The following is a 252,486-nucleotide window of genomic DNA, read 5'->3' as shown; positions in this document are numbered from 1 at the left end:
AGAATTCCCATGGAGATAGATCGATCCACAGTTAGCGTGATAGGGTCTGGAAATAGTCCCTAAGGTGTCAGGCTGATAAGAGTTAAACTTTGGAAATGTCAGAATAAGGTACAGTGAAAATTACACAAAAAAAAAATTGCTTAAACTCATTTAAAAAAAAATCTATCTATCTATCTATATATATATATATATAATTTTTTTTTGGGGGGGGGGGGAGGGGGGCTGTATGTCAATCCTAAGAATCATTCTTGTAACTTAACAAAATACAGAAAATGTTACAAAGTAAGAGTACAGGGCTCCTGGCAGATGGGAGTGATAAGTCACAACTTGAAAATGCCAGTATAGCACTCTATAAACCTGCATTGCTTCCAAAACAGAAAACAATCACACTGGTTTTCAAACACAAGCTGCACTTCTGTCTTATGAAACTTTTCAGTAAGTTTCAGTATCGTAAGTAACATGGTTTTCCCTTAATCGCTATCCTGGCAGCAGTGTCCAAAATAGGGTTTTCTTCAACTTTCATGCAATAAAACATAATACTTAACAGCATAATGACCATCAAATTTTTATGTACAGACACAGATGTGTCTGTACATATAGCCATCATCTGCGTCTGTCGTCGTCGCCGTCGTCGCCGTCGTGCACTTTCACCAATAACACGATAAGTGAAGAACCGTTTTTTCTTTTGGCTTGAAACCTGCAGAACTGATGAATATTCATAATACGCAGGTCGAGTTCGAAAATCAGCATGATGGGGTGACTTGTAGGGAAGTTATGCTGTTTTTTCACTTTTTTCAGCATATATGCAGCACCGATAACACGATAAGTAGAAAACCATTTTACTTTTTGGCTTGAAACTTACAAAACTGATGAATATTCATAATCCGCAGGTCAAGTTCGAAAATCAGCATGATCAGGCCATTTTTAGGGGAGTTATGCTGTTTTTTTCACTTTTTTCAACATATATGCAACACTGATAACACAATATAAGAAAAACAGATTGGCCAATTGTCATTATACTCACAGGAGTGGTCAATCTTACTAAAACGCAGGTTGAGTTCGAAAATCAGCATAATTGGGCCATTATTTTAGAAGTTGTGCTGTTTTTTCACATTTCCTCTTGATTCAATTCTTAGGCATGTTAACAGTCTCATTATTTAACTAATAAGATACGTAAAAGTGTTTGTTTGATATTTCCTGTATCTTTACAACATTGTTAGTTGATTATGTAAAAATGATGGTAAACTTGTTATCGTGTATTGTGTAATAAAGTGTCAAAAATGGAAATAAACTCATATCATTGCAGTTTGTTAGATTCAATCATCCACTATGTTCAGAATCTCAGAATGGAGGGAATTGGACATTTAACACTGTTCTATTGATATTTTTCCCATCTCATCAATTTTCTTAGTTGGTCATATAAAAATGGCAGTAAACTGTTTATTTTGCTTTATGTTAAAAAAGTGTTAAAAATGGAAATAAACCCATTTCAGAAATGTGCTGTCTTGTTTACATTTTGGCATTTTTAAGATGTGACTTTGAAGTTCCACGAGCCTACAGACCTTTGCTAGTCACATTTTCTGAATATCCATGATACTAATATTTTATGATTAAAAATTGATGGTCATTATGCTGTTTAACATTATGTAATATTACATCAAAATTTGAAGAAACCCCTATTTTGGGCACTGCTCCCATGATGACCATTTAAAGAAAATCATGTCACTTACTGTTCTCAAACTTACAGGAAAGAAACATGGGACTAAAATACAGCTCCAGTAGGCAATGCAGTCTGTTTGGTAATTTTTTCTGGCAGTTAAACAGTTTTTTGTGAAAATTTAATTTTTCACGTTGGCATTTTCAGGGTGTGACTTTGAAGTTCCATGATCCTGAAGACCTTTGCTTGTCACGTTTTCTAAATGTCCATGTTACTAATATTCTATTATTAAAAATTGATGGTCATTATGCTGTTAAATATTATGTAATGTTGCATCAAAATTTGAAGAAACCCCTATTTTGGGCACTGCTCCCATGATGACCATTTAAGGAAAATCATGTCACTTACTGTTCTCAAACTTACAGGAAAGAAACATAGGTCTAAGATACAGCTTCAGTAGACAATGCAGTCTGTTTGGTAATTTTTTCTGGCAATTAAACAGTTTTTTGTGAAAATTTAATTTTTCACATATTGGCATTTTCAGGGTGTGACTTTGAAGTTCCATGATCCTGAAGACCTTTGCTTGTCACGTTTTCTAAATGTCCATGTTACTAATATTCTATTATTAAAAATTGATGGTCATCATGCTGTTAAACATAATGTTGCATCAAAATTTGAAGAAACCCCTATTTTGGGCACTGCTCCCATGATGACCATTTAAGGAAAATCATGTCACTTACTGTTCTCAAACTTACAGGAAAGAAACATGGGTCTAAAATACAGCTTCAGTAGACAATGCAGTCTGTTTGGTAATTTTTTCTGGCAATTAAACAGTTTTTTGTGATAATTTAATTTTTCACTTATTGGCATTTTCAAGGTGTGACTTTGAAGTTCCATGATCCTGAAGACCTTTGCTTGTCACATTTTCTGAATGTCCATGTTACTAATATTCTATTATTAAAAATTGATGGTCATTATGCTGTTAAGCATTATGTAATGTTGCATCAAAATAGATGAAAACACAATTTTTGGTGCTGCTGCCATGATGACCATTATGGGAAAACCGTGTTACTTATGATTGTCAAACTTTCAAAAAAGAAACACAGGATTAAAATGCAGCCCGAGTTGGAAAAGCAGTCTTATTGGCTTCTTTTTCTGGAAGTTATACATTTTAGTGAAATATTCATTATCTTTTTGGCATATTCATTGTGGGACTCGGAGCTCCCATGGACATGAAGCCGGATGGTAATCACATTTTCTACATGTTCATGCTATTTATAGTCAATAATCAAAAATTGGTGATAATTATTCTATAATTTATTATGTAATGTTACATCAAAATTGACAATAATCTTTTTGCACTGCTACTGCAAACATTATGAAAAGAAAACTGTGTTATTTATTATTATATTTAACTTATGAGTATGATTTTTAGGATTGGCATGCAGTTCAAATTAGAAAGCCAGGTCAATTGGGTCATCATTTATTATTGAATTTTATGCAATTTTGTGTGAAATTTCATTTTTCTCATTCTGGCACTTTCTAAGTATAAACTTGAACTCTGATGGGCCTGAAGCCTTATGCTTTTACTTTCGTTGGTGTTACCTGTTGTGCATAATTAAAATTTGATGTTGACTGTGCAGTTAAACATAATGTATTATTGCATCAGAATTGGTAGTCTCCTATTTTGTGCATTATTGTTTTGTGCTTTTCTTAAGTTGTGACTTATGGGCCTGAAAGACCTTTGAGAGGGTCAGTCTGTAAATTTCCCTTGGGTATCACTTAGCTAATTTCAGTGTTGTAAAGTAATTTGCCTAATTAATCGGCCATTAAATGAGATTACATAAAGCACACTTGTTGATATTTCCCTGTAAACTCCCATAGGTTAAGCTCTCTGCTAGATTAATAAGAAGGAAGCAGTGATAATTATGCAGGTGAATTTTGTTTAATATTGCAAATAAGTTTTATATATATATATATATATATATATATATATATATATCAAACTCAAAGATTAAAAGTTTGAATAGCAGCTTCATTGGAATTATATTTACCTCTGCCAAGGAGGTTATATTTTCAACCGTTTGTCATCAACATAACTCAAAAAGTTATGGACCGATTTTGCTGAAATTTTCAGGAACTGTCGGAAGTGGGCCAAAGAGGACAATAATCAATGATAATCAACAATTGCTACCTTGGCAGAGGTCTGCACTCTCGGAGCACTTTTCTAGTTTTGTTATGTTTTCCTTTATAATTTTTTCTCAAACACTTGCATTTGTGACTTTTAACTCTCATCCGCCTGAGGCTCTGACATTTCTGTATTTCCACATAAGCAGTTGTATTGTTTTTTATGTCTTTAAACATTATGTTACTTATGTAATATTATTTTATGCACTGTCATCATTTTTCAAATATTGAGACTTTCATCATGTGAATTTAAACTCATGGTCTTGAAACTGTAATCTTATTGAAAGGGTAGATTGAGACCATCTTCTGGGTCTTCTGGAAGACAGTCAGGTTATTAAGTTTATATTGCCTGGTATCTATTTTTTCTTCTGTTGGAAGACCATCAAAATGGAGGATGGATCAAAATAGATACTTTGGAATACTGTCAGAAAATATCTCTGGGTCATGTTATTGACCATTTTACCTGTTGTGCATGATTAAAATTCAGTGTTGACTGACAGTGCTATTATAAGCATTATTAATTATTGCATCAAAATTGACAAAATGACCTATTTTGCATCTTTATTTTCTGTTTTTTGTCTGTACATTTGACAGCTTTGCTGCCTTGTTTGTAAACTTATTTTCCATATTAAATAACATTTACCTGCATAATAATCATCGATTCCTAATTATGTGACACAGTTAAGAGAGCTAAACCTATGGGACTTTACAATGAAATCTCAATGTGTGTTTATGTAATCTCATTTAATGGCCACTTGAAAATCAATTAAGCAAATTATTTTATAACCCTGAATTAACTGCCTACTATCCATATACATTTATTGCACCAAATAGCACTGTACTGCATTGCTTTCAAAACAGAAAACAATTACGATGGTTTTCCAACACAAGCTGTACTTCAGTCTTTTCAGTAAGGTTGATTATCATAAGTAACATGGTTTTCCCTTAATCGCTATCCTGGCAGCAGTGTCCAAAATAGGGTTTTCTTTAACTTTCATGCAATATAACATAATACTTAACAACATAATGACCATCAATTTTTTTATAAAAAAATAAAAGTATCATGGATATTCAGAAAATGTGATGTGGAAAGGTCTCCAAGGACATGGAAGTTAGGGTCACACTTTCAAAATGCCAAAATGTTAACAAGAGATAACTGTACTGAAATGATTTTCTTTCCATTTTCAACACCTTTTTTACATAAAACCATAATCAATTTACTGTCATTTTTAAATGATCAACTAGGAAAATTGTTGACATAGGAAAAATAGCAATAGAACAATTTATAATGTCCAATTAGCTCCATTTGGAGATTCTGAACATAGTGAATGATTGAATCTGACGAACTGCAATGATGAGTTCCTTTCCATTTTTGATACTTTATTACACAATGCACGATAATAGGTTTACTGTCATTTTTATACAATCAACTAACAATATTGTTAAGAAGCAGAAAATGTTAAAACAACACTTTTACATATCCAATTAGTTCCGTAATGAGATTGTTAACATGCTTAAGAATTAAATCTGAAGAAAAACCACTTATATACAAAAAAGCTAATAACTTCATCAAAACTTAACTGATCAAGCTTATTTTCAAACTTGATCTGTATACTGGTCAGATTGATCACTCCTGTGAGTTGCAAGACAAAAGGCTGATTGCTTTTCCTTAAAATGCGTTATCAGTGTTGCATGTATGCTGAATAAAGGGAAAAAAACAGCATTACTTTTGTAAAAATAGTCTAATCATGCCAATTTTCAAACTTGACCTGCATATTATAAATATTCACCAGTTCTGTAAATTTCAATCCAAAAGGAAAAACATTTTTACACTTATCATGTTATCGCTGTTATAAAGGTGCTGAAAAAATTGAAAAAAAAAAAAAAAACAAAAAAAAAAAACAGGATTACTTCCATAAAAATTGCCCGATCTTGCTGATTTTCAAACTTGACCTGCGTATTATGACTATTCATTAGTCCTGTAAGTTTCAAGCCAAATGAAAGAACAGTTTTCCACTTATTGTGTTATCAGTGCTGCATATATGCTGAAAAAAGTGAAAAAACAGCATAAATTCCTTAACAATAATCGAATCATGCTGATTTTTGAACTTGACTTGCGTATTATGAATATTTATCAGTTCTGCAAGTTTCAGGCCAAAAGGTTAATTGGTTTTCCACTAATGGTGTTATCGGTGCTGCATATATGCTGAAAAAAGTGAAAAAACAGCATAAATTCCCGAAAAATGACCCAATTATGCTGATTTTCGAACTTGACCTGCGTATTATGAATATTCATCAATTTTGTAAGTTTCAAGCCAAAAGGTAGAATGGTTTTCCACTTATCGTGTTATCGGGGTTGCACATATGCTGAAAAAAGTGAAAAAACAACATAAATTCCCTAAAAATGACCCGATCATGCTGATTTTCGAACTTGACCTGCGTATTATGAATATTCATCAGTTCTGTAACTTTCAAGCCAAAAGGTAAAATGGTTTTTCACTTATCGTGTTATCGGTGCTGCATATATGCTGAAAAACGTGAAAAAACAGCATAAATTCCCTAAAAGTAACCCGATCATGCTGATTTTCGAACTTGACCTGCATATTATGAATATTCATCAGTTTTGTAAGTTTCAAGTCAAAAGGTAAAATGGTTTTTCACTTATCGTGTTATCGGTGCTGCATATATGCTGAAAAAAGTGAAAAAACAGCATAAATTCCCTAAAAGTGACCAGATCATGCTGATTTTCGAACTTGACCTGCGTATTATGAATATTCATCAGTTCTGTAAGTTTGATACCAAAAGAAACAAGGCAGCAAAGCTGTCAAATGTACAGACAATAAACAGAAAATAAAGATCCAAAAAAGGTCATTTTGTCAATTTTGATGCAATAATAAATAATGCTTATAATAGCACTGCCAGTCAACACTGAATTTTAATCATGCACAACAGGTAACATGGTCAATAACAGGAGCGGACCCTGAGATATTTTCTGACAGTATTCTAAAGTATCTATGTTGATCCATCCTCCACTTTGATGGTCTTCCAACAGAAAAAAATAGATGCCAGTCAATATAAACTTAATAACTTGACTGTCTTCCGGAAGACCCAGAAGATGGTCTCAATCCACCCCTTCAATAAGATTACAGTTTCAGGTCCATGAGAGACCAAAGTTGCACGATGAAAGTCTCAATATTTGAAAAATGATGACAGTGCATAAAATAATATTACATAATGTTTAAAGACATAAAAAATATACAACTGCTTCTGTGGAAATACAGAAAATTTTGCAGAGCCTCGAGCGGATTTGAGTTAAAAGTCACAAATGCAAGTGTTTGAGAAAAAATTATAAAGGAAAACATAACAAAACTAGAAAAGCACTCCGAGAGTGCAGACCTCTGCCAAGGCAGCAATTGTTGATTATTATTGATTGATAATTGAGCCAGACCACCACCAAAAACTAATCATTGGCCCTTTTCTGACAGTTCCTGAAAATTTCAGCGAAATCGGTCTATAACTTTTTGAGTTATGTTGATGACAGACAAACAGGGGTGAAAATATAACCCCCTTGGCAGAGCCTGAGGTAAATATAATTCCAATGATGCTGCTATTCAAACTTTACATCTTCGTGTTGGATATATATATATATATATATATATATATATATATATATATAAAATTACCTGAATAATTTACCTCCATAATTATCACTGCTTCCTTATTATTAATCTAGCAGAGAGCTTAACCTTTGGGACTTTACAGGGAGATATCAACAAGTGTGCTTTATGTAATCTCATTTAATGGCCTATTAATAATCAATTAGGCAAATCACTTTATAACTCAGAGCTTAGCTAAGTGATACCCAAGGGAAATTTACAGACTGACCCTCTCAAAGGCCTTTTTAGGCCCATAAGTCACATCTTAAGAAAAGCACAAAACAAAATAGGAGACTACCAATTCTGATGCATTAATACATTATGTTTAACTGCACAGTCAACATCAAATTTTAATTATGCACAACAGATAACACCAACTAAAGTAGGAGCATAAGGCTTCAGGCCCATCAGATTTCAAGTTTATACTTAGAAAGTGCCAGAATGAGAAAAATGAAAATTTCACACAAAATTGCATAAATTATTCAATAATAAACGATAACCCAATTGACCTAGCTTTCTAATTTGAACTGCATGCCAATCCTTAAAATCATACTTGGAAGTTAAAATTTATAATAAGTAACATAGTTTTTTTTTCATAATGTTTGCAGTAGCAGTGCAAAAAGATTGTTGTCAATTTTGATGTAACATTACATAATAAATTGTATAATAATTATCACCAATTTTTTATTATTGACTATAAATAGCATGGACATGTAGAAAATTTGATTACCATTCGCCTTCATGTCCATAGGAGCTCCGAGTCCCACTATGAATATGCCAAAAAGATAATGAATATTTCACTCAAATGTATAACTTCCAGAAAAAGAAGCCAATTAGACTGCTTTTCCAACTCAGGCTGCATTTTAGTCCAGTGTTTCTTTTTTAAAGGTTTGACAGTCATAAGTAACACAGTTTTCACATAATGGTCATCATGGCAGCAGCACCAAAAATTGTGTTTTCTTCTATTTTGATGCAACATTACATAATGCTTTAGCGCAAAATGACCAATATTTTAATAATAGAATATTAGTAATATGGACATTCAGAAAATGTGACAACCAAAGGTCTTCAGGATCATGGAACTTCAAAGTCACACCTTGAAAATGCCAACATGTGAAAAATTAAATTTTCACAAAAAACTGTTTAACTGCCAAAAAATATATATATACCAAACAGACTGCATTGCCTACTGAAGCTGTATTTTAGTCCCATGTTTCTTTCCTGTAAGTTTGAGAACAGTAAGTGACATGATTTTCCTTAAATGGTCATCAAGGGAGCAGTGCCCAAAATAGGGGTTTCTTCAAATTTTGATGCAATATTACATAATTTTTAACAGCTTAATGACCATCAATTTTTAATTATAAAATATATGTATCACAGATATTCAGAAAATGTGATTAGCAAAGGTCTTCAGGCCCATGGAACTTCAAAGTCACATCTTGAAAATGCCAAAATGTAAACAAGACAGCACTGTTCTGAAATGGGTTTATTTCTATTTTTAACACTTTTTTTAACATAAAACAAAATAAACATTTTACTGCCATTTTTATATGACCAACTAAGGAAATTGAATAGATGGGAAAAGTATCAAAAGAACAGTGTTAAATGTCAGATTTCCTCCATTCTGAGATTCTGAACATAGTGGATGATTGAATCTGACAAACTGCAATGATATGAGTTTATTTCCATTTTTGACACTTTATTACACAGTACACAATATCAAGTTTACCATCACTTTTACATAATCAACTAACAATGTTGTAAAGATGCAGGAAATATCAAATAAACACTTTTACGTATCTTATTAGTTAAATAAAGAGACTGTTAACATGCTTACGAATTGAATCTGGGGAAATGTGAAAAAACAGCATAACTTCTAAAATAATGGTCCGATTATGCTTAATTTCTAACTCAACCTGCTTTTTGGTAAGATTGACTACTCCTGTAAGTATTATGACAATTGGCCTATCTGTTTTTCTTATATTGTGTTATCAGTGTTATCATATGTTGGAAAAAGTGAAAAAAATAGCTAAACTTCCATAAAAGTGGCCTGATCATGCTGATTTTCAAACTCGAGCTGTGCATTATGAATATTTATCAGTTCTGTAAGTTTCAAGCCAAAGGGTAAATCAGCTTTTCAATTATTGTGTTATCGGTGTTGCAAAAATGCTGAAAAAAGGGAAAAAATAGCCTAAATTCACTAAAAATGACCCAATCATGCTGATTTTCGAACTTGACCTGCGTATAATGAGTATTCATCAGTTCTGTAAGTTTCAAGCCAAAAGGTAAAATGGTTTTCCATTTATAATGTTATCAGTGCTGTATATATGCTGAAAAAAGAAAAAAATAGCCTAAATTCACTAAAAATGACCCAATCACGCTGATTTTCGAACTTGACCTGTGTATTATGAATATTCATCAGTTCTGTAAGTTTCAAGCCAAAGGGTTAAATGGTTTTCCACTTATCGTGTTATCAGTGCTGAATATATGCTGAAAAAAAGTGAAAAAACAGCATAACTTCCCTACAAGTCACCCGATCATGCCGATTTTCGAACTCGACCTGCATATTATGACTATTCATCAATTCTGTAAGTTTCAAGCTGAAATAAAAAACAGTTTTCCACTTATCATGTTATCGGTAAAAGTGCACGGCGACGGCGACGACGGCGACGACAGACGCAGATGACGGCTATATGTACAGACACATCTGTATCTGTACATAAAAACAGTTTTCCATTTATCGTGTTATCGGTAAAAGTGCACGGCAACGGCGACGACGGCGACGACAGACGCAGATGACGGCTATATGTACAGACACATCTGTGTCTGTACATAAAAAGTGAAAAACAGCATAACTTCCCTAAAAATGACCCGATCATGCTGATTTTCGAACTTGACCTGCGTATCATGAATATTCATCAGTTTTGTAAGTTTCAAGGGAAAAGGTAAAATGGTTTTCCACTTATCGTGTTATCGGTGCTGCATATATGCTTAAACAAGACAGCACTGTTCTGCAATGGGTTTACTTCCATTTTTAAAACACTTTTTTAACATAAAACAAAATAAACAGTTTTCTACCATTTGTATATGATCAACAAAGAAAATTGATGAGATGGGAAAAATATCAATAGAACAGTGTTAAATGTCCAATTTTCTCCATTCTGAGATAATGAATATAGTAGATGATTGAATCTGACAAACTGCAATGATATTTGTTTATTTCCATTTTTGACACTTTATAACATAATACACAATAACAAGTTTACCATCATTTTTACATAATCAACTAACAATGTTATAAAGATGCAGGAAATGTCAAACAAACACTTTTATGTATCTTATTAGTTCAATAATGAGACTGTTAACATGCCTAACAATTGAATCTGAGGAAATGTGAAAAAACAGCATAACTTCTAAAATAATGGCCCGATTATGCTGATTTTCAAACTCAACCTGCATTTTAGTTACTTTGACTACTCCTGTGAGTATAATGACAATTGGCCTATCTGTTTTTCTTATATTGCGTTATTAGCGTTGCATATATGTTGAAAGAAGTGAAAAAAACAGCATAACTTCCCTAAAAATGGCCCGATCATGCTGATTTTCGAACTTTACCTGCGTATTATGAATATTCATCAGTTCTGTAAGTTTCAAGCCAAAAGGTGAAACGGTTTTTCAAAATTTTTTAAAATGGTTTTCCATTTATGGTGTTATCGGTGCTGCATATATGCTGAAAAAAAAAGAGAAAAAATAGCCTAAATTCACTAAAAATGACCCAATCACGCCGATTTTCGAACTTGACCTGCGTATTATGAATATTCATCAGTTCTGTAAAATTCAAGCCAAAAGAAAAAACAGTTTTCCACTTATCGTGTTATCGGTAAAAGTGCACGGCGACGACGGCGACAGCGACGGGGGGGTTCACGCTAAATTGCAATCAGCCGAGTGCGCACCACAGTTAATTACCCCTTTACAGCATTAAGAAGGCGGGACAGACGCTTTAGCAGGCTAAGCTGACAGTAATCTAGTGAGACTCCCCACAGGGATAGATCGATCTAAAATTTATGGGAATGGGGTCTATTTTCTCCGTCAACTGAAGCGAGCAAAACTCAGCCCTGCTGACTTAATTCAAGTTTACCAAAGTATTGTGCGCTCAATTCTAGAATATGCCTGCCCTGTGTGGCATCCAGGACTAACTATAGAGCAATGCAAACTCTTAGGGCGCATTCCCATAGATTTTAGATCTATCCCCGTGGGGAGTCTCACTAGATTACTGTCAGATAATCCTTCTTAAATGTCCGTCCTGCCTACTTCGAGCTGTAAGGGGGAAATTAACTTTTGAGCCCGCTCGGCTGACAGCTATTTAGCGTGAACCCCCAGGGAGCTAGGTCAATCTAGTTGGATCGATCTAATATCTGGGAATGGGGTCTTAGAGACTGTCCAAAGTCGTGCTTTGAGAATTATTTTTCCTGACCTACTAAATAAAATGTAAATTTAAAGTCAACAAGTTTTATTGTATCTTTCATTTTGCATTTTGTTTAAGAATTCAAAGTGATTTATGATGGTTAAATATGCATTCAATTCGGATTTTTATAGATCATACTTTGTATTGTGATATTGAGTTTTATGTTCTTAAAATGAAAATGAAATCACTACCTTATAAATTTATATTATTTTCTGAAAAAAGACACTATGAACTTTATTTAGCATCAGAGTCATAAATGATTTGTAGATTTTGACAACTTCTAAAGATTTAAGTGAGGCTTCCATTCAAAAATAAAGAAAAATAGAATATTTAAAGAGCATTATTGCTGTTTTTCAAATTATTTCCAATTATGAAAACTAAGGATAAAAACTTGTAAGCTACCGGTGATTATCCCCCCCCCCCCCCCCCCTTTCCGGTAGCGTTATAGCTGAGTGACCTTGGTTAAAACTTTTTGATTAATTGGATAATTATGGATGAATAAATTTATTTATGAAAAATAATTTTGGCAGGCCTCTAATTAATTTTTTTTTAATGTTTTTGCAGATATTATAAAAACTGAAAAAGTATTTCATAGTCTCTTCAAACATAATCCAGACAACAGTAGAAAAAGAAATTTTAATGAAAAACACAGCAGTGACAAATTAAAATTCTTTTTGAAAGCACATTAATTGCATTACTTGAGACACCTGCTTTGAACACGACAGGTGAGCAATGCTACCCAACCCCCTTTCCTAGCTTATCAAATCTTTTAAATTGAGACCTCTAAAAGCAATATGAATATAATGGTTTTCTTTGTTTAGATAATGATTTTATTATACAATAATTCTGACTGTATACTAATGAACTGGTACGTATTGGTCATAGTACTCCAGTAGGAAAAATTGCTCTAAAAATAGTACACCACCATCGTTGATAAATTCGCCACTGACAGTAGAAAATCCCTTTGATGGCCATTTCCCTGAGCTAAATATCTGTTATGTTATATGTGAAAATCCTTGTGATGAAAAAGCAACTATTGAGGCTTGTGTGAATGAACTTAGATCTTGGCTCAAGTCCAACTACTTAGTTTTTAATGATGAAAAAACTGAATTAGTCCATTTCAACTCTAAGTTTTCCAAAGACAATACTGCACTTGATAGTATTAGAGTTGGGGATTCTTTTATAAAACCAACAACAGAAGTAAGGAACTTGGGTGTTATTTTTAATAACAAATGTGAAATGACATCACACATTAACAAAGTATGTAAAACAGCATATTTTAGTCTCCAACGGATATCCAAGATCTTTCGCCTTATTAACACCAAGCAAACTGAATTACTCATCCATGCATTTGTAACCTCTAGACTGGATTATTGCAATAGCCTATTGTTTGGAATACCTAACTATCAAGCTAAGCTACAATCAATTCAGAACTCTGCTGCTCGTCTCCTCTGTAAAGCTCAGAAGTCCGACCACATCACACCAATACTGCGAAACCTCCACTGGCTACCCGTGTCTCAACGAATAGTTTTTAAAATATTACTTTTGACTTTTAAGATTTTAAAGGGCGACTGTCCATTTTACTTAAATTCTACCATAGAACTTTTAACTCCTATCAGATCACTTCGATCTAGTGGACAACTTCAACTTAAGCGAAAAGACACCAAAAAGACTCTTAAAACATATGGACACAGAAGTTTCAAGATTTGTGCACCGATTTTATGGTCTAATTTTATCACAAGATCTAATGTGTCTCTGGATGACTCATATTACTGTTTTAAGAAGAATTTAAAAACTTTTTATTTAAAGAATACTTTAATTTATAGCATCTTTTTAGTTTTTAAAATTTTTAAGTTTTCTGTTTTTAGTCTATACTGGCTTTAATTTATCTGTGGAGTTTTTATTTTTTATGTAAACAGCGCTGAGACGCATGTGTAGCGCGGTTTTAAAGAAGTGTTTTATTATTATTATTATTAAATACATAAGTGAATACCAACAAACAGTTGTCACGTGTATTTGTTCACGGATATACTCAATACAGCCAATAAAATATGCCTATTACAGATTCGTTCAGATTCTTTATTGACAAACACCTTCACATAAAGGTACAATCAATAACAATACTAGAAACTATAACATAGAACAGACAAATAAACAGATAAATAAATATATATATAGATTAGCATATTGTTGATATCAATGACTGTACAAATGGATACATATGTCGCATTTCATAATCAATTTACCAGGTTTGATCTACACGTCCAGTCTCTGATGACAGTGCATAACGGGTCTCACACTGGTATCATGATCTGGTTTCTCTTCTCCATGCATTTCTGTTCAAATATGAGGAGGGGCGTAATCACATCCATTTCTTTTGTACTCATGATGCGTATAAACGTATCCGGGGGAGAGACGGCATTCGTATTACAGAGGAAACATATTTTCGAAGAAAGTTGCCCGTAATTCCTTATAGGCCTCACATTTCAGAATAAAATGCACTTCATCTTCAACCTCTCCGGAATTACAGATTTGACATAATCTTAGATGGGGCGGGGTTGGGGGTTTACTGTACCTCCCCTTCTCGATATGGAGTGAGTGAGCGCTGATTCTTACACCCCATTCTCATAGATTAGATCGACCTACATTGGATCGACCTAACTCCCTGGGGGTTCACGCTAAATAGCTGTCAGCCGGACGGACACGAAAGTTAATTACCCCTTACAGCTTGTAGTAGGCGGGGACGGACACTTAAGGCGGATTATCTGACAGTAATCTAGTGAGACTCCCCGCGGTGATAGATCGATCTAAAAGTTGTGAGAACAGAGCCTTAGTTTACAGAACATAGCCCTCCGCGCTTTGTCAAAGGTCAGCACATAATTTTCGGTCTTAAAATCCTTCTTGAATTTTGTATATGTTCTCAGTTTGCTACTTTCCTTAATTGCCTCCCCCCATTGAAGGTCATACACTTTCTCGAGAGAGACCCGGGTGTTTTTTGTTGAGACATTATTCAGTTTGGCTAATGGTCTATCCCAACACTCGACTTCACCACTAAGTTGGAGTATTTGTTTTATGCCAAGGGAGCAGGCACCACCTTTACTTTCAAATCTATCTGTGTCAAGGGCTAAGGTGGCCAGGGCTTCTTTATCCATAAAGTTAAGCTTATTGAGGTGAAACCAGTATTTTGTTGCCAGGGCATTACAACATGTATCTGATGTAAACTGAAATTGCAGCCCGTCGGATGAGTGTTGGTATTATCGCTGATAAAATCACCATCAGCTCTAGAAAATCCTCCTGGGGCCCATTGACTGATGCTAAAAACCCAAGTGAATATGACCAAGTGGTTGTCACAAGAAATTGTCCTCTGGTCTGTTTGATATGAACGATCAAAGTTTGCCAATTTAACATTGAGAGTAATGAGCGCAAGCCAATGTTTTACCCTAGTCCTAAAATCGAGCCTCGTTCTGGGTTAGGTAATCCGGAACCCACTGTAAGAACAAGTGAGCACAGGAACAGTGGTTTTGTGTTTTTAATCCCCAAATAATACAAAAATCAATACAGCTAATATTTAAATAGGCCGAGGTGAATAATATGGGCGGCCAAAAGGGCAAAAATTCATCTCGTCGATTCAGTTGTTTCGTCGATTCACTGCCTTCCCATCGATTAAACGAGCCTATAATAAATTCAGCATCTATTTTCGTCAAATCAATTGTCAAACATTTCTCGTCTACGGTGTATTGAAAACAGTGCTCTAACTATTTTCGTCGGTCATCTATCTATTCTCGTCGATCCTGTAACGTCACTTCACCAATTATTGATCGATCGACAGAGGGCGCTGCGGTAGCAACACATGCATCTGTCTGTCAATTGCGGTAATTTTTAATTCGGTCAGCCATGGTGAGAGTCGAAAACAACTAGAAAATAATGTCCCTCCAACCAAACAGATTTTAATCATTAATAATCAGAATAGAAATTGTTGAGAAAATATTCTTATTTCACTAATAAACTGCATTCAGTTTATTAATCGACAATCATCTCGTCTGCCATTTTGATAGTCATGTGATATATAGGCCAATGATTATAACAGTGATGTCATTTTTATGGCTATAATGTTTGCTCTTTCAAACTGTTCTTTTTGAGCTATTTCAAATTAAAAGAAATGTGATGTAAATGTTATTTTATTATGCACTTTTTATTACATGAAAGCAAATTACATTTTCAGAGACTAAAATTGACAGTACCTTGTATAAACTAAAACAGAAGCTAAAAAACTAAATGATTCCACTCCACTGAATATTTTTTTCACTGAAGTTTTTTTTTCATTGCATCTATGATCAGATGGTGTAAAAACAATAATAATTTTTTTTCCAATGTAAAAAGTCAAGGCTGACAATTAAACTGAGTAAAAGACCACAATAAAACAGAGATGAAAACCATAGCTATGGTCAATGGCTAATGACTACGTAGTCATAGGGACCATTCCCAACATCATTTTCAGATTACAATATTTTTTAAAGTTTACATCAAGACTGGCAGACAGAGGTATTGTAACGAATTATAAATTGTATGCTTAGTATACAATTTATAATTTGTTTTATGAGGTCTGACTTTATCAGCACCCCATCAACATTAGGAAACAAAATCAAAATTTTAAGCAGGCAACTCATAACAAAATGCACTGCTGTAAGATTACATAGCCTACAACAACCAATTTCTTCACAGAGTTTTTACAATTTCAACATTCCTAAAATAAGCTTTTTAAATACGTTAATGTATCTGATTCAGATGTTCATAAAATAAGCTTTTTAAATACGATAATGTATCTGATTCAGAAGTTCATAAAATAAGCTTTTTAAATACGATAATGTATCTGATTCAGATGTTCATCAAATAAGCTTTTTAAATACGATAATGTATCTGATTCAGAAGTTCATAAAATAAGCTTTTTAAATACCATAATGTATCTGATTCAGAAGTTCATAAAATAAGCTTTTTAAATACCATAATGTATCTGATTCAGAAGTTCATAAAATAAGCTTTTTAAATACAATAATGTATCTGATTCAGAAGTAGTACACTATAAATATGCTTAGCATACAACTAACTTTGTTTTATGAAGTCTGACTTTATCAACATTAGGAAACAAAATCAAGATTTTAAGCAGGCAATTCATAACAAAATGCACTGCTGTAAGATTACATAGCCTACAACAACCAATTTCTTCACAGAGTTTTTACAATTTCAACAATCCTAAAATAAGCTTTTTAAATACAATTATGTATCTGATTCAGAAGTAGTACACTATAAATATGCTTTGCTGAGTTTTTACAATTTCAACATTCCTAAAATAAACTTTTGTAATGTGATTATGTATCTGATTCAGAAGTACATAAAGACATGCTGTGACATGAAAAGTTAACAGGAAAAGAGATAGCAGCTGGACTACAGGGTCTACTTTACCAAGACATCTGGTGATAATGCACCGTTTTAAACAGGATACATCTCTGTAGCAAATAACATAATCACAAGTATACTGTCAAGATTACAAGCATTCTGTGAAAAATATATATATCTAAAAACAAGTAAAGATTCTAATCTATATATCATTATAACCAACTTTTTAGGTGACTTAACCAGTTACCACCCTCTACCAGGACCGCAGCTTAGTATTATATGTACGTTTTCTCTGATGAGTACAGTATAGAATAACCGTCAGTTTAACCAGAGAAATATCTGTGACTTTCTAGTTAAAAATCAATCTGTGGCCATGGTAGAGTGTAATCTGACTTTAAGGCATCCAAGGTACGCTGCTAAGACAGTGATATCTGATGAAATCCCATACAATGAGTTGCCCTCTACATTCCATTCATGGTACGTGTTTATCACCACGCCAACAAGTAAGCAGCTTTCCCATGTGGTTTCTCATCAAGTTTTTGTTCAAGAACTTGGTTCTTAAGCCTTGTCAGTAAACTGGTATGCAACCATTAATAGGCCATAATGAAACATGGTAATGACCCTGTCTTTTCTATTTGGGGGGGGGGGGGGGGGGGGGGGGGGGGGGGGATTGTGAATGTTGTCAATGCTGCAGTTTTCCAGTCATAATTTAATTCAATTAGAACATTTCTGTTGAACAATGTTGAAAAGCAGGCTACCCTACAGTTCACTTCTATATAGAAATATATATTTTTTCTTATGATTCTAAAATTATGTATTGGAAAGATTGATGATTTTGGCCCATTGAAAAGATGAGAGTCATTACCAAAGACTTGAAACATCTATGGCTAGTTACAGAACTAGGTAATGTAGAGCTGACAATAAAATCTTTCAAAATGTTACTTAAAGAGCCTAGCAAAACGGTTTTCTCTATAATGCATCTTAAAAATATTATCATTGAAGATTTTCTAAGATAAATCAATCTTTAGATGCCTGCACTTTCATTTACTTAGAACTCATTTCTACATTCTCATTACTGAATGTATAAAAAAGACCCGTTTGCTGGGGCTATTTAATATCTTAGAATTACATTTTGTAGGATTTATAGGCTCTAACATCTGCATTACCTAGTTTCATAACGAGGCACATATATTCAATGTCTGTGTGTATAGAAGAATTACTTTACAGTAATTTACAATGTTTCATCTTCAGTACTGTTGTTTTCACTGTTTTCCACCGAGTGCCGGCAGTTTTGTGATGAGGGGTCAATCTGAAAAACAAACAAAGTGTGTTTAAGAAATTGACAAAAACAAATAAATGACAGTAGCAAGAGATTTTTTCTCATAAATACTTTGTTGCTGACACTTCAGTACAATAATATCGTGGCCAAGTCTTTTTGCGAACTCCAATTATACAGTATGCAGAACAATGATGGTTTGGTAAATCTGAATAATTTATTTTTAAATAAATTTGATAATCATTGTATTCAAAATATTTTTCAAATATGGCATGCAAACAATAACCTGAATAACTAGAGGATCAGAGAGGCGATACCGCCTCCGGATATTGTACCACCAGCTGGAGTAAGCGCATTCTTATGGAACCCCCCCCCCCAAAAAAAAAATATAATAAGGGACACCGCCACCAGTCTTGTGCTTGACAAGCTCTATAAAATGCAATCAACAAGAATTCTCAAAATATGCAAAAAAAAATATAACTAAAAATGGTACAATCAAAGTTCAGTTCATCATAAAAAGTAGGTCAATTTTAAGGTAAATTGCCAGTATATGACTTTTTTTTAAAATTCAATAGTAACTATAGGCATATTTTTGCCAGTTTTGGAGATAAAAGGAACCAAAATTTGCAAAGTTCAGTTTGGTGTAAAGTAGGTCAAAGGTCAATTTCAAGGTCACAGTAAGATTACCAGTATAAGACTTCCTATTTAAGTTCAAAAATAACTAGGGACCTATCTCTGCCAGTTTTGGAGATAAAAGAGAACCTAAATTTGCAAAGTTTGATTCATGATGAAAAGTAGGTCAAAGGTCAATTTCAAGGTCACAGTTAAATTGCCAGTACATGACTTCCTATTCAACTTCAATAGTAACTATGGACCTATCTCTGCCAGTTTTGGAGATAAAAGGGAACCAAAATTTGCAAAGTTCAATTCATGATGAAAAGTAGGTCAAATGTCAATTTCAAGGTCACATTTAGTTTGCCAGTATATGACTTCCTATTCAACTTTAATAGTAACTATGGACCTATCTTTGCCAGTTTTGGAGATATAAGGGACTAAATGTTATAATTTTGGAGTTACAATAATGTGCCATAAATTTCCTACAGAAAAAATTAATTAAAATAAAGAAAAGGTCATTTTGGTTGAAATTCTTGAAATGGGAGGTGCTCAGAAGTTCCAGATGTCCAAATCACATGAAATAATGTCATTTTTGACCAGAAGTTGTCTGCCTCGCCAAGCCTTATGTTTTATTTTCCCGGGGTTCAAAATTTATTATCCATTACTATACTGCACATTTTGCTTTCACCACCACAATGTACTTTTTGATACAGCATAACTCGAAAACCATATGGAATACAAAAAAACGGAGACCACCTCCAGTGTTGGGCTTTACATGCTCTACAAAATGCAAAAAAAAAAAAACTAGAGGATCAGAGAGGCGGTAACCGCCTCCGGATATTGTACCACCAGCTGGAGTAAGCGCATTCGTATGGACCCCCCACCCCTCCAAAAAAGGACACCATCACCAGTCTTGTGCTTGACAAAATCTATCAGATGCAATCAATAAGAGTTCTCAAAATATGCAAAAAAATATAACTAAAAATGGTATAATCAAGCAGATTTTCGAATTGACTTGCATTTTCCTACCCTTGATCACTCCTGTATTCTCTAGACAAAAGGCCTATTGGTTTTCCTTGAAAAGTGTTGTCAATGGTGCATATATGCTGACAAAAGAGAAAACCTAGGGGCAACAAGGGGCACATCTCTGCTAGTTTTAAAGATATGAGAGGCAAGAAAATATGCAAAGCTCAGTTCATGGTGAAAAAGTAGGTCAAAGGTCAATTTCAATATCATAGTATATGAATTTCTATTCAAGTTCAATAGCAACCATGGGTATTACTTTGCCAATTTTGCAGATTTAAAGGCCTGAAAACATGCAAAAAGCAGTTCATCATAAAAAGTAGGTCAAAGGTCAATTTCAAGGTCACAGATTGCTAGTGTATTACTTCCTATTCAAGTTCAATAGTAACTATGGACCTATTTCTGTCAGTTTTGGAGATAAAGGAGAAAGAAAATTTGCAAAGTTCAGTTCATAGTAAAAAGATGGTCAAAGGTCAATTTTAAGGTCACAGTAAATTGCCAGTATATGACTTACTACTTAAGTTCAATAGTAACTATGGACCTATATCTGCCAGTTTTGATGATAAAACGGAAAGAAAATTTGCAAAGTTCAATTCATGATGAAAAGTAGGTCAAAGGTCAATTTCAAGGTCACACTTAGATTGCCAGTATATGACTTCCTATTCAAGTTCAATAGTAACTATGGACCTATCTCTGCCAGTTTTGGAGATAAAAGGGAATGAAAATTTGCAAAGTTCAGTTCATGGTGAAAAGTAGGTCAAAGGTCAATTTAAAGGTCACAGTAAATTGCCTCTAATGACTTTCTATTCAAATTCAATAGTAACTATGGGCGTATCTTTGCCAGTTTTGGAGATAAAAGGGAACAAAAATTTGCAAAGTTCAGTTCATGGTAAAAAGTAGGTCAAATGCCAATTTAAGGTCACAGTAAATTGCCAGTATATGACTTCCTATTCAAGTTCAATAGTAACTATGAAACTATCTCTGCCAGTTTTGGAGATAAAAGGGAACGAAAATTTGCAAAGTTCAATTCATGATGAAAAGTAGGTCAAATGTCAATTTTATGGTCACTGTTAAATTGCCAGTATGTGACATCCTATTCAACTTTAATAGTAACTATTGACCTATCTCTGCCAGTTTTGGAGATATAATGTTACAATTCTGAGTTACAATAATGTGCCACCACAATGTACTTTTTAATACAGCATAACACCAAAACCTATGCAATGTTGGGCTTTACATGCTCTACAAAATGCAAAAAAGAACGGGTCGCTAGCATTCACAGTTCCCGAATTAGAGACAGTTTTCAGTTTCGGTATCTTATGGCCGCTTCTCCCGTGAAAATGCACCGATTGACCCCAAATTCACGGAGATGAAAGAAGACCCAAAGGGTAACACTTTCCAATAATATTATTGATTAAGTCTGTGTAGTGTCTGAATAACAGCGCAAATAATATTTTTTTTGTAAAAAATTTCATTTTTTTGAAAATTTTGGCCCGTTTGACCTTGAAATAAAGGTCAAAGGTCAAATCCAAGGGCATATTTGAAATCTACACATATGATTTTTGGAAAGCCGTCTGTAGAAATTTTTCCCATAATTCCTTCCGTAGGGTAGATAATTGGCATTGAATTTTCAAAAATTTTGACAAGGGTGCATTTCAACGAGCATCACGCCCAGGTTAATGCACTGACTGAGACAAAAAAACCTGGGGGTTCAAGTTGAGGTTATATGTGACCTAAATCCAAGAGATGGGGACAGGGGTCCTTGCGGTCTAGGAGGAGAAGCATTAACGGTGACTTGTATCCGGCGCCAGTACGCGGAGCCGGCGGAGCTTACGGAGCCGGCGGAGCCGGACGAGACGGGTCGGGACTAAAACCATGAGTACCGCCAGTGTACACGCTGGTGGTACTAAAAAAATGGGTCTCTAGCATTAACAAATTAGAGACAGTTTTTCAGTTTTGGAATCTTATGGCCGCTACTCCCAGGAAAATGCACAGATTGACCCCCAAATTCAGAGAGATGAAAGATGACCCGAATGGTAACACCTTCCAATAATATTATTGGTTAAGTCTGTATAGTTTCTGAATATCAGCCCAAATAATTTTTTTTTTTCATAAAAAAATTCGTTTTTTTGAAAATTTTGGCCCGTTTGACCTTGAAATAAAGGAAACAAATCCAAGGGCATATTTGAAATCTCCACATATGACTCTCGGTCAGCCATCTGTAGAAATTTTTACCATAATTCCTTCCGTAGGGTAGATAATTAGCATTTAATTTTGCCATTTTTGGACAAGGGTGCATTGCAATGAGCGCCACACCTAGACCCCAGCACCAACGAAGCCCAAATTTTACGTTGAACGAGTTGAGATTATATGTGACCTATATCCAAGAGATGGGTACGTAGGCCCTTGTAGGCTAGGAGGAAAGGCAGTAACGGTGACATGGTTACTGAGCCGGCGGAACAGACCGGACGGGACTAAAACCATGAGTACCGCCAGCGCCTACGCTGGTGGTACAATAAAGGAAAAGGGTCAGTACAGAGCACAAAGAGTGAGAGAGAGAAATAGTCTGGATTTCATTTAATGGTTAATATGGCAGCAGTGCCTAAAAGAGGGTTTTCTTCAATTTTGATGTAATATAACATAATGCTTAACAGCATAATCACCATCAACTTTTAAGAATAAGTTAGAGTATCATGGATATTAAGAAAACATGACATGGAAAGGTCTTCAAGCCCATGAAAGTTCTAAGTCACATCTTGAAAATGCCAAAATGTAAACAAGAAATAACTATAATGAAATGAGTTTATTTCCATTTTCAACACTTTTTTTTACATAATACAAAATAATCAATTTGCTGTTAATTTTATATGATCAACTATTGTTGACATGGGAAACATATCAACAGATCAATTTTAAGGCCACTAATAGTAAAAAGACCAAATGCATAGAAACAATGCCCTGGGCTTATAAGTTTTAATAAAAAACTAAAACATACTTCCCCAAAGGCCAATTTAAGACAAATTAAGTGCAGTGTCTATCGGATGACGCTATAGCGCTAGTTTTTTGGGGAAAATGCCAATTTACCTGTTATCGGTTACACAATCCGATGGAACTATTGCTCATTCCCATCTAAAAATATTTTGTTTAAATTATTACATCCAACGTTAGATACTTTTTTTGATTAATATAAACACACAAAAAACTCAAAAACATGATGTTAAGTGTAGTTTACCCTACTAGTGGCCTTAAATGTCCACTCTGCTCAATTCTCAGATTCTGAACACTGTGAATGATTGAATCTGACAAACTGCAATGACATGAGTGTTTATCCATTTTTTTGACACTTTTATTACACGTCACAATAACAGGTTTACCGTCATTTTTATATTATCAATAAACAATGTTGTAATGATGCAGAAAATATCAAAAGAAAACTTTTATGTATCTGATTAGTTCAACCATGCCTAATTCAAACATGCCTAAGAACTGAATCTGAGGAAAAAACATTTATATACAAGGGGGGAAGGGGGGATTTTGAAGAATAAGAAAGGGTTAAACCAAATACTGACAGTGGGTCAGATATGTTGTATAACACCTTCATTATGTTAGCTAGCAATTAAAAGTTTGAAAAAACTAGAGGATCAGAGAGGCGATACCGCCTCCGAATATTGTACCACCAGCTGGAGCAAGCGCATTCGTATAGACCCCCACATACACAAAATAAGGGACACAGCCACCAGTCTTATGCTTGACAAGCTATAAAAATGCAATCAACAAGAATTTTCAAAATACGCAAAAAATATATATAACTTAAAATGGTACAATCAAAGTTAAGTTCATCGTAAGGTAGGTCAAAGGTCAATTTCAAGGTCGCAGTAAATTGCCAGTATATGACTTCCTATTCAAGTTCAATAGTAACTACGGACCTATCTCAGCCAGTTTTGGAGATAAAAGGAAAGCAAAATTTGCAAAGTTCAGTTCATGGTGAAAAGTAGGTCAAAGGTCAATTTTAAGGTCACATATAGATTGCCAGTATATGACTTCCTATTCAAGTCCAATAGTAACTACGGACCTATCTCAGCCAGTTTTGGAGATAAAAGGAAACCAAAATTTGCAAAGTTCAGTTCATGGTGAAAAGTAGGTCAAAGGTCAATTTCAAGGTCACAGTAAGATTGCCAGTATATGACTTCCTATTCAAGTCCAATAGAAACTACGGACCTATCTCTGCCAGTTTTGGAGATAAAAGGGAAGCAAAATTTGCAATGTTCAGTTCATGGTGAAAAGTAGGTCAAAGGTCAATTTAAAGGTCACATTTAGATTGCCAGTATATGACTTCCTATTCAAGTTCAATAGTAACTATGGACCTATCTCTGCCAGTTTTGGAGACAAAAGGGAAGCAAAATTTGCAAAGTTCAGTTCATGGTGAAAAGTAGGTCAAAGGTCAATTTTAAGGTCACATTTATATTGCCAGTATATGACTTCCTATTCAACTTCAATAGTAACTATAGACCTATCTCTGCCAGTTTTGGAGATATAAGGGACTAAATGTTATAATTTTGGAGTTACCATAATGTGCCTTAAATTTCGTACAGAAAAAATTAATCAAAATAAAGAAAATGTCATTTTGGTCAAAATTCTTGAAATAGGAGGTGCTCTGAAGTTTCAGAAGTTCAAGTTTGATGAAATAATGTCATTTTTGAACACAAGTTGTCTGCTTTGCCAAGCCTAATGTTTTATTTTTCCAGAGTTCAAAATTTATTATCCATTACCGTACTGCACATTTTGCTTTTACCACCAATATGTACTTTTTGATACAGCGTAACTCGAAAACCGTATGGAATACAAAAAAAACCGAGACCACCTCCAGTATTGGGCTTTACATGCAAAGTTCAGTTCATGGTGAAAAGTAGGTCAAAGGTCAATTTTAAGGTCACATTTATATTGCCAGTATATGACTTCCTATTCAAGTTCAATAGTAACTATGGACCTATCTCTGCCAGTTTTGGAGATAAAAGGGAAGCAAAATTTGCAAAGTTCAGTTCATGGTGAAAAGTAGGTCAAAGGTCAATTTTAAGGTCACATTTAGATTGCCAATATATGACTTCCTATTCAAGTTCAATAGTAACTATGGACCTATCTCTGCCAGTTTTGGAGATAAAACGGAAGCAAAATTTGCAAAGTTCAGTTCATGGTGAAAAGTAGGTCAAAGGTCAATTTTATGGTCACATTTAGATTGCCAGTATATGACTTCCTATTCAAGTTCAATAGTAACTACGGACCTATCTCAGCCAGTTTTGGAGATAAAAGGAAAGCAAAATTTGCAAAGTTCAGTTCATGGTGAAAAGTAGGTCAAAGGTCAATTTTAAGGTCACATTTAGATTGCCAGTATATGACTTCCTATTCAAGTTCAATAGTAACTATGGACCTATCTCTGACAGTTTTGGAGATAAAAGGAAAGAAAAATTTGCAAAGTTCAGTTCATGGTGAAAAGTAGGTCAAAGGTCAATTTTAAGGTCACATATAGATTGCCAGTATATGACTTCCTATTCAAGTTCAATAGTAACTATGGACCTATCTCTGCCAATTTTGGAGATAAAAGGGAAGAAAAATTTGCAAAGTTCAGTTCATGGTGAAAAGTAGGTCAAAGGTCAATTTTAAGGTCACATATAGATTGCCAGTATATGACTTCCTATTCAACTTCAATAGTAACTATAGACCTATCTCTGCCAGTTTTGGAGATATAAGGGACTAAATGTTATAATTTTGGAGTTACCATAATGTGCCTTAAATTTCGTACAGAAAAAATTAATCAAAATAAAGAAAATGTCATTTTGGTCAAAATTCTTGAAATAGGAGGTGCTCTGAAGTTTCAGAAGTTCAAGTTTGATGAAATAATGTCATTTTTGAACACAAGTTGTCTGCTTTGCCAAGCCTAATGTTTTATTTTTCCAGAGTTCAAAATTTATTATCCATTACCGTACTGCACATTTTGCTTTTACCACCAATATGTACTTTTTGATACAGCGTAACTCGAAAACCGTATGGAATACAAAAAAACCGAGACCACCTCCAGTATTGGGCTTTACATGCAAAGTTCAGTTCATGGTGAAAAGTAGGTCAAAGGTCAATTTTAAGGTCACATTTATATTGCCAGTATATGACTTCCTATTCAAGTTCAATAGTAACTATGGACCTATCTCTGCCAGTTTTGGAGATAAAAGGGAAGCAAAATTTGCAAAGTTCAGTTCATGGTGAAAAGTAGGTCAAAGGTCAATTTTAAGGTCACATTTAGATTGCCAGTATATGACTTCCTATTCAAGTTCAATAGTAACTATGGACCTATCTCTGCCAGTTTTGGAGATAAAACGGAAGCAAAATTTGCAAAGTTCAGTTCATGGTGAAAAGTAGGTCAAAGGTCAATTTTAAGGTCACATTTAGATTGCCAGTATATGACTTCCTATTCAAGTTCAATAGTAACTATGGACCTATCTCTGACAGTTTTGGAGATAAAAGGGAAGAAAAATTTGCAAAGTTCAGTTCATGGTGAAAAGTAGGTCAAAGGTCAATTTTAAGGTCACATATAGATTGCCAGTATATGACTTCCTATTCAAGTTCAATAGTAACTATGGACCTATCTCTGCCAGTTTTGGAGATAAAAGGGAAGCAAAATTTGCAAAGTTCAGTTCATGGTGAAAAGTAGGTCAAAGGTCAATTTTAAGGTCACATATAGATTGCCAGTATATGACTTCCTATTCAAGTTCAATAGTAACTATGGACCTATCTCTGCCAGTTTTGGAGATAAAAGGGAAGAAAAATTTGCAAAGTTCAGTTCATGGTGAAAAGTAGGTCAAAGGTCAATTTTAAGGTCACATATAGATTGCCAGTATATGACTTCCTATTCAACTTCAATAGTAACTATAGACCTATCTCTGCCAGATTTGGAGATATAAGGGACTAAATGTTATAATTTTGGAGTTACCATAATGTGCCTTAAATTTCGTACAGAAAAAATTAATCAAAATAAAGAAAATGTCATTTTGGTCAAAATTCTTGAAATAGGAGGTGCTCTGAAGTTTCAGAAGTTCAAGTTTGATGAAATAATGTCATTTTTGAACACAAGTTGTCTGCTTTGCCAAGCCTAATGTTTTATTTTTCCAGAGTTCAAAATTTATTATCCATTACCGTACTGCACATTTTGCTTTTACCACCAATATGACCGACCGGATGGCCTTGTGGTTAGAGTGTCCGCCTCCGGAGCGGGAGGATGTGGGTTCAAATCCCGTCCGGGGACATACCAGTCCTTCATAAATGGTACCTGCTGTCTCCCCGCTTAGCACTCAGCACTAAGGGGTTGAAGCAGGGGCCTGGTCAGGCAGTGCAGAAATGTTATATTAGCTATGAGCGCCTAATATGGCAGCCGAGCTGTATGCTCCCCAGGGAGGTGAGACCGTCTAAGGAGTGCACCAGTGCAAAAATGACCAGGCTTCCTTGACTTAAATATTCATATATATATATATGTAATTGTATAACTTCAACCTTCGGGTTGCCATTCTCCAATAAAGATTATTATTATTATTATTATTATGTACTTTTTGATACAGCGTAACTCGAACCGTATGGAATACAAAAAAACCGAGACCACCTCCATATTGGGCTTTACATGCAAAGTTCAGTTCATGGTGAAAAGTAGGTCAAAGGTCAATTTTAAGGTCACATATAGATTGCCAGTATATGACTTCCTATTCAACTTCAATAGTAACTATAGACCTATCTCTGCCAGTTTTGGAGATATAAGGGACTAAATGTTATAATTTTGGAGTTACCATAATGTGCCTTAAATTTCGTACAGAAAAAATTAATTAAAATAAAGAAAATGTCATTTTGGTCAAAATTCTTGAAATAGGAGGTGCTCTGAAGTTTCAGAAGTTCAAATTTGATGAAATAATGTCATTTTTGAACACAAGTTGTCTGCTTTGCCAAGCCTAATGTTTTATTTTTCCAGAGTTCAAAATTTATTATCCATTACCGTACTGCACATTTTGCTTTTACCACCAATATGTACTTTTTGATACAGCGTAACTCGAAAACCGTATGGAATACAAAAAAACCGAGACCACCTCCAGTGTTGGGCTTTATATGCTCTACAAAATGCAAAAAAGAATGGGTCTCTAGCATTAACGGTTCCCGAATTAGAGACAGTTTTCAGTTTCGGTATCTTATGGCCGCTACTCCCGTGAAAATGCACCGATTGACCCCAAATTCATGGAGATGAAAGATGACCTGAAGGGTAACACTTTCCAATAATATTATTGGTTAAGTCTGTGTGGTGTCTGAATAACAGGGCAAAAAAATTTTTTTTCGTAAAAAATTTCATTTTTTTGAAAATTTTGGCCCATTTGACCTTGAAGTAAAGGTCAAAGGTCAAATCCAAGGGTATATTTGAAATCTACACATATGACTTTTGGAAAGCCGTCTATAGAAATTTTTCCCATAACTCCTTCCGTAGGATAGATAATTAGCATTTAATTTTGCCATTTTTAGACAAGGGTGCATTGCAATGAGTGCCACACCCAGACCCCAATACCGACAAAGCCCAAATTTTACGTGGAACGAGTTGAGATTATAGGTGACCTAAATCCATGAGATGGGTATGGGGGGCCTTACCGTCTAGGAGGAGAAGCGGTAACGGTAGCCGTCTGGCGGAGCCGGCGGAACGATCCGGACGAGACCGAAACCATGTGTACCGCCAGCGCTAACGCTGGTGGTACAATAAGCAATTTATTTTCAAGTTCGACTGAAATATGTATGCAGATGGGGATACATTCTTGAAGTCAAATACCACAAGATCCTACATTTACCACAATCATTCGACAGAAAGATCAGTGTTTCGATCACCCAGACTTCTTGGGGCCAAATGCCATGCACAGTCTAATTCTGACGAACATGTGTGAGTTTTTCACCTACATGGAAAACTGATTTGTCAAAAATAAAAAAGGTCTTCCTCATCTCCTTTAAAGAAAACTTACATGACAGTAACTTACATGACATTAAAAGAGGCATGAAACGTTGATATTATTTAGCGTAATCCGTGAAGAACTCCAATCCTGTGACCCCCTCCCCCACAATGGGACCTTCTTCATTAGCATGTGGTCTGCGCTAGGTATGCTGGAGCAGACCAGATAAGACCAGTCTCTTATTTTTGTGTTTGCTAACGTCAAATTATAAATGCATCCCTTTTATGAAAATTATGTCAATTAAATGCTTATTTTACATTTGGGTTGTATCAGTGAACTTTTAAATATGCACCAGGACTTGTGCACAGCTAGTGTATAAAAATAAGAAAATCGGAACAGTTCTAACAAGATATGTCTATCAGAACAGGTGGGCTGCATATAGATTGCCTTTTATCAATATGTTTGATATGACATGATTTTCAAATCATATAACTGGTTTGAGTTCACTTAAAGGGATAATAACTCTTCCTGTCGGCCAAAAAATGAATTTTCCTGGAGTAAACAATTTACCCAAACTTATCCATGGGTAAATGAATCCATTTTTACATTCAAAGTTAGTCCCTGGTTTTTTTCTAAAAAGTTTGGTTTTTTGTTAAAATCTCTTTACCCCATAGAGCCCGTCACAGCATATGTGTGGTTCAATCATCGCTTACCCCAAAAGCCCAGAACTGCATATGTGCGTATCTTGGAAAGATCACCTTCTGTACTCTTTTGTATCATAAGTCATGAAATGATATATAGTTTAACATCTGGGTATGTTTATTGTCTCTCATTGCCACCATTTTTAAAGGCAATAGAACTATATATGAGCGAGAAAACGGCGATTTTCAAGACTTAGTTGGAGAAAGTAAAATCAAAATGGCGGCTCCTCGCTAAGGTAGGGACCTGCGAAAGGATACTGTTATTGAAATGATTGAAAACTACGATACTGATCAGGTGTTTTCGAGTGACAGTGATACAGACAGTGGCGATGATATTCCTTTATTAATGATATAAGTTTTATAGATGTTTTTGTCATAGATGGTGTTAAAATTTGACTTCTATTCAGCTCCGGCCAGGATGTTCAGTTGAGCTGAAAAGCTGGCTCAAGTATACCTGATAGCAAATCGAGCATAACTTGGAAATTAATTGAGGTAACTTGCTGAAATTTGCTGGATTGAAAGTTACTATAATTGACATCATCTCTGTGAATTTTCAGGCAAATGTAGGGAGAAACAAAAAAATTAATGTGCATAAGATAAATCAACTTTGTTTTATTTCACCCATTACCAAATAAAAATGTAGTTTTTAACTGGCCATAACTCTTGATACTGCATGTTGAATTTAAATGTAATTCTATTTTCATTTAGCTTGAAATATTGGATTTTTAAAAATGTATACTTTGTATGGGTAATAAAGTCAAACAAATAAATTATGGCCAATTTACTGAGGTGACCCTGCTTTTCAAGGCTAGCTCACAAAATTAATTGTGCACAGCAGAACTTTATGGGTCAGCATTAACCGGATCCTATGGGGTTAAGAGATTTTAACAGAGTATAGCTATCAATGGAGATCACTTGGTCTAAAGACAAGCTCAGATATCAGAATAATAGCTATCACTGCCATTTTTGTGGTAAAACAGAATATATTATATTTCTATGAGTTATTCACAGTGTTTTTATTGTGAAATATACATCTCATACGAAGAGTGATTATCCCTTTAAGCTATCCGTTTCAAATATAAGTGAACGGGCATTGTTTACCACACCTGTCTTAGGGAAAAAAAAAGTCCCTCTTCACAAGTGTAATGTAAAGTGAAGAGCGTCATGAAAATGATTGTAGGTGGGGTAAATAAATAGATGGAAATTATCATTTTTATTAAAGATGGAAACTGTCATCTATTTTAATCTCAAGTAATGTTAGCAAATATTGTTCACAGCAAAATAAGATTTAAAAAGGAGGCTAAAACGTGCTTGAAACATGTATTTAGCAAATTGCAGATTATATTGCAAGGCACTTCGAATTAACGTGAGACACGGCACCTAAAAATAGGGTCTCTGGGAGTCAAAAATCAATTTTCAGATTCTTTCATTTTCATCTTCCTAAGTGTGCATATTTTCGGAATAAACAAGTCTAACAACCAAATTGAAAGCGTAAGAGCCTTATTTTTGCTCATTTTTATGAACAAGGTTGAAAAAAATTCAAAAATATGATCAGGTTATCTCGTAATTAGCGCAAATTGACGCTCCTCAAACTCTGGTATCGATGCAGGAATCGTGTTGTATTTGGTATGGCATGAGACGTCAATCACTCGTTGTGCCAGCCCATATGCCCATATATGGCTGCTATAAATAGAATTCGCGCGAAAAGTGGTCAATTCCAGTGAACTTTTGGCTCAGTCGGGCTTGCCGATGCCTGACGGAAAAATATGCATGTCAATTTCGAATCTGATTGGATTAGCGTAGCCACGTGACCGCTTCGGGCAGTTCCGTTCCTAGCAACGCCTCGAGGTCGATTGCGTCATTTCTATTGTGCGAGGCACTTAGAGAACAATAAAGGTGAATAAAGGTGAATATTTCACGCTTTTTAACAATGCCTAAGGTTAAAAAAGTTACGCTGAGGCGGAATAAACAACTAGCTGCAGCTAGAGAGTTACGTAATGCACAAAACGAAAGTAAAACGGGGACAGTTGAGGGAACATCGCGACGGAAGATAACTCGCTGTCGTAGTAGCACTAGTAGTAGTAATTTTGACTCCTGTGTTAACAATACTGCCAATACTAATTCTCAATCAAATATTTGCAGGTCGATTATTGATATTGCTCAACTTAATGACCTTCTGCCTGATTTGTTGTGTCCTCAGTGCTCTACTGACACCCTGAGTGTAAACATAAGTGGGCAGAGCTATGGGTTCAGTAATCCTTTGCAAATAAAATGTCACACCTGTCAATTCAAGAAGGAGGTATTTTCTTCTAACAGAATAGGAGGGTCTACAAGTCATAATGTTGGGTTTGAGATCAATGACCTTATGGTACTCTTTGTACATGAGTTAGGTGCAGGTTATGCAGCCCTGGAAAATTTTTCTCAGTGTCTTGGGGTATCTAATATGCATCTCAAAACATACCAAAAAACAAACAAAATAGTTTCTCAGTCACACATAGCTGAGGGCAGCAGAGTGTTGGAAGAAGCAAGGGAGATGGTAAGATCTGCTTACATTGAGCTTAATCCTGATCATGATCCTCACAACCCACTGGATATAATGGTAAGTTTTGATGGCACTTGGCATAAGAGGGGGTTTACATCTAATTATGGGGTGGGAACATGCATTGATGTCCTCACAGGATATGTAATCGATTATGAAGTGCTCTCAAAGTACTGTCATGCATGTGCCATTAGTGAAAATAAATTGAAAACAAAGGTAATAACCCAACAGCAGTTTGATGAATGGATGGAAGAGCATGTAGAAGATGACCAGTGCTCGAAGAATTTTGGAGACTCTTCTAAGGCCATGGAGAAAGAGGCAGCTCTTCGAATATGGAACAGGTCTTTGCAGTTTGGTTTGAGATATACTGAAATGCTGTCAGATGGAGATTCTGTGGCCTATTCAGCAGTTTGCCATGCCAACCCCTATGGAGACGTGACCACATCAAAACTGGAGTGTGTGAATCATGCACCTAAGAGAATGGGCACTGCTCTGCGGGAAATGTCTAAAGAAGCGCGTCTAGGAGGCAGAGCACCAGGAGCTCTCACAATAGTTAAATGCCAGAAACTACAAAATTACTATAGGGGTGCTATTTTAAGTAATCTCAGTGATTTCCCTGCCATGAAGAATGCCATATGGGCCACTTTGTTCCACTCCATGTCTACTGATGATGGCCCACATCACAGCAGGTGCCCCATGGGTGAGGACTCATGGTGTTTTTATAACCGAGCAATAGCCAAAGGGGAGGAACCCCCACCACATGAAGGGAAAAACTCCACCTACTTGTCTTACAAATCAGCCCAAGCCCTTGTGCCTATCTATAAAAGAATGACTGATGAGAATTTGCTAAAAAAAATGGCCCATGGAAAAACAAGTAATGCTAATGAATCCCTAAATAATCTCATCTGGGTTCATTGCCCCAAAACCGTGTTTGTTGGCAAAAACAGAGTGGAGTCTGCAGTTGCCCAAGCTGTAGGTAAGTTAAGGTAGATCGGTCGTTACGTAATTTGACGATTTGCGCAATTTCAGCGCATCGTCAATCGTCTCTAACGACACTTCAGTCTGTTTTATCAATTTAAGGAAATAAAACAATCTATAAGATAAACACACATTATCAACTTGTCTGTAACTCTGTATGATCGATACGGATTTTCGACAACGTTTGTCGACTATGATTCCATACGACAACTGTAGCACGTTCATAGACTTGCCCTTCAAGAAATCGTCGGAATAGCTCCTTTTCCAATTTGAATTGGCACTAGAAAATGTATGACAGCTAAAGCTCACAAATTATGCACGTAGGTGTTATGTCATGTAAAGAATAAGTGTTGTAAATTCCAATCAAAGCGGCTGCGCACATTTTGAGGTAGAACGCCCTGAATGTGCTGCTGCAGTTTAGATATCGACGAAAACCGGAAGTGCGTCGTAACGCCACTCATTTGGACTTAGAGAAAATTGGACTGAGAAATATTTCGTAGCTTATACAAATGTTCAGAAAATGGCCATAGGGTCTACAGCTTGAAGAAAATTCACTAATCAAAATTGAAACTGCGTTATATTATACAGAAAAATTGTGCACTTCTGACCTTGACTTGTCAGTGTAAACAAAGTGAACTGAACGCACCGCAAGCAAGCACGTGAATGCCGCATTTGATACTTTGTATCAGACGCTTCATTTTACTTGACAACACAGTGTTTACGATGTCACGTTCATGTTATATTCATTAATAAATAACAACGGCAATAAACTATTTTCATATGCATGAGTATTTCCCTTATTATTCTCTTCAATAATTTTGTTGTAAAGTTAATGGCTTAGATCTACACCTTCTCATCAGTTTGACAAATCTGAAAATAGCTGAGTATACTCACTTTAACTGTTAAACATAATGAAAGTTTTAAATGTACTTAGATGTCTCTTCACACACACAAAAAAAAAAAAAAAAAAAAATCATAAAAAATAACGACTTATTGAAAAACACCCATTTTCCCATTGATTTGAATGGGGACTTCCGACTAGTGCGTCACGCAGGGTGTAACGCACTTCAACTTGGCGTAGTTCTCTTATTTGGTCGGTAACCCCCAACTTTTTTGGCAAAATTAAAATCTACTTGGATGCCTCTTTACACAAAAAGTTTTTTTTTTTAATTCAAATGTTAGAAAAATCATAAAAAATAACGTTTTGGTGAAAAACACCCATTTCCCCATTGATTTGAATGGGGACTAGTGCGTCACGCAGGGTGTAGCGCACTTCAACTTGGCGTAGTTCTCTTATTTGGTCGGTGACCCCCAATTTTTTTGGTAAAATTTAAATGAACTTGGAGGTCTCTTTACATAAAAAATTTTTTTTTTAAAATTCGAACGTCAGAAAGTCATAAAAAATAATGCTTTAGTGAGAAAACATCCATTTTCCCATTGATTTGAATGGGGACTAGTGCGATATGCAGGGTGTATCATATTTGGGGCTAGTTCTCTTATTTGGTCGGTGACCCTCAATTTTCTTTGCAAATTTTTAATGTACTTGGGTGTCTCTTCAAACAAAAAAAATTTTTTAAAAATTCGAACGTTGGAACATGTAACGACCGATCTACCTTAAACAGAGGTAACATGCACCTAGCTCAAGTCATGTTAAACATGGCTATAGAACCAACAGAAATCTGCATGGCCTCTCTGGCTAGGGCAGATGAGCTGCGGATGAAAAAAAGTGACCTGCAAGCGGACCACCGGGCTTGCCAGGAGAAGAAAGCCAAAAGCAAGTAGAAGAAAAGAAGTTTAGCTGAGCAGGAGGCCCAAGAAGGACCAACATATGCAGCAGGGACATTTTAAATGAATAATAAAGTTCTATGAACAAAATGTAAAAGTTTGAAAATAAATTGATAAAATAAAATATAATTACTATAAATAAACATCCTCAGGTGTGGAACCATGACAAATCCTGATCCAAATACAGTTTTTAGACTTTTTTTTTTTCATAAACATCACAAATATATGCCTTGGGCTTTGCAAATGATTTCCTCTTTATTCAGTGGTATCAAAAATATAAAAAAACATGGATGAAGACTTTAAAATATTGTAACTGTGCATTTATTATGTAAATAAAACTTTAAAATGTAAAAAATCTCGAAATTGCGTTTTTGGTCTGAATCGTAAAATTTATGAGCTTATATCTTGTTATATCTGAATAAAACTTGAAAAATATGTGTGTTGTGCTTCTTTCTTCATTTTGTCAGAAGGAATTTTTATTTGAAAGTAAAAGGTCAATTCTATAGGTAATTTTGTAGCAGTGACCGCTACAAAAAACTTTAAAAAATTAAAAAAATTCAATAAATTTTACAATTAATGTATAATTTGAGAATTCCTTCTGACAAAATTTATTTTAAGTTGTTTTCTGCAAAAATAAAAAAACAGAATTAAAAAAGGTGTTATGGTTTTTGAGATATAATGATTTTAATTTTTCCCAAAAAATACGCATAATTAGCCTAATTTGCATAATTAACCTAATTTGCATATTATAATGAGCTTTTAAAATAGTTAATTTTAATTTTTTTCATCATACCCAGACATTTGGTAAACATTTTGAGGTGTCTCAGCTAGGTCCAAAAATCCCAATTTTTAGGTGTAGAGCCTCACCTTAAAGGCAAAATTTCTGGTAATGTGGATGTTTTTGCAGATGTCTCAAACAATCCGACAATTTCAAAGGTTTTTATTGTTATATTTTACTGAATTTGATCAAAATGACGTTTCTTTAAATTAATTTATCTTGGTCAAACTGTTTGGCAAATTACCATATAGTGTTATAGGAGAAAGTGCATGGTCACTGGCAAAGGCAGATGCAGGTGACAGCTATATCTACAGACATATCTGTGTCTGTACATAAAAAGTACATCCTTTCAATTGCCAATTATTCTAAGTAGTTGTTTTGGAACTCCTTTTGAATGTTTATGCTGAAGAAAAACACTCAAATAAGTAATCAGTAAAGGTCTAGAACCTTAATTAAGCTCTAGAACAATAAATTTATGATTTTTTTAAAAATTTATATAAATACAATTTACAAATATCTTTACCTTTTCTGTAGAGCTTCCCCTCTTCCTCCTCCTGCAACAGACAACCACAACCGCAACTACATCTACAACCAACACGATGCCAATGCAAACTGGAACAATCCATATCAAATTTTCTTTTGGTCCCAAAGGTGAATCTGAAAAATCAGTCAAAGAAACACCTTAAATAGACAACTATAACAACCTGAAACCCAATGCAACATAAAACAAGTTCAACAATCCACCTAACTTTTCTTTCAAGGAAACGGCTATACTACTACTAGTATTTTGTCTAATGAAAACAATACTATGGTATGGTATCAAACAAACAAACACATACACCCCATTTCCATAGATTAGATCGACCTACTTTAGATCGACCTAACTCCGTGGGGGTTCACGCTAAATAGCTGTCAGCCGGGCGGACACGAAAGTTAATTATCCCCTTACAGCTTGTAGTAGGCGGGACGGACATTTAAGTCGGATTATCTGAAAGTAATCTAGTGAGACTCCCCGCGGGGATAGATCGATCTAAAATCTATGGGAATAGTGCCATAGTATTACATTAATTACAAACAAGAGCAGTTAAGAAATAATCTTGTAATACTGACTGACAGCAATTTGTAATACATTAAAAGTACTAATTAAACAAAGTAGCAAAGCTGTCAATGCACAGACATACAACAGAAAATGATGATATAACACAATAATTTTTCTCCTCAATTTAAATGCAGTATAACACTATGTTGAACAGCACAATTGCCAGTAATGTTACATTATGTACTAGAAGTAACAATGATATTCAGAAAATGTAAATAGCTTAGTAGAGCTTCTGGCCTATGGGATTTCAAAGTTTCACATTTAGATAATGCTGAGTGTGAACAATGAAAAAATTATAAACAACGTTGTAACTTCAAGAAAAATGCAGGATTCTCAACGATGTCATTAACTATTTTGTAAGTGTTTTGATTCAATAAAGTAGAGATATAACGTAAATGTAGTGCTAAGTCAGAACCTACCAGTAGTAGGTACTGTGGTGTTGTCCAGGCTGGAGTTATTGGACTTCACTGAAAGTAGAAGAAAATGTTGAACAGCATATTTGCCAGTAATTTTACATTATGTACAAGAAGTAACACCGATATTCAGAAAATGTAAATAGCTTAGTAGAGCTTCAGGCCTAAGGGATTTCAAAGTTCCACATAAAGATAATGCCGAGTGTGAAAAATGAAAAAAATTACAGAGAAAAAACTTCAAGAAAAATGCAGGATTCTCAACAATGCCATTAACTATTTTGTTAGTGTTTTGATTCGATAAAGTAGAGATATAATGTTAATGTAGTGCTGGGTCAGTACTTACCAGTGTCCACAGTGGCAGGAACCGTGGTGTTGTCCGGGCTGGAATTATTGGACTTCACTGAAAATATATAGCACACCTTTATAATAAGGTCCTTAAATTGCTGGGCACTAAATCATTAATATTTTATTCCGCGGTAAGTGATCACTATCACTAAAACCAGTGTTCAAAATTACGCTGAACTTTCTGCTTCGGGCTGACAACTTTCAGAATGGGCTGAGAAGTATTCCCACCCGGCAGACATTCAGGCCAGCTACTTTTCAAGATGGCTGGACCTTTTCCAGCAACTAATTTTCCTAAGAGCCTGAGGCAAACACTGCCTAAAACATCAGTAAATATAAATATGTAGCATAAGTAAAGAAGATTTTATACATGAACTAGAGGATCAGAGAGGCGATACCGCCTCCGAATATTGTACCACCAGCTGGAGCAAGCGCATTCGTATAGACCCCCACATACAAAAAATAAGGGACACAGCCACCAGTCTTTTGCTTGACAAGTTGTAAAAGTGCAATCAACAAGAATTTTCAAAATATGCAAAAAAATATATCAAAAGTTCATCAAAAGGTAGGTGAAAGGTCAATTTCTCAGTAAGATTGCCAGTATATGACTTCCCATTAAAGTTCAAGAGTAACTATGGACCTATCTCTGCCAGTTTGGGAGATAAAAGGGAAGCAAAATTTGCAAAGTTCAGTTCATGGTGAAAAGTAGGTCAAAGGTCAATTTTAAGGTCACATTAAGATTGCCAGTGTATGGCTTCCTATTCAACTTCAATAATAACTATGGACCTATCTCTGCCAGTTTTGGAGATAAAAGGGAAGCAAAATTTGCAAAGTTGAGTTAATGGTGAAAAGTAGGTCAAAGGTCAATTTCAAGGTCACATTTAGATTGCCAGTGTATGACTTCCTATTCTAGTTCAATAGTAACTATGGACCTATCTCTGCCAGTTTTGGATATGAAAGGGAAGCAAAATTTGCAAAGTTCAGTTCATGGTGAAAAGTAAGTCAAAGGTCAATTTCAAGGTCACATTTAGATTGCCAGTATATGACTTCCCATTCAAGTTCAATAGTAACTATGGACCTATCTCTGCCAGTTTTGGAGATAAAAGGGAAGCAAAATTTGCAAAGTTCAGTTCATGGTAAAAAGTAGGTCAAAGGTCAATTTCAAGGTCACATTTAGATTGCCAGTATATGACTTCCCATTCAAGTTTGATAGTAACTATGGACCTATCTCTGCCAGTTTGGGAGATAAAAGGGAAGCAAAATTTGCAAAGTTCAGTTCATGGTGAAAAGTAGGTCAAAGGTCAATTTCAAGGTCACATTTAGATTGCCAGTATATGACTTCCCATTCAGGTTCAATAGTAACTATGGACCTATCTCTGCCAGTTTTGGAGATAAAAGGGAAGCAAAATATGCGAAGTTTAGTTCATGGTGAAAAGTAGTCAGGCGGCTAAGTCCAAATTTTATCCAGAATTGTGCAAAAGATGATAAAAGCATGAAATTTTCCACGATGAATGACCATTGGGTGTTTGTCAACCCCCTGATCCAAAATAGACGAACACCCAAGACGCCCGGAACGATCCGGACAGGACCGAAACCATGTGTACCGCCAGCGCTAACGTGGTACAATAAGAGAGCAGCATGAAGTCTACCTCACTGATCATGTGAGGAACATAAACAAGGAAAACCATTACAAGGAAAGCAAGGGAACCTATATGCAACCCCACAAATTGAAACATGCACTTCTTGTTTAGATATGAGTTATTTATCTGAATTTTTTATGCCTAGACATGTAACTACATGGGTGAAAGTTGAAGAAACTGGAAATCTAGAAAATGTAGCTAGCAAATTTAAAAAAATTTTTTTTATGTTTATCATTTTATTTATTTATTTATTATTATTATTTATTTATTTTTTTTGGCATTTTTTGCAATATTCTTACCTTAATTATCAAAATGAAGAACAAAAATCCTGAAATCAGGCATAAAACTTTCACCCATGCGTAACTATTATAACTCAACATTATTTAATATAATAACATACATTACTTCTTTTACAAGAGATACCTTTCAATAAATTTGGCCATTACCACCCAAATTCCCAATATCATACCTGAGTTTGTCCTTTATTTATGCTATGGATTGTGTAGATAGGTAGAAATAAATGTGTATGCATCAAAATGTAATATTACAGTTTGTATGAAATACTATACTTACATGTACCATCAATGTATATTTGATTACAATGAATCCTATGGGAACCGTCTTCAAGCCACTCATAGCAACAATATTTCCCGCTGTCTTCTGGCTTTGTGTTAATAATTCTAAATGTCACGTTGCCATTGTCCTGCATCACAAGGTCCATTCTTTCTTTTAAATCTGTGTTATTTTTCATATGCCAATGTGTGCCACGTTTCCAAAAGTGCTGCAGTAAAGCCTTAGAATCTTTCTGGCAAGACAATTCAATCAGGGAGCGTGGCTCCCCTTCCAGCATAAAGTCAAAGGTGATGTCCTCTCCACTCTCTGTCGTTTTATACGGGACATCAGCTACAACAAATTGTCAACCATATCTGCTGAATTAGAACTATATTTCTACGAGGAGTCATAGAGCGCATTCTCAACGAATTAAGCCAGGCTTTACAAAGCCGGTGACCTAAAAATGGCGGACGTACATGAAAGAAAAACCGCCTAATCTTTTAATAGTATCTCCGCCTCCCCACACGTCGTCCCTGCGGGGTACAGTAATTAAATCGCGTCTCCGTTCGCCATGCGGAAGCTACCTGAGAAATATTAAGTGCGCATGCTCATCAGTTAAACTCGTGGTGAAGAAATCATGGCGGCTGAAGGCGATCGAAGGAAAAAAGCTCTTCTGTTCTATTATCTTTGAAAACAGAGACGAAAAAGGAATAATTTGGCCCGTAGAGCAGCAATGAATCGACTATCTACGGAGATAATATCACCAGAGATATTCACGGAAATATTAATGTTCGGAGCCGAGATTTAATTACTGTACCCCGCAGGGACGACGTGTGGGGAGGCGTGTGAGAGGCGGAGAGACTAGGCGGTTTTTCTTTCATGTACGTCCGCCATTTTTAGGTCACCGGCTTTGTAAAGCCTGGCTTAATTCGTTGAGAATGCGCTCATATAAATGTAACAAGGCAGCAAAGCTGTCAACTGTACAGACAAAAAGCAGGAAATAACAAAATAGGCTACTGTCAATTCTGATGCAAAAGTACATTATGTTAAACTGCAAATTCAACATCAAATTTTAATTATGCTCAACAGGTAATACCAATGTAAGTAAAATGTGAAACAAGCATAAGACTTCAGGCCCATGGGAGTTCAAGTTCACACTTTGAAAATGTAAAACTTCCAGAAAAAGAAGACAATTAGACTGCTTTTCCAACTCAGGCTGTATTTTAGTCCTGTATTTCTTTTTTGAAAGTTTGGCAATCATAAGTAACATGGTTTTCCCATAATGGTCATCATGGCAGCAGCACCCAAAATTGTGTTTTCTTCTATTCTGATGCAATATTACATAATGGTTAACAGCATAATGACAATCAATTTTTAATAACAAAATATTTGTATCATGGACTTTCAGAAAATGTGACTAGCCTGGGTCTTCAAGCCTGTGGAACTTCAAAATCACACCTTGAAAATGCCAATATGTGAAAAATTAAATTTTCACAAAAAAACTGTTTATCTGGCAGATTGCATTGCCTACTGAAGCTGTATTTTAGTCCCATGTTTCTTTCCTGTAAGTTTGAGAACAGTAAGTGACATGGTTTTTCTTAAAAGGTAATCATGGGAGCAGTGCCCAAAATAGTTTTTTTTTCAAATTTTGATGCAATATTACATAATGTTTAACAGCATAATGACCATCAATTTTTAATAATAAAATATTAGTATCATGGATATTCAGAAAATGTGACTAGCAAAGGTCTTCAGGCCCATGGAACTTCAAAGTCACAACTTGAAAATGCCAAAATGTAAACAAGACAGCATTGTTCTGAAATGTTTTTTTTCCCCATTTTTAACAATTTTTAACATAAAACAAAATTAACAGTTTACTGCCATTTTTATATGATCAACTAAGAAAATTGATGAGATGAGAAAAGTATCAATAGAGCAGTGTTAAATGTCCAATTTCTTCCATTCTGAGATTCTGAACATAGTGAATGATTGAATCTGACAAATTGCAATGATATGAGTTTATTTCCATTTTTGAAACTTTATTACACAATACACGATAACATGTTTACCATCATTTTGAAAAAAATCAACTAACAATGTTGTAAAGATGCAGGAAATGTCAAACAAACACTTTCACGTATCTTATTAGTTTAATAATGAGACTGTTAACATGCTTAAAAATTGAATCTGAGGAAATGTGAAAAAAACAGCATACCTTCTAAAATAATGGCACGATATGCTGATTTACGAACTCAACCTGCATTTTAGTAAAATTGACCACTCCTGTGACTTTCATGACAATTGGCACATCTGTTTTTCTTATATTGTGTTTACAGTGTTGCATATATGCTGAAAAGTGTAAAAAACAGCAAAACTAGTGAAATGGTGGCCCGATCATGCCGATTTTCGAACTTGACCTGCGTTTTAGTAAGATTGATTACTCCTGTGAGTTTCATGACAACAGGTCTATCGGTTTTCCTTGAAATGTGTTAACAGTGTTGCATATATGCTGAAAAGTGAAAAAACAGCATAACTACTAAAATAGTGGACCGATCATGCCGATTTTCGAACTTGATCTGCGTTTTAGTAAGACTGATTACTCCTGTGAGTTTCATGACAACAGGCCTATCGGTTTTCCTTGAAATGTGTTAACAGTGTTGCATATATGCTAAAAAGTGAAAAAACAGCATAAATTCTACAATAATGGCCCGATCATGCTGATTTTCGAACTTGACCTGTGTTTTATGAATATTAGTCAGCTCCGTAAATATAAAGCCAAAAAGTAAAACTGTCTTCCACTTATGGTGTTAACGCTGAAAGTGCACGGCGACGGCGACAGCGACGGCGACATGATCGGCGACGGCGACGACAGACGCAGGTGATGGCAATATGTACAGACACATCTGTGTCTGTACATAAAAATAAGAGAAGGAAATGTAAATGTTTGCCCAAGTACAAGAAGCACAGCTATACATTTAAACCTAATAAGAAACCATGAAATATAAGCCTAACAGGGCTAGACACTAACTTCCTTCGGACAGGTGTTCATAAATTTGACCTGTCCGATTTTCAATCCAACCTGTCTAACAAAACCAATAATTTTTTCTATTCATACCTTTGAACTTTGTAAATTAATATGTGTAGTCATACATTTAATGTATTCATTACCAAAACATTCAATCAAATGAGCCCCGAAAATGCACCTTAAAGTGAATTTATTTTCAGATTAAAAATCGGGTTTTCATACTTGTCTGATTTAACATAGTTCCAATCAGGGCTTCTCCTAGGATTTGGGGTACAGGGTCTACTATTGTATCCTCCCTAGGGAGGTGAGAACGCCTATAGTGTGTAATTGGGCAAAAATGACCAGGCTTCTCTCACATACATACATTTCATTTAAATAAATAAATAAAGTATATATATATAATGTAAAACTTCAACCTTCGGGTTGTAATATTCAATAAAGATTATTATTATTATACTAATTGCACTTTGATAACAGATTTGCATGAAGTTTAACCAAAGCTAAAAAAAAAAAAATACCCTGAGCGGGAAGTGGGGAGGGGGTACTGTTGAATTCAATAAATTTTATTAAAATATTCAAAATTTATAATATTTGAATAAAGTTCAATGAAAAATTAAAGAATATTTTTAATTTCATAATACGTTACTTATATTAATGTTAACAATTTAACTTCTTTATGGGTTATCACCTGTTTGTTTTTATGAAAATATATGAAATAAATAAAATCAGTATAACAAGGCAGCAAAGCTGTCAAATGTACAGACAATAAGCAGAAAATAACAATTCACAAAATAGGCTACTGTCAATTCTGGTGCAAAAATACATTATGCTTAACTGCAAATTCAACGTCAAATTTTAATTATGCTCAACAGGTAATACCAATGTAAGTAAAATGTGTAACAAGCATAAGGCTTCAGGCCCATGGGAGTTCAAGTTCACACTTTGAAAATGTAAAACTTCCAGAAAAAGAAGTCAATTAGACTGCTTTTCCAACTCGAGCTGCATTTTAGTCCTGTGTTTCTTTTTTAAAAGTTTGACAATCATAAGTAATATGGTTTTCCCATGATGGTCATCATATATAACATATAACAAAATTAACACTTAACTGCCATTTTTATATGATCAACTAAGAAAATTGATGAGATGGGAAAAATATCAATAGAACAGTGTTTAATGTCCAATTTCCTCCATTCTGAGTTTCTGAACATAGTGAATGAATGAATGAATCTGACAAACTGCAATGATAAGAGTTTATTTCCATTTTTGAAACTCTATTATACAATACATGATAACAAGCTTACCATCATTTTTACATAATCAACTAACAATGTTGTAAAGATGCAGGAAATGTTAAACAAAGACTTTTACGTATCTTATTAGTTAAATAATGAGACTGTTAACATGCCTAAGAATTGAATCTGAGGAAATGTGAAACAAGACAGTGCTGTTATGAAATGCGTTTATTTCCATTTTTAACACTTTTTTAACATAAAACAAAATTAACAGTTTACTGCCATTTTTATATAATCAACTAAGAAAGTTGATGAGATGTGAAAAATATCAATAGAACAGTGTTTAATGTCCAATTTCCTCCATTCTGAGTTTCTGAACATAATGAATGATTGAATCTTACAAACTGCAATGATATGAGTTTATTTCCATTTTTGACACTTTATTACACAATACACGATAACAAGTTTACCATCATTTTTACATAATCAACTAACAATGTTGTAAAGATGCAGGAAATGTCAAACAAACACTTTTACGTATCTTATTAATTAAATAATGAGACTGTTAACATGCCTAAGAATTGAATCTGAAGAAATGTGAAAAAACAGCATAACTTATAAAATAATGGCCCGATTATGCTGATTTTCGAACTTGACCTGCGTTTTAGTAAGATTGATTACTCCTGTGAGTTTCATGACAACAGGTCTATCGGTTTTCCTTGAAATGTGTTAACAGTGTTGCATATATGCTGAAAAGTGAAAAAACAGCATAACTACTTAAATGGTGGCCCGATCATGCCGATTTTCGAACTTGACCTGCATTTTAGTAAGATTGATTATTCCTGTGAGTTTCATGACAACAGGCCTATCGGTTTTCCTTGAAATGTGTTAACAGTGTTGCATATATGCTGAAAAGTGAAAAAACAGCATAAATTCTACAATAATGGCCCGATCATGCTGATTTTCGAACTTGACCTGCGTTTTATGAATATTCATCAGCTCTGTAAATATAAAGCCAAAAAGTAAAACTGTCTTCCACTTATGGTGTTAACGCTGAAAGTGCACAGCGACGGCGACGACAGACGCAGGTGATGGCAATATGTACAGACACATCTGTGTCTGTACATAACAATGGCCCGATTATGCTGATTTTCGAACTCAACCTGCGTTTTAGTAAGACTGACCAGTCCTGTGAGTATAATGACAATTGGGTTATCTGTTTTTCTTATATTGTGTTATCAGGGTTGCATATATGCTGAAAAAAGTGAAATAAAAACGGCATTACATCCCTTAAAAATGGCCTGATCATGCTAATTTTCAAACTTGACCTGCGTATTACAAATATTCATCAGTTCTGTAAGTTTCCAGACAAAAGAGAAAACGGTTTTCCACTTATCATGTTATCGGTAAAAGTGCACGGCGACGACGATGGCGACGACGACAGACGAAGATGATGGCTATATGTACAGACACATCTGTGTCTGTACATAAAAAAGTTCTCCTTTTTTTATTTAAATTCTCATATTTGTTATTACTAATTTCTTCCTTACATCAATATCACACTGGTATATGACAGCAGATTGACAGGCAGTATGTTGCCTTGACAATGAATTGGGGTGGGGGGGGGGAGACACGACCTTGCATGGACCGTTGCATTGCAGCAATAGAATCTTTAACAGAAGTCTGTGAATAATCTTAAAACAGATCAAAAACTTTGACGTGAATACCAGTCAACATTATTTCTATCAGTTATACATATATATCTATATTCTAAATTTGTATCATGTTATGGTTCTTAGATTCATTAACTGACAGTCTATTGTGTTCATTCATGACATACCATGCTCCTGAAGAGTTAGAACTTGAATCAATTTTACTGTTATGATCGTCTTCATATTAAATGTCATCCAACGTCAGTGCAAACTTACCTTTTTCTAATGTTCCTGCCTCCACAAGCAGCATTAAATTTGGAATAAAATGTAGTAGCAATACAATCATCAATATTAGGGGACCAGTATCTGTAATCATCTTTCCCAAATCTAAAAACAGAAATACATTGTCACGGCCAAATATGTCTAAGTTTATTAGAAGAAACAATACTAATGTCTTGAATGACAATGACATCAGTGGGGAAAAATCAACCAAAATCACCTATGATGCAGGTTAATTGATTCAATTCTGATAAAATAAATTCTGACACAAAAAACCCTCACAGAATCATAAAAGTGTGATAAAAACTGTAGCTTGAAATGTGATGTGCAAGTACAGTTAAAGAAACAATCTGTCTCGTAACTTTTAAGTTTTGCCTACTTTACCCAAGTATTTTCAAAAGTACTTGGGTAAAGTTGGGAAAACTTTTTGGTCCATGATTATGTTCATGTTGCTCTCCCAGGGAAGGTGCCAGACAATTAATAAACTGATTAGAGTGACTGCACCCAAGAGAAAATCCCTGCTGAGATAGATTGATCCTGCTGGTACGATAACTTTAAATCTGAACACAGCCTAATTACATAACAGACATAAGTTATAAAACCATTACCTGTTCCAGGTTTTCCATGAAGAATGACCCTTTTTGGAGGCTTAATGCACCTTTTTTCAAATTCTGGATAAGCCAGTGGTAACTCTTCCACTTCCTGTAAAACAACATGCTTTTTCTAATTTTTCTGCAAGTTGTAATTTGCACAGTAATTAAATGTCTGAATCTTATTCTTTCAAGTATAATATTCGAATAAAATCGTTTTTTTTTTTTCACAAATTTCAAATTTTTGAGGTTCACAACCCAAAATTAGCAAAAGAGCGTTGCCTAAACAGATAGGTGTAAACAAAATTCCAACAAAAAATTGGGTTTGTACCACAACCAAGTTTTCCATAAAGCCATCATCTATAACCTTTATTTCTTGTATTTGCTGGTCCAGTCCCCCTATATCTGCGTATGTCTCCTGCGGCACTTTATCCAACTTCATTACAGTTACCATAGGGTCTGTGTCATCTGATAGAACTCCTTTCGCAGTGTGAACCTGAAATTAAAACCATCAAAACACAGCAAAATCAGTTCAAAGTGATGGTGAAGATTTATTTAGTATTATAACAATTGTAAAATATTTTAAAAATCAGAACATATGTAGGGTTCAAGAACATCTTTAAATATAGAAATTACACTATGATCTTAAATAAAAAATAAAGATCAGTTTTTTGCAAATTCTAGGTTAGTGCACATACACTGTGGGTAGAGCATGGAAGATATACCAGACCCAAAACACCGCTAGAGCAGAGACTATGCTACCTATGCAATCTCCAGGAAATAGAGGACAAGTTTCATTTTGTGACTGAGTGCCCAGCTTTTACAGCACAGCATAGTCAGCTGAAAGCACAGCTGAAATCATTTTTAGTACTAGACAGATATAGTGAGCCAGAGGTTTTCAACTTTCTTAAGTATGGGATGTAATGATATGGACATTGGAACTTATTACCTCCGCCGAGGACTCAGGAGGTTATGTTTTCACCCCTGTTTGTCTGTTTGTTTGTCATTATCATAACTAAAAAGGTTATGGACTGATTTTGATGAAATTTTCAGGGTAGGTCAGAAATGGGTTAACTAGGATTCATTAGTTTTTGGTGGTGATCTGGCTCAAAAATCAATCAATAATCAATAATAATCAAAAATCGCTGCCTTGGCAGAGGTCTTTGCTCTTGGAGTGCTTTTCTAGTTAGTCATAGAAAAGAAGTTAATACTCACAAGTTCTCCTAGTATAAATAAACATGTGAACTAGTTCACATTGCAATAGGTAGCAGATACTGTGTTATGGACAAGTGCTATATATATATATACACCTTATCTGTGAAAGTCAATTAGATCAACAAACTCATTCATTTTTGCTCGCTTTTTGAAATATTATTATTAAAATAAATATAGACCCTAAGTACTAACCTAAAACTAAAACCATGTGTACCGCTAGCGCCTACGATGACGGTACAATGAAGAATCATGAGTCAGCAAAATTCATTTAATCATGGGAGGTTAATTTCGCCACTTGTATCCCCCCCCCCCCTTCCATCCATCCACTTCCGAAAATCATGTTAAACAATGGTCTTTTGTGAATAAAATTATGTAATGACTTTAGTTGCCTCTGCTATTCCAATAATCCGAGAATTGTAGCAATGGGTGGGGTCTACAAAATGGCATTTGATTGCATACCTAAGCATTACTCATCACCCTTAAAAAATACCAATCCAATATTTTCCATTCATTGTGGAAAGTAACATTAAAACCTAACACCAAAGGGGAAATTAAAATACACTAACACTGAGAAGCCGCACTCACCATTTTTGCTCCCTTCTGACAGACGGTCATTCGGACACGCTCACACATACTGTCCAGACACGTTCGCGTCAAAAAATAACACCAAAATGAAAAACGCGTACCTCGGATACAAATACATACAATTGGACAATCTTAATGTATGTAACAAATATGCATTTATTTGGGCAATACTGCAACTCTATGATTAAGTTTGACTTTTTTTACAAAATTTGTTGCGCGAGAAAACGACGATATCACTACGCCCGAAGAATCGACAATCCTCGGCTGACTCCGCAAGCTCCATATTGTCGAATGTGGAAACATCCGAGTAGTTCTTGTACTTATTGTGTAAATAATGTAGTCTAGTGAGTCTGCAAATGTATTCATATCATTTAGTGCTCAATAACCCTTTTATTTTTATTATCAGTCACATCGCACGAAGCCCTCTATCGACAAGACGTTTAGCATATGCGCACTTTGTAGTTTAGAGCGGAAGTTCCGAAATGGTGAGTGCGCTATGATTTGTTATTTCTATTTGGTTGTAGTATCCCATTGAAATTATTTTGAAGTGAAACTTTAAAAGTGATAAAATAGTCTTGGATTGGTACTTTCTCAACTCAACTTGAAATAATGGTTGCATATTCATGCTAATAGAAGATATTTATAAATGCCGGTTCAATTCGTCTCCCGTTTTTTGTCTCCCATTTTTGCTGAATCACATTTGCGACAGTTATTGTCAACTACATACCCATGCAACCTATAGTGGATCACGTCAAAAGGCTCACCCAAGAGCCCTTGCTGTCGGCTCTTCTGCGTTTGTTTCCATGGTTCTATGGTGCGTTATTGTAGCTATATCCCTGGAGTGTGGGGGTTCACAGCTAGGTATATCAGAAAAATTTTCAAACTGATCAGAAAATTATAATACTTATATCATCTGAAAGGTAATGCAAAAACCGGATGAAATCACTTGGAATTTTTTTAATATGCCTACAAGCAACAAAGATTTTGAAGTTTTTTAACTGCAAAAATGCACCAAAAATGTCCACACTTTTCAGCTTAAAACCTGTCACTACTGACCAGCGGTGATCACTCAGCTGTAGCTGCAGCTCAAATTGCTTGTGACCAATTAGGGCAATTATGGCTGTATGTTAATCTAATGACCTGGAAACAAACCCAAATTGGCGACTGCACAAGCACATGGCTGGGATGGCTTCCGTGCAGATCAAGCACTATAAATATTGCGCATCAAATAAACTATACTTCGCATGGTTTAATTTTCATGATTTTTTTACATAATATTGCAAATTTCATAAACTTTATACGATATAAATTTTAAAAAACTGAAACCAGTACTTCCCTGACATTTTTGAGCATTTTGTCGAGGCAAAACTTCAAACACCCTGAACTGAAACTTCTCAAAGACTGCAACACGGGAAAATCACGTGACCGGATTTTACTCTTTGATTTACAGCTTATTTAGTTAATGGCTTGTATTAGTTTTTTTTTGACGGTGCTAAAAGAGAGATTTAAAAAAGGGGTGCCATAGGCGAGCTGTCAGCAGGCCGACTTCAGTTTTACTCTTCACTGCCACTGGACAGTTACGACTGTAGCGCCCCTAGCGGATTGTGATATACCTATCACAGCAGTTTAAGTGGAAGGTCTTTCCAAGTGTAGCGCCTTTTCGGGAGAGTGTTAAAGTCACCTGCCAGACCAGGGATTGAACCCGGGACCTCTCGCTAACAGGGCGAGTGCTCTACTGTCTGAGCTATCCGGCTGGTTCTACCCTGCGTCTGGCACTACACAAGGTTTATGAAGTCTGCTTTTGAAACTATTGATATACGGTGCTGTCACAACTAATTCAGGCTCAATCTTAAGAAACTTGGCATTTTACTGTCATATTTTTCTCTTCTCCATGTCTGTTTCCCAAAATGGACAACCCTCCTCATTCCTGATATTCAGCTTGTTGTTCTGTTTTCAGGGTCAGAACCAGTCTGGAGCTGGAGCAGGGAGAGATGGAGATAAGAAGGATGACAAGGTAAACTTGCTGAATAATTGTATGAAATAGTTAATGTAATGCCAGTTATATGGGGCCAGTCATTTTGTTCCTGAGAATTGAACCAATCAATAACTGGAACAGATGTTGCATCATTATTTTTAGCAGTTTAATATTCATTCCCCCCCCCCCCAAGAAAAAAAATGGCTTGAAGTTAATGTTGACCAGTTGCAAGTTTGTTTTCAATGTATTTTTGATCAGCATTTCATTTATAAGTTACAAAATCCCATGTATTTGTACATGTACATGTGATTTTTCCCTAGGATAAAAAGAGAAAATATGAGCCCCCAATCCCTACAAGGGTGGGGAAGAAGAAGAAAAAGGTGAAAGGACCTGATGCTGCTATGAAGTTACCACAAGGTAATGTACTCTCACTTACATTATTACTTATTAGGCAGAAATTGTTTCAATAACTGTAATTGCAATTCTTGGCACAGGCTATGGAATTTATCGTACATCAATGATTACAAGAGTGTTTTTCATGTCGAAGTAAATTAATCTGAATTGGGTTATTTTGACACTCTTTTTGTTCCCCTGATCAGTGATGGTATTCTCATCCAATAAACTACTGCATTTTCGCCTCATAACCATAATTATATGCAAAGAGAATTGGTAATGACAGTGGAAATTGATATAATATAACATTCTTCAATGCTGCAGTTACACCCCACACAAGATGTAGATTAAAGTTGCTGAAACTAGAGCGTATCAAGGACTACTTGCTGATGGAGGAAGAGTTTCTCAGAAATCAAGAAAGACTCAAGCCCCAAGAAGAAAAGCAAGAGGTTGGTATGGACAGTGGTTGATGATTATGTTTGATGGAGTGTTTTTAACTATGTCTCTGAAACATCCCAGATGGTGATATAGTTTATTATCTTCATGGGCAAAGTCAAATGTGAGATACCAGCAAACCTGGAAACCTGAGGCACCTTAACATATATCACCCAAACCCAATATAGAGGTGCAATTGATGTTATTAAAATATTTACTGCACAGATTGCTAACTGTGTTTGATTATTTTAGGGTCCCACATGAAGAAGCTTGTATTAAAGTTTTACTCTCCTGGAACCATGAATAATTAAAAATAATTCGTTTAACCCCAAAAAGGAACATACCTTACTGTCACAAATACAAAACGTCCAACTGTGAAACGTTCTACTCACTTTAAAAATTCAGTCATCACTGGTTTTGTTTATTGATTTATCTCCTACAAGTATAACGTTGCTAAAAATTATAATTATCTTCTGTATAGAGCAGTTAATCGTTTTTGAGCGACTTTAGTTTGCTTGTCACAGAATATTAAAAAAATGGGGTAAGTACACCCTACCGACAGTAAAATAAGCATTAAATAAAAAAATAAATAAGCATTAAATAAAAAATTTTCCCTTCATGGTCCAAATATTATATCAGAAATGTCAAACTATCATGGAACCACAATATATTGTTCGGTCAGCAAAAGAAAACATTGTATCTCTTGCACACAAGTACTTGAACAAAATGAATTATTTTGACAATTTTTCTAGGGAACTTACGTTACCTAGTATAAGTGATGACGCAAAGCCGCTTGAGATATAATATAAATATTTATAAAAACATCCTTATGTCATGTCTGATTTACCATGACTGAACCACTTAAAAATATACTGGAACGCGGCATAAAAATGAAAATTAAATGGCAAGAACATACGTTACCGTACGGTTTTTGGAACATACATTCCCATATAGGGCTCTTTGCGTAATGTTAAAGACATGGTAAAATTTAAAAATTGAATTTCAGTTGAGACAGTCGTGGATTTTTGTTCTATACACATATATATTTTGAAATATTGAATACAATTTTGAATTAATTCATTTTTATTTTTTGACACTTCAGCATGTGAAATGCACCTCTATATTGGGTTTGGGTGATATATTCAGTTTAACATGCATGCTATAACAAGCATTTTAGTCTAAGAACATGGTGATAGTGGTTGAATAGAAAGATTCTAGTTCCCGTGGTAAGTATCATCAGTGATTGGGAAGGAACGCGCCATTGCGCCATACGCGCATAGAATCGTAACTGGGCGCATAAAAAGCCCTGTTTGTGCGCCATAAGGGCGCGTGATTTTGTTATACCTCGCGTTTTTGAAAAGAGTCTACTGGTCAATAAACTATTCGTCAACTGATTAGCGTAATTTTCCTCTCATACCTAAAGACGTCTCAGGAACGAATTCGGAAGCTATCGAACGCAATTGCCGAAGTTTGCCGAGAGCAATGAGCACATCGTCCCCATAGATATGCTAATGAAATAAAAGCTGATATCTTATTGGCCAATCAGTTTATAGGTCATGTTTATCCAATTAGAAGTAACCTTGCTTTTCGTTCTGAAAGCACATGGGATTTTTTCAAGCAGCACTTTGGTGAAGTGAAAAGAAAAATGCCGCCGAAAAAGATTTTTAAAATCTCGCCAGACCAGCCTACATTAGTTAGTTTATTTACTTCTACCGCTTCGTCTAAGGGTCCGTCCAACGTACAGGAAGAAGTCTCAAAGGAGACGGGGGAAGAAAATGTACCAACTTCTGAGAGCAGCGCTCCTTGCAACGACGAGTAGTAGTGACACTGACAGTAGTGTTACTGCTAGTGCTAGCACCTCTCACTCTCAGGTCGCACAAGGTTTCCAACCCTGATGGCTTCAACTATGGCCCTGGCTCCAGTACGACTGCGAACAGTGTAAGAGTTAAGATTCTTGGGAGTAAGATAAGTTATGAGGATGCACTGAATGTGTGGCACAGGAAAAAGAGATTAGTTCATTAAGTAATGAAATCTCTTTTCAGTAAGACTGATTAATAAGTACTAGACAGTATGTGAAGACTATTTCATTTACATTTTCTCAGTTTTGAGTAATCAAGGTTTTCAGAGATCTAGATTGTTTACCTCTTGTTGATGGTTTCATCAAATATAAACCAATTACTAATGAGTATTACATGTTTTCTGATCATTTTGTTTTTTCATTTAGTCTTCAAATAAGTTCAGTAAAGAAGGCATTGTAATGGTTTTATTGAAAAAGACAAATAAAAGTCTTAACTAAATAAATATATTAACAAAGTTTAACTGCAAAACCTTATCATATTATTCCCAAAAATATTGATACAGATATTTCAAATATATTTGTCATGTTTAAAAATGGCCCATAAATGTCAAGCGATGGCCCATTGATATGCAAAATGGCCCATTAAGGGTAACCCAGGAGGGGCCATTGTCCCATTGGTGGTTTGAACCTTCCCAATCACTGTATCATGTAGCTTTTTATAACACATGGTTGTTTATTCCTTCTTTTTTTGCAAGCTATAAAAAATTCAAACTATTTCTTATAGCTGCTATAAAGTGGAGACTATCTTTTTGAACCCAAATCATGTAAAGGTTTTGATGAAAACTAAAATAATCAAGGGCAAGTCTTTGAAAAAGAAATTTTGGTTAGAGGAAACGGCAAAGAAATCTCTTAGTCATCACAGAAACTTAAAACCAACTGAGAGTGTCAGGATGTAAAATGGGCGTTGATATTTATAAAACTATTTCTTTGTTTTTTAGGAGGAACGGTCCAAGGTGGACGACCTCCGCGGCACACCTATGTCAGTGGGTAACCTGGAGGAGATCATAGACGATAACCACGCCATTGTGTCCACATCTGTAGGCAGTGAACATTACGTCAGCATTCTCTCCTTTGTGGATAAAGATGCTCTAGAACCAGGCTGCTCTGTGCTGTTAAATCACAAAGTATGTACAACTGGGATTATAATACACTGATGAGACTTTTCTGACTTTTGTCAGAATTCCAATTTTTTCATTGTATCATTCTTGTGAATCATGTACCCTGGACCCCCGACCAATTTTCCTACTTTTTCAGTGAGGACTGGTCTCATCCCTGTATAATATGTAACTCTCATTTTATTATCAAGTACAAGAAGATTATGTTTTCAACTCCTTCTGTTTGTTTGTCACCAGTCTAACTGAAAAAAAATTTTGATGAAATTTTCATAATAGGTTCAGTAATGGGCAAACTGAAGTGTGAATAGATTATTGTGGTGATCCAGATCATCATTTGGATCCAGGAATTTAGACCAATTGTTAATGTGTCGTACAATGGATGTGATCTCAACTACCACAATTGCTCATGCACTCATTAATGATAATGAGAATTGAACCTTCTTGGTGGAGGTCTGCACCAGACATGAGCTTTTTCCATGGAAACACAGAATTCCGCATTTTTTAAATTCAATTCTGATGGTGCCCGATATTCGTCTTGTCTGAGATTCAGTGTTCAGAGGGTTTTTTTTTTTCTTTTTTTTTTTCTTTTTTAACCTAGGTTTACGTCTGCTGCACTCTATGAGTGCTTTTCTGGTTACCATGTGTAATTTTCAAGGAATTATTGAAAAATGTTTATTGTATGAATTAAGATGAATATAAGAAGCTTAGATAATTGAGGTACTATTTCTCTTCAGTTTAAAGTTTTTTTCAAGAACCGTTGAAATCCAACTATTATATGATTTGGTTCAACTGACCTTCAGTTTGTACTGATTGCTGTTTTTAAATGGTTTTTATTTCAGGTTCATGCAGTGATAGGAGTTCTATCAGATGACACAGACCCTATGGTAACTGTAATGAAGTTAGATAAAGCGCCGCAGGAGACATATGCAGATATAGGGGGGCTGGACCAGCAAATACAAGAAATAAAGGTTAGGTGTATGGCTTTATGGAAAGCGCAGTGTTGTAAATAAACTCAATTATTTATTGGAAGTTTGTTTCCACTTATATGTTTAGGCATTACTCTTTCATAAATATTGGATAGTGAACCTCAAAATTTTGAATTTTGTGAAAAAAGAAGTTTGAATATTATACTTACAAAATAAAATTCAGATATTTTAATCACTGCAGAAAAATTTGATTTGAAAAAAATTTTTTTTTTTTACAGGAATCAGTAGAGTTACCACTAACTCATCCAGAATACTATGAAGAAATGGGAATAAAGCCTCCAAAGGGGGTCATTCTTTATGGACAACCTGGGACAGGTAATGATTTTGTAACTTTTGTCTGTTCTTATTGTGACTTTATGGACAACCTTCATAGCTCAGTCCATTAGACGGCCCCTCTCTCTGTATAAATGACATGTGGTTTGGTGAATTTTATTCCAAAAAAATTCAGGAAATGGAGAATATTTGTACTTTTTCTACTTGATAGAAATAGGTTGTATGGAAAAATATTGATATGATTTACAATTGACATGTAGGTCATTAACATTATCCAACTTTGTTTCTTGAAATTAGAAGTGTGTATGATATAATACCAGTAAATATTTGATTAAATGGTGACAATAGAAGTTTATATTTGCGTGTTTTTATTTTCAGGAAAAACACTTTTAGCTAAAGCTGTTGCTAACCAGACATCAGCTACATTTTTGCGGGTCGTTGGCTCAGAACTTATACAAAAATATTTGGTGAGTAGGACTTAGAGATGGCAGTCTGCTTCATTGCTGGGTAATAGATTTAGCATAATTTAAGTTTTTTAGGTCAAATTCTTGAGGTTCTGTTATTGAATTTAGTTGAATAAAAATCAGAAATGCGAAATATAAAGATGTGATGCATAAGAAAATAAAAATACAATACAATAATTTAATACAATGATGTTATATTAATAGTAATCACTCCCTTTGGAACAAATATAGAAGTGAAACAGCTACATTTGAATCTTGTCACTAGAGCATCATCAGGATGAATGCCCACAGGTTGATGGGTGCTGGTAGACCTATTAACAATTCTCACTCAGGGTAGTAATTGGTTTGTAAGTGATCACTACCGCTAAATCATCAGTAAATATAATTTCTTGTAACTGTTGACAATGTTATCGACAACATAATATGTATTAATTTGGTAACAGAAATTCTCAATTCTTTGTAAACAGGGTGACGGCCCCAAGCTGGTTAGAGAACTATTCAGAGTGGCAGAGGAGCATGCGCCCTCTATTGTCTTCATTGATGAAATTGACGCTGTTGGCACAAAAAGATACGAGTCTAACTCGGGTGGAGAGAGGGAGATTCAGAGAACTATGTTAGAGCTGTTGAATCAGCTGGATGGGTTTGACTCAAGGGGAGATGTAAAGGTGAGAATTGATTTTTAGACAAAATGTCAGCAGCTTAGATAACAACACACTGTAAACTTCAGATAACCTTGAGTAAAAATATGAAAATATATGAAATAAAATCTTAGTTAATCACATGATATAATTTGTTTTCTTTTAACTGGAGCATTTGAAACATGAAGATGAAATTTAATATTATTGAAGTATCAGAAATATTAGAAAGTTAAAACTTAATTAGTACCACCAGCGTGTACGCTGGCGGTACTCATGGTTTTAGTCCCGACCCGTCTCGTACAGCTCCGCCGGCTCCGTTGGCTCCTGCGGCTCCGCAGTCGGGCGCCGGAAACAAGTCACCGTTACCGCTTCTCCTCCTAGACCGCAAGGACCTGTGTCCCCATCTCTTGGATTTAGGTCACATATAATCTCAACTTGAACACCCTGGTTTTTTTGTCTCCATCGGTGCACTGGCCTGGGCATGACGCTTGTTGAAATGCACCCTTGTCAAAATTTTTGAAAATTCAATGCCTAATATCTCCCAAACCAAAGGAATTATGGGAAAAATTACTACAGAAGTCTGACCGAAAGTCATATGTGGAGATTCCAAATATGCCCTTGGATTTGACTTTTGACATTTTTTTCAAGGTCAAACAAGCCAAAATTTTCTAAAAATGGGAATTTTCTGTAAAAAAATATTTGTTTGTGCTAATTTTTGGAAACTACACAGCCCTAAGCTCTCCTGTTATAGTGAGGGGTTACCATTGGGGACTCCTTTCATCTTTGGGAGTTTGGGGTCAATCGGTGCATTTTCACGGGAGAAGCAGCCATTAGATAACGAAACTGAAAACTCGCTCTAAATCTGGAACGGTAAATGCCAGAGACCTCTTTTTTATTGCATTTTGTAGACCTTGTCAAGTGCAATACTGGGGGTGGTGTCCATTTTTTTGTTGTTGATATGGTTTAGGCGTTGCCCTATATCAAAAATTACAACATCGCAATATTCAGTGGGGAAAATGTGAAATACTCCAAAATTAGCAGAGATACGCCCATAGTTACTATTGAACTTGAATAGGAAGTCATATACTGATAATCTAACTGTGACCTTGAAATGACCTTTGATCTACTATTTATGATGAACTGCACTTTGCATGTTTCCTGGCCTTCATATCTCCAAAATTGGCAAAGAAATGCCCATAGCTACTATTGAACTTTTATAGGAAGTCATATACTGTGACCTTGAAATTGACCTTTGACCTACTTTTTCACCACAAACTGAACTCTGCATATTTTCTTGCCCCTCATATCTTCAAAGCTAGCAGAGATCTGCCCACTGTTGTCCCTAGGTTTTCTCTTTTGTCAGCAAATCTGCAATACTGATAACGCATTTCAAGGAAAACCAATAGGTCTATTGTCTAGAAAATCACAGGAGTGATCAGTGTTAGGAAAATACAGCTCAATTTGAACATCTGCTTGTTTTGAACAGTTATGTTTGTTCGATATATATATTTTTTTCATATTTTGAGAACTCTTGTTTATTGCATTTCATAGAGCTTGTCAAGCACAAGACTGGTGGTGGTATTCATTTTTTGGGGGTGGGGTTTCCATGAGAATGCGCTTACTCCAGCTGGTGGTACAATATCCAGAGGCGGTATCGCCTCTCTGATCCTCTAGTTTTCATCTATGTTAACAGCAATTGTAAAGAGACAAAACCGTTTTCCTCTTAAAAGTTACATGTGTAGTCAGTGAACTTGTCCAGACTATATTCACAACAATTTGACCCCACCTTCAGGTTGTGATGGCCACCAACAGAATCGAGACCCTGGACCCAGCCTTGATCAGACCAGGTCGTATTGACAGGAAGATAGAATTCCCGCTGCCAGATGAGAAGACAAAGAGAAGAATCTTTACCATTCATACCAGCAGGATGACCCTAGCTGACGAGGTCAACTTGGAGGAACACATCATGGCCAAGGATGACCTGTCTGGGGCAGATATCAAGGTACAGGGGGGAGAAATACGTGTGTTGTGCTGGGCGTTTCATAAATGAGTGTTGTAGTTTTAGGTCTACCTTGGAGTTGATGAAAGACATGTCCCATTAGACAAAGCTTGACATAAAAAAGGGGGGAGGCAATAGAGACTTGGATGATGAAATAAAAACATATCCTCCTCTAAAAATTATTAAGTGTTTGATTAATTTTCTTTTAAAGATTTGCAGGTTATAATATTGTATGTAATTAATGGATATTGTAAATTTATAACAAGGTAGTATGAAAATCAATCACAGAAGCCTGTAATGAATAATAACACAATAGTCAAAGATTCCTGATCTATAAAGGTGCTCTATCTCATTTCCAGGCTATCTGTACAGAGGCAGGTCTTCTAGCTCTACGTGAGAGAAGAATGAAGGTCACTAATGAGGACTTTAAGAAAGCCAAAGAGAATGTTCTCTACAGAAAGAATGAGGGCACACCAGAAGGACTGTACTTGTAACCTTGACACTGTGTTTATCAACTACATAGTAACTCAGCAGACATCAGCTTATCCTGGCTGTGTGTCATTTTGAATATGCTGTGAACATATTTCAGTGACAGAGGCAACTTTTTCCTCGGATATTGAGCAAGGCATACAATCTGAGCTGATTCAGTTTGGATAAAAATTTTTCCCCTTTTGGCATCAACATGGATAGCAATGGACATGTAAACTAAAGTGCATCTTGGGAGTGCATTTTTAGCAGAGGGTAGTTATTCTGTTACTTGAAAAGGATGTATGTTGTCTTTGGACATAAAAACAGCCAATTGAAAAAGGGAAAATTGAAAATGGGGGGGTATGACATTGCTCAAAAATATTGAATAAAGCATTTGAATTAATTAATTTCTTTATTATATTTCTCAATTCCATTCATTTTTTGAAATTAATTTTATTTATTTATTTATATTTCATTTATTTATTTAGATCAATTTATTATTATTAATGCAGTTGTCAACATTGGACTTAAAGTGTCACAATCAATATAAAATCAGTTTGGTTATGTAAAAACCAACTAATAAGTACAAGATGTGAAACGTGCACTTTCAGCATGGATATAGATGTGATCCAAGCATTAAAATTTTAGTTTGTGTGATGAAATAATGAACAAATACAGTTCAGTTTTCTTCAGTTTTATTTAATAAACTATGATATTTTAGTATAATAGGGAAAACAACATGCACCTGAACCAGTCAGTGGACATAAAAACCCTGTTAAAATTCTAATAGTCTACAGTCAAAGCGCTGGTTAAATAATCCGGGGTGCCATGAATCGACCATCTTTTCATTAGTTGTGCGAGCATAAAATCATTTTCAAGAGACTCACAGTAGGTTTATACTGATATGGGAATAAATGGTCCCCGAAACAAACACCTGGATTTGAAAATATCCTCAACTTTTACGAATGCAAGTATACAAATAACATGATTGAAGTTTTTAACATATAAACTGCCTTGAAATTGAAATTCCTAGACAAGCAAACTAAAAATTATACACTTTTCCATCGTAAGGCCCAGAACTTGGATACTTAATCGACCAGCATTGTTAGTCTACGGGTGCATATTCAAAATATTAATGTGTTTGTCCGTTGTCATGGTAAATTGAATGGCTGTAAAGAAGAAAAAACGGAAAACGGTTCACAATGCACCGGTCGATATTTCGCGCCCGGGAAAATGTGATAGACGCCAGCACCTCGCAGGATTAGCCGCTGATATAGTTTGCAGACAGATCGATTTTGAAAACACATTAATAATTACTGTCTGCCGTTATAGTAGTCGACAGACTGATCGCACCGAGATTTAGTGTCAATAGCTTAGTTTTCTCCCCAATACCAGCAAAGAACGTCTATCATCTCCATTAATTAGCTTTGGTGGTGGAATTCCATGGTCATTCATTTTTTAAAATAAATTTTATTTATTTATTTATAACTCAGGGCGAGACATTTTCGTGTATGCACGTAATATTTATCAGATTCTGCGTCTAGTTTTTTCTCCTTTAAATGCGTAACAACATACAACCTGCCTTTGTCCTGCGTAGGCTAGTGCAGTTACGTTAGATCGTTGAGCTTTCCCCTGGTTGTACAGTCTGTAGTAAAGAACTAAAAACGACAGCGCTTTTTCTTCTTCTTTACGAACACACCCATCTCGATCCACCTAAATATTAGTAATTATTACTTTTGTGAAACAATGTTAGGATACTAAATATATTTGATCGTATCTTTGTCCTACTTAGGCTATTGCAGTTATGTTATTGGTAAGATCGTTGACGTTTTCCCCTGGTTTCATGCGTAATAGTTAAGTCCCAAAAACGAAAACGTTCTCTCTTCTTCTTAACGTGCACAGCCATCTCCATCCACCTAAAATTACTTTTGTCAAACAATACAAGTATACCAAATAAATGGCGTTTTACCTTTCAAGGTTGGAAATTCCTTAAGTTTTCTATTCACAACTACCCAATCTGTAGCCTACGTCTTTTTAGTAATCTAAACATTTCCCTACTTCCTACATCAAACTCCCACACGCTAATCTTTATCACAGATATCACAATTATACTAGAGCATTCATAATAATAATGATAATAACACATTTAGAAAGAAGGACACCGCCTCATTTCTTGGCAATTTTGGACTGACTCGGCTTCTTCTTGGACTTGGAGCTAAGGGTGACCCGGCCGGCGGGACTTGGGGATTTACTGGTCGCTCGCATCTTCCTCTTCTTCTGTACTTCAGCCACGTGAAGTTTCAAGTTCGGGAAAATCTCATTGTGTTTTTCCAGGAGTGGTATATATTGGTATTTTCCTGGTAAAGGGGAGGAGGAGTCGCCGTCCCCGTTGTAGTTGTCATCGTCTGGTGGGAGCATCTGTTTCTCCACTAGGATGTAAGTGTTGTGGGAGACCAGATATTTGGTTGCATAATCGTGCTTGTGTGCATCCAACTCCTTTATCAAACCTGCAAATACAGAAATCTACTTGAGACGACATTTTTAAATCGAGAAATTGGCACTCTTCAGATAGCATGTAAACTAATGATGACATGATTAACGACTCTGGATCAATAAACGCTATATAAAACCTCCCATCCACGGGCTGATGTTTTATTTACTTGGTTAGCTTATCTTTAACTTTTTCATTAATGAACTAGAATGATAAAACGTTGTTCTTTGACCAAGCCGATTAACTCTTATGCACGACCGACATTTTTCAGGTGCTTATAATGAAGTGAAAGAGTACATAAATACAAGTTGTTAAATAAACCATACCGGTCCGGCAGATATTCAGTTATTTCATTTAAAGGGGGATACGGCGAATTCAGCAGATTGTCATGGCTTGTCATATGTATTGTAATTAGTATAGTGAACGATAGTAGTACTATTCTAGTAGTAATAGAAGTAGTACCGACCCGGTAGTACATGTAGTAGAGTACGTGTAGTAGCGATATGTCCGAAGAGAGAAAACTTCGTAGACCACTGTACATGATAGTATAAAGATTTGACTGGTATTAACACGATGAAACGTAACACAATTCAAATGCTAATTTGATTAACTAGCAATACGTGTCGGGATCTAAAAAACTTAGTGTTATAACTCATATGGCGGTTCCTTATCTTAGTATCAAAAGTTCACGGAAACGATCTTGGAGCCGGGTAGCACTTTTTCTCAAAATCACAGCCGAGTTTTGCTGCATGAAGATGCTTCACTAATTCTACGTTCCACCCGATATGGACTCAAGTAACCCCCTACCGACCCTCACCTGTTTCGTCGGACAAGTCCAGGCTAACTGGAGTGTTACCGAAGCCTGTCCGTTTCTTAATGTTGTTGAGCAGGTTCACAACGGCACAGCTAGGGTTGCAGATCAACTCCTCGTTGTTCCCGTATTTTACTATAATAAACATCGTCTTAAATAATACAGATTCTCTCTCTAGCCTTCATATAGTCCATGGAGTATTTCGAGAGATCTCCATCTAGCTCGACCTTATTCAGTATGTTCAAGGCTTTTGGTTAAGCAGTTAATGTGATAGGCTCTGTATGACCTACTGCTTGCAGTAAGCCCGTATCCCATAGCGACCTTGTTATTCAAATCTCGTTTAGTCACCCCCCACAAACATTGAATCCGTGTCATTCTGTTCCAAGCCAGCGAGACGGAATCGCATGGATTGTGCGTCCGTAACTGTAAATGGAGCCATTAAAGCGTTTGTTTGAACTGAAAATAAAATAATTCTTATCGAGTTGTGACGTTGTTGGTATTGTAATGTTAGAGCCGACCCAGGATTGCTCGTGTATTAATCAAAGTTTCAGGGGCAAATGATAATAATAATGATAATTTTCACAAATCGGCTAGGTTAATGTACAAAGAAGTGTTGCATTTAAAGCGCAATTAACCCGCTCAATTTTGTATTTCTGTTGATTATAATTGATAATACCATGGGTAATGTTTATTATATGATTAACTACATATTATACCCGCTCACGCATCAATTCTTCTGTTCATTCAGTTTTTCCTCCCAATAAAATAAGGTCGTTTCCACGTTCTTAAAGCCGTTTTTATCCAACTTAGGACCTATTGTAAATTATTCTATTGTTAGAAATTGTGTTTGGCATAAAAAGGACAATTTATTGAATGCTCTTTTAAGATGAATAATGCTTTTTTTTTTCTTAAAAGATATATATGACTACGTTTTTTTTTTTTTTTTTTGTTATTTGTTTTTAATTAGTAAATTTTTCTTGAAAAAATGTACAATTCAAGTTTGCCTCCAACAAATAAATGAAAAAACCCGAATAGATTACACAAAATTAACATATGCAAATCACTGTATTCGCGATAGAGCACTGATGTCGTGTAAGTCTTTATTTTATGGAATTTTCACCACGGTGAAAACAATTTCTACCGCGGTGAAAATAAAACTTAAATGAAAATAGAAAAAAGTCAATATGATACTAACAAAGCTCTGTACCTTCCGTTATTCTGGCAGATTCACTCACACTATTTTTATTTCCACATGAAGTGGTCTTATTTTTATTATTTCAGAAAACATCTATGATTATATTTCACTGCTTTTGACGGAAGGGCTCTACAGCCCAATGGCAGATTGCGCGCGTCTTCTCTAGCGCAATGTTGCTGCAGTACATCGCTGCATTGTGCTTGCAATGAAAACGAGAGGAGAGACTGGGATAATTCTTGTGCGAAATAAACTTTTTACTTCCACTCGATCCTTCAGATTACGTTTACAACAACGCTCCCCTGCAACGGATTTCATGTAAAATAGTTCGCATACCAGGGTACGTACTTCTTAAAATCACAAAAGACTTTCTTCATAACATATTTATTTTTCACTCACTTGTAAATTTTCTTGTCAACAAAACACAACACCTAAAGAGCTAAATATAAGTTGGAATTAGACATCTTGCATCTGTTTTTAGGGGAGGGATGTCTTCATAAATATGGTCTGACTGCATACTATCCAGATTCATACTCTTGCATAAAATCCAATCTTTACATCACTCAATGTTTTAAAGCATATCTATGAAATTTAATTCTTGTGATGACTCCCACACCAAGTCACATGAAAATATCCTCACAAATTTTCTTTTATGCACTCTAAAATTTTGAAAAGTTCAAAAACTTTTTTCAAAAAGGGTGATGCTGGCAAATTGTATAAGAGCTCTATTATTTGTTTGTCATATCAAAAAAGTGCGTCTTCTGTTTTTTTTTTTATTATTATTATTATTATTATTGTTTTGTAGTTTCAAAAAACAAGTAACTCAACATTTTTCCTTTTCCCACTAGCTCCATATATCCCCTAAAACTGAGGTTCTTTTTTTAGGAACAGGACTTTCCCTCTGGTGTGAATGATCTTCCTTGTGCAGCATCTTCACCAGCATCATCCTGGTAGCAAAGGCCTGGCTGGTTTGCTTGCGGTACACAAAGTACGATCCAAGCAATCCCAAGAGGACTGCTCCCATGATACCTCCCACTGTTATCATGGTAACCGTGAGGTCCTCAGGATGTTGTGCTCCATACGTCTGTACTGCAAAGGAGATTTCTAAGTCACAGAAACTGAAATATGAGAAATAATGTTGGGTGATACAATTGAACCACTAATTGACAAAATAATATAAATAAATTAAATATATAAAATCAATTAACTAATTTTGTCCTACTTCTTAGCTTCTCTTTTTCTGCAGCCTGCAATAATGTCTGAAAGGCATATTAAATCTTCTGATCTCCAGTTAAAATAATTATTCAAAAAAGGTTGCATTATATATGTTAAGTACAAATAGCAGATGGTCTTACCTGTAGTTGGGGTCTACAATTCTGGCCCGGAAGGTGTACATACTGTCGTGGGTGTTAGGAAACTGTAACCAAGACACACCTGTGGAGTTCAGGATCTGATACGGTCTCTGCAGCAATCTGTTGTCAATTACAGTGTTCGTCTCTTCAAAACAACTCCTATAATTCTAAAAAAATATACTGTTTAAATTTTGTGGTAGAAAATTTGAAAACAAACAAAAAACATTTTTATCTCATATGATTTGTTGTATCATATTCCTTTGGCTATTATATGTGTTGTTTTAATACAAATTATAGAATTTCAAACCAGAATCCTATATTTCTACTGAACTGGACAGCTCTACACAACAGCAAGTACATGAAAAAACTGGGTTATACTTTTAAATATAATAGTAAGTGTATTTACCCAAGGACCCCACCCCTGTCCCCAGTCTGTGAGCATGCCCTGCTCCTCTCTAATCTGTGACCAAGTCTGAGCCACCTTATGACACCCTGCCTGGAAAGGGTTAAAAAAAAACTAAATTTCTATTACAGCAATTACTTTTTAATTCTCTTTATAATTAATGACCTTATATGAAATACTGAATCAAATTTGCACCAAACTGGCTTTTAGTTGAAGAAGAAAACTCTTTGTCCCTTTAATCAATACGTACTCACTGAAAAAAATATCCCACACTACAAGCTACTTATCTAAGACTGGGTTCCCACAGATTTAGATTGATCCATATAGATCCACCTAACTCCCTGGGGGTTCACGCTAAATTGCTGTCAGCCACGAAAGTTAATTACCTCCTTACAGCTTTTAGTAGGCGAGACAGACATTTAAGCTGGCTAAGCTGACAACAATCTAGTGACACTCCCCACAGGGATTGATCGATCTAAAATCTGTGGGAATGCAGTCTAAGTTTTACCTGTTTCATGGTAGCATTATAACTGTAGTCAGTTCTACCTTGCTCCTCCCATAGTATGAAATTACCAGTCACAGGACGGACAAATTCCTCTCCATCATACCTTAAATCAGGGGAAAAAAGAAATAAATAAGGCTACGACATGTGCAAACACAAACTTTGCTATAATATATGCACATGGTAATCATACACATTAGTAAAAAGTAAACAAAGTGAATATTAACAAGGTTTCCACTGGTAATGCGCTAAAACTTAAATAATTAACATGATCATGGAGAAATAACTGACACTACATATTTCATACACTTACAGCTCTAACTGTGGCAGAAAAGTCTCACTGATAATTCATTTACAACACTAATCACAATTTTCGTATTTCCCATACACTTACAGCTCTAACTGTGGCAAAAAGTTGTGACTGCTGTCCACTCTAACTGGACATCCCAACCTGACCAGGTCATAATGGACAACCTGGGCGAGAAGAAGGAATTACAGACAGTGGAATTGTATACTTAATATACTGTAAATAGGACTTAGAGATAATAATAATAATAATAATAATAATAATAATAATAATAACTTAAAAATATGTAGGTAGTTAAGTTATTAAAATGTATAGTATAATGTAAACAGATATGTGGACAGTTAAAAAATTTAAGATATCAAAACATAGTACAATGTCAAGATAACAGCCAGTCAAATCAGTTATAACACTTTTTTCAAATAAAATTTTTTTATTTATTTTAAAAATTGTAATCAGACTCTATGTTGGTAATTAAAAGCATTTTGAGAATGTAATTAATTTTTATATAAGTATATAAGAGTAACTGATTTAAATGTATTAACTAACATTTCTTCACAGTAAGGTAAGATATAAGTCTATTAAAGGCCAGTGAGGAAATACTGACTATGTATGTATATCCATGGCATGCAATGTTGACTGCCGGAGAGGTGTCACTGCATGGTGGGTATTTTCTTCAATTAAAATTTTGTTTTTGTTAATAATAAAATACAACACACTTATATAAAAACAATTAATTACACTCAAGTATGGGATCTAGACAAGAATAAACTAACCTTGTCCTGTGTGGGTGATGTCCCATCCAAATGCAGGAAATGTTCCCTGTAAAGATGGAATTGAAATGATTAGTTTAAATGCCAGTGACATCATTAAGTTTATTGCAAGGTTACATATCTCTCAAAAAATTCATAATGTTTTCAATAACACCATATAATGGAATACTAACTGATAAAACTGTCAAAGGTATTACATGGAATGAATAGAATGGAATGAAAATATTCCAACAATATATAAGGATTATATAAAAGCAACAAATTAAAGAGAGGTACTCACTTTCCAATAGTATATGTATCAACAGTATCACAGGGTTCACTTGCAGCTGGCCTAAAACATAATTTTTTAAATTCTGAATTTTCTTTTATAATTAATATTTTAATAATTATATAGATTATTTTAAATGCTGGCAAACCTTTGTCAACTCAAGATTACATCACAAGCCTAATCTAAAAAACAGAATGTCGATATTAATTACTTCAAACAGCTCCGAGCTGTCTCAATCAATATAGCTGGCAAAAATAAATCATTTATTAATAAAACAAACTGATTAATTTAAAACTTAAGATTTGGCCCTCAATTCTTGCCAGGATAGGTAGTTTATCTATAATCAGAAGTTATTTGTTTTTTTACTGAAAAAAAGGTAAATTAACTCACCGTTTTAAAACCAGGTGCCTTCCCTTTGGACATCCCACAGACAGGTAGGAGACCTGGGGTAAAATCAAAATATTAAATTTTCTTGAAATTATTGGTGACAAAAATGCAAACTGTCCCCCTCCCCCCCTCAAAAAAAAAAAAAAAAAAAAAAAAAACTACTGAGTACAAAAATTGCCCTCCAGTCCAATTTTGACAATGATCAATCACTCTGACTTAAATATATAAACTTATTTATCACATACTTACAATCTGGGTAGGAGATGGGCATATCAGGTTGATATTTGATGGTATCAACTCAAAGCAAGAGATACCTGTTGCAAGTTTTCTAAAATGATAAAAAAAACCCAATAATGTAACTATTTATTTATCTTACTAGTATGTATTTATTTATTTACTAATTATCCTGTCTACATCTTATAAACATTATGTTCATAATATGCAGTGAGAATTTAAAAAATATTGAATGTCAGCGTGAGATTGATTTTGTAGAAAAGATATCTGGAAAAAATTCAATGTTGGATAAAACAATTTACAATAATGGGTTCTAGGAAATATCAAAGTCTGAATATTGTCAAAAGTTATCTTTTAAAAAAAAAAATTGATTTAAGATTACTATTGCACTTACTTAGCAGTAGTGTAATTTGGGGACCTGTAAAAATCCATATGGTGGTAAAAGGTAACAGACTGGAAATGTAAAATAATATTTAAATCATTTTAAACTCCTCATACAAATAAGATAAACAGGGTTTAAAACATTAACCAACTACACATGAAAGCTAGTCTTTTGGCTTTGATAGATCATATTCCCAAGTAGGACTTTTTTTCCAGAATTATTTTTATCTTCAGTAAGTACTTAAGTTTGCACCAAGTGCCATAAACAATTCTGTGCAATGCAGAAGTTTTATAAAGTTGTTAAAATTACCATTAACAGTGTACCTGTGCTTTTAAAAAAATCAAGTGAATACAATGTACGCAGCTATCATTTTTATTCCCTGGAACTAAACACCTAACTTGAATATCATACTGAACATATTACAGACCTTGTTATGAGCAATAACTCCTCTTCCATACTGAACATATTACTGAAATATTGTTATGAGCAATAACACCTCTTCCATACTGAACATATTACAGACCTTGTTATGAGCAATAACTCCTCTTCCGTACTGAATATCAGAGTTTGCTCTGGACTTGACAAGAGTGGAGTTATGATTGAACATCTGGAACATATTTAATACAATACGCTCAAAATTTTCAATTTCAATCATTGATTTTTTTCAACACTAGTGCTATATAACTGAAATTTAAGTTTCAGCACAGAAAATAAACTTTATCCATTTACCTAAAGAAACATTCAGCATTCTCTGGTCTGGGTGATTTCTCATAACCAGAAATACTTAATTATATAAACTAACTTCTCTCAAATCTTGTACAGGTTCCTTTTTAATTTACCCCCCCCCCCCCTCCTCCCACCCCCACCACCACATCCTACCTGTAGAAATCCACTGTGGATATCAAAGAACACTAACATTGCCCAGGCATGGATAGACCTCCCCCATATCTATTTTGTACAGGTCCTGTCCCCCCCCCCCCCCCCCCCCCCCCCCCCCCCCCCCCACACACACACACACACACACACACACACACACACTATCCTACCTGTAGAAATCCACTGTGGATATCAAGGAACACTAACATGGCCCAGACATGGATAGACTCCCCCATATCTATCTTGTATAAGTCCTGTACTGTACTGTGTACAAAGTAACGGTACTGAAAACAATGTAAATAAACAATACATGAAATATTGATGACAGGTGCTAGAAAGATACAAATTGGAAAATATTATGAAACATCATGGTACACTGGTAGATGGTATGAAAAGGTTGACTTTGATGTCTGTCTTCTATTTTCTGTTAACCCCCAGTTATTTCCCAACCACCCTATCTAGATTAAGTTTATAATAGCTTTTTTTCAATATCCAATACAGGATACATGATATTTCCTTGGTTACCTCCTGCATTAATTTTTAGTTTAAAAGCTGAAAGGTCTTACCATATCCACTTTTTAGTGCCAATATTTTTTAGTTCCCAAAAATTATTCTGAAGCTCCCATGATTTCAGCCAGTCTAAACCATACCATATTGTGTTAAACCAATAACTGTTACACAATATAGTCTTATCATTTACATTAATCCCCCCCCCCCCCCCCCCCCCCCCCCCCCCCCCCCATCCACATCTCAACTCACAGGACACTGTTGTAGAGGAAAAAGACCACTGCTTATCTCATTCTTCAGTGGATAAATTCTGCTGGTCAGGGTGCCGTTCTCTAACACCATCAGGTACATCCTATCTAGAGCATCAAACCTTACCACAACATCTGAGCTGGGCAGTTCTCCTGACTCCAGCTGGAAAATATTATCATAATCATCAACATTTTGGAAACAACTGTTTTCATTATGATCAGAATCATCATCATCATTAATTACTATTATTATTATTATTATTAAGAGATAACATGGAACAAGGAAAGACAAACGTTTGTTCTTTATTTGATGATAGTTCAGGCAAATAGACATCTTTGGACACTCGAAGGACAATAAAGTACATATCTCGATTCCTAGTGTCTTAGTAATATCTCATCAACTAGGTCCCTGGACTCACATCTAAATTGTATTTCATCAAGTCACTGAAATATATGCTACTTCAAAACATTCTCCTTGCAATAACATTTGTTGTTCACCTTTTTATTTTTTCTGATATAACTTCTTTGAAACGAGTTAAATTTTCCAAATCAATATCATTTATTAAATAATCAATGTTAGCTCACCTTCAGAACTTGATTCATCTTCATCTTACTGTGAAACAAATGATTTCGTGAGGTGTGGATGATGATCTCTCTCAGGGGACCTGTGGGAGCAGGATGGAAATATACACATCACAATTTGTTGAAAAAAGAATATATAAACAAATACTCACATGACATACTAAAAATTAAGTTTACTTTTTAATTCCAATAACTTTTATTCCAAAGTAATCTATACTTAAGATCGCTTCTAAATAATGATAATTAAATTGGATTTTCAGGATGAATGGCAATCAGATAAACCGAATAAAAACATGGTACAAGATATTAGTTAAAAAGTGTTTTTCCCCCTTTGGTGGGTTCCAGTTTTAATTCATATCTTAATACACTTTCTTATTAACCACATTATTTTCACATCTTAAACTTAAGGTTTTTATTAACGTCATTACTATTTTTCACTTTTAAGAGCTCCATCAGTTTTCAAATTTCTGATATATATTTCTGAACAAATTTAAAATCAAGAAATAAAAGAATGAAATTGGCTGCATACTAATGGTCACTTCCTGTATGAACTCTCCCTCCTCCACCAGATCACTTGTGTTACAGTTCAGCAAGGTCATCACACCATTCTCTGTGCCTGAAATAATACACATATCTCAACTAACACAATGTGTTTATATCACACCTAACACATTGTACACATATCACACCTAACACATTGTACACATATCTCAACTAACACAATGCACACATATCACACCTAACACAATGCATGTCTATCTAAAGCATAGTGATCTATCTTCTCAAACAGATTTCGCACCAGACACAATATCTCAACCACACTGCAAACTGTGTCAAAAAGATATAAATGTCTGGTCTTATCATTTCAAAGAAAATGAAATTATGCAAGAAAGTTTTACAAATATTTTTACCTTCTTCATAGCTGTAATAGAGTCTGTGTAAATCACGGAGCAGGAAAGCCGTCTTCCCAGCATCCTGGAACATGAAACTCAGCGGGCCAGACTCTGAAAGTGAGAGCAAATTTAAAATATCAGGAGAAATTACTTTGTAATACAAACAGGTTTAAAAGACAGGACCTGAAAATTATTTCATTTGTTCTAAATGAACCAACCATTAAATAAACAGTTTTTTTGGTCAACTTAAAATGAACATTATACTCAAAATATATATATTTACCAAGAATGTTCAATGGAAATGTCCAAAATCAGCCTGGAAAAATGTCCTCTTTCAAGTCAGTTATTTTGAGATGTAAAGTTTGTTTTTACTGGTACTTGAAAATTGTAGAAGATTTCATCATCTTGTAGACATAAATAAGACATCATTTTAGTCAGAGATCAGCATGAATTAAATCACCAACTTAAAAAAAGAATAACAAGTCACCTATGGAATCCGAGTACAATTACATTACCAACATGGCAGACCTACCTGTAATGTTAAAATCCATCCACATAGGTGTAATCTCCCAAACATCTTCATATATGTTATACAGCAATACTACAACCTGGAACAAAAAAAAAAAAAATATATATATATATATATATATTTTTTTTTTTTTTTTTTTTTTAGAGCAGACATAAAGCACCGGCACTGTGGTTGGCAGTCCTGAGAAATACTACATTTTGGGTTGCATAAGTGAAACAAACTGACCAGTCTGTGTATACTATTTCTTAACATTATTGGTTCAGTGTTTCATCCTGTCTACCATCTGAAAATACCCAAATCAACTGGAAACCATCAGAGAACTAATGTCTAATCCAATACTCAGATACTAAGGAACAAGGTAAAAAACATTAAAGGGTAGTTTGTTTGAACAATTAAGCAACTTTATGAAGAACCCATTACCTTTGACTGTCCATTAGCATTGATGGCTAGCAATATTCCTACTGACCCTGGGAATGTATTAAAAGCCACATCCTGAACCTTGAAATGAAACAAAAAATGATGAACTTAGATACAGCAACTTGTATCTGAAAATACACAAGGCTGAGCAATTATACTACCCAAAATTCTGCCACTGTCAGCACTACTTTTTGGGGTTCTTTAAACATTGACAAAGAGACAAACTTTCAAACAGTGTCCAGCAATGGTTAAGGAATACACACCCAGATTCTTTCTAGTTTGTGTTCAAAATCTTGCAGAAACCCTGTTATTCTACTACTCTCACCAACCACTCAAATTATTATCACAAAGTAATACAATCTCGGTCAACTTTGGGCCAAAACAGTAAAAGAAATAGGGGTTGTATCTAAATCACTGTTACTCAGAATAGTGGAATTCATTTATCAAAAAGTCCCCCCCCCCCACCCCCCAAGAAAAAAATCCCATTAAAAAACTATAAGATCACATAATGAACACTGAAGTCCTATGTCTTACCTGTGGATCCTGTTATAACAGGTTCTCTAGTTGTAGCAGTGTCTCAGACCACTCTAACTGCTCCCCTGTACTAGCAGTACACAGATAATACAACTTTAAAATCATATAATGAACACTATAGTCATATGATCCTATGTCTTACCTGTGGATCCTGTAATAATAGGTTCTCTAGTTGTAGTAGTGTTTGTGGCCACTCTAACTGCTCCACTGTACTAGCAGTACACAGATAATACAACTATAAGATCATATAATGAACACTGTAGTCATATGTTCCTATGTCTTACCTGTGGATCCTGTAATAATAGGTTCTCTAGTTGTAGCAGTGTCTCAGACCACTCTAACTGCTTCTGTACTAGCAGTACACAGATAATACAACTATAAGATCATATAATGAACACTGTAGTCATATGTTCCTATGTCTTACCTGTGGATCCTGTAATAATAGGTTCTCTAGTTGTAGTAGTGTTTGTGGCCATTCTAACTGCTCCACTGTACTAGCAGTACATAGATACACCTTGGTATTACTGAAGGCTACAAAGTGGCTGTTCTCCCTCTGGAAAAAATAAAATATAGAAAAGTCTCTACATAAGAATAAGAATAATAAAACAATAATAATATTCTTGTACTAGTATCTAACAATGTGACACCAGTGTCAACACCCCCTCACTGCTGGTGTCTCTTCAACCCCCCACCCCCACCCTCCATCCCTGTCTACCTGTGTGATACTTACCAGTGCTAACACCCCCTCACTGCTGGTGTCTCTTCAACCCCCACCCCCACCCTCCATCCCTGTCTACCTGTGTGATACTTACCAGTGTTAACACCCCTTCACTGCAGGTGTCTCTTCAACCCCCACCCTCCATCCCTGTCTACCTGTGTGATACTTACCAGTGTTAACACCCCTTCACTGCTGGTGTCTCTTCAACCCCCCACCCCCACCCTCCATCCCTGTCTACCTGTGTGATACTTACCAGTGCTAACACCCCCTCACTGCTGGTGTCTCTTCAACCCCCCACCCTCACCCTCTATCCTTGTCTACCTGTGTGATACTTACCAGTGCTAACACCCCCTCACTGCAGGTGTCTCTGCCCCTGATACCCAAGATGTCACCTGGAAGACCTGTCATTACAAAACAATATATCGTTTAATAACTAAAATGCACTTATGCATTTGCCTTATAAATGGATATTTTCTCTTTTAATTTTTGGTAACAGCTTTATTTATTCATTGGTGCATTGGCTTAATTAAAAAATCTGGTTTAGAACAAAAAGATGCTAGACAATGATTTAAAAGTTGGTAGTAATAGTATTTTGTCTACAAATCATTGCACATTCCAAAATATTTTCAAGATTTCTGGTTTTTGTTCAATAAAAATCTTGAGATTTAAGTTCTTCAATTCATTTTGAACAATTTCAAAATAATTTGAGGGGCAAAGGTTAGAAGTCTTGTTTCTACATTTATATTCTATACCTAATTATTGTCACACAGAGAATGACATTATAAACACGATTAACTTTTGCTCTCAAACTTATACAATTAAATCACAGGTTATTCCAGTCAAATCCTCCCCCCGTCCAAAAAATTGACACAAGCATTAGTCACAACCAGCTGATTGTCGATATCAATATCTCCCACAATTCAAGTTTTTATAGAATTCATCAATTCAAAACCTACCTTCAATTTCCAGGAGTGACTCGTTTGTTTTCCCCCTGAGATAAACACTTCCATTTATCAGCAGCACAATATGATCATCTATAAAGGTCACCCAATCAATGGTCCGGCCGCCCTGAGAGAAATCAAATGATATCAATATCCTTTATAGTAATAACCCTTGGTCTCCTGGGCAAGGAATCATTAAGATTGGAATAAGAATTGATACAGAGCTGTCATATGAAAGAAATTATTCAAATGACCATTTTCCAAGAGCTGGGAAGAAAAGCATGCTATGAGATTTAGTGACCTCTGCCAGACCTCCCCGTTTATAAAAAAATAACTATTAAATTTACAGGAATTCTGCTCTTAAAATGGATAACATCTTGCATCACAAGAAATATAAAAGTGCATGTGAACCAATAAAAGGTACTTTGTTCCAGGTGTCAAAAAGACAAAATTGTCCAATTATCCATTTCTTACTTGATCATCAGCTTTTTTACCTGAAAGTTGCAGGGGTATGTAGGAAAACAAGATTAACTTTAATGGAATGAACATCAGAATACCCCTGTCCACCAGTGTGATGGAATCAAGTAATGTGCAGTAAGTGTAACATATAGATTGTGTTAGGAGAGCCAGGGGAACATCCCAACACAATGGAAATACCTGGAATCCTGCAGGCACACCCAAGTGCTGGGTACTGGCAAAGTTATCCTGGGACATTAACAGCTCATCCCTGGAATACAATAGGCTTTTATTTAATTCATACAGATGTAACTGAAATAAAACTGTAAATAGAGTTCAATACACAATCAACAAATATGCACACAATGCAGTAAAATATCCATATTATGGTTTCAGAATGATCAGGACTTAAAATGCACTTTTTGTGCTTCAAATTATTTGCTGAGTATGAAAAAATTTAAAAATAAAAACAATAATGCTATCCTACATTTTACATGGATTACAATAAAAAAAAAACCTCTCCAAAGTATTTTCCTCAATATAAAACATTAAATAAAGAAGCAACAGCACCAAACAATATCATAAAATGAATACAAAGTAAATATCCAAATATACAACACAAATGGAATTAGCATAAGCAGAACAACACACAAGGACACTCCTGCCCAAGAGAACAACCAGCTAGACTACCTGGCTAAAACTACAGCCACATTTTGCATGCAGGGATCCTGGGGGAGAAAGGGAGAGAAATGTTGGCATAATGAGATCAAAATGGCGAAATAAATTGACAGATTTAATAACAAATAAGGACATGTGCAAAAATGAAGACGTGGACCTCTTCTCTCACCAAGTTCTTTTATCTTCATGGTCATGTTTACTCGGTCAGAGGTTGCCTGTATTCAAATATTTACCCAACATAAAGTAATGTGACATAATATTATGTACTCTACTTGCCATATATATAAAAGAACTTTAAAAGAGAGGCAGCGAAAAAGGCCCTACAGAGTTAGGCATATTTGGTATATATATGCAAAAAAAATTTCACATTTCTTTCATAAGCTCTGCTGTTTTAAAGCAACAGCATCCTAATATAAACCATTTTCATTTTTCTTTTGTAATTTTTGCTTCAATAATACAAATACCAGTGACCTCCCTCTGGTTGCTTACCTTCATCATCCTAGGCTTGATCTTATTGGCAGTGAAAATACTGTCCTAAAAAGAAATGGAGCTTTGCTTTCAAGGTTTTATAGCAAAATTTCAAATTAGTAACTATTAGTCTATTACAATCACATATGATGCACTGTTCTGATACAAAAATTTAGGTACTTTAACTTTAAATGAAGAAAACCAAATTCTATACCTCTGTTCTGGATTCTCTCATCATCTGGTATTTCTCTTCTGGTTGCAAAATAAATGTGTCCCTACAAAATACAAACAATATACAAATAAATTTCTGACTATGGAAAGATCTCCTCACACAATTTCTTATCTTTGCATTAAAAAAATTAAATGAAATAATTGTTTATATACTCTACATATCAATGAACTACAAACAAAGATAATCAATTTAATTGAAATTTTTAGATTTATCTTTGTGAAAAGAAAATTTCAAGTAATTATAAGTTAATTAAAAGTAAATAAAATGGAATAAAATCAAGTGATGTTTACATACTCTATGAAGCACTCATAAACAGCGACTGGTCGTTTGCCAATTATCTTAAAGCTTGTTTGTACATCTTCAGGGTGGGAAGAAATTGAAAATATCCAAATCCTGTATGCAAAAAAGAAACGAAAACAATGACTTGAATGAGAGTAACAAACCTCTTCACTGTCATTGAAGATGCTTAATATAATTCCATTTCAGTTTAAATCATCTTAATGATAATCTTTTATTCATACTTCAGTAAAAAAAAATCCCATTTTTTTAAAACTTCAGTCAGACAACATATCTTACAGTATTAAGTTGATTCATTAAAAAGGTTTTCTTCATATTTCAAACAAAAACCAAGTTTTAGTAATTTCCAGAGGTAGGGAAAAATACACTCCTCACCCCAAGTTCTGGTCAAATTCCCGCAAGGTGACCTCTCTGTGAGGCATATGTTTGGACTGCAGGGCAAACTGAACATGAGGCTGCTGGCCCAGGTAATGGAATTGTTTGCTTAGGACTTGGGAATACTGGAAATTGTGCAGGAATTTATTTAGAAAAGAGATGAAAATTTGAAAAAAAACTTTAAAATAATGACTGTTAACTTATTGATGTACTTCTTACATGCCTAAAACTGCATACATTTGCACCAACATTATGAAATATAGACATTAAAATGTTTCCTTAGTTTAACAATTAACTTTTGTTTAAAAAATCACACTTAGAATAGCTACGTTTATTAACCATACATTACTGATATGATAAAAATTATAATGCCATAACAATAATTCAACTTAATGAGCATGACCCCATTTTTGTGGTAAAAATCAAAAATCTTGATCACATGCTAGATCAACATGGCCCAATGGGTGAAAAATTGCACTTCACAGTCCCACACCCCTAGTAAAATAATCTATGTGCACATCAGCTTATTGATTGATCCCGGATCGTTTTCATAACTTATTGATTTAGACTGCAACCCTTTTAAGTGTTTAGCCATATTGATTTTCCCTTGCTCAGCACAAACTATTGGCTGCTCTTATCTCAAGTTCATCGATAAGTCTACAAATGTTCCCTGCATAGCAACGTTAACACAGGTACAGGGCAGCAGGCACAGAACAGGTGGGTTACGCTTTTTACCTCGTTGGCAACTTTATCATTTAATGACAAATGCCATAGTAACAAGCAGGCTACACCAGGCATACTGTACTGAGAACATGCTGAAATAAATCAGTTCAGGGATTTAAAATATAACTGGAGTGTATAAATGAGATTTACATTAGTCTACCAGATGTGAGTCAGTATAGCCTCTATGAAAGTTAACTTGTGTGTTGATTTCTGTTAAGAGCTGATTTGATAGGCCTTAGTTACAAGGCTTAGGGGCAGAAATTATCAAAGTTAAATTTCATAATCTGAATAGATTGGCTGGGATGGGACTGTGTGGGGTATTGATTGATAGATAGCTTGTACACAGGGCGTTCAACTAAATCCAAGCTGTCATTTGTTCTACATATATACATACTGGTCTGCCATCTATACATGACAATCCACCAGAGACATGCTATCTGGGCAGTTACAATAGAGTGTAATAGCAAGGCCAAGTGAAGGTTTTGCCTCTCAGTAACACTATAGTCTGAAGATAGAAACTTTAAAATTCTTTAGGTGCAATAAATTAAGTTTTAATGTGAACCAATGTTGAAATATTGACAACAGCTATTGTGACCCCCCCCCCCCCGCCCAAAAAATCACCAGGCTGTCAACTTCCAAATATTACCATAATTATTTGAAATTTTCAAAATTTATTTAAATATCTAATTTTTTCAAACTTAATCATTTATGTTATAAAATAACATAATTTCTGTCACAAAGCCAAATCACTTTTAAAAACTTCAGAATCATTTAATTTACAGTATTACTAACAAAACAAAGTTTGTGGAAATTTATCAATATTCATCTTGTTTAAATTTATTGACCAATGACAGTAAACAATTCTATTTTCAGCCCACAATGGACAGCCCAGACAATAGCTGTTATCAGGAGGGGTCTTCAGTTTGCCAGGTGTGTACCACACAGTACCCCTCAGACACTGACCAGCACCTTCAGTTAACACACCTGCCATTTGACCATGAGCTCTGTCCAGACTGTTCTCTACTGTTACTGTTCCGTAACAGAGAAGATCCTGATTATACTTCACATATTCAAGAGCTTAAAGGAAAGACCAACTTGGTGGAGTTAATTGAAACAATTCACAATTCAGATCATAGAAATGTTGGCTCTCAGTCAGTCCATTGCTCAGAGCATCCAGGGCAGGACGTTACAGGGTTTTGTAAAACTTGTCAAAAAACTGTCTGCGATATCTGTTCCCATGCAGTTACCAGGGCAACAACTGTCAACAATGTCAACACAACCAATGAAATTGCTCAACACAATGGTAGCACAACAAGTGTCGACTCGGACAACCTACGTCATCAAGAATTAGAAAGCAACAATGGGACAGACCTAGATGACGATCATCAAAGTCAGCATACAACTGACGCTGATGATGAAAATGAAACTAGCAGCGAAAAATCTTTTAACACCACGAAATCTGCACCAAGTGGCACAAAACTCAACCACTTTCCAGCCACTGAAGAATCAGGTACGATGGTCAACCACAGCGACCATGACATCTGCGACATATACCAAGCTGGAGAAATCATGGCTGACAAACTACGCAAAGATATCGTCTGTGTAAAACAGGCGGTGAGTGATAAGCAGATGCATGTGGAAGATGTGCTGGCAGAGAAAGAAATGTTGGCAAGTGTGAAGAAGACAGCCCTGCAGAAAGCTGACGAAATATTTGCTAAAATGATAGAGGTAATTAATACTTATTTTCAACTGTTTTACTATATAATATCTATTTAATTAAATATGTTCTTCAAGTTAAAAAGGAAATACATTTTCCCCACTGTTATGCTTTTGATCAGATAAGGTGTGAAAAAATGTATAACTACACTTATGCAATAGTGATCAATTTTACTTACAGCCTATGAAGTTACAGTAATATTATTATTTACAGGTCATAAAGAAAAAACACCAGGAAGTCACCACCACCATTCAGGAGAAATTTCAAGAGAAATCCAAACATCTTGACCAGCACATAGATTCCTGTGAGAGCCAAATCCTCTGTATGGACAGCACAGTACAAGTATACAACGCTGCGCTACGAGACTTGGACGTCCCAAACCTCGTCACCATGGCAACAACACACTGCAAAATGTTGGAAAACAAGGTCCAGGAGTACAACAACACCCACACAGACTCTGGGAAAAATTACATCGAGTTTGACAGCGGTCCTTGCGTAGAGTATGTGTCGTCTGCCCAGGAATACATCCAAGTCCGCCATGACGAAAAGCAGCTCCCGGCAGTGGTCCAGGTTGAGACGGTTCCCGCCACAGCAGGTTTCACGTCCACAGTGGACATAACACTCTCCAGCAGCAGCAAGGTGGCACTATCTGGTTACCCAGTGGAAGTTGAGATAAGGGACAAATACAATGATGTCATCAAGTGTGCTGTTCAAGACAATGAAGACGGCACATACACTGCTCACTTCAAGCCCCAGGTTTCAGGCATGCACTACGGGTCCGTCAACCCGATTGACAACAAGACTACAGTACGAGGAAGTCAGTTTGAGTTTGACGTACAGAGCAATGATCCTGTCCTTTGGTTTGGCGGAAAAGGAAAAGAACCTGGGCTGTTCAACTTTCCTCGTACCCTCACAGTAGACCTCACAGGGGATGTTTACGTAGTCGACGAGCTATGTCGGGTTCAGATCTTCAACGAACTTGGAACTTTCAAGAGTCACTTCAAACTGGACGGTGATCTGAAAGATTACAACGCCGTGGGGGTTGCTGTTTGCAGTTCTGACGACATGCTCATCTGTCCTCTGATGAAGAAAGACCAGCATCTGGGAGGGTGTGTGAACACGATCGCAAAACTAACAAAAACGGGAGAACAGGTGAGCATGGCCACCCAACCCTTCCAGTGTGGGATGCACCTGGCTATTAACAGCAAGGATCAGATCATAGTGGCTGACCTGTTTGGAAAGTGTCTCTACATCCTCTCGGACACCAGCGGGGAACAAATACAAACAGTCAGCGGAAGAGGATTAAAAAACTTCCGTGGCCCTAACTGTGTGTGTGTCATGGATGACGACAGTATCGTGGTCTCAGATACTTCAAACAACTGCATCCACGTGTTTGATGAGGTGGGGAACTACCTTTTCAACTTTGGTCAGAAGGGGCACAGAAAGGGGGAGTTCCGGGGGCCCCAGGGAGTGGCAGCTGACCATTGCGGCCATATTCTGGTGGCAGACCAGTATAACAACAGAGTCCAGGTATTTGACCGCAACGGTCAGTTCGTGTTGTGTATTGAAAGCACAGGCAGCCCTCTCCACTGGCCCAGGGGGATAGCAGTGACCAATGACGGGCATGTGTATGTGGCAGACTCTGACCATCACATTGTCAAAAAGTTCAAATACCTTGAGTAAGGCTGGGATATTATGTACACTGGTGACTAACTTACTTTACATCTGAGACCATTAAATTTCTTTGTTTATTGGTTTCTCTTTTGTCAATTTATTGGTATTGAATTTTGAGAACTTCAGTGGTGACAATGTATCCTGCTAGCTAAAACTTTTTTTTTAACAAATGTCCATCTTCTGAAACAAACTTTTTTTATCTATTTGTACTTAAAGCGTGGTATTAAGCTAGTCAGATTCAAATTTCGTGAAATGTAAATTTGCTTTGTTTATTTCTGGAAAATTAAGAATTGTTTATTTAAATAAGATGCAAGTTTTACCTTGTCTTGGGTCATAAGAAATGGGATAGGTTTTTGAGGTTTTTGACATGCAGTCGTCCACCAGAATAAATTTTCTTTAAATAATAAGGTAGTTTCTCATCTTTAATCCTTTTAATTCCATTTTTTTCTTTTTTTGTAAGGTTTATATTTATCATTCAACAACTAAAATGAAAACACCATATATTTCGAATCACATTCTTAACATCTGTGGAGGATCTATAAACAGTATCAACACTTACAGCTGAGGGGGTCTGGGCTGAGTATGGACAATATTTATACTTACAGCTGAGGGGGTCTGGGCTGAGTATGGACAATATTTATACTTACAGCTGAGGGGGTCTGGGCTGAGTATGGACAATATTTATACTTACTGCTGAGGGGGTCTGGGCTGAGTATGGACAATATTTATACTTACTGCTGAGGGGGTCTGGGCTGAGTATGGACAATATTTATACTTACTGCTGAGGGGGTCTGGGCTGAGTATGGACAATATTTATACTTACTGCTGAGGGGATCTGGGCTGAGTATGGACAATATTTATACTTACTGCTGAGGGGATCTGGGCTGTACCATTTCTTTCCCTGGCAGATACATGCTGATCATTCACAACCCATACTTTGTAGATATCCTGAAGTCAGACAGAAGAATGTGACATTTCATTCTATAAGTAAAGGAGTATGACAAAAATTAATGTCAAAAGTTTAAAGGTACTGTTTGTAAGATTTAAGCCATTTTAATGTTTTAATTGGTCTTTTTTTTTTTTTGTACATGTATAATGCATTTATGATCATGAGTGAAAGTCCTGTTTCATCATATTTTTAGGTTTTGAAAAAACTGTATTTTTTATTGATTTTCTAAAACAAAGTGAAAATGAAGATAACATCATAACTGCTTACTAGACAAGTCATGAAAAAAGCCTTTAAAAACACATAAACAAGACATTAAATCTAATGATGACAATCACTTTAAATATTTAAATAACACCAGAAAAAAATTCCGAGCCAAAATCCCACAAACAGTCCCTAAAGCTACAAGCACATGTATATCTTCATTTCAATGCAAACATATTATGCATGATTTTCCTAACAAGTGACTTAAACCAGACTAATAAAAAGACATTAAAAATCAGGGACTAAAATTAGGGCCACAATAAAAATCCACTGCTCTACTTGCCATGGTATGGTCTGATGTTGATTCAGTGTTTTCATGATGAATTGAAACAGATAAAGATCTAAAAGAGAAATAAATTCAACAATAAACGTACCAGTGACTTTACAAATATTGTGAAAAGGGAAAAATACATTGCTATAGTATAAGACACAAGCTTGGCCCATGTAGTCAAAGGATACCAATCAGCTATTAATTTTTTTTCTACTTCCAAGTTCTGTCAAAGTATTCATGTCTCCATATCTAACTTACTGAAACTAGTTAAAGATGTGTCTTCTTAATTTAAAAGGACTCACAAAAAATTCCAAACTATTATTTAATCAATAAGACAATAACCCTTACTGATTATCGCTTTTAACCAAGTACCATCGATAACAGGCGTGGTAGGCCTGAACATTTATATAGCGGCCTGCTTCCTCTGTGCTGCTGCCGTTCAACTGAAGATAAAAGAAAATGTTAATTTACAGCAGTTTACAAGGCTGAGAAGCATGTAGGAAATGAGAAAAATCCCCTCTTCTATTTACAATAATCTTCAGCTAGAAACATTCAATAATGACTTTTTCATTATCATAAAACAAAGCAAAATCTTTATTTCTTTCACTACAAATAAGTGCAGTAAGTTATAAAGTTAAGTTTTACTTCAAAAATGTTTGCCTGATCAGGTAGTGAAATAACAGTTTGGTTGGTTAACATTAAAAACCAGTTCCTGACCTTAAGATCTACTTTATACTGTCCTGGTTTACTGCAAGTCAGGGAGGCAACTTGAGAACTGAGAAAAAAGCACTAAAACTATCACAGAAGCTATAAGTAAAATTATTTCTATCTCAAGCATCTTTCCCACTCCTTATTTATAAATAACATTAACCTGAACCAGGTCATACAAGAAATAAAAATTATTTAAATATGTCAAATATATAATTAAATGTTTTATAAAGAGATAATAAATAAATGTTCACATTTATTTAATTCAAATGATAAAAATCCCCTCTATTCACTGATTTAGCCATAATGAATTCATTTCAAAACTTCCCATATAGAGGAAATATGGACAGTGAAGAAGAAAACTAGATTTATTATTTTTATGCAAATAAATCATTTTTACCTCTTGTTAGAGACAACGCAATTTCCATTTATGTGCCATTCTATCTCTACTCCATCTTGTTCAAACAAATACTCTAGCTTGATCTAACAAATCACAAAGAAAAGATTCACTGAAAAGCAATCACTACTGCTACAGATTTTTTTGTTTTCAATCATGCAAATTTTTATGTTACAGAACCAGCCTTGTAGTAGTACAATGTTTATATTATGTAGCATTGGCAGAAAATGATGGAGTACACTTTAAAGGTCTAGATTTTCACAGAAAGTATCAACAAGAGTGTGTTACTTACTGGATTTCTTGTGTTGAAAAGTTCTGATTGCCCAATTTCATTACCATATCTAAAATATCATAAACAGAAATCACCATAAATCATCAGTAAATTCTGGCAGTGTTAAATTTGAGAAATTCAATTCATGAAGTGTGGTTGAATGATATCATTTTCTGAACTAGCATTTTTAATCCCTGTTCTGGCCACATCTTTTACAACAAAACAGTATGAGTATCACATGATGTCCTTATTAAATACACTGGTATTCAGTGAGTTTCCGATAAATTCTAAGAAAAAAAAGATATTGATGCGCTAGGATGCCAGGTGGTTTCAGAATCTTCTCGCTCAATTTTGAATACTCGTAACTTTAAAAAATCCTAATCAAATTCTTACTACATTGTTACCTCCAAGTTTCTCTGCTTTTCTTTGTGAATATCAAAAGGCAGAAAATGACCCAGCGAATAAATGTCATTTTTGCAGTCCAAAGTTTCTACTCCTTTCCCGCTCAGTCGTTCCGTCTCCGCCAGATGGAGCTCGTGGCTAGCAGGTTGGTTTCATTGCGGTAGTTGAGACATGAGCATTGTTATCATTGTGTTTTTATCACAAAAAATGCTAATATAAACGAAGAAATGAACAAAATTGGCTAAATACACAGATCATTATGACTTGGCAACGCTGGCCTTTTAACCTTATTGCAGTCTCGTTTAGCGTGAATAATTTCCTGAAATAAGCGTTTTTCAGGATGCTAGTGTCATTTGTTTTGGAAAAATGAAAAGATTGTCTCTCTTAGAGAAGGTCACGTACATGTAATCGAGCCTTTAGTAGTCAAATAAAATGTCGCTTATTTTCAATTTTTGAGGGTCGTTTCGTAACAACTTTGCTTCTGATCTTGAAATCCAAATTTCAAACAAAAGTCTAATCATTTTCATCTTCATTTCATTCTGATAAATGATTTGATTGGCCTCATTGGTCGCAAAATAAAATCCTGATGCACTGAAAATGTTATAAAACAACATAAAAAGGGGAAAAAATAAAGAAAAAGAGTTCCAGCATTCACCCCCTGTTAAATTTATCCTACATCGTGACAAAAATGTGGTGTTTCACATGAAATCAACATTTTGACTTTTCTTAAAAGTTCCAGCCATGTGAAAAGACAGAAACAAGGGATCACAAACGAAAAAATCCCTTGTGATACAGGATTCGGGGACGTCCGAGATTTTCACCCTCTTACGTCAGCTAACCCTGTCCTGTATGTATCTTATAAAGGGCGGACACTCTGTATTTTAATACTGGTATATACGTATGCTGTGACAGTTTATGATCGTTACATGGCAATACGGAATTTTTTATTACAGAAGGTCATATAATAAAGGAAATAATGCAACGCCGTTAATATCCCGAGATCACTAATAGGAAATAATACACTGTGTGGTTTTAAGTAGACGTAACAACAGTTGAGCATTTACGTATTTGAGGAAATTATAACCAGTTACATGAAAAGTTTATTTTAAAAATCTTGCGCGTGTTCAATATCGCTGAAAACACGCTGTTTAATGTTGGAGTCTTTCTTCACAAACGATTTCTATGTATCTTCGCTGGTGTTACGAAATAGTTTCCTTTGGGAGTAAACAGCGCCAGGTGATAATTCAATGTTGAATTATACATTACGACATTCGTGCTAAAAACTTTTCAAATGACAAGTTATTCATTTACGTGAAAAAACAAAAAATAAAAAGTTATTGTCTCCCCTTTGAAGGTAGGCCTACTTTATTTTTCACATAGATTGCTTTATGCCTTAATACATGTGTGATAAAATATATTAAGTAATTTTAATATTCATGCTGTTTAATAGTACAGAGAAATAAATGAAAATAAAAAATTGGAATAAAAAAAACGCCATTTGGTAGGCCTATCTCTAATGCCTTATATAGTGTTTATAGCACTATCTGTTTATACTTGTGGAAGCAAAGAAAAAAATCGACGTTTGACTACATATTCAATTAACATTTACTGTTCACAATTCTCCCATGAAATGTTTAATTTTTTCAAGATCTTTGAAAGACCGTGGTCGTTGGAAAAAAAAAATTTTCATGGAAGTGTTATGGCGACAAATCAATGTGAACATTTTAAAAATTATCGAAGAAAAAACTTTCAGACAAGCCTAATCAGAAAGTAAAAGAAAAATTATGTAGAATATTTTCTTTCTTCAGAAAATTGTTAACAACATTTAAAACAAAGACAGCCTTTTTGTCTCCTTTTGAAGATTTTTCAAAATATTGCCATTTTTCTGAAACACTAGCACTTTTAAGTATTAAAATATCAGACTTTCCATGTTCATTTTGTATTTTTTAGATTATCATCGTCACATGAGAGAGAGAGAGAGAGAGAGTAAATGGAAGACGTGCTGTACATTCCGCTATTGGCATAATGGCATGCTTTTCAAATACGTGAATTGAGAAAAGGCAAATGTTCAAATTTAGTCATATTTCTGTAGGCATATTTACAATAGCTAGTCTACCTTCACTCTGAATGTACGATCAATTGTCGCGTCGTGATTAACTCATACCTTTGTCGCATTTTTGGCGAAGAAAAACGACACAGAAAACACAAACCAGACTTGAAAAATCCTTTAATGAACATACAGTCATTTTACGGTTGGATTTGTCAAAGAAAAGTCTAGCAGCATTTTACTTTCAAACTCGGCGCACGTTTTTGTTTTCTATTGAACTGTCGCATCTTAGAAGAAGATGCAAGGACGGTTAAAAATCGATTCACACTTGAAAAATCTTTAAATGGGTATTAAAATTGGGGCATTATTTCATCTTTAAGGTCGCAAATGACGTCTTTATGTTCTCATCTTGGTGCAACATGTTAATTCTACCGAGGTTTTTAAAGGTAAAAAATTGGTTAGGACCACAAAGATAGTTCCCTTTCCATACACAAACTGTGTTTATGAGAGGTATGAGCTTCTTTTCTCTTGGTGAAAGCCACTTTTCTTCCCACCGTCCCGTTTTCTATCTCAAGACAAAAGAGCGTGAGGAATGCCTTTGTCTTTGACATTTAACCGCCATTGTCATTTTTCAACTGCGCGTCAGAGTGGAAATCATCACGAAATAAAAGCGGCAACAAGATGCAAAATGGTTTGACTTTTTATTTCAAAGACCTGTTCTTAAAGATTGCAGCAAAAGTTCGGTCATTTATCTACGTGGGTCTGTCTACAATAGTCTATACCATCAGCTCCACACTTCGGTTTTATAATTATTTATTTTCAAACATCAGACTAAACCGTTATGATATGGTTTTATTTTCTTTCTATGCTGCTTTCCTATACAATGTTCAAAGAATGCTGGATGAGGTATATGATCTTTCTTACAAAACGGTACGATATTCCATAGAACCCCACAGGACACTACAATATAAGAATAATATTATAAACGTAAGGACAGACATAACATTTGAAATAATAAAGTTGGGAACTTATCATTAATTTTGGTTGATTTTTTAACCACCTGAAAACAACAAAAACTTCCATAGGAACAGTGTACAATAATAACAACAATAAAACGTCCTTGGAATCCTATGGAATATCTTTCCAATGCTTCAATGTTTCTGAAACCACCATAACATAGTTATCAATCAAAATGCTATTAACACAATAACATAGGAATAACCACTGCGCATAGATAAAGATTAAATATAATACATAGTGTACAAATTATAGTAATTTCTTAAAAGTTTGCCTTAATACCCCTCTCAAATTATTAAAGAAACGGCACACAGTTAACACCAAGGACTCCAGCGAGTATTACATACGCATATCTTACAAGCAAGTCTAAAGCACCATGGATGTGACTAAACATAAAAATATTCTAATTTTTATCAGTTTTAATAGCGGATTGATCAAAACTTGGCATAGAATCAACTTTCACCCTTTATTGTCTAAAACATTAGCACTAGTCGGTGAAACAATTTCTGTATTTTTAAGTCCTTGGGACATCCGACTTTCAAATTCAAATCAGTAGCAATAGATTTTTAACAAAATGTTATCGAATCCTAGTACCTGTTTACCATGTTATTGAAGCAAATTCCAGACTAGAATAAAGTTCTTGTGTTATCTAAAAATAATAATAATATCAGTCATTTTAAGAAAAGATAAACAGCATCTATCGTACTGCACATGAAAGTCAAGCTACTGCCCATTTAACTAAAACATCAGACAGACATCTAATAAACACATTTTTGTGCAACTTCATGTAATTCTGTTTTTTCTTGGCATATTCGAATCATGACTGGGAAAAGTAATGCTTGTCAAATTCAAACTTCAAAGAAAACTGCATCCCCCCCTATCTATCCGCAGCTACATTTACCCTTGTCAACACTGTGTCTCAAACGAAGTTTGACAAAAATGTCGACTTCAAAAGAGAATGGGAGAAGTTAGAGAATGTCCCTACAAAGACAGAGCTTGTTTTAAAAATACTTTCCTCACCAGGTATCTAAGTCTACATCAGCATCTCCCCTCTATTCAACAGATCAAGGACTGTTGAAATCTTTGGTTCAATAAATTGCTTAAAAATAATGCATTCTATTCATTTTAGTTCTAAACTCAAAGTGTGCCGTTGTATAGTCTAATCTGGGTTTCTAGCGTCTGTATATAAATATACACGTGTATGCCAGTAGCCCTCACTATCTGCCAAGTTTCCTATAACTGATAAACACTACGTCTAATACTGTTTCCTTTCAACCAAATATAATAACATTTTGTAAGGCAAAAAAATTATAATAAAGAAAATAAATAAAAGGAGAAATAAGAAAAAATAAAGGAAAAAAGAGTACATAGATAGAAGCTGATGCAACTTCTAAAAAAATGGCCAAATCCTGTCCACTCTACGATAATACTGCATCTAAGACTAAAACTGTACAAGTTGATGACAGTTTCACAACCATTCCCCCCAAAAACTAGAAACATATACAATAACAGCACAATTAGAATTAAACAAAATTTATGTTTATTACAATGCAGGTAAATTGCCATTAAATCTTAACTGACATCACCTTTGAAAATGCTGATTTAACATGAAGAATGGGACAACAAGACGTGAGAGAAAAAATAATGGAAAAGTGCACTAGTATGTGACCACTAGTATGTGACCACTCAAATGACCACTCAAATGACCACTCATGTGACCACTCATGTGACCACCCATGTGACCTGAAAAAAGCAACCAAAAGTCAAACCCTCTGCCCCCGAGTTTCAGATTTCTAAAGGGTGAGACAGACATGCCCCGCTGAAGATGTAAGTCTGAAACATGTTTCTGAAACCCAGGGTGCTCTTATTTCCCCGCAGACAACAGGGGTTTTGGACAGTCTTGCCATGAAGAAAATTAGTTAGAAACTTAAAAATAATAATTCAGTGACAGCCTTATATGGAAATAATAAATCAATGACAGCATAAATGGACATTAAAGACAAATAAATTCAAAACCAATGCAATACATCTTTTAAAAACAAGCATTTTTTTCCCTCTATCTTGAAAGACCCCTCCCGAAATATCACTCCAAACTGTAATCGGATTTTTGTACGCTCATATTATTGTCTTGAATGTGAATAAAACCATCTTTTAATTTTTATTGCATGCCATTCTATATATTTTTCCACAAAAAATGGCTCAACCATGGTTTAAGGCCCTGTGGGTTGAAACAGACAACATCACAGGCCTATGATGGCTGCCAGAGAGATCTCATTTTCCTTTCTCACTGAGAAAAAGAGTAATACTCTGATCTGATCTGTCACCGAAGTTTTCCTCCTCCTCTCCAGTGCTTGCGTTCATACTGAATGAGATTGTCACTTATGTACACTTGTACCTCTCTATTTACATGTAAAAACTAGAGACATTGGGAGACTGACAGAGTCTCACTGAATGACTACTTGTGCCATAGAATTGCTTTACAGGAATGGAGCCAAAAAATGCCCGGAGGTTCCACACAATAAATATGCATTTAATGCTAGGCACAAAAAAACATATATCATCACTGTAATCCTATTACTTTTCTAATCATTATTGTGTTAGTTTATATTGTCATTGTATAAGTCCTGGCCCTGGCATCATCTGTTACCGCTGAAGTTCAATGCTGTGCTTGACATTTTGTGGCAGCAGGCTGCAACTTCAGGCAATGTCTGGTGAGCTACAGCTCAGAGCATAAATTGTTAACTACCGCTTAACCTCTGTGAATTAATTGTATTTATGTATATACACATAGGCCTATGTGTGATTTTCTGCTGTAAGCAACATAGTTTTGCCAACTGTTTCATTTGTGGAAGTGTTACAAACTTTAACAGGAATGACCAAGCTGGTGCCAGGTGCCTCCCCTACAGCTCATCGTTTCTATGGAAACTTTGACATGCGTTCTGTTTTAGTTTAAAGCAGCAAAAAGGTATCTAAAGGCATCAGCAGCATGTCTGAAATTGTGTAAAAATGTGGCGACACCCAAGTTCCTTCAAAGGTTGGCAGGAAAGCTTCAAATAGGAAAGTTTCAGTGAACATATTGCATAAGATGATGCCACTAAACATGTCAGGTCGGCCCCCCTCTTTTTTTACTTCATGAGAAAGAGTTATTGTTTATACGTATAAATGGATCTAAAAGTATTGCTGCAAGCAAAGAGCAATTAAGACCTTGTGATTGGAAGTAAGTTCCAGCACCTTATCACAACACTAGTATACACAAGTAAAAAAAATCTTGCACCTATATAAAATGACATGGTTCTGCTGGAGTCAATAATGCTTGTTTTTTCTTTTTATCTTATATTTTTAAGTGATCTACAAATATTCAGCATCAGAAAAATAAATGTCTCCTCCCTATTAGGTATTTTGTATATATATTTTTTTCTGTAAAGTTCATCTCCCTCTTCCTCGTCTTCTTTTCTTCTCCTTCTTCATCAAAATAATAATAATTACAAAACTTTGTTCATTGTCTGTATATGGTTCACTGTTGACTAGGGAAAATGATTTGAGCACTATATCTCTCTCTTCTTGTCCACCCTCACTCCTGCTAATGGACTAACAGAACAATGCAGCATGACCCCCATGCTTCCTGGATAAATCCCTTTGGATGAAATTAAAATGAGCCCTGTTTGCAAAAAAAAACTTGAAAACAGTCTCCTTCAACAGTCCAAGTGATTCCTCACAATCTTCATTTTAACTTAAACTTTCTTTTATTGCTGATATGGGGTTCACAACTTATCCTGCATGGATATCTTGTATATGTGCCATACTCTCTAAACCTCCATGAAGTTGTGGATTTTGGGGGTCCAACATCGATGGGGGTCCAAGATGGCCGCCATGCCCCATCATCATGTGATGCGGGTGGCCTGGAATGAGCATGGCTTGCGAGTGGACAGGAGGACGCAATTGGGACATGTTGCTATAGGAACTGCTGGCAGGGGGCATACCATACATATCCCCTGGCATAGCTTGGAGACCTGGAAAGATTGAAAAATATGTTGTCAAGTTTTTCCACAAAAGTTAAAGCATAATAATCAAAATCATACAGAAAAAATAGCAAATGTTGTGCCTCTCTTTTATTACCCAAAAAAATTTTTATTCAAATTATTTCTTGAGGAAAATGTAATTTTTTATGAAAAATACATTTGCCAAAAATGTGTATACATACTGTCTGCAATAACAAATTGCTTTAGTCACACTCTTAACAGAAATTCCTTCAATACAAGATATTAGTATCAATATATAAACACCACAAGATTCCACGTCTTGAATTTCTTTTGATGAAATAATACAAAATAAAACAGTTTGTAAATTATCAATTTACTATTTACATATTTTTTCAGTAAGTTGTAAAATTAAGTCATTATAAACAAAAAAATGTACATCTTTTTAAATATTATCTTTTTAAGCTACCCAATAAGAGGAATAATTAAATCACAAATTAGATGAAGAGCTTCAGTAAGTAAGTGATCACAATTTTATGAACTTGTTTAATAAAATAAATTTTATAACCAAATGACACATATCCCATGTGGGTATCATCTATCCAAATCACACCCCAACTCCTCCTCTCTTATCATACTAATTAACTTGAGCAGTTAACCTATGTATAAGTCTATATCATTTTAACTGGCGGACTCCAGTAATTATGGGGAAAGCCTATCATAATGGGCAACCAAGGAGACGTCAGGTCTTTATTTCAGATTAAGATCTCAGGTGAAAGGAAGTTGGAACAAAAGTCAGCTGATCTCCACAAAGGTAGTTATATCTGTCAGGATGTGCATTCACTGTATCTGATCTCAGGAAAATGACCTCAACAATTACGTGTACCGTTATTAAACTTAAAATAGACAGGAAATAACAGAGGAGAAATCTGCCTGGTTCCTGTCATTATCTTTAACTGTCACAAAGAGAACCCATTCTTTGAACTTTTTAAGTCATAAGTTAAAGAAATATATTAAAAGAAAAATACATTTGAAAAAAATCTAAACAAGAAATAATTATTGGTACACTCTTCTTTTTTAAAGTTGATATATATTTTTGGGGGAGTAAATTGTACCAGACAAACAAAAATGTCTTTGTCAAACAGTAAGAATATAGCAAAAGTTTTCCTTCTATGATATACTAGTTTTTTTTTAATTTATGAAGAAACAAAATAAATAAACAAAAGGTATTTTGAAGAATTGTTCACACAAAATCGAGCATTAATCTAAAAACAAAATAATTTTTTCTTGAAAGTTAATGTTCAATCACAGTGAACACAAGATTCGTAATGTTCCCAATGTTGCTCTTTCTTTTTTATGTGAGAACAAAACCCTCAAAGAATGCAACATCTCTGCTAGATTGCTTTATCACCAAGACCAAAGAGTTTTTAATAGCAGACTGTAACCTTCTCCCTGCAGGTGATAATAATTTCATTTAGAGACGTTTTTGTTTTCTCTTTCCCCCAGAGACCACCAGTACCCTAACAGCATTCAAGCAACAGTCCGATGCCAAGAAGGTGACATTTTCCGACTGATGACTGTCCACGTGAATGACAAACGTGATGGATGGGATCCTAACTGGAGGGCCAAAGTCACCTATTACAGCAATTAACTCAAGGTCTGTGTGTTCAGTGTCAAAGCTATAAATAAGAACAGTAACATCACTTAACGAGATTAGCAGTGTCTGATAGATGATAAAGAGATAAAGGCAGATCATCGCAGGTGTGAATATTGTTGTTATTATTTCTATCTCTAGGTGGTCGGGTGGGATGACAAATTACTGCTCTCTTCTCTCTGTCGTATTATGAGAAATTTGTAACTTAAGTCTCCTGGTTACACTGTATCCATTTCTGATGTATTGTTAGAACTCAAGGGCCACCTACACTGATGCTGGGTGTTTAAAGTTTTACCTAAAATATCTTTTTTGTACAAAACAAATTGTTAATAAATAAATGCACTGCTACACTATTCACATTATAATTCTTTGCTACACTATTCACATTATAATTCTTATCTGCACTGAAAATTTGTTAGTATCTAATTACTTGAACCTCATGTTTTTAAAACAATTTTTTCAAAGGCAGTTTTCTTATATTTTTTTTAATGTCTATCTTCTTCAAACAAGTCCCCACATTTTGCAAATCATTTCTGAACATATGTTATTAGTGAAGAAAATTGCTCTTCTTTTTAGAAAAAAAAAAAAAAAACAGAATGGAAGAAAGAGACACTTCACTTCTTATTTGTGTATTTTTTCTCATGACCTCTTCCATTTGCAAGCAATTCAGTGCATGATAGAGCTCATCTTTCCCCCATGTTTTTGCCTAGGGGACTCCCCCCTCTGCTACTACAGCTGTCAGGATGATGTATGGGGCATTGTTTGGAGTTTTATTATTCTCCTGTAAAAAATATCTTTATTGTTTCTGTCTACCGATTACTCAACTGTCATAACTGTCCTGGATTATTAACAAAAATCCATAATTTTCTTCACAGCGTTAAGTTTCTTTTCACCTGCAGCAGAACAAATTCAGCTAGCAAACTGGCGGATTGAAATGTGACAGGATTGGTCTACCCATCGGACATAGCCACCTATTGATTATTGTCATAATTTATAAGTAAGTCAGTGTAACTGGTATAAATCCTGTCAGATTGCCCACTGTCTAAACCAGCCAGCGTGATCCAGTGAACTAATACACATAACCAAACACATAAGCAAGTAATGATACTCATGATTATGATTTGAATTTATGTCTCTCCGTACACGCCTGCCTGCAAATCATGCTGACGTGACAATTTTGATAGGGAATTAACTCTTGGCCCTGGAGCACTGAAATGGACCCAACCTGTCAAAACTGCAGCCGTCCCCGGCTGAGATGGTCTTAAGAAGAAGACAGCATAAGTCACATCTTTAGGTTCATCACAGATAAATACACTGTAATCTGACATAAAGTTGAATAGAAACATATGCTACATCTTGTTAACCTTTCAGTGAGAACAGCCCTCCCCACTGAGGCACAGTCAAACTTCGTTAGAATCAGAGGGGTTGGTTGTTTTTTACTTTCACCACTGAACCGAGAGGTTACGAAGTTTAAGAACTTTGTAGAGTCCCACTAAATACAAAGGGATGTATTTAAAAAATCCCGCAGTCTGCAAAAACCCACACTAAGGTAGTTCAATTCTCATCATATTAAATCTAACTGATTTTAAGTGGGCCTGTAACTGACCTTTCCGGTAAGACTTTTATCAAAATCTGTCCTAAACTACACTAAAGCTGTTTACTAATATACCAACTAAGCAACAAGGGCAAGACCTCCTTAGTGGACATAAAATAATTTTTTAAAGTTTGGTCCGATATTTCACTTACACTAAGGTATATTCTTGGAATAATATTTTTTTAGAATAAGTTAAAAATTTTAGTCATGCCATATTTATGCCTTCTGTGTATAGAGCAACAAATGGAATTGTGCAACAGATTTTTACTAATTGAAAAAAATTGCAAAGTCAATTATATCACAGCTCTGTTAAGAACCCATCATAAAATAAAGATGTTAAATAGCAAAAAAATTGCAAAGTCAATTATATCACAGCTCTGTTAAGAAACCATCATAAAATAAAGATGTTTTAATAGCAACAAAAAGGTACAACTGAACAACCCCGGTTGATGAGGAAAATGTGCATCTTATTAGCAGTATAAAAAAACAGCATATCAATAATAATTTAATAATTAATATGACAATACAGATAACAAGCTTTTGTTTCTATGTATGAAATATTTAACGATCTATGTAATATCTCTACTTAAAAAAAGAATACTGTTTAAAACAGGAGAAAAAAACTAATGCGTTTTCATACTGAATGGGCTTAATTGATAACTAGAGTCCAAAGTTCCATGTCTTATTAATTAGGCTAATATATAGAAAACAGAACATCTGCACCTTCAGTAACAACATCAAGCTGGAACTGAAGCTGTCTGATCATCCTTTAGAGACAAAACACATTCTAGTGTGATGTATCTAACATTTGCATGTCATTACTCATACAATATGTTTATTTGAAACGCAACTCAGAATCTCTTTTTTCCTGTAATCAGGCTCATAGCGTTCTGCAGTTACACAATTTTTGTTCTTTTTCGTGTTTTCCCAGATGCCATATCAACCATATATCACACGTTGTCCATTTATTTTACAGTGTCATATACCATCATTTATGATCTATTATTTCTGAAAAGCTGCATTTGTGACAGGGGTAGATGAAGCAATGGATGACAACAGATAAACATAATCACTCTTTAGAATAAGCAGTAAGTAGGCTGGGCAGACTGGTTTAGGTCTGAACAGCTTGCTATGGAATAAATATGTTGTGGAATGAAAGTCTTTGACAGAATTATGAAATCAAACAATACTGAAGTGTAATCTTTAACTTAAATCCTCATTGTTTCTAATTGTTTGAGCTTCCCTCACAAATATTCAAGATTTTATCAAATATTCTATTCACTGTTTATGACGAATACATTCCTGAGCCCTGTTTGATGAACATACAAAATATCCACATATGTGAAATAATTTTAATAACCTAATGTCAGAGGTCTCTTTGTAATCAATATCAAATACAGAAAATGTACAAAACTCACAACCTTATTAACAAAGTATTAAACTACACATTACAAAGTTTTTCTCTGTCATACGATGTCTTAATGAATCTTTAATATATAGAAAACCATGAAGTATGGTACCAATGTGCAGCCAGCAAAGTGAACATGCTTTCTCTCTTAGGCATTAGTTGGACTTTCATTGGAAATGATAGCTCTGGCCATGGTTAATTTGCTATTAAGCTGTGTTACAGATTTTTCCTCTTTAGTTATTACCTGTGTGTATATGTCTGGGAGTTGGCCATGTTTGATATCTTACCAGAGTTTAAAAAGTACAACACAATTACTAAACTAGAGACTAGCAATCTACATTAGATTAGTTATTCATATTATCTTTGAATTGAGAAAAAATGGTTTCGGATCGAGTAAGTTGGTACTTTTCTTACAAAGCACATATGAAATTCAAAGTGATTTCCAAAATATTTTTATTAATATTTACTTATTATTATTTCTCCACTGTCATTATGATCTGACTTCTTCATTTTTTATTATAAGTGGTTTGTCTAGAAATGATACATAACATGAAAGCTAAGTGTTGGGATGGATTTAGCAATAATTTACAAGTAGCTAAAATTGCTTTCTTTGGAAGAAAATTATATTTCATGTTAAAATCCTACACATTTCAGGCTTCAGATAACTTCACAAAATTCACAATCAACAAGATTTGAAAAATTCAGTTATGTTAGTTTTATAAAATTCATATTCATGAATTTTGTATTTATGACTGAATTTTGAGAGTTAGTAAGTTATACGTTTTGAAATACAGACATTCCTTGGATGATAATAATAATAATAATAATAATAATAATAATAATAATAATAATAATACTCTTACCTGGTGGTCTCATGTGCATTTGCTGATTCTCCATGGGATATCCCATGCCAGCACCATCTGGACTATAACCACTGGGGCCTGGAAAGTGAAAGTGAAACTCAAACTAAAAGTTCAACTTGCATAAACTATGCTGAGAGAAGACAGCAGAGGGACCAGATTTACTACTGAGCTGTCCTAATTCTAGGCATTGCATTTCTTTCTTTAACAAATCCTTTTTAAAGGAAGGTATATTGGTATATTCAGTAGCTTGTTTTAAATTTCAGATTTCAAGTTTATAAAATTAACTTTTGATGTTTTTAAACACAGCAACACTTGAATTGTCTGATTTTGACTTTCTCTGATAACTCCTTGCAGATACACAAATTTTGATTAGGCTCTGATTTTCAACAATTACATCAATTTTTTTTTACATGATCATACTGTCTATCATTGTACAGTGTTACAAATGGATCATACTTTTTTTTTTGGTCTTGCGTCAAAATTTAACAAACAAATGAGAACTTGAAATAGTCAATTTTAAAATAATCATTCATCTGTTTATTTTATTATTTTTGTCTTACTGAAAGACTTTTGAAAGTAACATGACAGCACAAAAGTTTCAAAATTCAGGAAGTCACAGGTTGCAAAAAGTAAACACTTCTCTCTGCCTTACTTCATTTCAAAAACATATTCAGAGTGCAAAGAGTGCAAAAGAGATTAAGTTTGCAGAAATATCACTCAACATAAGTACTCAGAAGACAGAAAAATAACAAATATCCTGTCTATTTCTTAATGTGCCTGTGCTAACTTGCAAAATCAGGTGCCACTATTCCTCATGCTTTCCAATAAAGATGCAGCTGATGATCTACACTATAGGTGTCACTAGTGTGCACTCCAGGAGAGATATGTGTGTGGGGGTGCTATGTATGTCTGCATGGCTGTAGCTGTCATTCCTTAGAACATACTCACGGTATACAGGTGTTCAAATCACAGGAGGCAAGGAAGCATGCAGATGGGGAACACAAGTCAGAGAAAGGAAAAGGTTGTCGGTCAATTTTCTCAAATCCTTTTTTCTTTTTTTCACCCCCCCCCCCCCCCCCCCCAAAAAAAAGTCCCATTTTGCATCAAGAAACTCACTGTGCCAGCTGCCAGGCAATACTATTAATTCTCTGATACATATTTTACAAAAATTTTCAGAAAGGGTTGAAAAACACTTATCCTTGATAACAAATTCTGAAAATATTAGGTCAAATGACTTTACAATGTAATGTTGATAATCATGAAAATTTTGCAAACTTCCTTAAATGTAGATCTCGGTAGTCAATTTTAATTTTCCACATTTCATCCAAATTTGAGTTTCTTCATAACACAGTGACCAGGATATAGGGATTAGATCACACATGCGAGAAAAAGATATTGGAAAGTGTCAGCCATTGTCATGGCAGAAGGAGCGGCCATAATGGTCTCCATCATCTAGGTGGGCCGGAATGATACGACAGATCTTCACCAGGTATAACATTCTTCTTGTTGCCAGACAACCATTCACGGGGCCAAGTTGCTATGGCAACCATTCCCAAACAAGTTTTACCTGGTGAAGGACCAGGGGATATACTGGATGAGGATTTACGCCTCCGTGATTTGAACACCGTAACCACAGGAGACTTGCCTGCACGATTTGATTGGTCAATCATAGGTTGCACTATCCTTCGCCTGGCGTTGATAAACCTGAAGACAAAACCAAGTCAGGCTTTATTAAAAAAGGATTGATAAGTAAAATATAAAGATATAACTAACCAACTATATAAACCTTGCTAGTGTCTATTATCTTACCACTGTTACTGCTTGACAAGACAAATTAATTAGTTGATATATATTTCAACATAATAAAAAAAGTTAAGTGTCTCCACCTGGTCTCATTGCTTAAACAAATGAAAAAATATCTTATAGAATACGAATCATGTATACTGTATGCTCTGCAAATATAAAATCCCTTTTAAAAAGGTTTTAAGAAAAAAAATAACAGTATTGTTTCAACAGTTTATTCAAAACAATGCAATTGACATTCATTAAGTTCATAATAAATGTCAAGCTGTCACCTCTATGGAGGTGACAAATAACTCCCCAGCAAGCTCAATTGAGCAGAAAAAACCAGTGGAGAGCATGTAAAACTAAATATTCCACCCAGCAGTGCCTGTAGTAAGAGGGTAGTAATGATGATGGATAAGATAGGGAGGCAAGAGTAAGAATCATTAAACCTGCTTACTTAAAGGGCAAAACAAATGATGCATTTCCATAACAATCTGCAGTATGAATAGATCAGCTACATTAGTAGCAGCTTGACGACTATCATTAGGGACCATTAGTGATTTTGCACAATTTGGAGGATCAATATAGATGCGTCCTCGTTACCGCGGGAAGGCCCTTCATAACTGATGCTGAAATCTATCAGTAAAATGATCGGCCGCGCCAGGGGAGTGTAAATGTATGTGTGTGTGTACTTAAAATAACCAACTAGGAATACATCAGTAATAGCACCTATCTGTTGATGTAATATGTAAAGGATGTGAATATACATGCCCTCATATTCTTTCACTTATTTCTGCTCTTATAGAATAATATCTTCAGTGAATAAAAAGTTTATCTTTAAAGTAAATCGGCATGGAATTTTGCGATCACTTTTATGTTCGAAAAACCTGATTAGTTCCTGGAAATTGTGCGATAAAGAGAACAGTTTCCAGTCAAGGTGACGTCTACTTGTGTACATCACACAACAAAGTTCCTTAAACAGATACAAAAATCAATCAGTGAAAAGATCAGAAGGCGTCAGGTGTGGGCGTAAAAATTAATGTGTTTGTGTCTGTATTTGTAAACATGCCTTCATGTAGTTTATAGTCTCTAGTCACTGTACCTCTATGAGTATGTATACAAGCAGACAAGCTGTGCACCTGTGCCTATACATGTTATCTATCGCAGCAGGAGAATCATAATGATTTTTGCACAGATATGCATGCCTATATATAGATCTAGATGTGTCCAGGTGCACGTAAATAAGCTCAGATTATGAAACCACCATTACACAAAACAACAAACATGTCCAAGGGCTGGGGATTTATTGTTCTTGACAAGTATATCAGGATTTAGCCACACCCCTTTTTAGATCAAAAAGATCACCAGGTTTAAAATTGAACAGAGACTAGTATTTTTAAAGAAAACTGTGTTAACTTCAAACATTTTTGTACACAAAGTATGAACATTTTTTTAAAACAATAATGCATGTCATAACACATTAAATTACTTCGTACTTCACACAAACGCAGCTCATAAACATAATTACCCAGAATTCTACTTTCTTGCTAACATGTTAAAATTAATAGTGTGCTTTGTGAAAAAACAAATTATTTGATAACTCAAAATATAAGGCTGTTAAGCAGCATACAGAGCTTGCAGAGGTTAACAGGCTAACTATTCAATAAAACAATATATTGTCCGCACCCATCAATCAATGTCACGGTTGTCCAGGGCAACCGGCCTCACTTGGACGACACTGACCGAGCATGAAGTGACCACAATTTATATCTGACCGTTTCACTGACCAAGAATTCATAACATCTGACATTTGACATTTCTTTTTTTTTTTTATCCTGCACTTTTGCTTTGTATATCTTGTTGGGAGAAAAAATTACAAACTCTGCACTTGAAAAATTAATTCACAAATCATCGGGTAACTTGTGAATAATCAGAATGTAAAGTTTGGGGCTTTTTAAAAAATCTATCCAATAATTTTAAGAACATTTTTTTTCATGAAAGCTGAAAATTTATTTAAACCTTTGCCTTTTTAACTAGCAAAAATCTTTTTATTTGACAGTATCCAAAATTAAAATACAAGTTAATTCAAGTTATATATAATAAGAATATGTAGGTAAAATATAAAGCTCTATCTGTCATATTAAATAGGCTTTTCGTAAACCCCCTTTTATTAATGCTGATATAAAAACTTTATGCACATTAATAAATGTTTGGCGTATACATGAAAAAAAATCAATAGGAAAAAAATTAAAGAAAATCCAAAACTTTCAACATTATCAGGTATTTAAAACTAGTCTTAAAACTGGCCACAAGCAATTGAAACAAATTAAAGAGGGAATACAACTGCCTCACAGCTGTGCAACCAAGAAAATACAAGTTGTATATTTTTTGTTGTTATTGACAGTAGCCTCCTGATGCAGAGTATGCCCGAGAGGAGCAGTATATAATCAATTGAATTGGCTGAGGTGTGGGCCTGGCCTGCCCTGGCTTCATGAGGAGAGTGTGTAGCAAAGTTGGAGTTAAATCAGTTCCTTCCCCAGTTCACTGTGTGGTCCACACTACTTCCCCCTCAAGATAAATGTTGAATAGATTGAAGCAATGTGATTTTCTGACTACAATGATTTGTAGCTAGCACTCAGCCTGTCAGGATGGAGCAGTGGCAAGATTTAAGCAAGCTGCTTGCCTCGGTACTTAGCAGGCTTGATTTATCAAACCAATATAGCTACACAAGGTAAACCTGACGCTTTCACATGCTACTCATTTGCAGCCGACTGTACAGAATTTTGAAATTTATTTGTTTTATTAATGAATACATGACAGTCCTAACTGGGCCAACATCTTGTGGCTGGCATGATGTGAAGGGGATTTTTCCTGATAATAGGGGGCAGCACTTGGTCACCATGCCAAGAGAAGAAGGTTAGGCAGAAGTCTACCTAGTATTAGACAGAAATTCAAGCAAGACAAGAGTTGTAGCAAAATTTAATTTCAGAACATCAGTGCAAAGGCACCATTGGGTGTGCAAAGTCTAATGTTATGTGAATGTTTTTCTTAGTGGAACTAATCCTCCACAAACTAAATTGAGCATAAATAGGGGCATAATGAAAAACTGCATGTACTGGCACCACCACAGCAGGATGTCATTACCACAAAGCATGTTCAATTCCTTCCAAAAATTATAAAAAATCCTCTAAACAGCAGGTATTTCATCAACACCGGTGTGAATTTTGTTTTCAGAGACAGACTTGCTGCTTGCCGCGTAGGCTACAGACATGCTGGAGAGAGACAGAGGAAAGAGAAAGAAGGGAAACTAGTACTTTTTTCTTTACTTTGTAAACAAATGCCTAAAATAGAACATTTCTTTTGAGTTGAAAAAAGTTTAAGACCAGTTTGGAGATAATTTTATCCAGAAATATTGTAGCCATATTTTTTTTATTATTTTTGAAATGTTCTGTTGTATAATCATGAACAACTTTGTCCCTACTCATCTGTTTTTCTGTAAAATCCATAATAAGCAAGGAAAGACACCAAAGACTGTAAAATAAATACAAGTATTTCTCTTTGTCAAAATTGGTCATTTCAAATGAATTCAAAACTGACAATCAGTGATAAAAACAATTCTTACTAATGAGATGAACCCTAAACCTTGTAAACATTCACTTTCACACATAACAGCAACAGTTTGTTTCAAAGAGAACAGAGAATGGAAGGTGAGACCCTCAACTATTTTCTCCACACCTCCTGCAAAATAAAAGGCCAGCCCACTGCCAAGCGCGCTGGCGCCATTGAGTCCTGTCCGCCATCACACAGCTCCCTCCAGAACCCTGCAAACAGCTCATTACTTGCCTTCCCCCCTGACCTTTGGTGCAAGATTTGGGCTTTCTTTTCCTAACCTGAACAAAATCCTTGGTCAGATGCAACTCAATCTCTATAATAGCATCAGGGCAGACTTTAAAGAAAGGCAGTTAAGAAATTACAGCCTTATTGGGGTGCACCATACAGTGAAATTGATCAGACTCGGCTAAAACAGTGTGCAGAAAGATTTTGACAATTTTTGCACTGTTGTGACATGTTAAATCTTAATAGTATAATTCTTTTAATGGTTAGTGTGCTCCTTACATTTTTTCTTTGTAAATCAACTGAGACAGTGAAAAGATACCCACATGAGAGAGAGAAAGAGAGGGGAGGGAGAGTGAGGGAGAGAGAATAGTGCCATACACCACCTTAACTACATTATCAAAACTAGTTAGTCAGACAGACGTACAGACAGCATCCCTAACATCAGCCCTAATCTGTATTTTTTATCATTCACCTGATCTCTAGAAAATCTGCGCATCAGTCTCATTGGTCCATTTATTTCTAATCTAATTAAAGTATACATGATGGAATTGAGGGATTTCTAAAATTATCTCCCCACCATTAGAAACCTGCTGTTAGCCTGCAAGGCCCAGGGATACAGTGGTTATACTACAGAACCAGACAAATATTTAGACAGACACTGGAAAAATAGTCTGAAATCAGAGATTATTACTTTATTTTCAAAAAACAAACAGAGTTGGTAATTATGGGCAAAAATAAAAAATGAAGTTGTTATAAAAGATAATTGACAAATATTTAGATAGACTGGAAAAGTCTGAAATGAGACATTATTACTTTATTAAAAAAAAACTAAATGGCACTGGTATTTATGAAAAACAATATGTGAAAAAGAATGTTTTGAAAACATGATTTTATCTACTTGCTTGTTGGCCTTGGACAGATCGTGATTAGGCGGTTCTCAGTTTTAGCAGATTAATGAACAAACAAATACACAGCAGCAAAACACATTTTTCATGCTAATATAATGACATAATAACAATTGCTTTCAAATCCCTCCATAAATTGTGTTTTATTGATCTCATACAAATCCCTCAATTGTTACAATTACCAAACAATTATCTTTTTATTGGGCAACTTTTCCAAGAATTGTAATGAACTTAATTAATCTACCAGTAATTATAGGATAAATCTCTCTGAAAAGCTGCCTGTCACTGGATCATCAGTGTTTCTTCCTTTCCCTACTAATGCTACGACCAGCCCTTCTCCTGTGCCTACAGGCTTTCCCTAGTGTTAAGCCAGTGTCAGCTTTTGTAAGACTGTCTCGTTTATTTTCTTCAGAATGATTTACTGTCTTTTTCAAGTATGTTAGTATGAAACGACCATAGCAGATTATGACCCATTTGCATCCCTTAAGTAGACAGGATTTGCTGTTCTCTGTGTTAAGGTACGAAGCATGTGCTTTCTCAGCCTGGCTACAGATCTCCAACCAAGATAGGCACTATCACGAAAGCCACTGCTGCTAGCTAATGTCTCTGAACAACTTACAGCAATCTGGCATAAAAATGGAAAAGAAAACGGGCAATAAAAAGCTTTGAAGGTTTTAATTCCAGCCATTCTGCGGCAAATTTCCTTGTTAACCATTGAGGCGTTGGGCCATAATAACTCTTGATCATATGCAATTGTTCGAAGGGAGATTACTTTTATTTCATTATCATCCTATAAATTCTCCAGCCAGGATATTGAAATTTGGTCATTAGAGTCTAATGATCTAAAATAACAATAGGTTTAGGCTTGCACATAGTGGTTTAAATATCATCAGATATTGCAGTGCAGAAGTGTAATTAAATAGTTATGTTCATCCTTTTTTCCTCCCCAGGTTTGATGAAAGAAAAGAGATCAATTATTGTTATTGTGGATGGCTATTTGGTTACACAGTGAAATGGCATTGGGTCCTTTCTTCTCATCTAACCATTAGCAGCAGAAAATGAGTATAGACTAAAAGAACTGGATGGCACAGAATAAAGAAAGGGAAAAAAACGTGGCAACAAAACCTAAGCTTTGCATTTTTGATACACTTTTAAAACACCTACTGTTGGAAGCATCCATTGTATCAAACAATTACAACAGTTTAAGAAAATAACAAATTTCATGCAAACAATAATTTAGGAAAACTTGATTTCTTCTTCAGTCTTTTTTTTTTCAATAATGAATTGCAATGCTAAAAATCTCTGATCATCTACAGTACCTTCAATGTTGCCTCTGAGACTGACAAACTGACAAACTGACAAACTTCTACACAGAAACCCATCTTAAGAAATAAAGAAATATGCTGCTTTTGTATTGTGTCCCTTTCTTTATTTATCTTTTTGTTTGTGACAAGTCAACAACACCCTATAGACTGTTGTCCATATAGCTCTATACCAAAACTTATGCTTTTCTTTTCTCCTCTCTCTCTCTCTCTCTCTCTCTCTCTCTCTGTTTTCTGAGGCGTCCTATCCCCCATCCTCCAGTGGGTCTGAGATTGGTCTCTGCTGCCCATTGAAATGGAACATGAAATTGATATAAGTGCCAATGGAGTGTGATGAGGAATCACTCCAATGAATATTGCGTGTGCATTTCAGGGGAAAATATAATGGACAAACTGGGAGCATGATCAGCAAAACTGCTAGAGAAATATCCATCTTGCAAATTGCCAAAGGTTCATGTTCCATTCTGATGGGTCTCCTGTGAGGGGGGAGAACAAAATAGAATCAATAAAATTGCAAAGGATATGAGCTATAAATGTACATTGTATGATTATCTATCTGATTTTCCCAGAGACAGGAAGAAGGAAAAAAAAGCCAGACCCCCTCAGCAAGATCTAATTAGCTGGTAAACCTAACTGAAATCTTCTAAATGTCTCAATTGTATTCCAGTGAAGTTTCTTTGATCTATAAGTTCATATGTTGCTTTGTTCATTTAGGATACATGCAAAAGGCCAACTTTTTTTTCTTTGGTAGTTGTAACTGTCTAGGAATAATAGGGCAAGTGCCCTGTGTGTGTGTGTGCGCGCACGCGTGTGAGTGTGTGTGCACGCGCGCACACGCATGCATGCGTGCATATGTTGTGGTAGGGCAGGCACATGTTTATGCATATGTGGAAATGTGTTTGAATTTGGATGGTTAAAATGACAATCTCTATCTAAGATCACACTCCATCTAGAGTTCTCCTTTGTTACAATCTTGACTAATTTCCTAATACTGCCTACATCAACATCCTTTTCAATTAAAAAACAGACCTTTCAGAATGTACTTTTTCTTGATTAATTTTCTCATATAAAGCAGCTGGACTTCTTAACCTTTGGCTGGTGGTAGTGGTGGTGGGGGGTCCTAACTTGTTCAGACAAGTAGCCCTAGACTCCATTGGTTAAGCAATTGGGTAGTGTCTGAATTTTCAAATCCATACAAATTTATTCTTCAGAGGAAAGGAAAGACAATTCATAATTAGAATTGTGCAGAGAAAAACAATATGATCTTGATCAAGGTTAAGTCACAGAATTGACATGTTGTAGCTTTCTTTTCATCTGCAGAGAGAAGTAAACATCTGTCAATACAACATTACTTTAAAATAGACTGAAAATGAGATAATAATTCAGGGCATGGGTTTCTAGAACACTAAGCTTGTTATAACTTTCTCTAAACAGTCAAAGATGTAACGAAGAAGGTTTCAGAAACCTTAAAAATCATCTCAGTAAATGTCTTTCAAAAACAAACATTGATGCTGAAGACGCGTAATCTCATCGAAGATAAAACAATTTTAAGTCTCCAAAGATGCATTTCTAGGAATCATTTCATGACGTTATTTTTGTCCTTTCTCATTAATATGCCTTCACATTTTCAGAGTATTCTACATTCAGCACAGAATACAAATATCTACCTATCTATAGTATTTCTTCTGATATCACTCAAGTGAGGCTGGTTAATCATTAAATCACTTTCCAGGAGTTAAAGACAGCATATTCCCTAGCATCTGAATTCTTATTTTGTAGATCAGATAAAAAATGAGCAATCAAGAGCCTCTAGAAAGTCATCAAGATCAGATCATCACAACGAGACTAATTAGAATCAAAATAATATCAGACAAATGATTTTTAAATCAAGAAGAATGATATGACCCTATGTCTCTTCCTAGCATGGCCAATCCCAGACAGCACATGGACTGCTATCAGAGAATAGGCAATTCTATAGAATGATCTTCAATTTTCTGTCCATTTTAAATACTTTCTGATCTTCATTAATCAAATTTAATATTATTGTTACCAATCTGCAATTTTTTATAAATGATTACCTCTTTTCATGAAAGTCTATTACTTTTGACAGACTAGTACACCCAAACTGTTTTGGTAAAATGTTTCTTTTTTTATCAATGAAAAGTAATATTCTTACTGAAACTATTTCTCAAGAAAAATATCAATTCCTCGACAGAACCAGATATAAGATGATGTAAAGCACATCCAATCCTTCACCTTGACTACATAACTGATAAACTTCCAGTTGTCTAGGTAACAATCATATTCCGATCCCTAGCGCAAGGTATTATTAATCTTCATCAGAAAACCCTCCGTCATGATTTCACATCATTTGGCAACAAATGAGCCCCCATAATTTTACTCCATTTCCAAGGATGAATGTGTGTCTGAATTAATGGCAATTCAATATGAACTGTTAGAATGTCCCACCTTCCTGATGCCATGCTTATAAATGCAATTAATGTTTGTCCGTTTTCATTTGTTTTAATGAACAATAGATGACTTGATTAATGCAAATACTGACAAAGTTGTGCGGATGAGGAAAGGGATTATTGAGATGAGAGGTAATTAAGAGATTAGTTATGGATCACGCAAATGTAAGAAATTAATGTATTATAAGGATGAAAAAGAAAATGATGATATAAAATGTTACAAATACCTGTATTTCACAACCCTTACATCATTATACCTTTCAACTTCCAAAACAGCTGGTTTGTAAACTTTTGCACTAAATATGGAAATAATATTTTACAGCACAAGAAAAAATGAAACTTACTGTAATTTAATACCCAAAGACCATGAATAAAAAACAATGGCAGAAATAGTTATTTATCATCAATAAGACGATGCTGAGCACTGTGTACTTCAATACAACAGAAAACAACAATAAACACCAGCTTATGTCACATGGAATCATTTAAAAAAGGTAGCTGGATCTTAAATAATAGAAAAATACTGGTTAACTTCAGGAACAGGGAGTAACATGACACCTAGAGATTTTTTTCATAATGTTAATGCCGACTTCCACAAGTGTGGGAGGTTATGAAGGCGCAGCAGTTATTGGAGGTACGCCATTTTCATTTATAAGATTGTGATTGCAAGTGCAATATGAAAGATTATACAAATATAAATCTGATTGAACTCAAGTTATATATATATATATATATATATATATATATAGAGAGAGAGAGAGAGAGAGAGAGAGAGAGAGAGAGAATGAATTGAAATATACATGTATATATTTAATCATGAGTGTATGTTAGGTATATACATCAAAACTATCTACCACACAGAATCTTTTTTTTATGTCAGAATCAGAATACAGACACGCTTTTTAAAATGTAAGTCACATAACAATGTTGGGATTGGGGAGGTGTGTACCCGCTTTATATCCTTTCTAATTTTGTACATAAATGCTTGTTTCAATTCCAAAGTATCTTCATCTAATAAATACCATGTCAAAGAAGGAATCACTATATTTAAAATAAAAAGTTATCAACAAATATTAAAATTCCAATCATATATCAATCAATAAATAAATTCATATAAAAATATCTTTTTTAATGAGTATGTAAAATTAATCAGTATCATAAAACAAAAATTCCTGCACAGTTATAGTATTCCCATATGGTAGATATTGGACCCAAAGTACTGGCTTTGGTTCAAACGCTTTTCAAAACTTCCCGTTCTTTAATGCCATTTGGTTATCAATTCTGCGTTGCTCTCCTCCAATACTTGTCACTGATGATTGGCTGCGCGCTGGGTAAAGAAACAATACAACCTCTCTAACTAAGTACATGGAAATTTTGGACTGACAAGACGGAATTTTTGACAGCTCATGCATACAAATATGACAGGCAAAAACTCTTGTTGTGCCAGTGGAGCACTAATTAAGGCCATAATGTAGTTAGTAACTGTCAGTCTTTTTGATGTAGGCTGACATAGAAGGGGCCTAATTACCACTTGGCTATAAAGAGATCAAACAAGAGTGTCAATACCTGTCAACTTCCCCCCTGCTCTACTCACACCCAGTCTAACACCCAATCATTGCAGAAAGGCAACATTTAGAAGCACAGTGACAACAATAACTGCTACTTGGCTAATTGACAGGCTCTTCACAGAAATCTTGACATCCGAGATATTCAAGGATCTTCCCAGAATCCACTGGAGACAGGATAAAAAGAATTATAAGTGAATGGGCTTTTAACAAAATGTTGAGAGGGAAATGGCGCTTCTTCTGATGAAAAAAAAAAACCCAACAAGTGACTTGGTGGATATAATAATGTTGCATGCATAATTAATGATATTTTTGCAATTATGTTATGATGTATAACCCACTGTAGTTTCTTTCCCTTTTAATAAAATGAAAATACATAAAATTTGAGTAAAGATCCAATGGCAAGGGGGAACAAAAGAAAATGAAAATCTCAGAGTTAGACAGATTTGTACCTTTAGATCCAAAATGTCAACTTCACTGTCTTATAAGAACAAGTGAAATCACTCGAGAGTACATCAGTGGTTGGGTCCTTACAGGAACTTTCAGGCGACAACTTACTACTGCCTGTGGACACAACTGGAAAACTGGTAGCATAACACCGCTCTTGCACAGGCAGACAGACAGAAACTTTTTTTACTCCATTTTTTTCTCCATCTCACTCAGCAAACCTTCCCTGACACCCTAGGAGCTTACTGCTTAATTTAATTGCCAATTTACGGCATCCTGTTGTTTTGGGCTTAATTAGATGAGGTCCATAATGCTTACTTCTGCAGAATTTTTTTGGGCGAAAAATATTAGATTTCTCCGTATCATGATGGATTGAGGCTGTCAAATTCTCTGACAGCACCATGTATTACAAAATGTATTATTTATTTTCTGCATGAGGTGAAAATGCTGCTGATTGTTGCTGTTCCCCATGGAGAGAGAGAAGGTCTGTGCTGAAGATCTGGAACTGGATACGGAATGCACCAGCCAGTCTACGGGTGAGCAGGTGCAAAAATTGCCACTACCTCAACTCCAATGGTGTGAAACTCTGGAGTGGAATGAATCACCCAGCAGTGTCTAGCACTAACCCTCTCTTTCAGACAGATAGATATATAGACAGACAGCTTACACACACTATGGGTCTTCTGAGGTCTGTTACATTAACCAGTGAAATGATAAGTAAGAAAAAAACGTGAAAAAAATAAATCACTAATTATGTTTACAAAACTCGGGTGGCAACTGGTTGTAGAAGATTTCCCTTGAGTAGAAATCCCCCCCCCCCCCAAAAAAAAAAAAAAAAAAGAAACAAAAAAGAAAACCCATTACATAATTACTTTATAACATGCAAATCATTCCAATAAATAAAGAAAAAGAAAAATTAGATATGTATATAGTGACCATAATAAAACAAAATCCGCATACACAATATACAGGAGTAAAGCATTATAAATTACAAATTGGCCAACACTAAACACTGTAATATTCTGGGATGCAAAATCTCCATTTCTGCTACTGACTCCCCTTCTCCTATTTGTGCAATTCTTTTCTTTAGTGATTCGTTTGTGAAGCTTACAACTTTCATTACTGATTTAATAGTTTCAAGAGACAACACTTTCTGCTCATCATGCTGCAAATCTGTCCCAAATTCTATTTAAACAATAGCAGTCCTTCTCCAAGTATCCAGTCCTTGGAGAGCAGCAGAAAACTACTCTGTTTCCAAGGCAACCAAAATCAAAATTTTGATAAGGGAATGAAAACAACATTAAACTGTAACTCGAGCATTTGGGGAACTGCATGGCTTCGGTGGCTGGGCTCATCCATCATCTAAGCTTCTAACTCATCTTTAAAACAATGAGGCACTAATTCAATCGGAGGAGGTCAACATTTTCTGGGTTCTAAGAGGTTTGCCCATCAAGCCATAATGAGACCAAAGTAGATGGGTTTCAGTGACTGGATCCAGTGCTTGATTGAATTACTATGTATATTATTTCTGACAGCGAAACAAAGCCGCAGCTGAGTTATTTGATCTTACTGAGCAGCAAACCCCCATCAAAGCAAATTACTGAAAAAATTCATCACTTATAATCAAATCCTGGGGACCCTATCTTGTACTTTATAAAATATAATCCAGAATCATTTTCTTCCTTCACTATCAAGTGTCCCCAGACAGTTAGACCAGTCCATGCCTGTCTCCGCAGAGGAGTTTATGGAATCTAATTAATGACTCGGCAACTGTTCATCCAATAGAGTTGACAATTAATGCCAGTTGTGCCGATTATTGGGACTTTTAGTTCCTTGTCAACCCTCCCTTCTTCCATGTCCCCTCCTGGCTATCTCACCCCCCACCCTCCTTACCACCCCCACCCCCTCCATGTGTTCTATCATCTGACCAGCTGTAAGATGTAACCCAATCAGTCTTTGACTATCATTAAAACTACATCAAGACAACTTGGAAGTCTAACAAAAAATCTGCTGCCTCAACTTTTTCGTACCCTTAAGTGAGCACAGATCATTAGCGTTAAAAAGGTCCATTGTAGGGACAGCTTTGTTTTATCAAGTTGAGTAACAGCCTTGACTGGCACTAATCATGGCAAAACTATTCAAGTGGGCTTCCAGCATAGTAATCAAGTGATAAGAAGCAGTTATGAAGTACAACAGTAATTAACAGAACAAAAGGCTCCCACTGCTCTACGACAACGTATTACTACCACTTCAGCCTTTTACTAAATAACTAATTACATTTATGAAAGGAAGGAAGATGAAAAGCCTAAGAGGACAATACAGTACATTAAAACAGCAGGTGATAGAAAACAAGAAACAAACAGAATGAGTACAATTGAAGCAGGTGAATTCCCTTAGGAGCTAATAAGTAAACAAATGAGTTAACCCAAACAGCTTTAAACAGTTTAATAGCAATAGGAAATCTACTGGCCTAAAAAACTACCCTTAGTAAAAACCAACAACTTTAGACAGGGTTTAACTTTTATCCAAGCCTAAACAGAGAAGTGTAACGAGTTTTCAGCACCTCCATTAGTTTACTATTTGGCAAGGAGCTATGGTTCCAGAATTGTTTATGTCCAGGATACATGAGCTCAAAATCTTAAAATGTAATCTAGGAGTTGTGCAGCTGGCAAAATGGTGCTTTTTGAGTGTGCAGAAATAGCTCTTAAGTTGAACTTGTAACTATCTGGTGAACTCTCCCATACTTTTCCCCACTCACGTCGACCAAAATCAGGATTCCGGATTGAAAACAGATTTGGAAATGCATTATCAGAGGTCATTTACCATTTCTTAATCGAATGGCTTTAATGAGAAAAGCACAAAAAATAAAACTTCTTTTTTCTTTCATCTCAGGTTCTTTTCACTACAATCAAACAAAAGGTTATTACCTGTTTCTGTCTACAGGCAAAAGAAAAAAAAACAATATCAATATTTTTTTTCTATCTCCATCCATTTCTTCTGCTATCCCTAGTCTTTCATTGCATTAAGAAACTTTTCTCTCTGTGTCAACAATTGTAATACATCTAACTTAACACAATCTACCTAACTCAGGACAAAAGCAAATAATGTCAAATGACCCACCCCATGGTAATAAGCCATCCATTAGTGTGACAGTGTTCTCACACTTCTCCTGTGTCACTCTGCCATTGTGACAGAAGAATCTGGTACAACTCACCCTAGAAATTACTACCAAGATTGTGATTTTTAATTAACTAATTTGGCCGTATAAAAAAGGGGGGAAAGTTGCTAATAAAAGCTATTCCTATCCTCTGTCTGTGGAATGTTTATTACAGATATCTCATTTCATCCATGGGAAAATCTACACTTTTAATAATCAAGAATTAAATCCTAGTAAATTGATGCTGACAACCTTTTGCACTTTGTTAAAAAATGATCATATGCATAGATTGTCATATTTTTCACTGCTAGTTACTATTTTTCACTTCTATTCCCTCAGTTGATATTTATCTACTAATCTAGACAAGTAACGACTAGTATCTTTAAAACACAAATGTCAAAGATGATTCAAATTTAAATATACATTTTTTCCTCAAGGGAAGTAAGAGCATCCAGAAACTTCAATAGTAGTTCTCCTCATTGTCACCAGGGGGTAGCAGTGCAGACTCCTTGTCATGTGCTCTTTTGCCATGCTGTCATGTAGCTGACTTCAATATCAGTCTCCTGCTAGTGAAGACACAGGCAAGGGGGGAAGGGGGAGCAAGTCAAAGTAAACACCTGCAAATCTGTGCTTAAATGTTTGTTATCTACTCCCACTGCCTCCTGCAGTCTTAGTGTTCACAGATAACACAGGTACAGTGCTACACTGAAGGTAGGAGGGCAATTAAGGTTGATGAAGGGTGTTCTCCCCCCCCCCCCCCCCCCCCCCCCCCCCCCTCCAATCTTTCTTCCCTACGCCAATGGCCCTATTACCAGAGGTAGAGGTAATCACAGCGGCTTTCACCTGTCTGTACACCACTGGGGTGATACAGACAGTCTGGCCCATAGGTCCTCCATTCACCAGATTCTGTTACAACCCTAAAGTTAGCAAACTAAGTAGCTTCTGGCCAAGGTAAGGAAATCCAACCTGGAGTCCCGCTGCCAAGGCGTCTGAAAGGTGCAGCGGAGGGGCGAAGGCTATCGCTCTGCCACAACTGACTGCTTCACCAAATCAGCATCAACACTCCCCAAGTGGAGTGCGTGGTTAACATACACCTCGCTACCTAGGGGAGATGGCGCTGTCCCCCCCTCCTCTATTAGGGCCCAATTAATAAATACCACTGTCCATGAACCACAACTAACCTGATTACCTGGGCTGAAATCCACCTAAATCATCCAATTCTAATCTGGTTTTTCTTCTAATTAATGCTGAGCTTTTATCGACGCATTCTGGGAAAGAGGAAGGGGCTTTTATTAGTTTGTCAGTAAAAAATACATCGACTAAATTCCTCAGACACTAATAAGAGAGAGATGCTGAGACACCGTGACTGCATTTTGCACACATTTCATTTAACAATCATTACTAATAAGATCACATAGGCAGTAAGTCCGGACAAGTATATGGTCGTTCTGTGTCTGCTACTCAAGGAAAATAATGATGTTTTGGGCAAAGTAGTAATATTACTCCATTTGATTTCCACTGAGGCCTAATTATGTTTCCACGCATCCGAGTCAAGAGAAAAACCAAAAACTGTTTTGTGTTGTATAGTGAAGTGACGCAGTACAGAATGATAAAGGACTCTTCATGATGTCATGACGCATACAAGAGGCATATAAAATACCTGCTTACAACGCACTCATACAAACACACATTTTTAAAAACTTGAAAACTTTTTTTAAAAGAGTGTTAGCAAGTACACTGAAAATTTCCCAGTCACATGTATAAACATGAACTTCTAGTTGGCACTGGTTTCATGTCCCAAGTCATCGGCAGCCTCCAGAGTGCGCCGGCAGTCATCATCATGCCACTTGTACCATTGTTACCAAGCATTGTGCTTTCCCATAATGTTCAGATGTTGCTATGAAAGATGAAAAGGCTCTCTCTCCCCATGTCATTTGGTGAGTGGTGAAGGCCTGAAAATCACTGCGTCGCGTACAATGCATTCATACAGCATAAACGTCAACTCCTTTCAGCGCATAATGCATAATTACAACCTCGCGTGCAAGGTAAGGTACGCTTCACTGACTTTCCTTTTGGCAAAAATCAAACATGAGCACCTTCTTCTTGTTGGCAGTTACAGACCATATCGTCTCTGTATTTTTCCACACAATACCTGCCTCTGGTAGGGACCCAAAGTTTAGTGGATTAGAGCTGCAGACTGAAGATGGGAGATAAATAGTGTCTGTACCCTAAACAAAACTGACTGGGTTAAAGTTGCAATTATTGGCCTGATCACGGGTGTCAGGTGTCTTACCGGTGCCTTTTGATCTTTGACTTCTCCATTCAGAGGTAATCATCCTTTGCTAAATTAGCCTACACAGGTAACTGTACGAGGAGACAGCGGAGACGACAAGACACCGCATCCTCTATGTGCTCTGGGCTATAATGACAGGGTCCTCCTTCCCAGCCCTTTGTGGGCGAGAGGACGCTGGGTCCCCGGACAAAGAGCCAATTGAGTGCAACGGGTGTAGTGAGCCATTGTGGCCGTCTTTGACAGGTGACAGAGACAATGCTAATGAGACAGCAGTCTTAACTGCTCTTTTACACACTTAACAAATGAATACCTGATTAACTACAGGTAAACAGATACGTAACGGGAGTCATTCAGCCTCCAGTTTGACATCAACTAAACATTTTTTTTGAAAAAAAAAAAAAATATAATAAAATCCCCCCATGAAGCAGGTGAAGGAAAAACAGGGAAAACTTGACAATGGTAATGATATTGAGTTCAACCTGTTCTTTGACAAGATAAAATGTGGTCCTGATTACTTAAAGATAAAATAGATGTATGATGACATTTATTTCCATTTTCTCCATTGACCAAAAAAAAAAAAAAAAGACCAAGATAAAATAATCGTTATAACACAAAGTACCTGATGTGAAGGTAGCTTGGATAAAGTTAACGGTGTGCTATTGTCCTAACTGCTCTTTTATATATAAATCATGCTTCTATCGTGTGCAATTAAGTTAATAGATAAATGGGTTTGGAACCTTGGGTGCAAAAAGTAAATAAATGAATGAACAACAATGAAGCATTTAACAAGATCTGTCCACATTGGTCATGTATTATTGTTTTGAGCACAATACATAGCGATGTCATGACAAAAGGCAATTAACAAGCCGCTGCAGATGTGTGGGTATTAGGCTAATGGCCTCCATAAAAACCATTGTTTTTAGCACAAGGTGAGAACCATAAAATAGAGTTTGATTTTTCCACATGTCGGCCCAAACTTTTCCCATCTAAAAATGTGGGCAAAGAAAGGTCATTTGTGTAAAAAGTGAACATTTATATGTATTTATAAATATAAATGGAAAATTTACAGATTAGCTGTGAAAAAATATTATCTGGTATTCTGAGAGTAGTAAATGGGAATAGCTGGTTGCTGAATGATTTGCAAGATCTAGACATTAATTTGCAATGCCACGGGATCTTCCGATCAATTTCATTAAAAAAATTCCGCCTGAAAAATTGCATTTACCCTTGCAATACTGTTTCTCAAAATCCCTTACCAATTTTGATAGTGTAATCTAACTATGTAATTTAGCGAGTTGTATGCTCTGTAGGCTTTGTAATTTATTTTTTCTTTTATGTGTCATGGAAATTTCTGATTAATCTTGGTCTTTCAAGAGAAAGGAGATGTACAAATTGCATGTTTCTATACAGCGGGCAGGGGGAGGTGGTCGGCCGTGTGTGGAGCACAGAGGGAAAAAGTCGGGAAAGTATTCCGATCAAATGTAGCCTTGTCAAGTTCAATCAGCGAAATAATGGATCACAAGAAGCGCTTTCCCCATGGTGTTTGTTTTAGTGAATTTATAAACAGCTCTGCCATTATATTCTAAAACAATGCCAGCCGGTAAAGCAAGCAGACATATCACGGGAGATGTGCAGAAGGTGTGAAAGAACTGTCACAAATCTTCACCATGTTAAAGAATTAAATTTGTAACTCAGGCTAAAAATATCCAAGATTTATTCTGTCTTCTAGTAAACAATGAAAGGGTGGGAAAAAGGAAAAAAAACTTGTCAGACATGACTTTTTGATTTTGACCTAATGTGATATTAACCAGGTGAAATTTGTTTCCTTTGCTTATAGTTGATAGCGTTTCAACCATCAATACTGCCATTAGTATTTATTACAATTGTCAACTACCTAACAAAGGAGTCAAGTCGATAAATTTTCAACCATAACTCTAAACCTCCAGAAGTACTGTCAAAGCTGACAAAACAGGGCCTTAATTAACCAGTATATAATCCACACAACAAGGCCCATCAATGTCACAGGCATTAGGAGGCTGCTGTCACAGGCATTGGGTCTAATCCAGCATCAGAGTAACAGATGATATAATATAAATCAACAAAATCTGTCCAAGCATTGCACGTACTTGTCAGTTGCCCGTGTACCGCACATGCCGCACATCAAAGAAGAAATGTTGCCGATCTGATGGCTTGTCATACTGTACATCCCAAAACATTTAGCTGCATTGTCGGTCTTGACAAGGAGACAACATAGCTGACAGAGGCAACCAACCGCATGATGGAGAAAGACAGCAAAACTAAGGGCCAGACTTTTCTCTCTCCTTCCAACAAAGAGTAGCATGGAGATACACAAAATTAAGGGGATAGAAATGGACACCCCAGGAGCTAAACAGACCCCCTCATTGTAATTGCTTGATTGGTACTGCTTCCAAAAAAACAGCCGACACAAACAGATGCAGGTTGTAATTTGTTTGTAGCCCATTTTACTGACCCATGTAAATTGAATGTCGGCAACTTTCATGGTTTCCCATGAAAAAGACTAATCTCAGCTGCCTTGAAATGTTTGCTCATCAGAGAAATTTTCTTGTTTCTCTACCTTTTTCTTTGATCCCTTAAGTATGTTTAGTCTTCTTAAATTGTAACTGAAAATAAATTTTCAGACTTACCAGTTATTTACTTGTAGTATTGTCAACCCAGTATCTTGAGCTAATTGTTTCTTCTGTTCTTCTGAGGGATATGGATGCTAAAACAAATTAAAATTTGAGTTACTTTTTTGGCTTAATGTCAAATTGCTACACAAAATCACAATTCAGTTTTTAGGCTTAACTGTTAAAATTTGGTAACCTGTACTCAATTTTCACAGTACTGTTTTTTTTAAATTAAATATTTGCTATACTGAAAAAATGTTATACTGTTATAAAAACTGGAAGTTCTTTCAGAACCAAACAAAATAAAAAAATGAATGACATTTAAAGAAACAATTATCCATGTGAAGATTTTATGTGGTTACATACAAAATATTTTTCATTCCAGTTTTGATCTCTTGACTTTAACTCTAATTTTTTCTTCAAATGATTTTATTTCAATCATGCTCAAAAATAATTTAAAAATTGAAACTTTTTAACAAATAGATTCATTTCAATTCAAACTTCCATTCCAATCTAGGCAGTCTAAAAATCTGACATTTCCAAACTGACACGGGACATTCTTCTTCCTCTCAAACAGCAACTCCTCCTTCAATTTTTAATATGATACATATTCACTCAGCAGGACTCCGTTTCATAAATTCCGATATTTTTGTACTGGGTGCTACTCATTTATTTTTCCGTAACAAGGATACAGCATGAAACCACACTAAACGTCTGCTTCAATTTTGGTTGAGTACAGCTGGGTGTGGGGACCTGTGGCGGCCATTGATTCAGAACTCTGTCACATACTGGGAACAGTAAGGGCGGCACCAGAGAGCATCGCCAGGTTTTCTTAAAATTTTTTATTTTTTTGTCTTTGGCGTTTTTTTTTTTTCACTCAGAAAGACTGGCCTAAATGTGTAGTATTGAAGTAAAATCTGCACAAATAAAACACTGCTCCATAACAAAAGAAGCATCATAAATTTTTGGGCTGCAAATTTTTATTCATCAGGATGACAAGTTTTGTTCATAATGACCTTTGTTGTTGGAGGTGGAAAAAAATCAAGTAAAGGAGATAAAAGAGAAAATAATTTATTGCTGAAATGTTTTATTCTTTTTGCCAAATGACAGTATCCTTGGCATAAAAATATCTATATATTGTATGTACAACACGTGAGATGTGAGGTGTGTAAGGAGGGCCAGTTACTGAATCAACCTAGAGAGATCAGCAGGTATTGAAGTCCGTCATCCAGCTCTGGGTTTAATTTGACTCCAACCCAGATCACCTGGTAAATGTATTCAAACCTCGACCAGCGTGTGCCCCACACCACTGGGGAGATACAGCATTCAAACATCCGCTTCTCTCGGCTCTGCCATTATTTCTGAGATCGTTTGGCTTGTAAACGCAGTTGAATGCTGCTTCTCTAGGTGCGCGATCAAAGCCCCTGCATGGTCCAACCTGCTGCTTTAAAGGCCAGCCATATTGTGCTGGGATGGTATCAATTTAAATTCCTTAAATGTTTGTCCTCTGATTTTTTGAAGAAAATTGGCAGTACAACTAGGAACAATTTCCCCCTGTGCCGTTTAAGTCGACCACCCCGATATCAATAGGGTGCTTTATGACTTCTACTTTTGTTTGATATTTATAAATGGGTTTTCATTTCTTCTGTCTATTTCACTCCCTCCATCTTTTTCTGTTGCTCAAAATTTCCTCTCTGAACCTGTTTCTATCTCAAAGAATCCCTATAAATTTGCCAAAAAATGAACACTTCAAAAAAATCACCTGTTGTACTACCCTAAAGTATTTTGATCATAATCTATTGTTACACAGCCTAAGACTGCAACATTTTCAACATGGCATCAATTTCAGTCTCGCCTGACACCTCACAGAAGTTCTGAGTAAACAATGTCACCGCGTGTGTGTATATCTGGGTGACAGCGGAGATAGCAGTGCAACTAATGGCTCTCTGTAGCCTAACACTTGGGCCGCTGTGTTTATAGTCTTGACTTAATTAGAATTGACTTCTGGTCAAATCTTGGCCACTTCACTCCTCTCAATTACGCTGGACTGGGCAAACAATGGATTATTAATGTCTGGGAAAAAGATGATGATGATGTATTGAAAGAATTGGAAGAGGCAAAACTTAAAAAGACCTATTATAGAAATTAAAGAGGAGATGAAGGTGTTTGGTGGTAAGACAAGTGAACTGGTGTGGCAGTCCTGCCTCTGTCCATTAAACTGTTACTCCACGTTTGTTTAGGTTGTGGATAATCAGTTGAACCCATATGGAGATAAGACCGCATGTCAATCAAGCAAACCTGAAACCTATGCTACCCAAAGTCCAATAAAATTGTTTATCTAAACTTTAAACAGATTTTTCAACTTGTCAGATGTTTTTTGTTTTTTCTCTCCCCATTTGGCACTATTTTCTACATGCAATTAAGAAGAAAACTGATCTATAGATATTAATTGTAGATTTATCACTATAAGAAAAAAAAAGAGTTGAAAACTGGAATCACTACATTTTTCCCTAAATCAGTGTTTATTTACAACCCTTCCCTTCACAAATTTTCAGTTTCCAAATTTAATTCAAATCCAAATTGTTTCTTCCAAACCTGCAGCAAGTCACTGAACACACACAGTCCCTACTGTGTGAGTAAATGTGGCTAAGAGTGCACACGGCGCATGCACGTATGGGCATGTAAAAAAAGAGAGATGGACAGAGAAGTGGAAGAGACGGGCTTTATGGAGAGTCAAGGATTGATGTCAGTTTGTTCAATCGAAATCCTCTTTGAAATATTTGTACACAAATTACCTTCAGAAGTCAAAACTGTATGTCTGTGTGTGCGTGTGCACGTGTGTGTGTGTGTGTGTGTGTGTGTATGTGTGTGTGTCACAATGATTTTAGTACACACAATGGCCTAGTGTGACATAGTAGAATTCTAGAGAGACACCCAACCTGTAAACTACTAGCAACAAAGATGTTTCAGATTCTGCATAATGGTTGTCAGTGTAGAAAAGCATGAATTTCAAAATGTCAATGAGGCTTACAAAGGATTCCCAATCTAATAAATTGGAGATGAAAAATGGATGAATCGGCAGACTAGCAAGTGATTTGCAGAAAATGATATTTTGCCAGCTAGCATATTTATTGCTAAATTGCATTTGCATGTAGAAAGGTTGCAGACATTAAATTTCAGTGTGAAAGACAATGAATGTTAAAAGCAAGCAATTTCTCTCAACAACTTGCACATTTGTTGTCCCTCCCTCATTAACCGTAGCTTGAAATTACTTTGCTCGCTAAAGTAAAACTTTATGTTCCAATTCAAAGGAAAATGGCTCTAATTTCTGTGTGTTCTTTGTTTTTCCGTAGTTTCCCCACAAAACTCACAGGGTCTCTGATTACTTTGGAGAAAATTGGTGTATTTTTTTGTGCAATAAAATCTTTCCTGTCTTGGTCTTGATGACTTCTCATCAGACTGCGCTCAGATTATTATTGCAAATAATGGGTTCTGGCAGAATGAACAGTAAAACACAAAACTCGTAGCACTGCAGAAAACAGCATTTTTCTATTAGCCCTATCCATAATGGCTTTCACATAGCTTGCACATTCATCTCTTTTTCTCCTCTAGCTAATACGTTTTTGGACTAAGTGAGGGTCTGATTGAATTAGACTTTTGGTGCTAGTAAGGAAGATCCAACTGCACAGTGCATCTTACACCTGAGATATTTTTAAAACTGCGCTGGCTGATCAACATAATCAGCTTTTCTCTCTACTAGCAGCCCAACCTCCAATCCGCGCTTAAGTCAATACATCACATAGGCTGTCTTTACTCGCTAATCCTCCAGCGCTGATAAAATATCCAAGGGACTTGTGTACTTTGTAACGGATCAGGACTAGTTGAGTCACTAAACAAATCCTGCTTGGTCAGGCCAGGTCAGGAGTCGTCGCCATTTCTACACACGGTGCAACGACGTGCTCACGTACACACATACCTCACCCCCCAAAAGCTCCCCAGCTTCCTAAGCTGGTTATTGCCACCTTTATCACACACACATGCACGCACGTACCCACCGCGAGGTTCACCTCACCCCCCAAAAGCTCCCCAGCTTCCTAAGCTGGTTATTGCCACCTTTATCACACACACATGCACGCACGTACCCACCGCGAGGTTCACTCTCTCTACAGAAATGTTGCAGATTTCTATTGGAGTTCAGACCGGGCAACCAATTAGCTTGCAGACGTGACCGATCTAATTAGGAAATACAGGAAAGGCTGGAGAGGATAAATATTTTTCTTCAGCTAATCAGCATCTTTCCCTCCACTTACTTTGAAAAGCAGTTGCTAATTATCAAGAGTAATCTCTGAAATAAATAAACTTGGCATCCACCTCAAGGTTAATCTATAACCTGCTAATTCTTGCTACCATAAATACGGCAAAGAAGAAGGCCAATAATCTATAAACCACACTAACCGTTTCCTCTTTAAACTGTTCAATCATAGTTTAATTAAAACAAGTCAAAAAGACACTACTCCAGACAAAATAAACGCCAGTCATAAATTCTGAAAGCTATTTCAAGGTACCAAAAAGTTCTCCTCCTTTCAGAAGCAATTACAACACTTTTTAGCTACTACACTTTGGACTTTTTTCTATTTGTTAATGGTCAAATCCCACAATTTTAGTTCTAAAATCACTCATATTTTTTGCTTATAATTAAAATCTTAATACCCATAACTTAAAAAAAAATATTGTTTTAAAGTCCCACCATCAGATGTACAAAGAAATAAATGAGTTCCCATCAAGGACAAAAAAGATGACACCAGATATATGGCGGAAAGCCGGGGCTGGAGACGAGATGGGAGAGGGTGAAGAGGAGAATGTTCAAATGGTTCTTACACCAGGCACAGACAGGGACTAGTGACAGGCTGATGTCGGAGAGGGAGCTTTTTTCCTAAATCAAATAATGACAACATGCTCCATTTGACCAAGGTTCAAGAAGAAAAGTGTGCCTTGGTGCACTGGGAAGAAGTTGTCAAGTATCATTTGTTAAAAGTAATATTCCCTTTTTAACAGTTAAGTGACTCTCACCCTTGGGGACCAGTGTCTGCAGAGAAAACCAATTCATTTTCATCATACTGACCACTTTTCAGATAGTTCAAACTCAGAGTCATCTAATTTTTGACCAACAATCACACAAATGAACCAATAAATTCAATGCAGCTATTTTTAAGGATATGTTGTTTTGTCTTATCTTATTTCCCTATCATTTTCTATCACATTCAGTGGAAAATGTTTTTTCTGTACATTTAGAATGGAAAGAAACACTAGAAGCACACTCTGTGTCTGTGTGCTCTTAGGATGAGTGATCTTTTAAACAGCTTCATTTGTTGTTTAGAAACAAGTTGTTAAGAAACATTTCACACCATCTACATTTTATAATTTAATCTTTGGAAAGGATGCCTGCACAATAAAAACATTTGATCAGGTCAAAATTAAAACTAATGAGTGATTGGTTTCTGCTATTAAAATTGTGCATCACATTATGGCTCAGTAACACTATTTATTTATTTATTTGCACCAGGTGGTGGCAAAATGTTACATACCTTCAACTTGGCCCAATTATAAAATATTTGGGCAATATTTATATTAATCTTATAAAGTAAGCCCCTGCTGTTGTTAATGTTGATGGTGAAGCTTTGTTGATAGGATTTAAGTTGGGCCACCACTGGGGGGAATAGTGGCGTTAATCAGAGATAAATTAATCCGGGATAATCCTCTGAATTGGCTACTTTAACTCATGATATCCCTGCTTGAAACAATCTGTAAAGGGAAATCCAATCAGGTAGAGTGAGGGTTCTTCTGAAGGTGTGATATTCATCATTTAATTAATCAAACCCATGGATTTGTAAATATCTCATTTAGATGTGATAATTGCATCACTGGGTATTTTGTACTCACTGTTAAATGCTGAAATAGCCATGCTCTCATGATGTTGGTAGCTACTTTTGGGAAAATGCCTCTTTTCTTCTGTCTTTTTGTCTGTCGATCATCTCCATCTTCATCCGCTGTTCCTTCACCAGAGCCCACACTGTTGTCTAGGCAGTCACCTGGGGAGGAAAAAAATGCACACATTTCTAACAATCTCTCACTGTGAATAGGAGGGTATCTAAAATTGTACATCAAAGGAAATTTAGCATATCAAAGAAAACAATAGTTTTGTAAATCAAAAACACATTTGGATCAACTATTGGAATTTTTCCATGGCAAGAAGGAATATTAGTTACAGTTTATCAGACAATGACAAGGACAAAAATAATGAAAAAAAGTCACTAAATTGCCCTGTGTGACACAACTTGTAAAATTATTTTTCTTAATCCCAATAAAAATTTCTGCTTTTAAACACTAATGATTGGCAATAATGAACCAGAGTAAAAAAATTAGCCTAAATATAACTGCTCTAAAACGTAACAGAAAAACCAAACACTAATAAGAAACATGCGTACTAATATCACTAATATCATGTTATGCTATAAGCTTTAAAACTTGTTTCATGACGTAACAACATTCTCTTCCCTCACATCAAAGGACTGCCATATTTTCATTTCTTTTCATGTCCCTTGCATGATGGGGAGAAATTTACGCTCTGCTTACTTTAGATGCAAGAATTTCAGTTTTTTTTCGTGCCAAGCAGAGATAACTGTACCCACTACAACAAGATTGTCTGGCCCTTGACCTCCCGACCTTTGACCTCATTTATTAATGTTCCATGTCCACCACATAAAGCATAAAACAGATATACACAACACTAGAAAACCAGGCAAGCTTTATCATAAAAGATATATTGCCCCATACCATGTCCCATTTCAATATCAAGACCCAATTCCCAATTCTTTACACAAACCCACTTGAGCTTCAGTTTTAAGTCCTTTTTTATGTCCTTTTGACTCCAATGTCATAATCTAATGCCCTAATTTGTCAAACCTGATTGGTGCTTTTATCAAAAATAGTTTAAACAAGAGCAGTAATAAAAATGTCACTGAAGCCAGAAATTATGATCTGATAAAATCTGTAGGCACAAGACTTGGGCTGATAGGACACATGAAAACACAGTAAAACTCTGGGTCCTTGCTCAAATCCCCCCAAAGATGTACTGTAAAGGCAAACCAAGGCTGTCTTTTATGTGATGTTTTCTTAATTTTCAAAAGATGTACTACAAATGTAAACCAAACTTCTTATGACGCATATCAAAGAAGATTGTTCAGTTTCTTTTTTTTTCTGTTCTTTTTTTCTCCCTAATCGACAAGAAGCCTGATCACAAAAACAGAATGTGAGGGGAATCCCCAGTTATGAAGCAGAAAACAACAAAATGCTCAACTTCTTTTCCCATCCTCAGTCCTATCATGTCACCATGCAAATGTACTCTGATCGGATCTGTCTTTGATCTGACTTGACAATGCTATTAGATTTAACAATGCTGCCATGAATGCCAAGCAAACAAAAATAATGTTCCTCTGCTGCTGCTACTCCAAGAAGTACCTTAACTCCAAGCCAACACCATAACCTGTCTAATACACAAGCTTTTCATGACTTATCAAACTAGCAGTGTGAGCAAATAGAATTATATTAATGTCCACAAATACTATGTGTCCAATCAGCCATGTAAAGTCACGATAGCATCAGATGACAAGACACCTTACTAGTGACAAATTTGACAGCCTGCTGAAGATAGCGATGGTTATCTTCATTCCCAACAATCATTAACCGCTCAAATCAAATTCGCTGGTCAAGTGAAGAAGCTAAGTGATTTCTCTATTTGCTGTGATTTCTATAGCATCTTGTGAATAAATACCAAGAAAAAAAAACTTATTATTTTCAAGAATGATTTTTTAACCTCCCAGTTTATATTTTCAAACACATTGCAATAATATGAACATGTCTTAGTTTGTTATAATCAAATGGAAATATTTTAAGATAATTCTTTTAGAGTAAAAAATACAACTAAATATACACATTTAATGATGGTTTAAGAGGAATCATTTAAAATCTTTGAAATTCTCCTTAAAAATGTAATTCCTTAAATGATTATCATAACCATATTACACATATTGTATAAAAATAATCTTCATCTTTTTAACATAAAACAGAGTAAAAAATTGAAATTATTCCTACTACTTCTTGTTGACCTGCATACATCTTTTAAGGTAATAACTTATATATATCTGACTATAATGACTGCTGCAGGATTTTTTAACTCATTAGTTTATTCTCAATATTATTTTTTATTTTGATAATTAAAAGGGTGATGAGAGTTCCGAGGTTTTCCTGCTGCAAGTGAAGTACCCATTTCTGTACCTCTATCCTGCCCCAACTGCCTTATCCTTCCTTTACTCACGTTATTATTCGTCCAAAAAATGTCAAGAAAATGTCAAATTAATACTGTGTAATACAACAAGATAAATGTGTCTCCAGTCAAAGTTCTGACATAGAAATTTTAGGGTGTTACAAACAGGGCAGTCAACCTGTCACTGGATGCCATAGTCCCGGTGACAACTGATGTCACATGATTTGTGAGGTGGCGTACAACCAACTCATCGATTTGCAATATAAACATACAAACATATGGCATTTGCATAATACCGCCAAACAATCCACCCTCTGCTATATTCAAGCTGACAAGGACAACAACAACAAAATTTATAGCAACTTTATTCAGAGTTAAAGGAGTTCAACTAAATTAATGAAACTCAAAACTTGTTGAAGTCACTAATGTTTCCTGATCATTTTTCATTCTCATTTTTTCAGCTCGGCTTTTTTTTTCTGCTCAGTTGTTACAATGTTGCTTTGACCCGTGGAAGGCATACTAATCTACCTTCTCTGCCAACACGGGGTCACACAGAAAAAGACTGGGAACCAAATAATTCTGTCACACTTCAAACCATGGAAAAAAATATCCCAATACCTAATTTTTGTGTGCTGAGTGTTGTTGAGATAGTTAACTATCAGGTACAGATAAGGAAGATAAAGACTGCAAACTGCCTTAGAATAACAGCTTCAGTGGAATTTAAGGCATTTTGTTTTGGACAAGAAACTTAAGATGGCTCTATGTCTATGGTTACACTTATTAGGTCAAGACATGATAAACTGGGGAATTGGATAGGATTTCTTTGATGCAATAATATAATTCTTTTCATAAGAAAAGAATTAATTTTTTTGCTATGAACAGGTGCAAATATTGCTGTGTATTCCACAGGCTGATGGTGGTCAGTATGAAATAATTTATGCTAATCTTACTTTTTTCACAGCATTTCATTCATCTATCTAACTCATATCAAAAATTCAAAAATAAAAAGGTATAATAAATAGGGACAGCATATACAAATAAGAGAACAATAGGCATGAATGTTAATCCTCTAGTTCATTCAGTGCTGGGAGACATAAAATAAAATATTTAAAAGTAATGAAATATCCAATGCTAATTTCAGAATGTCACCCGACAGGATAGGGGTTGTCATGGCATCCGTCCTTAGTGAGATGACATTCGGACAGAAATCTGCACTGGCTTCAGTACATTGCTACATGCTGCTGCATTTCATAAGAAAGAACAGGGGAATATTTGGATTAAACACTTCATCATTTTCTTTCTCTTCAAGTAAAAGTTTCATATTTCATATATCATATATATAATTTCTTTATTTAATTATCTTCATTATTTCTTTCATATTTTTCTATTTTAAAGAAAAAATCTTACACTGATTATAAAAATTGTTCAAAGCAAAAGCAACCTCTCCAACTTTTTTCTCTTTCCTTGACAAACAAACATTATACTAATAAAGAATAATAATTCCAAGTCACCATCGGATACATAATTTCCTGACTTTCAAAAAAAGTTTTGTCTTGATAATCTTATATTTCAGTATATTTTTAACTTTTATAATCATAAAGTGGAATATAAGTGGAGGTAAGAGCAGTCAGAGAGTTGTCAACATGACAACTGGTCTTTCTTAGATAACATTATTCATATCAAATATCATACTTTCAAGTTTGAATACCAAATATTTTTCTTCAGTTATACATATTTTAAAGAATGATAACTTATTTAAATTCAAAACAAGCAAATCTACTAAAGACATTGATAGCTGTCAGCCTATCATGTATTTTATGAATATTTCAAATGTTCGTGAAGGAACATCTGTAGCATAATGCCATTATTAAGTAATTATTCAAAAGATGATGGGGCCATGTCTTTCATGCTATTTCCATGTTTTTTGCCATGCAATTGTATGCTGTCAATGCAAATGAATTATTCCGCCAGCACTACTCAACTGTTTTTCCTGCTGGCTCAACATTTGGTATCATGGCTTACAAAACGGCATAACGGGCGGCGTATGGCCATTAAGATCTGACCCTCCGGTGGCTTCAAAGTGCCCCACTTACCCCATACCCAGGGAGGCAATAGAGGAGAGACTCGCGGAACATTTGGAAAACGCTGAAAAACAAGTCCAAATTGCCTACTTTTTGACCCGTTATCCCCACTTAATGTCAAGAACAGGAACTTTGCGGTGGTGGACTATTTTTGGTCAATGTCTGTGTGTATATGTGCGTTTGCAAGTTGGTTAGCGAGGAGGAAAAATCCCCAACCTGTTTAGCAAAAGTCTTTGAGCCAAGTACTAACTGCTATTTTTTTTTTTTACAATAAAAAAACAAAAGAAAAATTTCATATTTTTGAAACGTGAAAAAATTATAATAAAATAAGTAATAATAAACAGAAAGAAATCATCAATATGGATTTTTTATAATAATGTGCAAAATGATTCAAGATGATATATATAACAGATCAACACAAGCATACCAAAGGCATAAAATAATAAACTGTAACAAAAAAAAAAGTTCTATTTTACTATCTTTATCAATCAAAACAATAGTATCCTCAAAGTCAGTTGTAGTAAATAAATATGCAGAATCACCAGTTGCCTGATAAATAAATTTGCATTTCACCTCTAACACCCAACAAGTATGCAAAATGACAGCTCGGAGTGTAAACTAAGCTATGGCACTATGGCTAAACCGGCCTATCATTCTTCATCAGAAGAAAATTATTGCTCCATTTCGACTCATCGTTTCCCCTAACCCTGGCCACAGAGTGGAACATTTTGTTAGGCCTAATCAGCGAAGATTGAAACTGTCAAAGTCAGTCGGCAAATCTGTCAGATACAAGATACATTTTCTCACTGAACCCAGCTCATTCATATGCTACAGCAAACATATATTCTATCACCTCTCTCACGTCTAGTCTTGCCTACAAACATGTGCAACTCCATAGCACCGCCAGCAGACTACTCCACCAGTGAAGTCCTCATTAAAATATACAGCAATATTTCATAATGAACCTTTTCTGTTATAGTTCAAGGTGTTGGGAATAAATAATGTATCACTAATTTTATAGCCTCCATTCTCATCTCATAGAAACTATTCTCTCCGCACCAACATATATTACAGTGGTGTTGCTAGTGGGGAGCTCATTAAAAAAGTTCTTATACTTCAATCCCAACTCGACTTGTGAAGTTAATGTTCTCAAAATAATAAAATGAAATTTATGTGAAGCTAACACAGTGAACACATTATTGACAACTGTGCAACCCCATCTTGCAGATGGGAGAAACCTTTTACAAACAGGAAACAACAAAACTTAATGGGTCCAACATTTTGGGAAAGGATTTCCTTTGGAGTATCTTAAGTCTAAATTGGAACACCTGGCAAAAACGCAAATAACTCTCTACAAACGAGATGACCAATTTGTGCACAGCAGATGATTAATCTCAGTACGCTGAGTAAAAAGTACTTCCCTCCCTTCTTTTTTTACAAAAATATTTCATCATTCCTCAGCAACCAATTAATCCATATACTTCTTTTAAAAAAGGATAACAAAGATTTTCTTAAAAGGTCTTTCATAAAAAAAAATCATTCTTACAAACCAAATACACCATAATCAAACAGTTTACATATGATATGATACTTTTATGTATAAACATCTATTGCTCTATATAAAAGTAATTTCCTCCAATGATAACAAAGATGATGCGTACCACATCTTCACACCTGCTGTTATTATCACAGATCAGAGGGCGGACCCAGAGACTGCCCTCTTCCTCCACATAATTATAAACCTCACTTCCCAATCTTAATTTCGCTTCACACTCAACAGTTGTACAACATGAGTAGCAAGAGAATACTGGTGGTACAAATTCATGAATTCAAGCATGCATTCAAGAGGGAAATAATTTCCTTTCACTACAATTTGTTTCCAGTCTGCCTTTGCCTCAATATTATGATTATTACCCTTCTTCGTCTTTCTGATTAATTAAAATCAAAAAAAGAAAGAAAAGAAAGAAAGAAAATTCTCTACCCCCCTTGAAGTCACAGTTTAGAAAGGGTTAATCCCGACTTAAAAAGTAAAATAGATATCGGTGAATAGGGAAACATAATAATAGAAACGCATACAATTTATCAATGGACATATCTCAAAAATTTTATTACTGGGTTTTTGTGTGTGATTTACATCCAAATTCATCTGATGATAATATCGGGGTAATGGCTTAGAGTTGCCAACAGTGACAGACTAAGGTCATGAGGGCATGTTGAATTTCCTTCAACGTGAAAATATTACCTTTGTATCTATCAGTTTTTGTTGGCCTCTCAATTTAATTAAAATTCCTATTGCATCTCTGGTATTGATACGACTATAAAAACAGTCAGAATGAGGGAGAGATCTGTTAATTAATCCTTTAATGACTCGTTAAGATGTTGGATAATTAATCATTCTGAGGTTTTATCGTTGAAGGCCCTCTCAGTTATTTGTTTTTCAGCAAAGGAGATAATGTTGACTTTGACAGTACAAAATCAATACACTGAACCAAGTGTCTATACTGGTATAGAGCCTGACCAGCCAGTCCCAAGGTAGCCAGATTCCAATTTCGATTTCTCCAATTCACAAGGGCAACGGATCTGAAGGCATCACATATAAAGTGGGCAATGCACTCAAATCAAAGTCATCAGCCAAAATAAAAAAAGAAAAGAAATAAAAGAAGAAAGAAAAAAAAGAAATGGAAATCGTAAAAGGAAATCAGAATTTCAAAATGACATTAATTTTCCTGGTCTTATTGACACAGTGGCTGGAAATGACATGGTCCATGATAAGCAAGGATAGAAATCTCTGTACATCACTAAACTACAAGATAGCAGGGTTGGTAACACAGATAACCTACAGCAGGGGTTACACTAGCTACATCCAGGACGGATGCCGCAACAAAGATCAGCTATTAAAAAATCTTAGATCGGCACAGAGGGAGGAGGGATAGCATGAGAGAAAGAGAGAGAGAAAAAGAGAGTATAATAAAAAGAAAGCTAACAAGATAAGATAACAAGGATAAGTAATAACCAAAAAGTATTCTAACAGGAAATGCATGTGAAACATGCTGATGATAAACCTTGGAATACGCAGATATCTCCCCACTGACACATTTGGAATTTGAGTGCTGACGACTGGTCTTTTCAAAATCCTGTGCCCTCTAAGTTGGATTAGAGATTTTTTAATATTCTGTCCCTATTACTGGGGAAAATCCTCAGCCGCCAAAATTCTTAATTACTTTTGGTATGTCTGATGTCTGCTTCATGCCCATTTTCTGTTCAAAAATGCTAAAACTGCAAGAACATTTGCCGTCTCATATTACCCGTCCCAGCCATGAAGTACTCCTATCTTTCTGCTCTACTAACTGTTGCTGACGTTCTGCCGCAGCTTTTATAAGCCACATAAAAAATCAGCAGCATATAGGGAGAGCCCCTTTTCCATTTTGCCCATTAAATGATTTCTAATTTGAAGAATATTATGAAAGGTTAATGGAGTGGAGAAAGGCGTTGAATAGAGCCACAAAGCATGGTTTTTGATGATAAAGTAAACAGCAGGCTTTTCTCTTCAACAACCAACACTGAGATGCTGAGGGAAAAAATGCCTTTGTATTGTGCTTGTGCAAAGTACCACAAAGTTATAAAGCTAATGACAGGATGCGCGAGATGGATAAACATCAAATTTTGTATGAACATCGCTGGTCTGAGGTTGGATGTCTATCAACAGTATCTTTGCTTCAAGAGAAACAGAAGGACAGAGGGCTACCTGAGTTGGTTGACTGACTACATGGTTTTCTAGTCTGGCTATCTAACCTTCTTCAACCCACTCTCATTTCAGTTAGTCCCCAAAGGTTTAACTTAAAGGGGGAAATAAAAAAGATCACTTTTAAAGATACACAATTTCATCATAAAAATTGCCACTTGAATGTCAAGAGTATGAGTATGAACTTTAGAAATGAAAGCGACAGAAATTGTGTCTTAGAGGTTATTAATTTTTTTTATCCCCTGCAGAAGGCCTTAGTCTCTTAGTAATGAGCAATGTGATCTGTCGCCACAATTGCGCATATAAATATGATATTTTTCTAAGAGATATTTTTGCACTTGACTTGCAAATTCCATCAACTAGTAATCTCCATGGATTGCCCCATGAAATGAGCAGCAATGTCCTATCTATTTACTCTCAGAACATGGTAAGTACGAGGGGTCATGACAAGAGAGGCAGACGCAGACAATTTTGACACTAGAGGGCACTCACTGCAACAGGTCTACCAGGAGAAATTTATCATCATCATTTGAAGGTATAACTGCACACCTATTGTAACTTGGAGATGGTAAAGTGAAATTTATCATCATCTAAAGCATCATTAAACTCTAGTAAACGGAATTGTTTTGTTTTAGCCTACAGTTTCAACAGAGACCATCAAAGAAGCTTTTCTGTATAAAGTGAAGAGCCATATCGATCATCTTCAAGAATAATGATATTTGTAAATTGTAGTTACCAAAAATATATACTTTTTTGTCTGCTTTTTAAAGAGAAGTCAAGGATGTCTCTGGCGAGAGACACAAACATAATTTACGTCGTTTAAAACTAAAGGTCCATGAAACAAAGTTGACTGTCCCCAACCTTTGTTCCTAGCAAAATTTAAAATTCTAATTCTATGACAAGCATTAGTTCAGTTAATATCCCCCCCCCCCTCCCAAGTCCTTGGCCAGTTTGCACTTTGTAACACTGTGTACGGCTTCCTATTTTGTCCACGCTTAGTAGAGAACAACTGGCAAACCCCAAACAATCTCATTAACTTGTAATTTCATCCTCCTTATCCCGGTCTGCGATCTGAACCTCTTCCCAGGTATTTCCACTTCTGTTTGCATCTGCTGCAGCAAGAATATTGAGAATTTTCTCTGTTCCAAGAATTTCCTTGCACACAAAGCCAAGCGGATATCTGCTCCGATGGTTTTTTAGGAGACAGTATTCTTTACAGGTTAGATGTGAAATTTAGAAATTTGGTTTGGGTGAAATAAATTTGTCCAAATTGTGATCTCAACTGAACTTTTACTATTTTTAATACTTTACTTTCTACACAAATAAAGAAATTACACCATGTTAGTTTTTTTAAACCTAACTTTCATATTTATTAGGTAGTGTTTTTTTCTTTCGTGAGAAAAAAGTGCTGTTATATTTTTAGTCAGTGCAATGCACTATAAAGGATTTGTATATAGGCTCAACTTTGAGCAAAGTCATGCAAATTGTCAGGTATTACTTCTCAAGATTTTAAAATGATAACTGGGTATCCTTTTACCTAAAACTACAGGAGTTCGTTCCTAGTTGCCCCATCAAAAATTATTAACAAAAGTTTGCATTAGCAAAGCACTCCATAAAATAAAGCGATAAGAAGTTCGAGCTTGACTGAAACTATGGTAACTGCTAGTCCATGAATCCCAATCAATCACATTACCTTAAGCGCAACTGTAAATTGCCAAAACACACGTCTTGATCGATCAATTTATATTTTTTCAATACATGGAAAAATAAAAATGCACAAAGCAGACAAGTTGTATGTGCATGGTATCCACCTGTTGGTGATAAATAATGGCTGCCACAAAAGTTGTACCTCTTTCTTACTGGAACCTGACCTTTCAAAAAAATTTGATCAACCTACTGAAAAATTCTTCAGCTTCAGTTAAATTACTGTGATGAGATAAATGTGCCGTTTCTTGTTTTGTGTACTTCCTCAAAAAGAATAACTAAAAAATCTGTCAGCCCAAGAAATGATAAGTACCTAAATATCAGAATGAAGTGAACTGCCACACAGCCAGTTAACTACCAATATGTCTGACAAATCTCTGGATAAAAACATTCAAACATAGCACAAGTTTCATTTCATTTCCATCAAGATTTTAACTTTGCTATAAAAACTTAAAATGACACAGCTTTGAATCAAAACATAAACACAGCGCTATTCTGCTGAACAAAATATCTGAATAAATATGGTTTTGAATAAACCTGCTCTACATGAAAAAGAGAGAGGGGAAAAAACTTTTCTGGCAGACCTCCCATGTTTTTGGGTGTTACCATGGAAGTGCAATGTGTTAGGGCCACCTCCCTCCATCATCTTCAATAATAGATGGTGTTTTAGAGGGGGAACAGGTGTTTAATTAGGTCCAGTATTTTATATTTCAATGGAGCAATTTGTCAGGTTACCTTTGTAGCAAATGTGTCCCTCAAATTAACATCTGGTCCAATGGAAAATCTGCCCCATACTTCATTTCTATATCCTAGGAACATTCCACAAACATGTGAAGTAAGGTATCGAGATAGCAATTTTTCGCGCCTTTGGCTGTAATTGTGGCACAAACTGTTGCCTATTTATCATCGACAACGTGCTGCAATCCAGGTGTGAAGAGGCTGCGAGATATTATAGTATTGAAACAACATATTGTATATGTCACTGTAAAAATCTACAACTCAATTCATCTGTCCTATTTCCAGTAACAGAGTGTACAATTAATATTTCTGCATAAATCTTACAAATTTTTTTCTTTAAAAATTCCCCAGGATGAATTTTTTAAAAGAAATTAAATTAAGTAATTTTGTTAGAAAATTATTTTTTAGAAATATGTAAAAGTGTTTCAAGGGTAGGGTGAGGCAGTTTTATAAACACAGAAGAGTTGTCAATCCAGACAAATCTAAGCTGTTGAGAAAATGTAGTATGGAACATTTCTTTCACACCATGCTTGTTTCCTCTTTCTCACCCGACCTTTTTATCATTATCATAAGTAAACTGCGCATAAAACTTCTAATCAGTTTTGCAAAATCGTTTTTCTTTTCACACTTTCTTATCTGCAGTCCATTTCAAGTTTTGGTTCCTGGCTTGGAAAGAATGCTTCGGTCCTGTTCTCTTTGATCTAAGTCAGGCCGGTTTTCCACATTAATCATGGCGACAGGGTACCATTCCGCAGTAGATAGCTACTTCATCCAAAGTCAATATGTGTACTTTGTAATACATTGTCACATATGCTTTACAATGAATAAAAATGCATTTCAGATGGGTCTTTGAAAAGCAAGTGCTTGTTCACGTCACCTTTGATAAAAGAGAATTAGATTTTCAGAAGAGGGGCTGTTCACTGGTGTGGGATGTCCATAGTTTACTGTGACACATTGCCCGTGTATTCTCACTTGTGGGGGACACTCAAACTTATCATTTACAGACTATCACTTCTTCCTCTTTCATATCTACTTGAGATTTTAATTTTGAGATAAAATTTCCTTGCATTCTTAAGCATATTGCTAAGTACCCTGCAACCCATTTAATAAGATAACCTCCCAAATTGAATTTTTTTCTAAACTTTAATGACAGTCACTTCCATTTCATATTTACATTTAAATTATTTTTCACCACCTGAAGATTTGATTCTAGGTTTATAAATAAATATGTTTTCATATCAAGCCAATATATCTATAATCACTGTCTGTGAACCTGTGTGTCATACACTTTCACATTAGAGAGAGGAGTGTGTGTGTGTGTGTGTGTGTGTGTGTGGGGGGGGGGGGGGGGGGGTGACAGGGGAATACCTGTTCCCTGTGTAAACTACCCTGTTCCCTGTGATGCGGTCTGTAAGCCCTATCACTGTCATGGGTTCTCTCTCTCTCAGTTCATCACCGCGACATTCCCCCAGCTTGTGTCAATGGCATGATAATCATCTTTGATTTGGGGTTGGGTAGTACCAAATAACTGTTTCTCACGACAAACTTAAATTTACAGAAGTGAAAAATGAAAAAAAAATTACCTGTTGACTGCTTTACTACAGCATACACTTATTAAAAATTCAACTGGGAAGAGTAAAATTCACTTATTTGCAGTCTTCAGTTTAATATCAAAATTTTTGCTAAATATAGTTTACTTTTTAATTCATACCTAATTAACCTGATTTATTTATTTATTTATAATTGCTACAAATCCTATCATTAATTTTTGCCATAAAGTATTTAAACCTAAATTCATGGAATACAGCAGACCCTTGTTATAATAACAAATCAAAGGTTCAATCAAAACTGACCAGTTCATAACAAAAAATACTCATCTTTGTTGACTACATATTGCAGATTTCAGGAGCAAGGTGGAATCATTTCTACTTGATGTTCATGTCTTTGCATAAAATTATGAGTGTGTATGTGTGTATGGTTTCTTACCTGCTTCGCTACTGTTGTCCAGGTTTTGTGAGTTGAGATTGGAGCCTGGGGGTCCCGGCGTGTCTGCAGAGTTTGTGGACTGAGCATCGTCTGCTTGGGGAAACGTAAGTCCTTGAGACGGCGGCCTCTGAAATATGGCAGATTTTGTGAGAAAATCATGAAGAAAATGTTAGAAATAACTTCTTTTGGAAATAATGAAATTTGACTTTTGTTTTCTATAGTGTTATTCATTCATAAAATGTGACATTTTTAATGAAAAAATTCACAAAAGGGATAACATTACAAATGTCATGAATTTTAGAGTTGTTTATCCCACTATTATCCTTTTAGCAAAGATGTAAAATAAGATCGATGCAAAAAATTTATCTACTTTTTTGGGTTGTCAAAACATCATTAATTCCAACCACAAATTAAAGAAATGTTTTCAGCTTAGTTGCTGGTTGCTTGTTTGCATAACCGGGTTTTATCAAAACTGGCATCTTATTTTTCAGATAATCCCTCTCTAATAAAAATTACAAATACTTTCAGTAAAAGTTTAATCATATTCTGCTGTTACCTTTTCCATATTTAACAGTTTTTCATGTTTGTAGAAACAAAGGGTTAAATTCTCCCCCCAACCGAAACTTTATCATTTAGTCAATATTTGCAAACATAGCGGCAGTAGTGCGTCAAGAGATAGAGAGGGGTGGAGCTCAATCATTGTTGACTTTTTCCACTGAGTTCATCTTAGCGTCTCGCTCTCTAAACACATACATATTTATACTATTTTCAGAATCTGTCCAATTTTGGGTTTTGAGTCAATACAAAATTTTAAGCCCCTCAGGTCAAAAATCTGAACAAAAAAAGTCAACTTTAACTCACCTTATTGTAGAAATATGGTTTTTACCTTGTGGCGAAATGCTGGTCAGTACTATTTTTCCCCCTTTCCCCAATTTGAAAACAAGAGCATATGGCTCTGCAGATGTGGTGTAGCTAACACAAAATGAAATGCCCAACAACTTTTCAATAAGATATACAACCTAAGACACCCTAACTATCAGTAGTACATAATTCACCCCATTCAGTTATCAATCATCTTGACTGGGTTAAGAAAGGAAAATTATGAACTTATGTCCTCTGGTTGCACCAGAGGCAGACATGGAAGAACAGCCGAGAAAATATCAGTCAAGAAACCTAGAACAAGATATTTTGGCTGAGATTTGCCTTCTGTCATTCAGTAAAACACTCCGCGGTTCACGTCCCGCTGAAACTGGGAGACAATCACTGGCTCTCGGGCAACAAAAACAGGTTGTCAAGCAGACAGAAACTGCAGGTGTTACATGTTCCCCTAATCAGCCCTGATGATGCCACAGTATTGTTCTAGCCACAAGGGACAACATAATCAGACTGGGGTTCTAAGCTTAAGTTACTTCCGCCATCACACCGAAGAATGAGCATGAAATTGTAGTCATTTCTCTATTTGAGAAATAAAGCCTCACACGCTTTTTCCAATGCCTGTGTTTACTTCGACAAATGCAGAAAAGTTTCCGCTCAGTTCCTATTGGTGGTTGGAGTGAGACTGTTTTACAGCTACTGTTGTAATTTTATTCAATGTTATGACATTCTGACATAATGTTTTAGTATAAATTGCTATTTGCATAGAACACAAGGGGTTTAAGACAGACTGGCTTTGTGTATACAAATCACCAAAATTAAAACAATAAACATGACCTGAACCAGACCAAATCAACTTGTTTTGAAATTACCAAAATTTAAATTCCAATTCAGACTGAGACAGCTTTCAAATCAAAGTTGTAAAATGCAAACAAAAGTGAGAAAAGTCAAGTTAATTAAACCATTGAATTGGATTAAATACAATACTAACTTGCTGCAGATACACATTTTTTTATTGTGAGTGGTGCTTATGTTAATGTTTAAATATACAATTCAAAGTAGCTTTGGAACTACCAGAGGAAGTCATATAAGTACAACAGGGGAAGAATGAAGGAAGTAATCTGCTGCTAGATAGAGTTCTATTGTTTCCTTGCAGGATATTTCAAGCAGCACAAAGGAATTCTGATTTCTTTTAATGGGACTTTTTTGCCTCTTAAAAGCTTTTAAAGATTGTTGATAAAAATGACATGTAAAAACATAAAGTCATGTTGCTTAGCCATTGATCTAGCTACCAGCCAGATGAAAAAAAATGTTCAAAAGTTAAAAGCAAAATCATTGGTCCAATTATTTTTCTTCACATAAAAATATAATAGGGAATTGCTTATTTAGAAAATGGAAGTTTTTTTGTAATGTTGAAATTTTTCCAGATAATGTATAATTGAGTTATAGCAGTTATTTCATAGAAATTGGTACTGAAACAAATATTCAAATGACTGATAAAAAATAATTTTAAAAGATTGAGCATAAAAATTCATATACATTTATCACTTGCAAATTATTAACTTGCACCTACCTTTTTCCATCTAAACACAACTAAAATGTATATTAATTAAAATACAAAGAAAAGTGCACCCTAGCTTTAAATTAAAATTTATATTAATTAAAATACAAAAAAGTGCACCCTAGCTTTAACTTATCACCTATTAACAATTCCACATTTTGTTTATTCTATATGAATCAAACAGATGGAAAGGCAGTAGACCCTAACTATTCATTAGGCACACAAAAGGTCAACTCGCGGCAATGGCTTAAAGAACAACTTGTCCAAAGGTTGATGCCAGATTTATCATGTGAGATACAGAAAATATGTCCATGTCAAAATTCTATAGGCACAGGGCCATTTCTAGCATCGTATAATGTTCACATTTACACAAATGACATAAGAAAGTTTTATGGAAAAACAAATATCCCAATGAATTAATGATAAAAATGTTGAGGGGTGTAAAATATTGGAGTTTTATGGAATTTTCAGTATTCTTAATATTTTTACATTCTTAAGTGCTGTGTGAAATTTGCTGAATGCACCACTAATAAATAAATAAATAAATAAATAAATAAATAAATAAATAAATAAATAAATACATGCTTAGGTATGGCAATCTGTCATAAAAAATCATAATTATATATTTAAATAAAAATCAAAATAGAAAAATAACTTTACAACAGAAAAGAGAACATACAATCAAATTTTAATTAAAATATCTCCAGAGCAAGAGAAAAGAATATCAGTTCTAGACATAAGCTGTAAAGGGAACTGGCCATCAAGCCTTCCTCATGACAATTCCCCAAAGCACTTTATATATATGAAGGAGTTAGATTGAAAGGGGGACAACAGTGAACATGACAGCCATCTGATGGATCACATTGGTGTCCTACTATGGCTAACAACATAACACATTCACACATATTCATCTCTCTCTCACCTACCTCCAACAGTATCAATTAAATTCACATGCTGGTTTCTGAGAATATTTTTGATGTATGCACAAGTTTTTTTTCTTTTTTTTAATAAGTTGTGGTGTATTCATATTTATCTCTCTTACCTACAGTTTCAATCAGAGTCACATACTGGTTTTTGAGAATATTTTAAACATAAGTTTTTTTTACACTTACTTACATAATTGTCTTGCATATTTTAAACTTCTAAGATCTGTTTCTTATTTTTTTCTCTTCAATTTATTTCCAATATCTTTATTTCATGTGTCATTGGCATTACTGCTATGTTTGTTAATTAGTTAATTTACTTACTCATTATTTCTTTTAATTTCATTATTTTTTGCTGACCATTTCTGTGGTGCTTTTGCTTACAAAAAAATTCATGTAATAAAATCTTTTTTTTTTTTTTGCATGACTTACTTAAAAAATATTGAGTAATTCATAAGTCCAGAGATTATGATAAACTCCGTCTGGTTAACCATATCAACAAAATCAAGATTAAACCAGCCACAATGTACATCACAGCAAGTAGACAAATAATGATCTACACACATTTTGTGGTAAAAAACATCTGAACTTTTAAGTATAAATTGTGTGCCAGATTAAAATACTAAAGAAAAAAAACTGTCCCAAAGGCTACAAAAGAGATTTTAATCCCGTTTACTGAAATTTCAACATAATCATCTGTTAATAGTTTCCCTCAAGGTCTCGTCAATTAAATAACCTCCAGAAGATCTGCTGTCCAAACATCATCAAAATAATCTTAAGTCTATTAACTAAATTTCAAAAATAATCATCATCTTGGCCACCCGACCACTAGTAACACCTTGTCCCTGGAGAATGAGGCAGGCGTCATTAGAAGCATTCCATCTCCCTCATAACATCCCGTTATCACCAAGCAGATCAGCTGAGGAAGTGGGACATCAAAGCCATGGCCCCTATCAGCACACACCTTCAATTAAATGGTGCAACCTGACCTAAGGATGCTGTAATCTGCCCCCATCTCTCCAGGTTAACGAGCCCCAGTCTAGCAAATCAAGGTTCATTGTAAGCCCATTAAAGTTTTCATCACCAAGCAACTGGGCGGGCAAGGAGGAAGCAGTACTACTCCTCCATAGCTGCTGATATCTGGTTTGGGGCTGGGATATTACGCAATAGATGGGAGATAAGGGGTCCACTGGCCCTGGAGGATCTCTTGTATTAGAGCATCTTATAACAGCTGACTTCACTCAAGGGTGCACAGCCTGAGGCGAGGGGGATCACAAATTAACCCAAAGAATGTTGATGTTGGGGTCTGAAGTTATTTTAATAATTTTGTGCCTATCACATGGAGTGGGTTCAACCAGCCTTAATTATAGTGGACAGGAGATCGCCCCCTGGTGGTTACTTAACCATGTATACACAACAAATTCCTTTGATGAGATCATCCTAACCCCTGGTTGAGGAATTATTATTATTATGTGCTTTTCTGCCTATTTCTACAGAGTTAAACTCGGCTGTTCCATCATGGATTAGCAATGGCCCTTACTACCAGTGGGGTAGTATGGGTAAATAAATTGATAAGCGAGTGATTTAGAACAGCATTGGAAAAGCTTACCCTCAGCTGAACCTTTCCTAATTGGAACTGGTGTCTGTGTTAATGAATTAATTGTGAAAGAATGAATGGAATCCTAATATTGATATCACATTTAAAATGTTCAAAATAACTCCTGCATTCAATCACATCTTGCAAATTTACTTTTTTGTTTCTGTTTGAGGAATTTTTTCTTAATTTAACTTTTGAAATCAAAACAATTTCCAGATATTCAGGAAAAAGATAAGGAAATGAAAAGACATTAACTTGCCTTTTCCTATAAACCATTACCATTTCTTATCAAAATTATTTCCTTCTAACATTTTTCCGCAAAGAGATGCAATTTAGTTTTTTTTTTATTTCCTCTTCTTATATATATATATATATATATATATATATATATATATATATATATATATATATATATATATATATATATAGTTTTCACTTTAAATCAAATAATAATATAATAAAAATATTCCAAACTAGCTCACTGATTAGGATACAATGTATTTTTCTTCTTTTTCTTTCCACAAAAGAACATACAACAATAAATAATAAACACAAAGATATGCTTCACAAATCTTGGCAGAAGGGACGAAAGAAAATTATCAATACTCCCTTCGAAGCTTCTCCAACTACATCTCTCCCAACAACCAGCTGGCAAAAGCAGAAATATCAAAATCAATTTCCATCCCCCATTATGATAATCAAAGCAAATAGCTGTCCAGGTCCGTTTTCTTCTGGTCAAGGATAATACAAACAGACATGACCATGATTTATTGGCTGCAACAAATCCAATGTAACACAATTCATTCTAACAATACTGTAACTTCCAACAGAGACCTGGACTAATTAATAAAGGTCAGATTAACCATCATATATCACCATCAGCACAGCTTGCAAATAAGCTATTGTGACTGAAAAACAATTTCCATACATCTTATCCATGTTGACTTGTTTTGCCGAACCTTTTGTGAAAATAAATAAAATAGTTTTTTTATTCTTTTACCTGAATATGTTTATTGACCTCTTCATGTCATAACTACAGAAACCAATTGGTTCTCAGTTCAATTTATGACCTGCATTAGTTAAGTGATCTTTAGTATAATAAATACGTGTAGTTGGTACCATGATAAATGCACATACATCTTGGTGGTAATTTCTAGGTGTTATTTCCTACAGGGGGATACTCTGTCATCTTGAAATATACACGTGTGACCAAAAAGAAAACAACTCAATAAAGTCATTTGTTATTACTCATATATACATTTTATTTGCAAATAATAATAAGTAGGATATAAGCATTTTTTCATCTTGGATGACCTCTTGAGCCAAAAAAATAAAAAATAAAATCTAATCTCCTACAAAGATCAAATGTAAGCCACCAGTCTTAGAAAAAATTGAGAATGATATAATAACTATAAAATAACTGTAAGTTTTAATAAGACTAAACTGTGAACCAAATAAATTAACCAAATTAACTATTATCTTTGGTGTGAAAACATTTCATTTTCATATATTCCAACAAGTTGGCAAGATTATAAACCTGGTAGTAATAAATCATTTGGCAAGTCTTAGTGAGTTGCACACATGTCGCCTGCTTTAAATCTTCAAATAGTCTTTCATAGTTAATACAAATTCATATTGATACCTCTGCATATTACCTTTTAACCTAGTTGCCAAAATAATAAAAAAAAAAGAAATGAAAAAGAAACAGAAAACATCTCTTACAAAAATTCTCCTGCTAATTTTAAATACAAAACAATGAGCACATGACCAATAGAGATGAGATGGTATCTTATATAATTTTTAAACAATAAAATGGGGTGTGAACCCAGGTAAAACAGAATATATGAATCCTCTTAAAAAGTTGCGTAATGGAAGGCAGCCGCCTCCTGCGTGACTCCAAAATGGCTACCTGAGGGGCCCCATAGCACCATTAAAATTAGCATATATTGGTCTTGCATGACCTGACTAGAAAGGTTAGGGAAGGGGTTCTGTTCCCCTTGTCACTTCTTAACAGAAAACTCATTCTTATCAAAGAGAACATCAAAAGGAGGCTGAACAACTGAAATTGCTTCTTTGCCTGCTCTCCTCAATGTCAATTGTCAAATGTGAAAATCAGGCAAGAATCAAAGGTATTCCTCCTCCACACCACACCTCCACTGTTTTACCTGATCTTGATAAAAGTTTTTTTTTCATAAAAGTTGGTTTTAGACAGGCAAAATATGACAAACAAGAGGAAAGCTTGAAAGAGTGACAATACCAGCAACAAGGGAGGTCTTCCACATTAAAAAACAGTCGCAACACTCACTACTCTAACCATTACTACACTTTAGGTACAGCTGTCTGCCTGCATTGCACATCCACATGAATTTAGTAGTACAGAAAAGCTTAAGTCTGCATAGATTGCAAAAACTTTAGTCTCTAGCAGTCAGTCTCTCCCGTTGCTCCTCAAGCACAATATCCTGTCACAGGGATTTCTATCCAGTCCAGGAATCAGAGTGAATGATGGCGCACACAGACCCTGTGCCATGGGATTTTTTTCTCTCTCTCTTTTTTTTTTTTTTTTTTGTCTTTCAAAAAGCATTGCACAGATTCCTTTTTGCAAGATATTTGCCATGGAAACATGAATTATGTTAGCAACGATGCATGCAGTCAACAAATGTTATAAATACATCTCACGTTGCTATGCAAAGAAGGGCCATCTGTGGTAAGATGCCGTCAGATTGGGTCCATTAAATGCGGCCAACAACATTAGAAGACAAAACACAGTTATTATTATTTTCATAAAAAAGTCAGATGAGATTTCTTTCCAAGTCATTACTTCCAAGTAAGTAATGATTTTCACATGAAGAAAAAAAAGAAGAAAAATTATGGGTAAGTTTTTAGTAGAAAAATCGATGTTTGAAAAAGATCTCACGAGTTTTCAGGTAGCCAGACTGCAATCCGAATGAAGGTCAAGGTCAAGGTCAAGATGAACTCAGTGAACTGGAACCCTGAATGACGGAGCTTGGAGGTCTTGGTGTGTGTTCAAACTACCGAGTGCCGAGACCAGTCCAATGCATACACGCACAATCATAGGTGGCACTGAAAGCAAAATGGCCGTTCTCAGCATCGGTCCATCTAAGGAATAAATACACATGAATATACTGACACTGTCAATACACTACATATTTCACCGAACAAAGTAGAGAGTAATTGATGGATTCATTGTATGTGCATTCACCATGGTAAATGGTAAGAAAAACCGCAACCATGACTTATATTATTAAAATTACAAAACTACATATCATTTCTACGCATGATATAAGCAATTATCCCTGAATGCAAATGGAGAAAAGATGAGAAGGGACTCTTACTTTAAGATGGAGAAAATAATAGTGCCTCTCAGTGGCATGATTTATGTATTATAAATTCATCACTATGGGTTACAACTACAACACAAATTCCACTTGCTGTGTGAACAGTTTTTCCATCTTTAGGCTAGATAATCCTTCCCTCACATCGAGATGGTGCCTTAATGTGAAATGGATACAGAGGCATAAAAGTGGCTTTTCCTGTTATTAAGCTTTCATGAATGGTTGTACGCTGGTGCTCAGCAAATTCTCTCAAGTGATGGGTTTATACTCTGTAATGAGTGTGATCTAATTTACTCCATATTATATTGTAGGACGAAAATAATATAATTATTCAAATTTCTGCACTGCTAAGTAGAACACATTGTTATGAATAACGTCAAAGTCCCTACATAAAATACATCTTTTTGCCATTTTGAAACACATCTCCCATTCAGATTTTAAACACTGCTAATGAAAGGCAATTTCTGCTATGAATCAGTCTTTTGTTCAGAAATTAACTTGCACTGCATTTACAGTTAGAATCTGCCCTCAGTCCTGGGAATTGCTTTAATCATATGATATCGAGCCATGAACCAAACTGTGTTAGGAGATGACATTTTCGGGCAAATATTTGTAATTAAAATTGCAGGTCAATGTTGTGATCTCTGGTGACCAATGTTTCCAGCCATTTTCAATTTGAAAGTATCAAACTGATAGGGGACTTAACAGATCTTCTGTCTCTGCATTTAGGATTTTTTCCGGGGCCCCACAATGTTGGAGCGCACGTCTGATTAAACTGTGGGTCCACAGAGACCGTAATGTTCTTTGTGTTAATCTGAGGCACACAGACAGCTATGAATAGTATTAGCCGTTTTTGTTAGGGTTGCAATTTGTTAAATAAATATTGAGGAAATTCAAGGAATAGTTGCAGCTTACCACATTAAGCGTTCTATTAGCATCCATATCATTTAGACAAGTAAATAGAATTACAGTCATTGTACACAAACACTGGCTTGATAGCCACAATATAATCTGCTGATCTTTGATAGCCTCCTTTGGTGCCTTATAGTAAAACACAAGACCTAAACATTTAATACAATTGAAATAGATCCAAATTGACTTATGGCACCAAATTATCACATATTTCTTTGTAGTAGAGGTGCAATACCTCAATATCAGACTACCCCTTCTCCCTGTTGATTTCTATCTATAGCACAGCCACAGCTTCTCCTACAATGTAGGTCAGACAGACGGAAGGGAAAGAAAAGAAAACATGGCATACAGTCTCCAGAAAAAAAAAACACTGCAAAGAGAACAAGTTCCTTCTATAATTCTTTTCCTAGAGCATTAAGTCACCAGAAAAAAAATACTGCGCAAGCAACACATTGTAATGGAGTCAGATTTTTATAATCATTTTTAAAACCACAAAATTCATTAATACATCCGTCATCCTACTACTCATCCTACCAAATTCAGATTTCTTTATCTCAATTCCAACACAAAAAACACCTAATCTAATATAATTTACTACAGTCTTATGGTCCACAGCAGATGATAATCATCTTGTCCATGTCCCCCAACTGTATCAAAACACCCCAAATTAGTCCCTGAAATAATACCAGAAAGACAACAACATCATCCCTGGGACTTTGGGGATGCCAATGATCTTTGTTAATTCTAAGATTATGACTACTTATATCTTTTGTTACACTTGGTGCAGGCTTAGTCCAGAACTTGGGAACACAGCACACAAACACTGGGCCCAAGTGTGTTCACTACAGACAGTTATACCTGGGCTGGTGGAGTCTGGGGGTGACTCAATGTGGCTCTCTTTTTATTGGATTTTTTCATAATGTAGATTAAAGAAGTGGAGAAAAGCTCACTGAGAAGAAACATTAATTCTTGAACCTTGCCTTCTAATCTGATTATTATACCAGAGAAATGCAGGTTTCTCTGTTTTTATCTGGTATCGAAATTTGTGTCAGTGAGCCAATAATAAAATAACATTCTGAATGTTTCACCTAGAAAATTTTTCAATAATTTGGACAGGAATAAGAAAACAAGAGTGTTGATGATTTTTAACCCAGAGTTGAGACCCAATAAAGAATCATGGACCAAAATAAAATAAATCCTTGCATCTTAGGTGTATTTTTTAATCTTACCACATGGTTAACAAGTTATTATTTATCCCATGCTGTTTGTCTCACTTGGAAAGTAATTCTAGTCTCTGGCCAGGCCTGTGTGATACTAACCACAGTTTACCTCATATTCAATAGCTATTAGACAGTGAAGCAAAAGATTTCTCCTCCTGATGTGAAGAAAGTTTTCCCTTCTGACTTTCTAATGGACATTCATACCAAGCAAAATGCCTTCTCCCTAAAGAACATCCCGATAAGCTATACGGCTTCACTATAATCTGAAATAACAAGTATCAAGAGAGGCCGTCAGAAATAATTCACAGACCAGCTTAAAATGAGTTTCTCTCAGTGGTGAAAAATCCATAGTCTTTTGGCCTTAGAACTACAATGGAAACAACAATGTAACTGTTCAACGCAAACAGACGCTACAACACTGAGTCTGCCTGCCTGCTTCCTCGCCAGCCAGCCGACTCAACTTGTTCCTATAATCATGAAGTGCAGACCCCACTTTTGGGAATCTTCCATTATAAACAGATCCCTCCCAATTTTGTAACAAATTCTGAACTTCCAATCTAATCAAATCCCGGCCAAAGACCAACATGGCAGAGGCACATGTTTTGTGATTGTATACAATGTGAGGTTAAAAGGGTCTAACAGGCTGCTAAAACACCGTAATTTATCCTTTGGGGTACAGCGAACAGCACTTGTCCGACTGCTGCATAAATATGGCCCTGTGTCATGTCTGACTGCTGCACTAGAGTGATAAATTGTGATTTTGCCAGTCAGACAATTATGTTTATTTGTTAAAACTGTCAATGCCTTAGACATTTATAATGTCCGATACTGCTCCTCTTCTCAGATTGATTTATGGTGCTTGTTATGTGGTCCGACAAATTAACAGCCAGGCTCGACTGTCAGAATTGTCTATATGTGTGACAAAGACGTGAATATATCAGCTTAGCTCGTGGTTTTACCAACACCTTTAAAAATCTACATTTGATTGCATAGGGAAAACAAATCTAATTCTAAATACACTTCCATCTTGACTGTCTTTTGTTATACATTTCAATAATGACCATGCTTTTACAGCAGAGAACATTGTCATGTGGATCTCTCATGATTAATTATTCATTCACAATTTTCAAACATGGAAAAACTGACCAGGGTAACTTTCAAATAGAATTTCAGCATAGACAAAGATGAAAACAATCTCTGATTTATCTCCCTAAATCAAAAACTCCATCACATGCATACATGACCAAATTTTCCTCTGATCATCTAATGAATAGATTTAACGGAAACAAAATGTGTGGAATCTAAAACAAGGTTAAAGCCTTACAAAAGCCCAGTTCAGCCTAAGCGCATTCCGTATTCATCCTCCACTGACAATGTGTTTTATGATTAAAATTAGATGACAGTCATTTGGGTGCATTTCTATGACTTTGCACACAGCCTGGGCTAACACACAAAACCCATTGGAATATATGACTCATGTCATCCTGACTGTACCTGAGTTTACAAACAGAGAGGAGGTAAAATTCAAAACAGATAATGGACATCATCATTAATAGAATCACTTTATGATCACTCTGTACCCCTTCACATCACTTTAATGCCGAGCCCTCTTATTAAAAACCACAAGCTTGCTATGTTGTTGTTAAGGCAGCTATTGGCACAGGTTTCTGTTTGTCTTTCATACTCTAAGATGTCTTTTATATAATGCCTTAGCAGTAATTGCTAATCGAGTGAATGCTAGCAGAGATAAAAATGTGGATGGTTAGTATTGGGCAGCAACCTGAACATTTTTGGAACGCACCAAAAGACTGAATCGACTCAGGCGACCCATTCCTACACAATGCTAAGTCCATCAGTGTTATTCATTGAATTTAGGAAATCTTGATAAGTAGGTCTAATTCGCGGGCCAGGGCTCATAGGACCTTTAGAAAATGTACGCACAAAAGAGAGTCATTATAGCAGTCAGCAGACCCGAAATTCAAAGTTCTTTGTTTACAGCCAAAGTGGGCCTTTTCTCTCAGAGGGAGATAACCGTCTCCCGTGTTTGACCTATCTAGACTGGGGGGGAGCTTGCCTACCAATCAGCTGCATTTTTGATAACCTTTTCAAAATAAATTAACCCAGCCACAACTTAAGTCACAAGGTATTCTGCTGCCAAAATTTCCATCACCAAAGTATGGCTAATTGTAAGTTAGCTGCAGTCATAAACCTTGTCTTTCTCACATGTAGCTGTTTGATTCAGTATTGTGTTATTTTGATATATAGGCACCCCTAGAAACTGTCATAGTTTTTCTTTGACGTTGACAAGCACAAAGGAGCCGTTCCTCGCCAGCAGGGGCCACCATAATATGACCCTGAATTGTCTCTCATACAATTAATGAACAATCTTCAAGTGATTGTATAATGACATAGAATTGCCTGAACTTATGCTGCTATTGATCTGGCATTCACTGGACAAATCTAACTCTATCCTGAGGGTGCTAAGATTAATACAGCACTAATCACTATAATGAAACTCGCCGACTATTTTCTACTACTTCCTACACTCAATGCTAATAAAGAATGTGTGGTGGATGTGGGAGTGATTTTTTGTTATCCAGAGGGTGAAAAGATTAATACAATACTCATGACTAATGAGAGGCTCTCTTGGAATGACTACTATAACACTCCTTTCGTCCTGTTTTGTTTGTGTGTGAAAGGGTATAATTTTGCTCCACTCTCTAACACTTCACAATTGACTGGCAAATACTGCTCAGTTTCTGCTTAATTAAAACTCAATGAAGATTATCTGCTTACTTCACACGTCATACAAAGTCTCGCTGTATGTATCCCAATAAACTACAAGTGCATCTAGACTAAATCTGGTTAACAATCTGCAAATACAGCAGGATGAGACCCAGATAAACTTGCCAATACTCAGGTTATATAGCCAGGCCACGGACGGAGTTGGGGGTTGTATACGTGCTTTTACTACAAGTTGACATGAACAAAATTGTTTTCCATATAGAACCAGTATTTTGCCACACTCATGTGACTTCGTGCCCACATGATGCTCTGCTTGAGGCAATAAATTACATCTCTTACTATAGGAATACAAGCGTAGGGCATGACTTCAAGCCAAGTGGAGAGAAAACAACGAGAGATGCACAAAGAGATGAAACAAAGACTGCGACTATCATTTTGAAAATAAGTGCTAAAAATATTATCCTAATATGTTTATTATGTCAAAATAAAAAATTGATTATTTATTTTTTTATTAGTTCCTTATCTTATTCTAATCATTTGTTTATTTTTTATTTAGAAGTTATTGAATTTTAAATCCACACTACATGGAGTATTAATTTAAGGAAAACCCATAAACTTTTACATGTAGCTTTTCAGAACCTTCCCAAGAAATCTTCATATTTTACCTATATTTCATATATTTGACATATTTTATACTTATTATATGTCATTCTGAGTTTTTTCAAAACTTGAAAAAATTAAATACCCCACCTAAAATACTTACTCTATTTTATTGCAAATATAATAGTTTCTTTTAGTCCAACTCTTATATCTAATACGATTTCATTTCAGTATCTCATTTTGTAACATTATTTATTTTTGAACCATATTCCTGTGTACTTACCACTTCAGGCGTGTGCTCAGTCATGTGAGGTTCGGGTGTGCTTGTACTACTGGGTTTAGATGTGGTACTAGCTGTGTCCCGTTCATCAATTACCAAGTCTATTGGCATTTTCCCCTTTAAACAACTGATGTAACGGTGACAGAAATTATCACATAGTTCATGAACCTGAAAAGATAAAGAAAATTGGGAGATTTAGCAAAAGCGTGGCTAAAAGTTTATTTCATGTAAAGCTTAATTTTTAATACAAGAAATGTTTTGGGAATCAATCTCAATTAAAAAATTTATAAAGCTAGATACAGATAAAATCTAATTTAAGCTGACAATCATGTTCTATTTTCAACATATATCTGCAATAAATCACAGCATCCCCCACCCAATCCTGTGGCCAATTCTTAGGGAAATTTGGCAGCTACCATTATAGTGACTTCTTTTTGTAGTCGATGGTAAAAGGTGAGAGCTATATGGTGCCCCGAGTGTTATTATCAATTCTCAAAACTAGCATTTTAAACGTTCTGCTCCATGTCCACTGAAAAGAATATGGTTTCCAGAGGTGATTATTCTCCAATTGATGAGAACAACAAAAGGGGGAGGTAATTTTGTATTTTCCTGCTGATAGCTAAAACTGACATTGAGAACTATATAGCCGCAACGAACAGGAAATCTCCTGAATCTCTCATTAGGGAGTTATGTTTGAATGAAATAAGCCTAGGCTTTGGCTAGAAAAGACAGTTGCTGTTTCATTATCACCTATCATTTCAGGAAATAAGCTTGTTGTACTACTCTAGCCTTGATCAGCCTACCAGTGCCGCCCCAAGGCAGCATAGAAAAATTGCGAGCATGGCGAGAGCTGCTGTTCACATTATCACTTCTCCCGCTATCTGGAGTATGCATATTATAAGCAAATTTCCATACTAATATTATTAGAGGAATATGCCCATTTAAATGGGCCACAATTAAGTTACGTTGATTTTTAATGCAAGCACTGCTGGCAATTTTTTTCAGGCCATCTGGTTATCAAGGCTCTAGTTCATTAGCCTGTGCATGTAATAACCAGACCAGTTTTTCAATCCCAAAAGCAAACTTCTAATTCTCTGGAGCATTTACATTTAGTCTCATGTAGGCTGTGCATTTTTTAAGGAAGGGACTAAACAAACAGTTTAAAGGGATGTCAAACTTCAGGGCAACCCAGGGTAACGGCTTCAGTCTGCAGTTATGTGGAACATGGGTAAATAGTGCACAGCTAAATTCAGTTCTACCTTACCAGTCTGACTTTTAAATTTTAATTCCTAAAGTAAACACATTGGTGTCTGAGGTTGATAGTGATCAGCATAATTCTAGGGCCACGGGGTGATAATTTTCCAAAAGAGAGGAGGCACCAGACAACAATGAGGCCTAGTTAATTATTTTTGGCTGGTTGAGTGCAATTAAAACAATCAAAATAATTGCTGTAGACTTTACTCACCTTCTCCAATTCTAAAAGATGAAACCGAAGCACTTGTATTGCTTGAATCATCTACAATGAGTAAAACAAACAAAATAATTAATTAAAATAAATAAACTGAATAACACAGTTATATATATTCTTTTTCTTTTCACTTATATATATTTTTCAATAAACTCAAATAGAAAGGAATAACATATTTAACATTTAAAAAAAAACTAGAAGGGATAACATTCTGAAGTCTTTTGAAAGGTAAATAGGGAGCTTTGTTATTAAAATTTGCTACTTCTTCTTGTCAACAGAAAATGGGCTTTCTTCTATCGTCAAATGACAAGGGGCACTAGAGGTCTCACCTCACCGCCTTTAACAATAGAGCTGAATGAGCCTTTTTAAACCAAAGTTAACTTAAGCTAACACTTTAACACTGTCCTCAACTAAGCTGCGACGGACAATAAAAAATAACGCCATGTACTGAATTTATGCCTTTGATTTTTAGAGTAGGTTTTCCAGTATCAATAAATCCATGAATTTTCTTAGCTTTAAAATCCAAATGGACATGAAGAGTCCTCAGTCAATGCTACTTCATTATGGGAAATATTTACAACTTAATTCTACAGTGCCATCCACCATGAAAAAAAATTGCAAACTACTTGAGAGGCCCTAATTCCATTCAGGCATTTGTATTGAAGATTCACTAAGTACAATTATGATAACCTGATTCATACATATTCTGTCAACATGAAGTGAAACTAGGGAAGTGCTCCAATGAATTAATATTAATTAAATTATGTGGGGCTTATGCTTTCCTACAAACTAATAATATGTATCACTTCTGACAGCCACCGTTGTGATTATACATTGTATCAAGTAGTTTTAATTCCCATTTGCTGGTATTGCACAATCTATTGAATTATTTTCTTTTTTCCCATAAAACATTCAAAAATCTTTCCCTAGTGTTTTTTTTTTTCAACTTAAAATTGTTCAATGATTTTCATGTTTGTATTAAGAAAATAAACTTTTTTAAACATTTTTTCTATCTTTAATTTTTAGCTTGCCATTATAGATATACTATAAAAAATTACTGAAAAAAATCAAATCTCCCAGTCCAACTTTGCTGAATTTAAGTAATTACTAGTGCATAAAATACTGCTATGTACTCTTTAACATGACTATAAACAGGTTCTACACTTGTGTAAGAAAATATAGAGATAAAAGTTTTACATACCAAACTATCCAATTCGTGGTTAGCTGAAAAGAAAGGCTTCTCTGCTCTTGCCTAAAAGGGTAGAAAAACAGATTGTTCACCATCAATGACTACAAATGCACATCTAGACGCAGACTATTACCTCTGTTGTATTCTGTTACAGTAGAACTTTTCGGTCAATGAGAAAATACAGACAAGAAGGGCACAAAGTGAACCAAACATGGGAAGGGGGTCTGGAGTCAAGACGGTAGAGCTGTTGTATAATTCAAAGCAGTTACAAGAATTCTTTTGCTCAAATACAATACTTGACCATTGTATCCGACTTCTGATCTTTTATTGTTGTGGTCTTATGACAAACATAACAGTAATAATGACCTTGGTCAAAGAATGTAAACCCGATAGTTCACAAAATTAAAAGCAAAAGCGAGGGGCTAAGCCTTCCCCTTAATCTGTTTATCCAGGGTCATCAAGAAAGCCGATGTGTAACTTACGACAGTGTGCCCAGCTAATCAGGGGTGAAAAAACAAGCAAATTGAACAACCTAAGAATTCAATGACTTCTGCTTACAGACTAGAACCAGGTAAACAGAGGCAAATATCATACCGCATAAAGTACACTAGTTTTTCCTTGCTCCAGGGAATAGGATAAATGTAACAACTTTGGTGAACAAGCACTGCTAAGTACTAAAACCTTATGGCTTAAAATTGCACTACTTAAATACTGTGTGAGTTACAAGCCTTACAGATATTCATAAAATATTTGTATAAAATTTTTGTTAGACTTCAAATTTTATTCATACTAATCTCACCATACAGTGATTATTAAAATTCATAAATTCACAAATGACAAAAAAAATCTTAATAAAGACTATTTGAGACAACCACTTAAAATACAAGTCAGAGACAAAAATATCTATCCTGATTAAATGTTATAAAATACGAGAAGATACATTATTTTTACCTGTTTACTAAACACTGCTATATCTTCGTTAAATGATTCGGAGGAGCACACGTCCCCCGCGATCCCTGCCTCCCGGGGCGTACACGTAGCGAGCTCGCATTTCTCAAATATCAACGCTAACAGGGGAAACAGCGGATGACTGAAAAATAGAACATGACAGGAAGGAATATTCGCCCTTAAAAATATTCGACGGCGTCGGCAGCCATTTTGGTGTTTGGAGGAATTCCCTCTGACAGACTAAGCATGTTAAACGAAATATTAAAGAAGAAGAGAGAGAAATAGCACTCTGTTTTTGTTTGCGTGTACGCCGGCGCCTCTGCGTTTTCCTAGACATTATGATTTTAAAGCATGTCTCCCCGATATTGACAATGCAATAAAACACACATGGACAGGTCGATTGCTCGTGTGTCACTTTCTATTTCCACAGAAATGTTTTGAAATGACTAGTGGGCCTGAAGACAGAAATCGGAGGCAAATTTAAAACCTAGCTGTGGCTGACTACCTCGCCGCGTGCTGCTTAAAGCCTACTAGCGGCCGACATGTACAGAACGCACCGCCAAGCCTTTACTTACGGGTGACCATAATATTGGAGTTAATAAGCTAAACGTTGTTAGTGACCTACTTACGAGTATATAGCATCCTTATCCCTCTTGAGTTGCGAGTCCTGTGTTGTATTCATAACACCGGGGACGCTCCCGGCCGTAGAGTATGGTGGATATTGGTGGATGGAGGAGCCGTGACTGATACTGGAGTTAGGAGACGTGTGGGGGAGGTGAGACAAGGGCTGCATCGTATGGTGGCTCTCATACATTGTAGCCGCTCTATGTCCATCCACGCTCCCGTAGTGCAAAGACTCATTATCGTACTGAAAGAACATGGCAAATGAGCACTGATACAAACTGATGCTTATTTTTTATTTTCGCATAAATAGCATTAATATCAGCTTCCGATTGGGTCGTAAATTTCAGTGTACAACTCACCCTGTGCTCCATACATATAGTTTGTCGGCTCGATCGTAATGATTTAAGCCGTTCCTGTCCAAATTGCGTAAGCTTGCTTCACCTGCGATGTTCACTTGCCCGAGTAACAAATTCCCAATCCCTTCTTGTCACTTCATTCACTTCATGTCAAACAGCATATCCCTCCATTTGGTCTGAAGTCAACACTATCCGAGTTTAACAACTAAACTGTCGATGCTCGTGGCCTCTTCCAGCGAGGCTGTCAATCATCCGCCGTTGCCATAGTGACGAGTAACAAATGAGCTGTCATTGAAGTCAATTGCCTGGAGGGTTGAAGCTGTGAGAAAATCTGTAAGGGGTTTCAGTTTGAATCTAAAGAAAAGTTTATTTTTGCGCGAAAGTGGGTTTACCTCCACATCGGTAAAATGTATCGTCGAATTTCTCGGGAAATTCACGAACGAAAGGACCAAACGTCACTTCGCATTTGTGAGTTTTACACTACGATGAAGAGGCGAAAAGATGAATGGTGAACGATAACACCAGTGCTCTTCATGGTAATAAATCGTAAATTCTCGAGTCGCAACTATCGTAAATTACTTGCAAAATAAGCCTCAGTTCGAGAGAGATGGGAGGCAAAATGAAGACAAACACGTAAACACTGTGAAAAAATATAATAGTGAATGCGCCATATGGCGACAGACAAAGATGAGTGGAGAGAGTGTGTAGCGTCGTCTTTAGGGTAACAGCTGAAGAGCGTAGCGTGTCCTGCCTCTAACCCCGCCTACAGGTCATTCATCATATTGTCTGCCTAATCGGATTACATGACAAACTGCTGTAAACAACCAATCCAAGCTTAAAACACACTTTGCCGCTGAATTCAACTCTTTCCTTAAAATTTGACCGTTGGGAAGAAATAAAACTGGCGAAAGTCACTGTCACTATGGCAGGAGTTTTCTCGGGATTTAAAGGAAATTTTTGTTGTACGCAAATATTTTTTCTCGTGTGAATTCTATTAGAACGTTTGTTTAAGCATGTCGGTATAAGGGAGGAATCCTAAGGAAATTTCGACACATCGCTGTATGTGGAAGATCCGTGGTGCAGGTTTTTACAGGTGTGCAAGCCGCCGTGCACCTCTATCGCGGCAAATATGCATAAAGCAAATTACGATAACTCAAACTGTAATGAGTTAGAAAAATGTCCCAGTGATTTGGCACACAAGGGTTCCGACGAACCCTGATGCGGCGTAGGCACGCAACTCAATGAAGGTCAACAAAGGTAAATTTGAATTCAACTTTTCATGAAACAGAGCGGCTACTTTTATATCTTGCATTGTCATGGCTCATCTAACTTGCTGCCTGCGACAGCACGTGCGAGTGGTTTATTTTGAACCGTTAATGTACTGGATAAGCATCAGAGTGGCTGACGCACGCTAAACTCCACTTGCTGAGACCACTCTACGATGTACATAAACTTAAGATTTTTAATCTTGAAAAAAAATCTGATGATCCCGGATAAGATTTCAGATCTCGCTTTAAGTTACTCCTTAGCATGCATATTTACACAAAATATTATTTATCTTTTCACGTCTTCTCACAAGCGCTGAACACGGATAAGGGCGGCGCTAATTGCTAATTGCAAACAATTTAAGTAATATTAACTTGATTGTTTTAAAGTGAAAGCAGGAAAACGGGGGGATGTTTTTCAATTTATAAGTAATATTCCACACCAATACAATTCTATTTCTGAACAATAAAGATTGGAAAAAAAAATAAACAAAGAAAGTAAATGTCACAGCACTGCAAAGTTCCCGTTAGTTGCATGCGCTGAAATAGTTTCACGTCGGTTCGTTCCCAACCTATTGGCCCGTGTAGGGCCCCGGCGCCACTGCCCTATCTGTATGCAAGCTAGGTGAAATGGAAATTTGATTTTTAATTCAATCTTTAATTACGAGGGCTCGACTGCCGAAAAATGGACGTATCTGTAATTCGCATCCAGAAAAGGATATTTTGTAGTCTGCTCGTGAAGGCTTGCACTTAGACAAAGCTTCTACTGGGAGATCAATGAAGTTTGGAAAAGTAGAGCAGAGAAGTGGCATGAAGAATAGCCTTGCTCGAGGAAGCATTTTATTCCCAAACAACTATAAGGTATGAATATAATCCTGTTATAATGAGGGTAATAATACGCCTAAATTTGCAGTCATACCATAGTCTTATGACAACGAACGGTGTGCGCTCTATTATTTCGCTGTACTCATATTATTCAGAAGAATGCCCAAAAAAGAGAAAAAAGCGAATTATAAAAAATCCCTTTCTCTGTTTTTCTTCTTTTATCTACAAGCTTTCTCTATTTCATTTTCCTTGTTGAAATAAAGCAAGCACTTTCAATATAGATTCAATCAAAGTTCTGTTGGCAAACTCGTAATCTGTATCTAATTTTATGTATCGTCAATATTTATGTTTTCCCTGTCGAACTCCCAACATGTGAAGTACGTTGCATTCATATCGGCCCACTTAATAAACAACGTTACTGACACGATTTTTTTTCTCGCTTTTCACAGAATATCGGTTAGCATTATGTCAATCGTACCACAAAGTTGAATAACTCCTGAAGTAAATGAAGAAACAAATATCCCCTGATTTTTATAAGGGTTACTAAAAACGGGATATGCGGCAAAAGAAACTTTGATTGAATGAGATCGATTAATAAAAACCGCCACATAATTTCCATTAAAAGAGACTATGGTTTTTCTCCACAATTTTGTCCTCTTTGAAGATTCCCGTTTCATTTTGGAATTAAATCTGTTCTTACACATCATACTTCAGCACGGAGGCAAAAAACAAAAACATTTGATAATAAATTTCATATTCCTGCGAAACGGATGTTTTAATAGAATATACACGAGTATCCATGACAAATTATTATTCCTAATAGAACGGAGACATCCTGAGATTTGGCGAACGCATTTTTTTTAGTATCGACTGGATATATTTGATAATGATAGCTGAAAACGGCCTGGATCAAAGAAATTGGTTTAAAACGAATATCTGAATATTTCGGCTCAATGCAAAAAGTGTTGTTCATATTAAAGCAAAATTGCATTTGACCAGTTTGCTAGCAATATTTACGCAACCCGCGTGGAAATTTGTTTCGAAAAGCAAAAAATATTTACAGCCCTGACTGAAATAGAACAACAAAGAATTTTGTTCGGAGTGGCTTCTCTGCTCGATATAGACTCTTGAAGTATTTGTATATCTGTCACCGACTTTCTTTTTCATGCCACACTAGAGGCTCTCACTAGAAACTCTAAAGCAACGGGGACATGCGACTTGCGTAAAAGTGAGGTATCTGTTGAAACACCTAGGCCGCCGTATAGCCCCAAGACTGTTATCGAAGAAGCCACTTTCAATTTTTTTCATTCACAACATTTTTCAAGATGTAGCCTTAAACAAAGAAATGCACATTTGCTTGCAGGACGCCGCATAGTTATTTGAGAACATTTCTCGTGATCCGAATCGTTTCCCTACTTCATATCTTTTTAGTTGTCGTGCCGCAAACTTGTTTTGCTCGTTCGGTAATTAAAGTGACGGAAAAAAGTACCGTTGAGGAAAATGAGAGATACTCAGTGTGACATTAATGCATTCACTTGTCAGAAATTAATCTCGATAAGGGTTTCTATAATATTCAACTAAACAGTTTGAACACCCGCACGCGCACACCACGCTTTCTCGCGCGCACACGCAGAAGTAAGATAGAAGGAGGTATTTTGAACGAGTTCGTACTGACTGAGACAAACGTCATATGTGTGAAAGAGAAAGAAATAACTTATGGTTGTTTATGTGCTGTAAACAATTCTACCAGATTTATATGCTATAATTTGGTGTAGGCTACGGTTTAAATGCAGCGTCGTTATAAAGAATTCTACTATACACAGATATAAAATAAAGCATAAAGAAAAAAAGGAGAGAGGAAAAAAATTCAAAATTGTTAATGAGAATTAAGATTTTTATTTTTGATACTATTTGTGAGTACGGCCCTTAATTTATAATCTCCGTGGTTGAACTTGGAGCTTTCAATCTTCGACAAAACACCGTGAAACTCGAGGATATTTGTGTCTAAGGCATTAATAATTAACTCCGTGGATTTTCTGTTTTATGTAAATTGAATCTGAGTGCAGCGTTAACTGTATCGTTTCTTAAAACAGCGTGGAGAGAGTTTCAGAATTCGGAAAAATGCAGATTTTTGAAATACATAAGAAGAAATTGGTTTATCTAATTTTATATTTTCACGGATTTTATTTACCATTTGAAATTAGAAAGGAGAAATATATAGATTTATGTTTAAAAAAATAAGAAAGTAAAACAAAAAAAGGTATATATTGTGACTTTTGTAATGCTGGGGTTTTATTTTTTCATTTATGGACGGAAAGAAACTACTCAGTGATCAGTATTATTGTATTTGCTGCATAGATGTTAAGCTCAATTTTACGAACTCAGGCGTTAATTTCTGTTCCATTGATAAAACTGTACACGAGGAACGCTATGGGAAGACATATCTCTAAACTACTGTGGACCTCAGTTCGTACATACATCATCTTTTTAAACAGCACTCACACTTTATCAATAATCGTAAAATACCGCTAAACCACATCGAGCTTTAGCATTTAAACTGTTAAATTAACTGTAAAAACAAGCAGACAGCTTGGAAAAATTGCCCCCCTGATGTAAAATCACTGCACACACCAATTTTACTGTGATGTTACTGACCACACAGTAAAAAAATCGGATTTTCACGATAGATTTGATAACCTAGAAATAGCATCATTCGTCCTCTTAACTACTTTTAACAAGGTACGCGGAAAGAACCTGTCCTTAGATAGCCATTCACTGCACTTCAGTCAACCAGCATTTTCTATCATACATTTCTATGACCAAGGTAAATAATCCCATTTCTACATTTGCTTAATCTGGTTAATGTCATTATCCAAAAATACCGCTAGCCTTCAGTTAGATTTACCAGCCTTTAATTCTTCCAAGTAAAATGGCACCCATAAAGCGAAGGCCAGCCCTGTGTTGTATGTTTCACCGCCCGTGTCTGTATTTATTTTACTGAAAGGAGGAGGCGCGAACATCAACCCACCGGTTAAACAATTTTATGATATTTTGGTTCACAGTTTAAATTCCAATTGTATTTTTAAATGACAAAGAAAAATCTAAAATCCTCATTTTTTATTTACTCATTTATTTACTTACTGTATTTTATTTCCTTTAAATGTGAAAGATGTGCGTTTTAAGAATTTTTTCTGCAAATTGCGATTTATCTTGATTGACATAAATGAAATATATGGGACTACAGACAAGCTTTTCGTTATTCATGATCAAAACGATCCTAGACGTTTCTTTATTTTTTAATTACCAGTAATGCTTTATGTCTATGAAAATCAGCTGATCAAGCTATCAGAATGCAAACAAGGTAGACAGGTAGGCCTATTTTTGCCTTGGATCTAGACATGGGCGTCTCAGAAACAATCTTTTGGAAAGAAATAAAGGCAGAATCCTAAACAACAAGCATGTTGATTTATGAATAATATATTTCTTAATTTGATTTTAATGACATAAATGCTGTTAAACAACAAGTGTTGGAAACCATTAACGACATCCATCGAAATTTCGACGCATTCAGCTTCGACATTCAACAATAGAAGTAATTATTTTAATTAATGAATATAAATTGCTTTTTGACATTTGCCGTTTATCTTGTTTCATTTATAATTATCATTTATCCAAGAGTTTTATACAGAAACTAAAGAAATAACATAGAATCTGCTACTGACGTACATAGATTCAGCGGTGATCATGTTTGTTTGTTCGTTTTTCGTGCTATCACATGAAATTCTCTGTCACAAATAAATTACACAATACCAATCTTATAAAGCAACATTGATCTTATCCTATAATTTTTCTTAAAATGACGCCTTCTACTCTCAGTTCAAGGAAAAGAGAACAATAAGAGCAATGACGGTCATGCACAAAATTTACGAGGAGCACGTGTTAGTACTGCTGGGATATTTACGGTGGATAGAATCGATTGCATTGCGACTGTCTCAACTTTGTCTCAACTATCGCATTCTACGTAAACAAGCCATGGAAAGCTAGCTGCTAGAAATAACCTTACCGGTCATCATTGGTAATTAATTGTGTCTCAGGTAAGTGATCGGCGTTTGAATGTGCTGTTGTCAAAACACCAAGGTAACTGCCCAGTTAGCAATACAATGAGGAGAAGAAAGATGTATGAGTAACGTTAAAATATTTATCAAGACTATATTCTTCTTGTAGATCTATCTGTTTTTCTGCATTTCTCTGGACTCGTGAAACAACGAAGCCTCGTTTCGACACCATATTGAGATCGATAACCATCGATTTATTTCAATTATAAAACATTTGTAATAAAGAGAAAATGGCGCATCAATGTCAACTATAAAAAGTTTCCATGTCTGGCTGTAGAATATCATGGAGGCCCTTTACTAGTTGACCTCGGTCACCGCACCGTATCAGTGGATCTCGGACCTTATCAGCCGTCTAGACAGCCATTATGCAACACGTGCTGTGGTCAGTCATGTGTTAAAACAGGTAACTTCATCAGTTAACTTACACCTGGGCTGGTGAAGGTAGCATGGATCAGTGAAGGTTGTCCAGGTATCAATATTGACTGTATAATAAGGAGGGAGGCCCACAGGAACATATGGACACACTGAGATGACATACAAATACATGTAGTAGGCCGACATTTCACTGGCTGGCATACGTTCCAACATTTCTCCCGTTTGTCTTTTGGCACTATGTACATGTAGGCAAAACTTAAAAGTGAGGGTGGGGGTTTGAGAGAGAAGCAAAGGTTCATTGGTCTGAAAGTTGATTACGTACCTGTTACATGTTTTGGTTGTTGGGTAGCAGTTAAGGTACATTCTAGGATAAACTTTCCAACATGAAATAAACTCTATTGTTTGGTATTATATTGTCATACAGCAGGGGCAGATTAGATTTATTTCTGACAGTCTTCCAAATTATATTTGTTGATCCATCCTCCATTTTTGACCGTCTTCAGACAGAAAAAAAAAAAGATACCCGTCAATGTAAACTTTAAACTCTGACCATCTTCCGGACGACCCAGAAGACGGTCTCAATCCGCCCCTGATACAGGAGTAAAATAAGGACAAGATTCAGCTATAAGCGGGCCATGTTTTCACTTTTAAGCGATCTCTGCAACTTAATGCACCAGTAATTTTGACTGAGAAAGTAATACTTAAGTAACACTCAAAACATTGGTACTTTTATCCTTTAGACTGCAATTCATCAGAACTAGACCCTTCAGCCTTAAAATATTTTAACCAAGACTCGAGTAGTTCACCATCACACCTATATGAAAATGGGCCTTCAAAAATTTCCATCAGGAAATATCCACATTAGCTGTCTGCCATATGAGTTATGACATCAAAGCAACATGCACAACATCATTCGATCAGTGGTGGATTTAGAGGTTGGAGTCAGGGGGGGGTCCTGAAATACCAAAATTTTTTGGGGCCCTTCAGCCGGCCCCAAACCCCACGCCAAGTGGGGGCAGGGGTCGGCGGCGGCTTGGTAACCGCGGACCTTCCCCTTCAAACAATCCTGGATCTGCCCCTGATCATTGACCACAAAGTTTTCCTAACTTTACCCAAGGACTTTTTATGAGGGGGTGTATCAGATAATTAAGCTGATAACATCGACTGCGCCTTGGTGATAATCCCTGCTAAGATATATCAATCCTGCTAGTACAATATTACTTCTATTCTGAACACAGCCTAATTTGCTAGACTTTGCGCTGTCTTGATTGTTGTCCATTGGCCATAAAGCTTTAAACCAAAAACAGTTACTTTTAATACATTAATTTAATTGTTAAAAAAGTGCAGAGAAAGATCTAGTTTTGCTGATAACAATTGCTATTATATTAACACTATACAGAACAGTGAACCCCTGAGCAATATAGTCGAGGTTTTCGATCAGTGAATAATTATATCTGCAATCCCATGGATTGAAAAAAAAAAAAAACACTTTAGATAAATGAACCTTTGGACCCTTGAACCTTTGAACTGTGAAATCACCGAAATCAGACAGATCCATCCTTGGGGGTCAGTTTAAGAAGAAAGTGATGATAATTACCTCTTGTGGATCCAAACATTAATTTTTAAAGCCATCTTCAGAAAATTGTAAGAAGATTTAGTGTGCAAAAGCCAAACTATTTTTCCCTTTATGGAAGAAGCAATGATAGATGTCATATATGTTGGTCATTGCAAACGTTCTTTGAACCTGAAACTGGAGGGGTGCATTTGGTCATGAATAAAAATAGACTGTAGTCTGGGTCAGATAACCTAGGTTAAGATGTGAATGCCTTCACCAGACAGCAGACGGCAGCCACGATTCCTCTCCTGAAGACTACCACTTGTTCTTGATATATTGTACAAATATTATTTGTTTCCAGAAGAATGGGGTCCAAGGCACTGGCTCTCTGTGTCTGTAGAAATGTCTTCTGTAGATTGCCAAGGTGCTCCAATGCTGCGGCATCCTGGGGTGTCGCTCAGGGTAAGTTCATAGATATAAGTATATATGTCAAGTAGTGTGAAGGTAAAACATGAATGATCATACATATACTGCATGCCATGTAGACAGTCTGAAAAGGTTGAATGTATTACCTTGTGCAATAACCTTATGAGTGGATTAATTTTTTCAAGCAAAAAAAAAAAAAAAAAAATCTGCCTTGTGTGTTGAATAGTTATCAGTTTATTAGTACATTGTATTGAGACTGTTATTTACAGACAAGGGCGTCAGTAAGTTATTTTTTAAAATAATGTTTTGTTTTTCATTTCTTCTAAATACAGAGGTGTTATTCAGAAATCCAACAAAAATGAATTTATACAGGGAGAATTATTGCCAACAGAAAACTGCATATTGTACAGCTGTAAGTATTCTTTGAAATATATGGAATTCTTTGGAATATTATCATAAACTCATATGGATTTGTAAAGAATTGATGTTGGTCTTTCAGCGTACATGTACATGTATCAAGGATGTGAAGAACGCAGTTGAAATATTTTTAAAAGTTACACTACTTTCCAAAATGATTTATATTCTTTATATGTAACTTTCAAAGCACATCTTCTATCAGTTATATAAAGTCAAGATAAGATCTTGCACTATTACATACTGTTAATATTTGTATGATTTTCACTTCTTATTACAACAGACGGCCCCCAAGGACACAGTATTAGACAGTGTCTCTGTGGAACCAAGCGCCAGAATAGTTGCTCTGCAGTGGAAAGATGGCAAAGAAGACAGGTAAGGGGGGAAAAATGATGCAAGATTTTTCGATGTTTTCTTTTCTCATACAAGTTATGTATGGCCGGGTGCTTGTGCACTGCTTTTCTGCCTCATCACATGGACAAAATCATACTCCAGTTTCTCTGCAGTGGAAAGATGGCAAAGAAGACAGGTAAGGGGGAAAAAATGATGCAAGATTTTGATGCATACTCCAGCAAACAAATACAGATCTCTTACTGCAGTACTTGGTTGTAACTTGTTTGTGAAGGTAGATATCAATTAAAATGCAAAATATTAAACATTGACATGCAACCATATCTCTCTAAAATTCGTAATATTATTCAACCTAGTAATATAATTTAATTCACAGGTATTATCATATTAAACCTGGTAATATTATTTACCTTAAGAGATATAATTCGACCTAGTAATATTATTTAACTTCCCAGGTATAATTCAACCTGGTTGCGTTACAACTGCCACTGTGACCAGTGTAAACAGCCTCATAGTGGTCAGATTACCATCAATCCACTGTCCATGCCAGCCCTAGTGACCATCAAGTCTGTGTCTAGAGAAGGTACGGGAATTATATACTGTACTCTTTCCTAGAGGTCAGGTGTCTGATGTATTAAATTCTTCGCAAAAATTGTCGCTGGACCACTATGTCTTTTGGTCAGATGGTAGCAATAATTTTGCAACTGGGAGTTGTAAGTCACACAGCTTATGGCAGAGGTGCTAAATGCTCATGTCGTAACCTGTCTTCACTTATATGTCTGGCAAACAAGTCATGTGGTTAGGAGTTAGTACTGTTGTCACCTTGATTGGTTAATGAATCGAATCTAATAAATCTGAGATGCAGCCTTCCGTCACTCTCATTACGAGTGCGCTTTGTAAGGTTACTAACGGTTTCTTATATCAGGTCAATGACTTTTATTAGTTTCATTGCTCACATGACCTGGTTTCCTGGATCACATGATGTGAAATTAACCTCATAGCGACAGCTAGGTCTATGCATTGTGTGTTCCAAATCTCAGAACAACCAGACATGCTGAAACTGTCGGTCCAATCGGTCATGACCAGTAAAATTTGTCTGGACCGGTAAAAAATTGGACTTGGTCGGTCCAAAGGACCGACAAGAGTTTTAAGAGCCACAATTTTGAATTTACAGTCATCATTCGACATACGTCACTAATAAAATTATATAAAACCCAAAGCGTTTTTCCCTTCCGTTTCAAACCTATCACATTCACAAAATAAGTAAGCTACCCTAATCGTACTGGTAGTATCTGTCTCAAACGAATAGAGTGATTTTCGGTCTGACAAAAATCCATTCGGCCCGGCAAATTTTTCATTACTGCCGGTCCAAATGTCCGGCCATTCTGAAAAGTTTTCAGCATGTCTGAACAACTGTAGAATGGTTTTATTACACTTACAAATGAAAGTTTTGAAAAATAAGGTTAGATAGCAATATTTCTTCTCCACTAATAATTGAATTTTTCTTTTTCTTTGTAACATGATATGGTATTAGAAAATATACCCTTAAATTACATGTATGTCAGAAATGATTGAGTAGGAGTAACTAAATAAAAATGTGACAAAAATATACCTGATAATTGATTGGTTGGTATTGATAGGGTTGGGTTGGCTGATTAATAGGGGTGGAACATATTAAAAGCAGCTTATACTAGTAATTTTATCAACTACATCTCAGAACTGTTTTAAGGTGCTGATTTATGTCTGGTTTGGAATGAGGATCCAGATCACACCGGCAGAATTCCCCTGAAAATGTTGAGAGAAAACAGCTATTCCAAGGAGGCAATAGAACAGAGAGCTCAGTCAGTGAAAACATCCAGGAAATGGGTAAGAGTTGGAGCTGGAAGATTCTTAATTGCTGTGAGGCAGAAAAGGCAAATTCTATTTAGAATTTGATTTGACAATGTTTTCAATTCAATTTCATGGCATTAATTATTCATGAAATTTACATTGTTTAATCATACTGAAAGTCCATGAAGCTTTTGGGCTTTTCACGTGATCTTAGTCATGGCATACTCCACTAGATGTCACTGCAGAAAGTGGGGGGAATTTATTTGTAGGTTTGAGTACCAAGCCCTCCCCTTCCTCCCAAATTTTCCAAGTGATTGCAGTGATTATATTCAGAGTTAATATTTTCAAACTTTCATGAATAATATGTTTATCCTATAAGTTAGTCTATTTAATACTATAATGAACTAGATGGTACTGATGGGTAGTGCATTTGCATACATACTCTGACACACACACACACACACACACACACACACACACACCTCTAAATATGCACATTTTTGATATTAAGCAAGTTGATTATTTTCAGTAGGATAAAATTCCAGAGGTCACCTATGATGAAGTCAATGCTAATGACAGAGGGTTGTTGAGGTAAATCTTTTTTCAATCTCTTTGGTTTTGTAATTTTTCTTATTCTTTTGCTTGGATTAAAATCTGTGGTTTTGTAATTTGAAAAATTTGATTTTAGGTATGTTTAATTGTACTCTCATATGCATTACATGAACTTGAAGGAGCTTTGAGTATATATTTCTATATTATTGGTATGTATTTTTGTAAATTATATATATGAGGAATGACAAAATGTGTGTGTGTGTGTGTGTGTGTGTGTGTGTGTGTGTGTGTGTGTGTGAGAGAGAGAGAGAGAGAGAGCAGAAAGTGTCTGTAACTACATATTAAGATGTATTTCCTTCCACAGATGGTTATCAGCCCTGGTAGATGAAGGCATATGTCTGGTCAAGGAGGTACCCACACAGTTAGGAACTGTGAAGCAGGTAATGACATTTAAAGGCCTGAAGTAAGGGTTCGTTCACATGAAAAATCTATTTTCTAAAAATCTAAAAATCTATTGGCGGTATCTTGTGATCACTGTCTGTGCCCTGAATACCCCACGGCGTAATTACTGGCAGCGCGAGCCAGTTACTTCCAAAGCTGTAATTAATTCTCGGCCGCGCTCGGAGGAGATTCTGAGACCTTGATGCATGCGCAGTAGATTTTTAGAAAATAGATTTTTCATGTGAACAAACCCTAACTGCTTCAAACAAGCTAGACAATGCTTATAAGGAAGAATGTTTTCCCCCATGTGTCTCTCTCTCCTTGTCTTGTTTGAGAATAAATCTTTTCTTTTGTAATCATACACACATAAAATAGACATCTCTATATGGCCGCATTCAGAACAGTGGACTAACTAGTCTGAGGGTCAAATATGGCCGACCCTCTTGAAAACTTCCCCACGGGATATCTATTCAGTGTCTATTAGCGTACTAGACGGCAAGCTTTGTAGTGGGTCGCCATATTTGTATATTGTATTAAGTATATTGTACAAAGAGTTAATTACTTTGGATGAGTTCATTTGTTCAATTAACATTTTTACCAGTATAATATTTGTTTTAGATTGATTTCAAAGCAAAAATAAAGCAAATGACAGATTGTAAAAAAAAATTTTTAGAAAAATAACATTGGAAGTCCTCTCTCTCTCTCTCTCTCTCTCTCTCTCTCTCTCTCTCTCTCACACACACACACACACACACACATTTGTCATTCCTCCTATTTTTTCAAACCATTCACAGTTTCAGATGTCCTTAAGTTTGAATGGTCATTAGTCAGTATTGATTGTAATTATATCTACTACTACTACTACTAATAATAATAATAACAATTATTCAGTTAATATATATGTACAAAATATATATCAGAAATTTGATTACAAGTTATTAGAAATAGTAATAGAAATAAAAAAAATCCATATATTATTTTCACTTTAAATAAAATACACTACAAGCCACTTACTAGAATCTTGGTCTGTTTTGCAGTACTCAGCAAATATTTCATCTTTCTACATTAAGGTTGACACCCACAGTAACTTTACGTCCATTCTGTTTTTATTGAGCCTGTGTGTACTTTATTGGCAGCCCGCAAATTACTGTATATAGATGAGATTTGTCGTTATATTTGTGCGTAGTAAATTTACGTCATTCCTTGTATTTACGTCTTTTATTAATATATTACCTTCAAGGACTGCGTCATTACCGGAAGGTGCAGTTTTAAATTTAACTTAAATAATTTTATAATGTGTAAATGTTGTGTTTATATTCATTTGATGAAGGACTTGCAGGCCACAGATATCCTGCTTTGGCAGTGACTGTCGTGAGTGATCATGTTTTGCAGGAAATGTACATTCCTGTCGGGGTAGTGTGGGTAGAAAGTATCATCCTTTTATCCTTTCCATGTGGGTAGAATACTAGGAACTCCCACGGCATATACACCTTAGTTTTAATTACATATACAATGTTAAATATGAATGTGTGGTTTATAACCTTCTATCAGAATAGCCAGAACAGATATCAAGACTAAGATTAGCTAGCAATAGCAATAGCTTCTATAGCAAAGAAGGCATGCTTGAATTTTAATAATGAAGTCAGTAGTAGACAGTTTATTCCTACCCAGTGACATTATAGCCCAAACTGTACTTTGACAAACCTTTTGAACAATATCATTTTGCATCTGTAGTTTTAACATCTTGAAATCATAGCACTGGAGCTAATTGTTAAATTGTTCACTGTTACATCTCCCTCCCCCTTCTCTTGTTAAACCCCTCTAAGGTTAATTGAGGGGAGGGGGGTAACCAGCTTTCACTGTTTCACATTAAACCTTTGTAAGATATATCTTTAGAGTCAAAATACAGGGCAAGGGCAGACATCAACTGTAACACATTGCCTTTCTTAAAGGATATGCCATGTTTTGATCCAATTTGTTAAATGTCAGTGTCTTACTGAATGGTGTTCATTCATTATAATCAGACTTTCACAAGCAAGCCACAGGAAGATAGCATGTGTGAACATTCTTTATCAGTGTGACTAGAATTATCATTACTAAAGCTAAAAGGATTACTTCAGTAATATAATGAAGTATACAGAAGGACAAATATTTCAGAAATTATTCTTGTTGCAGAGTAGTTGTGTAATATTTTAGGTCAATGAATTTCCATTGTCAAAATTAAGTAATTTTGGATTTTATTTTATATAGCTACCCTTGTTACATAAAGATAAATTGACCTGGCAAACTTTTCAATCAAATTAAGTTGTTTATATAATAAAAAGAGACACAGGCTTAAAAAAGTTGTGAAGGCATTACTACTGTTTTGGTAAATTGTTGAGATATTTTCCAAAAATAGCACATGTAATAATTCACAATCAGCTTATTGTGGTTGGTTGCTTAGTGGGTCAGCCAAAGAAAGTTTTGATCATATCGACCTTATCTGTGGTCCGTTCTACTTCTCTCGTTTATCTTTCTACTTTAATCAGGAAATAAAGGGGTCATTTTGATATAAGTCCATGACCTTGAATGACATACAAGTCTGCTTTATTTAAACTTTGGTAAACCTGAAAATGGGTATTTATGATGGCGCTTTCTATCCATTTGATCAGATAGTAATTGTATATAATGACCATCCAGTATAAATATATTGATTGGTGATTTTTTAAAGAGATAGCAACTAAATGCTCTTTACTGACATTAAAATGCAAAAATGTAAGACAAGTAGCTGGAAAAGTGGCCATGGAATTTCATCACTGATATGTGAATGGGAGCTATGAGCCAGTTTACTATACACACCGTGTTACTGTTGAGCTGCTAAGATATAAACTTTTTGTAATAGGTGCAATGATAAAAGTTCACCACAAAATATAGTTAAGGTTGAGAACTGATGTCAGGACCAAAATTGACAAAAAAAAATAAATAAATAAAAAAAAATACTTGCAACTTAAATTTGAAATTGATATTGAATATTGATATAGCAAGAAATACAGTGATTCATTTTTTATATATTATAGGTGGCTGAGAAAATATTTCCACTTCAGCAGACTATATATGAGGAGGTAGGAATAGTTGAACTTCCAAGTCTACAGGGAATCTTGCTGATTGCAATCAGTTTAACAGATTAACACGCCTCCTCCTGACGTTTATGCGGAATAAATGTGTGATTTTACCAGTATGTTAGAAACAAGAAGAGGCTTGTCATTCACTTAAGCTGATTGCACTTTGCGAGAGTCCCTGAAGGATCTACCCAGACCAATTGTGTCTATGGAAATGGGATCTAAGACTTATATTTTTATTATCAAAAAATTGTCAAATTTTTGATTAAAGTCTGTTTTCTTTAGCCTAGATGGTCTTAAACTGTCACAATAGTTCTTTTCTCCAACAGGATTAAGTGAGCAATAAAAGAGCAGAAGTGCATTCAAAATGTGAACAGTATTATTTATTTGTTGTACAAATTTTGACATTATATTATTTGTCAACTAGGTGTTTGATGTGATCTCCAACCCAGAACCCATCAATGTGGCCTACTCCAGTTCCTTCCTGGACTTTCACATGGACTTGATGTACTACGAGTCACCACCAGGCCTCCAGTTTCTGCATTGCGTTAGGTGAGATGGAATGCTTCTGAAATATTTCAGGTTAATTAATAAGAACTTTTCTCCCCTCCTGGTAATAAACAAAATGAACACCAAGAATGGGGGCATTCAAAATGTTTATTATTAATTTGAAAATAATGAAAATGCCTGTAGTCTTGCTTGCTTGTTGTCTAGTCTGGCTGCAATAGAAATGGAAATTATATATTCAAATGGGATCCAAAAAGTAAGCTATTTCTGATACATGAAAAAGCAGAAACACCAAATGTGACCAATAAAAAATCTTGCATTATGATATTAAAAATGGGTTAGATCAGGTGTCATACTGCAGGTGGTTTCCTTCATTTGTCTAAAAAAATATTACTTTATTTTTTTTTTAACAGTTTATCAAATGGATGAAGTTATTTCAACATGAATGGCAACTGTTTTTTAGATTTGACCCAGAAGTAACAGGAGGGGAAAGCATATTCCTTGACTGCTTTGTTGTAGCTGAAGAATTCAGGGAACAGTATCCAGAGGATTTTGAAACATTAGCACGTGTGCCAGCTACTTTTCAGAAAATACACTTTGAAAGGTGAGTTTCTTGTATTTTTCCATGACGTCCTGAAATATAAAATTTGAAATTCAAGTTTATGGAATTACGTAAGCTTACAGTAAGAATTATGTCTGGCTCAGTTGAAATATTTTTGATTGGTCAAAGATGTAGTAATTGTAGCAGCAGCAAAAGTAGTAGTAGTAGTAGTAAATAATTCCAAGAGATACATTTCTTTTTACTTCTGCTGTGATCTGTCAGTGATTAGCTTTTTATTTTTTGATTGTTTATAACTCTTTGTCAAAAGTCTTTTGGAAAGAAATGATGAAAGGTTCTCTGCCTGCGTTGGATAGTGCCCCAAAGCCATATTTTTAACCTGCAAAGCTTATTATCCTTCCCAATTAAGACCTTAAAACAGTAAAATCTGTTTAATAAGCACTCTTTACATCATCATTTCCTCCTGCACTTTATATTCTTGCAAAGTCCAAGCCATGGCATATCACAGCTTCAAGCAAAAAAAAAAAACAAAATTGTCAATATTTTACATGATGCCAAGTCACAGTTTTTTTTTTTCACAAGGAAAATCAATTTGGTAGGAATATCTTGGCAAGAATACCTGTAAGCATTAGATGTTGACCTTAGGTAATGCGATAACGTAGTATTGTTTAATTGCAGAGAATATCCAGTGTACATGACCTACCAAAGGCCTCACATAGCACTGAATCACAGGAGAGAGGTGAGGGATAGACTAAAGGAACTAGAGGATCAGAGAGGCGATACCGCCTCTGGATATTGTACCACCAGCTGGAGTTAGCGCATTCTCATGGAAACCCCACTCCCAAAAAATGAACACCACCACCAGTCTTGTGCTTGACAAGCTCTATAAAATGCAATTAACAAAAGTTCTCAAAATATGCAAAAAAAAAAAAAAAAAATACATATATATATATATATATATATATATATATATATATATATATATATATATATATATCGAACAAACATAACTGTTCAAATCAAGCAGATGTGCAAATTGAGCTGTATTTTCCTAACACTGATCTGATCACTCCTGTGATTTTCTAGACAATAGGCCTATTGGTTTTCCTTGAAATGTATTATCAGTATTGCATATTTGCTGACAAAAGAGAAAACCTTGGGACAACAGTAGGCAGATCTCTGCTAGTTTTGAAGATATGAGGGGCAAGAAAATATGCAGAGTTCAGTTTGTGGTGAAAAAGTAGGTCAAAGGTCAATTTCAAGGTCACAGTATATGACTTCCTATAGAAGTTCAATAGTAACTATGGGCATTTCTTTGCCAATTTTGGAGATATGAAGGCCAGGAAACATGCAAAGTGCAGTTCATCATAGATAGTAGGTCAAAGGTCAATTTCAAGGTCACAGTAAGATTGCCAGTATATGACTTCCTATTCAAGTTCAATTGTAACTTTGGACTTATCTCTGCCAGTTTCCGAGATATAAGGGATAGAAAATTTGCAAAGTTCAGTTCATGATGAAAAGTAGGTTAAAGGTCAATTCCAAGGTCACAATAAGACTGCCAGTATATGACTTCCTATTAAAGTTCAAAAGTAACTATGGGTGTATCTCTGCCAGTTTTGGAGATATAAGGGTTGAAATATTTGCAAAGTTCAGTTCATGGTGAAAAGTAGGTCAAAGGTCAATTTCAGGATCATATTTAGATTGCCAGTATATGACTTCCTATTCAAGTTCAATAGTAACTATGGGCGTATCTTTGCCAGTTTTGGATATATAAAGATCAGAAAACTTGCAAAGTGCAGTACTGAAAAGTAGGTCAAAGGTCAATTTCAAGGTCACAGTTAGATTACCAGTATATGACTTCCTATTCAAGTTCAATAGTAGCTATAGGCGTATCTTTGCCAGTTTTGGAGATATAAAGATCAGAAAACTTGCAAAGTGCAGTTCATAATGAAAAGTAGGTCAAAGGTCAATTTCAAGGTCGCAGTTAGATTACCAGTATATGACTTCCTATTCAAGTTCAATAGTAACTATGGGCGTATCTCTGCTAATTTTGGAGTATTTCACATTTTCCCTACTGAATATTGCGATGTTGTAATTTTTGATATAGGGCAACGCCTAAACCATATCAAAAACCAAAAAAATGGACACCACCCCCAGTATTGCACTTGACAAGGTCTACAAAATGCAATAAAAAAGAGGTCTCTGGCATTTACCGTTCCAGATTTAGAGCGAGTTTTCAGTTTCGGTATCTAATGGCTGCTTCTCCCGTGAAAATGCACCGATTGACCCCAAACTCTCAAAGATGAAAGGAGTTCCCAATGGTAACCCCTCACTATAACAGGAGAGCTTAGGGCTGCGTAGTTTCCAAAAATTAGCACAAACAAATATTTTTTTACAGAAAATTCCCATTTTTAGAAAATTTTGGCTTGTTTGACCTTGAAAAAAAGGTCAAAAGTCAAATCCAAGGGTATATTTGGAATCTCCACATATGACTTTCGGTCAGACTTCTGAAGTAATTTTTCCCATAATTCCTTTGGTTTGGGAGATATTTAGCATTGAATTTTCAAAAATTTTGACAAGGGTGCATTTCCACAAGCGTCACGCCCAGGCCAGTGCACCAACGGAGACAAAAAAACCAGGGTGTTCAAGTTAAGATTATATGTGACCTAAATCCAAGAGATGGGGACACAGGTCCTTGCGGTCTAGGAGGAGAAGCGGTAACAGTGACTTGTTTCCGGCGCCCAACTGCGGAGCTGGCGGAGCTGCAGGAGCCGGCGGAGCCGCAGGAGCCGGCGGAGCTGTACGAGACGGGTCGGGACTAAAACCATGAGTACCGCCAGCGTACACGCTGGTGGTACTAATAAATCAGAGGAATATGGATGATACTGAGGGAGGGATTAAAGTTGGATAGTTACAACAATATAGCAATGTATAAAATGGGTGTGAGTAAATGTGTGTACTATGTTATTACATGCCTCCCAATGTGTCGTCCCAATGGAGCTGAGATTTAATGACTGTCCCCCCGCAGGGATGACGTGTGGGAAGGCGTGTGAGAGGCAGAGAGACTATTACAAGATTAGGCGGTTTTTCTTTCATGTACGTCCACCATATTTAGTCCCCAGGATTTGTAAAGCCTGGCTCAACTCGTTGTGAATGCGATCAAAGACTGGCAGAGAGAGAGAGGGAGAGAGAGAGAGGGAGATGGGTGTGTCTGTGGATATTTTAATTGTAGTTTGATTAAACTGGTGTTATACTTTTAGATAGTTGCTGTCAATTGGTCACCAAATTTTGAAGGACCTCTGTTTGTGCCTGAGGTAGGTAATATTGGATTGCTATTCCTCTGAAATAAATACTCTGGTCAAAATTCTTGAATAATGAGCATCTTTGTAGTACAATATAAATTTAGGCTGTTTGTTCAAGTTCTTCACAAAGGGGATGGGTTTTTCTTTCTTTTATAAATGCTGTAAAATTATGTATATTATTTCCATTTTTCAGGAAGATGTAGAGCCATATTATAAGGCTTATCATCGCTTTATGTCAATGCTCTGCAACTCGCCCCATATAGTAAGTATGCTAGTGACTCAAAAGTCTGTAATCACTTATATTGAACCTGGGAAAAATCAAAGTGAAGTATTGGATTTTAAAAATAATTTTATGAAGTGAATGAAATGTATTCAGTACCTCAAAGCCATAGGGATTGATAGCCACTCATCATATTTTAAACATTTAACCCTAATTGGTTTCCTTGTCAAATTTGATTAATCAGCACACTGCCTGGGTCAGTTAATTGCAGAGATATTTATGATATTAATATTTCACAGATTGAACGTCATCTGAATCCTGGAGACTTGATTGTCTTTAATAACAGAAGAGTTCTTCATGGACGCAAGGCGTTTGAGCTGAATGGCGGTATGCGCCACCTACAGGTGAGATTTTAAACCTGCAAAAGAAACACTGATATGCTTGGTCATTATACTAGTCTAAGTAAAAATAAGTTAATGTTTTCATTTAGTGTTATAGATTTAACTTTCCAGTGGTCAAGGTTTAACATGCATGTTGAGTTTTTATACACAGATGTGTCTGCATGTACATATTGCTGTTGCCTGAGTCTGGTATGGCCAGTGTGTTATTGGCGTCGCTTTCATTGTTATACAAAGAGGAAGAAAACCATTTTACCTTGTGTCTTCAAACTTACAGAATTGATGAAAATTTATGAAATTCAGGTCAAGTTTGAAAATCAGCCTGATCTGACCATTTTTCAGAAAGTTATGCTTTTTTTTGGCTTTTTTTTAGCATATTTTATGCACTGTTATACAAATAAAATGAAAACCATTTTACCTTTTGTCTTCAAACTTACAGAACTGATGAATATTCATGAAATACAGGTTAAGTTTGAAAATAAGCCTGATCTGATAATTTTTCCAAAAATTATACTGTTTAATTTTCTTTTTTCGGCATATTTTATCCAGAAATATACAAATAAAATAGAGACCATGTTATATTTTGCTTTAAAACTCGCAGGTCTGATTCAAAGGTCTGAAAATTAGCTTGATTAGATTACTTTGTTGAAGTTTTGACAGTAACGTGCATTATTATTTTCTGCTTTTTGTCTGTACGTTTGACAGCTCTGCTGCCTTGTTTTCCAAAATGAGAAGTAAAACAATTTAACCAATTCCAGGGTTGTTATGTGAATATTGATGAATTCAAGAAGAAGTTCCAAGTGCTGTCTTGCACAGTGGGTGATGGACGGCCTGCCAAGAGAGTAGGGAATCATGATTTCTTCTGAAGAAGTGAGGGGAAGGTGCATTTTGTGAACTCTTTCATCTCTTTGACAAGATTTCATGTATTCCTCAAAGATGACATAATGATAATAAAATGACTGCACATTATGCTTTATATGCTTTGAATTAATTTTTCTATTTTTATGGCATATGTTGATAAATCATTTTCATGCTATTTTGTTAAACCAAAATTATAAACAGTATCTTAATATATTTATAACTTTTTTAACGAACTTGATCTATATGAACAGAACTTTCAAAAAATCGCTCATGATTGGAGGAAAATTCCTCTCAAATACTGCTAACCAGTAACTGTGTCAACACAGAAAAACAAAGAGAAAAGGATCAATAACTGAAGGCTGAGGATTTGTCCACCTGGTTCTTATTGGAGCCAAAGCTGCCTTTTGTCATTGAAAGTTTTGTTTTTTTAAAGAAAATGATTTTATGCTTTTTTGTAAAATTGATCAGGTGTAAGCTAGCCTGTCACTGAAATGATGCAAGACTCACCTGAGAACTCCATTGTGGAGCTACTAGTATGACTACCCCATGTATGCCTTTTGTCAGTAATATATTTGTTAAGCTTTGGATTATAAAGATAATGACTTTATATATTTTAATGATATCAGATTTAAACTAGGTAGTCTAGCATTTAATGACGCATGATTTCAGCTGTGAGCTGCCATTTCTAGCTCTACCTCATGTGGGAAATTGCCTGGTATCAGTTTTATGTTCAGCTTTATATAATAAAGTTAATTTCAAACCTTTTTGTAAAATGATGTCAGATTTACGCTAGTTTATCATTCAGTCAACTGACATACAGGTTCTACTAGTCATGATCAATTAATAATTTTCAAGGCCCAGAGGAAAATGGAATTCAGTTGGTCCAAGGGACTGGCAACAATTTTACCACCCACCATTTTGAACTGGAGATAAGCGTCAAACTGATATTAAAGCAATAAAGAAATTATCTTAAAGCAGTTTGAAAGTGTGTGACTTTTCTTTTCTTTGGTTAAATGTACAACTCCTCTAGATAAATAATAATATTTGCTGAAAATTTGTTTTAAAAATTCACTTTGATAACTATATTAAACACAATCTTGATGGAAATCTTCATTTTGTCAGAAAAGTGCTGCCACCTGGCAAATTTTTCATAAGTCAAATGCCAGGTTTTACATAAAACCATGCTAATAATATTACCTTGGAGGTGTGTGTGTGTTCTTAAACTCCAAAAAAGAAACAGGTGAAGGTTGGGAGGAGTGGGGAGAGCTGAATCAAGGAATTTTGTGGAAACGGAACTATAGAAACACTTTGAATTAGTTTCATTATAGGATAGAAATTGAAATGAACTATTAATTTAATTTAATTTTGGACAAACTTCGGGAATAAAAACATGTTATTAGTATTCTGTAAGTTCAAGAAAAGTGTACATTTACTACATTTCTATAAATCAATTTTTGCTATTGGCCAGTTCAAACACAGTCTTCTTCATGTACACATGCCCAGAAGGAGCAATTTTTACCACTACCCCCCCCCTCCCTCCCCCCCAGTCTCGCTTCAGAAACCCCCTGGATCTTCCACAGCTTCATGTGAAAGAAAGCAATGCCTTGCATTGAAAGATCTCCTTTCTTGTATATTTTTTCTACCGTACTGAACAACGTATCTGCCCACAAAAGAAGCAATTGAATTGTACATGACAATGAGCCATGGGAATCTATTGACTGGGTTTAAAACAGGGAGGTTGTTGTGTGGAGTTAATGGACTTTTGATGTTAATGGTATAAGTGTTACCTATTGTGTAACTTCATTCCAGTCATACTTATAGAACATCAGGGAGTAGAGTGACAGAGGACGATTATTCTTTTTCATGTCTACAAACTCCATTATATCCCTGTAAGAAGACATCATACATGCGCAGCAAGAACATAATGGTTCAATATAATATATCACTTTAAAAAAAACAAAAGGTTTAATTACCTTCTCTCTAGACAGCAGCTGTAAAACACTTGGTAATCCTAATCTCATTTGACAAAAAAGTGTGTTTCCTGCTTGATAAAAAAACTTCCCACCTTTAGTTTCTATGGTAAATTGAACTTTAATTCAACAATGCTGAGGTTATTTAAAAAAACAAAGCTCTCGGGGTCTCTGCCTGATCTGTCATTTTTATCACCGTCAACTGATGCTGCAGAGGTGAGCACCGAAATCAAAGACCATATAATTAATGGATTCCACTTTTCTTCGAGACATTAACTTTTGTGCCGGCACAGAATTGATGTTTATTGATTTCAGTGTATCACATCGTCAATAAATATTGGGGAAACAATCAGGATTGTTATTTGATTGTTATTTGCTCAAAAGGTTGACGGGAAGGCTTTTAATAAAATGGCAATGATATTGAAACCTGGGATTTTCTTTCTGTTTGTTTGCTCAGTTTATCCACAGAATCCAATAACTGCCGCTCAGGGACAAAAAAATGAGCTAGATAAATGGGGATAATAATTTAGTGGCGCAGTCAACTGGTGAAAACTACCTGGGCCTGCACAGTCAGAAGAGATGTAATTACCCATGTAATGCCATTAAAGTCGGAGGATCGTTGGTTATCAAGCCCAAAGTGTGGTAAATGGGTGATATCCAACTGGCTTAGAGAGCCCTTCATGAAATAAACTTTGATTAAATTTTACCATAGCTCACTACTTGCGTGTCCCAATACAGTCATTAGTCTTTCTTATCTGCCTTGCGGTCCTCAGACGATACTGACATTTAAGATGATAGGGCCTTAACTACTTCTTTTTTCTCTCCTGACACTCTACCATTTATCCTGAAGCAAGCAGAGTGTTAAATTAAACCGCCTTTTTCATTTCCCACATGTAAAGCTGCCATATTTTCCGAGAAAGAATTAAGGAAATGTGGAGCATTGGTATGCCTGCAGTTGTACAAACTAGCATTAGTAGCACTATTGAGGACCGTGAAGGCAATAGTGATGAACTACATAAGGCAAATGCTGTATGGGTATAGTCTGCTGGTACAGTTAACAGTTCTTACTAATCCATCCCTTGTTTAATGTCCGTGGTTTACTATAGCTGCATATTTATGATGAATTAGTCACTGTCCTATGTATGGGCCATGAACACAGTGAGGAAATCACTTCATGTACTATAAGAGTATGCCAGAGAAAGCACTGACCATAGCAGTGTCTGAACTGTTAATTCATTGTGTCTAATTTGATTTCTATATTCATATTAGAGGGGTCTGGTGCTTGTTTTAAGTGCTCACACGGGCGGTGACTGTTTAATATGTTCTTCTATTTGATTATTTTCTCAGGAAAGTTTGGATATTATCAAATAATCAATTTTAATATAAATACCATAACATCAAAACTGCTCAGTTGGAATATTAGTTACCTAAAGCTTGGGGCTGATCATAGGGCCAAACTGGGCTGGACCAATGAGCTCAGAATGTAACAAGTTTAATTTTATAGTTTCATTTCACTCTGTGTAAAAAGGACATAATGGCTCAATTGATAAAAAAAAATGTTTTCTTAAAAAAAAAAACTAATTAAAGGTTAACTTTAAAACATTGCATTTTCATTTACTATTTCTTATTTATTTATTTTTTGTAAAATATTTAACAGAAGTACAGTCTGAAAGTGAAGTTAATGTCACCTTAATCACTGTACTTGTTTTAAATAACATTCGTGAGCATTCAGTGATTTCTGAAAAATAAAATGTAAAAAGCCGAGGTATATAAGTAACATAAAACAATATTGAAAATTGGAAATACAACTATAAATTGTTTTCCAGTAATTGTGCATTAAAGATTACAAATGTCACTGTCCATTGCACAGACACAATCACAGAATAATTTCATGGAAGAAACACAATCAAGTTGTGCTCATTGCTTAATAGCACCTCAAACACAATCATGTTCAAATTGTGCTCATTGCTTAATATCTCCTCAAACACATTTTCTTTAAAAACTTTCAACCACAGGAATAAGTTTGATTCTGTCTAGATATTTCAGTAATACTGGAGTCAAATGAATACAATTCAAAGAGAACAAAGCTTGGTATTTATTACATAAAGCAGCAATCCCCAGCTTTTTTTCTTCACTTTTTGATTGCTTTGATTGAAATTGTGTATCAACTGTTCACGTTCTAGCGTTATCTGAAATGTAAAGGGGCCCTTCTGCAGCATCTTTCTCCTCTATATGTTAAAGCTTTTCTCCTTTTTGGCACCATTTTCTTCATGTGGGCACATAATTATAATGTTACCAGGCATAAGTCATGCAAATGTGTGTAAACCTTGATGATCTATGAATCAACTTATCATCTATTTCTGTTCCCACTTATGATAAGCTTTCGTTTTGCCTTTTTCCAAATGTTACAAACTGTGACACATGTCGCTCTTCCAAGGTCAAATTTTTATCACATGTTGCAGACTCCGTTTCATGACTGTTTCTGCCATACACCGGGTTTATAAAAGCAGTTGTCTTGCTGGTGGAATTCTCGGGTGACAGGACCAAATATGGCTCCTGTCCATCTCCTACCTTCACGGAGGAATGCAACTTTTTTGCGTTACATTTTCTCCTACAATACACTATTATCACAGTGAGTAATCCAAACGCAGCAACACTGGATGCAATGATGAATGTCAATAACAAACTGTCTCCTTCTGAAATAAAAAAAATTTAAAAAAATTAAATTCCTCCACTGAATTCAACAACTGAGAAATAATGAAGGTTCTGTGTATTTCAAAGTAATGTATTATTTCATGTCTTCATAACAGATAAATGGAGATCATATCAGTATTCAAGTCATTTGTTTTTGCCTTAAGAAATTTTGCCTTTATTTACTGATTCACGTCATGATTTCTGATATAGATTTTCACATGTGCCTTTGAGATATGCAATGCATAATTAACTTAGCAAGCAGTTTTCATCTACATCATAACATTAGTACATCAAGGAAAAAATATACTCAAAGACAAAACATTAAGGAGTTTTGCAATGAAGTCTCTTATTTAATATAAAAAATTAAACAAATGATTCGTTAGCATTATATAAACTCCTACTCCGAATATTTCCAAAATGGAATCTTCAATTAACATATATAAAAATAAACTCACTACTGCTCCGTTTCTGTTCCTTGGCCACTATGTCTCCAAATGTCACATCTACCACAGCGGTGAAGTCACTGTCCTCTCTCCCTGCCTCAGCTTTCATGTTGTCCCTCAGCTCTGCTGCAGCAATCAAGCCAAGACCAGTCCCGTTCTCACTCTCCTGATGTGGTATCAATTTATTTACAATTAAACATTGAAAAAATTACCTTGATTTCCAAAATGCACCACTACATTACTATATGTGTATAGTTGCTACATGTATATAATAATTAATATATCCAGACACTATGTTTCTTCTCAAACCAAAGTTTAAAAAAAAATGTTCTATATGTTTGAGCAATTTCTTGGTTCTCCTATCACAATTCCTGACTTTTCTTATTATAATAGTTATAACAACCCATGCAGAAAGCTTATTGTTCAACAAATGACATCAACTAAATGTAACGGTATCACTCCTCACCACTGATATTCCTAACTGTATTTTCTTCTCAGTCTGCACTTGTTGACACTGGATTATCAAAGGTGACGTCTGGTAAAACTTCCTTATTGCTGGAATCTTCCGTACAGCATGGCAGAATTCTTCAACTGTGAATCCCTGAAATTTTGCAACAAAGTACTGGGGTACTGCTAAGTTAACAAACAGAAGTTGTATATCTACAATTAAGTTAATAAAAACATCACAAAAAGCAGAAGTTGTATATCTTTTGTCCGATTCTATATGGGTAAAGACTGGTGAAAATAAATAAATGGTAAAAAGTACTTTTTGTTAAAAATGGTCCCTGGTCTCGAAAATAATAAAATTGTTATCTTGCCAAAAATTAGAAAATATCATGCCAACAAATTTATTTTTAAAATCCTTTTCCACAGAACTTTGTTTACATAAGCGTGAATTTCATTACATGCACAAGAGTACAGCAGGCTTTTTAAGTAGCAAAGTCTCACCTTTGGTATATTTTTTTGGTCCAGTATAACTTTCAACTTGGTACATTCTGGTCCAGCAGAGCCCAATAGAGGGCTACACCAAGAGGAGCCCTGGTAGCTACAGAGCCCATACTGAGTACTGCAGGGGGGACTGAGACATTCAAGATCTAAAATTTTATTACAAGTTTGTCCTGGGGGGCAAGTTAGCCTGACATCTGGTGGCAATGTATTCTGTTGAGTATCGTCTGCTAAAGCACACTTTTCTCGTCCACACCACAACTAGAAATAGCAAGAATAAACATAAAAGAAATTATTCCATTAACTGAATTATCCTTTGCAATTTGCTTTTTCCTTTTCTACTTTGTTTGTACTGTTTTAAAAACCAAATAAAACTCAAATAAAAAAAGTTCATCAGAAGCATGCCTGATGTCATAATTTCCTTCTGAATCTTAGAACCTCACAAGCTAATACATCTCACTAGAAATGGTATAAAGCATCGATTCCAATGGCAGCGCAGGTTGAGCAATGATTACTGAGTAGGACAAAATTGCCTTTTTCTTGAGAAAAATCTCATTTGGTGCAAAAATTCCCAGTTCTCCTTAAAGATGTCACATTTAGGCATTTTTGTATTTATATACCAGTATCTTTTCAGCAATGATTTAATTTGCTTTACACATAAAAGTGAATATGAAATTAAGAGAAAACTGCAGAAAATCATCACCATTGTACACTCTATCTCCCCCTGGTGACAAGAACAATTGTTACATTGCTGTGGCCATACTGTTCCATCTTCATGAAGGGTCGTATTCTCATAGCAAGGTGTATCAATTATTTCTGAAAGACCAGGTAAATTTCTAACAAAACTGCAAACAATTTATATATTTCAAAGAAAAACAATCTATACAATGACATAAAATACTTTTTTATAATAAGAACTGGACAATACATTTATCCACACATTTCTAATATTAATTGTACCTTGACTACAAACACATGCAGACACACTTGCACACATAAACACACATAAACACACATGAACACACATAAACACACATGAACACACATGAACACACATAAACACACATGAACACACATAAACACACATAAACACACATGAACACACATAAACACACATAAACACACATACAAACAATACATTATTGCTAATACACACTAAAAGATAAATGACATTATATAAAAGAAATAAGTTGTCCACAACATACCTATATCACAGAAGGCTCCTGTAAATGAAGGATGGCATTCACACTTGGCAACTTGCCCATCTGGAGAGATACAGTTGCCATGGAGACCACATATTGAACTGGAAACTAACCTTGGATTACCATCTTCATCGTATGTCACATTCAAACAAGGGTCCACAGCTGATAACATAGCATTCAAGATATCAACATTAAGTATCAGATGACAGATTAATTGCTAGGTTGCTACCTAATTTAATAAAAATCTGAAAGTTTGCATACTGCTTTAAAGAACAGGAAAACATGTAGTTTTCTAAAAAGATATTTTTCACCTAAAAGTAAAAGACCTTTTAGATGATTTAATTTATGCTCCCAAAAGGAATTCAAATTGCACCTTAAATTGAGTCTGTACTAGAGTCATGGCAGATAAATACAAGAAAACTGTTGAAGACTCCTATGAAATTTTAAATTACATTTTTTTTTCAAAGACCAATACTAAGTCTTTTAATTCATTACTATAACAATCATACCTACCTGACCTACAGGTGTCCCCAGTAAAGTTGTCAGCACACCTGCACCAGAAGCTGTTCACCTGGTCCACACATGTACCTCCATGATAACAGGGGTTTGACTGACACTCATCTACATCTACCTCACATCTGCTGCCTGTGTAACCTTTAAAATCAAGTATTTTTATCTTCAGATCAAATATGCAGAAGCAACTATGAGATCTTTCATATTAACTTTTTTATTAACTTAAAAAGATAGTGTGGACATATAGGACATATATGGTCATCAGATTTTTACAAAATTGATAGTAAGTGTTGTAAAACATTGTATACAATATGTTTATCTATTTATCACATTTTGATTTATCAATATCAAGGAAAACATTTACGCTTAAAACATTAAAAATACATTTAAATTAAAAATTAATAGGTCACAATAAAATAATATTTCTGGTCCAAATAACTTCAATCAATACAGTATTACCTGGCAGACATCCACACCTATACTCCAGTCCTGCTGGAACACAGTGAGCCCCGCTATGACACGGAGAACTAGAACACGGGTCTATTACATGTAAACATGTCCACCCTGTATAGTTAACTGGGCAGTGACAGGTGAAACCATTCAAACCATCTTCACAAGAACCATTGTGGTGACAAGGATGTGACTGACACTCATCCAGGTCTTCTTCACAATGGATGCCCAGGAAGCCCTGTAAAAAATTTAAAAATAATAACAGTAGCTTTAGATCCCTAAATATAAAACGCACAAATTGAAAAAACAGATATGTGATATGTGGACTTAAACATAGATTTAAGATATATATAAACCAAGATATACCAAGTTTAAACCAGGTTAAAACCAGTTTTAAGGTATGTGAATATGGATTTAAACCAGATTTAAACCTGGTAATTGAACCCAGATTTAAGAAAGCCAGAATTAAAACCTTGACATGATATACCCAGTAGACTGGCTGTTTCTTTTACCTGAGGACAGACACAGGAGTAACTATGGAGGCCATCCACACAGGTAGCATTGTTCACACAGGGAGAACTGAGGCAATCGTCTATGTCCACCTCACACTGGCCTCCTGTATAGCCTGGCCTGAATATACAGAATTGCATGATAAAATTACATAAACTTGAAAAAAATGTTTCACAAAACAAAGTTGTATTACCTGAAAAGGGAAGTTTCTTGTGCAAGTTGGTTTGTGTATGTGTGCGTGTGTGTGCATGTATGTGTGCCTGCTGAAACAAATTGCAAATATATTACTTTTCAGTTGCTGCATTTCTTTTGTATATGAAATGCATAAAAATACAAGCTATTTTAAAAACCTTTCTTTTACCAGACAATTAATTGCTTACACCTGTTTTCATGATCATTTGTCTAAAGAGACTAAAATCAAAGTAAGGAAGTCATTGATGTTCAAACTTTGGCTCAAGAAAACAGTGAGATCGGACCAGAACAAAAGAGTTTGATTTGAAAAGTGACTGATCTTGTATAATTCAATTTCTTTTAATCTTCCTCATTTGCATTCCACCAATTGTCATTACCCGTTTTGTTGTTTTAATATTTCAGTCAGCTACTTTCATCAATTATCTTTTTAAAAACATGAGCACCATTCTTAAATAACACACTAATCAACCCCTACATGTATATTACCTGCACATACACCTGAAGTCATCCTCCTCTTCCACACACTGAGCCTCATTCAGACAGGGACTACTGGTGCACTGGTTGACCCTTTCCTGGCAGTGACGCCCTGTCCTTCCTTCAACACAAATACACTGATAACCACCAGCGCCATCTATGCAGGTGTTGTTGATGCCACATTCATTCTGTGCACAGAAGTTGATATTTTCCTCACAGTAGTCCCCCGTGTAGCCTGTGATATAAAAAGACCAGAAATAACTCCTCATTATACAATTTCATACTGAATTATGCATGAGAAACATAATTTTGAAGCCATGCAAGTATTTGAAAAACTCTTATAGATTATCTCCCATTTTCACACGCATAAATTATTGAAAGTTTTGCTAAAAAACTTTAAAAAGAAAATAAAAATCTGGAACCTAGATGTAACCATAAAAGGAAGTTATAAGAGAACTTACATATCTAATATTAATTTCGATAAAAATTTTCTGTAAAAAGTGTGATTTAAAAAAAATCACCTAAAAAAAGAAAAACTTATTGGAAGTTTAGCCCCAAAATAGTAAGAGGTAGAAAATACCATTAATTCCCTTTTCTATTAAGTATTAGTACCCTTCTAATAATATAAAATTTTCAAAAAAAATCACTAAATGACCCCCCCAGTCTAGGATTGCATGAAACCATAACTGTTGTTTGATGAGTTCAACGTCCCAGTTCACCCACTCCTATCAGGAAGGGATCCAGAGATATTTTCTGACAGAAATAATCTTTGTTGATCCATCTTCCAATTTTGATTGTCTTCCAACAGAAAAAATTAGATACTCGTCAATGTAAACTTGAAAATCTGACCGTCTCCCAGAAGACCAAGAAGTTGGCCACAATCTGCCCCTGCCCATCTCCACTGCCAGAGAGAGGGGTAAAAAGACAGCTGACATAAATACCTGATAGACACTGACACCTGAATGCAGATATCAAAGGAATACAACTAGCATTGTTCCGACATGGCTGGGAAATACAGTAGTCTATCATCTCTTCACATACAACACCTGAAATGAAGACCACAGATACAAAAGCCTCAGATGAAAAAGAAAAAACAATTTCAAAATGTCAGGGTTGTCAAACCATCAACTTACAAAACTCAATTAATTCTTGTACATGGTTTCCTTTGTAAAGCTTCAAAAGATTGTCTCATACCATACAAGTATTTGATCTTGAAAAACAGCTTAAATAAAGAAAAGGGCCTACAATTAACAATCTCAAGAAAAAAAGATAAAAAAAGGTTTTCTTACCAGTGTATCCAGTACTGCAGAGACACATATATCCATTGACGCCATCCACACAATGCCCGCCATACATACAAGGATCAGACGCACACTCATCAATGTTGACTTGACAGTTCTTCCCTGTGAACCCTGGTGCACACATGCACATGTAGTCGTTGATTCTGTCCAGACATGTGCTGTTCTCAGCACAAGGATTCTCTCCACAGTCATCTAGATTTGTCTGACAATCGTCTCCGCCATACCCTGCTGTACATTCACATCTGGAGATCATAATAGAAGATAAACTTGATGTTTTTGCAAATTCATGAAATTATTAAACTATTTATGACCATATGTAGCTGAGCAATATTTTTCAAATCACTCAGAGTAAACACTTATAATTTTGAATTGATTTAAATATTTTTTAAAAGCCATTTTCATATTATTCATACTGCTATGTGCCCTAGCTAAAACACCTTTCAAATTATTACATGTATATGTAGCAGTAAGAGATTAAAATTCAATTAATGATGGCATTTTATTTAATAAATTTAGGTTGGGAAACCAGAATGATGTGAAAAATACATTAAAATTTTTCCTTTTGACTTAACGAAGATAGGGCATTATTGCCTAAAAATATATATCACACCCACTACATAGACCTTCATACTGCAAAAAACACTTCTTCAACTCTCTTCTTTGACATAAAAAAATCTGCAGTTTTCTAAGATTTATCACCAATGTATACTTTATCCATTATCATTTAGAAATGTGCAATCTAGGACTTTTCATAGTCACAAATGATATTTGCCAGTCTTCTTGTACATTATGAGAGTGACTAAAAGTAACACTTATCATGTGACTTTAACAAAATTAAAACAAAAATGACCATGCAAACATTTTTACCTGAACCCATTCAACATGTCCACACAGGTACCCTGATTACCACACGGTTCTCCCTGACAGTCATCAATATCCACCTCACAGAGTGGCCCAGTCATCCCCAGGGTACAATGACAGGTGTACCCATTCACTGCGTCCTCACAGGTGGAGTTGCCGTGACATGGGGCACTCTGGCACTCGTCTATGTTCAGACTGCAGTTTTGGCCAATGTAACCTAAAATATGAATACAATGGGCTGTCTGGTGCTCATTATCACCAATAATGAGATCTATGGTAATTGTAAAATATCTGTTTAAAAGATCAGTATAAGTGTGGCTGAAGGCAGACTTATATGTATTGTGACATTTTTATTTCATATGTATGCACTGTGAACTGATACATGCATATGAGACTTAAACAATGTCATATATTTCTGATATTTTTTTATCTTTTATTATTTGCTTTTTAAAATTATTCACTATTCTTCTATTGGTTCAGCTGTTGATAATAAGGAATTAATCATAATAAGTGGCATCCTTAGCATTACAGTAACTACTAACACTAATAAGCAATCATCACTATTCATCATATGGTGTTTTCAACATTAAAATGTCATTGTCAATGTGATATCAACATGACAAAAAGTGTGCCTATTTGGCAAGCACCCAAATAATATTGCATTCAGCTTTCTATACCTGGCAGACAGACACAAGAGTAACCAACCACAGCATCCCTACAGGTGCTGCCATCTACATACCTGGCAGGCAGACACAAGAGTAACCAGCCACAGCGTCCATGCAAGTGCTGCCCTCTACACATGGATTCTCCTCACACTCATCGATGTCTACTTCACACGTGTCCCCAGTGTAGCCAGCAGCACATGAACAGTTGAAATCATCGACCAGGTCTATACATGTGCCATTATTATGGCATGGCAGGTTTTCACAATCATCAATGTTTTGTTCACAGTTTGTTCCTGTGAACCCAGCAGAACACAGGCATCTAGAGTATTGTAGAAAATATAATAAAAGATATAATTCATATAAACTATAAATCCAGCTCTCGGCTGCCAGGGAAAAAAAATAAAATTCATTCTACAGAAATAGAAGTACCTGAGATTTAGTGAAATTCCTTAAAATCAGCCTGTCCTTCAAATTTAATTTTTATATTAGTAATAAAAATATCCAGTTGTATTTCTGACAATTCAAAATCATTCTGTTTGCATGCCATAAACTTTTGCATGATTAAGATAACTTATAGGACATAAAAATTCTAAAAAACAGACATTAAAATTGTCATATCATATCATCTTACCTGTATCCATCCACAATATCCACACAACTGCTGTCATGTTGACAGGGAGAAGAAACGCACTCGTCTATATCAACACTACAGGTCTTCCCAGCATACCCTGGGGCACAGGTGCAGTGGAAGCCGTTCACCAGGTCATGACAAGTTCCATTGTGGTAGCAGGGACTGGAGGAACATTCATTGATGTTAACTTCACAGTGTGGTCCAGTGTAGCCTGAAACCATGAAATGTATACCATGACATGTGATGAGATGCCCCATTGTAGCAATTACCCCCTTATAGCTTCTTGTGGAGGGGTGTCAATCAGTTAAGCCAATTACACACCTAGTCAGATGTGTCTTTGGGAATGGTCCCTTATATACACTGTATCATTCCTGGTGCCTATAGCTCCTGGCTGTTGAAACCTGTTAAAAGTTCAACTGTAATCTTAAAGTATATCATAGCCCTCTACTATAAAAGATTACTCCAATCACATTGTAATATTATACCTACCATCAACACAAACACAGCGGTACCTTGCCACGCCATCAAGACAAGTCCCTTCAGACTGACAAGGATTGCTTTCACACTCATTGATATTCTCTTCACAGTCTTTACCAGCGAAACCTTCCACACACACACACTGGTAATCCTGGACCAGGTCGTAGCAGGTAGCACTGTTCATGCATGGCCAAGGCACGCAGTCGTTGGTGTTGTTTGCACATGTCTTGCCATGGTATCCAGGTGGGCAGATACACAGGAAGTCTGCTACGCTGTCTTGACATGTCCCATTATTCTGACATTGAGATGGACTGCAGTCATCAATATTGATCTCACAGCGGACACCTGCCAATTAATGTATTCTTTGAGATTGTGAAGAACTTTTGAGACAGACTTGGATCCATAATATGTCAGGTGTACTTTGTAATCCTACAGGTGTAGACTATAACACAAATAATGTACACATAGTTCTACCAGTACCAACACCTACATGTATAGCTGCCCATTCTTGTCTGTATTCAACCACGAAGAAATATTTACTATTTTTTAAATATACTAGTACATTTGATATTTTAAGTTGTATTCATATTATTGAAAACACCCTTTAAGACTATATATAATTATATACCTGTAAACCCCTCCCTGCAGCTGCAGTTGTACCTGTTCACCAAGTCCACACATGTAGCTCTGTTATCACACGGAGAGCTGGCACACTCATTCACATTCTGCTCACAATATCTTCCAGAAAATCCTGAAATTATTTCATTTAAGATAATGAGTTCATTTAAGTTCTCCATGTACAGTGCTGGAGTGCGTGCACATGGCAATTAACTTTTTGTGGCCATATTTCCCAACAGGGAAGGTAGGGATAAGTAAGTAAGTAATTAACTTTTCAGAATGCAAAGATAGATATGATGGTTTTGACAAATGAGTAGAAAATATTGACTTTGCTGTTTTTCAAACTTCACTAGAATAATTATATCTTATGGAACTTTTGCATCCAGTCTGTTCAATTTTCTGAAACATGAACTGGATCTGCACTTGCCAGACAATTACTAGACATGCAAGCATGTTTAGTTAAAAGGTAGTTACAAATGATTGTTACTTACTGACCCCTACTCTCCTAACTTAATATTCAATATCATATACCTGCAGTACAGTTACACCAGAACTCCCCAATTCCATCAACACAGCTTCCGCCATTTTCACACGGCGCAGACACACATTCGTCAACATCAACTCTGCATGTTGGTCCTGTGTAGCCGTGTGTGCATGTGCAGTGGTACCCCGCAATATCATCTGCACATGTGCCTCCGTGTTCACAAGGACTTGATGCACACTCATCTATATTGACTGCACAGTTGTCTCCTGTGAAACCGTCTACGCAGAGACAACAGAAGCCATTGACCTGGTCTATACAGCTGCCGTTGTTAGTGCATGGGTGACTGTCACACTCGTTGATGTTGGTCTGGATTAAATGTGAGAACAAATTAGCAAGACAATGGGCTACGGTATGCTAAAAGTAAGATCAAACCTATTGGAATTATCACAACTTAAACCCATTTAAAAGTGAAGCAGTTTTTAAAACAAACATCAAACACTGCATCATTCTCTCTGAATCATTAAGCACTCTAAAATGGAACAACTGATCCATTTCCACATAAAATTGAGACTAACAGATCTTGTCTTCCCAGGAGACCTGTGACATTCTCAAGGTGAATAACTTTTTTTCTCATTTCCTTGAAATCTTGAAATATAAACCTGCTTTTGCTTAAAATCATGATTTATAAAGTACAAAGTTATCTTTAAGTACAGGAAACCAACCTGACACATCTCTCCAGTATATCCCTGCAGACACAGACACTGATGACCATTTACCAGGTCATGACAGGTGCCACCATGAAGACAGGGTTGACTGAGACATTCATTAATATCTACACTACATACTCTGCCAGTGTAGCCTGGATAACAACTGAAATAGAGACATTCATTAATATCTACACTACATACTCTGCCAGTGTAGCCTGGATAACAACTGAAATAGAGACATTCATTAATATCTACACTACATACTCTGCCAGTGTAGCCTGGATAACAACTGAAATAGAGAAATTCATTAATATCTACACTACATACTCTGCCAGTGTAGCCTGGATAACAACTGAAATAGAGACATTCATTAATATCTACACTACATACTCTGCCAGTGAAGCCTGGATAACAACTGAAATTGAGACATTCATTAATATCTACACTACATACTCTGCCAGTGTAGCCTGGATAACAACTGAAATAGAGACATTCATTAATATCTACACTACATACTCTGCCAGTGAAGCCTGGATAACAACTAAAATAGAGACATTCATTAATATCTACACTACATACTCTGCCAGTGTAGCCTGGATAACAACTGAAATAGAGACATTCATTAATATCTACACTACATACTCTGCCAGTGTAGCCTGGATAACAACTGAAATAGAGACATTCATTAATATCTACACTACATACTCTGCCAGTGAAGCCTGGATAACAACTGAAATAGAGACATTCATTAATATCTACACTACATACTCTGCCAGTGTAGCCTGGATAACAACTGAAATAGAGACATTCATTAATATCTACACTACATACTCTGCCAGTGAAGCCTGGATAACAACTGAAATAGAGACATTCATTAATATCTACACTACATACTCTGCCAGTGTAGCCTGGATAACAACTGAAATAGAGACAGGGTTGACTGAGACATTCATCAATATCTACACTACGTACTCTGCCAGTGTAGCCTGGATAACAACTGAAATAGAGACATTCATTAATATCTACACTACATACTCTGCCAGTGTAGCCTGGATAACAACTGAAATAGTGACAGGGTTGACTGAGACATTCATTAATATCTACACTACATACTCTGTCAGTGTAGCCTGGATAACAGCTGAAATAGAGACAGGGTTGACTGAGACATTCATTTATATCTACACTACATACACTGCCAGTGAAGCCTGGATAACAACTGAAATAGAGACATTCATTAATATCTACACTACATACTCTGCCAGTGTAGCCTGGATAACAACTGAAATAGAGACATTCATTAATATCTACACTACATACACTGCCAGTGTAGCCTGGATAACAACTGAAATAGAGACATTCATTAATATCTACACTACATACACTGCCAGTGTAGCCTGGATAACAACTGAAACAGCAGAACTCTCAGGTCTCAAACTTTACATTTTTCATATCCGTCATTGATCATTTTTCTCAATATATTTTTGTATTGGTAGGTGGAATATTAAAGTGAAAGAGGAAATTTAACTTTCAGTTGTTCAAAATTTGACAGTAGGAAAGCATTGCCTGTGCAATTATCAATTCAATAATTCATGTATCTACCAGACTAATGAACCTTTTTAAGAAATTAAAGTTGTTATTTTGCACCTGCCTATTTTACTTTACCTGCAGTTGAAGCCATTGGTCAGATCTGAGCAGTTGCCATGGATACAGGGAGATGATTGACATTCGTCTATATTTTGTTCACAAAGGATTCCTGAGAATCCAGGTCTGCACAGGCAACTGTAACCAGCCACACCATCAACGCAGGAAGCTTTTTGTTTAAGACAGATTTTGTAATATTAAGTAATCACAAGTTAAACTGAACTGATCATAAAAGAGAATGATCAAAGTATACTGAGTATTAATTAAGATACATGCACTAGTATCCAAAGGTTAAAACACAAATAACCTTCTTTCCAGTTTTTCAATTGTTGTTATAAAATAAAATTAAAATTCAGAAAAGAAAATCTTTAGAGAGTACACAAAAATATACACATAATGCAAGGAGAATACTTATAATAGCTAGCTAGGTCTTTGCAGAAGAAATTAAATTACTTTAACTGTAAAGTAGAAACATGCAGCTACATATAATTACTTATTGGCAGTTTATTAAAAGTTACATATTTTTCTTCACCTACCATCATTTAGACAAGGGTTACTGTGACACTCATCAATATTAGTAGTGCAGTGGATATCAGTATACCCTGACTGACAGACACAGGAGTAGCCATCCACCAAGTCAACACAGCTGCCATTGTTATGACACGGCCCACTCAGGCATTCATTGATATCATGTTCGCAATTTCTGCCCATGTAGCCTGGTGTGCACATGCACATGTAGTTGTCTGTCAGATCTGTGCATGCTCCATTGTACATGCATGGCTGGGATGCACACTCATCTATGTTGTGTCCACACAGAGAACCATTGAATCCTGCAACCAGATCAATGGCAAGATGATTGTGTTGAGCCTCCAGGGGGTACCCAGAGCAGACCCATAGCACTGATTAGAAGTTTATCATTTAATTTTTTTAAACTAAAGATTAAGTTTAGCTTTGAGGTAAATAAATGAAAAATGTAATGGCAATTGTTACATATCATGCTAATCAAGCCCAACAAGTGGGAGTGTGTCTGAGTAAGTTTATACCTGGAGGGCAGATACAGGTGTAGCTGTTCACTCTATCCAGACAGGTGCCATTGTTCAGACAAGGACTGCTGGAACACTCATTAATATTCTCTTCACACTCAGAGCCAGAGTAGCCAGCAAGACAGGAACATCTGTCCTCAAATACATTAGAAGAACATTATTATGAATTAAGAATTATAATGTGGCTGTAAATATCCACCCTGAACAGCTGGAGCAGTTAATGTTCATTATTGTTTACAGCTAATTTCATCAATGAATATTAATATGAATTACCAGATATAATAGGAAACAACACTGAATTGATATTGAGATATTAATCGTTGAAAATAATCATGCATTTCGCAAGAGCAACATACATTCTGTTTTGAGTTTTGTATTATCCACAACATTAAGCAGAAGATATTTATCTTCATATTTCTTATATTCAAAAACTGTATATATAAACTGTAACTTAATCATTTAAAAAGGGTTTTCTTTCCTACATTATCTTCTTCAGAATATCATTTTAGTATTTAATGACTGCATACATATAAGATGTCCTTAGAATGATGATGGTAACACCTTACCTGTATTCACTGACCAGATCATGACATGTTCCACCGTTAAGACAGGGGAGGCTGACACATTCATCAACATTAATGTGACATGTCTTTCCGGCCCATCCTGGTGAGCAGATGCACAGGAAGTCATTAGTGCCATCTATACACTGTACAGCATTGGCGCAGGGGTTCACAGCACAGTCATCTATATTATGGTCACAGAGGGTCCCGTTAAAGCCTTTATGTAAAATAAGCATATCTCATTTTCATTCTTTTAAAGTAAATAACGTGTGATACTATACTTCAAAATAAATTTGCCTAAAAAGCCAGAATACAAAGTAATACTTAATAGTACCCTTATATACTACTAGTACAGCAAAATTCCAAACATAAAAACATCATGCAATCTTAAGAAATGTAATCTACTGTATATAAAAAAAAACAAACAAAAAAAAAAAAATGATTAGATATAAAATTTTATAATGATAAAAAATTCATCAAACATGTAATCTATACTAATTTTGTTGGTGAAGCACTGAAGCTAGTGTCTAATGTACAGTTTCCAGTTTTTTTTTTTCAAAAACAAACCTGGCAACCAGAAACTAGTGACATTTTTAAAAACGAACCTGGTAACATGAAATGATCATCATTTTTCAAAAATGATTCTGAGAAACCAGAATCGTTTTTGTGAAAGAAACAGCTAGGAGTGGACCGAGGAAGGGGTGTTGGAGATTGACATTTACTGCGACCAGGTATTATCTTCTGTGGAAGCCGGGCAAAGTGTTGTGGTCTCTCCTTGCCGTGTGGAGATCGAGGCTGAGTTGACTGTTGATTGGCAGTGTGTTTAGGATGTTACAGTCTCTCCTTGTTGTTCGTTCTCTACGGGGTACAGGAAGCCTTCACTGCAAAAGCCGGGAAGGGTGTTACAGCCTTTCCTCGTCATGCAGGGAGGTCTAGATGACCATTGATTGGTCACCACAGTACACAGGTTGGTCCCTGGGTGTTTCTTGGTTGTTGTGATGTTGCGTAAGTTTGATTTAATTTAATAATAATAATAATAATAACAATAAAACAATTCTGGCAACTAAAGACTAGTGTTGCTTTTTGAAAAAGATTATGATGATGTAACATACCAGCAGAAAAATGATAGCAGTATAACATTCTTTTCTTGGCAGTCCATATGAAGATGTAGTTTGGCACTTACATTTTCTTAGATAAAGGTGGGCTTTTAAACCTGCAGGTAAAATAGGATTGATAACATGAGGAATAGGGGACAACAGTGCATGACAAAGAAACTTTATCTGGAATACATTTTAATGTGATTGTATTTAAATACACCACCCTCCGAGAAATGCCACACATCAGTCAAGGCACAAATCTCCTAAGAACTGTAGGACAGAAAACTGGTAAGGCATGGACTGTTCAATAACATTTGGGGGATGATATTTTATCATTATATCTATTATGAAAATGGCTTTGTCTCCTTGCAATTGCTACATGTAGTAGTGCTATTTATTGTAATTGATATTAGTCCAAGAGCTACATGTGTAACAGCTTTGTAGCACCACATTGCTTTGTATTTTCCCTACTGAGATAAGGACTATTCATGACTGTAGAGATCCATAAAGACCAGGCATAAATATTTAATATCAGCTAGGTATTCTCTGCTTTTAAATGTACAACTCAATTGACTTGAGTTATAATAAATGTATTCTACTTCTTATCATTATTATTATTACTTATAAACGTGTTAAAGCTGTGGTAGATGTAATTAGCTGTAAAAGAGAACCCTGATTATTTCTTTTAAAATGGACTTAATTAGTTTATATCTCATACTAGTTGTTAATTTTTTAGTTTTGTTAATTCACTTGTTTTAGAAATCTTGGCAAGTCAGACTTTGAAACAATGGCATCCATTAAGCTGATAAGTCTGCTCCTACTGGTTGCTGTTCTTGCTGTTGATTCCTCAAGTATTTTGAAGGTAGGTCCAGAAAAGCATCCATTGGTTTAGTGAAACAAGCTAAGACAGATATTGTCAGGCAGGCAGTATGGTTCTTAAAGGATATGTGTCATGCCGTCGGAATGGCCTGAACGGAGCATATTCTTCAGAAAACATGCCCAACTAACGATATCTTTATCCAAAGACACAAAGTTAAAGCTCATTTGGTAAATTTTGGACTCTAAAAAACGTCCTTTTTGCTTAGCCTGCGAGTTAATGAGCTATGTGGTCACGTGGTCCTATGACGACAATCGTGCCACCGGCAGAGCTGTCAAACTCAGCTGCATTAATTGTCTACCTGTAAGATGACTTTTCTGGCTTCTGAGAAAAGTTTATACTCATTCAAATCTCTTACCTGAGGGGTCTAAATCCTAGTGAAGCTATGTAAAACCATTTCCTGTCTACTCAATTCTTTAACAAGCATTTAATTATGGTTATCCCAAGTTGTATAAAACACTGCATTTGAATGTTAAGGGTACTGTTGATTATTCCATATGAGGTCCATGTTATTTGTGAAATTCAATTTATTTTATTAAACCGCTGACACCTCGTCTTGCATAATTTTATTAAACTGAGGTAAACAATGCCTGATACCTTTACAAGTCCTGTCTTAATCATCCATCTAACTGGAACTTCCTTTACCTCTTAATTAGAGGGTTAAACTGCATTCAATTCTCCTGTAGCCTTTGTCTTGCGATTATCAAATGCACTCTCGCTGGCGATATTAATCTCAGGTAAAAATCTACCTGTGCATTTGTTTCAAAGAGCAGCTCCCGCAGACCTGGGGGTACTAGATAAAATCTGAACACCAGGTTTATTCATGGGCGTAACTAGGCATATGCACGGATGCACTGTGCGTACAATTTTTTTGGCCAACCATGATATTATTAGCATATAATGCTTCCAGCGCCTTGCCTCCACTTCATTCTTTTGAATAAACGTTGTATAAAAAAATGTTATTATTTTATATAAATTTAGTGTATTTTTCACGGAATACAAAAGAAAATCCTCTGCTTATTAAAGTCACCTGTATGTACAAACCCTCTGTATCAATTGTATAGGCACTATTGTTCTGACCCCCCCTCCTCCCCCGTCTTGGAAACTGAGGTAAACAATGCCCGTAACCTTAACAAGTCCTATCTTAATCGTCCATCTAACTGGAACTTCCTTTACCTGTTAATTGAAAGGTTCAGTGGCCCTCAACTCTTCTGTACCCTCTTTCTTGAACGCATTCTCGCTGGCGATATTTATCTCAGGTAAAAATCTGCCTGAGTGTTATTTTCGAAGAGCAGCTCCCGCAACCCTGGGGGCACTAGATAAAATCTGGACACCAGGTTAAAGAAGGAGCTAGAGAAACAAAGGAAGAATTTTTCCTGCAAAGCTTCAAAGAATTTTGACATGGACTTGACCCAGCTTACCCCTCCAAACTAACAGGGTGACATGGGCAATTTTTACAAACAAATAATTAAACTTAGATGTATCAGAGCTCTGTCGTTGGTTGTTTTTGGGAGCCATGCATCCACATGTAAGGTGAATGAAACCGTATGTTAGTTCAACTCAGAGGTGGATCCAGGATTATTCGAAGGGGTTCCACATATGCGAAGCTAGCCTCCTTTTAAATAAATATACCGTTCTGGGTAATAAGAATATTGAAACTTTTTTAATTGCGAGAATATTTCTGACTAAATGATGATTTTATTATTTTTATATTCCATTAAAATGGAAATTAAGCTGCGATGTGTGGTAGGCCCTACATATGCTGTAATTACGCTGTCCTTCGATCATCATCTCTTGCATTAGTCTACATTTTGCTGGGAATTTTAAAAATCTGTGCGTACAATTTTTAAAGGTCTGGTTACGCCCCTGTTATTGAGGAGCTAGAGAAACAGAGGAAGAATTTTTCTTGCACAGCTTCATAGGAATTTTAACACAGACTTGATCAAGCTTAGACCTCCAAACTAACAGGGTGACATGAGCAATTTTCACAAACAAATAATAAAACTATAATTCAGTTAGCCTCCTTTTAAATAAATATACCATTCTGGGTAAATTAGAATATTTATTAAATCGCGAGAATATTTTTGACTTAAATGATGATTTTATTATTAATGGAAATTAAGCTATTATATACCACATATATATGTGGTACATTTGCTGTGATTACGCTGTCCTTCATGTTTTGGGTTAGTCTACATTTTGCTGTACGTGCTCGGAATTTTTTAAAATCTGTGCGTACAATTTTTGCAGGTCTGGTTACGCCCCTGTTATGTGATGAAAGTCTAAATTTGGCAATTAGTTCCTAAGCATATTTAAATAGAATTGCAGTGTAAAATTTTCAACAAGATTTTGGTGCAATAGCCTTTTAATAAATCTTTGTCTAAAATTATTTTTCAATCTTTACTCTTTCAAGGACAGTATAAAGTTATCTGACATATTTTCGTGAAATCTAATCTTAATGACAAGCCAAGTGTCTCCAGTTCATTCCGTACTCAATTTTACCCAAGCAAATTTTTTTCTTGAGTAGATCTTTATAGCAGACTGTTATAATACAATTTTTCGAAGAGGGGATTTAAATCAATATTAAAAAAATTGTAGCTTCATACTTAAAAGAACTGGGTATCTCCCGCTTTTCATAATATACTAAGTTATGTACAATGAACTAAGTTATCAGAAGTGCTCTTTTTTACACCCAACATTCTTTTAAAAAATCCATATGTGCCTTTCTTATATCCCTTACCAGGTTAAATCTCCATGCATAATTTAAAAAATAGTAACGTACGTAAAACTGCACATTTAGAAAACACATTAAAGTAATGATTTTTTCCAAGCTACTAGTAGCAAACAATGCTCTTTTACCTTGATCTGCTACATGTTTTGGGGTTTGACAAAGCTTACAAATTTGCAAAAAAATTTTGAGTACAGACGCAGAACTTCTGTTTCAAGTTATAAAATGATAAATCTTTTAAATTATTTAATATTTCAGATGAAGTAACCTTCAGAAACAAATCCTCAAAGCATAAACGAATTATGATTACGAACCATTTTATTACAGCAGTTCCCATTTTTCTTTAACATACCGCTCTTTTTCCTGTTTTTCCTCAACACATTTTCTTCCACGGAAGTAATGCCTGGGCACACGCATGCTTCAAGATACCCTGAGAGCAATTACTTTTATTAATGTTCGCGACTGTGTTTGAACTCAATTGTTTAAATATTGATATTTAACGTCATTTACAAATACCAATAAAATAACCCCATGAAATAAATGAGATATATTGAAAAATATGAAAGCCCACCAAGACGAGTTTGATACCTGTTATTACCTGGCTTGGGAAGTGCAGCAGTGCATAATTAACAGGTTTTATTGTTAACGAGCTCTTGGTCAACTACAATGCATTTAAAATGCATCAACAATTAGCAAGCTTGCCAACTGATGACAGTTAATGTGAAAGACTATCAGCTTTTGATATGATCTAAACCACCTGAGGTGACCATGATCTCGAGCATCGCAACTATTGTCACCAAAGTTAGTAAGTCATAGAAGACCATCACAGACAAAGAAAAGATTGTCAACGAGTGCTGCAATTTTGGAGATCCCATGGCAACACACTGAGAGATAACGAAAATTGCTCAACCCCGTTCAACACAACTTTACTAAGCTTCTCTGTCTGTATGCACCATGCAGCTCAGTTGAGTCTCATAGACCTTTATCCTCATTGTAGTCGAGTAGCCAGAACGCTAACCCTGCAATGTTTTTTCCTGTAAACTTTTTTAGCTGAAATGCATTCTTTAGGTTGAGAGAAGCAAAATTAGCTTGGTTGCTATTTCCGAGACACTGAGCATTTTTCAATATGGCCGTCAATTTATGACAAAAAATAGAAAAACGAGCAGAAGTCACCGGGTAAACTTCATTGACAGCTTTTTTAAACGTGTATCCGATCAGGAGAGCACAACAGTACTAGTGAATACAGTTAAGCCAGTTACATATAGCAAAAAAACCAAAATGGCCGTCAAAACATACGGCAGAATGTGAAAAAAGCTGCAAAATAAGTTCGTTTTTTGGAAATTTAGTCTTATTAAAAACATATCTGCCTTTTCTATTTACATCCATGATGATAATTTGTTAGTCATGACCCTAAGAAACTGCTTATTTGACATCAATCAGATGGTGGCAGACGGTGCCATCTCCTGAGAGTCCATTTGCCACTCCGACGAGCCCCATAGTCAAAGCTTGCTTTGTTATATGTTACAAGCTTTTTAAAAAGAAATCATTTCATCTGGGTTACAAAACTTACAGAAGCTTATAAACTTGACTTTATTTGCCAGATGATACATACAAGATATTGATATTTTTTCAAAATTCAAGATGGCCGTCAATTTGTTATATGAAGAGCCATACATTCAAATAAAAAAATTGATGCTTCACTTCATTGTTCATCAATGCATATTTATGTTTATATACATGCAAAGTGCGATCATTTATTTCATTTTTGCAAGTTATTTTAATAAAAATGGCCTCCAAAACATATTGGAAGGGCAAAGAAACAACTGTAAAACTACAAGGCTTTTAACTGAAATAGACTTTAACTGGAACAAATATAAATACATATATAAAGAAAAAACCGATATACCTGCGTTCAAAACATAGCACACAATAAAAGGTTAAATGATACGAAAAACGAAAACCAATATGTCCGTCAATGCTACTCTATGATCAAACCAAACACTGATTGCGGATATCTCAGTCCTGACAACTAGTTTTTCATTCTAAATCAAAAATTACATCGTGGATGATTTAATGAAAGGCATTATCATTCTAGTATGTGTAAACTAAATGATTTTGAAATAAAAAAATGCGTCAAATAGTTTTTCTTCAGGTTTGATTATTCTAATCCTTTTTTTTTCTTTTTGTAAACTTTTTTAATATTTTAACACCTAAGGCATTTTTGTTGTTTAATAATGAATTTTATTATAAATAATCAAGATCCAAGCAGGGGTATACAAATCCAGCGGTAAGGGCCCATGAGGTCAGCTATTCTTGACAACGTGACATGGTTCGGGGGTATGCGAGGGCTACCCATCGACATCATGTATTTGAAATGTTGTTTTTGCCAATTTATACTTACAGATAATGGAAGCTTTGAGACAGGAATGTATGCATTTTTATACTTGTAGGGTAGATGTAATTATTCATTGTGGATTTATTGATGACTTAGTGCTCGGGTAGTTAAAATAATGATGAGTTGTAATGTTGACATGGTTCATTGCACATGGGTAAGCCTTTTTTTTTTTTGCAAAAATGGACCAAATACACATTGAGCAATACTCAGTGGGCACCTGCACATTTTGAGGATTGGTTTTGGAGGCCTATAAAGGCCCAAAAAAGGCCACCAATGTTGTTAGTCCAGTGAACGGAATCATGCCATGTCTATCATGTGAACAACGTACATCTCTGGGCACTGGGTGTGAGGGGAGTCTGATTTGAGCTACAATGTAGGGGCTGTTCCCACCCCACAATCAGGAACCTGGTTGAATGCCACAACATGCCAGGCTCTGTTAGCTATATACCGCAGCCTGGGCGAGAGAGTCTCAACTCCAGACCAGGATCGCTACATCAAGTTGCATCAGCTGCGGGACCAATTTCGCCAACCGGAGCAGCAGTCCCTCTGTGCGTCGACACTTGCTGGGGGTCAACCGATGGTGATCGTTGATGGCAACATACCAGTAAGTGCTTGTCACTACATAGATCAGATTCTGCAAAGCCACATGACCTCGTTCATGCAGCAGAAAACTGATACCACCGTTACCCAACAGGACAAGACCCGTTCACATTCGGCACAAATGATCCAAGTGCATCTGGAGTCCCAAGGGTGGATGTCCTACCCTGGCCTGTCTATTCTCCGGATATGAATCCGATTAAACACTTGTGGTACTACATATATCTTGGCCGTCCGTTGGCCAAGGCAGCAGCTGATCCAGGCACTATGACAAGGCTGGAATAGGATTTCGCACGACACCATCCCATCCACACTTATTGTCCGAGCATGCGCCAACAGATCGCCGCCTGCATCGAAGCAAGCAGAGATCGTATCGGCTATTGACTGTTGTAACTTTGTGTTGGGCTGGTGCCATTTTTGTTTTGAAACTATTCATGAAACTTAAGATTTTATGGTTCTGTCTACCAATGTCCTAAAGAAATGATTCATATGAAAATAATCCAGTTTAGTGCTTCAAAATAACAATTATTTCGAAGAATATGGCCTGAAAGTTTTTAATGGTTGTCAGTATATAACCAAAAGATTTTGGACTCCCTGTGCCCAAATTCCTGCAGAACCTCCTGTTGGCCCTTGATGAACTTTTCATCAGATTGAGACTGTATTAAAAAGAGAACTTACATAATGGTCAGCATTATCAATGATCCTCTTTTATAGAGTCTTAGTTTAACTGTACCTTTCAAGTACACTTTGTCAATAAATAAAAGGGTTTGATATATATTATACGCCGAATTATCAGTTTAAAGCGTAATTTAACTAATTTTTTTTACCTTTTTGGGCATGTTTTAGCGGTCATTTGAAATGCAGAACACCATGCACTTTAAACCCGACTCTTTGCTATGTTACATAATTATTTATTTATTATATAATGATATTATAATATATTTCTTATATCATTGACGGCCATCTTGAATTTTGAAAATTGATCAATGTTCTGTATGTAGCCACTGCCAAGAAAGCCCAAATCAAATTGGCTTTTATACCCCCCAAGTATTAAATTCTTTTAAAAATTTCAGGGAATAACATTCTAAGTATTTGACTATGGGACCAAGGGAAGTAGCAAACAGACTCTTGGGGGGTTATTGAATTGTCAGATAAGGTGATTCCAAGAGTTTAAGATCATGACTAACAAAATATTATAATTAACATAAATATTAAAAGGGGATATGGTTTTAATAAAACTAAATATGCAAAAAACAAACTGATTCTGCAGCTTTTATCATCTTCTGCCTTATGTTTTGATGGCCATTTTGGTTTTTTTGCTAAGTGGTATGCGATTAAGCGTATTCACTAGTACTGTTGTGCTCTCCTGATAGGATACACGTTCAAAAAAGGTGTCAATAAAGTTTACCCGGCGACTTCTGGTCGTTTTTCTATTTTTCCTCATAAATTGACGGCCATATTGAAAAAAGCTCAAGGTCTCGGAAATAGCAACCAAGCTAATTTTGCTTCTCTCTACCTGAAGAATGCATTTCAGCAAAAAAAGTTTACAGGAAAGAACATTGCAGGGTTCGACTATTGGGCCTATGGGAGTGGCAACTCGACTATTGTCGTCACAGTACCACATGACCCAGATCTGTTGCTTCATTTATGCATATTGAGGTAAGGTTTACTAAAACGCTTTTTTTCTACTAACAGATTGTTTTTATAATTTTTAAATAGCGGGGATCAATTAAAACATACCTCTGGTGTATAGATTGAGTGCTGAATCTTCAGAATTCGAGAAATCGATTTTTATGTGTCTCAAATCCTTTAATTTAAGTGCAGAGAGTTTGGGTGGAATTTTCTGCTGGTCTGTAACCTTTTAGTGTTTCACTTCATTGAATAAGAGAATGCTATTTTTTCTTGGATGGTGACTCAACATGTTTATAAACAAAAAAGAAAAAAGCCAATATTTATTTGGCATAATCAATGTCATTTCTAAGAAAAATAATACACCTGTTCAAAACAATTACAGCATCTCATACTGCATGTTTATTTTAAACCCTATTCAAAAATATTTTTCAAATATTTAAACAAAATACATGCAAGAAGATAGAATACTGAAAACAAATTATACACCTGCAAAATATGATATATAAATTCTAGCCAGAGGTCAGACATGCTGAAAACCTTTCAGAAGGGCCGTATATTGGGCCGGCAGTAGTGAAAAATTTGCCGAGCCGTGTGGATTTTTGCCAGGCCAAAAATCATCCTATTCATTTGAGATGGATACTACGATTAAGTAGATTACTTTGTTTGTGAATGTGATCAGTTAGAAATAGAAGGGAAAACACTTTGGGTTTTATATTAGTGAAATATGTCAAATGATGACTGTATATTAAAAATGGCAGCTCTTAAAACTCTTATCGACCGGTCCTTTGGACTGACCATGTCCAATTTTTTAACCAGCTAGTCCAGACAAATTCTGTCTGTCATGACTGATTGGACCGAGAGTTTCAGCATGTCTGAGAGATATCCTCTCCTTATGTGAAAGACAGACATGTCCAGCCAATAAATGATCATTTCTTCATATTTTAGAACACCAACCGAAACTTAAGTTCCTACTGGATTACAAAGTACAAAGCTTTCTTTGATATCATTGACGTTGATGAAGATGGCATCGTTACGATGGAAGAATATGTTGGTTTAACAACAAAACGAGCTAGAAAAGTTCTGCCTTCTTGGAGAGCTATGGCAGTGAATGGTATGTTTTCAAATGCCTTTCAAGTCTGGTGGTCAAACAAATACACAAACTATAAAACAAATATTACATTCGAAGAATTTCTTCAAGAGATTGAGGTGGATATTTTTATTTCAACGGAGGAGGCCGCTGAAATCTCATCAAATATGTTTGGCACATTTGATATTGACTGCGATAGCACGTTGACAGTAGATGAGTATTCCAAATTTCTGTTTGTTCACCGCAACACAGCTGAGATTCAACCAATTTTTGATGCAATTGATCAGAATGCAAATGGCGTCCTTGATGCAAAGGAATTTGTTAGTGCATACTACCTCTTCTGGTACCATCAAGAGTTCAGCACCACTGATATCATTTTTGGTAGCCGTGCCTAATGATGTTGGCAATGACTAATTGTAGCATGTTACTGACTGCTGCTTTACTGTTTCTTCTTCCCATCTGACTGCATTTTAGTCATGTGGTGCTTGAGATACCCATTGGCTACCATATGTTAAACAATGGCGATTCCTTACAAAGACAAATTTCACAAAATATCACACACTTACTTGTTTTTCCATGCTTTACAGTTTCCTTTGAAATAGTGTCATGGTAAAAATATCGAGAGGTATTCCTGCAGTTAGATTTTTATTATTGTCTTTACTCATTCCAGCTGCTAGTGTATATCATATATGGAATAAAACAAATCCTGTTTGATATGTGTTTCTCTCAAAATAAGAATAACACCCATAATGTTTTTGCAGAGAGAAAACGGAGTGGACAGAAGAAAAAACAATTATTAAAAATAAAAAAAAAAAAAATTATGGCAACCAGAAACTAGTGTCATTTGACAAAATCAGTTCTGACACTACAGGGGCAGATTTGGGAGAGGGGTGTCAGGGGGGTCCTGCCCATGTCTTGCTGGGGGTCGTCTCAATAGACCAAAGGATCATTGGTCCGAAGGTTCATTGGTCCGAAAAATGGTAACTTTTTCATCGTTTTTTTAATCAAGGGTTCATTGGTCCGATGGTTCATTAGTGAACATTTGGACCAATGAACCTTCGGACTATTGCTACGGCCCCGTCTTGCTTTGCTGTAGGTGGAATTAATTCTATTTAAAAAACAATTCTGGCAACAAAAAACTAATGTTGTATTAAGAAATAAACATTTCTGACACTTAGTTGCAAGAATCATTTGATTGTGTGGGGGAAGGGATGGGAATGGGGAGGTAATAGGGAGACTGAGGGAGTGTGCTTTTTGTTGTTTGTGAAAAAGTTTAGCAAAGATTGGGGCTGACCTGGCTAGGCAAAGAGTGCAACTCGTTGGCATGATTTTACCAACATGCTAACAAAGTTATTGAATCTCTTACACTGATACACTGTTTACCCTATGCAACACTTGTAACTGTTTGGCATGTTTTAGCAACATTTTTGCTACATTTTAGCTCAGTGATTGAACTTCTCATAGGTATTGTTTACTCTTTGCTCGACACCTGTGAAAGGAAAAAGCCGAAATAAAAAAAATAAAAAATAAAAAAATAAAATAAAATGAAATAAAATAAAAATAAATTTAAAAAAAAGTTTGGTTGGGTCCAGAAAATCCTGTAGGGTAGCAGTTGGATGAAATCTTTAATTAGTTTTCTTTTCATAATATTTTGAAGACCACTTCTTCCTGATAACGATAATTGCTTTTTAGAAAAAGTGACACTGGTCAATTTTTGAAGAACAATACTATTTTCTGGTTGCTTAGTGTACACGACCTTGGAATCCCCCACCCCTCTCTCTTCCCCCCCCTCCCCCCCCCCCCTACACACACATGCACACACATAAACGAACACACACACATACACATACATAATACTAGCCAGATTTTTGTCAGAATTTTCATGAAAAACCACACAATTTTCTGGTTGCGAGGATCATTTTTCAAAAACAAAAATAGTTTCTAGTAGCAAGGTTCATTTTTTTCAAAAACTGGTACTGGTTTCTTGTTGCCAGAATAAAAAAAAACACTGGTTTCGGGGACCAGAATCATTTTTTAAAATTCAATAAAATAAAAAATTATATCCCAAACAACAAAGAGACACTCAAGCTTCCCTCAAGGCAGGGGACATCAATAGGTGATCATCTAGTTGTCAGTATATTGGGAGGAGAGACAGCAACACCCTGCCCAGCTTACGTGGTGAAGGCTACCTGTGGGCTGTTGACATCAATCGTTGGTCATTTTGGCCTCCCATCAAGAGACCATAATTCACAGCCTGCCTTCCAAGGTGAAAGTGACCTGGTTGTGGTAGACATCAATTGGCAGTTGCTCTTTCCTCCATCCACTCCTTTTTCCCCCCACAAAAATGATTAAACGATCCTCAGCATCAGAATCGTATTGGAAAAAAGACCCTATAGTTTTTAGTTGCCAGGTTCATGTTTAAAAAAAAACACTACATTGCTAGTTGCCAGAATCGTTTTTTTTTTTTTTTCCTTTCTTTTTTTTTTAAATAAAATAAATTCAAACTCTGTCCATTCTACAGCAAGGTGAGACACCTTGATGTCTTAAATCTGTTCCCCAGCCTAGGATATTAAATTGCAAACAATGATTGGCAACCATATTGGCCTCCTCGCACACTGGGATTGTAATAGTCAGCATGGTTTCCGCAGCAAGTGCTACCTGTGCACCATAGACAATGATCTGCCTTTTTTTTTTTTTTACCTAACCGCTTAGAGGGGAGAGACCGCAATATGGAGCACCAATTCTGCAGTGAAGGCTTATACTGTGCACCGCAGCTACAAATCAACTGGCGGACATCTTGGTCTCAGCACACTCGGCCTCGGCCCATATGAACATGTAGTTTGGCGCTTACATTTTATTACATAAAGGTGGGCTTTGAAACCTGCTGGTAAAATAGGATTGATAACATGAGGAATAGGGGACACGCGTACGTGATGAAGCAACTTTATCTGGAATATATTGTATTTAAATAAACCACGCTCCTTGAAACTCCATCCATCAGTCAAGGAACAATTAAATCTCCTAAGAACTGTAGGACAGAAAACTGGTAAGGCATGGACTGTTCAATAACATTTGGGGGATATTTTATCATTATATCTATAATGAAAATGGCACCCTAGCTTTGTCTCTTCTCGATACATGTAGTAGTGCTTTGATTGTAGTCGATACATCGTAGAGCTACATGTGTAACAGCTTTGTAGAGCCACATTGCTTTGTATTTTCCCAACTGAGATAAGACCGATTCATGACTGAACAGATCCATAAAGACCAGGCATAAATATTTAATATCAGCTAGGAATTCTCCACTTTTAAATGTACAACTCAAGTGATTTGAGTTATAATAAATGCATTATACTTCTTATCATTATTATTATTATTATTATTATTACTTATAAGTGTGTTAAATATTTGTGGAAGATGTAATTAGGTGTAAAAGAGAACCCTATTTCTTTTAAAAATGGACTTAATTATAGTTTATATTTCATACTGATTGTTTACTTTTTGTTTCTGTTGATTCCCTTGTTTTAGAAATCTTGGCAAGTCAAACTTTAAAATAATGGCATCCATTAAGCTGATAACTCTGCTCCTACTGGTTGCTGTACAAGCTGTTGATTCTTCAAGTATTTTGAAGGTAGGTCCAGAAAAGTGTTCACCGGTTTAGTTAAACAAGCTAAGACAGATATTATCAGGCAGGCAGTATATGTTTCTTAAGTACAGGGAGTTGGGGTGGAATTTTCTGCTGGTCTGTAACCTTTTAGCGTGTTTAACCTCACTAAATAAGTTTTTCTTGGATGGTAACTCAACATATTTTTCATAAAACCAATTTTTCATAAAACCAATATTTATTTGGCATAATCAATCTCATTTCTAAGAAAAATAATACACCTGTTCAAAACAATTACAGCATCTCATACTGTATATCCATTTTAAACCCAATTCAAAAATAGATTTCAAATATTCAAACAAAATACATGCAAGAAAATGTCATATCTAAAACAAATAATACACCTGCAAAATATGATATATAAATCCTAGCCAGAGATCACCTCCTAATATGAAAGACGGGTCATTTCTTCGTCATATTTTAGAACACCAACCGAAAGTTTAGTTCCTACTGGGTTACCAAGTACAAAGCATTCTTTGATATCATTGACGTTGATGAAGATGGCATCGTTACTGAAGAAGAACATGATGGTTTAACAACAAAACGAGCTCAAAAAGTTCTGCCGTCTTGGAGAGCTATGGCAGTGAATGGTATGTTTTCCAATGCCTTTAAGGTCTGGTGGTCAAACAAATACACAAACTATAAAACAAACATTACATTGGAAGAATTTCTTCAAGAGTCCGAGATAGACATTCCTATTTCAACAGAGGAGATCGCTGAAATCTCATCAGATATGTTTGGCACGTTTGATATCGACTGTGATGGCAAGTGGACAGTAGATGAGTATTCCAAATTCCTTTTTGTTTTTCGCAACACAGCTGAGATTCAACCAATTTTTGATGTAATTGATCAGAACGCTAATGGCGTCCTTGATGCGGAGGAATTTATGAGTGCATACGAGCTCTATTGGTACCATCAAGAGTTCAATACCACTGATGTCATTTTAGGTAGCCGTGACTAATGATGTTGGCAATGACTAAAGGTAGCATGTTAAGGCCCCTTTACACTGGAGGGGGTCTTCTCTGCATCCCTTCTGCGATCAAAAAATGTGGCCAGGAAGCTTAATGGTCGCCAAAGTAATTAAATCGTGTCTCAGTGTAAAGGCATCTGCATTCCTTGAGTGTCCTTTGAAGGACTGAATCCTGATTTTACCATTAAAACTGCCAGCGACCTGTGTGTCCACTGAGTGTCCAGTCTGCCTCCCCTGTGTGTCCCCTGTGCAAACCACAGTGTCCATTGCGATGTTTTGAGTAACCATTAAGACGACACTAGTTTCTTGCTGCCAGAATCGCTTTTGAAAAACGACACTACTAATAACGATGCTGTTTTGTTTCCCTAGCCAACAATACTGCTCGTTATCTAGCACCTTTGGCCATACACAGTGATTGGGTGAAAGTACGTGTATCCCTTTGGTCGCAATTACCGACACTCACACATCATACATTATGGTAACTCTAAATAGATCGTCGGGAGAAGATAACAGAAGGCATAGCAACGAACAGACAATTTCCGGTCAAAATTGACAAATTCCATGAAATTCGTACATTTGGAAGTTCTGAGCACCTCCATTTCATGAATTTCGGCCAAATGATCTTTTCCTAAATTGAATTATTTTCTACTGATCGAAATTCATGGCACATTACCGTAAGCCAGATGATCACTGTTGTCCTTATAAGATGGATGGACAGGTGCTGAAGACCAGAAAGGCTGACTGACACCACAAAACTTTTGAATCCATTTTCAAAAGACACAGTCTACAGAAACTGCAACAAGATCTTGAAAAAAAACAAAATGTTCGTTCTAAAATTATCTCCAAAAATGGATTGGTTCAGGAATGTTAGGAAGAAATACCAAATGGAGGCTGGTATGAGATCACTAGTAGCTGTTGCCCTAAGTTTTTCTGTCTCTGGTGAAAAATACCCTAGTGCGGCCCCGTTTGAGAGTGAAAAATATACTTTACGTGCCTACAACTGGCCGATCGTTGAGCATTCATTCTGCAACCAAAGCGATGCTTGTGCCTTCTTTCTGCGACCACGGCGATCCTTGTGCGTTCTCTCTGCATCCCTTGAGCGACCTTGCAACGTCCATCCTCCATGGCGTTCTCTCTGCTATTGTTTTGAACATGCTCAAAACTTTGCAGCGTCCATGTTGTCCTTGGCGTTGCTTGAACGTTCTTTGTGCTATCTTGGCAATCATCTTGCGTTCTTTGAGCGTCCGACGGCATCCTGGCCAGTTTCATGGTTGCACAAAGGACGCAGAAAGGATGCTGTCCAGTATAAAGGGGGTTTTACTGATTGCTGCTTTATTGACTGAATTTTAGTCATGTGGTGCTTGAGATACCCATTGGCTACCATGTTATACAATGGCGATTCCAAAGACATATTTCACAAAATATCACAAACTAACTTGTTTTCCATGTTGTTTTTTTAATTGTGTCATGGTAAAGATAGAGAGGTATTTATTGTTTTTTTATTATTATTGTCTTAACTCTTTGCAGCTGCTAGTGTATATCATATGTGGAATAAAACAAATCCTCCTGTTTGATATGTGGTTCTCTCAATATAGGAATAACAACCATATTGTTTTTTGCGGAGAGAAAAAGGAGTGGACAGAAAAAGGGTCAATTGTCCATCAATGTCTACGGCACACAGGCAGCTTTCAGGCGCTGAAGCTGTATTGTAACATGTATGCTGAAGCAGTGTGTAACAGTTTTATCTTGCCGTGCGCTGAGGCTGAGACTGAGACAACCTCTGATCAGTGTCTGCAGTGCCTTCATTGCAAAAGCCATGCTCAATATTAATTATGGCCTCCACCTCGACATCGCAGAGACCAAAAAGACCGCAGATCAATATCTATGATTAAATCAACCAAAAACCGGTGTCCTTTTTAAAAAAAAAAACTTGGCAACCAGAACATACATGTAGCTTCATTTTTCAAAAACCATTCTGGCCACCAGAAAATAGTACCATTTTACAAAATCAATTCTGACACTGAGAAACTAGAATAATTTTTGTGGAGGGAACCAGGAGTGGAGGAAGGAAGGGGCAATCAGAGATTAGGGTTTACTGTGACCAGCAGGTAACCTTCACCCTGGAAGCCAGGCAGTGTGTAATGGTCTCTCCAGGCCATACACTGAGAACGAGATGACCACCCATCATGGCCCATAATGTTTTTTTTCCTATCAGTGTGGTGAGTTGGCCAGCCAATAGGAGCAGCCAAATTAACTACTTTCTTGTGACCTTGACTGTTAGTATTGTAGGGAAGCTAGAATAGCACAAGGGAGTACTGGTACACTTATATATCGGTACGTATATATTAAAGAGTCTTTATATAAAAATGAAACAAGTTCCTAATTGCCAGGTTCATTTATGAAAAGCAAAACTGGAAACTAGACACTAGACACTAATTGCAGTGCTCCATTGTTGTTTTCCATGCCAGTAGATCTGATAACAACAAAAACAGCCATAAAAAATGGTTTTCTGATCCAATCCCATTCAGACCACACACCAACCAGAGTGACCTACCTGGTAAACATTCACACAGGAAGCCATTGTCAGCATCAATACAGGTAGCTTGGTTCAGGCAGGGAGAACTCTCACACTCGTTAATGTTGACTTCACATGTGGGACCAGAGAATCCTGGGGGACAGATACAGCTGAAGTCATTGACTAAATCAATGCAAGAACCACCTGGGGAAAGAAGACATGACAAAGACCTTATTTGTCTGATTATTATAAGGATATTTTTCTTGAAAAGAAATGTGTTTTTGCAAAATTATAAAGCCAAGCTTATAACAACAAAGTTTCATGGTTTGTTTAAACAAGAAAAAAATCCAGGAAAATATTATAACACATTTTGAGATTGAAAAATGTATTAATATCAACGTCCTCAGGAATATCGAATGCAAACAATACTTAAAAAACACCCCCATACCATTCAGGCACTGATCAAGGTAACAATCATCCACATTAATTTCACATCCATTCCCTGCAAATCCCTGGACACAATCACAGGTAAACATGTTCTGCAGATTGTTACACGTCCCACCGTTCAGACAAGGTGCTGACATACATTCATTGATGTCAAACTGGCAGGATACACCTAATAGAAATCATTTTAAAGCTGATAAGCAAGTCTCTTTTTTAGTTTTGGGTAATTTTTCAAAGTGAAAAAAATCTTCAGCAGAAAAATCATCTGCTAACAAAATTTTCAAAGCCAGCAAAATTCTTAAGTTTTCACCATACTACCATAGTAACAAATTGAGATAGCACACAGTCAGAAGCACAGGGTATGATGGTACTCAAATGATACTTTTCGCACTGTTATATAAAATATCTATGATGATGTATCATAAGATTAAGAAATCTAGATAAGATTTGGTAAATTTTGTTCCTCTCTAAGGGTCCAGTATATGGCCAGGATATGCTGCAAGCTGGCTCCCCAACCCTCCTCCAATTTGGGAAGGGGGAGGTAGGATTTACCCAAATATTTGACTAGCTAACACACTTCTGTCCCATTAACTGTTACTGTGAATTCATTTGTTGGTCAGATAGAAGAGTATACTTGTTTTATAAGTATGAACTGGAACTGAGAAATATTATAATGGGTAATTACGTTCTGGAGCTTTGCTTCCTGTGCTTCCAACTGGTTCTTCAAGTTAATACCCTCACTTTTTGGTTAATGTAATCTATATTAGAAACAATTTGAAACAATAACAGCAGCAGTCTGAAATTAAAGCTAATTCAAAACGACCACTAACCTGTCCATCCTGGAGCACACTGGCAGCTCCAACGGTTTGCTCCGTCTTGACACGTGCCGCCATTTTGACAAGGGTTGCTCTGGCACTCGTTAATGTTAATTTCACAGTTAGTGCCGCGGAATCCTGGGGCACAGGTGCAGTGATAGTCATTGATCAGGTCCTGGAGAGTAAGATTGTGAGCAGAATTCTTTTCATTTTTAAAGTCAGTTTTATATATATATATATATATATATATATATATATATATATATATATATGCTTTTAATATACAGACATACATAAAGTTGTATGCCATTAATGACAATATTAAACACAATCTTTTAATTTGCAGCATATACAATAAACAAAGCAATTTCATAAATAAGGTTTTTAAATGGGTTGTCAAAATCTATGATTAATAAAGATATTATACAGTTGTATACCTACAGTGCATATAGCTCCATTTAGACAATTTGTCCCACAGTCATCTATATCTGAGAACAGATAAAAATGTTTTTCAGATTGGGTTTGTGAGTTCCTGCAATACTCAGTATATACATAATCTCCCCCACCCTCTCTCCTCCTAATAAAACAAAAACAACAACTCAACTCTTAAGGGTAGGCCCATATTGTGGAATTTTATATATAAGTACATAAATGTCTTGAAACTGCTATATGACAGCTGATATGAGTTGCTTGTGGACATTCTGACTCACTGATGTGACAATTGCTTCCAGTGTATCCTTGCCTGCAGTGACATCTATAGTTCTGGAATAAATCTTCACATCTGCTGGTCCCCTCTGAGACACACGGGTTGGAATCACACTGGTTAGGATCTGGCATAAAAATGGACCAATCTTAAAAAAATTATCACAGCTGATTTTGTAATGTATATATGTCACAACATGGAACAAAGTCAAATGTCAAACAATTGCCAAATTAAATTATATTTTTCCATTACATATAAAAATATATTTCCAATAATTTAAAGAATAATTTAAAACAAATTACATACCATTTCTCCTTACCCAGTACTCTCTCTGAAATAGATATTTATGGTAATTATCACACCAATTGTGAAACAGTGACAGGATATGAACATAAAAGCTGGTACATGTACAAATAGTTATAGGGTAAAAGATAAGTCACTGGGGGTTAATTTTAGTACCAAGATATATCAGATTTTGAGATTCATTACTAGTATATAGCCATAATGTTTTAAACATGTCATGTTTGGAGTTCATTAATCATATATAAATACACACAGAAGGTATAGAATTGTACTCATGGGTCCCTACAAGTGGTTTAATTCATAGGTTATTGGTTAAATGGTTCAATAAAACTAGCAAGCAAAGAAGGAAAAACATTTATATCTTCATCTAAACACTTTAAAGTGCATATTCTGTTCATTTTTTTTTAAAAAGGGCCAAAGTCCATTAATTTGAAAAATAATATGAATTAAAAATAACATAGTAATAGTAATTTAATAAATGCAATAAGCTGCATCAGGACATCTTGCTCAATTCTGCTTCTCCTTACGGTTCTCTCTCCATTCTCAAAGACTTCATTTGCTTCCTCCCAAGAACACACTTCCTCTACGCACTCGCGCTCCAGGTTCCCTGCCAGCACCTCCTCCGTACCCAGCCAGCCCGTGTTCGCACGCTTAGAACGCGCATGTGCATGCAGGAAAGTTCTAGCATCATGCTGGTCTAGAAATACTGGAAAGCATAATATGTGATATGCTAAAATACATCTCTCTCTCTCTCACACACACACGCACACACACACACACACACACACATACACAAATTGATTTTGTTACTTAATATGTAATGACTGAGTCCACTTGAAAAATGCTGAAAATTGCCTGTTCAGTGCCTTGTAAAACAAATATATTTCACAGTTTTACAAAAGTTTTTCAAGCTTACTGATGTACTTAGCCGACCATGCAGGTTATATAAGTGCATGCACACCTTCACCTGAACAATCTGTTTAAACAACAACAACTGAATTCTAACAAGACACCTGTTCTGAGTCTGTTACACAGTGGGAATTACCTGCAGTGCCAGGTGAAATAGTCTGTTTCAAGCTACCTTCTGTATTTGCCTCATAACCACTGTGCATCATTTACTGTAGCTGTCTGACATTTTCATTTTTACTTTTGTTGGTTAAAACAACAACTGTGTGGCATTAACTTCAAGCAATTACGGGATGTCATTCATAAGTAAATAATGAGTTTTGGCAACAAAAAATCTATAAAATGCTTTCCCAAAACACATTTTCAGAAAAAAGAAAAACATAAAGACACCAAGAATACAGTCCTCTGATAAGGGGGTGTAACACACCTGTTCTGCTAACAGAAAGTAAAAGAAAAAGGAAACTTAGAAGAGAAAACATATTAAAAAAATTAAAAACACACATGCCACCTGTCAGTAACATGGGTATACCAAGGCAGGAGTATATAATTACAGTGACAGCTAGCTATAGTTGTCTGGCACCTGATATGGGTCAGTTCACATATATATAGAGATTATAGAGCTTGAAATAAGAATGCACATATCCAAAACATGCAGGGTAAATAGCTATAGGCAAACATTCCATACAGGCATAAAATATATATAATGTCATATTATAAGTATTTCACACCTGGGCACAAATGGAATATACCAGTATATATATTAACATGCATATACTGTATATATGTTTAATGTAGAAAAACATTGCACATAATATGTAAAACATGCAGATTGAGGTAGCAAACAACAGCATACATTTTGCATATAATACATACAGTAAATGCTATATTTATGGTTGCATATATGTCATGCCATTTAACTCACAGCCCTCTCATAATTCTCATAGATCTCCATGGCTTCATCCCAGCTACACGTCTCCTCGACACATTCTCTCTCAAAATTGCCTTCTTTGAACTCTTCAAAAAAGCTATTGGCTCGTTTATGACGTCGTCGCCCTCCATATGTCAGGAAACTGTGGGCAGTTTTGTCAGCTAGGAATACTTGCAATTGAAAAACAAATGGGAGGTTGTCTTCAGATAAATGTGGATGACAGAAAATGTGTCTATTTCCAGAACTATTGTTTTTGCAACTACTAAAAACAGTTACCACATTAAGTAAAAGAACGTAAAAAATAAAAAGAAGCACAATCAATCTTCAATCATATACTGATCATACATGAACACATTCAGTATCCAAAGGTCCTTTAAAGTCCTGGAACACAACTGGAAAGATTTTCATAATTGAGTTTTGCAAACAGCTAGAAGGGATCAGCAACATCCAAGGTGACTATGGTCATGCAAGAGTAACATCTCAGCTACAACATCTGATCTCAGGGCTTCACAGCTTCAATTACAATTAAAGGGATAACAACTGTTTCTATGATATCCATAGTGCACAATAAATACATTGTAAACAACTTACAGAAATATAATAATTAATTCTATTTTACTACCAAAACAGTGGTTAATGCAATGATTCTGGAATTTGTGCTTGCCATCACATCACGTAACCTCCATAGATGGGTATACACTCTGTAATAATTTCTTAAGGGAATATTACAAAAAAAAAAAAAAAAAAAAAAAAAAAAACTTTTAAGAAAAAACCAAGGACTAACTTTGAATGTCATAATGGATTCATTATCCATTGGTAAGGATGGGAAAATTGTCCCTTACCCCAGGAAAATCCATTTTCTGGCCAAAATGAATAGTTGCATGGTTTCTCTTCAACTGGTCCATTTTTGCACATTTCAATATTCTTGTTATCAGTGACTATGTGGGTTTCATGGGTCATAAAAAGGTATTTCTGTACTGGATATTTGCCAGAACTCTTGACAGCGACTGTCTGCAATAAGAATCCCATGCCTAAGAAATTATCTAAGGGCCTGTTCAGAAAGAAGTTGATCCAAGGAATAACTGATTCCTTGTTTTCCCCTAATGGATTCTATGTGGGGTTTTGGCAGCAAGCTTTCAAGTGGGTCGGCCATATTTGATCTGTGGATCAGTGAGTCCAAGGCCCCCAAATATCCTTATTAAACAAACTTAATCACTTGATTTTTACTGTGATTAAGAAAGAGACAAGAAAATTACAGATGTATATATGTACTAATAGTAATACATGTACTAATAGTAACCAATTTTATAGGAGGTACCCTAGCTGTACATATCCTCAGGTTACTAGAAATGGTAACGTTATAATTTCATCCTACACCCCCTAGACCCCCACCACCCCCACCCCCACCCCCGCCACACACACTCACCTCAAGTACAAGATGTCAAGATAAATCACGTCAATGTCAATTTCTTCATATGATATTTATATAAATCAACTTTAAATGAGTTTGAACCAAGTTAAATATGAAGTCAAGAAGTGGTTTTTCATCATACCCCGTCTACCACAAAATCACCATATAATTGCAACAAATCTAATGGTACACATGTTGATATGCCATTTTCCACTTACTTTCTCATTTCTCAAATTATACTTGCTGTTAACGTGTGTAATGTGCCATGCTGATATGATGTCATAATGTACAACAGAGTTATAAAAACTCTGGCTGCCCTACGGTTTATCATTTTGTCTTCATTTCCTCTATAGAGGGAGGACCATCAGACATCACTATATATGGTGCAAGTGAGAATATGCAGACTGTTACACTTTAAATAAGTTATTATTTATTAAATTAATTACAAAATGCCATTTCAAGTGCTCAAAATTTAAGAGGGTCTTAACTCTTTGGCTAATAAGAAATCATACATAATTGGGTGTATTAACTACAGGTATATCAAAAACTATTTGTTTACTATACAATAGAGTTAAAAGAAATCTGTGGTGCATTTTCAACTAAATCAACTAACCATGCAGATAAAAATGCAATTTGCCTTTTTATGATTAAGTGAGGAACACTAATTATAATTCTCATAAACTAATAAACATGTTTAAAAAAAGTGAGACAAGTGCACACTGATGCTAATGGCGTACACAGACAGGTGGTGGCTATATGTCCAGACATACAAAGTGTATTCAGAATGTACAGCAGCCTAACGAATCCATGGATCAAAGGGGGCGTCTCGATAGTCCGAAGGTTCATTGGTCCGAAGGTTCATTGGTCCGAAAAGTGGTAACATTTTTATCGATTTTTTAATCAAGGGTTCATTGGTCCGAAGGTTCTATAGTGAACATTTGATCAAATATGGCCCGGATCAAATATGGCCAATCCACTTGAATGCTTGTTGAATTATCCCCATGGGGAATCTATTCAGTGTCTAATTGGAAAGCATTTTAGTGGGTAGACCACCATATTTGATCCGCAGATCAGTTAGTCCTCTGTTCTGAATCCACTCACAGTGTCTGTACATAAAAAGCAAGCTTGGAGCATTAGTATTGGATCTTATTTGCAAGTCAACTCATGCTGGTCAACTGAAATCAAAACAATTGTCAAAGCGCTGCTACATGATTTAGTAATTGGACGAAATGAAAAAACTCATCTGCACAGCTTGTCTTTTCTAGAAAAGAGCCAACTTTAATTAGTACACTTCTTTGTTCTCTTAGAGTGCTTCAGATCATTTGCAACTTTCTACTACTTTTGCATTAATGTAAGTATTAAATATGGATTTATCTATTTTTACAAGTCTATTTTCACAACTTAACACAATACTGTGGGTATATTTGGAAGCATTAACAATCTACTGTGGCTATCATTCCTTTTACACATTCGCAAAACTTAATAATTACAAATCTGTGCCAAAGTCAATAACCCTAAAACATTAATGGATACATAAAACAAACATTCATCAAATCTAATTATTAAGGCCCCAATTTTACTTGCATTAATGGCAGAACTATCTACAAATATATTAACATTATCAAACTCCCTGACTAAAATATAAAACAAAATTCTGAGGGCCATATCACTAAACATACGCCGTGCATGCGAGAAGATTCATTCTTGGAATAATGTGATATTTCCACTTGTACATTGCAGTGATTCCTTAGAACTGATCATGTTTGTGATCAAAGAAGTTTTAAGATTAAAGCCAAATAACCTCTTTTCCCTGTAGGTTTCTGTGTATAATTTAGTTATCCATTTTACATCTAACGAACAGAGACTGCATGGTGGGTATACTGAAGTATGCAAAGGTTATGCATATCTTTGTAACTATATAACATATATGATACAGCCTCATACAGGGTATACCAGAGTACAGTTACATAAAAAACCTGAAGGCTTAAATTATTGCACAACCCAGCAATTACGCTTATAGAGACCATTCCCAGACGCCATCATACTAACTGTGGATCAATCTATCTCCAAGGGGATTCTTGCTAAATTGCAATCAACTTAAGGGGTTTAGATGTCTGTCAAGCCGACTGAAGCTACTAGGGGTAATTAATTATCATTTAGCAGCTTCAGAAGGCGTGCCAGACATCTAAGCTGTTTCAGCTGAAAGCAGTTTAGCTAGAAACCCTTCGGAGATGGATCGATCCTATTAGATCGATCTAGGTATGTGAACCTAGTTTTTAAATCAAGATAGGAATTAGTATATCAGGAGCATACACTGCACTACCAAAGCAATAAAAATAAATCAGAATATCAACACATAAACAGACCAGAGCTATCAAGTAGTGCTGGGAATTAAGTATGGTGTGAATGAATGGCTAGAAAATACTGAGCCTGGAATCCTGGTTCTACCTTATATATAGGCAACTGCAGTCACTGCTGGATGCTTAGTTGAGAATTCCACTAATAATATTGTGTCTGTTGATAGACCAAGCATATTCCCTTCAAAGTACTAAATTCTGACAATTAAGATGGAAATTCTAAATGAGTATGATGGGCCCAATATTTAGCTAAAATTAACATATGTACTGTTCAAGAACCAGTTACACTGTAACACCCACACCTAATAAAATCATGAAATAGCAAGTTTACCGACCAGAATATAGATATTGCTTTACCAGAAATTGACAACTATCTTAAAAACATTTCCATAAAGATATTAAGCAAATTATACCTCCTATATATACTAGTTAAATCATATATTAGATAAATGCATATCCCTGCATCCAAGAATTATTTTCATTGTAAACACACTTCTGCTAATTAAATCTTCCCATTTTCTTACTTTTATTGTTTGGTGTCGGGAGAACTGTAATCATAAAATGATATTCCTACCCATGATAAATAGGGGGTTCTTAGCATCCACTCACCTCTAACTTCACTATGGTGAATTAATGGTAAACATTTACATCAAGTCAGACCTCAAAACAGACATTCATCACAATATCATATCCACACTGGGGCCACTATAACATTTCTGATAGAACAATTGTACCAAACTGCCTCACTGTTCTGTATTTAACTCCGGGCAATGTGCCCCCAGAGCTCTGCCATTTACCTAGATGGATATAGGATATAATGGCAAGAACCTGCCGAGTTGAAACTGAGCTCCAAAGAAGACTGAAATACCACACTGAAGGCAAAACAAGCCACTAGTACAATTAAGAAATGGCAAAATAAACAATTTGCCTCTTTTTTTCCTTAATGTGATTTCTAGAGGTGAAATAAATGTGATTACTTCTCGTACATCCAAAAATAACGTAACATTTAGTTGTGGATAAAAAATGAAATGCTTGGAGAAAAATTACTTCCATTCAGTCACCACAGGTGTGGATTTAACTGGTCTTAATATCAACCACATGGAATGCACTCTGTAACAAATGCATCCGAAACAAAATAAAAAGCTGACTTCAGTTCTGGAAGAACCTCCTGTATTTTTGCCTAGCCTAATGATTCAGCATACTGAAAATTTGATAAGTATATAACATTACATACTTAAAGGCTTCCCATGTAATAGTAGATCATATCAGGTACTGTATGCTTGACTGGATAATGAAACACATAATGCCATAAACAGAGTCAATCAACAGCAAAAAAAAAAAAAAAAAAAGACAACTTGTATATGTGTTGGGAATCTGGAAAACAATATTGATAAAAATTTGATATCCATTTGTTGTTGAAGTTGAATTTTAATGGAACAAAAGCTCTCAGAATATTGATATTCTAAGCTATGTCCCGACAGTTATACAAAGGCCCTCTAAATCCAAGCAGCACAATTAGGGCTCATTTCCAATGAAAGTATCACTCTATGCAGATCAATCCAACTCTGTGAGGACTCTTGCTGAATGCAATAAGTTTAACAGGTAAGTACTCCCCCTGTTGTTTCCAACATACTGGTATTATCACCAGATTTTCTATATTCTACTCAATACCAGGAGGCAGCGTCTTAGTCTGTTAACCTGATTGTATGATCCAGTGAGGGTCTGGCTGCGGAGTTGGATCGGATGTGAATGAGCCCTAGGCCAATCTCAACCACTTTTGTTCCTCATAATTGGTATTGAATTCGTGATTGTATGTATTAATTATTCAGTAATAATAGTTTGAATCAATAAATGTTTTGTTAACTGATATCTCACACCTTGATGTCTTATGTCTATTGTATTCTGGCAGTGTTCTCATGTGAGTTCTAATCAGCAAACTAATCAAGAACTCCGCTGGGGACCGACAGATTTATAATAAGATATTCATTGCTGACAGATTACCACTGAAAACAACATAGCAGAAAAGAGCATTACTGATTACATTATCATTGGTAGCACTTATCTCTCTCTCTGCAGAGGGCAGGCCAAATTACCAGAACTTCTCTACAGAAACCAGCAGTCAGACTCACGCACCTGAGGAAGAGATGTGAAATTTCACACCTGTCCTTTTTCCTTGAGAGCTAGTCTTAGCATGAAAGTATACAGAGGAATCAATCAATAGAGGCAAGTATACTTGAACAAATTTGATTCAATTTTATTATAATTTGATGCCAGGGCAGATATGAAATTGTGCAATAGGGCAACTTTATTTCAGTAAACAGTGAGCTCTCAGAATTTTTATTTCTGGACAAAGTATTGACCTTAAAGAGTAGTTAAATCACCAAGGAGAAGGTAAGCCCATTTGCCACTTTTGTTGATATATCTGTTTAATATTTATTTATTGTACTACATGTACAAGCAAGTTCTTATGAATTGATAATTTTAACCAGCAAGTTTCTCTTTGATGTCAACTAAAATCCACTTTAAATGCACATTTCATTTAATTGTGGAATCTCTAAACGTGACAGCTGAAGTAGTTGAAGATTCACTTGTTACATATACAGGGTAAAAGCAGTAAAAACATCTTGTCACATTTTTCCTCAATTGATCTCCAACTTAATTTCATTGTTCTTTATTCATATTGTTCAATGTTTTCTACATCTGTTGCTATTTTGCTGGTTTCTGTGTCTCTGCCCAGATCTGTCACTAATATTTGTATATTTATCCCAAACACTAGAAAGCCCTAAGGTGGTATCACTATCAAATGCTGAAAAACATTGATATATTAAAGCTTTTATATCCACAATTTGACTTTGGTCATCCAGTGATCTTACACAGAGATTAAACTGCCAGGACAAACTTATCACCAAAGTTGGAAACTATAACTCCCATCAAATTGTACTTCCTTCATGCAGTGTGTAGTTTACATGACATGTGCACACAATGCCAGCAATAATATTTTAATACTAATGTTAAATATTGATACTTAATTGTTTTTACAATTTTTAGATTTCTGCAAAATAAAAAGTTTTTTAGGTTGAATAATTTATCCTCAACCAGCCCTGTTTGAAATAGCTAAATGCATGAAACTGACAAAATTAAATATATCAAAAAGATTTTTTTTAAATGTCACACCAATCTCGATGTGTCACAGTATCTGGAGTGAGCTGTAGAAAGCTCTGGGTAGCACATACAGGGTAAAAGCAGTAAAAACATCTTGTCACATTTCTCCTCAATTGATCTACAACTTAATTTCCTGTGTTCTTTAATTCATTATTGTTCAATGTTCTTGTACGGCTGTGCACAGTCATATAATCATTCATGTGTTTATTCCACATAATGTAGACTATTGGTTTTTTTTTTCTTGAGTAATCACAATGTTGTAAAATTGTATTGTAGCCCTGGTTTTGTTCTGCATGTTTTTTCCTTTAAATGAGAAGCTTGGAGGTACTCTAGTAGGGCAAACCCCCATGCCCCCCCCCTCCCCTCCCCCCCCCCCCCCCCCCCCCCCATCATCCATCAGTAGCGTTTTGATCTGACAGATGGGTACAACTAAAATACAGATCAGATGCTTTTTGATGTTGAACTATACAAAATAGACAAAAAATGGTTATAGTTTACATTCTATGAAAAGAACAGAAACTCTGCCAATTACATAATATATCAGTAAAAGTACATGTGCAATCAACTTTGTATACCACAGCAGGATAATTTAAAAGGTCAAGTTGATACTGACCTTCACAACTGGACATGAGGGGCCTGGCTACCTTTGCAATCCTAGGTTATTCTCAGATTTCTAGGCTGAATGCATATACATACATAAAAGCCAATTCCCAACAATATTCTATTTATATGGAGATCTCATGACGGGAGCATGTCTGACATTCAATTATCAATCATTAACATTCATATCGCATATTTTTCATTTAAAAGAAAAACCATGCAGAACAAAACCAGGGATGCAAAACTTTTTTACAACATTGTGACTGCCCCCCTAAAAAATAATAAATAAAATAATAAAATTCCACAATGATATCAAAAGTTTGGATCCACTGGGGCCATAAATAACAGTTTTGGCACTGTGTCTCCCCAATATGCATTATTATTTATTATACCATATCCCCCCCCCCTACATCCACATACAAGTAAGGAAATTCATTAGCTAAAATTTTGATAAACTATCAGAAACTTACCCCAATAAGACCATGTCCTGTAATTTTTGAAGAATTCATTTATCCATAACTGATTACAATAACTTCCTGGCCATGGCAGTTAACAACTAAGTTGATCAATCATTTAGATGGCTATTTTGATTACACCTAGTCAATTAGTTAAGGTGGAGCCATGAAGTCTCATCAGAGTTTGGCAAAATTAAAAACAACTTTAACTGCCCAAATATCAATCATCCTACCCCTGTATATATTGTTTTTGACAGTGATGTCTTTAATGAATTTTCAACTATGTAGAATAGAGGTAATGTAATCACTACGGGTTTTGAGAAAGTCACAGAAGCCAGACAAGGCCCACTTAATACTATGGGTCATGACTGCAAATTTCAGCTAGTGTTAAGACTAGAAATTTTCATTGATTTATTAGTTATTAATATGTACAACCAGTTCCAAATAAGGGCTTAATTTAAATAAAAGCAAAATCCACTCATGAATGTACATAAGTTGTCCTTAGACAGCATGCAGTGTGAATACAAGCTGACTGAATCTCTTGATTTGCAAAAACAACTGACAATGAATATATACTGCCCTTGAAGGGTGCTATAACCTTTGACGGGGGGGGGGTTATTTAACACAGATTACATATTCCACGGCAGATCCCAAATTAAATTTTGTTCACACAATTAGCAGAGCTGCTGCTGAGTCAAGTCAAATGTCGTCTATCAAGTCTGAGCTAGGAATTAGACAACTGCATGGATATCACAAGGAATGCATGTTGCAGCATGGTTTTCTTTCAAACAAACAGGCCAAAGTTACATGGTGAATTGGTGTACATGTTTTGAAGGAGCAATAAATACCCAAAACTTTCAAATTTAAAGTGAACAAGCAGATATATACACTTACAAGTACAGTGGGTTATTTTGATTTTGAGTATTTGAGTATATGGGACAATATACAAAAAAATTGATGTGGTCCCTAGAATATATCTGAAATTTACTTTAAATACTCAAATATCCCACTGAAGATGCCTCCAGCAATCTTTATAATGTAAGAAGTCTGTTTTTTACATGGTGTCTACCACTGACCTCAACTGTTTAATGAAAAGTGTCCTGAAAAAATGTATGGTATTGAAGTAAGGGATCAGGTGAGACTGGTGGACCTTTAAGAATATTAACCTTGACTAGAACTTGGAACCCAAGGACACATTGTTTCATGGTCCCCAGCCTGGAATAACCTGGCCCCAGTATGGTGATTTATGCTAATGTCTGAAACAATTCAACAAAAAAAGAATATTTCAAAAATGTACACATTACCAATATTTTATCAACTGTCACTGATTTTCCCAGATTACTTTGTTATCAGGATCCTTTTGATGGAGGAATCTGGACAAAAAACAGATAGAATGCTCCTTAAAGTTAAGTACTTATAGACACTTCTTTGCTTTTGAGGTAAAAAAAGAGAAGCCCATCAATAAAATGCATTAACTGGCTGCCATCGTCTCCCTGAAAACAAAAACTTGCAGGAAAGAAATAAACATCATTAGATGTTCTTAGTTCAAAGCATTTTACTTTTATCCCTCAGAAGCCGTCCTGCACAGCATTAAAATTTTACACCAACCTTTGATCATGCAGCCGTATCCTCTGTAGCCATTTGCACACTTCTTCAACCCCGTCCTTGGGTCGCAAGTGTAACGTTCTTCTCTTTCTTGTATGCGACAGTAAACATCACAGTTGTCCCCATAGTAATATGTTCCACACTGCACTGCCAGGTGGACACGTAGACACACCTGGACAGAGGGAGAGTGTTTAGAAGAGCACACCATATGTGTGGAGGACCCCAGGAGACGTGGCAGTGTCATGTTGTATGCTACAGGATCAGTTTCTGATGAAAATGCCAAATAAAGAGGTTCCTGAAATAAAAAAAAATAGTTAAACTAAAATTTTGAAATAACTCATTATTTTTTATTTTATATTAAAATACCAATTAATTGCCAAGAAAAAGACTGCAATCTGAAAAATGTTCTTTATATAGATATGATGTAAGAGGAGCTTTCCTTAAAGATAGCGATGTGATGAAGGTATTAAATATGTCCTGTAACGAATATAATTTACTGGTACCCATTTTTTACACCGTGCAAATAAAATCTGCAAGCCAAAAAACAACCAAAATTAATCTCTCGGGCAACAGAAATAAAAAGTTTTAAACTGCACCATGCAGTGAAGAAGTTAGAAAATACTTGTTCAATGTAATATTTCGTTAAGTTATGCCGTTTGTAACTCCAGTATATGTTAAGTTTAGAAGCAAAAATTTGACATTATTTAGTACTTGCTAACTGAGCTGGCATCTTCAAATGGTACCCAGTACTTCAAACAATAAACCAATTTGTCTTATTTCAGTTTCAGTTTCATTTGATACCTACCAAGAATTAAATAAACAAGCCAGGATATGATTTAGTATTAAAGATGGAATTATATTACCAAGGAAACAAAGTGTCACATTCTAACAAAATCAATTCCACATGCTGACTTATAAAGCTTAAAACTTGTATCTGTAAGGCTGAGCATACTCAAACTAATGTAGTTACATGTATATAAAGAACAGAATCTTAATATGTCAGTCCACTGGTATGTCGGATGCCTCCCCCCCCTCCCCCCCCCGCCAAAAAAAAAAAAAAAAAAAGCCTGTACTGGTATACTTTGAGAGCCGCTCATTAGCCTGCCTATTACATAAAAAGAGTCACCTCAGTTAATCAACTAAACAGCAGGGATGAAGCTTGCGAGGAACTTGTCAAAAGGAGTAATACATTGTACAACAGCTAGTGTAATAAGAAATAATAGGTTAGCCAGGACTTCTCAAAGTGTTTGGTACAGATTTTACCATAACAGCATACTGCTGTGAAAGGGTCTTAAATTTTGTATTATTATTATTATACAAAATATTGCTTTTACCACTGTGCAATTCATGATTGTTTTACCTGTGTAAAATGAAGTCACTGTGTAAAGAAAATGTTTTTCTGCAATACCCCCAGGCCAGGTAGTAATATATTTAGTTGTTTTATAAAAACCTACACTCTAATATCCAGGATATAGGACAATAAACAGGTGTGTGACTGGGGTGTGTGGGAAGGGGGGGGGGGGGGCAATGTTTTTTGTCTTACTGAAGTAAGTAAACATATCCTCATTTTTAATTCATCTTGAATGCAGATCAATGTCCATTAATTCTTGACCACTTCTGGGCATGAACTTTTACTATGTAACATGAAGCTTTGTCATCATTCATATTCTACTGGGTGCAACAGTCATATGTTATACAGAGGAAACCCAATGCTAATCTTTATAATAATAATAATATCCAATGGTCAAACCCTCTTAAGACTGAGCAAATACAATTTGGAAGGTGGGGTGCATAAATATAAATATGACTCCTAACTACAAATATCTTAGTCTGCGTTTCTTGGTCTACAAACATTGCCGAGTATTCATAAGAAACCACTTGCTCCACGTTCAACAGAAGATGTACAGGTAAATGCCAGAAATGTTATTTTACTTAATTTTTGCTCCTGTATCTGTTAAGAGGTTAAAAGTTATTTTATTTGACAACTGTTTGCTGCCTTTAGATCAACACACCTGTCTTCCAGTTCAGGTAGCTTTAATGTGTTTTCATGTTTACTTTAAATTAACCAAAATTTTGTACAGTTGGTGAAATGGTTGCACCATGGTTTACTAAAAATCCTCCTTTGAGTTCAATCCAAGAAAAAAGAACAGATTTTTTTACAACATGAACTAGCCCATATGATAGAACTTGCAAACTGCTCTAATAATAGCATGAAAAGAGGCTGTAATTGGGGTAGATTACAACTAAATTGATGTTCTTATTGTAAATACCACTTACATGTACCACAGCAGTCCCTCACAAATTATAAAAAAAGACAACAGTATACCTTGTTCCCACATTCTACCTTTTCTTCAACATGCATGGATCACACACAAACATTTACACTCTGTCTTCACCCCAGCTTATTTTTAAAACTTTTAAAAATATTTTTAAGGTCTTCAGTTATCATTATAATGTAAGCAAATCATAGAACAATTTTTGGATAATAATGATAAACATATTTTTCATAATTATCCAATAATTATCATAACTTTTGGCTAATTAAGATAAATATGTTTGAAGTATATGTTATAGAGTGAGGAACGACAATAAATCATCCACATGTAGCAGAACTCATGAAGATTATACCTTCCAATGTGTAAAGTCCAGTTTGCACTTCTCCATATTCTTAATAATGACATCCTGGTCGTCTGCCGCAGGGACTGTATTCATGTGAAGATGACAGGAATCAAGAACCCTAAGGTTTCCCCCAGACTTCAAAGCAACCTGCCATGGACGCAGTTCTTTGAGCTCTGACAGGGAGACAGCAGTAGGGGAGACAGCAGTAGGCGTGACAGACAGGATTTCTACAAAACCTAACCCAGCAACTGAGGCAGGCTAGAAGATAAAGAGTTGTAACAGAAAGTTATTAAATGACAAAAATAAAAAATCTTCCATGGCTGGTGCTTGTCACAATACCGAGTTTCACAGTTGCTAGAAATGGCTGATGGTCCCAGATACAGAGGTGCTTACAGCTCTGGACACTACCACTGACTTCAGTATCTCATACAAACAATATTACATTCCAATGTGTTGGGGTAGAAATATAACTGCAGATATTCACTGTAAACAAATACACACACACACAACAACAACAACAACAACCCTGCTACATGTACATATAGCTGTAACAGAGGTACCTGATACAGCCTGTTCTCACTGCCAGGCAATATTAACTTGTTTACTTGGATGAAAACTGAAAAAAAATACATATTATCAAATATAAAAAATGATAAATTTCAATGCAACATTTTCTACTAGTATAACTAAGAGCCGATTTCACAATGAAAAACTGTTGGGAATACTGCTACATTTGAGTCTACTAAATAAAAATGATTTTCCTGAAAATGAAAATTATGAGAAATTCAACTTCACCCATATTTACAAGCTTGTATTTATGATTTAATAATTTTGAACTTTAACTAAATCAAATTTATAGAGACTCTTTGATATTTTTTAAATAAGATTTGTTCTCAATTTCTCCACAGTCCAAACTATGAGGAAGGACCTCCAGGGCACAAGTTAACTAAGCGTTTACTCTTAAAACCAGATGTTTGGCTTAATAAATTAAAACCAGGATTGTGGCCCCATTTAAAGTACAAATCTTCTGTGTGTTTGCCCCATAATTTTCAAATGGTCCAATGTATATTATCCAGTCCACGTGTTATTGTATCCTGAAGTGAAGTCACATGAGGGTTGTTATTTTCAAACGGACATTCTCCGTCAATGTTCTCAGAGCAATTCCTGGTGCTTGATGTAAAACAGGGAGAACAAGAAATTGTTTTCTTACAGATGTTTACCAAAATAACAGGTTAGTTAGCATGATTCATCACTTTTAAAGGAAAAAATTCTGGAATGGTTATAAGTAACAACAGAGCTATGTGAAAAATACCACAAGAAGTATGATAAGCCATTTGAAAAATAATCCAGTCATGCTGATTTTCCAAACATGACTAGCATTTTCATCAATTAAAACCTCCCAATGAATATCAAGTAAAAAGATAAAATAATTGGCATTTACATGTATCAAACAGGACTGGTATGGGTCAAACTGTTCCAGTGATAGTGAATATGTACCACATCTACATATAAATCTCAGTGCCAGGTTAAGGGGACTTATAGTAAAAGGACCAAAGTCATAGAAACAAAGCCCTTGGCTTGTAAGTTTTAATAAAAAATTAAAACAAACTTCCCAAAAGGCCAATTAAAGACGGGGATTAAGTACAGTGTCCAACGGATGACGCTCTGGCGCCAATTTGAGGGGAAAAATGCCGTTTTCGGTATTGGGATTTTCTCTATAACCAAGACAGCTATTCAAGTGATTCAAAAGGCCTCATAAAGCTGGGTGAAAGCACTACAGCGCGGTACCAGGGAATTGTCTTTAACTATTTACTTTTGATTTTATCATCTTTTACGTTAAATCAGCCCATATTTCAATGGGTTATTCACTTTAAAAGGCGATAACTTTCAAACAAACAATTTCCTCTTAAACCCCTGATATCATGCTGTAGTCCACATTCCTAACAACAATAGGTGCAACTTTTGTAACGATCGGTTGCTCAGATAGTGAGATATACTCGGCAGCAATTCACTTATCTCGTCAATATAGAAAGCTGTTAAAACAGCCAAAAACGTTCACAGGTTGGTTAACAGGGCTTATTAGTCAAAATGCTTAGCTGGCAAATTTACCTGTTATCGGTTATACGATCAGATGGAACCATTGCTTATTGTCATCTAAAAATATTTTGTTTGGGTGCTTTGAAGGGGCAGAAAATCGTGCTTTTGTTACATTTTCCGACCACTCGTTAGGCATGTAAGCGTGCCGCCACTTTGATTGACAGCTCTGGAGAGGGTCCTAGCCTAGTGATGCCCCGTAGGGTGTCAAGGATAAGTAGAAGGAAGCGCTAACAAAGGCGATTACGTTTAACCGCAATTAAGAGGTGTGAAGTTGCATTTGATCGTTTCAATGGCTCTTCCTCGGCAATCGAGTAATTTTACCTGAGAGATTCCTTCTTTGTTATCGGCAAAGTGATCAGATAAAACTGTGTCGAGAGCAAGTGTCCGTCACTTGTGTTAACACGAGTTTTTTTGACGGGTAACGCTGCAGGATTATTTTGCACGACACTTGGTAATCGTCAGATCAACGGAAAAATCCAGCGATTATCTCATAGCAGTATTTCTCAAAATGCCAGCTAAGATAAAGGGGAGACGCTCAGCTGCACAAGAACCAGCGATAAAAGTGGCTGAGAGAAGGCTTTTGAGTGAAATGGCTGAGTGTAGGTGAGTTTTGAAACCACGAACGTGTTGATTGTAAAAAAGTATCTATTCAAATCTTTTGAAGCATGTAAAAGTTGCGTCGGCATTTTACCGTGGATTGCGTCTAATACTAGATCACACAGGGCACTGAATGAAGTTATCTTATGAATAAGTCTGATGTGTTGAGGTACCACGTGCGTCGTATTTATCATACCTTCCTTTTATTTTTAGGTTTGATGGGAAAGAGTTCGCAAAAGGATTAGATCATACAGTCACAGCCGCAAAAATGAAAGGAAAAACACATTAAAATTCGTTTCATGCACTACAGCTCTTGGGCAAGGGCATTGAAGGTAAAAAAAACACGTTATTTTTAATATAGCAATCTTCAGTATGAGTTCCTTTGCAAAACATTAGGACAAAAATGTTGTTTTTCACTTTTTATTACAAACGTGTAAAATGTGTTGGTTAAAGTATTTTGTAATAGTGCAGGGCTATTTCTTTACAGAGTCTGACTTTTAAAAGGTTAAATAAGATTTTTATTAGAAGTTGACTTTATCCAGTTTCTATCACTTGGTTATAACATTCATTTTTTGTAATTTTTTTTATACAGAAGCAAGACATTGGGCCGGACGGATGCCATTACAGCTTCCCAGCAGATGTGCTTTCTTTTATCAGGGCAATCATACCCAACCAGGTGAAAGCTGAGATTAGACAGGTAAGATAAGGTAAAATTTCTTATTGCAAGTGTACAAACCTTTATCCAATTACAAACAGGGTTTAAAGTAAAATATGTTGGCATTGTATTTTTCTATCTAATAGGCTTTCCTGGGATAGTTCTTTATTTACTCCAAGTATACAGATTAAGTATAATGATGCAAAAAATTTTTGGGAGCTACATATACAAACTATATAACTTTTATCAAAAAACCTTTTTTCTCTTTCTGTATGCCTACTAGGATGATTATGTAATTTTTACAACAGCTATGGTCTTTTTTCGCTTCTTTTAGACTGGGTATGCGGTTTCCATGGAGGAATTCTGCCAAGCTGTCCTATGAACATCATGTTGCTGAGCACCTATTCTTACAGTCGGTTACGGGATTATCTAACCCAGAATGAGGCTCGATTTTAGGACTAGCCCATTACTCTCAATGTTAAATTGGCGAACTTTGATCGTTCATATCAAACAGACCAAAGGACAATTTCTTGTGACGACCACTTGGTCATATTCACTTGGGTTTTTAGCGTCAGTCCATGGGCCTCAGGAGGATTTCTAAACCTTAAGGTAATTTAATCAGCGATAATACCAACACTCCTCCGACGGGCTGCAATATCAGTTTGCATCAGATACATGTTGATATAGGCATATTTTATCGGCTGTATCGAGTATAGCTGTGAACAAATGCGTGTGACAACTGTTTGTTGATATTCACTTATGCATTTAGCTCAGGGAAATGGCCACCAAAGGGATTTTCTAGTGGCGACTTTATCAACGATGGTGGTGTACTATTTTTAGAGCAATTTTTCCTACTGCCTACTATGATTAATACATACTAGTTAATTAAAATACTGTCAGAATTATTGTATAATAAAATCATAATCTAAACAAAGAAAAACATTATATTCATATTGCTTTTAGAGGTCTCAATTTGAAAGATTTGATAAGCTATAAAAGGGGGTTGGGTAGCAGTGCTCACCTGTCGTGGTCAAAGCAGGTGTCTCAAGTAATGCAATAAATGTGCTTTCAAAAATAATTTTAATTTGTCACTGCTGTGTTTTCCATTAAAATTTCTTTTCCTACTATTGGCTGGATTAACGTACAAAGATACAATATAAAACTTGTTGACTTTCAAACTGTCAAACCAGTGATGACACTGTTAATTAATCGTTGTAGTAGTGCTTTGTCCAACCTTGCGTAATTGAGAAATGTGATAAGATCAGTTCTGCCATATGGAACATTTAGCAGTTTTGGCTAGACTCTGATAACAGGAAGCAACAATGAAACTTGACTGTCAACCAGATCAAGATTTGAATGCCAAGTTCAAGCTGCAACTAAAGTAGGCCACTATTTAGGCTACATAAAACAAGTTCCCTGGGGGTGTTAAATTTTTCTGGGCTAGATAAGACCAGAAGTGTAAAAAAAAGGAAGAAAGAACGATGTCATCCTTCTTATGAGTAGACATTATCATAACATGGGAATCTTGATGCCTTTGTCTTTGGCTACCATTTTTTTAACATTAGGTCTATCTACTCCTGCAACAATGACTAAGTGCTTATAGTGTGCGATTTAAACCAGGTATGAAGATTAACATGAGGTTATTCTCTTTTATGTAACATGAAGCCTTTTTCTACTGAAATCTAGATAACATTTTGCTCAGAAATCCCAATTTTATTTCCATATGCATTACAAAAAATCAAAAGACTGATTTACTGTGTCGTTGGACTTCCCAATAAACAAGCTGTATAGGCCTAATGAAGTTCAAATGTTTTTTTAAAGGTCCCAGTAGCTACGGTTTCTTCCTCGCGAGCACTGTCTGAAGACTCCGAGGGCTGTTCTAAGTCCTTCAGTATCTTACGAGCGCTCGCTCCAGGTAGATTCTCTCTCTCGTCATCCGACTCAGCAAATACCGGTTTTCCCCAACCGCCGCGCATACTCTCTTTCAAAATTTTCTTTCTTTCCTCTGGAAATGGCTTTTTAACACGAACTTTTCTCTTCCCCATAGCGTACTCGACTTCTTCACTGCTTAGCTGATGTAAGACTTATGACCTATTACCGCACACGTAATCGGCTTATAACTCATTACCTATGCTCCGCCCCCCTCATGGCAACGGCCCTTAGCAACAGAGGCGTGGCTTAGTTGTCAGCCTGACTGGGGCGCGTGCCGGTTGAAAAACTCATCAAAAGACACATTTTGCGGTGCAAATTCAAAATAATTATTACAGCCAACGTTAGATACTTTTTTGATTAATAGAAACACACAAAAAACTCAAAAACATGATTTTAAGCGTAGTTAACCCTATCTGTCCCCTTAAGGGTGGATCAGGAGGTCCTGGCCTCCCCCCCCCCTCCTTTGATTTCTGAAAAAGATCACACCAATGGTCCCCTCTTGAAATTAGAATTATGTCAAACTGCATCATAGTTCTAAACTGTTCCAAATGGTACCGTTTGCCTTCTCAAATACCAAAATATTTTGGGGCCCACTGAAGGGGGGGGGGGGGTGCTTCTCACAATAGGATGACTGCACTTGTATTTTGTTATGGTGCTTGGAATACACCAAAACATATTAAAATACAGACAAGCATGACAGCGAAATACCAAAGTGTTCAAAGCGAGGCTGTGGGCTAATGATGACATAGGCTGTCACACACCAGACATACCCTCTTAATTCACACCGAGTGGAATACCAGGGGCAGATTTAGAATTCAGTGTAACTCTGTTATGTAATAACCAAGCCATTATGTTGACAAATTAAAATAAGTAATGTGGTGCACTGACTGTCAAAGAAGTGACAAAAATAATTATGAATAAAGAAAAATATGTTAGTGAAGAAAAATACTGTAGAATAATCCTATTATAGTAACCTACATGTATTATTATAACACAACAAAACCAACTTGAATGCTCTGGTCAAACTGATTACATCACACATTCAAATCCAAATGTTTTTTTTTTCTTTTTTATTTATTTATTTATTTATTTTTATTTATTTTTTTTAGTTAGATTTCAAAGTTTCATAGCCATACCTTAAATTATCAGATATATACATACTTAACAACTAGTAAGGATATTAATCATATCTTTTGAAAACAAAATCGAAATTAAACCACTGATTTCATTTTCTGCAGTAAATACCAAATGAAGCACAAATATTTGTGTCTGAAATTGCTGACTAATCAAAACAAAAATATAAAACTTTCCCTGTGAAACCCTTACCTCACTTGCATTAAAGAAGATGTCCTTAATGTATATTTTTATTACAATATTGATAAAAAACAAAAAATAGAGATGTACCTACCAATGTTAGCAAAATAATGCCAAAGACTAAGTTTCTGCAGCAAGCTCTGTCCCCCATGATACACCAGGTTGAAATGATCAAAACTGTCAAGACAAACAATAGGACCTCAAGTGACAGTCCGTCATGTGATTTTCACTTGAATTAATTTAATTAAGGGACCGTATCACCAGTTTTGTACAGAGTTCCGTTAACTAAATACTCCTTTCAAAGGGTTAGGTGTCAATAATACACTAGTAGATGGAAATACTGCATTGTTTCAGTATCTTGATAGTTCATGTACTACATGTGGTAGCATTTCTACCTAAAACAAGACTCCTATGTTAATACTTGTGTTACAGAAAGTTTAATTACAGAGAGAGGGGGTGTTGACTCACTAAGAGGTAACTACTAAAGAATGAAGTGTAAACATACTGAGAGAACACGCCTCCCTACAATTTTGAGATGGCCCCTCTCCCAGGATGTACTGTTATCCAGAACCTGTCCCAAACAATAAACGCAACCCCTAAAAAACTGCCTAGCGAGGAGGGCATCTGGCCTTGAGTTCTTCTGTCCTCCACCAAGGACAAACTCTTCATCAACACCCAGACAACACCAACACATGCGCTCTCATACAAATTCAGTTATCATCCAGTTTCTGTGGTATTATATATGCAATCATCTACAAGTGGGTGGTAATTTTTTTATTATTGAATTACAATTTCAAGCTTTATGGGTTTACTACACAGCACTTACTCCTCAAGCAAAAAACTGACAAAATCTTAATAAAAAAAGATAAATGAGAATGGCATATGCCATTAAGCAATTAGATTTTCTACATCCGCATTGGTATTTCTGTTGTTCTTCCACTCATACTCAAAACTGACTCAATTAGCTGCAAAACAATGACAAAATCTTACTTAAAAAAGATAAATGAGAATGGCATACGTCATTAGGCAATTAGATTTTCTATATCCGCATTGGTAATTCAGTTGTTCTTCCACTTCTACTCAAAATCGACCCAATATTAGGCTTCACTTTCAAACCTATATTGCAGATGCCTACATGTCCAAAATTATGCATGTTAAATAAACAAGATGAATTTGCAATTTTAAATGTTTTATCCATGAAATGAATACTCAATAAATGGCATTTCACAACATTTAAGACTTGCAGACAATTGCATGTTCATCAACAATTTTAATTGTTTTAAAAAACAAATTTATCACACACAGTACTAATTAAGTGAGCTGTTCTCACCTAAAATCATCCAGCAGTCCTAATGAGATTTCTGATGAGGATAAAAGTTCTAGAACTAGCTCAGATATTTGCACACAGGAGTCTTGATATTATTGGTATAAAGATGGTGTTATCTTTAACTTTAAAAATTTCATCCAACTGTATTCCTGAGTTTCAGTTCATATACAGGGCATTCAGACCACATCCCCCAATGTGGACATTGTCCTTGATATATATATATGACAGGGGTGGATCCAGAATTATTTCGGGGGGGGGGGGGGGGGGGGGGGGGGGGAATGCGGATGCGAAGCTCCCCCCCCCCCCCCCCTCGTGTGGGGTACAGACCTGCTGAGGGGCCAGAAAAAATGTTGGTATTTTAGAAGGTGAATGGTGCCTTTGGTATATATAGTTTAGAACTATGATTCAGCTGGTCAAATTCTAATTTCAAGAGGGGATTATTAGTTTTCAGAAATTAAAAGGGGGGGGGTCAGGACCCCCCCTGTCCCCCCCTTGATCCGCCACTGCATGGCTGAACAGGATATGAAATATCAGATGACGTTTTTTCACTTTCACTCCAATTGAACTTAGACTGGCCTACACGGCCCTTTAATAAATATATAAAATGTGTGTGTAATTCCCCAAACCCCACTCCCCCGCAGTAAGAGGATATAGCACCCTTTTAAATATTGCCCATGACGCATGCATTGCTTCCTACAAAGAACCATCATATTATATGTGGTGTTAAAGAGACACTTTACAGGGTTCTTGTGTGCAAAATGTACAATTTAGAAATATAGTTTTCTGGCTTCTACAATAATATTTAAGTAATCATTATTTCCAACCACCATGCCATTTATTTCAGAACTCTAAAATGCCTTAAGTTCCTTCTTAAGTGGCATGCATAATTGTTCCTTGGATGGCTTAAGCAAAGTGAAGTGTTACCAAGTAGACACTATTCAAATTTTGAGCAGGGTTGTAATGTCGTTACTTCTGGATGCAATGCACCCTATGACAACAAGTGTAATTAGGCTCACTGAAGAGAAAATTAGTATCTTTTAAGAAATTGACAATCACATAATTAGTCCCTTTAAAAACAAGTGTTTTTTCTTAACAGTAACTTCCTTGCATATACATGTACTGTGTACATCAAAACCATTTCAGATATCATCAATCATTTACAACATGAACAGTATAGTAAGAAATGACTAAATCTGCTTTTTTTTTTCTTTTTTTTTAGACATTACTATTTAAACCCAAGGTCTATAAAAACAGTGTATTGAGCCAGTGCTGTGTACAGTGTTAACCAAGCAAGAAAGCACAGTTCCCTCAGCTCATGGTGAGTATATATATGTATTCATATCACAGACATCTACTGATGCATTGAACAACTAGAACATGTACAGCTTGGTCACTGGGGGGCAAACAATAAATGTGAATACACATACTACAAGCAGGCATGTTTGATAATTGATGGACCTGGGAGAGCAGACCAGCAGATTATAAGGGGTTATGAAAAAACAAGGAAACAATGCCAATATTAATCCACTAACTTTGTTTCTGACATGCAGCTTGGTAATAAAAACCTGCTTTACGACAAGGATAACATCAAAGCAAGTGATACATGTAGCTACACATGTAGTGCAACCAAGACCAGGTAGGAGCTGTCCATTGTAATATTTTATAACTATCCTCCTGTTCCCAGATCTTACCTTAATTCCTATCTCCTTGCTAAATGCATGGACAGGTGTACAGATATACTTGGACAGGTATGTATTGGATGCACATTCAGTATCAAGTTTTTTTTCTCTAAAACAACTTTAATTTTATGTATGAATTACATTCATGGTGGCTTTAGTGAGCTACTAGCACTGGACATTTGTATGCTTGTAATTAATTTCAAGGACTTCAACATTGATCTATGATAAGTTGGCCAATACCATTTTTTGTAAATGATTATAGAATTTTTATTGTAACATATCCTGCAAATACAAATGTTCTTTCCCTCAGTTGGATATATTGTACGTTAAAATAGACGAAATGCAAGTTCCACAAGCTTGGACACACATGGCCTAAAGGGAGTTGGTAGTCAGTTAATTTTCCAGATATTTATGAAAACATTTTATTTAATCAGTTTTATTAGAATTCATCCGAGACAAAAATGAACACCGATCAAGTCAAACCTAAATCATATTTAGTATCCCTATAATTACGCAGGCTTACAGTGAATAACATGCATTTTGCTGATTTAGTAAATTCATGTTGCAATTTATGAGATTTTGAAATTTGTTCTCCCCAGAATATGTGTAAATCCCATGAAACATCTAATGATTATAACGAGGTTTATAACGGTCATAAATTGCCTGGATACTTACGTAAATCTGAAAGTTAGGAGTTGAATAATAAGAATAAACTATGGTAAGTCAGTTAAGATTATTTCATACGATCTGCAGCACTTCAGTGGGAATTATCCTTGATATTTATCTCAGAATAATCAACTTTAAATCCCTCTTTACTGACTAACAAATCTGGGGAAATTAAAAAGGCCGTCAAGGAGGTCGAATACGGACTTCCGGATTCCGCTTGACTCAGTTTTCGGTACCTGCACGTGAAATACGCCGATAAGGTCCCAACACACCCTGTGTTACACTTACCTTCGTGACTTTTTACAATTAGCGCGTAAATGGAAGCACTGACTGAGGATGCACGAATGCCTGGCGTTATTTCATCCAAAAAGATATAAAAGGTTATCAAACTGGTGAGTGAACTGATTAAAAAAAACTTGAAAAATGCGAATTACATTGTATATTGTAGAAGGTGCGACGGAAGACACAGTTTTCCAGAACATGGATATATAAACCTTACATAGCCTCGTGAGTACGTAACACAGGGTATTATGGGGCCTTACTTGCGGTAAGTACCCGGATGTAAGGCCGAAAGTGAAGAAGCAAAGGTTACGCGCGCGATTCAAAAAGATGTCTGACAGGGGCGGGGTTAATCCGGAGCTGCTAATTTGGATTATTTTGGCAACATTTATCTATGAACCTTATCTGTTAAAAATTATCAAAAATTATTAGTTTTCATGTTCAGGTAAGTTGTTTATGTACTTTCAAATAAAAAGCGTTGTCCCTCTAGGAAAAAAAAACACCAGAAAAATTGATAAGGATTTTTTATTTAAAAAAAAATCAATTCTTCTTCGTTGTGCCGTCGCTAGACTGTCGTTATTTCGCTTGACTATCTTTTGACTGTCTTGAGTGATCCCTGCTTGGAAGTAGTAAATTGGAGAATCAAAAATATTCAAAATAATTATCTTCTGTGGTAATTTGGTCGATTTTAGCAAACTAGATATGTCATATTTATTTATACAACATTGATTGGCTCAACGTAAACGTGCTGGAATAGTAAATGTAATGCTAATACTTAGCTTGGACTATTCGTTTCATCTGTAAATTTCATGTGCACAGCATAGCGTATGTAAAATACTGGTTATAGGTCTACTGGTTCTGATATAATATCATAATTTTACGAGTAACTTTATTCTGTTAGCCTGAACCGCGACCGCTCAGCTTTTCGTTTGTAAATTTCTATACATGTCGCATCTAACTTATTTGAAGTTTACCGCGCCGATCACAAAAATAATGTTTGACAGATCTGTGAAAAGTATTCGGAACGCGTCTTAAAAAACCTCAAAGTCATTTTTTCTGTGTCCATATCCAACACCCCCCTTCCCCCGTCCACCCCCAGTAAAGAGATAATTTTATCATGGCATCGTTTCTCCCCCAAACCGTTACTTTGATCACCACATCGTTAACTTATGTAGGGTAGTAACGGTGCGTGAAGGAGGATGCCAGATCTACATGTAGGCAATTAAGAAGTTGGCGTGCGTAGGACCTAAGGCTCAGAAAACAAGGAGGGTTCCCAAAGTTAAACATTAACTTTTTTCAACGACTTTTTTATTTAAACTGTTTTTGTTTTTATCTCTTATTGCATTCTTCATACTACGGTAAACAATACACCTTACACGCTAAGACTGCCCTGCATTTCTGACAGCCAGAGACAAAGCTGTGCTTTTAAATTTCTCCTGCAATTGGCACTGTGTATAAATAGAAACGACTCTTGAAGTGTTTTACGGGTCTGAACCTAAGTGATGCTAATTCAGTTACAACCAAAATCGAATTTTCCTAATGATTTAAAGATGGTATATAGATTGCGGAATCTCAAATAACACCACCTGATGTCCATACTTCCTTCTTAAATGTTAGGGAAACATAGCGGTATAAATGACTGTGGAGTTATTTAGAATTAATAATTTAACGAAAAGTGGCTCAAAACATCCAGTTCAAGTCAAAGGACGGCTCGAGCCTTAATTCCCGGGTAGGGAAAATTGCGTATTTCTGGAAGAAATTAGATTTGCTTTAACCTTATATTTCTCTTAAATTATTTATGTACTTGTCAAACGTATTATCATCAATTTCCGCCATTTTCCAGGGATCATACTCAGACACTGTAGAAAACAGTATAAGTCATTTGTCCATGCTTAGACCCATCATTCTTATTCTTGCTAATTCCCCAGGTAACCGACACCCGAGAGTCTTCTATTCCTTCAGATCCCAGGTAAGACCAGACACCAGATAATTATCTAACTTTGGACAAGTGTTTTTGTAATCTTAGCTAGATGCAACGAAAAAATAATTGTAACAGACGTCATTGTAGATCTGAAAGAAATAGTTATGAGAATGCAACAATACTAATGTTGTATTTTAATACATGTACTATACAAATGGATTCCTTTGCCTTCTACAGAATATTGTACAGAATTATCCAGATACATATCTGTGAATATGTAGTAACAACCAATCTGTACATGTGGTTTTAGTAAAGGGTGGCGTACAAACACACGAGGTCCTAGCGTTAACGTAGGTGAGTCCGAGATGAGATTTAAAAATTAAGCAGTCCAAAATGATAGCGTTTTGATCTTTCCTTGAAACCTACATGCAAGTACGTCGCTGATTGATACTTCTAATTGATATCATGATGGGATATATGTAACGATGGTTTTATAAAAATGATCCACTCACACCCATGGACCCAGGGGCGGATTCAAGATTATTTGAAGGGGGGTCCGCGGATCCAAAGCCGACCCCCCCCCCCCCTTGGCGTGGGGTTCGGGGCCCTTCAGCGGGCCCTGAATATTTTTAGTACGGTTAAGAACTATGATTCAGCTAGTAAAAATACTAATTTCAAGAGGGGACCAGAAATCGAAAGAGGGGTCAGGACACACACACACCCCGACACCCCTGACCCCCCCCCCCCCCCCCCCTCTAAATTCGCCACTGCATGGATCTTGTACTTGACACGGGACTATACATGTATAGTCACCATTTTGCATCCTTAATTGGGGGTTACACTTACATTAGCAAATGTCCCGCTATGTTTGGAAAGGCTAATTTTGCACACGATGTTGATGTTGTCAGTGACTGACGACAAAATTAATTTTTTAAAGACTTAAAAGAAGCGAAACAAAAAGCGTAGTTTGCTTCTTTTGCTGGTTTGTACATGTAAATCAACACATTGGCTTGGTTTGTTTACCTCAGGAAATTTGTAAGTGTAATTTTTCTTATTCAAATCCCATATCACATTGAACTCAAAGGGACCGCCCATTCAATACAAGCAAGTCCAATTTCAAGTCGCATGTCATCGCTGACTTAATTCAATCCTCATCTGCACATGACCCCGCAAACTGGGCTCGCTAGTAACCAATCAGAACGGGATTACCCCTGGTATTAAAATGTAATTTTCTCTGGAATGAGGGACTAAGTCTTCTGTGATTTAATATAAATCAAGCCTAGACCGATGTCTGTTACCTTCTTCTTTTGCATTTTTTTCATTACTTATTAGAAATATCAAAGAGTAAATTGTCAGTCTTCCCGGGTATCAATATTTAAGTCAGTATGTAGGTAATGGTCATATGATAGCTTTATATGTTAGCGCAGAGATAGAATTCCAATTACAGATTCATTTAAGGAATAGACATAAAACAAGAGACTATTACTATCGTAGCTAAAACTTATTTATCCCCCCCCCCTCACCTCCAAACAAAATGGAAGATTAAGGCTCAATACTAAATCTAACAGGAGAGAAAAAATACATGCCAAATGTATTTCACAAACTAATACTGCAAAATACCCAAAACAATTTTAGCATATAGGGCCTATCCTGTGTCCGACATTCACTATTGCTACCAAATGCAACCATCTGTAAAACACACATACGCATTCGCTGCATGTGCATAACGACATTTGCAATAATATTCAAGAGGACTGGAAAACAGTTACTTTCTACCGATTTACGCACCAGCGTGGCCAGTGTTAATTGCATTCTACAATGACAGGTATACATCTTAATTACTTTGTGCTTCCGCAAGGTTCAATTCAGTTTAAGAAGATATCTACTGGTCATGCGATTGTAATGAAAATAAACACGTCAAAATTTCTAGAGATGTTTGTTCATTTTGTAGCCGCCAACATCCACGTGATTAGCCTGCAAATGCATATGAAAGATCAATTTAACAAACCAACAGACGTATTCACTGGACTAATGCATTTTTCCACCAGATATGTGGTCCACATAAAGAGCTTTTGGGGGTTATTCGTACATTGATGCTATTTCTTTATTATCCCTAGTTGGGAAATTTCTAGATAAAAACGTCCCATTATTGATAGAGATCAGAGCAGAGAAGAAAACCAGTTCCGGGAATGAATAGCGGGCAGTCATGTTAGATTATTCTTGCCTGTTGGAGAATGCCAAATAAATATTGTAAGATAAAAACGAAGGATCAATTAAATTCTATACCCATTGTGTCAAATTATTAAGAAAAGCATGATATGGAAAACAGCAAAGTGTAAGTTAGGCCTTCATTGTTTCCAATTTACTGTTATGTATTTTTAAGTTTTGAGTTATTTAGAGGATCTCGAAGAATATGAAGCAAGTGTGTCCACTGTTTTTTCTCCAATCATTTTTATTTATTAATTATTTTCAAGAAGGTGGGCAGGGCTTTGGGTGGGCCCCCCTCTTTTTATAAATACTATGTAACAAAGTTGGCGGCATTGTTTAAGAAACTAGGTTTGAATGTATCTTGGGGTGAATCGCAATTATTGGAAGCGAACCTCTGGAGACAAATTTTTGTATTTGCATATTAGTGGCAAAAGGTTGGAAAGGCAATCCAGTTTCTTCTTATTACTTCCTCTTTGAGAAGATGTTATATACAATAGATAATGAGGAAGTTGACCATTGCCATTAAAGTCTTGCGGGGTTTTGCGCTGATGTTTATTACATGCTCATTTATACAATTTAGAAGAACTTCAGTTTCAGGTCATCGGGGAGTTTGGACTAATCAATTGGACAGACTAGTCAAGAAGATGGAGTGTAAAAGATAATGACTTGTCTGAGGGAATTTTGCTCAATTATCAGTGACTGGCTAACCTCTATGTGTGCTTAAACCGAGAGCGTGCAAAGTGTGGTCATTTGGTTAGCGATCAATTGTTTTAATAAGGAAAAGTATTCACGCAAAGGTAATGGCAAATCCCCCCCCCCTTTTTTCCCCCTTCCCAACTCTTCTCAACACTGCCCAACAACCATATAAGATATTTTTGTCAAGTTAACCTGCGTTGATTTTGGTTTTGATGCGTTTTGTATAACGCATAAGAGTTGTCCTTGCAGTCACAATGTTTTACAACATATCAGTTAATTTATAAATATAAGTATCAGTTGCTTCGTAAATATGATCATACAGCTGTTTCTTGGGGACAAAGTTACTTTGGTAATCTAGGCATCTTGATAGTGTGTGTTTGTGTGTGTGTGTGTGTGTGTGTTTGTGTGTGTGTGTGTGTGTGGTAGATGGGGGGTCAAATTAAGCTATTTTCTTCTGATAAAGTCAATGTGTGTTTGTATGGTTCCACTAGGAAATCATGAGTTTAATCCAAATTTACAGCAGTGGTAGCTTCCTGTTCTGTTACCCAGGGAGTTTTAATCATTTTTTGCAACAAAGATGCAACACTGTATAACGGATGTCTTTAGGGAAATAAGAAATCCAATATCTGTCAGAAAAATTATTTTCTCGTAATTGCTTAGTACGATACTGTGTAAATATTCCGATTTTGAAATGATAAAAAAGCACCGTTATTATCACGAGCCAAAAGTATGTGGAGAAGAAATTTGGAAAATTGTGAATCTGCGGAAGTGCTCCGCTAGGTAGGGACGGCATTTACCTGCACAGGTGAGATATTTTGTAAATAAGGCAGTAAAAACGAAAGAGAAACATCAATTTGGCTCACAAATGGCCGTCAAACTTGCTGAAATCACCAGAGCGTGTGCTATTGTAGAAACAAAACTAGAAAAGCACTCAGAGAGCGCAGACCTCCGCCGAGGCAGCAAAGTCTCCATCCAATGCCTTTTCACCCCTAAATTTTCAATATTTTTTATTATTGATTATTGATTGATTATTGATACGGATCACCACCAAAAACTAACCATCTGTTCCTTGGCTCACTTCTGACAGTTTCTGAAAATTTCATCAAAATCGGTCCATAACTTTCTGAGTTATGTTGATGACAGCCAAACAAACAAACAGCGGTGAAAACATTACCTCCTTGGCGGAGGTAATAAAGGCCTATGTAAGATTTCGTTGACATTTTCCTGGGTTCTGTGTGCATTTCATTTCAAAACGAAGCGAGTTAATAGTTTTTGTCAGAAAGAAATTACTTGCTTGTGGCAAAAATATGCATTCCTTCTTTGTTGATAATCAAAATTAATGCTTTTTGATACCAGAGAAATCCACGTCAATATTATGTGACACATTCTAGTTTGAAATGAGAAAACATTTTGTCCAAATGTTAGGAAAGATGGGCAGTATTTCTTATTCTTGGGAAAAAATTACATTTGCTCGCTGCTGCAATTTTAAGTGATCGTTCTGGCAGCATTTTTTATCTTACACAAATGAATCTTATCAAGAATAATTACATTGAAGACAAAAATGTCGGTCTCCTCACCGTGACGTTCTAAGAAGCATGAGAGTGAATCACACAAATTGAGCGAAACCTGAGAGAAAGTGAATAGTAATTATGGTTGACATGATTAATACCGCTGTTAGAAATGTTTTACTGATTAGGAGATGCAAGTACCCTTAGAAACTGACGTGGGATGTGTGAGTTAGATTCATTTTGGGCACCCCCCCCCCTCCCTCCCCAGCCCCCTTCTGATTTCAATAAAGATTGGGAACTTGAATATATTCAAAACCAGTGTTTTGGTGTCAAATTAATCAAAACACGACCTTACTCAATGTCGCCAAGACTGGTGACGCACTAGGTATCTTAATGTCTACTCATGGGATCTGAAAATATCTTAACACAAACCGAGAAACTTTTGGTGCTTGAGTGGTTTATCAGCTATATCATGTAGATTTTGAGATAAATTGGCAACGAACTACATTCAGAACAAATTGCAATTTTCTTCAAATTTGTTTGGAGTCGTTATAAACACCTGACAACAGGTATCTGTCATGAACAAACTCTTGGCATGCTGTACCTACCTGTCACAAAACCAGGTAGTTAACATGATTGTTTGACACCGTGTGACTGACATGAATCCATAAGACATCATTGTTAACATTGAAAAATTGATGATTCTAATTTTTGTTTGGTTCACGTCTATACATCAAAATGGTAAATGGTAAATATTTCCATCACAAATGAGTGCTGTGTATAATTACGGTTTGTATGAATTCGTCGATATCGGTATCAATTAATTCATTTTTATTCTGCATAAAAAGTCGCGCAGAACATTATATTACAAAACGGTAGCCCAAGATAAGAAAATACGCACATCTACCGCTGGCAAGAATGTTTTCACCTCTGGTTGTTCGCCAATAACTTAGCTTAAAAAAGGTGTATTTTGACGAAATTTTAAGTATAGTTCAGAACAGGTTTAACTTAAAAGTGATTAGGTTTTGGTGATGATACATTAATTACTGATAAGTCATAAGTTAATATTTTTCTTTGCTGAGACACTTGTCTATCTGAATGCCTTTCAAGTATTCACTAAGTTTTCATGTCATACTCTCTGATACATGTATAAACAGCATGCAGTACAAGTCTAAACGTCTTCATAACAACTAGACTGATTCTGTGTCAAGTATCAAGATTTTCATAACCCTTATATCTAATGACCTTGGGTTTCGGCCACTTTCGCAATTCAGTGAAAACCACCTTAAAGTCATCAGCAGGGCTGTGTCGGTTCTGGCAGGGGCATGCTGACGTTATGGGGGGCAGGTTCCCAGTTAATTATGAACTTCAGGGCACAGACTCACTTAGGCATTATTATTTTTGGCTTGAGGAGACCCTACATAGTCGAATCCCTTTTCACTAAAACCCCTGGAACCTGAAAAAAGTAGCAGTTGCTGTTTTATCCACACTTGGTGTCGGAATCTATTAGAGAATCACCTCTTCTCTCAGCTGTAGCATGTGGTTCCGCTGGAGCGGTTCCAATGGCTGAATGACTTTTAAAAATATAAAGAAGACGGTCACTTTCTATGGGCCGAAAGTGAAGACAATGATCATTCCCAGACATCTCAAGCCATTTTCTTTGCATTTTGATCACTTCAAGGGTTAACGAGAGACGCTGGGGTTATCAACCGAGTATTTAGATCACTGGTCAAAGCGCCGCTCTCGGCCCATAATAAACCCATTACATGTATGTGCACAAATGGCATGGCAGATAGGGCAAAATCGGTTAAACATTTTTATTTGAACACTTCTGTGCGTCTAGCCTGCCAAAACATTGGCTACATATTCGATTTCGTGCTTCTGTTTCCCAGAATTGATCACATTAGTGCCATGCACTATTACTTCATGAGCGGCATCTAAATGGAAATCTCCTACCGGCCTTGGCTATAACGTAACGATATCCATCTTTGTAACTGTTGCTATTACAGTTCTCAATATCCCCAGAAAGACCGCAAAACAGATACACCCCTCATTACTTTTTGTCACTATTTTTTCAGTGTAGCATTAAACAAAACGTAACAATGTTTGCGTTTCGAGCTGCCTCGATTCCCTGTACTATAACATGAGAATCTTCCGATAGAGGGAGTTGCAGGGAAATTAATGACATTCGTTTCTGGTTACACAAGTTACACGACTGGCTTCTAATGGGGATGTACATGCAACTTCAGTCAAACCAGGAAGATCGTTTTGTGTCAGTATATCGGACGGTACTTCGAGGACATTGACATTTTCTAAATCCAAAAAGAGCAATTTTTAACACAACTGGAAAATTGATGAGGGCAGGTGAAAGTTGACAGATGATAGATGAGTAGTGGGATAGACTGCGTTCTGAGTTTTTGGTAACAATTGGATACAGGAAGAAAAGATAATCATGCATCACCATATCGACATTCCCATTCAGCTGCAGTATATATTTTCGTTGATCGTTCCGAACAAACAGCAGAGTACACAGATGAAAAAGGTGAGATGAGAGCATGGAATGAAAGAATCTATGTCACGTAAAAAATGGGGTGCTTTTTGTCTCGGGACGTGCCTTTCAGGTAACTGCGGATATCGCAAGGTATGTTCTAATTTTTCAAACATTCCCATACGCATGGTCTGACTAACTGTGTGAAGTTTTGGAGCATGGTGTTTGCCTTCCTAGAAATGCATTCACGTCACAACTTTCGCCACCGCTGAAACCGTTGAAGTGCCTAAAAACGCGTTGGAAACAAAATAAAGCAAAGGTAAGCGTAGCTCAAAAGTGTCCTTAGAGATCACAAAGCACAGGAAACCTAATGTTTAATGTATCCGTAAATAAAGATATTCAATAGGAGAGATTGTGACTGGGATCTATTCTTCATATATGTATCAACGTACAGGTAAGCGTTTATATATAAGATTTTCTTAATTATCGAAGGTTCAAATAGGCTAAAACATTGATATCCTACACAAGAAAATGCATCTTTGTGGGCGAGAGTAAATCGTTTTTATTGCCACAGAACGTGAGGGCTGACAGAATAACTATACGTGTAAACCACACGTTTATTAGTAAAACATGCAGCACGTTTCTATATGTACTTTACGTGCTGTTGGTAACGTTAAAAGATACCGAAATAAATACTATAACGCCCAAGAAGTTACACTGTCTCTAGACCACGAGGTGTGTCTGCAAGGTAACAGCCAGGTGGTTGCTGAAGTGTGACGACATTCTTCTCCTCATGATCTTGTTCCGGGTGACACGTTTTGAGGCCTGGGGTGGGGGGGGGGGGAGAGGGGGATGGAGAGGGGGGTAACCAAAGTGTGCCATTACAAAGGGGCCAGATGGCATCCGAGAAGCATCCTTCCAGTATCGGAGGGTTCTAGGGGTGGCAGAGAGAGATAAAGAAGGCCGCCATTTGACTTCGAGGGGGTTATACCTGTAATGTAGAAAAACCATGGCGTTTGATATTTGGAAATGTAATGTATTGACTATATTACCAGGTTTGTTTATTTTTTAGGTACATTTTATTTTTTTCTTGATTACAGGTTACGTTTTTACTATAATTGTCATTATAGTGACAATGTCAACTCTTAACCTTCCTTGTTTAGTCCATCGGTTGCCATCATCATAATACATTCTTTAAGTAAAAGAACGGATCAAATTATGCATGCAAGACCTAGTCAAGGTGGTTCGAGCGATATTTTAATGCCACACTTTGAATTTTTAAAAAAATATTTAAATACTAACGGTACACTTGTAGTCGCGTACAACCGTATACTCAATTTTAAAATGAAAGTTCTTGAAAAAAAGTCGGTCGACTCGCCATGGATGACACTTCATATGAAGCTGACAAAAGCGCTTTCCTCGAGGTTCAACGCTTGGCAAGAACTATATTTATGTGATTGTTATTTTTTAGACAAGTAAACCATAAAAGGCGACGTTTCGTATTCCTTTAGGCTCTAAAAGTGCAGACGTCCGTAAGAATCAAATATGGGGCGACAGGACTCAAAAGAGATTTCTTTTCGTTTTTTTTCCAAGTGATAAATCATTTTCCCACACCGCCCAAACCAGCGTTCTTTTTTTCAAGATGTGCTTGTTGCCTATTGACAGTGGAAGCATCATTACCGTTGTCTTTCCCATACACTTGTCAGTTACTATGTAATGAATGAGCGGACACTGTGGAATTCTAGCGTGGCTGAGGAGCTCTTTGAGGTGTTGCTTTTAAGCTTAAAAGTACTATTTCTAGAAAACAAATGTCTTATTTTACCAACGAACACTCAATTGTGCTTCCCCCACTTCAGAGAGAGAGAGAGAGAGAGAGAGAGAGAGGGAATGCCATTCTCATGGTAGGCCAGTCTTTGTTTTATTGAAGGGTAAAATATTTACTTATTGGTGGACATGCACCTTTCAGTGAATGCTGCGCCGGTTGTTATACAAATCCACACCATTCCTCATGTTAAAATGCGATCACTTTCGTCGTTTTTTTCTGTGACAAACATAAAGAGTAACTTAATAACTTTATGGAGTTTATGCGTGGCTTGCCGTGTGTGTTTTTGTTTTTTTGTATTATGTTATGTAAATGTGTTAAGGTACATGAGTTCACTTGAAATGCATCTAGAAAACAAACAAGTTGGAGTCGTACAACAAAGTCGAATGCAAGTCATTAGTATGCATAATTTACCTGATTACTATAGTATTATATGCTTGGTAATCAATCCTATTGTTACGCCGTTTCATAATCATCTTTCCATGCATAACTCATAACCCAAGCGTTGAATCATTCATGCTCGTAACGAGTTCACATGCAATTTGATAGTTACAAATGTACAAATCATTAAATGTCTTTTTATTTCAGAGTCTATCAATGTATGGATCCTCATCTCGTTAACCACCTGCCGAACAAGTTTTACTAAAGACGCACGAGAGAATGGACGCCCTTAATTGCACGGGTTCTAACTTAAGCCAGATCGCTGGAGAAGACCCAGATTTTCTCCTCTATCAGTTCGTGGTGAACGCCTACATCACGGCCCCCCTATGTCTGCTGGGGTTACTTGGAAATACGTTAGCCTTTTTTACTCTAATGCGGGATACCAAAAGATCGGTGACATTTTTTCTGCTTCGTGCCATGGCGGTGATGGACAACCTTGTTCTTATTATTGCCCTGCTGTTGGTGTTACCAACTGTTCATCCTAATACTGGGCTTTTGAAATGTTTCAGCGAGATAGGCTATATCATGGACACGTGGATATGGCCGCTTGGAATGACCTTCCAGACAGCGGCCGTTTGGCTGGTAGTTGTTGTAACTGTTGATCGATACATTGCTGTTAAGATGCCTCACCGCGTCCGAAGTTTGTCAACAATTTCCAAGGCCAAAATAGCCACGGCGACCGTCTCTTTGATCTCCGTTCTCTTCAACTTGCCACGATTTTTCGAATTTTATATATCGTATGACTTGACGTGTGTTGACAATACCACTACCACTACCCTGAAACCGGTATCAGTTCCAACTGCTCTGCAGGAAGACCAGGACTACCATTACGTCTATACCTTCGCCCTATACTGCCTGGTGAATTTTGTGATCCCCCTAGCCACTTTAATTTTTCTTAACATCAACTTAATACTGGTTGTTCACAGGGCAAACACCGATCGACGGATCATGAGCGTACAGTCCCTAAGAGCTGCTAGTAGAAACCAGGCATCATCGGAAACCAATATTACCTTCATGTTAATTTTAGTGGTGTGCGTGTTCATTGTTTGCCAGCTGCCGGCACTTGTAACTCAGATATGGTATGCTGTGGATCCAGAACAGACTGGATACAAATATTTGGGAGAGTTAAGTAATCTTATGGTGACATGCAACTCGGCAGTTAATTTTCTGATCTATTGTGCGTTCGGGAAGCGTTTCCGAGAGTTACTCAGAGAGACGTTTTGTGGCCGCCATTCCAGGAGAAAGGGAAGAAGCAGCTTTCATCGTTCTTCTGATCGTTATACGGAGTCCATTCTTTTAAAAGACACCTAAAGAACCTAGTTTTTGATATTAATTGAGAACAAAAAGATCTTATTTCTGAAATGTCATGTAAACCCCCCAGTGCGGATCCTGTGCTTCTACATGTACATAAACGCAATCAGTGTTACATATTTACCCTCTACCCTCTACCAGGGCCGCAGTTATTATTGTTGACATTTTTGCTGAGGCGAGAGCCAAAATAACTGTCTATTTATCTTTAGACATATCTGTGAATATCTGTGGAAAATCAATCTGTCGCCCTTGTAGAGGGTAGTAGATACCCGGTGTCAATGAGGGACCTTTCCACTCGCTGAGAAAGAAATATCTGAACAACTGATGTACAGACGGAGCAAACCAAATGTGCTTCTACAGACTCTTGTGCCATTTTTCCTTTCATATTTTGATGTAGGGAAGAGGTCCGAACTAACTTTAAAAGGAAGAGGCGACAATATGTTTTTGTGATGCATATTGGTAACTGTTTGCGATTTGCTTCAAACGAGACGACAGAGCCACAAAGTTCGTTCTGTGTCTGGTGACAAGTGAGACACTTGCCCTCTGATATTTACTTGTGTTTGTAGTATAGCCTATTACAATATTGAAGAAGAATTCTTTTTCCGACGACCCATGTGGTCAGAGAGTATGAGGCACCATGAATGCTAAGAAAGCGTGACGACGCAGCCTCGTGGAACACTGGAGCTTCTGGCAAGCAAAACCAAAGTTATTATCTGTATCATATGTATTTAATTGATAATCATGAAAAATGTTACAATAAAATAACCAATCTTTCGTCGAAATAACTGATTGGACAATGTGTACTGGCAGTCATCAATCATAATAGTAATCATGGTCTGAAATTAACAAACGCATTTTGGCACTGTGGTAAGAAGAGAATTTGGCAGGTAACTACTGCATAATTCTGGACGATATAAGAACTTGTATGAACGCCGTTTATTTATTATTATTTTTATTATTATTATTATTATTATTATTTTGTTGTTGTTGTTGTTGTTGTTTTGAAGAGCGTAATATCATGTCTTAATTTAAAGTAATTTGAATTGTTTAAGGACGGCAACTGCTGGACAGTCTCTTGATGGAAACCAACAATTCTTTAAACGTTCAAATGCTTGTTCTTATATGCTTGGAATTAAAACGTAGATATTTCACAAAATGTTTTTGTATGTCACTGCCAAGCGAGATGACAGACTTTTGTCCTGTTTAAGATGGAAGATATTTATTTACAATTACTGAAATACATGAAAAGATAGCGAGATTTATAACGCCACGGAGGTTCAGTATTTAATGTTTAATCCTGATCTAAGTTCAGCAATTTCACCCGACTTTTACATGTTCTTTTAGATATGTATTATCACATAAACCCACAAACACACACATACACATGTGCATACATACATACATACATACATACATACATACATACATATAACTTAAGCTTATTGTATCAATATCCACCTGCAAGAAGACAGAGTACAAGTCTATTTTGCGATAAATCTTAATATATGAACAGACATTAGTCCAATTA

General features: G+C 35.8%; 11 protein-coding genes and 1 long non-coding RNA gene across 30 annotated transcripts; 6 read left to right on the top strand and 6 right to left on the bottom strand.

Moving 5' to 3' along the window:
- Positions 1-18,020: 18,020 nt before the first annotated feature.
- Positions 18,021-48,780, bottom strand: LOC147759293 (uncharacterized). 7 transcript variants are annotated; one of them, XR_015331587.1, is made up of 10 exons: positions 48,633-48,780; positions 47,164-47,328; positions 46,851-46,944; positions 46,240-46,350; positions 40,076-40,405; positions 37,864-37,920; positions 37,527-37,574; positions 36,878-37,007; positions 36,532-36,665; positions 18,632-18,668 (listed from the first exon to the last, which is right to left on the bottom strand). XR_015331587.1 is itself a non-coding variant. In XM_086998361.1 (9 exons), exons 1-9 carry the CDS (start codon positions 48,678-48,680, stop codon positions 18,591-18,593), a joined length of 1,065 nt encoding a protein of 354 aa, XP_086854487.1. In that variant the 5' UTR covers positions 48,681-48,780; the 3' UTR covers positions 18,021-18,590. The 7 variants fall into 7 exon arrangements, 4 of the variants coding, with proteins under 4 accessions (XP_086854487.1, XP_086854488.1, XP_086854489.1 ...); XM_086998361.1 differs by lacking the exon at positions 36,878-37,007 and having other exon boundaries at positions 18,021-18,668; XM_086998362.1 differs by lacking the exon at positions 36,878-37,007 and having other exon boundaries at positions 18,021-18,668; positions 47,200-47,328.
- A 247-nt stretch (positions 48,781-49,027) lies between these two features.
- Positions 49,028-59,923, top strand: LOC147759292 (26S proteasome regulatory subunit 4). Its single transcript, XM_086998360.1, has 11 exons — positions 49,028-49,117; positions 50,590-50,646; positions 50,928-51,024; positions 51,325-51,449; positions 54,232-54,417; positions 55,248-55,376; positions 55,613-55,709; positions 56,046-56,134; positions 56,599-56,796; positions 58,562-58,771; positions 59,128-59,923. Exons 1-11 carry the CDS (start codon positions 49,115-49,117, stop codon positions 59,260-59,262), a joined length of 1,326 nt encoding a protein of 441 aa, XP_086854486.1. The 5' UTR covers positions 49,028-49,114; the 3' UTR covers positions 59,263-59,923.
- Positions 59,483-62,857, bottom strand: LOC106154530 (uncharacterized protein CXorf65 homolog). Its single transcript, XM_013528901.3, has 2 exons — positions 62,545-62,857; positions 59,483-61,743 (listed from the first exon to the last, which is right to left on the bottom strand). The coding sequence occupies exons 1-2, from the start codon at positions 62,684-62,686 to the stop codon at positions 61,403-61,405; spliced, it is 483 nt and encodes a 160-aa protein (XP_013384355.1). The 5' UTR covers positions 62,687-62,857; the 3' UTR covers positions 59,483-61,402.
- Positions 62,858-64,098: 1,241 nt separating this feature from the next.
- Positions 64,099-73,199, bottom strand: LOC106154525 (cation channel sperm-associated auxiliary subunit epsilon-like). 3 transcript variants are annotated; one of them, XM_086998700.1, is made up of 19 exons: positions 73,064-73,199; positions 72,391-72,468; positions 71,974-72,049; positions 71,460-71,552; positions 71,078-71,164; positions 70,552-70,631; positions 69,971-70,129; positions 69,382-69,495; positions 68,859-68,942; positions 68,348-68,406; positions 67,969-68,047; positions 67,723-67,775; positions 67,345-67,395; positions 67,068-67,113; positions 66,382-66,461; positions 65,994-66,093; positions 65,489-65,578; positions 65,086-65,249; positions 64,099-64,848 (listed from the first exon to the last, which is right to left on the bottom strand). In XM_086998700.1, exons 3-19 carry the CDS (start codon positions 71,996-71,998, stop codon positions 64,575-64,577), a joined length of 1,638 nt encoding a protein of 545 aa, XP_086854826.1. In that variant the 5' UTR covers positions 71,999-72,049; positions 72,391-72,468; positions 73,064-73,199; the 3' UTR covers positions 64,099-64,574. The 3 variants fall into 3 exon arrangements, with proteins under 3 accessions (XP_086854826.1, XP_086854825.1, XP_086854827.1); XM_086998699.1 differs by lacking the exon at positions 73,064-73,199 and adding an exon at positions 72,922-73,005; XM_086998701.1 differs by lacking the exons at positions 65,489-65,578; positions 73,064-73,199 and adding an exon at positions 72,922-73,005.
- A 16-nt stretch (positions 73,200-73,215) lies between these two features.
- LOC106154524 (cation channel sperm-associated auxiliary subunit epsilon-like) lies at positions 73,216-84,599 on the bottom strand. The gene is made up of 16 exons (XM_086998702.1): positions 84,462-84,599; positions 84,079-84,127; positions 83,790-83,872; positions 83,399-83,456; positions 83,030-83,124; positions 82,694-82,751; positions 82,068-82,148; positions 77,087-77,211; positions 76,709-76,807; positions 76,397-76,457; positions 76,204-76,248; positions 75,727-75,764; positions 75,238-75,307; positions 74,596-74,707; positions 73,976-74,040; positions 73,216-73,474 (listed from the first exon to the last, which is right to left on the bottom strand). Exons 1-16 carry the CDS (start codon positions 84,527-84,529, stop codon positions 73,325-73,327), a joined length of 1,257 nt encoding a protein of 418 aa, XP_086854828.1. The 5' UTR covers positions 84,530-84,599; the 3' UTR covers positions 73,216-73,324.
- Positions 77,745-81,277, top strand: LOC106152819 (uncharacterized). The gene is made up of 3 exons (XM_013526558.2): positions 77,745-77,803; positions 78,683-79,537; positions 79,740-81,277. Exons 2-3 carry the CDS (start codon positions 78,689-78,691, stop codon positions 81,207-81,209), a joined length of 2,319 nt encoding a protein of 772 aa, XP_013382012.2. The 5' UTR covers positions 77,745-77,803; positions 78,683-78,688; the 3' UTR covers positions 81,210-81,277.
- Positions 84,600-87,194: 2,595 nt separating the features above from the next.
- Positions 87,195-155,159, bottom strand: LOC106152827 (homeobox protein Meis1). 2 transcript variants are annotated; one of them, XM_086998324.1, is made up of 12 exons: positions 154,676-155,159; positions 154,322-154,560; positions 153,696-153,834; positions 152,757-152,807; positions 151,553-151,603; positions 150,091-150,255; positions 136,024-136,150; positions 123,390-123,538; positions 117,468-117,544; positions 98,587-98,723; positions 97,020-97,097; positions 87,195-91,533 (listed from the first exon to the last, which is right to left on the bottom strand). In XM_086998324.1, exons 1-12 carry the CDS (start codon positions 154,685-154,687, stop codon positions 91,292-91,294), a joined length of 1,467 nt encoding a protein of 488 aa, XP_086854450.1. In that variant the 5' UTR covers positions 154,688-155,159; the 3' UTR covers positions 87,195-91,291. The 2 variants fall into 2 exon arrangements, with proteins under 2 accessions (XP_086854450.1, XP_013382018.1); XM_013526564.3 differs by having other exon boundaries at positions 98,665-98,723; positions 154,676-154,969.
- Positions 155,160-160,675: 5,516 nt separating this feature from the next.
- LOC147759291 (uncharacterized) lies at positions 160,676-176,743 on the top strand. Of its 5 annotated transcripts, none has more exons than XM_086998540.1 (16): positions 160,676-160,856; positions 163,169-163,269; positions 163,566-163,645; positions 163,931-164,022; positions 164,454-164,581; positions 165,728-165,864; positions 166,361-166,419; positions 166,745-166,820; positions 169,878-169,922; positions 170,347-170,471; positions 170,890-171,030; positions 171,664-171,724; positions 174,246-174,299; positions 174,481-174,549; positions 174,807-174,911; positions 175,664-176,743. In XM_086998540.1, the coding sequence occupies exons 2-16, from the start codon at positions 163,173-163,175 to the stop codon at positions 175,769-175,771; spliced, it is 1,377 nt and encodes a 458-aa protein (XP_086854666.1). In that variant the 5' UTR covers positions 160,676-160,856; positions 163,169-163,172; the 3' UTR covers positions 175,772-176,743. The 5 variants fall into 5 exon arrangements, with proteins under 5 accessions (XP_086854666.1, XP_086854669.1, XP_086854668.1 ...); XM_086998543.1 differs by having other exon boundaries at positions 160,778-160,856; positions 163,172-163,269; XM_086998542.1 differs by lacking the exon at positions 160,676-160,856 and adding an exon at positions 161,129-161,280.
- Positions 176,744-179,343: 2,600 nt separating this feature from the next.
- LOC106152815 (uncharacterized) lies at positions 179,344-234,822 on the bottom strand. 2 transcript variants are annotated; one of them, XM_086998454.1, is made up of 33 exons: positions 234,707-234,822; positions 228,027-228,275; positions 225,402-225,693; positions 215,803-215,978; positions 213,978-214,002; positions 213,679-213,798; positions 213,410-213,456; positions 212,984-213,143; positions 212,158-212,325; positions 211,749-211,913; positions 194,154-194,364; positions 193,588-193,718; positions 193,081-193,374; positions 192,566-192,713; positions 190,919-191,066; positions 190,244-190,562; positions 189,723-189,845; positions 189,107-189,439; positions 188,618-188,828; positions 188,061-188,305; positions 187,328-187,538; positions 186,449-186,702; positions 186,101-186,205; positions 185,172-185,394; positions 184,496-184,613; positions 183,993-184,221; positions 183,534-183,674; positions 183,024-183,182; positions 182,522-182,634; positions 181,822-182,079; positions 181,340-181,474; positions 180,886-181,039; positions 179,344-180,432 (listed from the first exon to the last, which is right to left on the bottom strand). In XM_086998454.1, exons 1-33 carry the CDS (start codon positions 234,761-234,763, stop codon positions 180,107-180,109), a joined length of 6,048 nt encoding a protein of 2,015 aa, XP_086854580.1. In that variant the 5' UTR covers positions 234,764-234,822; the 3' UTR covers positions 179,344-180,106. The 2 variants fall into 2 exon arrangements, with proteins under 2 accessions (XP_086854580.1, XP_086854578.1); XM_086998452.1 differs by lacking the exon at positions 215,803-215,978 and adding an exon at positions 214,502-214,680.
- LOC147759290 (uncharacterized) lies at positions 208,117-209,536 on the top strand. The gene is made up of 2 exons (XM_086998554.1): positions 208,117-208,191; positions 208,649-209,536. The coding sequence occupies exons 1-2, from the start codon at positions 208,117-208,119 to the stop codon at positions 209,183-209,185; spliced, it is 612 nt and encodes a 203-aa protein (XP_086854680.1). The 3' UTR covers positions 209,186-209,536.
- LOC112042308 (FMRFamide receptor) lies at positions 227,190-251,759 on the top strand. Of its 5 annotated transcripts, XM_086998458.1 has the most exons (4): positions 227,190-227,305; positions 237,159-237,257; positions 240,492-240,532; positions 249,795-251,759. In XM_086998458.1, exon 4 carries the CDS (start codon positions 249,867-249,869, stop codon positions 250,956-250,958), a length of 1,092 nt encoding a protein of 363 aa, XP_086854584.1. In that variant the 5' UTR covers positions 227,190-227,305; positions 237,159-237,257; positions 240,492-240,532; positions 249,795-249,866; the 3' UTR covers positions 250,959-251,759. The 5 variants fall into 5 exon arrangements, with proteins under 5 accessions (XP_086854584.1, XP_086854581.1, XP_086854583.1 ...); XM_086998455.1 differs by lacking the exon at positions 240,492-240,532; XM_086998457.1 differs by lacking the exons at positions 227,190-227,305; positions 240,492-240,532 and adding an exon at positions 229,093-229,248.
- On the top strand, positions 229,591-232,444 carry LOC106164603 (uncharacterized). Its single transcript, XR_015331599.1, has 4 exons — positions 229,591-230,717; positions 230,925-231,043; positions 231,304-231,408; positions 231,701-232,444. It is a non-coding gene; the product is annotated as an uncharacterized LOC106164603 (long non-coding RNA).
- Positions 251,760-252,486: the final 727 nt, after the last annotated feature.

The sequence above is a fragment of the Lingula anatina genome, unplaced genomic scaffold (genome assembly GCF_051362555.1).
Source record: "Lingula anatina isolate TDL-2025a unplaced genomic scaffold, LinAna3.0 unanchor82, whole genome shotgun sequence".
Classification (NCBI taxonomy): domain Eukaryota; kingdom Metazoa; phylum Brachiopoda; class Lingulata; order Lingulida; family Lingulidae; genus Lingula; species Lingula anatina.
The sequence above is the reverse complement of the archived record's forward strand: the minus strand, read 5'-3'. Positions and strand labels throughout refer to the sequence as shown.

Coding starts and splice junctions, on each gene's coding strand:
- LOC147759293 (XM_086998361.1), bottom strand. CDS start 48,680: ATGTGTGAGCGTGTCCGAATGACCGTCTGTCAGAAGGGAGCAAAAATG. Junction 40,406..46,239: donor GGCAGGAACATTAGAAAAAG/GTAAGTTTGCAC, acceptor AATTTGTTGTAG/CTGATGTCCCGTATAAAACG. Junction 37,575..37,863: donor TCCTGCCACTGTGGACACTG/GTAAGTACTGAC, acceptor TTCTACTTTCAG/TGAAGTCCAATAACTCCAGC.
- LOC147759292 (XM_086998360.1), top strand. Junction 54,418..55,247: donor CTGTGCTGTTAAATCACAAA/GTATGTACAACT, acceptor TTTTTATTTCAG/GTTCATGCAGTGATAGGAGT. Junction 56,797..58,561: donor ACTCAAGGGGAGATGTAAAG/GTGAGAATTGAT, acceptor CCCCACCTTCAG/GTTGTGATGGCCACCAACAG.
- LOC106154530 (XM_013528901.3), bottom strand. CDS start 62,686: ATGTTTATTATAGTAAAATACGGGAACAACGAGGAGTTGATCTGCAAC. Junction 61,744..62,544: donor GGACTTGTCCGACGAAACAG/GTGAGGGTCGGT, acceptor CTGTATTTGCAG/GTTTGATAAAGGAGTTGGAT.
- LOC106154525 (XM_086998700.1), bottom strand. CDS start 71,998: ATGTGGATGGATTTTAACATTACAG. Junction 68,943..69,381: donor TCCACAGTGGATTTCTACAG/GTAGGATAGTGT, acceptor AATATGTTCCAG/ATGTTCAATCATAACTCCAC. Junction 67,396..67,722: donor AGGCACCTGGTTTTAAAACG/GTGAGTTAATTT, acceptor ATTATGTTTTAG/GCCAGCTGCAAGTGAACCCT.
- LOC106152819 (XM_013526558.2), top strand. CDS start 78,689: ATGGACAGCCCAGACAATAGCTGTTATCAGGAGGGGTCTTCAGTTTGC. Junction 79,538..79,739: donor TATTTGCTAAAATGATAGAG/GTAATTAATACT, acceptor TATTATTTACAG/GTCATAAAGAAAAAACACCA.
- LOC106154524 (XM_086998702.1), bottom strand. CDS start 84,529: ATGACATTTATTCGCTGGGTCATTTTCTGCCTTTTGATATTCACAAAG. Junction 82,149..82,693: donor CAACATCAGACCATACCATG/GCAAGTAGAGCA, acceptor GTCTGACTTCAG/GATATCTACAAAGTATGGGT. Junction 75,308..75,726: donor GTGGCTGTAGTTTTAGCCAG/GTAGTCTAGCTG, acceptor ATTGTATTCCAG/GGATGAGCTGTTAATGTCCC.
- LOC106152827 (XM_086998324.1), bottom strand. Junction 153,835..154,321: donor GATAAGGATGCTATATACTC/GTAAGTAGGTCA, acceptor TCTATTTTTCAG/TCATCCGCTGTTTCCCCTGT. Junction 98,724..117,467: donor ATACTACAAGTAAATAACTG/GTAAGTCTGAAA, acceptor TTTTGTCTTCAG/GTTTATCAACGCCAGGCGAA.
- LOC147759291 (XM_086998540.1), top strand. CDS start 163,173: ATGGGGTCCAAGGCACTGGCTCTCTGTGTCTGTAGAAATGTCTTCTGT. Junction 171,725..174,245: donor CACTGAATCACAGGAGAGAG/GTGAGGGATAGA, acceptor TTATACTTTTAG/ATAGTTGCTGTCAATTGGTC. Junction 174,912..175,663: donor GCGGTATGCGCCACCTACAG/GTGAGATTTTAA, acceptor AACCAATTCCAG/GGTTGTTATGTGAATATTGA.
- LOC147759290 (XM_086998554.1), top strand. CDS start 208,117: ATGGCATCCATTAAGCTGATAACTCTGCTCCTACTGGTTGCTGTACAA. Junction 208,192..208,648: donor ATTCTTCAAGTATTTTGAAG/GTAGGTCCAGAA, acceptor GTCATATTTTAG/AACACCAACCGAAAGTTTAG.
- LOC106152815 (XM_086998452.1), bottom strand. CDS start 234,763: ATGGGGGACAGAGCTTGCTGCAGAAACTTAGTCTTTGGCATTATTTTG. Junction 194,365..211,748: donor CCTGTGTGAATGTTTACCAG/GTAGGTCACTCT, acceptor TTTTACATAAAG/GCTTTAACGGGACCCTCTGT. Junction 190,563..190,918: donor ATACTGGAGAGATGTGTCAG/GTTGGTTTCCTG, acceptor CATTTAATCCAG/ACCAACATCAACGAGTGTGA.
- LOC112042308 (XM_086998455.1), top strand. CDS start 249,867: ATGGACGCCCTTAATTGCACGGGTTCTAACTTAAGCCAGATCGCTGGA.